The sequence below is a fragment of the Notamacropus eugenii genome, chromosome 5 (genome assembly GCF_028372415.1).
Source record: "Notamacropus eugenii isolate mMacEug1 chromosome 5, mMacEug1.pri_v2, whole genome shotgun sequence".
NCBI lineage: Eukaryota > Metazoa > Chordata > Mammalia > Diprotodontia > Macropodidae > Notamacropus > Notamacropus eugenii.
This window is the reverse complement of record NC_092876.1, coordinates 247435167-247659911: the sequence shown is the minus strand read 5'-3', so window position 1 is coordinate 247659911 and position 224745 is coordinate 247435167. Positions and strand designations below refer to the sequence as shown.

Here is a 224745-nt window from a genome sequence, read left to right as displayed (position 1 = left end):
CTCAACCCTGTTTGCCTCAGTTTCCTCATCTATAAAATGAGCTGGAGAAGGGAATGGCAAACCACTTAGTATCTTTGCCAAGAAACCTCCAAGATGAGTTATGAAGAGTTGGATGTGAGGACTAAACAACAATAATCTTTGATGTCTCACTAGACAGGTTTTAATGATTGGGGATAATATGATTGATTGGCTCAAACTATGTGGGTCAAAGCTAGTCCTTTTTGCTGAGCCTATGAAAGGTACTCTTCATCATCAACTAGGGCCCCTTTTTCCTTTTTAGATGACAGGCTAGAGTAATAGAATTAAGAGGGGACCTATATCCTGGGGGAAGAATTCCTCTGTATGTGCACAGGCTCCTCCTGTTCCCCCATTCCCCTCCTCCTGGGAGGTACTAAGGATTTGAGGGGAGGAAGAGAGATATAGACATATGTGTTTTCATTCACAGTCTGAAAGGAGAGGCCCTGGACCCCAAGTCCCAGAATCTAGCCAGAATTCTTGGGTAGCTCTAACCTTGGGATTGTCTCTGTAGCAACCCCCAAATGTGAGAATTTGGGAATCTTGCCTTCTATCAAGAGAAGGAGCAGTACCAGGGAGGGGTGAGCATCATACACACAGTCCCTAAAACCAAAACAGCATCAAGCACCTTAAGCTAGGCCACTGGGGGAGAAAAAACCTAGGCCTTGTCCTCTCACTGCTACCACAAGTTATTAGTATGGTACAATTTTAATGGGCAGAGGAAACTCAAGTTTACTTTCTTGTTGGGGGACCCAAGCTCTTATGGTAGTTGGCTGTTCAAGAGACATTTCTTCACTTTTCAACATTTGATAGGATGGCAGGACACTTTTAAACACTAACCCCAACTAATGGGAAAGTTAGTGGTAATTTTTGCAACATCTGGGTGTCTCTGTTCTTGTCTGTAAGATTAGTTTAAACTTGGAAGTTTTTATATAAAATTACAGCTTACAAAAAAAACCCAACTGTGTACAAAAATACAAAATTTACAAAAGGTATAGGGAAGCCTAAGCTATTTGAAGTTTGCTGTTAACCTCACCATTGGCTCTAGGGACATATCTGGGATTCTCCACAATTCTTATGTACTGTTAGTTGACAACTTTTATAGATGTTATTTCAAGCAGACTAAGCAGCTGCTCATATTTACATAATGTTTTACAGCTTATAAATGTTTTCTCAAAAAAATCCTCTAAAGTAAGGTAAAATACTATTATATCTATTGAGTCTGTCATCTGGAGGGAAGGGAACATCTTTAGAGAAGATAGTGTAGCCTAGCAGTTAAGGTAATAGACTTAGGCAGGAGAACTGAGAATCCTACTTCAGATGCTTATTAGTTATATGATGTTGAGTACCTACCTTGAGTAGGTAATGACTACTCAGGGCCCTTGTTGGACTGCATGAAAAAAGTTCTCTCCACCAAAGGTCAATTCACACAAACATGGAGTTTGTTCATGGAGCTAAGTTTGTCCACTATCCATTTGTTTTATATCCATTAAACTGAATTAATCATCATCCTATGCATGTAGTCCCCAAAGGTGTGGCTTAGAACAGTAGCATGTTCGTATGCTGATTTTTCTCTGTGTACCCCCTAACTCCCTTACATTCTTCCTAGGTATAGAAGGTCAGTTATTCAAAATTAAATGAGTTATACTTTCTTTCATTTGGACATGGGCAGAAAATCCAAGGGCAGCTGGTGGTGTTTGAAGATGTTTAAGCAGTGGTTTCAGTTATTAGCATAAGAGAGAAGATAAATAGCTGGTGTCTCCATAGAAAGTTAGGAAGTTTAACAAGAAATGTTCACATACTTTCCTTTGCTTTTCATTGGCATAGTATATGCTTAATAACTGTTTTTGAATCAAATTGATTTGCCTCAATTCTATGGGTCAATTCTAACTCCAGGTGGGGTGAAGTTTCCAGTATAGTATCTTCAGCTCCTGGCAAAATCCCTTTCCCTTTCAAGATTGCCTTCTTTGCTATGCTATAGATAAACATAGCTTTATTTGAAGAATATGGGTGCATTTGTAGACATTTGACATTTCATCCTGAGTTTTGTGGGTTAGAGCATGACCATCATTGAGGCAATCATATGACACTTCACAATTTGCAAAGTGCCTTATATGCATTATCTCATTTAAGCTTCACAGGAGTCCTGAGAGATAGGGACAACAGTTATCATCATCCCCTTTTGACAGATAAGGAAATTGAAGTAAGAAGAAGTTAAATGATTTGCTCAAGGTTACACAGTTTGTTAGCATAAAAGACATGAACTTTTGAGCTCAGGGCTTTCCAAATCTAAGTACAGCTCTATCCATTGAGCTCCAAGCAAGAGCCTATCATATAAAATATTTAGATTAATTTTATCATTATTATTTTTGGCATCTGTAGGCAAGGGAGGTTAAAAGAAAGAGTTCCAATTTAATTTTTGTGTTTGTTTGATTCTGTTAATTTGTGCTTTTTACTAATGTTTATATGATCATTGTTAAACTGATCAAAGACCTGAAGGAAAACTACCTATTGGCCTGTAGAGTTTCATCGATATGCTCTATTTCCCCTGATGCAGGTTAATTTGGAATAAACAGTGCTCTTATTTGGAATGGAATCAACCTGGTGGCTCCTTAAGGCATGAAACATTAGAGAAGGTAATTAGAGAACTTCTGGAAAAATAATTATGTGTAACAAACTGTTTAGTGAAGAGAGAAGTGTCCGTTTCTATTTTGCTCTTCCAATGCAAAACTTTTTAAAATGTGAAACATTTTTTAACATTTACAGGATAAATGACAAAAACTTGTATTTATAATTTGTAATATATTTATACCATATTAAATTTAGTAAGAACTTAGTAACTATCAACACAAATGGGAATGTGACACACTTTTTTACTTCTGATTAAATTACATATAGCACATTATATAAGCTATGTCCTAGGCTCAGACTCACATCAGCTAATCATAAAATCAATGGTCTTTCTTAAATCTCATTTTTCTAGTGTTTCCAAATTTATATTCCTACTCCATAGGATTAAAGTCACATAGGCAAGTATGTTGCCTTTGTTATCTATTGTTAATTTTTTTAGGTTATTAGAAATTAGTTAGGGAAAACATTCAAAGCCATCAAGGAGTTTTTCATTTCATTGGCCTTAATGAAAGTCCATTTTAAGGTCAGGATGCTGTGGGTATAAGTCCCCACTTTGATACATATTGTCTGAGTCACCCTGAGAAAATCACTTATTCTCACAGTTCCCCCCAGCAATGCTCTAATAATTTTCAGAGCAGTTACTTATCTTCATCTTGCCAGGAGGCCCCTATTTCAGGAAAATCATACATCTAGACCTTTCCCACCCTGACCCCCACACTCACACAAAAAAAAGCTGGTATACTGTTTTGGAGATCTTGTTATTGTTCAGTCATTTCAATCATGAATGACTCTTACCTGTGACCCCATTTTGTGTTTTCTTGGCAAAGATACTGGAGTAGTTTGCCATTTCCTTCTCCAGATCATTTTACAGACGAGGAAATTCAGACAAACAGGGTTAAGTGACTTGCTTAGATAGAGCTAGTAAGGATCATAGAGCTAATAAGTGTCTGAGGCCAAATTTGAACTCAGGAAGATGGGGCCTAACTCCAGGTCCCAGACTCTACCCACTGTGACACCTAGCTGACTTATGAAAACCTAACAATTGCTAAATAATTTGGGTGTAAAACTGATTAACTTTATTTTTCTTTATTAAAAAATTAGACAAAATGTTAGATGTATAATATTGTAGCACTGATCAATCTGATAGTAATCTTTTAAAACGTCATTTTTTAGGCAGACTTGAGGTAAGGTTCTGAAACAAGATAGAATAGGACAGAGATTATGATTTCCTAATATTGAGTGAAAATCTATGTTATGAAATTTGTCTAGAGCAACGTAGTGATGATCTCTGATTAAGGAGTGTATTGGTAATTTAAATGGGAAGATCTTTTTCCCATTTATTAATAGGCCCATGTGATCTGCTTGGATCACGCAATTCTAAGTCACCTGTGGTGGGAGAAGTTTGCTGAATGGGTAGAACAAGAAGGGTGGAGCAGAGCTGGGAGGAAATTGGTCAGAGCAGTTAGGGCAGAGGGAGAAAGATGATGCAGGCTAGCAGGCACATCTAGTCTTCTAAGTGTTTGTTGGAAAGCTCCAGGAGGCTTGGGAATGCCCATACCTGCTATAGTGATAATGTATATTGACTTCTTGGTTACTGTGAGGGCTTTGGCTTTCTGGTGTTGGGATTTGGCTTTATGGTGTCTGAATAAATGTTTTTCTTCTGCCTTCTATGTGACTAAGAACTATGCCAGCATATTCATAGTCATCACCAGTGCTGTGAATATTGCCTTGGCGATACAGGGAGAAAACTAGACCAAAAATCCAATCAAGAACACATCAAGAATGTGAGATATAGTGTTAGTTTTTTAATAAAATGTGTAGTTAACATTAGAGAAGGCAGTGTTATTGAATGAGACTTATAATGATGGTATGCAAAGAGAGCAAGCTGTGAAGTCACAGACCCTGGGTTCAAATTTCCCCTCTGTTAATAAACTTATGATTTTAGGAAAGTCATTTAATTTCTTTGGGCCTTTGCTTCTTCACCCACAAAAATGGTTAGACTAGAGGGTCTCTAAGATCTTTCTGAATTATAAATCCTATGACATTAAGTATATTCATGTGAAATGGTAAAAGTGAAAGTTTAACAAGGGATTTGCTTTATAAAGTGCCAAGGTCAACAAAGGAGTGAAAGAAATTTCAACTGTGTTTTTCAGATGTAGGATATGCTCCAAAATATTCTAGAGTAGTGTAGTGGTGGTGGTAGTAGTAGTAGTAGTAGTAGTAGTAGTAGTAGTAGTTGCAGTAGTAGCAGTAGAGGCAATTGTTATTATTGTTTTGGTATAAGCTAATGTGAAATTTCAACTATATATACTGACAATCCAATGTAATACTTCTATATGTCAATGCATCTATGATCTCGTTGATGGGGACACTCCCTCCAGCAATGTAGAGTGCAATCCATCCACAGCTTCTCATCCTGTTCAGTTTTTGTCCAAGACTTCTTATAAATCCCCCACAAGGAGTACATCTGACATCATGGGGACCTTCCTCTCCATCTCTTGTCATTCTGTGGTTACCATGAAATGGTAAACATTTGCCACTCAGTTTTGCCACCTGGCCAGTCGATCTCCTTTTCTGGTCATCATATCTTTCATAATATTTTGTGTACTGCTTCTGCTATATAATTCTCACTGGTAATAAACTACAGCCTGTTCATACCTACTATTCATCTCTCCATTGCCTTTTTCATGACTGGAATCTTGAATTCTTTGGAGACTGTTACTCCATGCTTGGCAGCTAGATACCATCACTAGAAGAATACTGTATTTAAAAGACAGGCCTTTGTTTCTGGGAGAAGTCTGGAGTCATTAGAAGCACTTCATGATTTTCCAGCTGCAAACCAGCTAGCTCTCCTCTGCCTATTCAATTCTGGACCCAGCTCATTGTATCTGCAGTGTCCATCTCAGATTTATTTATCTATCTGACTTATTGATAGACAGACAGCCTGATACACTACATGAGGAAATAGAAATGGAACTAAGGAACTAGAAAGCAACTAGATTAGATCAGTAATACACAGAAGAGGCCCATACTGAAAGAGGCATGATTCTTTAGGGCATTAAGTAAGTCTGAAGTTACAGGAAAGAAGGAAGGAAACCAACTGTGTGTGAAAAGAAAATCACATATGTTATTATTACCCCAAAAGAGGGCTGGGAAGAAAACATCAGCATAGACCCACATATTTCTTTTCCTAGCTCTACAACATTGTCATAAGAATCTACATATTCATCAAGAACATCTTTGCTAAAAGTATAAGAAGAAAACAGAAGCTTTACAAATGATAATCTACAGCAAACTACATTATTACAGTCACAATATGGATTGAAAGGTGAAGAAAATATAATTTACATTGGGCTTATTGTTTACTGATTATAAACCCTCTTACAGGGCTCTCCTCAAACAAGGTGTCTCCTAAGCATCTGTTTAATACAATATTCCTCAAAAGAATTGATACACGGTTTCTCCACTTCATGATAATTCTTCTATGCAAATGACTAATGTGAAAATGTATTTAATAGGAATGTATGTGTAGAGTTCATATCAGATTGCATGTTGTCTTGGAGAGGGAGGATGGATAAAGGGAGAAGAGAGAGGGAGTAAATTTAAAACTTGTGGAAGGGAATATTGAAAATGAAAAATAAATAAATTGAAAAAAAAGGAATTGATAACAGACATAACAGTGACAATGACCCTTTGTTTTTATACCAAGCAAAGAAAATAAAAAGGCTCACCAAAGTTTTTTCTTGCTGTCGTTGAGGCACTGCAGAATCCAGAAGGAAAAGGAATGATACTCTGTGGATGATGAAGTGCTCTAGATGTTTCTCTTTCAGGATGGTACAGTGATGATTGCATCAAGACCTGGGGTAAGGATTCCGAAATGAACCTAGGTCACATGATAACTAAAGCAACATAGCCAAGACCCCAAATTCTGGCAAATTCTAATAGGAATAAAGGATAAAGAACAGGAAAGGACATCTAGCATGACGCTAAAAATCATGCCAGTTTAAATCTGACTTGTAGAAGTCAGATCCTTCTAAGTTTATGCAGTAGTAGAGAACACATGTTCTTATCATCCTTGAACAAAAAAAAGTTTCATTCCTCTAAACCACTAAATCCCATGCTTCACCATTTGGCTTGGTACTTTGATCTTTGCTACTCAAGGTGTTATCTAAATATTATATAGTTCTTATACACTTACCAATCTGTGGTATAAAGGCAAAACATTTGGAGATAGAAAACTTGGGTTTGTAGGTCATTTACCAGCTGAGTAAATGGGCAAGTCACTTAATCTCTGTTCCTGATATGTAAAATGGGGCTAACAATACTTATCCTGGGTAGTAAATGCATAAACTTAAAAGGATATAGATTATGTAGACTAATTCTTCTTTCTCCAAGGAGTATGTAGTATCAGGAATTAGAAGTATCAGACACAGGAAGTCATTCTTTGGCTAGAATAAATATATCCTGGGTTCTCCCAGCTCTGGATAGGGGAGAGGAACAGGAAGAACTCTATATTCCTCCTTGTACAAAGAATATGCATTCTCAATTATTAAAGAAACAATAAAATATAGCATTAACTTAAAATAGAACGATTAAAAATAAGACCAAAGTCTTCTTTCCCTACATTAGTTCCCACAATGCAGCTAGTAAAACATATTTTCAGATTAAAAAAAAAATACATCTTACATACACAAAAACCAAGTTAACCAAAGAGCATTTGTAGATGAAATGATGAAAATAACAAATAGATGTGAAATAGAAAAGGAAAAAATAAATCTATGTTCACCTGAGGTATTACTAGTGTTTTGCACAGTCTAAACAGAAGAATTGCCTATTGATGTGAAGGGTCTTCAAATGTTTTTATTAGCAGATGGATGCTGTACTAAAAATCAGGTCTTGGGGCTCTACAAAGCTTCCTGACCCTGAGGGAAGAACTCAATTGGGGAAAAGGGAGTGTGTACCAAACTATAAATAAAAGCAAAGAATATTAGACACCACGGAATTAAGCCAAATATTAGCAATTCAAGTCCATTAGGGGAAGTTGGAAGTAGTCATTCAAAACTAGAAAATTAATTAGGAAAAATATATAAGAAACATATTTGTCCAAGACAGCATTCATTTATGGTGACATTGTGCTTACCAAGCCCCGCCCTTGCCCATATTGCTATATGAGCCCCTTTACGAGGATTTATAATCAGTAAACAATAAGTCCAATGAATCTTGTATTCTCTTCACCTTTCAATCCATATTGTGGCTGTAACAATGTAGTCTGCTGTAGATTATCATTTGTAAAGCTTCTGTTTTCTTCTTATACTTTTAGCAAAGATGTTCTTGATGAATATGTAGATTCTCATAACAAGTCGTAAAGCTAGGAAAAGAAATATGTGGGTCTATGCTGATGTTTTCTTCCCAGCCCTCTTTTGGGGTAATAATAACATATGTGATTTTCTTTTCACACACAGTTGGTATCCTTCCTTCTTTCCTGTAACTTCAGACTTACTTAATGCCCTAAAGAATCATACCTTTTTCAGTATGGGCCTCTTCTGTGTGTTACTGATCTAATCTAGTTGCTTTCTAGTTCCTTAGTTCCATTTCTCTTTCCTCATGTAGTGTATCAGACTGTCTGACTATCAATAAGTTAGATAGATAAATGAATCTAAGATGGACACCATAACTCCCTAATATATCTCTCTGGAATTTGTAGATGAGATTTGTTGGGCTAACATCAGTGAAAGCCTTCTACCAGTTTCATGGTGGGTATGTTGCCGACTGACTCAAATGACTTCTTTGTGGGCCTGAAACCCTGGCAGACTGCTACAAGTGGTCTCATTCCTAGGATCATCCTTAGACCTAGAAAGGACCTTTGAAACCATCAAGTTCAAACCTTTTACTTTACAGATGAAGAAACTGAGGCATAAATTTATTGATTTCTTAGTAATTACAACTTATTAATATCTTACTAAAGATATTAAGTGACTTGTGCAGTGTCACATAGCTAGTAAACATCTGAGACAGGATTTCAACTCAGGTCTTTGTGACTTCAAGTTCAGCTCTCCACTACTCCATACTTCCCCTCTGACTCTTGTGTCAACATAGGATCTCTTAGATCATGTATTCCTGTTGCCTGTCAACAATGAATAGTTCTATTAGTGCAGTGTGCAATTTAAAGTGAACCTCCCACAACAAGGAATAATGTAAGACAGAATGGATGCATAGTAAGAAGTGTTAGAGACAAACTTGACATGCCAAAAAGGTATCAAGAAAAATTTATCAAAAATGGAGTTCAGAGTGTGGAAGGCCTACGTTCCTTCCGCTGAAGGAACAGGTAGCTTCCAGCATGGCCATCAGAAGGACTACGACCAGGTCAGGATGAGGCAGGACCCTTATAGAATTCTGAACTTTGGATTTCCAGAGATACTGTCCCCTGGCCGTGTGACTCCATGTTCTCCTCTCTGATAGGCCCTTCCTCACACAGCTCCTTGGGCCTGACCTCTAACCTGTCCATGCTAGGTCACAACCCCCTATCACCCAGGAATGTGGACAACAGAACTTTACTTCCCACAGAAGGATAATCTTTCCTCATAGGACATGAGCCGCAGGACCTGAGGGATTAAGTGGGGAAGCAACTATCAACTCATCTCTCAGTTTCCAGGGAGTCATATTAGTATGAAGATTATAAAATAACAGCCAGAATTGATCCTCTATACCTGAAGGTTTCCCTTAGGGCTAGGGCCATTGGTATGTTACACTCTACCTTACCACCACCAGCACCACCACCAGCACCACTGCTACTGCTTCTGCTAGTATTATTGCTACTGTTGCTGGTTCTACTGCTACTACTTCTGCTGCTACTGCAGCTGCTGTTACTACTACTACTACTACAACTACTGCTGCTACTGCTGCTGCAGCTGCTGTTACTACTACTACTACTACAACTACTGCTACTACTGCTGCTGCAGCTGCTGCTACTACTACAACTACTGTTACTACTGCTGCTGCTGCTACTACTACACTCACAAAACTAGCTGTGCCTGCGGGTGTCCTCTCTCTCCTGAGCCCTAACTGCTTTCACCAACTTCCTCCCAGTTCTCCTACATCCTTCCTGTTCTATCCATTCAGCAAGCTCTTCCCTCCACATGTGACTTAGGCTTCCATGTGATTTAAGCAGGTCACATGGGCCTATTAATGATTGGGAAAGATCTTCCCATTTAAATTACCATCATTTTCAGATGAAACATCCTGTATGTGTTGTCTCTCCCTAACAGAATGTGAGCTCCTTGTGAGCTGAGACTATCTTACTTTTCTATTTGTATTCCTGGCACTTATATTGCCTATCTTAAATGCTTAATAAATTCATTTTTATCTACTCATTACTGGCTATCAATGGTAAGTACACCAAGTGACCAAGTACACCTTCTGACATGCCCAGGTATGAGGACTGACATAATAAAGGGAAACCTCAGTAATGGAAGTCATAGGTTAGAGAGTTTATTTTTTTTTGGTGGACTTCGGTGGACAAATGAACTGAATTGTCATAACATTATTCTATGGTGGAAAGTAGTCTTATATCACATAAGTACATATAACAATCTTATCACTCATGGTTATACACAAAATATGTGCTCTAGGTTTCCTTCCCATACTCCACCCTCATATACTCTTAAAAAAAAAAACAGGTCAGGAAATGTCTGATTTAAATAAGCGGTTAAGAGGAATTCTAACCAACATCTCTCACCACTGGTCTTTTTTGCCAGTAATTATGCCATGTGTTGAGGTGGATGGAGAGGATGAGACCCCAGAATTCTAGCTCTCTCTCTCTGTCTCTCTCTTTCCCTTTCACTCTCCCTCTCCCTCCATGACTCTTTCCCTTTCCATCTCCCTCCTCCTTCTGTCTCTGTCTGTCTCTCTGTCTCTCCTTCTGTTCCTTTTTCCAATCTCACACTGAATTCTCTCCACTCAGTCATTCTTTCCAAGCTTCACACCTACTCTTTCCCTGAATCATTCCTCCCACTCAACTCAAATGCTGAGACACTTAAACTCCTCTGGCTTTTTCCACCAAATTCTGATTCTCTGTCCACACATTTTCACTACACCTAGATAAAATCCTAATCTCTGAAATGGCCATAACCAGTACTGAGGGTACTTCCTCTTTCCTTTAAGTAAGTTCTGGAAATTGGAGGCAATTTTATCACCACACAGCTTCTGATGTCCAAAAGATACGAGCATCAGAATAACTAAAAATATTAGAAAAAAATTTTTTAAAGCAAATTCAGGTGAAGACAATGAAGGCAATGAGAGAAATTAACCTTCATAGGAATCAGCCTCTAGGATTAGACCAGGATCATGTAAGCCTAGGCATCCATCCCCAAATGCTCCAGGGTGGTGTAGTTCAATCCTAAGACCGATCCCCATGAGGATTAATGTGTCTCTTTGGCTCATTGCCTTCCCCTGAAGTTGCTTTTTAAAAAATCTCCTAACATACTTAGGTTATAACTTACGTCTAGGTTTCATGAAATATAGATAGAAGGAATCACTAGCTCTTATATAAATATTCAAAATACTAATTGTGTATTTCCTCCCACAGAAAATTCAGAGGACACAAAGGACTCTTAGGAACTCATGAAAAGAACCAGAAGACACATAAAGGACTCAGCCCATCAGTTTCTTCCTGAAGGGAAATTAACTTGTGGTTGAATTCTATCCAGCCCCTTTCTCACAAGATCCTGCAGGTTTTTGGAAAGCTCATAGTACTATCCTATAGCTTAGATTGACCTAGAAGGGAAATATGTTTTGAGAGCTACTGAATGATAATCCCCTCCCATCATGCCCATGTAACCTGAATAGTTTAGTGCTTTGCTCTCCAAATACGATGCTATGCAGGAACTGTATGGACTATCTTCTTTCTCCAAGGAGCAAAGAGAATCCTGAAATTCCCCTTTCTTTCTGAAAGCTCCAATCTCTAAATGCCTGAACTTAAAAATTCTTGATTTGAGGGTTATCAGGGAAATGCTGCCCTGAAAAATCTACCTTCTTTAGCTAGAAGCCCAGGTTCTATAATTATATCTCTTATGGAATTTAAAATTACTCTTTCTCTGCATAGCAGGATAAAATTCCAGAACATTTGCCATGAGCTACCCTTGTGGACTAAGTAAGTGTGCATTTTTACCTCTGCTTTGCGTGTCAGCAGGAAATCTATTAGTGCTGTAACTGCTACCATCTATTAAGCCAATAAAGTCCACTCCCCAAATGTCTCCTTTCAGGATCTGTGCAAACACATATTCACTTCTGCCATGCATTTCTACTACAAGTTGCTATCAACTGCTCCTCGGAGGAACAGCTACACTTGGGCACCAGTCCTATTCCTCCCTGTCACTCCAGGATACATATTACTTTGACATACACTGGTCTAGCTTTAAAAATTAAAGAGAGAACACATGAAAATAAGTTCTGGTCTTTCCACTCACTTTCATAGCCCGAAGATCAGTGGAATTTCTTTAACAACAATCCAGACACTTTATTCTGAATCAGCCAATGATTTTTAGAGGCATCTCAGATCACAGGCTCTGTCTTTGTCCACTAAGCAGGCATGTCCACATTCAGGGGGAGGTACCCTTCACATGCCTCCAAACAAATTTCACTACCCTGTAATATCATCAGGTTGATTGAGGAACTCATAAAACTGACAGTGAATTCCCCTCATCAACTCTGCTCTTAAACACAGTTTAAGGGTCCAGGTTTTATACTTTGCCCACTGGATTGGAACTGATATAGGTTGGCAGGAGTTTTAGGGAAAAGGGAACATCCTGGTGGGATCTAGGCAGGGTGTAGACTGGGCAAAAAAAAAAAAAAAAGGTTCCCTGAGGCCTAACATGCTGTTCTCTGATGCCTAATGGTATCTGGGCAGAGGACAACATTGGGTAGGTGAAGGCCTCTCTGAAGCCTGCTCTGCCTAGATCTGGGCTGTGTATCAGCTTTCAATGAACCATAGCCAATCACAGATTTAAACTTGAAAAGGATCTCTTAAGTCTCCCTAGCTCAAGCTCTCCATGTTACAGGAAATTAAGGTCATGAGAAGTTTCATGACTTAACCAAGGTCACACAAGTAATATACGACAGATCCAGAATTTCAGTCCAAATCCAACGCTCCCTTGTCTGCACCATGATGCCTCTTTATTTGTTTGCTGTAAGGCTGTTTAACTCCATTCCCTGCAGGACACCTTGGCCTACTGATAATCTACTCCCACTGTTGCTATAGCACCACATTGTCTAAGACTTCCCACTGGAAAACTTGTGAATGGCTCTGCTATCATCTTCTACAAGTAGAGGAAGGAATTTGGTTTGAAAACATCATTAGATCTCTGGTCCATAGGAATGGGGTATTTCGATGTAATTGTTGTTTCCTTTGTAACCCTATATTATTGTATGCTTAAAAACATTATTCTAAGAAAAGGTCCATTGGTTTCACCGGATGGCCAAACTGATCTTTGACACACAAAAAAGAGAAAGAAAATGTGAAACGGTAATCCTTTCTAAAGAAAAGCCACTAGTTTAAGAGAGAAAACCAGAGAGAGCTGGCCTCAAGCCTAAAGTCCACAAGAGAACCAAATCTGCAAGGTGAAACAAAGCCTTTCAGCAAGCTAGAAGAATCAGACTGAAATAAGTTAAAGTGAGAGCAAGAGACAGGGTAGGCTGAGGCAAGGTAATGACTAATTTTAAAGACACTCTCTTGAACAAGGCCCTTTTCTTTTCAAGTAGGTAGCTTGTGAGTCATACCTCCTCCTCCCCAGCGAGTGAGAAGCTGCTGAAAGGTCATTATTTTTAAGGATGACTGTGACTGGTACAGGAGGTGGGCTGGTCACACAGTATGAATTAAAGGTGGCAGGTATGCAGCCTGAGGAATATCTTGATGCTCTAAAGAGCTTGAAAGAAGAAAGGAAGGAATGCCTCCAGCCTGTTGGGTGAATTCTCTGTGCAAAATTGATGGAAAGATATAGAACAAGAACACAGGCCAAGAAAGCGTGGAGGAACAGTGGGGATAAGGGAGCATCCTCACCCCCCTCATGAAGGCCACCAGCGAGAAAACCACCAAAGGAAAGAAAGAAATACAAGCCAGACCTAGCTGTTTAGTCTTGTATATAAGATCCCAGAAAACTGCCAAAGTAATTCCAGAAACAACCTTTATGCAAGAAGTTTGATTTCCTTTGCTCTGCAATAGGATGAATTGGATTTCCCAAGGCAATACCTCATAGCAACAAAAAATGCCCACCTACGATTATTATAAAGCTTAAAAAGGGGAAAAAAATCAGAAACCATATCACAGACCTAACATGCCAGGATTTTCTTTTAATTTCCCACATCAAATAATGCAAATAGCTATCCAAGCCTCATTTGCTACTGAAAATAAATTTTAGTCAACAAAACATTTCACTCTGACCTTGAACAAGATTTGATTTTCTAAATTCATTTTTGCCTATACCTACTGGAGGACAGAAGCCAAAAGCATTTTACATAATCAGATTTTTAGTTCACCACGCAGTTGCCTGAGAGCAAAGCATACTGAACAAGCATCTGTGAGAAATATCAGCTGGGATTGGCCAAGTCGGGTAAGGCCTGTTAAGTTCATGAATATCAATCCTTCAAAGACAGTTAATTACTCGGATGGAAATAGTATAAATATTCAATCTGTGGTTCTTTTCTCCTCCACCCAATGCCTCAGCACAGTGAAGTCAGTGAGTCTTCTCCCAGAGGAAACCAAAGTCCAGGGAAACTACATTAATCACGTGTGAATGATGTTATCCGTGCTGTTCACTTAGGGGATAGAAACACAACTGTTTAGTAGATACACAGATATGTTTCTCGGACTTAACAAGTCTTGTTACTGTTTTTGATGATTATGGTAGATCCAATTTAAATGCTAGGTAATATTGATAATCTAACCTTTTTTTAAAGGTTGTCACAGTTTTAAAAAATGTGTTGACATCTTTAATTTTCATACCATCTTGTTTTCCAAATATTCTGTCTCCTTCACTATGCCATGAGCCAGGTTGCTCTATTTTTTATTATTGTAGATATAAAACACAAGTTATTGTGTTAAGAATATAATAAGTAGTCATGGAAACTTTAATCATTTGAAATAAGGTAACACAAATAATTGGCTTTTTCTATTACAGAGGTTCTTAATCTGGAATCTGTCAATTTGTTTCTTTATAATCTTTTTAAAAACTGTGTTATAATATGATCAATTTTATTTGTAATCATATACATTTTATATTATGTATCTGAAAGCATTTTTCTGAGCATAGGTCCATAGGTTTCACCAGAATGCCAAAGGGGTCCAGGACACTCTAAAAAAGGTTAAGAATTCATGCTCCAATAAACCATAAAACATTCCTGTTTATATCGCCCTAGATACTTCTTTATTCAAAGTAAGAATTTCTATTCACTCTCTATTCCTCCGTTCCTCTTTTCTTCTTCTTCTCTCCCCTCATTTCTTCTTTTTTCTCTTTCTCTATCCACAGATATGTAGATATAGGTATGTAGATATAGATGTGTGTGTACATATCTTCTAGTAAATAATTTCCAGTCCAGTATGACAGAGTAAATTACTTTCAATTATGTTGAATGATAATAATGATATGGATTGCTCCTGCCTGTTGTTCTTCAGCAGCAATGCAATGGCCACCATGTTTCAATGGTAAAGAAGCCAAAGGATGGAGTCCTTGGCTAATAGATGTCCATATTCATTGAGTATTCCCAAAGACATTTACAATGCTAGACAAAAAAGAACAATAATAACTAGCTGTATAGCATTTTATGCTTTACAATGTTCTTTACAAATGTTATTTTATCCTCACAACAACCTTATGAAATAAATGAGGCTAAGTGAGTTTAAGTGATTTGCCCAGGGTCACATATCTATTAAGTATATAAGACTGGATTTGAATTCATGACTGTCTGACTTTCAGATCCACTGTTCTGGAGTTTATGTCACCACTTAGCTGCCGCTGTAATGAGGATGATGATGATCCATGACATTTCTATAGATCATGGTTTACATACATAAACTCATTTGACCTTACAACAACCTTTAAAGGAAGTTGCTACGAGGTAGTATTATCCTTACACTCCAAAGCAAGGATCAAACTTAGCATTCAAACTGAGGTCATATCTCCAAACCACAAGTCCAGCACCTTTTGCACTATACCAGACTGCCTCTAAAATACCCCATCTGATTTCCTAAGGATCTGTATGTGAAACCTCTCCATTTTAGTGAGCACTTCAAATATCATACTTCCCTTCCTTGTGTCATTTTGCTTTATGTGAACAGCATGTACTAGCAGCAGATTTTCAAATATGCCGTTTTATGCATAACAGCTTTTGAAAGCTGAAAAAACTGGCTGGAGTTACTTTAGAAGCAGGTTTCTCTGAGTGAATTTATATTCTGGAATCATTCCGTGGTGACATGACTGTGGTTCCTGTGATGTGGGGGAGCTGCAGTATTACCACATGAGACCTTACATTATATTTAGGATTTAGTCAACTTTATATTATTTGTGGAAATATAAGAGAAGGGAAATATATATCAGATAGCTGAAACTTGCAGACAACCCAAAGTCCTCATTTTAACTACTAGTTTCATCTTTCTGTAAGAGTTATTGGTTTGCTTTTTAACTACAGCTAACTTGACCCTTTTAACCCACTTAACTACTGTCTCATTTTTTCCTTTCCCTTTACTTCTAAATTTATTGAAAATCTGTCACTGATTCCTCCAATTCTTCTCTACCTACTCTTCCCTCAACTCCTGGAATCAGGCTTCCACACCATATCCCACCCCAATCCTCATGTTAGTAGTGATACTTTTCTCCATAATGTGGCCAATGTTCTAAATGCCAAATCCAGTGACCTTTTTTCAATATCTCTCTGTGTTGGCCTCTCTACAGTTTTCACTACAGATTCAGTTTCCCTTCTATTCAATATTTTTTTCCCATCTGTACTTCAGAGGCATCTCCTAGTATCTCTCTAATTTCTTCTTTTATGTATTCTTTGAAGTTCTCTCATTCTTTTCTTCATTCCTTAATATGGGTGTTCCCTCTCTTTTTCTCTCTAGACTCTCCTTTGACATTCATTCCCATGGCTTGAACTTCCACTCTATGCAGATGATTTCCAAACCTGTATGACATCTCCAGTCATGAACTTTCTTCTGATATCCAGAATCTCACCTGGATGTCCCACAAACACTAATATGTTCAACTACATACATCCCAACCAAGGTCTTTATCTTTTCCCTTATACCTGCTTGTCCTACTAACATCATTATTTCTCTTTGACATTACTCTTCACCAATGTTAACAATCTTAGAGTTACCTTTGATTCTTCCCTCTTTCATCTCTCATATCCAACTAGTTACCAGGTTATATGTTTTCATTTATGCAACATTTCTCATGCCCATCCCTTACTTTCTATTCCTACTGCCAGGAGAAGCACAGTTTCTGAGAATTATCTCTAGAACCTTGAGAGTGGTAGCATCTGCCCTCTGGGGACCTAATTAGCCAATCTGAGCAGAAGTTGGAGAATGCTGTTATTTCTTCTTTTCCTCCTTCTCCTCCATTTCCATCTCCTTCTCTTCCTCTTCCTTTTTCTTCCCTTACCATATGTGGTCCCTCTCTTTACTTGAGGCACCATATCCTTACATGTGGGTGCTCTGTCCATAGGAATATAGTTTTTGGTTACTTATATTTTCTAAGATATTAGGGGGGTTGGAAGCTAGATTTTAAATATTTTTAGTATTATTATTAATTTTCATAAAACTGGGACAATTTGCTTTTTGTCCTGTGCAGTTTTCATTTATGTTTTTTTAAAATATAGTTCTGGAAAAACAGGCTTTGAAAAAGCCCATTGTGTTTCAAGTGGAGCTACTGGACTAGGTTTTAAAATTCAAATCACTCTGGCTCTCACTGAATGGCCAATAATAGCCCTCAACCCAAGTCTCTGTGGTTCATTGTTTAGGTCTGATGGCTTAGAATGAGTGTAAATAGCAATTATTTTCTGTTCTGGACAGAAATTTTGATGGTCTTCCCTTCCCAGATTGATATTTTTGTGACAGTAATTTAGGCCATCTTCTCTCACAGTTACCTAGCCCCTTTAATCTTTAATTGGGCATTGCTTCAGACAAACTGAGGCCTGGGAAAGACCTTAATTTAGAAAGGCCAAAGTCCCCACTGCATCCTGGGCCATCCCCAGTCATCTTGACTTTTATCTTGCCGCTGGACTTTGATGACTCTGGAGGAGAGAGTGAGGCTGAAGATTGTCAAAGCTCATCTTCACTTTAATCCAATTCACAAGTACTTCTAGACATCACCCTTGTGATGTCGCTGGCCCTCTTTGTGAAGGAAGGACAAACACTATTCTGAATACCACCATTCTAGTTCAGTCCCTCAGAATAACCAGCCTGGCCAGTTGCAATAATTTGCTCTCATCTCCATTCTCTCTCAGTTCCAATTTCTTTTTCATGCTGACAACAGAATAATCTTTCTTCAGTATAGAACTTCTGCTCAGAAGTCTTCAGCAGATCCCTGTTGATAACCAAATAAGGTTCAAACTCTCTTGCCTGGCATTTAAGGGCTTTGATAACCTGGTGGTAGCTACCTTTCCAGGCTTCTCTAATATCATTCTCTATACTCCAAACAAACTAGACAACTCTCTGCCCACCAGAACATACTCTACATCCTCAGGATGTTTAATTTAGACCGTTCCCCATAATTAGAATGTTCGCTGCTCTCCCCCCACTCCATCTTCTGTTGATATACTCAAATGCCTCTTCCTCCAAGAAGCCTTTTCTGATTTTCTTGATTATTAAAAACTACTACTTTCAAATACTATGAAGACTTTATTCTATGATTATCTATAATAATAATAATAGCAGCTTGTATTTATATAACATGGTAGATTTATAAAGTGCTTTATAAATATTACTTTATCCTCACAACAACCCTGGGGGAGGGGAGATGAAGGTTCTATTATTATTCACATTTTACAGGTGAGGGAACTGAGGCTGAGACAGGTGGACTGCCTTGCCCAAGATCATATAGATATTAAGTCTTTGAAGAAGGATTTGAACTCAGGTATTCCTAACTCTAGGTCCAGCTTTCTAACCATATATTGCTCTGAAATGCATTTATCATGCAACATGGCATACTATAGCTATCTGTGTTATTTATCCCCTGTCAAGACCATAAGATCCTTGAGAGCAGAACTGTGTCTCATCTCTGCCAAGGCCTAGCACAGTGCTCTTTGCACTAGAAGCTAAATATATGCTTGCGATTAATCACTTGAAACAACATACACTGACCTGAATTTAATCTCTTTCAGTTTCTCAGAATTGGTTGTATTGAGTAGCAAGAAATTTTGGGGGAAGAGGGTGACACACACACACACACACACACACACACACACACACACCACACACACACACACACGTACACATACACACAAAATGTGTATACGTATTTATTTATTTTCTCAGTGGTTGGATAGGGAGAGCAGTAGGAAGGATAGATTAATTAAAACAAAACAATAACAAGAAGAATAAAGAACCAGAAGAAAGAATATAAAGGAAACACCAGAGCAATCAAGTTATATTCAGCCCTAGTACTGAGCTGACCAGAGGGGGGAATTGTAACACATCACACTAGGAGGAAAACAGACACTCTTTGAAATCCTGTATGATGTTCTCAAAAAAAAGTGTTTTCTTTCATTTGATAAATGTAGAGATTACATGCTTCATTCTCTAGAAAAATAGGCATAGAAATCTTGTGATACATATATATGTATATATGTATATATGTAATTAGCAGGTTTTATAGTATCTGAATACTTTAGAATCCAGATATGATTTGATCAATCTAGACTGGAGAGGTTAGTAAAAAAAATAATTGAAGTTCAATTTGTATTTAGATTCAGAGCCCTTAAAAGGAATGAGGACAGGCTCTGCTCTCTTCATTCCTGTCTAATGATTCATCTCATGGGCCTTTAGAGCCCAAGAGATGTCTTGGAGTCAGGCTTTGTTGTTTCCACAAAGGCTGTTGGCACAAAAATATTCTTACCATCACTTTTAAGATTTTTCAGGTTATCGGAAGGATTTTCCCATTTCCCTATCAAAGTGAAACTTTGATTTCCAAATGAAATTCTCATGAGAGCATTAGAACTAGCAGAGTAATATCTCTGTAGCTCTGTGCTAAAATAAACATATGAACACGAATTGCTCTGTTGATTTGGATGCTTTACCATTTTTTATTAAGGGACTTTAAAAATAGATTTCCCTATTCACTTTAAGTCAAACTGTTTTATAATTAAGATCAGTAAAAAGGAAGTATGTATATATGTATATACAGATACAGGACATATAGTATGTGTATATATATATATATTATGTCTTAAATTGTTTCATATACTCCATTTTTTTATATTTAGAATTATTATGTAATTAAGTGGGCTGCAATCTGGTTAGAAATCAACATAACACATAATGAACACCAAAGTCTTATAAATCATTTTTTGCTTTGGACATTGGGTGTGTCCTAAGCACTGCTATTTATCTCTTGTGTATACTTTATTGGAAAGACCTGCGATTTCATCAGTATAAAGAACTCCTTCCGCAAATGCAGATGCAATAGGAATAGGATTTAATAGATTAAATCCCAGGGAGTTGCCTGAGGTTCTGAGAGGTGACATCATTTTCCCAGGGTCACAGTGCTAATTAGTATTTGCATCTTGCTCTTTCTGACTCCAAGTTCCCCACTTTGTCTACTACTACTAGCTTTTTCCAATATATTTATGGTAATTAATGGAACCTTCAAACACAATATAATTGTAGCCTTCTCCATTAATGTCAAGAAACTATTTTAGCATTTTGCCTTGGACAAAGGGCAATTATGATCATGACTTCATAGTTTTGGAGTTCGACCTTACCTTAAGAGGTCATCTAGTCCAATTTCTTCATTTTACAGGTGAGGAAACTTAGGTCCAGAGAGACTGAATGACTGCCTGATATCACAAAGCTGGCAGAGTCAAGATCGGAGCCTCAACCTTCTGACTACAAAGCCAGCACTCTTTCTACTGCCTCCTTCAATTACTTGGTCACCTATTTAAATAATTGATCCTGAATTGGTAAATGGTGAGACTGAATCACACACACACAGTAGAGATTAGAGTTGGAAGACACTTGGAGGTAATCAAGTCCAACTATATCATTTTACGGAAGATGAAACTGAGGTCCACGGAAACTCATATTCAGGAACTCATGTTCGGGAAAGAGGGAGGATTTGAACCCACGGCCTGTAACTTCAGTATCAGTGCTCCGTCTCCTGTGCAACACTACCCACCTCAGTTACTTGATTATCTTTTAGCTCTGCCCCCTTCCCCAGTATTCCCTTTAATAAAACACTCAAGGTCATGGATGACAGATAAAAAAAAGAAACAAAAGAAGAGTTAAATATTACCTTTTACAACCACAAAAATCCTTCCTGTACTTATACCCATGTACTTCCCTCAGTTAGCAGGGGAATGGGAGTGGATGGTGAATAGGAGCTGGGAGGGCAGGGCTTCACCTCCTGCAGATAAAAGTGCTCTCATAGAAATGCTGCAAAAATTTGCTTTCAGGTTGCTTGTAGAAGGAGCTGATGGACTGAGAAGTTGGGGTCATTGAAGAACGAAAATACCTGAACCTTTGAGGTCTGTTTCTCCACCTGCTTGATTGAATCCATGAATATGTTGTGGAAATCTTTTACTGTGAACTCAGTGAAGCCCTGAAACACTGTTTTCTCCTCACTATGCTGACTGAACCAGTTTTTGTTACTCAGTACCTTTTCAACTCCCTCAGTTGCCTCTCCCCTCTGACTGGAGGGCTAGAGTGCAGAGCAAAAAAGTCTTCCAAAGCCTCCCTTGGTAGAAGGCTCTGATCAGAACTTTCCTGGTAACTCTCTACTTTCCATCACCAGCTCTTCTTGGACTCCACCAAACATCATACCCCCATGGTCTCTCCCCATTTCAGCTTCCTTTTGTGAACTTTCCCTTTGGATTGTAAATGCCCTGAGGAGAGGGACTTTCTTTCTTACTTGTATGCTCAAACTCTGATGGGTTAGTCACTTTGTTCAAAAGCTAATTGTACCCTTGCTTCAAAGACAATTTTAAGGAGAACTCACACAAGGCAAGCACTCACATGGTGGTAAGGAGAAGCTATACAAGGACATTCTCAAGATCTCTCTGAAGAATCAGCTGTGAAACATGAGACTGGCACAGGACCACCCAGCTTGGCATGCCATCATCAAAGAAGGCGATGTATTCTATGAACAAAGCAGAACTGAAGGAGCTCAAGAGAAACACAAGGTGTTCAGATTTAGAGAATACACCGCACCTGGACTATTTGTGCCCAACCTGTGGTAGAACATTCCCAGTTCATATTGGTCTGATCAGTCACAGTCAGGCTATAATTTGATTCCAACATAGTGATATCAATTTGGTCCTTTTCAAGAATGAAGGACAGCAACCAGCCAACTGACACATGTTCAGTCATTTCAGACATGTCTGACCCTTTGTGACCCCATTTAGGGTTTTCTTGGCAAAGATACTAGAGTGGTTTTCTATTTCTTTCTCCAGCGCTTAATATATAGTAGGTACTTAATAAATGCTTATTGAAGTGAATTTGCTCTCTGCAGAGATGACTTTGAACTTCTGCAGCTATTTGCTATCCTCCAGAGGGGCCTGTAGGTGGAAGAACTCAGGACTCAGTAGAACCAGTTGCTGTCACACCTGATCTTGTGGAAGACTGAATATCTTTTGTGTAGGTCCTTGTTCCTTTGATGGTGTTGCCTTCTGAATACAGGTATACCTTGAAAATATTGCAGATTCGGTTCTAGACCACTGCAATAAAGCCATTATCACAATAAAGTCATACAAATTTTTTGTTTACCAGTGCATATAAAAGTTATGTTTATACTATGCTGCAGTCTATTAAGTGTTCAATAGTATTATGTCTAAGAAAACAATGTGCATACCTTAATTAAAATACTTTATTGCTTAAAAAATGCTAACCATCATCTGAGCATTCAGTTAGAAGTAATCTTTGCTGGTGGAGGGTCTTACCTCAATATTGGCAGCTGCTGGTTGCTGAAGGTTGGCATGGCTGTGGCAATTTCTGAAAATAAGACAACCATTAAGTTTACTGCATTGAGCGACTCTTCCTTTCATTTGAACACTCAGAAGCCATTGTAGGGTTATTCAATGACCTAATTTCAATATTATTATGTCTCAAGGAATAGGAACGCAGGAAGAGAGGGAGAGTGATGGGGAAGTACCTGGTCAGTGAAGCTGTCAGAGCATAACCGACATTTATTGAGTTCTCTGTCCTATAACAGTCACATCAAAGGTTACTGATCACAAATCACTATAACACACATAATAGTAATGAAAAATTTGAAACACTGGGGGAATTACCAAAAGGTGACGCAAGATACAATGTGAGCACATGCTTTTGGAAAAAATGGCTCCAATAGACTTGTTTAACTCAGGGTTGTCACAAGCCTTACATTTGAATACAAACAAAACCCCAAAATATCTGTGAAATGCAATAGAGCTAAGCACAATAAAACAAAATATGCCTGTAATCCTTGTAAAAGACAGAGAATTCTAGGCTCCTGGAGACCAGTGGATTTTAGACAGCAATCTCTTGATGGATTTAGTCCTGCTGGGCCATGATGACTTTCTCATAGGCCAAAGAGTTTATTACTTCAGAGTCACTTCCAAGTGACTCCAGCTTCTGCTGTTGAGTTTCCTTTGTTGGCCATCTTTAAACCTATTTAACATAAATTGTTGAGTTTGTCCTTCATTCTCCAAGAGGACCATGACATCAAGTTATCCTGATGGGAAAGAATTCTTAGGTTTCCAAAGTAGGTGATATTGACCCCTAGGGCTGCTGGAACAATTCTGGGGGACAGTAGTAGCCTTAGGTGCAATTGGGGGGGGGGGTATTGAATAAAAATAAGGGGCTGGTGGAAGCATAAGGAAAGAAGAGAAAATAAGAAAATTTTGAAAAACCACTAGTATATGTTTTATCTGTTGTGTCACAGAGTTAAAGTCATAGTGATTACATTATTTTCCAACAAAACACACAAAATGCAAGTTATAATGGATCAGTGGTCAAGTCCACTGAAAGGTCTTAACAAGACAGTGCTAGCAGGTCAGTGTGTTGCACATTGTCAGGAAGTCCAGCATGCATCAGCAGGAAAATGTGTTTGTAATGACTTGTTTATATTATGATACAGTTACATGATGAAATATTGCATCATCAAAATTTCAATGCAGGAAACTCCTCAAAAAATTTACAATAAATTATTACATTTAAGATGCATCTTTTTTAAAAAATATATATTTTTTGAAATTATGCAAATTTTAAAAAAACTGTAAAGGGTTAAAGAAAGTAGATTTCCAGGGTGGCACTGGTAATCTTTTTTTTCTTTGAAAAGGGGACAATAGGTCAAATAAGTTTGGGAACCTCTGGGGAAGATGAGGGAATTAAATCACAAAAAAAAAGATGTTTACCTGGCATTTCAGAAACAATAGAATTAAAAAATGGATTCACTTCCAGCTCAAATCTAGAAAGAATTGTGGAGCTAGAAGGAACCTTAAATATATAGTCCAAATCCCTTAGTTTATAAATAAATCCAGTAGCAGAATGGATAGCCCCTGGTTGCATCCAAATAGACCTGGCAGCTTCTTAGCAGCTCTGTTGAACAGGGTTATGAGGTTTCAGTTCCACAAGGAAATACCTTCCTTTTCTGAAAGGACTCAGTGACCTTTTCTCATTGCAATTTGACAGCTGGGAGAGAAGAGATACTTTTTGTTTTGGTAGATTTTTTTCTAATAAAATTACAAAGCAAGTCTGTTGGGTTTTTTTTAAATGAAGCACAAATAGGTTAATTAATTTGTATATGATCTGCCAACTGAACTGAACCAGCCTCTAACTTGTGCATGGCTGAAGCCAAACAGAGTAGGCCAGAGACAGGAGAGTCAGGAATCAAACATAAGTTTAATTTCAAAGGGAGGGAAAGGGCTTGCAAGCAAGAACACATATGCTAGAGTCCTGCCCCTAGTGGAGAGTGGTGGCGGACCCAAGGCGGTGTGGGGGAGATTTCAATACTTATATCAATGGTGAGATCATCCACAGCTTGTTTGCTGTGCCTTAGCTCTGAAAAACAGGATGTCTCCTAATATCTTGACAGATCCTATAGCCAGTTAATGGCAGAGATAGGACTAGAATGTCTATAAACTTCTAGTTCAATGTTCTTTCCTCTAAACAGTGCTATCTTTTGTCAAGAATACAGAAGATAAAAGAAAAATTCTCTTTGCATATAGGATCAATTAGTCAGTCAGTATCAGTCAGTCAACAAGCACTTATTTAGTGTCTGCTTTGTGCCAGACATTAAGGTGGGCGCTGGGGATACAAATAAAAAAGTGAGACAGTTTCTGCCTTCAAAGAACTAGAGGTATAGAACACATATAGGGAGGTGTGATCACGCAAGGGTGTTTTGGTCAGCAGTCAGAAGGACTGTGAGTGGAGCCATAGGTCAGTAGATTTTCATACCTCTTCCAGTAGCAATAGTAATAGTGATTCTCAAAACAAGAGAAAGGTGAGGAAAGGGGGTAGAAGGAGAACAAAAGCAGGGTAAGCTCAAGGCAGGATCTTTTGGTACTGACTAGGCCATCGGTGGAAAGGTAGATGGTACAGAGAGTACAGCCAATCACAGAAGTGTAGAAATGCAGCTCACTAGAGGCACAATGAAACACTCTCAAGTGCTGCCTGAACTAGATTAAAATGGAATTGAGAAATATTTAACAACATAAATTAAAACACAATGGAACAAAGACAATGTTAATATGCAGTTTTAAAAGTCAATATGGGACCCACAGAGATCCTTGTGCATATTTTAGGGGTCTTTCTATTTGAGTTTGAAATTACTGGTCTGAAAGAAGCAACCAGTTCAAACCATGTAGTTCTAATTTGGTTCAGGCCGTTGTTGCTAACCATACAGATTTATTTTTGATCCAGGTCAGATTTTCTACCGTATTACAAATAACAAAAAAACAGACTTCTGGCAATGTTCATGGAAAAATTGATATTTTAAGTGCCAATTTCACTGTTATCCCATGTAGACAAAACAATAACATGAAACTAGACTTTCCAAATATCTGCATATTTATCATTGTGTATTATAAGGGTTAGCATGTGCTAACTGATAACATGACTGCAGAAGATGGCATGCAAACCTATTTTTTATTAACATGAGGGCAAATTGCTGTTGCCACCATCATCCTCTCCCTTAATGCTTTCTCATATCAGTACCCAATATTGAACTCACCTTGTGAGAGTTGCCATGAGAGCTTCCCCCAAACTCAAAGCATAAAAAATAGGTGGATGCCTTGGTACTCCATATTTGAAGGGTTGCCATCCCCTTGAAGACAGAAAATGTTTTTGAATGGGGATATGGGGCATAGCCATAGAGAGAGTGAATCCATAATTATAACTTCTAGACAACAAAGAAGTTGTACAATACTGGATGTACATTCTTATATGGCTTACTTTTTTTTTTTTGCCTATTCATTAAAAATTGTATGAGAGTGTTCTTTACCCAGGAATGATGCATTAGGAAAAGTGCAGTAGAGAAGTTTGTTTATTCTTGAGTATAAAGACTGTAGACCTTGCAGAGCTGATCAGCTCCTAGTTGGGTCTTGTGGCAAATCTTAGAACCAAAGGGACCCAATGTGACTAGATTATAGGGTGATACATATCTCTTCTCTTCTCTGTCTCCCAATATACATACATACATACATATATATATATATACACATATATATACATAAACACACACACATACAGAACACATATATAAATTAAGCTACTGTTAGAGCTAAGATGGGCTAGATCAGCAGTTCTCATACTTTTTGGTCTTAGCACCCCTATATATTCTTTATATTTTTTTATTTTGGCTTGTCTTTATTTTGTAGCATGCTTGAAAAGCAGAGCTAAGATGGCAGAGTAACAGAAAAGGTTATAGCCTAGATCCTCCAAAACAACTCCTTCTCAAAGATCTAGAAAACACATCAGAACAAGTGCAGAACAGATCTAAGAAAAAAATCAGTGAGTCATTTTTCACTCGGTCAGTTCTAATTTTTAAGGAATTATTTTCTCCAGTTAGCTTTTGTATCTCCTTTTCCACTTGTCCAATTCTACTTTTTAAGAAGTTGTGAAAACAACTTCTGAATATTTCAGTGGATTTTTTTTTTCCAATTTGGTCAATTTTATTTTTTAAGGAGTTGTTTTCTTTAGCTAATTTTTGTGCTTCTTTTTCCATGCTGCTGACTCTTTTTTTTCATGATTCTTTGGCATAGCTCTCATTTCTTTTCATAATTTTTCTTCTACCTCTCTTATTTGGTTTTTAAAATCCTTTTTGAGTTCTTCCAAGAGAACTTTTGGGCTTCAGACCAATTCATATTCCTTTTGAGGCTTCTTTGCATGTAGACATGTTGACATTGTCCATTTCTGAGGTTGTGTTTTGATCTTCTCAGTCATTATAGTAGCTTTCTATGGTCAGGGCTTTTTGTTTGTTTGTTTGTTTTCTAGCCTATTTTGTGACTTTTAAAGTTGAGCTCTGCTCTCAGGGTCCAGGGGGCATTGTTCCAAGCGTCTTAAGCTGGGGACCAAGGGCCTAGTAACTGGCTTTCTATACCAGGGCCTCCAGCTTTGTCACTTTTGTTGTGGCCAGGATTCCAGGGTTGGCAGTTTGCCTACTGTGGTGGGGCTGGAGGTCTCACAGCCTGCTGTGCCACTGGCCTGCTGAGTCAGGATTGTGAGGCCTCAGTTGATCTGTGCTGTGGCTAAGAATCTCCCCTTAGACACCCCAGCTTCCATTTGAATTGCCTTAGGAAGATTCTGAAGACCTTCTAAGTTATCTTGGGCTGGAGAATTGTTTCACTCCATCTTTTTATAGGTTCTGGCACTCCAGAATTTGTTTAGAGGCTTGATTTAATGTTGTTTTGAGGGAAACTGGAAAGAGCTCCAACAACTTACTGACTTTTCTCCTCCATCTTGGATTTATATCCCCCACCTTTATATTTTAAAAAATTATTAAGGATCTCTACTACAACTCTGATTTATGTGAGTAAGCTATTGATATTTATTATGTTAGAAATTAAAACATTTTTGTATTATTATTTAAATAGTTTTGATCTAGTGGACCTCCCCTCTGAAAAGGTTTGGGGATACCCCAGGAGTCATCTAACTATACTCTGAGAACTACTGGCATAGTGGATGGAGTACTAGCCTGAGACTCAGGAAGGATCTCCTTTCAAACTCTGATATATACTAACTGTGTAAACCTAAGGAATCACTCAATCTCTCAGCATAACTCTCCAGGACTAGAGTTTGCAGAACAGCAGCTTATCTGTATTGGTAGAGGGAATTTCTCAACTGGGAATTCATTATCTATATCAATGAAAATGTGGTCCATTTTCTTTCCAGTTCTCCTCTCCACAACTATTTCCTGTAAGCATGAGTGATGTCTCTTTCCCTGCTGGTCCAGTATGCTTGTGGTTGATTCACATAGGGTAACTAACTGTCTTCAGTGGGGGAGGGATATGGAGGGGCTAGGTAGGGGAAAGAGTCAGTTGAGGAGATTCCATTACCAAAAATACTTCCAACTGCTCATCTTCCTGAATCCTTACCAGTTTATATTCTCTTGGTATGTTTAATAATCACCACAGGAAGTATCCTTGTATGCAGAGAGTGTTTTCTGTCACATACACTTGATTTTGTTTGTGGTAGAGGTTAAATGTCATGTCTCATTTATCAGCCATAAACTGCTGAAAAAGCTAGCCTATATTCTAATCTACTGTTTAGTTTATTAATGATTATGTTTCAATTCCATAAATATATGAATATATATTAATATATATGTTCATATATACATATATACTTTTATATATAAGCTATTAAAACTTATAATTACACTAAGACTTTTGGGACAACCTATATATATAAAGGAATTAAAATCAAAACCATTTTAAAGATCAAACCAATATTTGCATGCACCAGTAGTCATTTCAATAATACTACATAAGTAGAAAAATAAGCATAAAATTGAATTACCAAAAAACCAACCCCAAAAGCCTAAACCCCCAGCATATGCATTCCTAGTAGCATGTAGGGAGCTGAGAAAATTAAAACTAATCATAAAATTAAATTCTTCATTAAGTTAGAATTTTCCCACAGAGAAAACTGAGTTTATTTTAAGAACTTTAGAGGAAAAGACAAATTTGCCTCTAGATGGTACAGAGCAAAAACAAATAAAATGTAAACTGCGTAACCAAAACCCTAACAGCTCATAAAAAAGATTCTAGTTAGATGTGTTTGGGAATGTTCAATATCAAGATTGTAATCAATTTTTCTTTGCTTTCTTTTTGGACTTTCCAGATCAGTTCCACTTATGGCGTCTACCCCTTTGACTGAGAGGCATCCTGCATTACATTTAGGTTTATCTTAATTTCATCTACATCATATTGTAATCTCTCTACTTCAGCTACTATTGCGAAAAATGTTTATTTCCTTCTTTGTTGCTCTATTTCTTTTTCTAAAAATGTATTTTTTTTTAGATGTTGTTAGTGGATTAGATCTCCATGTTACTCTACTTTTTTTTTTTTTTGGTGTAAGAGAATAAAATTGAGTATTTCTGTGATTGCTACAATTCCTTTGTGTTTCTTTCACTCCATGATAATAATAGCTTATATTTTTATAATGTTTTACCGGATACATTACATACATTTTCTCACTTGATTCTTACAACACCATCAGGAAAGTGCTATCATTGTCTCTATTTTGAAGATAAGGAAACTGAGGCTTAAAGATGTTGATTTACCCAGCATCCTAGCGCTAGTAAGTGTTTGAGGCTGCATTTGAGCCCTGATTTCAAGTCAGGGTCATATTACTTCTTTAAGGATGAAGGGTATTGCTATTAAAAATTTCAAGTCACACTCAGTAGCTCTCAGAAATATGATGGAAAAACAAGTGTTTTACTTGCTTTAAGAAAAAAAGTAACAAATTATCTCCTTTTGCTAGGTGTCACAGTGGACTGGGGATAAGTAATAAGCATTTATATAGCATCTACCATGTGCAAGGCAACATGCTAAGTACTTTTCACATATGTTATCTCACATGATAATAGCCGGACCTGGAGTTTACAAAAGACTTGAGTTTAAATTCTGCCCTGGACCCTGGGCTATTTAAGTAAGGTTCTTAAGTTTCATACTTAAGGAATTAAGTTACTTTAACCTCTTTGTCTCTGTTTCCTTAACTGTAAAATAGGGACCACTCACAGGGTTGTTGTGATGATCAAATGAAATAATATTTGTAAATGGCATAGCAGGGCCTAGAACATAACAGGTGCTTTCAAAAGGCTCGCTCCTTCCTTCTGGGAGGAGAAAACCTATAACTGGAGATTTACATTTAGAATAGAAGAGTCTTAAATAGATTTCTTCTTTCTCTCTTAATCCTTACCTGCGATTAGAGGACAGTATAATAGAAAACACAAAGCTTCTGAAAGGTATTGACTTTCCTTTACTCCTTCACTTTAAAAAGTATTGACTTTTGATATGAAGAATCATGTACATTTGCTGGAAAGGGTTTCTGATCCTAAGCTAAGATGCTAAGTAAGATAGAGGGGATTAATTAATATTGGTATTAAAAAATCAGTATTGGAATAAATTACTAAACTAAGGATTAGTGAGAAATATATCAGAGACCTTTGAGTACAACCCCTTTCAATTTACAGATGCAGAAAATAGGGCCCCATGAGTTTACGTGACATGCCTAAGTTTACACCATGGTAAATGTCTGAAATGGGCTCTAAACCCACATCTTTCTGACTCCCAAGTCAGCATTCTATCCACTTTTCCATGCTTCCTTCCATTAAATTGAACCTAGTGGTTAAAATAGTGTTCTTTTTATAACTGTGTCCTGGAAAATTCACAATTGTAAGCTAAGTCTCAGATCAAGAACATACTTTGCAGTTTGGATAGTTTAGCACTTTAGTGACACTATCTCCCAATTATAGGAAAATATCTAAGGAAGAAAGGTCTCTGAAGTGCTGAAAATGCAACCACAAAGTTGTAAAGTGAGATCAAATATCATACATACATAGCCCACAGACATGAACAACCCCATACATTGTACTGATATAAAAATATAAACATATACTATTGCTGTAACTTCAAATTTGCCATTTTCCCCACTCCCATGCCATCATGAACAAGTGTCATTTTTGAAGACTGGCACTGGTTTTAGAGTTGGGAAATTCCATTGATTTGTGGATCTTAAACACTAGAATTTGACCTTAATGATCAAACAGGCACACCCCAGGACATAATAAATAGGAAGCTGTTGTCTTTCACTTCACACTTTGGGAAAGACTTCTGTAACCAGCTGCCTGGGCAATGACATAGAGTACTTTGGGATTAACATTAAAATAATCTGAAAATGTCAATTAAATGTTTTCAAGATTTTTACTACAAGTGATTTCATTATTATAATATGGGTATTCCTCACCAAAGTCTTAGTCTGATATCTCATTCTTGCATAGAGGTGACCTTGGATTTCCTCAAGCTGTCAGGGTAGCTCAAGCTTTGGTAGTTGCTATCAAACTGGAAAGTTTTTGAATATGGTAGTGAGATACATGTTTGTTGTTAAGGATAAATCTAGCTAAGTTTGGGGAAATTCATCACAAGGTTGGCCACAGGTTTTTCTGGTCACAGCAGTTCTCAAAGATCATCTACTAAGTTAAAAGTTATTGAAGGGTTATGATAGAGTCTCCACACATGAAATTGCAGATCCTTAAAGTATTAACCTAAATGTCTAGCTTCATTCAACAAATGTATTTATGAATAATCTGCATATAAATAAATATCCTTGATTAGCTGATTATTTAAGGGAATTTTAAGATTAAATCTTTTTCAAAAGACAGTAATTATGCAGAACAGAAACTCCTTTTTTGGTCTTTCTTTGTATCCCTAGCACTTTGCAAAGTACCTGGCACATAGTTGGTGCTTAATAAATGCTTGCTGACTTGACTCCCCCCAATTTGTTTTAAAAGCTGGATTTTCATATACTATTTCCTTAAAAATGGGAAGCTCTTATAAGTATAGTGGACATAAAAGGCATGGTACTGAGACCCTCCTCCTCCACTTCTCCAGCTCTCTCCAGATTCTCTCTTCCTGGGATGGGAATACTTCTTTACTCACCCCAAGCAGTAAAGTCATTTGGTTCCTTGAGGGAAGGTTATGCAGCTACAACTCACTTTCCCTGCTGATATTTGGGGAATATATTTTATACCTACAACATAGTTCCTGAGCTTCCCATCAATGTACTTCTCATTTACATAAATAAGTTACAACACTATTAACTCTGAAACATGAATTATATTTACTAAATGAAAAGGCAAAGGCAAGAATAATCAAAACATAATAGTCTGCCCATAAACCTGGGTCACACTGTCACATCAATGCACACAGTGTTTGTGGGGGGAGAGTATACACAAACTTGTAGAAATCTGGCAGTGAGACACGGACAGGGAAACTTTTATGTTGAACAAATTCATTGTGCAGTTTCCTTATGAAACAGTCAACACCTACTGATCAAGACCATTCCATTCTCCTGCTAGATAAAGTAACTTTTCTGCTACTCTCAGGTCATTGAAGCAGTACTGAGCTCTTTTGCCTAAGAACAACCCTACACCTATGGCTTGCAGAGCTTTCCAGACCTTCTTTCTTGGTTAAGCACTGAAGCTGATTGACATTCTTTTAATGAAAATCAGTTTCCTTTAAACATAAGGTCTGCAAAATAAAGGACAAAGTAGGCAAAGCTTTGGAGGCATATTCTCTCTCAAGATGTAGGTGATGCTAGAAAACAAGGTAGCCTTCCCCCACTCCCAAACCAGGTCTTTACCCACAGCAGAGAATTCCTTCTTTATACTTAATCAGCTCTTTCAAACAGCAGAACTTTCCAATCAAATCAGTTGTCAATTTCAACACTAGTCCCTATCTGTCAGTTTCTCAGCTCCTGCCAACTCCATCAATTTCTATATTCTTTTTTTGAGGTCACAACTGCTGTAAGCAACTTCTCTTGTCAGCTTCTCTCTTTTCAAGATGACTTCTCAGCTTATGATCTTCTGATCTGGCTTCAAATGTCTCAAATCAGAGCCGCCTTGTATGTAATGACATCTCTAATGTAGATGAAGAAAACCCAAATCTATATTCCTGTCAAATATAGTAGTTATCATGCAATAGTTGCACATTCCCCAAATAGTTCTTTAATGAAGAATTGGTTATTTAAACATTCAACCATCATTTACTGTGTTCACTATGAGTTAGGCAATATGATAAGCATTAAGGATTCAGATATAGGTAGACATGCAGTCCTTTAACTCAGAAGGCTCATATTCTAAAGAAGAAGATGAAATATAAATAGCTATGTACAAAAAAGATACAAATAAAATAGACTGTAATCTGAAAGGAGAAGGTGTTAGTAGTAGGAAGTACTGGAAAAGGTCTCTGGCAGAAGATCGGATTTGAACTGATTTTTGAAGGAAGATAAGAAAACTAAGAGGTGGAAGTGAGGAAAATTAGCATTTCTTGTTTGGGGGATAGATAGTGAAAAGTCTCAGAGACAGAAGATGGAGTGTTGTAGTCAAAAAGAAGTAAGTATGCCGGTATGGCTGGATTGTAGGGTTTATGGATAATAGTAAAAGGTAAGTAAACTGGAAATTTAGGAAAATAACAGATTAGAAAGAGTTTTAAAAGTCCAATAATACACTCCAAAGTCCTAAAAATAGAGATACTCAAATCAGTGGCTGGGAAGTAATGCCTTCCAGTCATCTCTATAATGAGTCATTTGCATTTGAGGGGCACGCTTTCATTCCCTGTCCTCAGTATTTTTATCTGAAGTGCTTGCTGCTTTCTTCTCAGGTCCTAAGAACTCCTCAAGCTGCTCTTCTCTGTGTTTCTTGCATTGGTGTCCTTTTTATAACCCTTTCAGGAGATAAAATATTCACACAGGAAATGGGCAGTACTTTACATAAAAATTGTTCTAATTGGCGTGGTCTGGTGTAGTGGATAGCAAGCTGGTCTACAAATCTGGAAGATCTGGCTTCAAGTGCCATCTCTGACATACATGCCTTTAGAAAATTACTTAAACTCTTTGTTCCCTAGGCCTTGGGAAGAGCAATGCCTCCTTTTTTTTTCCAGCCCAGTCCACACATTCATTTTTTAGCAGTAACTCTTAAGAAGATGTGACTTGGCTACTGCTTCTGCAGAAGCTGTAGCCCTTGCTTGCTCAGAAGTCTTAGCTACTGAAGACCCAGAAAACAAAATTCTCAATAATAAAGTCTTTGGCTCTGTCAAAAGTTCAACATAAGAAATGGATAGGGTTTTATAAGTGGAAATGACATTAAAGAAGAGGCATTACCGTCTGTTATGCAATGCTGCTGTAGTCCAAAGACCAGATTTGCAGCTGAAGTCTCCTTTAAAGGTTCTCTCTGGAACATGAACTCCTTGAGAACAAGAACTGTTTTAATTTTTTATTTTATCCCTAGCACTTAGCACAGTGTTCATTCATTCATTCATTCATTCATTGTTAGAGGTAGTTTCCTTATTGGTTAGTTCCTGATGCCAGTGAAATCACAGGTCCTGACAAAAAAAAATTAAATAAAATCACATTCCAAACATATGATATCCAAGTCAGATAACTCTTGCCAAGACTGTTGTAAATATGGAGCTATCATCTGCTTCCCACATTTTCTCTAAAGACATATAATAATTTTAATTATCTCTATATATTCCTGGGACACATTAGCAGAACTCTTTTAACTGAAGTGAGATATTTTAAAATCTTTAACACCACAGGAGCTGTCAGGAATATTCATGGTATAGCAAGGGAAACTAGGGATTCCTGTGATGCTCTTGAAAAGAAAATTAGTTTCCTAAGTATTTCCTAAGGGCCTAAGGGTCCTTTTGTGTTTTTTCCCCAGAAAACTATTATATACAAATATCCAGCTGCAGCAAAATCATCACAACATAAGCAGCTTTTCATAAAAACTTTATGTCAGCTTGCACAGTATGATATCAAATAATATTGAACCAAGGGAAATATAAAAGGACACATAATTGCTAAAATTGTTTTATAATCAAGGTGCATGATAATATTATTATTAATGACCAACAGAGGACTTTGCATTACACATGTAGGTGAGCCTCAAAGTCTTGTATTTTAATGATATTACTTTCTGAGGAAAAAATGTAAACCAATACAAAAACTACAAATATTTCATCTTGATCTAATAGCTTTCATTCTAGTAGATGGTTCCTTTATACATCTAAAAATAGGTTGTAATAAAAATCCAGTAATAAGACTATTCTCTCTGGATTCTGAAGACTTGAGTTTAAATTTCACCTCTGGGACTATTTGTGTGACCTTAGGCAAGTCACTTAACTGTAATGCCAATGCGATATCCACAGCACCAATGTGATATTCACAGAGCCAATAGTGGCCATGAATATCCCAGCGCAATTCCGAATCATGAAATATGACAGACTCTCCACATGGAAGACTGAACCAAAACATTTATTCAGGCACCAGAAAGCCAAATCCATCATAGTAACAAAATCTATACACAATAACAACGTAGAGAACAACACCATCCCTAAGCTTTCCCCTTGCTAGGCATCCCACAAACCAGCTCCATTAAACAAATCACAAGCAGGCTCCCTTAAACAAAATCACGAACAAGTTCTTTCACTCACAATAGCCAGCAGCCTGCTTGCCTTCATCTTTCCTAGCTCTGACTAGACTCTGACCAATTTCCTCTCAGTTCTTCACTAGCTCCTCTTCTTCTCAGTCCACCTTTCCTGTTCCACCCATTCAGCAAACTCCTCCTACTACAGGCTCCATGTGACTCAGACTCATGTGACTCAGGCTTCCATGTGATCCAGGCAAGTCACATGAGCCTATTAATGAATAGGAAAGATCTTCCCATTTAAATTACCACTACATTAACTTCCCTGTGTCTCAGTTTCTTTTTCTGTAAAATGAGGTTAGATTAATTCATAGGCTATCAAAATGGGTGATACCACCCCCTGGAGGATGTTGAAACCATTGTGGGTGGGTGGGTGGTAATAGCTTCAGGTTCAATTACGGGACATTGAACAAAAATAAGGAGGTGGTGGAAGCATAAGATGAAAAGATAAGAACATTTTGAAAAACTATTTATGCATATTTCATCTGTTGTATGACAGAGTTAAAGCCATAGTGATTGCATTATTTTCCAAATAAACACACAAAATGCTAGTTATAACTGAGCAGTGATCAAGTCAGCCCAACACGTCTTAACAAGAAAGTTGGTAGGTGAGCATGTCACATATTGTTGGGACGTCCAGCATGAATGGCAGGAATATGTGCATGTAATGATTTGTTCACAATATGATGCTATACAGTTATGTGACACATTGTGTCATCAAAATTTCAATGTAGGAAAAGACCCACAAATTTACAATAAATTATTAAATTTAAGAATTGTCATTTAAAAAATTATATAATTTATAATTATATATAAAAATTATATATTAAAGAAAGTAGCTTTCCAGGAGGGTGCTGAATAATTTTTTTAAGTGGCATGGTAGGTCAAATAAGTTTGGGAACCTATGGATTAGATGGTTTTTGACGCTGAGCTATCAGTTCTACCACCCATGATCCTGTGATACCTGTTTTGGGCCCTCTGAACACAAACAAGTAGATACAAAGGCACAAATCTATCAAGGAAGAAGTCAATGCTCTACCAATGTTTCTTTAATGAAGACAAATGGTTGCATTCAAATTTTCACACCTTGTCTTTTTCTTTTTTTGTCGTTTCCTGTGTGTGGTAGGTCCCCTTAAAAAATTAGAAAGTACTCAGTAGTGCTGGCCCTAAGCAAAGCCGTGAAGTATGGGAAATTCATTTTTGGCCTCTTCCCAATGTTCCCTTCTGTAACTTCTTGTTCCTTCTTGTTCTTTCTCCCTGGACCCTCCAGATGCTGCTCAGAATCTCTCCCTCCGATGCCCTTATCATCTCCACCATCTCTGGGAGGTAGCCTACACTCCAAACCTTTCCCTCTTTACTCCTTCTTATCAAAATTGTATTTTGTTCCATTCCCTTTTGGCTGTCAGGTTAGAAAACAATATTATAAACTAATCCCCCCAATGTGTTGATTACTGATATTATGATTATTATATTATGATTGATAACTGTTCAATATGTTACCTCATCAGGAGTGTATCCATTTGTCAAGATACTATTAGGAGACACTCTAATAGTTTTCCAGAGCTAAGCTGTGTCCTGAGCTTGGCATAACAACAATCCTTTGTGCTCACCTTCTGGAACTGATGGTCCCTGAGCTGTGGCAAGCACCAACGAGCCCAGATATGAACTGACTTTTTGTCACTACACAACCTTGCCTTACTGTTGCTGGTATGCCTCACTACTGTTTCTACATTATACTGTTTGACTCTTTATCTAGCCACAAGTATATAAATCTAGATTTAACCACACTGAAGCAGGCCTCTCCATTAGGGGCAGGGCCCTGGCACAGGTGTCTAATCTGCCTTCCTGCTTGCAAGCTGTTTCCCTCACTTTGAAATTGAACTTCTTTTTGATTCCCAACTCTCCTGTCTCTAACCTGCTCTGTTTGGTTCTAACCAGAAACCAGTTTGGTTCAGCTGACACATTTTAATAAGACTTGGAGAAGTGAGGCTGATGACCTTGCATAGCCCTCCCTCAAAACAAAGTCAAGTGCAAGTCATGTCATCATTTCTCTGATAGCACAGTCTTCTTCTGCAGCGAAGAACAAACACAACCCTGGAGATGCAATGCCTTAACCAAAAAGAATGTCTGTAATGACAGAGTTGTAGGGGTAGTGACAGAAAGATTGGGGTTACATTTGGGGACAGGGCAATCTCTCCCATGCTTTTCAAATAATACCAGACAGGTCATCTCTTACATTCTCTTCCTATGGGTAAAATCATTCCTGTCAAGGAATGGGCAGAAAAGTGAACTTTCTCCTCAATTCAATTCAGTAAACATTTATTCAACACCTACCATGTGCAAAGCACTGGAGATACAAAGATAAAAAACTAAAAACAATTTTTGTCCTTAAGGAGCTTTAAGTTTACTGGGGCAATAAAAACAGAAGCTAAGATAGCAAGCTGAGAAGTTTGTCCGTTGTCCTAGAGGGAAAGAAAGGTAGCAGAAGGCAATAGAAAGCATATAGGATTTGGACGTAGGCTCTGGGCTTCAACCCTGGCTTTGTCGATTACCTATGTTATATTATATTATGTTATGTTATATCATATTATACTATATTCTATTCTATTCTATTATGGTGGGCAAATCACTTAACCTCTCCAGGCCTCGATTTCTTCATCTTTACAATTAATTACATGATTACATAACCTCTAGGTTTCTTCCAGTTCTAAAGACATGATACAACAGGGAAAAGCTGAAGTAGGTGAGTTAGAACTGTGATAGTCAAAACTGTTTTAGGTATGCAGCTATCCTTTCCACATTTTGACTTTCTCCATCAAGGTTTCGATATATTGAGGGTTGATAAAAGAAATTAAATGGGAATTTTTTGAGAGTTTTGCAGAAACTGCAGAAATCACCTGAAGGCCAGCAGACAGCACAGAAAAAGTTTAGGAACTCAGAAATGCATAAAGTATATATATAGTATTATATAATATCAACCTATTTTACTTTTTTTAGTAGTTCAATAATTTATTAATCTAAAAAAGTATATAAAAGTATATAGCTCTCATCTACAAGGTACATATATAAATGACATTTAAAATGGAGGCCTTTCATTATTGTTCCTTTTTATCAAAGTCTTTCTAGTGTATTGTACCAGTGATATACTGTAGTTTTTTTTAAAATGAACTTAACATTTTTGTATTTTTTCAAATTGTCTGCTATATATAAAAGAAGCTCACTGAAGGGAAAAAAAGGACAAAAATTCCCAGAAATGCACAGCTTTTACATTTAAAAAAGCTTCTCAAATAGACATACATGCATGTGGGACGATCCTTTCCCCACTCCTCGCCCCTCAGCTCAAACCATCCTAAGAGTTCTGATTTCTGCATGATCTCCAAAATTAGAAATAAAAAAAATAACTTCTTCACTCCGTAGCAAATCTGGGGCTCATACATTTCAGATTAATTCAGTAAAAAACTCACAAGTAAAATAATGCATATTTAAGGGAAATATACAGACTTTCACACAGCAGTACATAATAAGATTTTTAAAAATCTACTGGCATTCATTTATTTTGTACAAAAACGTATAAATATACCACTTTTTCTTACCAACTTTTCTTACCCTAAAAACTTAAAAACAACACCAGATGAAAACTCATATTTTATCTTTTAATACTATACTATTTCAGCCTTCTTCTCTGGTATGAAGGGAGGGTCAAAAAATTTTACACAGATTTTCCAGATCTTGGGGGCACCACTGTGCCCCTAACCCCTTCTATGTGGAATTAATGTATTACATATAATATATATAATATAATAATGTGTAATGTTAATATATAATACGTAATAATACATGTAACTGTATTAAGTTGGCAGCTGTGTGGAAGATGAATGGGAGAAGGGAGTGACTACAAACAGGGAGACCAATTAGAAGGCAACTGCAATAGTGGGGAAATGGAAGAGGATTTTTATAAGAGCCTTACCTAGAATGGTGGCCTGTGTGAACGAAGAGAGGTGACAGAAGGAATGGATCTGAGATCTATAGAGGTAAAATCAAGAAGACTTGGCGACCAAGTAAATATTCAAGGTGAGAGAGAGGAGTCCAGGAAGACTCAGACTGTAAATGTGCCTCACAGGAAAGCTGTCTTTGCTCTCAAAAGAAACAGGAAAATTTGAAGAAGGGATGCTATTGAGGACAAAGATGCGTTGTTTTATTCACATTGAGTTTGAAATACTGATGTCTTATTTTTCTCTCCACATTGCATCCAGAGTGAACTGTTTTGGGAAAATTTAGAAAACAATATAATGTGGAAAAGTCAAATGGTGATTCAAAAGGGGAACAGGTGGATATGCTTGCCTTAGGAAAGAAAAGAAAGAAAAACTACTTCAATAGAATTCTTTTTCTTCCACATCCAATAAAACCCTATACATATTCTTCTTGGCTTGGAGTTTTCTTTGGATTTCAGGCCATTCCCGTAAAGCCCAAGCGCCTACCAAACTTTAAGGGCATGTTTGCTATCTGAAGGTCAGCTGTGTGGATTAACTCATCCCTCAGTAAGATCTGGGTACCAGGTGATAACATTTTCTAGCCACGGCAATTCTTTCTAAAAAATCATGACTGTTGAAGGAATGAAGGATCTGTCTTCCCAGGAATTCCGATCAATCTAGAAATCTTTTTAAAGATCTTTACTGTATTTGTTAAGTGCAAAAGGCCTGGACAGGATATTGTCAGGAAGACAAACTTAACTAGAACTAAAACAGCAGAAGGACTACAAGTCCAGAAATATTAAGGCAGTAAGCAGGGCTCCGGGAGGCTGGACTGCCAGCCCCTCCCTCCTTTCTCTGCTCACTGCCCAGTCTTGGAGCAGGAGTTTAAGTTTCTTGACCTGGGGGAGCAACGAGCAGAAGAGCTGAGCTGAAACTGACCTAGCGGGGAAATTAGCGAGCCTTCTCAGACACCCCCAACCCAGCTCGCTGCTAAAAAAGGGGGCTCGAGATGGGGATGGGATCAGGGGACCAAGGGAACGTCAGCATCCTCACTCTCTCCTGCTTGGGTTCTAGATTCAAGGTCTCGACCCCATCTCTCAAGCAGATCTGGGGGTTGGCGCGGGGGGCGGTGGGGGCAGGCGCTCTTTAGACTGGGGAGGCGGGGGGGTGGGAAAGAGTTCAGTGAGAAGAAGATGCCAGCCTCTAGAGGAGGGACACCATCTGCCGCGAGCTGCAGTTAGAGGAGTGGGAGTGAAGGTGGGGGCGTGAGAGGGGTGGAGGGAAGGTGCCGGGAACGACCAACCCACTCCCTGGGAAGAGACACTGGAGGACAACGCCCCGCCTCCGAGCTTCTGCCCCGGGTGATTCACAGCGGGTGGCACGGGGAGCCGAGTTTTCTCTGCCACTCTGGGGGAGCGCGAAAGGGGGCGGGAGACGAGGGAACGAGAAATGAATTTGACCCTAGCACTGCCATAACCCCCTGGAGTCCCGCTCTTCTCCAAGGGTCCTGGAGTCGCCCTGCTAGGCAATACTGGGCAGGAATGGGGCCAAGCCTCCAAGGGAGGGCTCGAGACTCTCCCGCCCTCCGCCCCTATAGAATTGAGGAGGGTGGGAGCCGTGTTGCTGCTCTTGCAGTTCTTCCTCCAGCCGCCGAGGGGCGCTGGGGAGATGGATCAGGTGACCCGTGCGCGCCTGGGGGTGGGGGGGTGGCGAGAAGCTGCCTCGTTTTGGGCCGGCCGGGAGACGCGGGGCCGCCGCTGCTGCCGCTGCCACTGCCGCCGCCACACCTAGTGGAGGAGCCGGGGAAGACGGCTTGGAGCTGGGGGGGTGGGGTGAAAGGAGAGCCGGGGGTGGGGACGGAAGGACGGGCGGACAGGAAGGTAGGCGGGCAGGCAGCGGGAGCCGGTGAACAGCAGCCGGGGCAAGGGACCCTGAGGCGGTGGGAGCAGCGGCGAGAGCAGCAGCAGCTCCCACAGCAGCAGTAGCGGCCGCGGCGGCGGCGGCTCCCGAGCTCACCGGCCGGCGGGGCTGGGGCGGGCGGGCCATGGGAGCGCTCTGCTGAGGCGGAGGCCGAGGGCGGGCGGGGAAGGGAGGAAGCCGAGAGCGAGCGAACGGGAGGACACGGAGCGAGGGAGGGAGCGCGGAGGCCGCGGGCCGCTGTCTGGGGAGCGGGGTCGGCGGCGGCACCACCATGTCGCGCTCGGTGCTGCAGCCCAGTCAGCAGAAGCTGGCGGAGAAGCTCACCATCCTCAACGACCGCGGCATCGGCATGCTCACCCGCCTCTACAACATCAAGAAGGTACGGACCGCCGAGGCCCCGGGGCTGCTGCGGGCGGCGGCGGCGGAGGCCGGCTCAGAGCGTCGGGGGCAGCCACGGCCGCCGCCTCTGCTCGGGGAGGGCTGGGCCGGGCCGGGCCGGGCTGAGGCCCAGGAAGACTGGGAGGTGGAGGGTGGGGGCGGTACGAGGGAGGGAGGCCTGAAGGACGCTTCTAAGGGGAGAAAACCCATTCCGCTCCCCCCGCCCCAGCCTGGAGTCGGGGTTGGGCCCCGGCGCGGCCTAACTGCGGAGTCCGGGACGCTCACCTCCGCCGCGTTCCCGGCCCCGGCCCTTGAAGCCTGGCCGAGGAAGCCACCAGAAGCCATTTCCCCGCTCGCCCTGGGGAGCCGGGATCGGGCTGCGGGAAGGGGCGTCCCCTCCCCCCCCCCAAGCTGCTACTCTTTCCCAGCGCAGCGGTGGGGGCGGGGTGACCGGGACTGGGGAATGAGCTCGACAGGAAAGGGCTGGAGGGTGGGGATGCTGGGGAAGATAGGGAAACTTGCTTGTCCTGGAACTGCGGCGGCAACCTGAGCAATGGAAGGGGTGGGGGACAGAAAGACCCATGGGGAGCCCACTAAGACTCTCCAGTGTTCAGTCGTTCCTGGCATTTGAGGAGGGGGTGGGAGTGAAGAAGGATGGAAAAGGAAATGGCTCACCGGATGACCCTCACCCATCCTCGCTCTGCCAGTTTCTCCTAAGAAATAGCCTTTTGAGAGGGTGTTAACATCTTACAGAGATTGCATTTTTTTAAAGGTAGGGAGGAGGGAGAAGTGAGGGTGGAACTAATTTTCTCCTAATACTTAGGAGTTGTGACTCACTAGAACAGGAATAACAGCCTTAACCTTGCTTTTCCTGCCACCTTCCTTCCCCTCCAACTTACATTTGGAGAACCCTAGGTTTATGTGTACGTGTTTTAAAGGCCACTGTTAAAAGTTCACTGTGTCTCTGAAACTAAGTCTGCAACTATATTACCCATTATTACTACTAAATATTTTTTGATGTTTTGAATAGCTGTTTGCTACCCATTGCTTTGATGTCTTCAGAAAGTCCTTGAATGGCAAATTGGCCTGTAGTTTATTAAAAACAGTTTTAAAGCTTCAGGTAGCTTTTTGTTTTAATCCACAATATTATGCTTATACATTCCAGGGGAAACAAACCAAAATAATTCCATCTTTTTGGAAACTTAAGTCAAGTTTGCCAGTTTAGATTGCTTGAAGATTAATCTGTGTAGGGATCAGCTATTTCAGTTTCTAATATTTTAATTATATGTATAGTAGTTTTCCAGACTTTTATTAGTTTGCCTCGAGATTATTTGTTAATTTTAAATACTAAGTAAGGTTCATTTTTTCAAGAATTAGTAACGTTAAGATGAACATTTTAACCTGTTTAAATTTTAATTTAAAAAGATGTTTTTCTACAATTCGTTCCATAATGGGGTTGTTTAAAACAGTGTTTTAGTGAGAATTGCTTATTTTGGAACATCCACAAGTATTCTTCAACATGTGTATAAGAGTTGGTTGCCTTGTAAAATTTGATGGGTCAAAGGTTCTTAACTAGGGTTAGAGTTATAGGTGCATCAGTAGATTTCAGGAGGTGTGTGAATTTGAGAAAAAAATTACATCTTTCTGTTGAATTAGTTTACCTTATAATCTTGTCTTAAAACATTCTTGGAAGAGGGCCACAGACTTCTCTACACATAGCTAAAAAGATGCATGTTACAAAAAAAGTTTAACTCCTGTGAATATGAGTAACCAGCAATAAAATCTTTCTTCATGACTTTTGTTAACATTTCTCATAAGCATTTCCTTAACAAAATAGAACTTGAATTAAAAATGCCTTCTTAGAAGTAAATTTATGTAGGTTAGGGATGATGTAATGTTAATGTCCATGGTATTCACTCTCTTGAATTGAATTTTCTGTGAAATCTTACAGGTGTTCATAAGAAATTTGGGTATTAGTTTTAGAAGTCAGAAGAAATAGCAAGTCAAACATTACTAGAAGGTACTAGACATGTGGTATTGTGGTTAAAGGAAATGGTCTTGATGGTTTCTAAAAGAGGAAGTAAGAGTAGCATTAAAAGTGATTTGACTAATAGAATTTCTTGGTGTTCTATAAACATTTCTACATTATAAACTCAGACTTTGTAATGTTTTCTTTGACAAACTAAGTGTTAGTAAACTAAATTATGATGTTTTAAGTGCCTATATTACATTGCAGGTTTTATAACTCATCACTTAGCTAAGAAGTACTATTATATTTACTGTTGAATAATTATCCTTGAAATGATAAAATTCAGAATATATAAGATCTATGTATTTTGATTTATTACATTAGGAAATAGTTACAGTTTTATTTTTGTTTTTATTTTATTGTTTTCTGTACAAAATTGTTGCTTTGGATTGTGCAGTGATTGCATTTTAGTTTGCTGTTATTAATATTGTTATGTAATAGATGCTAGCATATGTGGAATTTTAGTCGTTTAGTCCATACAGTTGTTTATAATTCTATGCCAGCAAGTGGCTGAAATGTTCAAAATACATTTCAAAATATGAAGAAAGTCATTTGCTCACCAATTACTTGACTTTTTTAGTCTTACGGTTTATACTCATCAAATAAGATTTGTAATGTAAATTGCAAACAAATTGCTACATTACAACTTGAAGTCTGTTCTGGAATATCATTTCAGCAAGATTAGTATCTGTAGTAAGATAGACTTTCTTTACAAATTGTCCCAGACACTAAGACTATGCTTCTCTGTATGCAACAGTAATAATGTATGAAGTTTGATTTCTAAAGAAAATTTCATCATTTTGAAATGTGAGAAAACTTCCACTGAAGTCTTAATGTGCTTCATCTTGGGGTGGAAATGTGAGCCCTGGCGCTTGGAAAACTATTCCACTAGCACATAAAGTCTGGCAGGTCCTATTTAACTAAGCTAGAAAGACCTATCACATAGAGACCTATCATTGTGGTGACTGTATAGCTGGTTTACTGATAGTAACTGAACTAAAGTTGAAGAAGTCCATCACCAGAGAGATGGCAGCTGGGTGTTGAATTTGTTTTTAGCCACTGTAGCTCATTAAGGCAAATCAGAGTTTGCAATTTGCTTTGGTGGAAGGAATGAAACTACACTGATGAAATCATGTGTTATTTAAATGTTTTTTAAGTGTAAGGAAACCAGAAGGAAGCACACACAAAAGAGACTAGCATTTATAAAATGGGAAAAATATATAATTTAACATTTTAAGTCATTCTTTCATGTATTAAAAGGAAATACAATTATCTGTAAAGTCTTTTCTAGCTCTCATATTCTATTATTCTCATCTCATTTCATTCTTAAGGTTGAATCTCAGTTTGATGTAACTGGCATGTTTTCTTCTCACCAACCACGTTTCCTCTTCTATGAAATGACAAAAATAACCTGTCCTGTTCTTTGCATAGAGTTGCTGTGAGAATGAAATGAGATAGCTAAGTGAAAGAGTAAGACTAGAAAGTGGATTGTCATTTTATTAGTGCAGGAAACTCCCAGGTGAGGAAACTTTTATGTAGCCCAGCCCCTTTCTACAAATTAGTCTTAGAAAGTTTCCTAGAGCACGGAGAAGTTAAGTAAACTTAGTTGCCCAGGATCACTCATGGGTTGATGTATGTGTCAGAGGAGGATCTTGAACCCAAGTTTTACCAGCCAGCTTTATGTCCACTATATGTTACTGTCTCTACTATATGTGAAATCTCTTTAAATATTATGGAACACTTCATAAATATAAGGCAATCATTTTATTGTTTAGGAGTTTCATCAAGCTGTGAGTGTCTAGAAAGTGTTGAAATTATTTCTGTTTCTTCCAGAGCTTTGTCTCTTAAGAAAGAAATTCAGTAAACTCTTCAAACTAGCTAAAAGACTTTTACCTTTTATTTCCAGTTTCATAGCTTTATTTTCTTTCCTGTTTTACTATACCATTGTTATTGTGATCATTACAATACTCCCAGTGTCAGAGGCTAAAAATAAGTGTGTGTATGTATATATTATGATGTATTTTCCCTTAAGAGTTCATTTGTTGCCTTAGCTGTATTGAGGAGTAGTGGAAAAAGGACTAAAATCTAAGTATTTAGTGTTCTTGAAGTCTCTTTAACTAGGTTTATTTAATTATGGACCAGTCTTTATCATTTGTTATTTTTCTCTCCAATCTTATCTTTAATCTATACTGTGCTTTCATAGAGGAAAAAAATTGAGAAACAGCAGCAAAATAAAATAGAATTCTTCATTCCTTATTTAGTATAGAAAAAAGAAGATAGATTTGTGAAGGAATATTATAAAGGTGTAGAAAGCAGAACTTACTCTTCCCTTGTTACTTTTTTCTTTTTTGGGGGGGAGGCAGAGGAGAGGGTTGAGAGAAATGAATGGAGATGTTTGTAGAAGATATATAGTTTTGTATCTCTCAGCAAGACTTTTGTTAAGACTGCACTGGTTCTGCCATATATGTGCCTGTCTTCACTACGGGGGAAAATGCTGTGCACATGTAGAATGTTTACATGAGAATTTTTGAAGATAGATTTAATTACCTTAGATATAAATTTGAAACCTAAGATTTATTTCCTTCAAAATAATCATCTTGTTAAACAAATTGATAACTAGTTTTTTTTTTAAATCATGTTCTTTTAAAAAATGTCTTTTTTTCTATTTAGACTGGCTGATTTAGGCTAAGAGGAAAAGTAGATATGTAGAGGAGTGAATAATTCTCTTTTTGATAGATATAGCTTTTGATTTGTGAAATATTTCCTAATTACATGTAATTTTTTTTAACATTCATTTTTAAAAATTTTAAGTTCCAAATTCTCTCCTGCCCCTCCTCCTTTGGGAAGACAAGCAATATATCAATTATACATGTGAAGTCATCCAAAATATTTCTATATTAGCCATGTTAAAATATACACAAACAAGAAAAATAAAGTTAAAAAAGTAAGACTCAGTCTGCACTCTAGAGTTTAGTTCATCACTTTTCTCTCTGGAGATGGATAGCATTTTCTTTAAAGGGTACTTTGGATTTCTGTCTTGATCAGAGTAGTTAAGTTTTTCATAGTTGACCCTCCTTACAATATTTCTATTCACAACTGAGTGTCAGTAACTGCTTTGACTTGCCCTGATCAGTTTCCATTTATTTCTACCTTATCCCTTGCATCCGTTACCTCTCTAGTTATATAGCTTCTGTCCTAATTCAGGGTTCTCATCACTTCTCCCCATACTTTTGCAACATCCTAAAAGATCCACTTGCCTCAAGTCTTCCCCATCCCAATCCAGTAGACTCAGATGGCAAAGTGATTTTTCTAAGGGGCAGGTCTGATCATGATGTCCTTTTCATACTAAAAAATTCTTATGGCTCCCTGTAACCTTTAGGATCAAATTTAAACTCTGTGGCATTTAACAATGCTTTTCCTAACCTGTCACCTGTCAAGTTTTATTGTATATTATTCACTCTCATGCACACTACAATGCAGCTAAACTGGCTTTCTATTCTTCATACATGATTCGTAATCTTCTATTTCTATGCCGTTATTTAGGACTCTCCATTCCCTCCCCAAGAGTGTCCTGCCTCATCACTTGTGCCGATAATCCCTAGTTTTCTTTAAGACCCAGCTGCCAGCGAATTCCATTTCCTCCCTGTTATCTTGTATCTCTTTTGTATGTGTATCTATTATCTAATAGGGCAAAGGCTGTTACTCTATTGTCTTTGTATATACCCCAATGCCTAGTTGTCTGATACAAACAAGGCACTTAATACTTAGTAATTCATTGAATTTTGCTGATTACAACTCAGCTATTTCTTATTCTTTGTAATGCTTTTCCATATCCCCTTATAAATGATCCCAATGCACCTGATGTGCTGAGTGCCTTTTTCAAGATTTCATGACATTTAGTGGTTACTACTGGACCACACAATTTAGCCATTATTATTTGCTCTTATTATATGATACCCAATGTGATACCCACAGTAGCCGCTATGGATATGCAGGGTAAATTCGCAAAAATATAAACTCTCTTCCTCAAAGATGAAACCAAGACATATTTATTCAAACACCAGAAAGCCAAATCCATCATAGTAACAAAGAAATCTATTACACATTATCAATGCAGAGAGCACTGGGAGATCCCTAAGCCTTCTCTTCCTCAGGCCTCCCCACAGACAAGCTCCCTTAGGCAAAATCACTCCCTCTGTCACTCAAGCTAGCTGTTTCGCCTCACATTCAGCAAGCTCCTCCCATCACCGGATCCACATGACTCAGGTTGTGGGCTGGGCCAAAGCTCAGAGCAGGTTACATTAAGAGGCAGGAAAGATCTTCAAATTTCCTTACCATTACATATGATTGGTTACCTCTTTTTCTGTTCATTTCTCTGATAACATCCTTATATAACTGCTCCTGTACCATTTATTCTTCATTGGGATACATTGTATTTTCCCTCACAGCTTCCATTGCTCTCTGGGTGACTCAGTACCTTTCAAGATTGGCCTTCGAGAATTTACAGCTAGCTACACAGCTTTGCAAGACTAATAGTGATATCTAAAGGATGGACCTTTGTTTCAGAGAGATGCTTGGGGCTATTAAAAACACCACAAAATATCCCAAAGATAATAGAGCTATTTGCCTCCTTTTCATTTTATTATTCGTTCTTAGGATTTAACCAAGATATGTTTATGGACCAATTCTGTGAGTTGTCCATCCAGCTGCATATAATAGTCTGAACCACTGTCCTTACAGAGTCATCCAGGGTTTCATTGTTTATGTCATACTTGATTCATCTGTCAGTTAAGTCTTGTAATTTCTTTGTAACATCTCTTAAATACAATCTAGCCATACTGGCCTACTTGCTGTTGCTTGCATGTGACACTCCATCTCTTAACTCTGCCTTTGCACTGACTCTTTCCCATGTCTGACATGCTCTCTTTCCCGAACTTCTAATCTCAGAATCCCTGGCTTAGCTCAAGTGCTAATGCCTTTCATGCCCTTTACCTTCCATGTCCTATTAGCATCATCCCCTCTAAAGTTACTTTCCATCTTCAAGTATCTGGACTCTTTCTTGAGCCAATATGCTTTTTGCTACCTTTCTTGATGTCTATCTTTGCATTAAAAACTGCTGTGTATTAAAGTAAAATTTCTGTATTTCTTCATCTTCTACATGAGATGATTTCACATAAACTGCATTATTATCATAGCAATCGTTTTGTAAATGCTTATCACGAGCATTGCAATTTCAGATGATCACAAATCTCATGAAGTCATGTTTCTTGTTGCCTTTGAAAAAATGATAAAAGCCATTTTTGCCAACTCTTCTGTTTTGCCAAAGAAATCACATTTATTTTTAGCTTCCATTTGCTGTTTAGTTTTATTTATAACAACTGGATCAAAATTAGTATGATTTAATTCCCCTAGAAGTATCATCAGTATATGAGGAATTGTTTAGAAACGTTAATTTTATCTAGCATAATATAATACTTGGTCTAGAATTTGCATGATTAGTAGAGCCTTCCCTTAGTCCCCTCTTCTGCCCAGTCTGGCACTGTCAGTGCAGAAATGAAAGAGGAGCTTCAGGGCCATTTTTTATTTTTCTTTGTTTCATGAGTCTCCATGACCAGAGGATTCATTACTAAGTGGTCAGCCTACTGGTGATCAGCCCCACAGTGCTTAGCTGGACTGGTCCTCAGAAAGTAAACTGAATCTGATAGTTGCCAGGACTACTGTTCTTGAAACCTTTCCAGCATGGGGTAGAATCTGCCAAAACTTGTTCTCTATTGCTGTAGTTTTAAAAAACCTATGGCCACTTCTTGGTCACAATGAGCATATATAATTTCGTTTAAAATTATGGTTAGGTTGGTATTCTGATTGAGTTAATTATGAACTAATGATTAGCACAGAGGCAGTTAATGAGGAAATGTGGTTTTATTTGAGAAGTTAATATGCTTAAATTGGCTTTTTTTGTGAACCTTTTAAAAATCAAATAATAGGAAGCCACTTTCTATACTTTAGGTTGTCCCAAAAAAATTCTCACAAGGATGTAAAAAAAATGAGTTTATAATGTTGAAGGTGCTTGGACCGACTGACAGATAATTTATTTTGTACAGTATTTGCATTATTTGGATCTAATTAAAATGTGTTGTTCCCCTTCTCTCCCACCCCTTTCTTTTGCTAGCAACTTTGATAAGCAATCACAGTAAATACAATTCCAGCCAATTTTTCTTTTTAGTTCTTTATTAGAAATAAGGAATGCCTCCTGGGGAGCAGGGATATGGTGGAAAATGGAGGTAATTTCAAAACAAAAGATACAAACTTAAAATATTTTTAAAATAAACACCTCCCCCTTACCTTATTTATCTGCTTAACAGAACCAGCGCCAAATTAAAAATTAACCAGAAATTCCTATATATTAATGGCAGTGGTTATTTTTAGGGACAAGTGAAAATCCTTTTCTACAATGGCCATTATTTGTGCTAGTAGGGCTAAGGATGGCTAAACATTCTGAACTCAGTATTATTGATGTGTAACATATATATGTCAATATGCCTACCTTTTTCTTTTAAAATACTTGAGATTTTTGCTTTTTCTTTATTTCCCCTTTGTTTTAGAGACTAGGTGTCCCTATCTCACCAGGACTGGAAGCACGGCAGCCACTAGAGCCCAATCTACTATTCATGGGTAGGGAGTGAGAGCTTTTATTTGCTCTATTTCTGACCTGTGATGGATTGTGCCTTCTTAAGTAGTTTGGTGGCCAGCTACACTACTCTGCAGGGCTCACCATATTGGTGCCAGTTACACATAGTAGACACCCAATTAACTTAGTCCACTACAGGTCAGAATTTCCAAATTCAAGTGATCTATTAGCCTCAGTCTCCCCAGTAACAGAGATTAAAGGAGAGTGTATCAGTAAGCACCCCAGCATACACAGAGGGGCCTACTATCACAGGTTCTTAAATCTGCATTTATAAAAGGAAAGGCAACTTTTGAAGGATCAACAATCACTTTAATTACATTCAGCATATAGAAAAACATAAGCACAGAGATAAAGACCAACAGATAGGGCTCTTCCTGCCTGAATCAAAGCAATATTGGCATACAATTTACATGCATCCCTGGATAGAGAGAGTCTGAGCAGTCAGTGGTCTGAACATACAGCCACTCAGAGTCTTTACCAGGTAATCACAAGATCCTTCTCATAAGCAAAATTGCAAACTAAAATCGCAAAACTAAAGTATACATAACTTAGACTTGGCTCCTGGGCTCAGAGTCAGCAGCCATGAAACGCATATGATTCAGCACAGCTTTGGACCATCAGGGCTCAAAGGGTATTGAACCCTCAGGTGCTTACAATCTAGCCTGGAAAACAACTGCAAACAAATAAATCCCACCCCACTTTCTGCCACAGAGGGTTAACCACCAGTTCTGAGGAGAGAGAAAGAGAGAGAGGGGGGGAGAGAGAAAGAGAGAGAGAGGGGGAGACAGAGAGAAGGAAGAGAAAAGAGAGGGGGAGAGAAAAAAAGTATAAAAACACTTTTCTCTCTAAGAGTAAATCTGGGTTATATTTGAACTTTGTTTTCAAAATTGGTTTCCAGTGCCCTGCTGTTTAAAGGACCATAGGTTTCAGAATGGAAGGAACTATAGACTACTTCAAATCCAAGCAGAAGCTGAGGCATAGAGAGATTAAATCAATTGCTAAAGTCACTGACTCTGAGAGTCAAGTCTGTCAAGTCTAGGTCCCTCAAAGAAACGTTGTAATGATTTTCAGCCCATATAATTAAGACCAACGAGTGAAATTTCTGTTTTACAGAATTCTCTCTGCTATCAGGAAGAAAAGTGAATTAGAGCTTTTTAGATGTGTAAATCCAAAGAAGTATCCATTTTTTTTTTGTGGGAATAGTTTTTTCCATTTGCTACTGATTTTTTTCTTAGTAATTTGTGAAGTGTCTTGGATAGAGAGCCTATTTATCATATTTCAATGGACAAGAGCAAGTATTAATAGTAGAACCTTCTGTTTAGTCATGAGGATTTCATAAAATGAGAACTAGCAAGAGGATTTAAAAATATGTATAAATTTATTCAGTTCTTGAAAATTTATTCATTTTAAACTAATAAATGTTTCCTTTTTTTACTTTTAGTGTAATTTTTCTGAGTATAGTTGTGCTTTAAAAACCTGCAAAATTTTTAAAGATTGTGTCTATAAATAGCACCAAGCAGTACCAAAGAAAATGAGCATAATGTCTTTACTGGCAAAAACAAAAAAAGGAAACTTTAGAGAAGAAATGGATATAAAGCAAAATTGTTATTTTGAACCTGTAGAAAATACAGATTCTGTTTAAGGAAAACAGAAAATACAGGTTTTCTAATAACTATTACTAATTTTCCTAATTCTAGAATTTATTTCAATATATATGAGGGTCTGTGATTCTGAGGATTTGTATGCTCACTCTATAGATGAAAACCATAGCTGTGATATATTTAATGAAAAATTTTGAAAATTGTTGACCAAAACATTCAGTCATTTGATCCCTAATTCCAAACATAATCAACTAGTCCTTCAGCTAAGATCCAAACTTAAAGCTTATCCAGTTGAATGCAGCATTTACCTGAGTTTGGGCTGCAGTGTAATAAACTTAAGGAACCCAAAGTCATCTTAGCATCATAATGAGTCACCAGGATAGAATTTAAGTGTAGGGACTTCAGTTACTAAGTTATGTATAAAATTGCCACCTACCTGGAATATATTTTGTCCTTAATTTTGAAATGTACTATTTCATATTTTTGTATTTTAAGTCAAATTATGAAAATATTTAGTAGAAATATACTGTAAGATTGTATATCAAAGATGATACCAAGTTTTATTAAGTAACCATGCCAATAATATATAGGAATTTTTGGTTTATTTTTAACTTACTCTGATTTATGATAAAGATTTGTTAGGCAGATAAATAATGTAAGGGGAGGTATTTATTTTAAAAATATTTTAAGTTGGTATCTTTTGTTTTGAAATTACCTCCATTTCCCACCATATCCCTGCTCCCCATGAAGGCATTCCTTATTTCTAATGAAGAATTAAGAGGAGGAAAAAAACCCAAATAATCAAAATATCAAAAAAGCCTGTTCTGCAAAGAGTTTTTTCATATCTTTTTTTGAGACTCACCTTAATTGTTATAATTTCACAGCTTTCAATTTAAGTGATTTTTGTTCTTTCCATTTATATTGAAAGTAACCTTTGTGTATATTGTTTTCCAGGTCCTGCTTCATATGGCTTTAGTTCATATTGAATAATATTTCATTACAATGATGTGCCACAATTTGTTTAGTCATCCCCAGTCAATAGACATTTACTTTATTTCTAGTTCTTTGCCAGCATAAAAAAGTACGAAAGTACAAAATAAATATTCTGGTGTAAATGAGGCCTTTATTTTTGTCATCAGCCACCTTGGGGTAGATGTCTAGTAGCAGAATTTCTGGGTCAAAGTGTGTCCATATTTCCATGACTCCTTCAAAGAACAATATTTAAAATTTCGAAAATAGTAAACTGTTTTAAAGTACCTGGAATTGATATGCTAATTTTTTACTAATATACTCATTTGCTATGCCCTAGTAGTGCTGAACTTGGAATTAGGAAGACCTGGGTTCGCATTCTACATTTGGCATATAATAGCTATGTTAGGAGGGTCAAGTCACTTGAACTTCAATTTCCTCATCCATGAAATGGAGTTAATAACTTGGAATACCTACTTCACAGGAATAATATTTATAAAACTCTTTTTAAGCTTTTAAGCAGTATATAATATCACTGTTTCAGCTTGATTTCCTCATCTGCTAAAAGATGATAATAATAGCACCTACCTCCTAGGGTAGCTGTGAGAATCAAATAAATTAACCTATATTAAGTGCTTTTCAAAGTGAAGATATCACGGTGAGGGTCAAGAAGACTCAAGTTCACATTTGGCATCCAAGCTTAACTGTATGACTCTGGACAATTCACTTAAACTGTACGTCAATTTCCTCATCTATAAAATGGGAATAATGATTGCTTCCCAGGGTTGTTGTAAGGGTAAAGTGAGATAATATTTGTAAATCTCTTTGTAAACTGTAAACTGCTATAAAATTCTTAATAAGTAGGTTGAGGTATGCCTGTCCTCAGCAACATTTTATAGGTTTTTAAAAAAATTATTCTGCATAAAATTGCAAGAAAGGTATCTTTAAAAAAAAACTAGTTCAGATAAACTTTCCTTTTTTGTGTTAGTGAGTTGGTTTGTGGATATTTTAAAAAAGTTACTGTGCATGTGATTGCAAGAAAGTTACATTTATTTTAAAAAATTGTGTAATTCAGATGGACTTTCTTTTTTATTGTAGCTTAATTAGTAAGTTGGATTTCTTTTTAGGGAGTGTGTATTGCCTGTGATTTTCTTGGTGTAGGAAACTTCCATTTGGAAACTTTATTTATCAAAGCCTTTTGTCAATTACTCTGCAAATTAATGTGAAAGAATTTTTTGCCTGTGGGAATGGAGAGGATAAATGACTTATTTAGAGTCACATTCCCAGTACTGGTCACATAATAGACTGGGACTTGGGTTTTTCTGGGCTGACTTCCTCTCTCCACTGTTCCATACTGCCTCTCTTACATCATAATATATTTAAAACAGTTATCACCAAGAGTTAGAATTACATCAGATAGCCTTTGTAATGAGGTTTTACAGAATAAAAATGTGAATATTTCAAATTTCACAATTTACTCTAAATGTTACAATCTGTCTACATATATTAGCAACTTCTTGTGGTACTTCCAATTTCAAACAATTCAGTAGTACAAAGTAAAGATTAAACTGCAGTGACGGAGGATTGATCTCGTAACAACTCTTTTCGATGCACAATTTTGTCATTTTGGTTACTTTTGGCCTCCATTTACTTTACATTGTCCTTTGGATCAAATATAAATTTGTGTATATATTCAGCAGAATAGCGTACTTAATTGCTAAAAATGGGACTCTGTAAGAGTCCCTAATAATGTTTTTATAGAATGCACATATATTAGTAAGTATCCAATAAAAATCTTTTGGACAAACGAATGACTCTCCTAAAATTTTGCCCTTAGCAAAGTCTCTTCTTTCCTCTAACATTTTAACCCAGGTATGTTTTATGGCCAAACTGGCCTTATTTTTACCTGTGTGGTTGGAGGTCACTCCTTCAAATTTCAATTAGCTCATTCCCATAAAAAGTATCTAAATATTGTAGAAAGAGAATATTGTATTTGGAAGACACCTGGGTTTGAATCTCATTTATTACATTTATTAGATGGATGATCATGGGTAAGATACAACTTCTCTGAGCCTCAATTTCTTCATCTATTAAATGGAGCTAATATAACTCTACTACCTACGTCTCCCATGATTATTGTGAGGGTCAAATGAGACAGTCATTGCTTTGTAAACCTTAAAAAGCTGTTAGTAACTGTTAGTTATTACTTATATCACAGTCTTTGTTAAATTGGGCTAATGACATAATAATTTTTTATACCAAACCTTGACCATAATTATAATCCCATAAATCTGTAATCCCATAGAGGAGAAGTACTCTTTCCCTTTAAATCGAATTTTTCTTTTGATTATTTGTTGGTTCCTTTTAATCTTCCTGTACTTCAAACCTCAGAGTAACGTTTAAATCTGTACTCTGTTATAATAACTCTGTTATAATGCTATGTATCCTAGGAGTGATGCTAAATACTTTTTATCTCTTTCTGAAAAGAATGTCACAAGACTTAACAAGATTTTATTTTTTGGCAGAAGTGGGTAGTAAATACAGAATGTCCCAAAAGTCTTAGTACTGTTTTAAACTTTAATAACTTCAGAAGCATAAGTGCTAACTTAAAAAAATCATTTGAAAGGTTATTTAAAAATTTAAAATATTTTCTTATTTTTTTCTTATTAAAATTGTGCATCCTCCTGATCAAAAATGTATGTTCCTTTTTAGTGTGATAGGGCTTTTAAAAAATAACTTACAAGGAAAAGAAAATGGCTTGAAATGAAAGTATACTTAATCCATGCATTGACAGTGAATAAATAAACATTGGACTGGTACTTGAAACCTGACTTCTGAAGGCTCGACTTTGCTGCTGTGTGACCTTGGGTGGATCATATAATTTTTCTGATTCTCAATCATTTTATTCTCTGTAAAATGAAAGGGTCTGATAAAATGATAGAAGGCCCTATCTGTCTATAAAATGATAGAAGGACCTTCCAGCTCTAACATTCTATTCTATGAAGTATTAGGCCTCAAGAGATTGATCCCAGAAAGGTACACACAGCATAGCATAATGAATAGTATTGTATTTAGAGTATAGAAGACCTGAGACAAATCCCATCTTGGACTCTTCTGGGATGACTCTGGGCAAGTTACTTGGATACTCAGTTTACTTATCTTTAAAATTAAGTGGTCACATTTGTAAATCACTTTGCAAAATCTTTAAGTGGCTATATAAGTGCAAATTATTATTTATTTAAGTCTTGGGCCTAGCAGGGGAGGGGATCTGATAAATGTCGTAGATATAAGCAGCTAAACTCATTTTTGCACTTCTTCAAGGATTGCAAAGAGATATACATTTCTCTGTGCTAGTGATAGTGGAAGTATTATCCCTATTTTACAAATGAGAAACTGGTTCTCAGATTACTTCTCTGGGGTCAGATGGAACCACTCTAATTCTGTCCTTGCAAAGTTAGATCTGGGAAAAACCCTCAAGATTAAATCTCCTCATTTTTTGGAGGAAATGGAAGTTCATTTAATAAGAAGTGAAATGATTTGCTCATGGTCACAGGGCTAATTAGTAGAAGAGTCAAGGACTCTAGGACTTTAGAACTCTTTCTAATTTAGTGCTCTTTTTTTGTGTACCTCAGTGAAACTGAAGCAGGTACAGTTTATTGGTACAGTGAAGATGAACTTGTTTCTTTTGAATATTTTTCAGATTCATAGGGAAAAAAATCCTCAATGTTTCCAGGCTCTTACTAGTTAGAAGCCCTTATTGGCTTAGACAAAACAGCAACAAACAAACGTTTAGGCATTTTGTTTCCAAATAAACATTATTTAACTGAACAGCATAATTCTATAGGGACAATAATGATAGTTTCTATTTAAACTTCTTGATTATCATTTCATACGTGTAAGCAACCTGCCTTGCGAGTCAGTACTTCATGTTTGTAGAGGACAAGAAAAAACTAAAAATTTAGGTTGAGAAGTCACTATCTGGGAGAGACTAGGAAGCCAGTAGGGCGTAATGGATTCAAATGACATATTAAACTCAAGGTCAGCAAAGTAAAAGGACAAATGGATCAACAAGAGCAGTTTTAATGAACAGGGCTTGATTGCTGATCAGAAATGACTGTCTTTTTGGCCTAATTTTAGGCTCTGTATTAAAATATTATTCATAGCATCTCTGAAGGCATTTAAAGTTTGTTTGCCTAGGAAAGTGGTATAACCATTGACCAAGGAAAATTTCGTGGAAGATGGATTGTATAGGAGTGCTTAGAACATAGTACATAATACTTGAGGATAGTGTACTTAACTTTTTGAGTAAGTTAAAGTTATCATTTTCAGAAGCACTGCTTTTGGTTATATATCAGTATACACCGATATTTGTATCATGCATGGATAGTCATCTTGAGAGGCTTTCTAAGTATTTCTCTTTAAGATGGTTGACTAAATAGAAATAGACTTTTCTGTTTCCATATACCTACTCCAAGAGAAACCTGAAATTCACACCAGACCAAATAATGATCGAGAAATTCAATAAGAAACTATAGCAAGTGACTTCTACCCCAGACTTAAAAAGCAAACCAGAAGCCTGTGGACAATGTTTGGAAAGGAGACTGCCAGCATCAGTAAAGGCAAACAATGTGCAACTTGGAGGAAAAGACACTGTTCCCCCACCCTTTGAGACTAGAGTGGTTGGAGACCCACAGCAGGGATCTTGCTCAAAAGTGGTAATGTCCAGTGTTACACAGTAATGCAAAGAACAGGGTAGTTCAGGCACAGGAGTTCTTTGAACCCTGACATTCTGTCCTGAGAGGCATTTGAGGACCAACCCTGAAGATCCATTACTGAATCTCAAAGATTGGGGAGAGAGGTAAAGAGGCTGGTCAAATCCCAGGAGATGGAGGTCAGTGCAGGAACTTGGGATAAGTAAGGCCAAGCAGGTCTGTTCCATCATCTTACTTAAAAGCCCATCAAGGAGCCTAGTCCTGGAACAAAGCTCCAATTCTGGAACTAAAGCCAGAGAGAAGAGTACCTCAAAAGACATTGACTATTATAAAAAATTGCTGAAGAGATGTCCCAGGATCCAGGCTAGCAAGAGAAAGTAACCCTATAACACCTGCAAGCAGTAACTGAAAGGGAGAGAAAAGGAAAGGGAAATAGAGGAAATAAAGCAAGAGTCAGAAAATGAAATAGAAGTTCTTTAGGAAAGAATTGTAAGGAGAATAGAGAATGTGGAAAACTCGACCCCAGTAGTGGACCCCAGTAGTAGACCAAATGGAAATCATTTATTCCATGAGAGAACAAGAAATATTAGAACAAAATCAAAAGATGAAAACAGAATTTTGTAATCATTGGACTCCTTGAAACCATAATTTAAAAACAAAAAAAGTCTGCACACAGATATTTGAAGAAATCATAAATGAAATGAAGATTGACATGATCTCATACAACGGCAGGGCAAAGTAAAGATGGAAAGAAACCCCCAGAAGTTAAAGGAATGTAGTAGCTAAAATATAAATCTTCAACTTCAAATAAAAACATCCAGAAAAAAGGTGTTTATGTATCAAGGAACCAAAGACAGACCTACTAATTTACAAGCACTATGCTAAGTGCTTTATAGATATTATCTCATTTGATCCTCACAACAGTATTCTGAGGTGGGTTGCTATTGTCATCCTCATTTTTACAGTTGTAGAAATTGAGGCTGTCAGAGATTGTGACTTACTCAGGGTCACACAGCTTGGAAGTGAGATCCAAACTCAAATCTTCCTAGCTGCCTTAGATGAAAAGAGAGTTACAGACTTATAATCAAGAATATTTGATCCTGCAAAGCTGAGAATAATCCTATAGGGATAAAAATGGAACTTTAATGGACTAGAGAATTTCAAGCGTTCTGATGAGAAGGACTACAGTTGAGTAGGAACCTTAAATTCAAACACAAAAATCCAGAGAAACCTAGAAAAATAAATTTATTTTAGCAATTGGAACTATGTGGTTGTAACATAGAATGTTAACATTCTAATGGAGAAAAGTGGCATGAAATGGAAATTTATGGTTTTGTATATAATTTTCATTTGTATATGGAAATACTCTAGTTGTTTAAATTCAGAATAAAAACAATTTTAAAGAGGTTTTGTAATCTATTATGTTTAGCTATACCAGGCTTATAAAGTGTTAAGAAAATGAAACTCCACTGACTTTAAGCAAGTTCTTATGTTGATGTTAAAATATCGTCTTGTCTAGTCTGTTCAGTGTGAGGCAAGTTCATCACTGTCTATCTTTATACAACTGCTTAAGACAGGGCTCAGTGAACAGAGTGCCAGACCTGGAATTCGGGCGACTCATCTTTCTGAGTTCAGACTTGGCCTTAGTAGACACTTAATAGCAGTGTGACCCTGGGCAAGTCACTTAACTGTATTTGCCTCAGTTTCCTCATCTGTAAAATGAGCTTTAAAAGGAAATGGCCAACCACTCTGCCAAGAAAACACCAAATAGGGTTATGAAGAGTTGGATTCGAACAAGGCAGAACAACAAAATGACAACAAAATATAGTTGCTTATACTCTTTTCTGTTAAGCTCTTATGTGTTATTATGGGGAGTGGTGATTTCTGGCTTATCAAATATTTTCATTTTCCTACTCAAAGAAGCTTCAGTGGCTCCTTGTTGAATCTATGATAAAATACAAACTCCTGGTGTTTAAAATCCTTCACAAATTCTCTCCAGCCTGTCATTCCAGGTTAATTACACATTACGCCCTCTTCTTCAGTGTAAACACTAGCTAAACTGGGCTACTTGTACTCAGCAAGTCCCTTCTCTTTACATTTGCACTTGCTAACATACCCAGCCCCCCATGCCTAGAATATTCTCCTTGCTCAGCTTTTCCTCTCAGAGCCCATAGGAAAGAGGCCTTTACGGCTCATATTAGTGGGTACATGTATTTTGTCATTAAAACGTTTGCTAAATGGTTATTACTAAGTGCTGGGGATGCAAATAAAGGCAAAAATAGGCTCTGCCCCTTTAAGGACCTCACATTCTAATGAGGGAGACAACATGTAAATAACTAGATATATACACAGGGTAAATGGAAAATAATTTCAAGAGGAAAGACACCAGCAGCTAAGATTGGATGAGGTGGGGAATATACTGACTAAAAGAGGCTTCCAGCAAAATTTGAACTGAGTTTTGAAGGTAGCCAGAGAGCAATCCAAGCAAGGGGGCAGCATTGTAAAGGCAAGGAGAGTTGATGTTAATTGTATCAGTGAATAGCAAATAGGTAATTGTAGTTAGATTGTTGTGTTTGTCCTTCATTCTAGAAGAGGACCATGACATCAAGATGATGACCTGACTTGCAGCTGACTTTGATTTGAGTGAGGGAGGGCTGTACAAGGTCACCAGCCTCACTTTCTTCTTCTGAGCCATCAGAATCCAGATTGTAGGGCATGTGGAAGGAAGGAAAATGTAAGTGAACTGGAAAGGTAGAAAGTGTGGTCAGGTGCTTAGAATGCCAGACAGAAGGCTTTATATTTGATTTTGAAAGTAACAAGAAGACATTAGAGTTAATTAGGGAGGAGGCATGGACAGACCTTTGCTTGCAGAAAATCACTTTGGCATTTTGAATGGATGATTGGAGTGGAAGAGTCCAAGAGACCAGTTAGAAGACTGCTGAAATAGTCCAGACAAGAGGGCCTGGTATGTGGTGGCTTTATGAATGAAGATTGTATACAGATGTTGGGAAGGTAGAAATAAAACCTGGCAACATATTGGACATGTGAGATGAGTGAGGAGTTGAGTTGATGTTAAGGTTGGGTGACTGGGTGCACAATAAATAGGGAGTTTGGAAGAGGTTGAGAGGTTGGGAGTGTGGAAATAGACTTGGGAAAGATTAAATATTACCACGTATTTGAGATGGCCATATAGGATATCATTATTCACCCGTTTACTTGTTACTTCATCCCAATAGAATATAAATTCCATTTATGTCTTTTTATTTTTAGTGCTTGGCACTAAGTAGTTTCTTAAAAAATATTGTCTTCTGATTCCAAATGGAGCAGTCTCTGCACTGTACCATTGTACCATGGCATGAGTCACTCATTAAAAAAAATATTATAGTACATTTAATGTTACTACATTAAATATACTTTTTAGCTTTTGGAAAGGCTTTTCAAAATCTTTATCTCAAAGTTGTCATTATGAACATCAGTTATCATTGGTGTTCAGATTGTTCATATATGGAGCCATATGACAGTAGAAAGAGTGCTGCACTTCACAATCTTAGGTTCAGATAGCTCCTCAGTTGCCTACTAGCTTACTAAATTACTAAGTCTCTTAGAGCCTTGGTTTCTATGTCTATAAAATAAGGATGCTGATACTTGTCTTAACTATTTCAGTTATTATGGAAAAAAGTACACTGTGAACCTTAAAACATACAAATGAGAATTATTGAACCATAGCAGTTGAGAAGTAAGCTTCTTAAGGAGAAGAGACTTATGTTGTTTTGTCCTTATATCCTTTGTGTGTAGCAGTACCTAGACATTTGGGTACGTAGTGGGCATTCAGTAAATATTTGTTGAATTGAATTTATAGTGATTTTTCCATGATGGCATTCTAAACATTCTTAGATTACTATATATTTACATATTTTTTTTGAGAGTAAGTAGGTATCTGTGGCAGCAGGTGTATGATCTAGATAAAATATTTTAAGTTTTTAAAGACATACCAGAATATCTTAAATGAAAATAACTATGTTTTTTAATAATTAAGATAAAATAACGGGAAACTTCGTAATCTCATGTTAGCATTGCTAGAAATGTCCAAGTTAGAGATTTCTTGGAACTTTGTTTCATATGACTATACTAGTTAATCACAGTAATTTTGACTTGCATCCCAGAGAAAATAAAAATGTTTACATTTAATTTTATGCTTTTGGAATTGGTTTTGAAAGGAAAATTAGGTGATGCTTGAATAGAATCTCTTCAGTTTGATGGGAGTTTAAGAAATACCATAACTTTTGTTTTTTTGTTTTTTTTTTGTTTTTGGCTACCGTTCTTTTTAAGGTATGTAAAATTTCACTGACAGTTTCCTATTTTCATAGTTGCATGTAGTATGTTAATTTCCCCTTTACAAAAACTATCATTTTATTGGTTTACAGAGGCTTTATAATAAACTGGTATACTTTCTGAGAAAATTCCCAGTGTTTATTTACATGAAATATATAGCACTAGTAATATATATGTATCCTAAAATGTTGGTAATTGTACCATACTATAACCTTACAGTTGTTTTTACTATCCATGATCTGCACTGCATTAGTTCTCTACTGAAACGTAACGCATGTCGTAGTTTGACAATCTTTGTTTATATGTAATTTTCTCTCTTTTTATTACAATGCTTCCCCAGCAAGGACAAGTTTGGAAGGTTTGCAAAGCTTTTCACCTTCCCTCTGCCCGCTTGCCCGCTTTCAGATCAGTTTCATGTTTCATGACTTCTATCTCTGTAATCCACAACACAGCCATAGAAATCAGTGAAGAGAAGAAAAGTTAAATAGTACATTTCCTCACATGCAGTACAGAGAAAAAACCTTGCGAAGACTACACCTACTTTTATATGCAATAGGAATACAGTGTGAGAGACATTGAATATAAGTACAATTTGTCATAAATTATCTTTTCAGGAAGATAATTTTCAACATCCAGTTACCAAACATTTAATTATATTTTAGAGAAATTTAAACTGTGAAGCATTATGCAAGATTCTCTTTCTCGTTTGTGTTCACGTTGTTTAAAAACACAGTTCTAACACACATTTAGGAGTTTTGGCCACAGAATGCTGTAGTGCTTATGTGGTCAAATAAAATTCTGAATGTTTCTGTTTTGTTGGTGCTTATCTGAGATTAGACAGAATAATTTTGCTAGAAAGTATCTATAACTTATTTATGTGTTCAGGAGAGCAGTCAACTTCAGCATTACAAAGATGATTCTAAGAGTTCCCAACTTCCAAAACTAGTTATATGTAGAATTGATTAATGAAGGAGAAATATTTTGAAAAGAGAGAAATTTAAACATTGATTGCTTTTATTTTTTTAATCACAATAGGGTACATTAATATACCTAGTACTCTACAGATGACATTTAATTTTCTAACAGTTTATTAGCTTCATTTGAATACAATCCTACCTCAAATAGAAGTAAAATACCTTTTTCTTTTTTTAGGACTGAGCTTTTCCCCTCACTGCTGTTCTGCGCTAACTGCTTTGAAACTTCCCATGCATTTTTTTCAGTAGAAGAACATCTCTGTACTGTCTCCCATTGCATATTTCAGCTGTGACAATCCTTGCACTTTGCCTATTCATTTTATCACCTGCTCACTAAAATATATATATCTTTCTAGTTTTTGTTTGCAGATTTACTACAATTACTTATTTTTTAGATAGCAGATATATTTCACATTTTATCTTATCACTGTTTTTTTTGTAGGCATGTGGAGACCCAAAAGCAAAACCATCATATTTAATTGACAAAAACCTGGAATCTGCTGTGAAATTCATAGTCAGAAAATTTCCTGCTGTAGAGACTCGCAACAACAATGTAAGTATACTAATCCTGCTTTCATAATATGTTCTCTCTTCTCAAGAAAAAAAATCTCATCATTTGTTTCTATTTTTGTTTTTTAATCTTTATCAAGTTTCTTATTTATTTTTCATATTAATCCTATACCTCTGTAGGTTTTTAGAAACAGTTTCTGTGAGGCAGAAAAATATGACATGCTGCCTTTTTATGACAGAAAATGAGGCAAATTTGTTGTACTTAATTATTTTTTCTTACAAAGTTAGAGCAGGGAATAAAAATGTATTAGTCCTGTTCCAATCTTTGGAATACCTTGGAAATTTTTCATTTTAGCTAAAACCTATTATGCTCTGTTTTTGAACTCATGCATAATTAGTAACTTATTTTTGCTAGGAATTTTGTATTTATTTGGAAGAAATATTTGTTCCTCTAGTAATTTTAGAATCTATAAAGTTTAAATTTTGAAAACAAGTAATATATTAGAAAAAAAATGTTGAGTTGGAAATTATCTTTGTTATCCCTTTTTGGATAAGACTATTTTCTCTTATGTGTGTTCTTATCCAGAATAGCATCTGATAGTTACTTTTGTGTATACGAGTGTGCATGTTTTCCATAAACTAGACTTAGTTGAATGGGCATCAGTGTGGTATAATGAATTAAAAAAAAACTTGGTCTCTGCATCTGGAAGACTTTATTACACATCTTGTTTCTTGATGTACTTGTTTGAGTGACCCCAGGCAAATTACTTAATTTCTTGTTGTTTAGGCAACTCTGTCAAAGTATCAGCTGCAGAGCAGTTGTCTGCATTGATAGGAATTGTCAGCCTGGAACTGAGTTTCCTCTACCGATAAGATTTTATATCTGGAACAAAAAAAAAATAGTGAGAAATTTTAAAATCATTTAAAATAATCATTACATGGTTACATTTGGAAAAAAATGAGAAAGTAATATGGAATTAGTGAAAAGTAAATTGTAGGATATTTTTGTGAAAATAATTTTATTACTTTCAACAATTTTCCTTCCACATTTTCAGCATTAAGCATTATTGCCTTTATAATCTTTTCATTTTACTTTTGACTCTTTAGTCTTTTTATTTCCTCATATTTAAGTTCTTTTATATTTATACATCTATTCTTGAGTGTTGTTCCTCAGTAAGTTCAATTTTATTTTAATTTCTCTTTAGAGGTAGCATCTCTGTGGGGTAATAGTGCAAGTACAATTATCCCTTTTGCAGATGAGGAAATTGAGACCTTGACAAGTTGTGTGTTTCCTAAGGTCGCATAGCTATGATGTGTCAGTACTGATTCATTGAACCCATCTCCTCTGTCTCTAATTTGATCTTTTATGATAGTTCTCATTTAATATATATCATATCGCCTCTTATTTACTCAATCTGATTTGTTCATAGAATGATTATATTTCTATTTTAACTCACTTCATGATAACTTCACATTCTGCGATAAAGCTTCACAAATTCAGTGGGTGAGGTAGGAGGAAGACTGTCAGAAGCAGTGAAAAGTATGAATTATATAATGCTTTTTGAAAATAACTTTATTTTCATGTATATGTAATAACTCTAGGATCACATTGTGCTCCCAAAAGTAGAAATCCTATTTTAATAGATAAAATATTATCTATAATTAACTAAAAGTATCAGTCTTAAGCTCTGTTGACCTCTGGTTATAAATAGGTGCTTTAAAAGTGCTTATTTATACTCTTAATTTGCTTACTGACCGCTTTGTCACAGAAAGTAGTATTTAGTGTATTTTCTTGTTCAGATGGTGACAAACTCCAGCTATATCCCTACCAATGCCCAGTTTTATAAACAGTCTTGGTACATAACGTTAGTGTGGTTGAAGCATCAACATTATCTTTAATTTTTTTTTCCCACCTCTAGTTGACATAGCCATTGTTAATTGTGTTGATTGCTTTAAAATTTATATCTTGAAATGTTTAGACAGTTTTACCTTTAAGATATTTTAAAAACAATCAGCAAGCACTTATTGAGCACTTTTATACTTCCACACAAGTTTGGTGAAACAACAGGGTCCTTATTCTTTGTGTGGAAACTATTACAAAAGGTTAGTTTTTTTTTTTTCTTTTTTAAGAGAGGAGAGCTAGATTAGTTTGGGATAGGAATGGAATTTCTGCAGCTTTTATTTGCAAATTCCTGTAAAATATCATTTAAATCCCAAAGTCAAGTGAAATATCCATTATAGTACAGTACTTTGAGCTGGTCTTTAGTATTTTAAGTTGGATATTGACTGCTTTGTAACTATGTCCTGAGGAATGAAAGGAGAGAGAGAGAGAGAGAGAGAGAGTATGTGTGTGTGTGTGTGTGTATGTGTATGTATGTGTATGTATATGCATGCATGCCACCCATGTCTGTTTATACTAAACTTAAGGCAATATTAATGATATTGAAAAAATCTGCTTATGTTTGAAGTTTAAGATTCTGTTAACATCACTAGTGGTCTAATACCAAATAAATTCAAGGAATAGGAGGAATAACCTATGGATTTTATTTGCTAATGAAGATTGGTCCAGAAGAACCTGTTGGGTACACATTTGAATCATCCCTGTTAATTACCATAGTTTATTTGTTTCCAAGTACTTGTTCGTTTCCAACCATATGCCATACGCCGTTCTTGTTTGGCCAAATACCAGCTAGGTTTATATGTTGTGTTTGTCCTATTTCTGACCTATTCTGAGTCTCATCACCATTTTCTTCTTATAGCTGGTGAAAGCTTTGGAAGAAAGGAAGCAGTTTTTGGTGAAAATTCAGAAAATTGTTGCTTGTGATCTCTGAAATAGAAACTTAAAATGAGTTCAGTCTTATTTCCCATTATTGGAACAATCTTTATTCTTCTTGAGATTATGTGTTTCTTAAGGTTATATAGCTAGTTAGTCAAGTCACATAGCTAGTGAGGGCTTTGAATCCACATCTTCTATCTCTAACTTCATCTCTTTGAACAAATTCCTATTTAATATATGTCCTGTCACCTCTTATTTACTCACATCCTACTTGTTCACTGAAGGATTATATTCTGCCTGTAGTGACTATAGGAATTTCATGAAATGACTTTGAAAAAGTTGCTGTTTCTTTAAGAACATAAGGGAAATGGCACTCGAGTAAAAATATTCTTAATTGTTTAATTTTATTAAAGAATGTGACCAGCATCATCCCACAAAAAACTTAAGCAACTCTGTTTGTACCAAAGGTAACATTACTAATTCAGTATCATTAGGATGACCTTCTTGTGCTGGTTTTTTAATAATAGTGATGGGCTGTGCTCAGCTCTTTACAGTTGTTTTGGGCTTGGCCATTCACATTTAGTGCTTGGTCAGTTCTTCTATATGTGTGACCAAGGTTATATTTTGTCGAAATGCTTGATTGATAGTTGCAGTTTGAACAAAGGACAAGGAACTGGCCTGTCTAATGAGATTCAAGCTGTACTAATTTTTAAAAAATAATTTAGAAATTCCTTTCTTACTTCAGATTAGCAAGATTGTTATCACTTCAGATTTCATTCCTTAGATCTGCAGTATATGCAAAGTTAGGACTAATGAAAGTTGCCTAAAATATCGAGCAGTTAAATGAATTTAGGGTCACATAGCTAATATATTATATTATCCAGGTCTCTTATTTGATTAATATATGGAAAGGACACTGGTTATTGAGTCAAAGACCTATGTTTAAATCCTGGCCCCTCTGCTTTTATGCAAAGTTAAAAGTTATGTGTATAGTTTGTTTTTTTTCAAGACAAAAAAAGGTACATTTTTCTGTATAAATCAAGTTCTACTTAGAATAGTACTAGAAAAAGAATGTTCCTTGTATATTCTTTTGGTTATAGGATCATACATCTAGAGCTGGAATCTAGAACTTAAGAGACCATCTAGTTAACCCCCATCATTTTACTGTTGAGGAAACTGGAGCCCAAAGAAGTTAAGTTAACCAATGTGAGAGGCAAGTTTTACGTTTAAAGTTAGATCATTTGACTCCTGAGACAGTGTTCTTTTCATTCTACAACTCTTTCTTTTTATGTCTAAGTCTTCTTGATTCTAAATCCTGCTCTATGCCCTGCAGTGTCATTTTGCCTTTGTAAGATGTCCACATAGATAAATTAAATATGACATTGAAACATCACTGTGTTGGAATGCATCAAAATTGAATGGAAAGATAATATTTTCCCCTCAAAATGGGGTAACTAACATAGGCACTGCAAAAAGTCCTTTAGCACATCAGAATTGCCTGTTATAATATTAGAATGTTGTAATAGAATTCACCAATACTGGCTCAGATTATCATATTCAGGATTAAAAGGTTAGAGAAGTAGATTCTAGGTAGATTATAATACCTGCAGGCCTATTAAATCAAATTATTTGACATACAGCAGAACTCTAAAATAATGTCTTAATGGATTGATTCTGGAAGAGGAATTGCTAGTAGAAAAATGTGTCCACCTAGTAAGAGGAGAGTTTTAGTTTGCTATAATAGGTATGGAAGAGTGACTGAAAGACCTGTCTGTAATCCTATAGTTGCCTTCCTTTATTTGTAATTTTTGTTCCCTGATTATTGCCTTGTAATATAGTGTATATTCCTTTTTAAAAATAACCTGAGAAGATTGATAGATTGTATTAGGAGGCTGAGGAAGATGGAGAGGCCTGGGAGTCTTTCCTTTAGTGGTACTGAGGGTATAGGAATAATTTTTTTTTAAGCGGGGAGGTTGAATGAAGTCAGATGGAAAAGGGCATCAAGAAGCCACCTCTTGAGCTTGCTGGTAAAAAAGTTATATGAGTTGATGGCACATGGTGTCACTTATTTCTTATTTAATTTTATTATGTGTCAAGATACAGTATTACAGCAATAACTTTTAAAATGCTCTTTCCTTATAAATAGTATCTACTCTACACTTTTGTAAGCAATATATTCAGAAGTCTTTTGTCAAGTTTGTACCTGGAGTGAATTGAAATGAGCTGGATTTTTTAAGCCAAATAGCTCTTCCTTTATTCCCCTAAGTACATCCAGTAAAGTAAGGTAGGCATCTTACTAGAGCAAAGGCTTTCTGCTCTTTCAGCTGCTGATCATAAAGAGTGCATTTTTAACAAAGTGTGTTCTGTAATTAAATATCTCTTTGATGGTGTGCCTCAATGAGAGTACAGACAGGTTTAGCTATACAGGTAGCTCGCTAGATTGAAATTATATAATATTAAAACCAAGTGTCATTAAATAGGGGAAAGATTATAACATAATCTGAATAACAAGATAACAAAATACTAGAATCATTCCAGGATTCTTACTGAGTTGAACAAATTTCACATATATGCATATGTAGCTTAAATGAAAGTGAAGGGAAGGAATCAGACTATTGAAGGATATTAAAAAACAAATGAAATTAAGATCAGATTAGGAGAGGAACAGATGGAGAAAATATCCTAGATAAGAGGGTATATGGGGTCAGTCCATCTTTTTTAAGAACTCTAAATGAGAGAGAATTGCATCTTAGCTGATCCCTTCAGTATTCCCATTCATTAGTATGTTACTCATACATACATTCCCATACATCAGTACATTATATCATTGAATGAGTCCAGTGAGTTCATGGAAAGTTTATTCCCTGTGATGAACATATTCAGAAATCTTTGGCTTCCTGGAATTCTTGATAAAAATTCCTTCTCCCTCAACAATAAATTTTAAATAACACTGTTTTGGCTAACACTTGCAGGTGGTGGGGAATGAGGGAAGATGGTTAGGCTTTGAGAACTAGCTCAGGAAACTTAACTAGCTCCTAGAACCTAACTAGCTCCTGAAACTACATTGTTTTTGGTTTTTTTTTAAAAAAGGCATTTTTAAAAAAAGACTTTAAATGAACTTTTAAAACAAAGCCTTTTAGTAAATTGAAGACTTCCTGAATATAGTTAAGAGGGTAAGTGATGTTTCTGGAAGAAAGTATTATTCAAGGCATTGTTATCTATGGAAAATGAAGGGGATGAGTAAGACACCAGTGCTAAAGATTTGCGGGCTTTATTAAATACACAGTGCTGTGATGGAGTAGATAACATTATTGAAATCTTTTATTACAAGTTAAAATTTCATGAAGTTATATACATGTAAATTGTATTTTAAATCACATTGTATTTTAATGGATATGATGGATACAGGACTTGGAGCCAGGAGCACCCAAGTTCAAATCCTGCCTCAGAAACTTCCTAGCTGTTTGATCCTGGGAAAAGCTGTTAACCTCTCGGCCTCATTTTCCCCATCTGTAAAATGGGAATAATAATGAAATCTACTTCATGGGATTAGTGGGAGGATTAAATGAAATAATATATGAAAAGTATATTGCAAACATTAAAGTGCTATGTACATGCTAGTTATTGTACCAATGATCATCTCGCTTCACTGATGCTGCTAGAAAAAGTTGATTGAAACTTGAAGAAAAGAAAAGAGAAAGAGCCATGAGTTTTCTGTCACTTTTTCTCTGACTTATGTAGAGAGCGTTAGGGATAGCTTTTTGTAACCAGGATGTCTATTTTGCAACCAGGACCCTTTCCAGGTCATTTCAAGGAAATTTTGAGGTTTCTTTTTTTTTAGTTGTTTTTTTTTTGTTTTGTTCCTTCACTTTCTATTTCTGTGCTAGTTTACTTAATAAACTCCTTCTCATGGGGATTTTTTCTTGCTTGATAGGGTACTTTTTGAAATGGTCATGAAAAGTTTTTTGTAACAAGGAGATGGTGGGGTGGGTGATAATGGGGAAGATATTAGGAGGAGCCATTTAGGTGATTTGGTATTTAAAGGAATTTGGTTAGAGAAATTATAAAACAACAGCCAGCAAGTATTTGTGAAGTACCTTTTGTGCACCAGGCACTTTGCTAACTGTTGGGGTAAAAGTAAGAATGAAACAATCCTTACTCAGTGAGCTTACATTTTTTAAGTAAGTGCAAACTCCAGATTAACATTTAAAGAATGAGCATTGATTGATGCTTGAAATAGGATGGCTATGTGAATAGAGAGACCATGGGCAATAGGAAAGATATTTTAATGTTAGAATCAAAAAGTTGGCTATTGATCGGATATGTGGAGCTACTGGGAGTGAGGATTTTAAGATTACTGAGGTTGTGAATCTGGCAACTGGAAAGATCTTTGTCATAGGAAGAAAAATATATACAATATTTTTATTCAGGGGAAGGAAAGAATTAAATGGACAAAATAATTAAGGCCTCAGTTTGGTTTATGTACAGCTTGATATATATTTATGTATTATTATTTTAAACTATTAAAGCTTTAGGCTGCACTAAAGCTTTTGGGACACCATATACACACACATTATATATACATAATACTTATATGCATGTATGCATACATACATATGTAAATAAGTTTCAGATGACAGTAGAAGATTAAAATTATTTTAAAAGTTTTTTTTTTTAATAATAGGAATTCTTCTGTAGAAGTTCTGCTACACAGCTTCGTAGCATAAACATGACCTAGGTTCAGGAAAGACTTAATTAGGTCTACTGCTCATAAAAGAATATATTAGCTGCCCAAGAACCAGCCTATTATGGCAATGCATATCACAAATAGGTTAGCTACTTAGCAATGGATTATTTATGCAAAAGGGCCCTCTGTCTTATGTGGTTCCTTTTCCTTTATATGACAGTTTGCAGAGTGGCAAAAGTTGGGGTAGAGGATGTTAATGTTTTTAGATCTGTAGACATTAACTATGGACTATAAATAACATCCTTATTCAGTGACCAATTTATATACTACTGTGTAACACTAGTATATGTGTGGGGCATATTAATTTCAAAATTTTTGCTATGAATAAATGGATAGTGATTCAGATTTTTCTTGGAAATACAAGAAAAGGAGTTGATTTTCATTGTGAATCAAGAGGCAACAAAAAACATCTCTTGGGACACTTGGTTTTCTGATTCAGTAGACATTTATTAAATACTTTCTCTGTCTCTCCTGTGTATCATATGTTGTCAGTAGAAGACAAAAACAGGCACTGACCTCAAGGAGTTTATTCTATTGGGAAGGAGGTAGGAGAACCTTTTTAGGGAAAATGCTTGGTAGTCCTGAGAACCATGTAGCTGTCATATGTACAGAAATCTAGATGTAGAAAAAAGCCAGCTGCACAAGGTAAGGTGGAAATGCTTCAGTGCTGTTTGCTACTCTCCGCTGTCCACCTTCTTGATTTTTTTTTTTAACCTGATTTCCAGGTCATCATAGGAGCTAATGAAAACTGTTAGAACCTCAACTCACTTAAAGTTAACTCTAGTCTTAGGAAAGAACGAAAGGTCTGGGAACAAAGTCAGGAATACTTTAAAGAAAACTTGACATCCTGACCTAACTAGGGTTTTCATCTGAAGGGAAGCTTGTTAATCCTCATGTGGTTGTTTTTTTAAAGTTAAACAGTTTAGAAAAGAAACACTAATTTATTGACTAGTTTTTTTTGCATCCCCTCTCTTCCTAAAAAAAAAAAAAATCCTAGTTATCAACAATTTGAATTACCTAATTATTTGTTTTGGCACGTTCCTAAAATGTGATTTTTTTTTAAAGTAAAAAATATCTGAAGAAACACTAAAAATTGCAAAATTTTAGGGTATAGCTTATAGTACTCATTGTAATCATAAGCAAAAAAGATCACCATAAAGATAATAATAGCCTGTGCACCAGCTGGTGGAAAGGTTGAAAAGTTATGGAAATTCTATTAAGAACTGGAGTAGATCCTCTGAATGTCAGTGTGCCTTAATTATGGCCAGGTGTAGTGGTACAAACCTGTAATATCTGCTGCTAGATAGGCTGAGGTTGGCAGGTCTGAGTTGCAGTTGGGCTAAAGCTGATCACAGGTTGGAGCTTCAGTTCTGAATCTGTGAGATTGGGTGAGATTGAGGCTAATGAATGACCACTGTATTTTCAGACTGGGCGCGTAAGGACATCTAGTCTTTAAATAAATTTATGCACAAATATGCACCTTAATTTTTCAAGACAAAATTGGTTATAGAAGAGTGAAAAATAGGTGAAAAAACATGGTTCAAGATTAAAAACTAAGGAAGGTAGTAAAAGATCAAGTAGTACCACTTCACAAAATAGCAAAGGCTGGTGGTTGGAAACTTTGGCATAAGACTAATATTAACTCAGATCATCTCCACAGTAGTTAAAGATAAAACGGAAAGGCAACTAACATATAAAAAAAATAGAAGAGAAATGTTGTGTAGCCAACTATTTTCAGCATTGATGACAGAGCCCCCACAACATGAATGCAAGAAGCCCTGATTTTCATGATTAAGTAGAACAGAAATGTTGGTTGAGGTCACTGATGACAGTAAAGGCACTGAGGAATTCATTTTTATGATGTCTGAAGGGGGAGTGATATCTAGTAAATGAAAAAAATCATTTAGGGGATTATTACTGATGAAAAGTGATCAAAGAATCAACCTTAACTACCTGCCTATATGCTTAATTTTCCCATCTTTATCACATTTCTGAGAGAATGAAATACACATGTATGGAGTAAGGTTTGTTCCTTTCTTAAAAATTTTTTTAAAAATTTAATTAATTTATTTGTTTTCAGTTTTCAACAGTCACTTCCATAAGTTTAAAATTTTCTCCCCCCTCTTCCCACGACGGCATACAATCTAATATGGGTTCTACACAAGCATTCTTATTAAACACATTTTCACATTAGTCATGTTGCATGGAAGAATTGAAATGAATGGGAGAAACTATGAGAAAAACCAAACCAAAACATAACACAAGAGAAAACAGTCTGCTTCATGCATTCTGATTCCATAGTTCTTTCCCTGGATGTGGATGGCATTTTGTCTCAAGAGTCCTTTGGGAATGTTTTAGGTTCTTGCATTGCTGTGAAGGGCTAAGTCTATCACAAACAGTCCTCATACACTGTGACTGTTACTGTGTATAATGTTCTCTTGGTTCTGCTCATTTCACTTAGCTTCAGTTCATATAAGCCTTTCCAGGTTTTTCTGAAGTTTGTTCATCATTTCTTAAAGCACAATAGTATTTCCATACATTCATATACCACAACTTGTTCAGCCATTCCTCAATTGATCAGCATTCCCTCGACTTCCAGTTCTTGACCACCACAAAAAAAGCTACTATAAATATTTTTGTATGTATGGGACCTTTTCCCATTTTAATGATCTCTTTGGAATACAGCCCTAGAAGTGATACTGCTGGGTCAAAGGGTATGCACATTTTTGTAGCCCTTTGGGCATAGTCGCAGGTTGCTCTCCAGAGTGGTTGGATCAGCTCTCAGCTCCACCAACAATGAATTAGTGTTCCAACGCTCCTACATCTTCTCCAACATTTATTATCTTCCTGTTTTGTCATGTTAGCCAGTCTTATAGGTGTGATGTGGTAGTAAGGTTTGCTCTTTAGGAAAATAGGAGGAAAAAATAGGCAGATTCTTACCAACAGTTTTCTGTAGTCAATGCACTTAGGATGGATAGTGTGCCAAAAATTTAACAGAAGAAGTAAAGGTTAGAATGTTTTTTGGCAAATAATATGGTTCTTTTAATGGTTCCAAACATCTCCCTGATAAAAAGGCCCATCTTTGAGCATCGTTATTCTTTTGCTGGTGATCTATGACTGCAAGTCATTGAAACACCACAGTTTCTGAAGAACTAATACTGACATCACTCTAAGAGCTGTGGAAGTAGCATATGACTAGCATGAGTAGGGTGCAGCATGAAACAAGTGGCATATAGGTTGTCAAAGAAATGTACAAGTGGAAAATGGGTTAGGCCCATAGCAAGAGGGAGAGATGGAACCCCTGGACAGTCCTTGTGCTCCATTGTTATCCATGAAATGCTAATAGATCTAAGGAAGTTCCTGGCATGTTTGATGAAGGACATGGACAGGAATTACGTAGGATCTATTGGTATAGATAAGTTGTTTCCATTGTTGGTAGAAACACCTGTAACAGTTATACAATGGATGTGTTAGTTTTCCAGTGATCCTGTGTGACTATCAATTGTGAAATGTCACAGTTTCTAAAGAATTAAAATTGACATTACCCAAAGGATTGTGGAGAGATCACAATGAGTTTGAATATGCTGTAGCATATTAACAATACTTTTGTATCATAAATGGTGTTAAAAATAATAAAAAATGTAATACTTGAGAAGTGGTGGTTTCCTGCTCCTTAAAGGCCTTGAAGGAAAACCATGTCAGGGATTTTATAGTGGAGATTCTTTTTTTGTATGGGATAGACTACATCACCACTGAGATCCCTTCCTAGCTCTCAAAATCTGTGTTCTTGTCAGAGATGGAAAAATGTTGATCAGTCATGAACTGAGAGTGCCATATTAACAGATAGCCTACATGCTCCATTGTTCCCCAAGGATAAAGATCTTTGTAGTCAAACTGAAATATCACCATAGTTTGACAGAGTAGTTTTATAATAGCCAATCTTGTGATAATAACGAATAAATCAAAGGAAAAACATCAGGTGCTTACTATGTGCAAAGAGCACTGGGCCAAGAACTGGGAATACAAAGAGAAAAGCAAGATACTCTTTGCTCTTAAGGTGCTCATATTCTAATTGGGAGAGACCAATACTAAAGTTCCTTCAGTTGCATGTCAGATAGGAATGTCCTTAGGGTACAGTGGTGAAGTAGATAGTAGAACATCTTCTTTAGTGCCTTTTCCATTGATAAAATCATTTCTCTTTCTCATGTTGAAGTGTTTGATCATTCCACCTACTTCATTGTCTAAAACTTTATTTTCTAGGTCTTTATTAGTTATGTCTGCAACATTTAACTGGCAGTGACATTTAACAGTTGTTTGTTGTATGTCTGGAGATTGGGGGGCAATGGCTGAGTCCTGTTTCTCAAGGTTTGTTCCCCTTGATGGTGATTGTGAAGACTGGGCTGGAAAAACTACTTATTATTTAGGTGGCAGTACAATTCCCAGAGCTCTTGGACCCTGGGTTCAGTCGGGTCTGCACTGTCAGATAGGTAGAAAAACCAGGAGAGAGCATTGTCATAAAGATCTAAGAGTAGCCAGGAGATGGGGATAATCAACAATATCAAAGGTTGCAAAGGTGTCAAAAAGTATAAAGACTGAGGAAAAGGTGTTAGATTTGGCAGTTGAGATCATTCCTGACTTGGGAGAGAGGAGTTTCGATTGAGTTTCAGAAGCTAGGTTCAGAGGGTTTAGAATTGAGGAAATGGAGGTTCTTTGTGTAGATCACCTTTTATAAGAGATTAGAAGAGGAGGAAAAATAAAGGATGATAGTATAGTAGGCTCTAAAGAAAGTCTTTTTAAGGATGGGAGTTTCTAGAGATAGTAGAGAAGGAACTAATAGGCAGAGACTGAAGATTATAGAGTATGTGTGGGGCATTCTGCTTGAGTAGATGAAGTGGCATGGGTGTCAAGGATACTTCTACAGGGATGGTGTGTTTATTGTTTTCTTGACTTCACTCTGTGTCAGTTCGTATAAATAATTTCATGCTTCTACACATTTATCACAATTGTCATTTCTTACAGTATAGCAATATTCCATTATGTTCATGTGCCTGTTTGGTTAGCCATTCTCCATATGACGGGCATCTTTTTTGTTTTCACTTGTTTGCTCTCATCCAAAGTGTTGCTCTAAATTATAGGTTCCCAAAGTGGGCAATACCACTTCCTTGGGGGCGCTGGAACATGCAGGGAGGTGGTAGTAGCCCCTGGTGTCTCAAATACGAAAACCAAAACCAAAAAATAAACCCAAGAAACTGAAACGTTAAAGGTTTAAAGAGAATAGAGTTCCAAGGGAATGCTGAGTAATTATTTTAAAGGAGGTGGTAGGCCCAATAAGTTTGGGAGCCAGTGGTCTAAATAGAGAGAGAGAGAGAGAGAGAGAGAGAGAGAGAGAGAGAGAGAGAGTGTGTGTGTGTGTGTGTGTGTGTGTGTGTGTGTGTGTGTGTGTGTGTGTAGACTTTCTTTTTATTCATGATAGAGGTTAATATATTTCAAATAAAATGTGCTTTACTTATGCAATTTGCCTATACAAATGAATATGAATTGCAGTTAAATGAATGAGTTTTTAATTCATTTACAAACAAAAAGACAGTTCTTGCCCCCCAGTAGCTTAGAGTTTAATGGAGGAAGAAAATATTTAAAGGGAGCCAAAGTGGGGAAGTACTTACACGGCAGGGTGGGCTTAAAGTCTGTAGAAAGAAGGATGGCTGGTCTGAGTCATTGCTCAAAATGTAAGTTTCTGGAGCACCTCACCCATGAGAGAAAAGTGGCTTCAGAGCTGGGAAGAGAACAAGGCCAAAGCATGAAGCATAGCCTTCTGATAGTGAATTTTTTTTTTCTCCTCTTAAGATGTTTTGATAATTTTTAGTATATCCCATTTTAAGAGCCTAGGTATAGCTTGCATTGTTTACAGAAGTAGAGATGAAGATATCTTGGTCTTTCCTTCCTGTGGTTGAACTTTTTCAAAAGTTTTTATTGGATTTGCTTCTTTTCATTGTCTTTTAGAAGCTAAAGTAGATTTTAAAATCTCAAATCAGTTTCATTCTTTTAAATAATCATGGTCTTCTCTGTCCCAAAATTTAAACTCTATTAATAATCTTTGGATCAGCTAACCTTGTTAAGAGCTTCAGGTGTGGTCTACTTAATCTCTCTGCATTTGATACTATTGGTGGCCCCTTAACTTTTTTTTTTTAAAAGTAGGTTTTGATTGACATATTTTGCTTTTATATTGTTTAGATTTTTCCTCTGCATTTCTCCCGCCTCCTCCTCAAGACCTATCCCTTATAAAATTTTTATTTTTTTTTTTAAAGAAGGGGGCTAACCCCAGCAAAACATCCAGGAATATGACTTCTGCAAAGCTGGGGGGGAGGAGAGGAATGTTTCTTCAGGACAATGATATTCTATTATATTTGTGTACCATACTTTGCTTAGCTATTTTTTTTCTTTTCACACTTTTAAAAATGCATTTATTATCATTGTGTCTGGTCAGTTCAGATATGAGAAGATCAGCGCATAGAAGGTGTACAGCCCCAAATCTTTGGACCCCATTCTATGGAGAGAGGCCAGTGACTATCTTTTTGGAGAAAGGAGTCAGCTTTCATGGTTGTATAGAAGTTGTATGTAATTTTTTAGTTCCGTACACTTGAATTGATGGACATTAGCTTTGTTTCCTGTACTTTGCAAAAAGTCTTCCTATAAATATATGGTATGTATGGAGCCTTTATTTTGCGTAAGCTTATCGGTAGTCAAAGAATGTGGAAATTTTAGTCACTTTCTTTCAGATTGCTTTCCAGAATGGTTGTGTATCAATTCATAGCTCTACCAACAATGTATTTGTATTCTCAACTTCACATGATCCCTCCCAACACTAACTGTTTTCATCTTTTGTCGTCTTTGCCAATTAGCTGAATATGAGGTGAAACTTTAAAATTGTTTTGACGTTCGCTTCTTTTCTTATTTGTTACTTCTAGCATTCTTCCACATGGTTGGTAATAGTTTGCATTTCTTGCATTTCTTTTGAGAACTGTTTGTTCATGTACTTTAACTTTTGGGAAATTGTGCTTCTCTTTTCTCCTTTGTTATCTTCCTTTCCTGTCTTTCTTCTCATCTTGTCCGTGTGTGTGTATGTATCTTATCACCTTTATATTGTTAATTTTCATACCTGTATCTTTTGCTCAACAGTATGCCAATCCATTATTTCCTACCACCTAATGGATATTTCTATGTGGATTTTCCTGTTTGACCTTCCAAACTTAATGTAGTCAGAACTGAGTTAATTCTTATCTCAAAAGTAGTACCGCTATCCTAGGCATCTAGGCTTTTGGAACCTTGGCATCATCCAGTCATTTTCCAATGCTGTCATTTCTAACTGCAGCATCTTTTGTACCTGAAACTTCACTTCTACTTTTACACAATTTACTTTCTCATCCCCACAATTTGATTTTTATGTATCCTTATCTGTCTGAATATCACCATTTGAATAAACTCTTCTTTTACCTTCTGCTGATTTGGACACCAGGCAAATCAAGCCAATCCCACTACCTTTACCACCATCTCCCCTCAGACTGCAATTGAGATCACCCAGGACCCTGAATCCAAAAGCATTGGGAATGACAGTGTCCCAAAGCTACTGGAACTATTTGAGCCCACAGTCTGCAGTCTTCATTCTAGGTCGTTGTGAAGAAGAGGTCCATCTTCTTTATTCCCACCAGGAACAATTGTTAGTGTATTTCTGCCAATAGTCAGTTCAGTACAAAAGCCCTGGAAGTAACAGCGTTCCCTAGACCAGGGCTTCTTAAACTTTTTCCACTCATGACCTCTTTTTATAAAGGCATGCACAGTACAGAATGAGCATGCTTTGTGTTCAGAACCAAGGCTGCAAAGCTGCCCAATTCAGCATGGGCAAGCACTGCCAGAAACACCTCAAATTCATCACACATTTGACTTTTAATTAATTTTTGGTAGTTGAACATTCAGAAACCTTTTCCTGTAGCCACATTTTTCTCAACCCTGTATGGGGTTGCAACCCACAGTTTAAAAAGTGCTGCCTAGAGCACCAGTTCTCTTTCCTGTCTAGACCTTACATTTATCATTCAAAGAATCAACTCCCATGGAGAAACGGCTAGTGTTTTCACCAATGCCAATCTAGCTGAGGCAGCAAGGCACTTTGAAAGTAAGTTAAAACACTGCTACTGTATTTTTCCTCAGACCCTGATAGAGATAGGCCAGGATCCTGGGCCCACAAGTCTTTGGAAAAGCAATGCTTCTAGCCTAAGTGCCCACAACCATCATTCTGGGAAGCACCCCCTGTAGAGATACAGCCTTGTAATTGCTCTTTCAACTGCTACAGCCACATCTATTGAAGATTTAGAAAAGAAAGTTACTGTCACCAAAATCCTTGGCATCGTCAAATTAGTCATCATTTGAAACTGATATAGTTTTTTAAGGGGTAATATTAAGGAGGAGACATTACCATCTTCTTTGTTTCTATACCCCAAGGATTATGAGATCTTTCTATATGACTTGCTGCTAAAATATCCCCTATGTGCTTCACCCCCAATGAAATTTTCCTTGGGAACTGAGAGTATCTCTTCTATTTGTATCTCCAGTACTTTGTGTATTGGAAGGGCTTAAATGCTTTCCCCCAAACCTCCCATTCATTCATTCACTTTTCATTTCTTTCATTCATTCATTGAATCAGCTACTTAACTGACATTTTTCATTTTCATTTTTTTGTTTCTTCCATTTCAGTGCCTGGAGAAGCTTATTTAACTTCATAACCTGATTCTTCCCCATCACTTTGTTCCTGTTGAAATCCTTCCCTTTCCAGGTTTGATTTCTTTCCCATTCAATCCCAGCCAACACCTTCCTTCCCCCTAGTTTGAAGTGATCTCTTCCTCAAAGTACTTCCTTAAAAGTACTTTAAAAAAAACCTCAAACTTTTTTCCTCTTGTCACATTTTGTCTCCTGGTTATTTGTGTGACTATCTTTTGTAAAGTTTTCAGCTTTTAGAAGTTATGGATCATATTTTATTTGTCTCATGTCTATAGCACCTAGTACAGTACCTCAAACATAGTAAGACTATTAATAAATGCAGACAGAATTTTTTTGGGTATGTTTCTTGGAGGAATAAATTGTGAATCTCTTACGTTCTTATATTTCCTGAATTCTCTGTTGAAGTAGTCTAACAAATGCTTGCAAAAGCTCGTGCTTTTTTCTTTTAGTTTGTGATATTAGGCCTGGGATTAATAGATAAAAAAAAAAGGTGCTTTGTTACTGATTTGTCAGGGTAATTAAGGTTTTGAACTAATTTCCTTTGAAGGACAATGACTGTATTTTATGTATTTTTGTATTATCAAGGCCTGAGACTGTGTCCAGTTACTTAGCACTTGCTTAGTAATTGTTGATTATGATAACTGATTATGACTTATTGTTAATTTTTTTAAAATTAAAAACTTTAAGCAGATGATATAATATAATGTGAAGAAAGCTGGACTCTTTGGAATTGGAAGACCTGAGTTCTGTCTCTGGCTCTGACATTAACTTACTGTGTCCCCTATCATTTTGTACCTCCGCTACCTTATTTATAAAGTTTGGAGTTAAACTAGGTAATTTTTTAGGTCCTTTTAGTTAAAAAAATTCTTTGTATCAATTTTTTTTTCCATATAACCTTCCATGCTGTGACTGTTCTATTGTGTCGTTCACATAAATAGATTGGGCAGCATTCTTATATTTAAATTTGAGGATTTGAGAGTGCAAAGATATAATAGCCTATCCTGAGGGAATAGATCCATCAGAACATAGTACCTAACCCCTGCTGTCAGTGTTATGTTCATTGTATTATAAATCAGCACTTAAGGCAAAAATTCTAACAAAAGCTTTTCTATTCTCTCCCTTCCCCCCCAAAAAAGCTAAATCAAGATTCATATTGAACATGTGTTGTTGAATTTGACCTGGTGATTTTTGGGGTGGAATAGAGTTAGGGAGATGGGAGGGTAGCCAAATCTGGTCCTTATCATATGAAGTATTCTTGAATGTTGAGCTAAGTGTTCAAGATTAAGGGAATATTTGTAAATGGGACTTTCGTTTTGAAAACCATTAAAATGTGCAGAGTGGAATCAAGTTGATTTAGCAATCCAGTAAGCATTTATTAATTTCTTCGAGGCAGCTAGGTAGTATGGTAGATAGAGCATTAGGCCTGAAGTCAAGAAGACCTGAAAGTAAATGCAACCGCAGACTTACTAGTCTTGTGACCCTGAACAAGTCACTTGACCTCTGTCTGCTTTAGCTTCCTCATCTGTAAAATGAGGATAATAATAATATCTGCCTCTCAAGATTATTAAAGTAAGATGACATTAAATTTCTAAATCATTTTGTAAAAGTGCTATATAAATTTCCTCCTCTTCCTCTTCTCTTTCTTTTCTTCCTCTTCTTCCTCTTCCATCTTTCTTCTTCCTTTCCCCCATCTCTCTTTCCCAGGCACTGTACTACTTGCTGAAGGACTCAAAAGCAGAATTAAAAGTTTCTTCTCTTAAGAAGCTTCATTCAACTTGAATTATCTACTTCATTGTGTGAAGTTATAGCTTCATACTTGAGCTAACTAAAATACTTCCTTCAAGATAATTTAATAGAATCAGGTTCCATTTTAATATCTGTCAACTGACTTTGACAATTTATTTGATCACTTGCAGTTTCTTCCTTTTTAGTTTTAAAATACTGTTATTCATTTTTTTGTTATCTGTGGAATTAATAGGGATTCCATATTCATTACTTTTTTTTAATTTAAAAAGTTTTATGGATGTGTGTTTTCACATAGCAAACATTTACAGATTACTCCCTCTCTATAAGAAGTCTTTTATAAAAAGGTAAAACAAGCAAAACTAATGTAGTGACCTCATTTGAAAGTACATGTGACATCACAGATATCTCTTGCATCACCTCTTTATTTTTATTTTTTTAACCAGTAGAAATAAATTTCTCAGCCTATTAAAATAAAGAGAAAAGAAAAAAGATTCCTTGTTATAAACATGCATAGTTAAGTAAAACAAATTACCTGACTCTTTGTCTACAAAAAATAAATATCTCATTCTGTACCCTAAATCTATCACCTCTTGTTAGTAGGCTTATAGAATGTTTCATTGTTGGTTCTTGGGAGTGATGAATGATCATTGTATTGATTGTAGTGATTTTGATTACAAAGCTTTCAAAAGCTGTTTGTCTTTACAATGCTGTTGTCTTTGTACATATTGTTCTTCTGGCTCTGCTCATTTCATTCTTCATCAGTTTATAAAAGTCCTCAAAATTGTTCCTTTTTTTTTTTTTATAATATTGATATTATATAATATCAATATATATATAATATATAATATAATATTGATATAATATTGAAGTAAGTTGTGCTTACTTCATTCTATATCAGTTCATATAAGTCTTCTATGTCTCTTTGAAATCATCTATTTTCTCATTTCTTATGAGGCAATGGCATTCGATTATATTTGTACACTACAACTTAACAATTTTCTCTGAAAAAATTTTCATTTCTAAGATAGGAATTGATTCAGATTAATAAGAAAATGAGCCATTCCCCAATTGATAAATAATCTTAGAATATTAGTGGGAAAAAAGCCAGGGTATGTGAAAAAAAATAGCTATATGAAAAAAAATGAATGTGGACCAAGGCATTAGAAATGCTCCAAATTACTAACTGAAGAAATGCAAATTAAAGCAATTCTCAGGTTCTACCTCATTCCCATCAGATTGACAGAGATAAGAAAAAAATAAAATGATAATGTTGGAAAGCTTGTGGGAAAACAGGTACATTGATGTACTGTTGTTAAACTTGTGAATGAGCACAAACCATTCTGGAAAGCAATTTGGAATTATACTTAGAAACTTACACAACAGTGTATACCATTTACCATTGTTAGACCTGTACCTAGGAGAAAGCAGAGATATAGGAAAAGGTCATATATACACAAAACTATTTATGGCAGCTGTTTTTGTGGTGACAGAAAACTAGAAACTAAAGAGATGCCTATCAGTTGAGGAATGGTTGAATAAGCAAAAGAATATACTTTTGGTGTGATATGTAATACTATTGTGCTATAAATTTCTTTTTTATAAAAATTTTTGATGCCTTGTTTTTATGTCAAAGTCATTGCCAGTTGTACTTGTACTCCCACCTTTACCTAGAGCGTTCTATTATAACAAATAAAAAGTTTAGCAGAACCCATAGACATAGCGACCACGTCTGTTAGCTTTTCCAAAATTTTGCATTCATAGCAAGCGACACACATCTTTAGCTATGTTTTGGGGCCAAAATTAGTCATCACTACAGTATATGTCTTCAATTTATAATTCCTTTCCTTTGCATCATTTATAGTCAGTGTTTCTTTCTAGTTTGAATTTACTTTTATTATTATTCATAAAAATTTTCCTGTGTTTCTGTCTTCCTCATATTTGTCATTTCTTAATCTTTTGTTACTTTCATTTAATGACATAATTTATTTATGGATTGCCTAATTCATGGAAACTTATTTTGTTTTCAGGTTTTTGCTACCACCAAAAAATGCTTCCATGAGTATTTTGTTAGAAAGATTCCATATGTCTTTGACCCCATTGGTAGTGTATGCACAGCAGTGCGTCACAGGGTACATCATTTTCTATATAACCAATATACGTTGTACATTTTATCTGTCTCTTTTTTTGGTAAATATTATTTTATTTTTTTAAATTACACATAAAGATAGTTTTCAGCATTGATTTTTTTACAAGATTTCCTCTTCTAAATTTTTCTCCCTTTGTCTCTCTCCTTTCCCTCCCCAAGATGGCATGCAATCTGATATAGGTTGTATACGTATAATCATGTTAAACGTATTTCCACATTAGTCATTGTGAAAGTAGAGACAGAACAAAAGGAAAAAAACCACAACAAAAGTGAAAATAGTATGCTTTGAACTGCATTTGGACTCCATAGTTTTTTCTCTGGATATAGATAGCATTTTCCATCATAAGTCTTTTGGGCTTGTTTTGGATCATCGCATTGTGGAGAAGAGCTCAGTCTGTCATAGTTGATTGTTGCGCAGTGTTGCTGTTACTGTATACAATGTTCTGGTTCTGCTTGTTTCACTTAGCATCAATTCATGTAAGTTCAAGTTTTTCTGAAATTTGCCTGTTATCATTTCTTATATCTTATAGTATTCCGTTACATCATGTACTACAACTTGTTCAGCCATTCCCCAATTGATGGGCATCCCCTCAGTTTCCAGTTCTTTACCACCACAAAAAAGAGCTGCTGTATAAATATTTTTGTATATATTTGTAATATTTTGTATATGTATATTTTTCCTTTTTTTATGATCTCTTTGGGATACAAACTTAGTAGTGGTATTGCTGGGTCAAAGGATATGCACAATTTGATTTCCCTTTGGTCATAGTTCCAACATATTTTATCTTTTAAAGATTATCTTGATATAAATTTTTGATGTCAAGGTTATCATGAATATTATTGTATGACAGTGTATAAATTCTTTTAGGTATTTTATGTAGGGCTGCTTACCTTTCACTTAATGTTACTCTTTGTTGAAGAGTTTAAAAAATTTGCTTTTTATAGATTATCATCTTTCTCACTGTCATCGTGTAGTGCAAGGGAACAGAATTTACTATTGGAGGATCTGGGTTCAAATGTTGGGGCGTCATTTATCTTCCTGCTCCTCAGTTTCTTTCTGGCCTTCAACTGGGACATGAGTGTTTTAGACTAGGTGATCTTTAAGATACTAAATCCTAGGAGCCCATAAAGTTTCAGAAGACACAAATGAGAAGTTTATAAATTGTGTTCAGGGGTTGGGAACCTGTGGCTTTGAGGCCACATATGGCCATCTAGATCCTTGGGTGCAGCCTTTTGACTGAGTTCAAATTTTACAGAACAAATCTTTTTATTAAGGGGATTTGTTCTGTGAAATTTGGATTCTGTCAGAGGGCTGTACTTGAGGATCTAGAAGACCACATGTGGCCTCAAGGCCACAGGTTCCTCAGTCCTTTTAGTCCAAACTCTAACATCCCATTTTCAAAGTTACTGATTGCGTAATCTGCTGTGGGGTGAAACATCATATATCTAAGCCTTTATTAGAATTATAAATTAAATGTAAGTGGGCCCTGAGAAATGACTTCAAAAGATGTTTGAGTTTTGACTTTTTTTTGGCAATATTGAGTGCTGTGAAGCCTATTTTTATGTTTTGAAGCTCATGGAGGTCACTGTAAATTTTATCTCTAAGTGGGTTCTTAATGTACTTTGAGAAATATTTCTTTGTAAGAGTTTATATTAAAATCAACTAAGTGGGATAAAATTATTTGGATATTAAGCCGTTTATTAAAAGTTAATGTCATTATTTTTGTTGTATTCACATATACCTCTTCCATATGTTCACCACTGTCTTAACACCAATGTTTGCTTCTTTCTCATTTCTTTCTTTTTTTTCTTTTGTTTAATGTATTATTGTGTTTGTGGAACTGGTCAAAGAACCGTTACTGTATTTTATGTTTGTATCTACATTTTATTTTGCATGCGTAACGTGGCTTTGCCTGGATGTTCTTTTTGGTAAGTTCAAATTTACAAAGCATATTGTTTTTTGTAGTGTTAACTTGTTAACTTCTTCACCTTTTCTTCCTACTCAGATAATACCATTTTCATCATATTGATTTGTGCTCAGATATTTTTAGTTTTTTTTTTTTTGACTTGCTCATTTTACAATCCTGTTTTCCTAACTTTCTTCAGTTCTGTCTAGCTCTGCTAATAGTTCAGTTCAGGTACTAATCTCCATTTTGTTTTATAGCCTTACACTATCAGTTGCAGATCGCTTTTAGCAGTTATTATCTTGAGTATTTTGGTTTGTTTAAAAAGCCTGAATTATCTGAGACTACAGTTTCAAAAGCTTCTGCTTGCACATAGCAATTATGTTGATTTCACCTGTATAGCCCAAAGAAGATTTCTGCTATTAATTTTTAAAACATCTCCAAACTATATAAATAATAATATGTAAACTTGTGATTATTTTACAGCAACAGCTTGCTCAGCTGCAGAAAGAAAAATCCGAGATTTTAAAGAATTTGGCATTATATTACTTCACATTTGTAGATGTTATGGAATTTAAGGTATGGAATTTACTATGAAGCCAAGTTGCTTGAAATTAGCATTTAAATCTAAAATTGTACATAATGCTTTATCCATCCTATATAATGAAATTTTAAATATGAACTGTTTCTGTAAGTCTCTCTAAATAGAAAAATTGATATGTTTGTATAATAAGATTCTAAGGTCCTGAAATTAAAGTTATTTTTAAATATCAGTGAGTAACACGAATGATTTATTTTCAGGATCATGTTTGTGAATTGCTGAATACAATTGATGTTTGCCAAGTCTTCTTTGATATTGTAAGTATCTTAATTTTTTAATAAGGTCTTATCAGCTCCAATAGTCTTTTAATTTTAAAGATCCTTATAGTTAAGCTGTAAATTGAAGTAGTTAAGAGGAAGGTAAGGATTTAATGGTTTTGGGTATTTTTCTGGTTGTTAACATCTTATCGTTATAACGTACTTGGCATAGAGTGGTTTTATTTTTCTTTAAAATTATACACCCTGGGAATTAAATGCTCTGTTTGACTAGAGAATGGATGTTTCCCTAAACTATAATGCATCTCTACCTTACACTTATAGTAATGAATTGACTGTTTAATTTTATGTTCCCAGTTCTAAATGTTCCTTCTAAATAATCATCATTTAATTGAGAAGTTATTATAATACAGATTGCAGGTTGAGGTTGACAAATTAGTGTACTGGAGAAAGTCAAAAGTATAATTTTCTGGTACATCAAAATGTTGTAAATTACCATCCTCCCCATCCCACCCCACATTTGAGATTTGATGGTAATATTTCTTTTTCTTTTATAATTGTCCTTCTCAAGTCTTCCATCTTGAAAGTTCCTAAATGATTGACATACTTTATACCACTAGTTTTTTGCAAAATTTAGTCATGTTTTCAATAAAAGTTATTAATTAGCACTGCCAAGTGGAAATTTTTTTTGCTTAAAAAATTAGTTGAAATAAGTGTTTCAATTTTATTTGATTTGCATGTATGAGGTTTTGTGGTTGCAAAAAAAAAGTATCATAATTTTTTTCCAGACTGTAAACTTTGATTTAACAAAGAACTACCTTGATTTGATCATAACTTATACAACATTAATGATACTACTGTCACGAATTGAAGAAAGAAAAGCAATCATTGGATTGTACAATTATGCTCATGAAATGACCCATGGAGCAAGGTATAACTTAATTCAAAAAAATTTCAAAATTCTGGTTAATTGACTTCAAACTCAGTGAAAAATTGGTTTTTGGATTTTGTTTTTAAGTGATCGGGAATATCCACGACTTGGCCAGATGATTGTAGATTATGAAAATCCTTTAAAGAAAATGATGGAAGAATTTGTACCCCATAGCAAGGTATATGTATTGGTTTTTGTAGATAGTTTTAATGTACATGTTGGTAGATTTCTAGACTGTTTTTATTATGTATGCCCTAGTATCAAAACATCATGTTGTGAGATCATTAGTGATGCTCACACCATGTCAAATAGTAATCCTTGGATCACTCCTACCATTTCCCTTCTCCATACCTATTTATGTGCTACTGAAAGGAGCTGAAGGAAGTCAGACAATCATGCTGACTGCATCCACTGTTGTTTGATTTATATCTAGTCTCAGCTGGATTCCCATTGCAGCAGAGAAATCCATTTTTCTCCCTGTTCTCTTGCCTGAAGTGTCTTCCCTCCTCACCTTCTCTTAGAGTCCCTGGTTTTCTTCAGTACTCATCGCCAGTGCTGTTTTCTTCATGAATCCTTTCCTAATCATCCCCCCAGCTACTAGTGATTTCTCCCTCAAAAAAATTACTTCATATTTTGTGTATGCTCACATGTGTACATATTGTTTTTTCAAATAGAATAATAAGCTTCTTGAGAGCATGGACTGTTTCATTTCTGCCTTTAAATCTCTAGGGTATATCCCATGTTTAATAAATGCTTGTTGATGAATTCGTTACTTGATGAGATATCCTAAAGATGATGTCAGCCAGTATAATAGTTACATTTATGTTTTGGAGACAATGTGTGTGTATTTGTCAGTTTAGATATCATCTAAGTGAGAGCCAAATAACTTCTTATTGCCTAAATTGCCATTTGGGGAAATAGTTTAAAGTATATCTTAGGGTTTGAGTATAAATCTTTAAGATCTTTTCAGTTTTGAAATTCTGTAATACATAGTTCTGTTACCTTTTATAACATGCTAAAAATTGGGTCCATTGTATAGGTTTTGCTAAGTATTGCTCAAAGAGTTATGGAATCTGAGTTGGTGGTGACCTTAATGAACATTTAACCCACCCTCCTTATTTTATAGGTAAGGATTTGACGTATTATTCCTTAGCTTTTTTAGTGTTGAAAATCAATATTCACTAACATCATTTTCCCAATTAATTTTGTTTTTTGCAAATAATTTTTCTTTTTCCAATTACATGTAAAGATAATTTTTGACATTCACTTTTTACTAGATTTTGCGTTCTAAATTCTTTCCCCTCCAACCCCTGTGAAAGATATAGGTTATACATGTGTAGTTGATGAGGTTTAGGACTACTAGGACCCAGACAATACCAAGACAGAGTTGCCTGGAATGAATTCACCTACTCGTGCCTTCTCTTAGTCAAGTGGCAAAAAGTTTGTTGTAATGCTTTAGCAAAAGTGCGTAAGGGTCCTTATGGAACTTGCATGACAGTGAGGATGGTGCGGGAGCTTATATGGAAAAGGAGCATAGGAAAAGAATGCCAGGGATGCTAATTAGGTAATCTAGGAGTCCAGGTATCTTAGGGAGCTACGGATGGGAAAGTGTAGGAAGCACATCAGACATTGAGGGAGTTGTTAGAGGATTGGACCTTGGGGATCTGGCAGGGGGGAGAGTCCTTGGGTCAGCCAGGGACCAAAATCCTAGGGCCAGGCACTCTATTCTGATAAGAGAAGATGTTTTTCAACAAGAGAACATTTTCTCACAGAATAGGGACCTACTGAGAGATTGGGAAGCTTCCAGAGATATGATCCCTAGGGCTTTTGGGAGTCCTGGTCTAGCCACAGTATCACAGTCATGTTAAACATATTTTCACTTTAGTTATATTATGAAAGAAGAGAAAAGAACAAAAAGGAAAAACCACGAAAAAAAGTTTGAGTAGTGTGCTTCGATCTGCATTCAGACTCTGTAGTTCTTTACCTGGATGTGGATAGCATTTTCTATCATAAGTCTTTTGGAATTGTTTTGGAGCATTGTATTGCTAAGAGCTAAGTCTGTCATAGTTGATCATAGCATAGTATTGCTGTTATTGTGTACAATATTCTGCTGGTTCTACTTGCTTCACTCAGTATTAGTTCATGTAGGTCTTTCCAGGTTTTTCTGAAATTTGCCTGCTGTCATCATTTCTTATATCACAATAGTATTCCATTATACTTAGATACCACAATTTGTTCAGCCATTCCTCATTTGACGGGCATTCCCTCAATTTCCAGTTCTTTGCCTCTACAAAAAGAGCTGCTATACATTTAGTACAAAACTTTTTCTTTTTTTATGATCTCTTTGGGATATGGACCTAGTAGTGATATTGCTGGGTCAAAGAATAATGCAGTTTTGCCCTTTGGACATAGTTCCAAAATGACTAGCATTACTTTGAATCCACTTTGTTTTCTTGACACTACTAATTGATGTAGATAATTCTAGGTTATTCTCCATCCTTAGTTTTTTCCCTAATATCTGAGTTGAAAGAGACTACTCAGTCCATTAAGTCTAACTCATAACTGAACCAGAATCTCTTATGCAATATTTCTCCCAAGTCCAGCTTAGGTGAGTCAGTGAGTTCTCAGTTCATCCACATTGCTTCTTCATTGGGATTGTTTATCTTTTGTCTTTAGAACCTAATTTTTGAGAACTTCCTCTCCTCCTTGAGCTCTACTACCTCTGTAGAATTTAAGTCTCTGAATAAAGTATTATTATACCTATCTTTTCTTTGAACGTTTGGGAATCTTTCCTTGTATCTGGGGGTAGCAGTCATAGTATTCTTGACCTTCCTCTTCTCTGTCATAAATCCTAAGAGGGAATGATTATTTCCTGCAGATAGTTTCATTGTTTCTATTTCAGCAACCATTTCTTCCTTTTTGGTCCAAAATATTAGGAAATTATCATTAAAGGAAACTAAGAAAATTCTCGTGTGTGTGTGTGTCTGTCTGTTCCTTATAACCACCCTGCCATTGTAGCCCTTTGCCAGCCTTGAACATTTATTCCTCCATTGTCAGTTTCTTCCTTTTGTCCACATGGTTCTATGGTATACCCATATTCCAGTGACAGTATGGTACTGTGTTTCTCTCTGTTGATTTTTACCCAGATGGTCTTCACCATGTGTCCCTCCTCCGGTTACTACATTTTTTATACGGATATACTTTTCCAGTATGCACAGTTAACTCTCTGGCCTCCCTCCTCATCCATCTATATTGTTCCAGAGAAAAATATTTTTACCAGTGTACTCCTGGCCAAAGTCTGGCACTATAGTATTTGAGGATATCTATTTTATCTTGCTTTCTTTCCACATACTATGTATGTCTGTATATAAGCATCTGAAACTATCCATGGGTTTGATTTCGGTGAATTATAGTACCTTTAATGTTTTTCTTCTGCATGCTTTGTAGCTTCATATCTTGGACATCAAACTTGGTAGATATACTTAAGTCATTTATCTGGTTTCTTAGTGTGAAGGCTTTTGATTAGATTTTGTAGTATTCTCTGACATAACTGTATTTTTCTTTTGAAGGTAAAAATTGTTTGGAAATAACAAATTATACTTTACTTTTTTTTAATAGTCCCTTTCAGATGCTCTAATTTTATTTCAGATGGCATATAGTCTTCATTTGGACAATTAAGTGGTGCAATGGATAGAATGCTGGGTTTAGAGTCAGGGAGATTCATCTTCCTGAGTTTAATGTGACCTCAGACACATAACTGGCTCTGTGACTCTGGATAAGTCACTTAACCCCATTTGCCTCAGTTCCTCATCTGTAAAATGAACTAGAGAAGGAAATGGCAAACCACTCCACAGTTGTTACCCAGATGTAGTTATGAAAAGCTGGACATGACTGAAATGACTGAACAACAACAGTTTTCATTGAAAGTATCTTAGCCAAGAATCTATCACTTATACATTTTAAATATGGTCCTTCTAGAAATGGAATCCTGTTTTCAGACACCATTGTCTTAACAAGTTATTCATTTCCCATATTTCCTTTTCTAAAACCTTTACTTGTAGTAAGCCTCAGTGATGAAAAGGCTATCTGTGCTCATTGGATCTTAAGTTTCTTAGATTCCTTCCCACTATATCAGTTGTCTTGTGAATTACCATATATAGATTGTAGTCATTAGGTTTGACAGTTTTGAGAGTGTCTCTGCCTGGTCCTGGGCCTTGGAAAGATGGCATACCTCTGTTGTTAATGACATACCAATAATTATCGCCTTAGTTCCCTTAAGCACCAAAGAGTACCAAACACTATTACAGATCTCTTTCCCTATCCCTATCAAAAGCCTGTATGAATGTTTAAATGTAATATATTATTAGAAATTTAATACAATACAGATGAAAAATACACTCATCACGTTTAAATTAATGTCAAATTCCTAAAATACAACATTTTTTCATTAACTCCCTATAAAAGTTTCCATCTGGAGTCTATGTTCATTCTTTCATTTTTCCTTATGTGAGTATAGGTTAATGTATGCTCCATTCTGATTGTGCTTTCTTTCATTTCATAAATGTCTTTCCAGGTTTGTTCGGGGGTTGGTTTTTTTTTTTGTATTTTTTGTGGCTGTATATTCCAATACATTAAAACTCTACAGTTGATTCAAACATGTCTGTATTGTTGGATATGTCAGTGGTTTCCAGTACTTCGCAGTGAATTAATGCTCCTGTGGAATTTTTTGAACACATAGCTTTCTTGGTTTGTTTTTAGTAACATGTTGGGGGGTATTTTCCAAATTATTAAATCTTCGAATCAGAAGGCATGACAGTTTTTACATTTCTATATATGCTCCCAGATTACTCTTACAGAGATTGTACGTTTGTAATTTCATGAACAGTGAATGGGTGCAACTGCTACAACTTTGCCAACACTGAATTTCATTTCCAAAGTGTTAAGTGAAAAAATTCTCTTGGTGGGTTGGTTGATCTCATTGGTCTTGAAAAAAATGGTGCAACATTTTGCATATAGAAGTATCACGATTGTACAGAATTGTACTTAATCTCACCTCTTGGCTGACTGTTCGAGCTTGTTTGGCACAACTATTTAGTTACTGTGTCTCATCTGTATGATGGCTATAAGTGCATGGCCATAAGTACTGAGGACATCTCACACCTAGAGTGCTTATGAACACAGTAAAGTTTTTATTTGCATTTGAAAAGAAATTACAGATTTTTTTTGGCGTATAATATCTAGTTATTTTAGGGTACTATCTGATTTTCCTTTTAAAAATTCACATAATTTTAAAAACATGAATGTAATTTTTAAGTTTCACTTTTGGTGGAAGGAAAGGATGATTATGAAAGCTAGCTAAACAAGCAGTAGGTTTTTACCAAAAATTTGAGAAATCACAGTGTTTGATTACTTCAGACAGACACAGTTCATTTTATTGTAGATATTCAAATGATTAAGAAAATAATCTATTATTGATGTTTCCTAAAAACCATTTACCAGGAAACTACGTCATTGTATTGCTTTACATTTAAAACAATACAATAGAAAACTTGGACAATGAAAACTATGAAGCTCTTTTTTAATGGGATAGGACATAGAAAGTATTAAATTGGAGATAAAGACCCTGATACCTGGAGTATCAGGAAGTGGAGTGGAAGATCCCAACACACAATTTATTTATAGTTCCATACTTTTTTCAACTGTTCTAGAAAGGAAGTGATCTTTCAGGACTTTTCCCTGAGAAGATAAGTCTAGAGAGACAGGTGTATTAGATTTTGAAAGGACAAAATTGCATGAGTGTGTATATCTGGAGGGTAAATAGGTATCATTTTTGTAAAACTTAGGGAACTTTAGTTCAAGGGAATATGCTAGTTTTATGATAAAATGTCAAAAATAAACCTATTTTTAGTTTCAAGTTAAAAATAATTTTGAAATATCTAACTGTACATTTACTTTTTTTAATATAGTCTCTTTCAGATGCTCTAATTTCCCTTCAGATGGTATATCCTCGAAGGAATCTCTCAGCTGACCAATGGAGAAATGCACAGTTACTCAGCCTTATTAGTGCACCCAGTACAATGCTTAATCCTGCACAGTCTGACACAGTATGATTCTCTTTCTTTCCTTAAATAATACCAGTAGAATAATTGGTCTTATTAAATCATTAGATAATTCGTGCAGTTATAAATTTTAATGTGTAGAAAGTTGATATGTTCTTTAAATTTATTTCTATTCTAAGTACCATTTGAGTATCATTAAAATTTAAGTCATCAAATGCTATTGCTACAATTCTTATTTCTAGGATTCTTTCCAGAATTAGTACACTTTTATTTAGTAAACTTCATAAATACCAATTAGAATAAAATGGGAAATTTCCATTGCTCATTTTAAGATGATTTTTCTATATCTGGAGATGCTACAAACTCCAAAATTGCTTTGTGAATTATCTTGAAAATGACTGCTTTTTTTTTTTTTTTAACTTGCGTAGAATGTACGTGGGGTTAGAATTTTAGAAGTGAATGGGTAAATTTGGCCTATGAGGATGTTATGTATATGTCTTAGTGGCCCTTTTTACTGGGAAGTTTTAGATATGGATACTTAAGTTGTGGAACAAAATCTCTCTTTTTGGGTAGTGTTAGATCAAAATAAGTAGATTTAGAGTAAAGTAAACCAATGGCAAGAGTGCAGAGAGGAATAAAATTTTATTTGATTTGACTTCTTTTTGCCATAAATTGAATGTTTCCTATTTTAAAGATGCCATGTGAATACCTCTCTTTGGATGCCATGGAAAAATGGATAATCTGTAAGTAATCTTTAAAATATTTTTATTATCTTGAGAATTTTTAGTTTACTTTATAATGTACAAGATTTTAATCTAAAATATACTCACTTGAAAGTTTTGTTTTCTCGAAGTTTAACCAACTTCTTAGGAAGGATTAAAGCACTTCATTGTGCTCTTTTGAGTAAAAATTTACTTTTCCATTCTAATGTACATATCATGTGAAATATCTATGAAGAGGCATGCTGGTACAGCAGATAGAGAGCCAGTGACCTCAGAACTAAAAACACTAGAATTCAAGTCCTGTCTCAGACATATTGGCTGTGTCATTCCGGGCAAATAATTTAACCTTTCAGTCAGTCATATAGCCTTTATTAAGTGTTTACTCTATGCTATGCCCTGTTCTAAGCACTGGGGATGCAAAGAAAGGCAAAAAATAGTCCTTGCTCCAAGTCAAGGGACTTACAGCTGAATAGAGGAGACATTTTGCAGACAATTATATACAAGATAAATTGAGGGAAGACAATAGATTAAGGGAGTCCTGAGACAGGCTACTTGTACAAGGTGAGACTTTGGCTGAGACTTGAAAAAAACCAGGGAAGTAGGAGGTGAAGATGAGGAGAGGGAATTCTAGGCATGAGAGACCGTCAATAAAAATGTCTAGATTTGGGAAATGGAATCTTATACGTAAGGAAACTGCAAGGAATACAGTGTTAACTGGGTCATAACTTATGTGGAGGAAAGTATAAGACTGGAAAGGTAGGAGGGAGCCAGGTTATGGAAGGCTTTAAAAGCCAAGTAGACATTTATATTTGATTCAGAGGGTGATAGGGAGCAATTAAAGTTGATTGAGTGAGGTGTTGGGGTGGAGGGACCATGGTCAAACTTGTGTTGTAGGACAATCATTTTGACATCCCAGTAGAGAATGGATTGAAGTGGAAAGGGGTTTGAAGCAGAGAGACTAACCAACAATCTATAGCAATACCTTAGGTGTGAAGTGATGAGATCCTGTACCAAGGTGGTTAGAGGAGAGAAGGAGCTATTTACCAGAGATGTTCCTAAAGTAAAAACAACAGTACTTACCGATTCATTGGATATGGTCAGAGAGAAAAAGAGAGAGAGAGAGAGAGAGAGAGAGAGAGAGAGAGAGAGAGAGAGAGAGAGTGTGTGTGTCCTGCATGAGTAGGAGAGTGGTGCCCTTGATAAATTTAGGAAGAGGGGAATGTCTGGAAGGAACGATAATGTGTTCCGTTTTGAACTTGTGTTTAAGATATCTATTAAAATCCAGTTTGGGATGTCTAATAGTTTGAGATACAAGATTGGAAGTCAAGGCAGAAGTTAGGACTGGATCATTAGATCTGAGTTGTTTATATAGAGATAATTGAAACCTGGGATCTAATGAGATCACCAAGTGAAATAGCATAGAGTGAAAAGAGAAGACAGCTCTGGGCAGAGTCCTGTGGGATACCTGCGGTTAGCGCATGTGATCTGGATGAAGATACATCAAAGGACCCTGAGAAAGAGCAGATTGATAGGTAGAAGGAGAACAGGGGAAAGCAGTGTCATAAAAACCCAGAGAGAAGAGAGAATCAAGGGTGATTGACACTGTTAAATGTTACAGGCCAAGGATGAGGATTGAAAATGAGTCATTATATCTAGTAATTGAGAGGTCATTAGTAGCTTTGGAAAGAGTAGATTTGGTTGAATGATGAGGTTGGAAGCCAGCGCCTTATAACTGGTTGTGAGATAATGTATTTAAGTACAAAATGTCACATCGTCTCTGTCCCACCTGTATAGATCTGACTTTCTATCCAGAACTGAATTGCTTTCTCCCTTATGTGCTTACATTGGGGAAATGGGCTCTGACTTTTTAATGTTATAAAGCAAATAGAAATAATTTTGATATTATCCCAATCTGACAGTATTACTATTACAGAGTAATACAACATATAATTTAAAGCTATGGAGTTTATGAATTACTGTTTGTCTATTTTTTCTGAGACCTATATTATAAATAAAGGATCTCATTGGCCCAGATTTTTATACTTGTATTTGCTTTCTTTTTATTTAAAGTTGGCTTTATTTTGTGTCATGGAATCCTGAATACTGATACTACAGCACTGAATCTTTGGAAGCTAGCTCTTCAAAGTAGTTCTTGCCTCTCTCTCTTTCGGGATGAAGTTTTTCACATTCATAAGGCTGCTGAAGACTTGTTTGTGAACATAAGAGGGTATCGTCTGATTTTTCTCATCTCTTTCATAAGGACTTTGTTATTTTAATGTTTAAATTATATATATTCTAACATAGATAATATAGGAAAACTCACTATATGTAGCATAAACAGAAAGTATAGGTTGACATAAAGCCGGTCTCTGTCCTACTTTGTTATATTTACTCTTCTACTTATTGTGTTATCTGTAGTCTTAAAATCTTTATAAGTACTTTCAGGATTAAAGTAGGCAATTTGAAAAAAAAATAGTAAAGAGGTCACTGAATAGAATATGTTCTATATTAGATATTACTCCAACCTATGATTGTATAATCTAAATGTCAGCTGTTTTGAAATCTTGAAGCCAAGTAGAGATATGTATATATGGAGTTGAAGGGAAATTAAATTTTTATCCAAGACTGTCCTCATTGGGAATATGTATATATATGTATGTGTGTGTGTGTGTGTGTGTGTGTGTGTGTGTATGTATATATATACATATATATATATATATATTTAAAAAGACTTCCTTAGTTTTGTAATTAGCTTTTTATACAAAATCACTAAAAATCAATTATAAATAAGTATTTTATTCTTTTATGTATTGACAGAATCAGATATAAAGTTAATGATATTCTGATGAAACCTGTAGACTCCATTTGAGAATGTTTTTAAAATACATAAAATAAAATACAAAAAGGGATAACGAAATTTGGTTATCAAAATATTTAAAAAAAAATAAGTTTGCAGATCCCAGGTTAAGAACCTTTGTTCTAAATTGCCATCATCAGTGCCTATGGTACCTGCATAGGCAGTCACATTTACCATTTTGGTGAAAGCCTGAAATCACAGTTTGTCAGTACAGAAGACTAATGGCTAATAATGATTAATGCCCTAAGCCTTTACGATAAAGAATACTTTAATAACATAACATCAACAGTCTTTCACCTCATTTTTGAATAGGAATATTAAGCTTTTCTTTTTATTTAAGAATCTGTATTAAAGTTGTGCCCTTTATTTAAAAAATTTATAATTGAATTACTTCAAAATATCAATTAATTTGTAAGGTGATTGTTGAACAAATATTTTTCTCTTGGTGACTTAGATAAATTACAAGTTTTAGAGTATGCTATTTAGAAAGTGGACTTATTTTTGCAAGTCTTTTTGACCAGTTTGGCAAGAGGTTGGCTATTTTTACTTGTGTATAGTGTATAGTTTCTGTAAATCCTAAACTTTTCTAACTTCTACCTCTGAAGTGTCTATACATTCTGTTAGCCTGTTTTTGTTGAATTTTATATCAGCTGTGTTTTTAGAAATTAGTTAATCTATTAATGCTAATGCCATTAACTTAATTTAATAGCATATGTAATGTAATCAGTGAAGGTTAATCTTATAAGGATGATTTCTAAAGCATTTTGTCCCATTCATTTTAAATTTTGAACTCTGGTTTCTTTAAAGGATCATATTTATAATAATCTGCTCTCTATTAATATTGAATTTCATCAGCGTGTTCAGATTATGAGTCTGATTCTTGCATTAAATCAAAGGGGATAATTGCAATATTTGCTACAGTGGGCAAGAAAAATAAGTTTTTCAAGATAGAGATTCATCGTAGAATTCATTTTTTAGTTGAAATTTATGGTAAAATTTAATTATATGAAAATTTAATAGTCGGCAGCATGAGGTAGTATATTTTTAGATCGAAAAAACTGAGTTATAGTCCTATGATTTGACAACTATAAGAACATAGTGTTTCTACAGTGAAGTTGATAATAAGATTTGGCTGTTACTGAAATGATGGCATGTGTGATATTAGAATAATAGGCATCTATATATGTTAAAAATGGATAAGTGATTTAGCTTCAGATATGCAAAAATAATTCCTAAGTTTCAGAGTATATATAAACCACTAGTTTTTAAGATACAAGTGATAGCTTGATTTGGTTACTAATGGACAGGTAATATACCAAGATATAACATACTTTATATATATATCAATAAGTTAAGTGCTTACCATGTACTAGGTATCGTTGTAAGTGCTAAGGAAATAAATAGGAAGCAAAACCAGTTCCTGTAGTAGACCTTACAATCTAGTGGGCAAGACAACATAGAAATTGGGGTGTTCAAGATAAACTCCAGCATACATGGAAAGTAACCATCTAAATTTAGCTATTTAGATTACAGCTAAACCTGATTTCACATTATAGAGCTTGAACTAGTCCCATTATTTGACTGTTGGGTGTTACCGTGTGCATGAATCCCTTTAATAATCAACAAATATTTTAGTAACAGAACTGTTTAACTCATTCTTTAGTTAAATATTTTAAAATTTGTACTATTCAGTGTTTTGTTAAAACTTGATTTTAGGAACTAATGTGAAAGGGATTAGAAAGGTCTCACAATTGAATTCATGACTAATAATGAAGTAGTAATTAAATGATGAAGTAGTAATTAAGTGATGTTGACTGGGAGTAGAGATATAAACCAATTAGTATACTTTTGATTTTGCCATCAGCTAATTATGGTGAAAAACATTTCCACCGGACCTTTAGATTGAATGTTTCTTCGCATTGGTTTTTATCAAGTTCAAGTTGTCATTGATGTAATTGCTAATACTAACATTTCTGATACCTTTTTAAACTGTAGCTACAACAAACGTATTAATGACATAAGAGAGTGCAAAGAAGCAGCTGTGTCACATGCGTAAGTATTTTTATAACTCACTTTTGTTATTAAGGATTATTCAGTATCTGCTTGAAATAAAAGTGCTTTTTGTTGAAATAAACATTGTATGTACTGTAAATTTGCACAATATATAATGCTAGTTGGAGGGAGGAAGGAAAATTATTCTTGACTGATAATGTTGACAACTAAGTATTTTAAAGTATTTTGAATTTAAAGTAAACAGAACTTAGAAATTGTGAAATTTTAATATAAAGTTAATACTTCAGGCTCAGCAGTCTCTGGCATCTTCCATAAAGACTGATTTTTTTAATAGCACTTCAGCAGTTACCAATAGATCCTGTTTTAAGTTGCAGCTCACTTCTGTGTCCGTTGTTTAAGAATTGATACATACACACATCTCTTTTCCTCTTCTCTACCCAACCTAAAACATAGAACACATTCTTCCATCTTATTGCTGGGAAATATGCATAATATTGCAAATTAGTTTCTACAGAATGAAGATTTTACAGTTGAAATTTTAGTCCATAGATGTGATCAGTCTTCCTCATTTCATTTCCCTGAACTCTAGTTTTCTCTTTCTCATGAGGGCAAATTTAAAGTGCTGTTATAAATGAGAGTTAGTGTACTTAACAGCACTTTTTGACAGTTTTTCTGGTTTCCCATGAACTAAATCATTTTACTTGGTTTTAGTTCTCTCATGCATTTTCTCTTATTTGACTGCTTCCAGTGCAGTTGGAGTGAGTTAAGTTTCTTTATAAATCTTGTTAAATAATTGAATATCTTTGTAAGACAAGTTATACAACAGTTTAATGATGCAGGAAGATTTTGGAGTTTTTCCTTTGCATTTTGAATTCCTTTCTTTATTTTTAAGAGGGTGTAATAGAATATAGCAGATTCTGTGCTTGGAGTATAGCTGTCAACGTTTCTAAAATGCAAACAGTATACTTTTTTATTCTTGACTTAAACAGGATCAACTATTTTTGAAAAAAACAAACAAAAAAGCGTACAATGTGCTGGTAAATTCCCTGAATGTAGCCTTCACTGTTAATCTTTTGGAAAATTGGAGGGAGGATTAACAATGACAAATTTTTTCAGTTCATTCTGAAAGGTACCACTGATTACAGTTTACATCATTTCTTGTAGCAGTCCTGTGCCAGCCAGCTTTGCAGGGAAAATATATAAGAACCAGTATTGCACACTTGCCCTGTAATGTGAAACATTATAGAAAGCATATAATGTCAGATTTGTAGAAGTCTGTTTTTCATGAGGATTTTTATGAGGGAATGTCTATACTGATATATATGTATATGTTTATACTTGGTCTAAGAAACAGCAATAATTAAATTTATTACTATATTATTCATGAATCACAAAATGAAAGCTATTGAAATAGCTGTTTTAATTAGCAAAAGTACTTAAACTTTTTAGAATAGTTTATAAATGTTTCCTTTTCCTATTTTATGTCAACATCAGTATCCCATTTTTGTTTTCATAATTATTTATGTGAGGAAACATATAACTTTTCCCAAGTTTTGTATTTTGCCACCAGGACTTATAATTTCTTGCTGTTCAAAGTTTATATATGAAGACATAGTACATATATAGTACTTCAAAAATTTGAAACATAGTTTCATAAAAATCTATAATTTGACTCTCAAAAGAACCTTGTGAGTTACTATAGGTATACTCATTTTACAGATGATTAAAACTAAAGCTCTGAAGGAGCAGTGAGTTGACTGCTATCATTTAACTGGAAAATCTCAGAGGCAGAATTTGAACGTTGGTCTTCGTTACTCTTAAGTCCATTATTCTTTCCCCTAAACTCTGCTGCCTCCACATATTTTTAAATATTTAATAATGACTTAAATCAACAAGTATTAATTGAGCCCAGAACTTTCCTGTGTAGTAGAGGATAAGGGATACCAATGAATGTAAGATGTGATGGGGAGATAAAAATTACATCTAAAATTAATAAAGAATATGTGCTGAATATGTGCAGCGTTGTACAATAGAGTGCTAGGCCTGGAATCAAGAAGACATGAATTCAAATCCAGCGTCAGACACTTACTAACTGTTTGACCCTGAGTGAGTCACTTAATCTCTCTGCCTTTATTTCCCCATTTTTTAAAATGGGGTATATAATTTCACCCACTCCCCAGGGTTGTTGTGAAGATCAAAAGAAATAGTAGTTGTAAAGCTCTTAACACAGTGCCTGGCGCATAGTAAACACTATATAAATAAATGTTAGCTATTATTGTCACATTGATGATACATAACTGTCTGGAAAATAAATTGCTGGGGGCTAGAGTAGTGGGAAAAAACTTCGTGAAGGAGACTAGGAGTTGAAATAGGGTTTGAGAGAGGAATAAAATTAAGAGATGAAAATGAGGGAAGGCTAGGTAGGGGAAAAGAATGAGCAGAGCTAGAAATGGATGTAGATCTTAGAAATGAATTGACTAAAAAATAAGTCAGGCAGTATTATTTAGAAGGCTGTGTGTGGTTATGAACCCCTAGCTAACAGTTTTGGAAGAATTTTTCTTGACTTTGACTTAACAGAATCAAAACCAGAATGTTTTAAGGGATTTTACTTCATAACTCAGTGAACAGAGCGCTGGCTGGGTCTGGAGTCAGGAAGATCTAAGTTCAAATCAAACACTAGCTGTGTGACCTTGGACAAGCCCCTTAACTTCTGTTTGCCTTATACACTGGAAATGAAAATGGCAAACCACTCCAGTATCTTTGCCAAGAAAACCCCATGGACAAGCATTGGCATTATATGGTCCACAAGGTCATACATGACTAAACAGCAACAACTTCAGAAGCTACCTGGTTCAGTCAGCTCTTATCAAAAAAGGAAATAAGCATGGCCTGTTGAAGCAATGCTATATTTTGTGATTACTATGTTTTTTTCCTAGATGGCCATTAATGTTACTTTTAATAATGTGTTGTAGAATTGTCCCATTTGTCAGTTAATCAAAATCTCTGGCCTATTTTTTTGAGGACTCCATTCTTTCCCCCTTTAAAAAAAAATATCGGAACATTGGCTCTTCAGTCTTATGATTCCTCTAGTATTCTTCACAGTCTTTCACAGATAACTGAAACTGGCTCATGCCATTTTAACTGCCCTAGGCTTTAAATCTTTTGGTCCAGTTGACTTGAATTTATTAGGGATATCTGGGTGTTGTCTTATGTCTTTACTTATCATAGAGGGTCAGCTAGGTGGTGCAGTGGATAGAGCACCGGTGCAGGAGTCAGGAGGACCTGAATTCAAATCTCACCTTAGATCCTTGACACTCACTAGCTGTGTGACCTTGGGCAAGTCACTTCACCCCAATTGCCTCATTCTGGGTCATCTCCAGTGATCCTGATGAATATCTGGTCACCGGATTCAGATGGCTCTGGAGGAGAACTGAGGTTGGTGACCTGCACAGCCCTCCCTCACTCAAAACAAAGTCAAGTGCAAGTCATATCATCATTTCTGTGATGGCATGGTCTTCGGCAATGAAGGACAAACGCATACTTTTATCATAGGTATCAGCTCCTTGTTAGCCTTGTTAATACCCTTTTTATTCAAAAGATCATTCTTATTGGTTGAGAAAAAAGAAAACAAGAAGAAGTTAAGAAACCTGTCCACATATTATTGTCCTTTCCACTCTGAACGTCAGTCCTGTTCCTTCTGTGCGCATCCTTTTTTCCTGAACATAGCTTTAAAAGACGCTTTTTATTGTCCTAAGCTTTCCTTGCAAGCTACAGTTCATTGTGGGCTGTAGTATTCTTGATGTAGGATTTTTGAAAGACTGTGCCATACTTTTGAATTCGTTCTTTTATCTACCTGTGATTTTGTCATTTTTAACATGTCTTTTTACAAAATCTGAGATAACTGGTTAGTTCCATTTGTGTACACATTGGTTACTTTATTCAGCATTCTTTCCTCATCAAAATTGTTTTTCTGCGTGTCATCAAAAATACATTTTGGAGAGTTTTCCATTTTTTCTAGACTGAGTTCCACAGAACTTTAGTTCGTGGATTTTTAATATCTTTTCCCTAAGTCCTTTGAAATCTGTACTTACAAATTTTTTTTCTCTTCCGTCCACATTCTTAACTGTAGTGGCGATGGCCCTTCCATGTTCCCATCTTTTTCACCCCAGCAGCCTCTTTCTTCCTCCTTCTTGGTAAGACTGAGATTTAGAATAAATTTTCCTGCGAGTTTTGAAGGATAAAGGGATAAAACTATCATTATGACAAGTTTAGAAATATAAGTACTATGCTTTTAGGAGAGTAATTCCAATATATGTCTAGTTAATTCAAGTCTGTCTGACTCTACCAGTCCTGTGATCAGTTTCTTGAACTATTCATTCAGTTTTTTCTAGGTACTCTATAGTGTACCACAATGATAATATTGTTTCTGTTTTAGCATTCATTTATTGTCACCCATATTATTTTGATGAAAAACCAAACCAAAAAACTTAAAGATGCAGTAAACAACTAATACTCAACTTGTGAGATAATTTATTTCAATTAATGAGTAAATTTCCATTTTTTTCTTTTAATATAGTGGTTCGATGCACAGAGAAAGACGCAAGTTTTTAAGATCTGCACTGAAAGAATTAGCTACTGTCTTGTCTGATCAGCCTGGCTTGCTAGGGCCTAAGGTAATGAATTTTACATTTATTTTCACTAAAAAGTCACATTTTGAAAAATTCCATATTGAATATTGTAAACTCATTTTAAACATTTACTTTGGAATCAGATTACTTTTAATTAGGTTGAGTAAGAATACTTGGAAGGGACTTGAGAAGTCACCTAGATCAACCTGGACCTTAACAGGAATTTCCTTTTCAACATACCTAAGAATTGGTTGGTTTGTAATCCTCTGCATTGAGATTTCTAGTAAAAGAGAACCCATAGGCAACCTATTTGATTTTTGGACACCTCTATTAAGGAGTTTTTTCTTACATTAGTTCCAAATTTATTTCTCAGAAATTTCTTCTAATTCTCCTACTCTCATTCTTCCTATTAACCATTTCACTTAGTTTGACTCATTCTTTTAAATAACCCCTAGACAGCGGGGAAACATTTTTTTTTCCCCTTGAAGCTTCCCTTATCCTTTAATAGGACTTGTTATTTTGTGCTTTCTCTTGACCTATCTCCCTCAGGTTATCAGGAGCCCCTGGTTTATTGTGGATAAGAAGATTCTGAGGGGTAAGGGAGGGGGACTTGACAGTAAATGGAAAGTATAGTTGGATAAATATTCTTTAAAACTTTGTGTTAAAGCATAAGCCCTTTAACCTTTTGTTTTTCAGGCACTTTTTGTATTTATGGCATTATCTTTTGCTCGTGATGAAATCATTTGGCTACTGCGTCATGCAGACAACATGCCAAAGAAGAGTGCAGATGACTTTATAGATAAGTATGTTAGCAAATTTTTTTTTAACATTTTTAACGGGCTTTCAGTGGGTATTATTGTAGTAAAATTATTTAAAAAGGCTACCACCATTTATTAGTAAAACATTTAAGCACCTGCTGTGAGCCAGGCACTGTGCATTAGTGGGAGTTAAACTACTGGGTTAACAGGGGAAGACAATAGATAAAAGGATGCTTGAAAAGCTGGAGTGGGAGGAAATGAGGAATGCATTCAAGGAATGTGTGATCATGGGAAATGACCTGAGAGCCCTCTTTAAATGAACTTTGTGAAGAGTTCTTGCTCTGCCCTCTAGTTCTGCAATTAGAGGGGCAGAAGGTATTCATGATACTAAGGAGGTATTAGACTAGCCAAAGATGATGCAGTCTTCTGAGATAGTCCTCCTGCTTATGAAGTTCCCTGGGGGGCCTTTGGAGTCCATTCTAAGGAGTACAAACTGGTGGGAAATAATTATTGGCACAATGACCTTGTCTTTTGTCACACATTGTCCAAATTTGAAAACATTTTATAAGTAAGCAAAATTTAAAGATGTCATACTTAATGTAGTTGACATGAAAAAGCTAGGATAAGAAATATTTTAATTCAGCTTTCAGCATTTTGCAGGGTCTAACTATGGAAGGTTAGACCTTTGTGCAGTTATATTTCTAGTCCTTTGGTTGCGATGTAATTGATGAAGTAGATAGAGTGCTGGACTTAGGGTCAGGAAGACTTGAGTTAGAATTATGCCTCAGACACTAACTGTGTGACACTAAACAAGTCACTTAACCTTTCTGTGCCTTAGTTTTCCTCGTCTGTAAAATGAAAAAGATAAATCCAAGGTTTCTTTTAGTTCTAAATCTTAAGATCCTGTAAATTACGTGCATCTCTTTAGAGCTTCAAATGCAGCCCTTGAAAGAAAAGAGAAGGGGGGAATATAAACTGAGGGCATAGAAGGATGTGAGGTTTTGAGGTCTCCGTGAGGACAGGGAAAAATATTCAAGGTAGTAAAGTGGAAGGAAAGTTTTGCAACTTGTAGCCTTTCTGAGTTACTTGGCAGAGTTCAGTGTAAGTACTTTGTCCAGGATTATACAATGTATCTCAGACTACTTGTACACACATTTTGCTTACTGAGACTAGCTCACCATTACAGTACATAGACTTTTTATTTTATTCTGTAGTATGTTCAAATAATGAACAGTAGTTGAGAATTACTTACATTTTCTCACTTTATGGATATTAGTGTGATGACTATAGAATTCTGTTGCCTTGTTTTTTTTAACTAAAGTTAAAGGAAAAGCATTCTGAGTCACCTGAATCACGTTTTTCCAGCTTGTTTTATAAAATACACTGTAGATAATACGTACTTTTCAATTCAGACACGTGATTTCTTCAAGATCTCACCTTTGCACAGATTGCAACCAAACAGATGGTCTCGGAAAGTTAATGTTTCTAAAAATTCATTATCCTCCAGACTTGGACACTTTCAAAACTTACCAAGGTTAGATACAGTTCTTAAGCCACAAAGTGTTACCTGGGCCTACATCTGAAGTCTTTTCAGCAATATAGGAAATGCTAAAGCTTGCCCTGGCATAATTTGGATTTAACAGTAAAAAAACTCAGATTATCATTATCATAATGCATTTTTGGTGACTATTTCTCATATAACTTATTTGTTTTTAGCGAAAAAGAAATATAACCAGTCAAAACATTTCTGTTTAGGGATATTTTCTCAAGAATTTTTCATTTTTTTCAAGTAACTGCAAAGTAACTGCATCATCAAACAGTATTTACAAATTAATTTCACTCTGTATAAAAATACTCCAAAAGTGTCTAAAAATCAAAATAGTCTGTGGCTGACAAATTTAGTTCTTCACTTTTTAAAGGTGCTTACTGTTGTGTGTATAAAGCACTGTGTTGGGAATACTAAGATAAAAAATGAGGGGTGCTGATCAGGGATGGCTTCATCAAGGACATGGCAACTTGACTGAGCCTTGAAGGAAGAGCAGTAGTTTTTCAGACAGAAAAGACTTAAGGGAATGTCTGCTAGAAGTGGGAGGCAATATACATAAATACATGGAGGTAGGGAGGGGGATAGCATGTTGACAGAGAGAGGAACACAAATAGTTCTTTTTGACTTGAAAAATGTTAAAAAGAATATTGTGAGCTATAGAGACATTAGATTTTTGAGCCAAGGGTATGACTGGAGGTTTTTGAGGAAGGGTATGATAGTTATAGTATTTGTATTAGGAAGATTATTTTGGTTAGGGGTATGTGTGTGAATGATGGATTGTAGAGGGGACTTTTGAATCTGGTTAGAGGTGATGAGGGTCAGAATTAGAGTGGTGGGAGATGAGTGAAAGCAGATAAGATGAATTCAAGAAATATTATGTATTAGTAGTATTTAGTTGCTGTCAGATGATATTTGTGAGGCAGAGGGAAGAGTCAAAAATGACTCAACTCAAAAGATGCTATTGCTATCAAGAGAAACAGAAGTTGAGAGGAGGGGCAGGTTTGGGATGAATATCGATGAGTTATTTTGTACATAATGAATTTGAGGTACTTTCAGAAAATCCAGGTGAAAAATAACAGACATAATACTAAAGTTCAAAGTTTATCAGAGCTGTAGTTATAAACTTGGGTCACTTACCTACACCTTTTGAGGAGGCAAAATTAAGTAATGGCAGCAGAGACATAGTTTGGAAGTAAAGTAAGTTTGTCCCAGTTTTGTGTTTAGGAGTATATGTAAATGAAAATATAAGCACCCAATAATTGAAGGTTGTATAGGAAGTCATTTAGGGGAAATTTCAGTTACTACTAAGAATTGAAGATGAAAAGGGAGAGACAGGATAGAAGACAGAGGAGGGTAACAATTAAGGAGGCCTGGTACTAGATTGAATAGTGATAATGACAGTGACAGTAGAAGGTCATTGTTTGTGATTTTGAAACATAGGAATTAGAGGATCTAGATATTTCTAATTGCTAATAATAGAGCAGGAAAAATACCAAAAAGGAAGTTGCTTGTAGACTTAATTATCTCTGAGGATTTAATTAGAATATTGATGTGATGGTGCCCAATAAGATCAAGTTTTTGCAGCTCCCCTAAATGAAGAAAGCCAAAGATATGTATAGACCATGTAGAATGATTGTTTTTTTAAAGCATTTTTTAAAAACCTCATTTATCATTGTAAACAATTAACACATAAGTCTAAATGTTACTACTGAAGCATACTGTATCACTTAAAATGTTTGCTATTTTAAAAGCTTGAAGTAGTGAGCAATAGAAGAATTAAGAATCAACAAAATACTAATATATTATTTCATAATACTAGGTCTCTTATGGTTTTTGAAAGAAGACTTATGAGTTTTAAAATTATGTTGTACTTTGCAATGTAATTAAGGTATATTTAAATCATTACAAAATATAAGGAAAGAGGCATCATGGAGAGATACAGTAGATAAAGCACCAGCTGTGGACTGAGGAGGATCGTATGTATATCTGGAAAAAAATAGCAAGAAACAAGCGAAAAAGGGATATTTTGGTTGTTTTTCAGGAGCAATTAATATTTTAACTTTTTTTCATTTTTTTAAAGGCACATTGCTGAACTGATATTCTACATGGAAGAGCTCAGGGCACATGTGAGGAAATATGGACCAGTAATGCAGAGATACTATGTGCAGTATCTCTCTGGCTTTGATGCTGTGGTTTTAAATGAACTTGTTCAGGTGAAAAAAAATTCAGCTTTCTCACTTTTTGTCATTCTGTCACTTGTTCCTGCTATAACTAATTTCTAATAATTATTACTAATAATAACTACCCCCATTTATATAGTGCTTTTTGATTTGTAAAGAACTTCAAAAAGCCCTCTGAGGGAGGTATTTTTAAATATTATCCTCATTTTATAGTTGAGGAACCTGAGACTCTTAAAAGATTAAGTGACTTGCCTTTGATCCATTGTATAATAGGTAAGATTTGAAATCTAGTCTTTTAACTTCCAAGTTATCAAATTTACTTCAATTAAGACCTAATATGAAACTGGAGGATAAATCTGGAAAGACCACCAACTGGACTTGGGATCAGACACTCCGAAGACCTGGTCTCTAGTGTGAGCTCTGACATTTGGTAGTTTGTAATCTTAGGACAAGTCATGTCACTGCTTTGGGATTTAGATTCCTGATTTACAAAATGGGGTTGGACTATTAGAATCTTTCAACTGTAGTGTTATCTGATTCTGTGAATCTTTTACCGTTTTTTAATTTTAACATGTATTAAAAAGAAGGCCTGATTTGTAATTGTAAGGGGGTGTATTTTTAAACTTTTTTTCTTCCCTTTGATTTTTCATTTTTGTTGGTATTATTGCAATTGTAGGTGATTTCAGTTACGTTTTTGTGTTTTTCCCTCTTCAAGAGATGCCAACTACACCAATTATCCTATTTTATTAGTATATAAGTTCTTAACATTTCTATCCCATTGAGTTGTCTGACAAAGGGAAACCACTTCACTTTTATTTTTTGTAGGCTTTATGAAATAACTGTCTCTCAAAAATATTTTAAAGTAGCAGAATATGGGAAGAGTGATAAAAGTTTGGGATTATAGTAAGAACCCCATAAATTACACACTGAATGTTATGGTGAAGTACCTTTATTTTACCGGTCCATAGAAGTTTTAAATCTGTTCTGCCGTTTGATTGACAAGTAATAATAAGTTTCTAATATTGAGTTGTTACAAATCTAACTTGTCTTTAGGATATAAGTGACTGCAACAAAAGACTTGTTTTAAAGTCTTTTTCTCTCATTGTATGGTAGAGATGATTCAAATTTCTGGGTACTTTCCTCACATATCCACCAGATGGAGCTCAGATGTTTCCATTTTCTAGTTTTCATTAAAATTGAATGGATAACTATTAACTTTATACTTTAGGACAGAGATAGCTTGTGGTTTTTATCAAAATAGCTACAATTATTGATTTCTGTATTGGCTGTATACAACATTCTCTATTGTATATTGTAAGTAGCCATCAGATTTGTATTGTGGGCCCGTATATCAGTTCATTTTGATCATCTCATTAATTGTTAATAAGTATCATAATCAAATTTTGCGGCATTTAACGTTGATCTTTAAAGTGACTATTGGTTTTTGTTATGGTTTCTGTTCTTTCAGAAATACATGAGTTTTTATAGTGAAAAAACAGTTGGTCATTTGTTAAAGCACTAAGCTGAAAATACATTGTTTAGCTTCAGAGCTAATATTTTATACTTGATTATGATTGATTTTAGTATCTTGGGGGAAAAGTTTTGGATTCTTTGTTAAAGCCAATTTAAATTACCCTTCATGTGCCAATTGCCAGCCATATTTTTCATGTGGTTATTTGTTTAAAAATTTAAATCATGCACTGGCTTTTTCTGATTTCATTTCAGAATCTTTCAGTGTGCCCTGAAGATGAATCAATCATCATGTCCTCCTTTGTTAATACTATGACTTCCCTAAGTGTAAAACAAGGTAATAAATCTAATAAGGATGAAATAAAACCAACTTCATTAAGAGCTTTTAATTGTTTTCAAGTCTGATTTCCTTAAGATCACTTAATATTTACAAGATTTAAAAAAAAATCTTTTAGATGTTTGGTCTACTGTGCTTTGTTTCCCTCCTTTTTTCCCCCATGAGAAATATAAATAAAATGGGTATTATGTGATTATGTTTAAGAAAATCCTGTTTTGCTAATTCAACAAGAATTGATTATTCTTATCCTTTTTTTAAAGCAGGAAAAGTGAAGGACAATTTAGTAGACATATTGTAATAAATTGGATATATAAATTTTAATCTACCTGCCTTATGGAGGCAGTGTGGTATAATGGACTCTGTGTCAGGTTAGGAGATGGGGAGAGCTGTGTTAAGATCTCTAAAACTTATTGTGACTGTGTTTTAGACAAATCCTTAGGATTTTACTCGTAAGTGTTAAGGGCTGTTAAGAGGTCCCCTGAACTTGTCTTTTTAGTTGCCATATTTTCCAGAAATACTAAAAATACTTGGGGCATACAGGAAGCCCTTAATGTATGGTGGACAACTCCCTAACCCCCAGCTAACATAATTTTTTGTGTTACCCCTCAAGCTGGGTTCCCTCTGTGTTTTTGGGAGGTAAGATAGGGACTAGCCAGTTTTTTAGAGTCTGGGAAAGTGCTTGTGTGTCTGGGTCCTTTGCAGATAAATGGATCTTCTATCTTCATAGTCTGGCTGTTCCCAAGGGAAAAAAATGCAGCTTTTGCCATTGCCTTGTTTCTGTCCTTTGGGAAGGGTTTTGTCCTTTTCCACCTTTACTATACTTTTCCCCTCCCATGCCGTGCCTCTGGAGATGGAAATCTGTGTTTCTTCTTCCTCCTTTTGTTGTACTGTCATAAATATGCAACCTTTTGTAAGGACTGTGAAGTCTTTGGATTCCACATTCATTTCTCTTGTAATAAACCTGCTTTTCACATAACTCTCATGACATTGTGATTGCCTGTTTGACGTAAGTCATAGAAAAATTAGAGGAATTCCCGGCTGGGAATCGCTCGTGCCAATGAATTTGATTCTTCCAGTATTCAGGTGTATTTGCATTATATCAAATTAGTTATTTGGCTTTCAAAAAGTTTTGAAAAGGGATGATACAAGTCTTAAACATTAAGACATTGTAGGTTCAACTAATTTCATGATTAGGAAATTTAATGAAGTTTTAATCATGTAAAACATCGTATAATAAATAGACTTCCCTTGTGTGTGTTTATTTTAAAAGAGCACAAGAAAGACTATGTGACTCCTTCCTTTAAAAAGACCAGTCTTTATAAAAATTTACTATTAGTGTTGTAGAATTTTACAAACGTTTCTGATATTGACATGAAAAATAGTTTATTTTAGAAGAGCAGCACGGTGTAGTGAATAGTCAAGAATAAAAAAATGGAGACCATGGACAAGTCACTTAACCCTCTTGATGCCCCAGACAACTCTCTAAGAAAATCGATTACAGAGCAGTTACAAATTTGCATTGATAAAGGAAATTACTTTACTAGGAATCTTCTAATTCCTCAGTGGGGAGACCAGTGAAAACACAGGTTTTATCCCCCCAAAATTAGAAATGAAACTTTTTTTGCGTATGTGTCTTGAAAATGCTAATTTACTTTGTACTTTTTTCCATCTTAATACAGTTGAAGATGGGGAAGTATTTGATTTTCGAGGGATGAGATTAGACTGGTTTAGATTGCAGGTAAGTATGATTTAAATTTTGATTGTCGGTTCATTTTTGCTTGGTGATTAGCCTAGATTATATTTATTATATGAGGGAAAATGTTAAGAGAAGTTCATGTAAGCTGTTAAGAACAATTGCAGTGTAATTAGTAAATATTCCTAAGAGGGCACTGAATGACTCTTCTGTATTTAACATACTATACTTCTTGTGCAAAAAATAGAGAAATGTGGATTAGATGATAGTGCAGTTAAGTCGTGTTGGAGCTGTGCAAGTAACGAGGCTCACAGGAGTTATTAATGGTTTCATTTCAAAGTGGAGTAGAATAATGGTGGCAGTTCCAAAGAGGCAAACTTTGACTTGATGTAAGAAAAACATTCCTAACAATGAGAACTATCCAAAAATGAAATGGATTAGTTGGTTCTTCTTTATTGAAGATCTTCAAGTTGTAAAATTATACACTGTAAATTCTTGCTCATATGCAAGTTTGTCTAGATGACCACTGAGGGTCTCTTTTGGTGCTGGTATTCCTTGATTCTACAAGTCAGTACTCTACAGGAATATGTAAAATAAACATTTTAGTTAGTCTTAAAAACTTAAATTAGCCAATCAACTGATTGTATCAAAAATGTATTTTCAACTATACATAAGTGGTTGCTTGGATTAAAAATAATAAGGCATGTAGTTAAATGCTTATCTTTCTTTTTAAAGATCTTTTGAACTTGCACCCTAAGGGTCTCAAATACATTTTTTTACTGTTGTCTGAAACAACTTATATTTTAAACTTTCTTCTAAATAGTCTGATAAAAGTTGTTATTAGAGGAATCTCTGGCCTGGTATTAACTCCTCAAAAATCAGAATACGTTTTTCACAGAGGTTATAGTATTTGGAGTGCATATAAGATATATCTTGATAAAACACTTCTTAGGCCTTAGAAAAGATAGACCAGTTGACAGATGATTTATTTGAAGTATGTTGGCTTAACGAATTTAATACTAGGCAGTCTTTAAGATAATGAAATATTCGTTGAGAGTGTGATAGGAAATCGGGAATTAAAGGCTCCCTTTCTGTAGTGAGAACTCGGGTTAAGTTGAATAACCTGAATTTTTATAATATGAAGTTATTACTTTATTGCTTTTCACATTTTGGGAAGCAGTACTGCTTGCACTCTTCATTCATCCTTTGTGTGTTCTACATATGAGCTTATGCTTCAAACATGTTTGTTTCCAAGTTTCTTCACTTGACAAAGAGATTAAGTGTTTATTAGCTAAGGTGGTTTAATCTTCATTGTGATAACTGCATTGTATCTGTTAAACATCTAAGAAATGGTGGCAATTTTTCTTAGCTAGCAGCTCTTAAAATAGTTTTGATTGGAATTGTTGACTTTTTTTTCAACTCTCTTCTGCAGCCTATGGATAGAAGCAGAAGAGGTAGGTAGTTGAGATAATCTAAGGCTAAGATTTATAGCAAGAGATGAGTGGTGATAGACTCAAAAGTGAGAAGTAGTTGAGAGCTGATGATCATGTAGGTTTAAAATGATTAACTATAGATTTGAGACTGAAAAGGGAAGAAAATTCAGTCATAGCATGGCCTGAGAAAGTTTTAAGAGGTGGAAAGATTGGAGATCTCGGTGAGAGCGAAGAATAGGTTTAGGAGTAGTGAGATAATAGGGGAAGATGACATGATAGGAGATTAAGGTCAGATTGAAGAATATCAATTTCCTGTTAAGGAAGTGGAACCTTGATTGGTAATAATGAGACCGAATGTATGACCCTCCCTGTGTGTGGCTGAGGTAAAGCAGAGTAGGAAATGAATGGAATTTAAGGAAGCTGTGAAATTGGGAAGCTTTCGGGTTTAAGAAAGCATCACTGAATATTCAAGTGCTAATAGAAGCCAAGAATAGAAGAGGAAAAGTGTGTCAGTTGTTGAACTCTTTGAGAAAGGGAAAATGACCGGGGGCCAGGCTTATAGCAGCCATCATGATTTGAATTGATTTATGCACATATATGACAACATTTGTTCATCCAGATCATGATGTGGGCTATTGCCTGACCTGTTACTGTGACTTTTTTTTTTTTTATTGAATGTTTTAGAAGAACACTAAAAGAAAGTAAAACATAGAATCAAATAGTGGGGACTAGTTCAATCTCTGACATGTGGACTCAAGTTTAGCTGTGAGCTAAATAGCTAAGTTAGGTGGTTACTTTCCATCTTTTGTGTTTATTTTGTATAATTTTTATATGTTGTCTCCCCCATTATATTTTAAAATCTTTAAGTACAGGGACTTTTTTCTTTGTATCTTCCAGTGCCTGGCACATAGCAAGCACCTAATAAATGATATATTGATTTTTCTTTTTGGGTGAGTTGACTGCCAAGTATTAGGTCGTTGAACTAATAAGCAAATACTAGACAGCATCTGTGTTTGTAAGTTTGTGCAATTATTTTCCTTAGAGAGGTTCCATGATGTGATGATGGAAAGAATGCTGGGTTTGAAATGTTCAGAATCCTGGGTTTGAATTCTTTCTTTGATATTCATTACCTATGTAACATCTGAACTTCAGGGTCTTCATCTTGAGAATGGGGTTAATAAAACCTAAGTACCTAATTCACAGGGTTGTTGTGAGCCTCATGGCATAATATACATAAAATGCTTAGTCACCTTGAAAATGATACGTTAATTTAAGCTATTAGTATTAGTTCTAAGTTTTCATGTGTGTCAACAAACATCTTGACACATCCTAAGAATTGTTGTGTGTAATACACTGCCTCAATATTATGTTGTCTAGTCATGAAGCTTTGATGTTATTGAATCTCTTCTATGATAAGATCTACATGAAATTCAGGTTATTTAAGGCGACCACAATAAATGCATTTTTATAGGATTTTATTCTGTAGAGAGTAATGCTCTGGTATATTTATTTTAGAAATTATATCTTTAAGAACATTGAATTTCTGGGTAAACCGAGTAGTCTGGGTAATGTTATTGTTAGGATATATTTTTGAATTTTTTTCTAATGATGGTGATGTTCTATGTGCTCAGTGAGTGTTTGAAAATAAGTTGTATTGATACAATTACGATTATTAAAATAATTGACCAAATAAAACTTTGTTCTTTTTTCAGGCGTACACAAGTGTCTCTAAGGCCTCTCTAGGCCTTGCTGATCACAGGGAACTTGGAAAAATGATGAATACCATCATTTTCCATACAAAAATGGTAGATTCTTTGGTGGAAATGTTGGTGGAAACCTCAGATCTCTCCATATTTTGGTACGTTTAAAATTATTTTTTCTATTTTTAAAATATGGAGCATCTTGAATATAATTTTCTCACTTGATTTTACATTAGCCTTTTTTATACATTAAATTAATAATAATAAAACTGGTGATTTGACCATGTCTCATTACTAAAGGGAATGAGAAAAGGTTGATGGTGTTGAATGCCTGTGCTGTTACTTAAATTTTTTCTTTTAAACAACATATAGCCTCACAAGATCTACCTCAGGATGGCAGTGCTCTCAGGTATGGATAGTGACCGGCTGCTAAGAAGTGTATGAGGACAAGAAGTATTTAAGGACCTTCTAAGTGTGTCTGTCAGCTTTAACTCAACCAGTAATGGGGACAAATCCACTTGAGAGTATAGGTTCTGATAATCTGGAGAAAAAGCATGCTTAAAGAAACTTAGTGTTAACCATGCCATTATATACATGGGATAGCTAAAGGAAATGATTCAGGTTTGAATTGGTTAGTAGAACATGCTTTAGGGAATATGCCAATTCATTTTGGTTTTTTAATAGTAGTAAGTATTTCTTATACAAGGCAATGTGCCTGGTATAGGACTACAGAAACAAAAATGAAAATTTTTGCTCTCAAGAAGCATTGTGCACGTACTCTCTCTTTCTCTCTTTGAATCAGTAAATGAACATTAAGTGCCTGCTACATAGCAGACACTATGCTGATCGCTGGGGATACAAATATATACGTAGCAGGCTATATACGGAATAAATAGGAAATGATTAACAGAGGGAAAGGTACTAGAATTGAGAGAGATTGGAAAGGCTTCTTGTAAAAGGTGAGATTTTAGTTGAGACTTCTTGTCCTCACATAACTTCCCTTAAGCCACAGAAGTCAGTAAAAGGAGGGCAGAGTGTTCTCGGATTGGGGGACAGCCAGAGAAAATTCCCAGAGCTGAGAAATGCATGTCTTGTTCATGGGAAAGTCAGAATACTGGAATGTCACTGGAGTCTAGCCAGTGTCAGTAGATCAAAGAGTTTGTATTGAGAAGTAAGGTGGAGGAGGAGGATACGTTATGAGAAGTTTTGAAAGGCTTTATATGCCAGCAGATTTTGTATTTGATCCTGGAGGTGACAGGTTACCACTAGAGTTTAAGTAGGGAGGGTATGAAATGACATGATTGGACCTGTCCTTTAGGAAAATCACTTTGATGTCTGAATGGAGTATGGATTTGAGTGGAGGGAGACTTGATGCAAGTAGACCCATCATTAGGCTATTGCAATAATCGAGGTGAGAGATGGTGACAGTGTCAGAAGAGAGAAACATAATCAAGATGTGTTACAAAGGTAAAATTGACCAATTTTGGTACCAGCTTGGATAAGGGGGCTGCCAGATATTGTGCTAAGTGATAAGGGTACAGGGACTAAAATGGAACAGTCCCTGTACTTTGAAACAGCATATAAATATGTATAGAAAAGTTAAATGAGTACAGGGTAATTTAGGGAGGAAGGGAATTCACCATGAACTTCCTCTTCTACCTTTCTCTCTTCCTGAAAACCTCTTGATGTCATCTCTCATTTTCTCATCCTTTATTCCAGTCTCTAATGAAGAGGTTAGCCCTTCATTCTAGGACCAAGCTTACTTTATGTATCCTGATCCCATCTCCCCCATCTTCTCAAGCATGTTGTTACCACAATATTCCCCTCTCTCTGTTCTTGTCTTCCCCAGTCTGCTGGATCCTTCTACTACTACTTGTGTCTCCCCCAACTCTCAGTAGATCATACTATTCCCTCTGCCTTATATTGTTCCTTCCTTTCACAGCCATAAACCGTTTCTTTTGTCTTTGTTTTTTGAGGGGGGAGATACTTGGGAAGGAGGTAGGGTACTATTATATGTGTTGCCCCTGCTTTCTCTCCTCTCACTCTTCAAGGCCTTGAAGACAGTCTGATTTCTAAGCTCATCACTATTCTCTCAAGAGTTAACATCCCTTAATTGATGAATCTGGTGACCTTTTCTCAATCCTTCTTGATCTCTACAGCATTTAATACTGTTTACTATTTATGTCAGATGTCTTCTCCTACTATCTTTTCTGCCACTGGTCTCAGCTGATTAGATGACTCTTACCCTTGCCAAGGCCAACTCCTGTACATGAACCATTGTTTTATCGCCTTCCTGTCTTTTCTAGCAGATTGCCTGTATTATCATTCCCAGTGAATCAACAATTATTTATTAAGGACTTGTGCTGAGCACTGTGGATGCAAAGAATGAAACAATCCTTAGAAGGAGCTTACAATTCCACTCGTTAATCATCAGTTTTTCCTTACCAGTGGTTACTTCTCTGCTGCCTTCTTTTGTGCCTATGTCTACCATCTCATTTTCTAAAAACATTCACATGATCATCCCAGCAGCAATCTTACTCTTGTCTCTTGAATGGCTGAAATCCTTGAAAAAGCCATCTATACTAGGTGCCACCATTTTCTTTCTTCTCTTTGCTTTATAAATCTTCTGCAGTCTCATTCATTTTCTCAATCCTCATCCTTCTTGACCTCTAGTGTTTGTAAATGTTGATCACTCTTTAATCTTAAGATACTTTCCTCCTCTCTTGGTTTTTATGACACTGATTTCTCTGAGTTCTCTTATTTAACTATTCCTTTGCAGTCTCTTTTGCTTTTTTTTTTTCATGTCTTGCCAACTAATAGTAGGTATTCCCCCATAGCTATGTCCTGGGCCTTTTTCTCCCTTTATCTGTACTACTATCTTATTTGATAGTCTTATCAGCTTTCATGGATTCAGTTATCTATGCAGTTAATTTCTACATCTGTATATCCAGCCCTGGTCTAGATTCTCTCAGTCTTACATCACCTACTGCCTTTTGGATATCTGGATGCCCTGTAGGCAAACAACATTTGGGGTTTCCTTGGCAAAGACTATGGAGTAGTTTACCATTTCCTTCTCCACCTCATTTTGCAGATGTGGAAACTGAGGCAAATAGGATTAAGTGACATGTCCAAGGTCACACAGCTAGTAAGTGCCTGAGGGCCAGATATAAACTCAGATCTTCCTGACTCCAGGCCCAGAACTCTATCCACTGTGCTATCTAGCTGCCCAGGTATCTCAAATTAAACGTGTTAAAACTCATTCTAAAAATAGAAAAAAAAGACCTACCCTACTTTTTGATATTCTCTATTTGTGTTAAGAGTACCACCATCCTTTCAGTCACTTAGGTTTGTTATTTTTAAAATTTATTTATTTTAAACTTAAATACACAAGAAAAGAAAAAGGAAGATATTAAATACTAAAGCTTAAGTACGAAATAAAAAACATTACCATATGTATAACTGAATGTAAGAGAGGATTCAAAATACACAGCAATAAATTTCCATTTCAAGAAAATCTATGTAATAAATATTACTTTGTCCATCAGTTCTTTGCTTCCTTTTAAGTTTTTTGTTCTCTGCTATGCACTTTTAAAAAATTTTTCCCCTCTCTTTCACCACCCTCTCCTCCAAGAAGGCTACAGTTAAGCATGGATATATTTTTAAATACATCCAACACATACCTACATATACATACAAACTATATACACACATGCATACTTATGCATATATAGATGTATATACTTAGATATCTATAATCATGCTCATATATAGACATTTACATTCATAGGCATCTAGGTAAGACCATACTATATTTGTTTGTCCTCTGTTTCTCTGAGGTGGGATAGCATCTTCCTTCATAGGTCCAAGTCTTTCCATATTTTTCTAGGTGTACCAATTCTTTATTTACTATATCACAACAATATTCCAAATTTATATAGTCTAAAACAATAGTGATTAATATAACTGACATATAGTGTAGTTTCCCTGTTTCTCTTTTGAGTAAATCTATTTTGGCTTTAACTTTGAGTTCATGATTACTGCCTCTGCTTTTTTTCTAATAAATTCTACTTCTGATCCTTATTATGTTTGTGTGTATCTCCTATTTCCTGTTCCTCCTGCTTTGCTTTACTTCTATCTGCTACTTTGCCCTCCCCCCTAATAAAGATATTTCCCTCTTCCTCTCCCCCGCAAACTGAAATCCCTCTCTTATCCTCTCCTCCTCCCCACCCCTCCATCCTCTTAGCCATTTATTTCTTTCTGAATTTAACCATCTGTATATATATAGGAATATTCCCTCCTTAACCCATTCCTGATGAGAGTAGAGTTCCAGAGCTACCAGCCCTCCTCTCCCCTCTAATTCCTCTGTCATTTCTTCCTCTCACACTCACTTGCATAAAATAATTACTGTTTTTAACTTTTCCTAGAGACTTTAATTTTTAGTATCACACAATATTTAGCTTTACCCTAATTTTTTTTCTAATTACCCGACAACAATCTTAGATGTAAAATTTATGTTTTATCTTATAAAAAATAAATTGTTCTTACTGACTCCCTTGTAATTAGTCTTTGATGTTTACCTTATATTTCTCTTGGATCTTATATATCAAATTTTCTAGTCATATCAGGTCTTTTTGCAATAAAATCCTTAAAATTTCGCAGTTCACTAAATGTCCATTTCTTTTGTTCTTTGTTGGGGATGATGTTTTTGACTGCAACCTCAGTTCTTTTGCTCTTCAGTATATAGTGTTCCAAGACCTGTGGTGTTTTAGTGTAGGTGTTGTGTGATTCTAATTGTAGCTCTGCCATATTTGAATTGTTTTTTCTTGTTGCTCATATTATTTTCTACTTGAGCTGGGGTTTGGAATGTAGCTATGATATTAGTGTAGGTTTTCCTCATAGGATCTCTTTCACATGGTGATGAGTGGATTTTTTTCTAGTTCCCACTCTTGTACTAACACTTCAGGGCAATTTTCTTTAATCATTTCTTGTATGATTGTAGGTTTGTTATTCTTTACTCCTCTCTCACCATCACCTCATATCTAAATCAGTTGCCAAATCTAGTAACTTCTTCCTCTTTAGTATCATTTGCATGTATACTTTTTTCTCTGTTCACATAATCACCACTTTAGTTCAGGGCCCTCATCACCTGTTGCCAGAACAATTGCAGTAGCCTCCTTTTTGGCACAGTGGATAGAGTACTGTGCCTTGAGGCAGGAAGCTCATCTTCATGAGCTCAAACCTGGTCTCAGACACTTAATGGTCTTGTGACCCTGGGCAAGTCATTTATCCCTGTTTGCCTCAGTTTCCTTATTTGTAATAGAAGCTGGAGAAGGAAATGGCAAACCACTCCAGTACATTTGCCAGGAAAACCCTAAATGGGGTCACAAAGAATCAAATATGACTGAAAAATGGCAGGGATCCTTTGCTCTGAATAGTGGATGTTCCCCACTTTTAGCATAACATCCCTACTCTGCCATTTGGTTTGTCCCTATCTCCCAAATTCACAAGGGATACCAGCTGAGAAATCAATGCTTTTTACAAAACTGATAACTTGTAGTTTCTTTAGGAAGCTAAAACCTTCAGTGAAGGTGATTATAACCCAGGGATTTTTCCTATCAAGATTGGAGAGTTTAGCAGAGTTTAGTATGCTGCCTCCAGGGTGACTTGCCCATGGTTATTACAACTAAGGGTCTAAATCCTGTGACTCTTAAGTTCAGGACTCTTTCCATTTTGCCATGCTTTTATCTTGTTCTATAAACAGCCTGTCACAAAGATAATCACAATATGAAAATACACCAACATATGCAAAGAATGAAGTAGAGAAATTGCACAGCCTGCCAAGATCTTATAAGTGGTTTATTATCCATTCTTGAAGTACTCTGTAAATGCTTGCCATTAATGTGACTTAAACATGGATTTGTAAAACTCAAAATTGTTTTTGGTGCTTTAAGAAGTTGAAAACTTGATGAATAGAGCTAAACAACTGACAGTAGAATATGTTGTAGATTGTAGAAATGCATTAGCTACTATAAGTGTATTGTAATAAAAGGCAGGTTAATGTATGAAAATTTCACCTTTGAGTTTGATGATTTCCTGATAAAGTCCTGAGGACTTAATTGTGAAATTTTGTTTAATTATGAAGACCTCTAAGTCCTGAGTTGTTATTTGCTTAATGAGATATTCATAAAATCAAAATTTATATATAATAGTACACATTTCATAGGGTAGTCAGTGGAATAGTAGGATTTGAAATACATACACAGAAATACATGGAGTATTTTGCTATATAGCTTCCTTGTAGCTCTTTTAATCTGTTTGAGGGATATCTGTATTTATATTCCTCTTTGTAATAGTGTATATAAAGTATCATGTGATTTTTTATGTAAACTGTTAATACATTAACTTTTGTATGTTACAATTTTATATAAGTAATATTTTTATGAATTTGAGGTTTACCCTCAGTTTCTCTTTTAAAAATAAACGTGTGGCATGTCCAGAATAAAATGTTACAAAATAATAACTTTCATAATTCATACCAGTTTAAAATAAAATGTGCTGTTGTAAACTTTGTTTACTACAATAGTCTGAAATACTGATCCAAACTTTTAATTTTTTCCTAATATAGTTTTTATAGTCGTGCATTTGAGAAGATGTTTCAGCAGTGTTTGGAACTTCCCTCTCAGTCAAGATACTCAATTGCATTCCCACTGCTTTGTACTCATTTTATGAGTTGCACGCATGAGCTATGTCCAGAAGAGGTAATTTCTTATTTTTTAAAATGGCATAGATGACTATGACTAATATTTATAGATACTATTATAACTGTGGGTAAAATGAGTATGAGTGACGTGTTGGCTTTGTATTGAGGAAGACAAAACTTCAAGTTCTGCCTCATACATATCAACCAAAAGTTCATGGGTTAATCTCTCAGTGCCCAGCAATTCTCTTAGTTGTTCGCTTACCGTTGAGTTGCTAACATATGTCGGTGTACACCTTGTTCACACTGGAAATTATGAGATAAAATTACAGGTCCAGACTTTCCCCTACCAGGTGTATCTTATTTTACAATTATAATATACTACTTTCACCCCCCACCCCCATCCCCACCTCCCCACCTCAACTTCCCAAAGTTGTTACTGACTTATTTTGGGGAACTTTTTGAAATGGGGTCATTTAGAACAGTAGAATGTCAGTTGGAAAGGACATTAGAGATCATTCTAGCCACTTATTTTATAGGTGGAAAAATACTGAAGCTGGGACAGGATAAATGATTTGCCAAAGGTCTCACAATTTGTGGCCATCCGGAATAAAACCCAAGTCTATTAACTTCAAGGCCAATATTCTTTTTATTATACCGTGGTGAATACGTTTGTATTTATTAAATTTTAAAAATTAAATATCTTAATCATTTACTAGCACATATATTTCAAAATACTTATGAATTGTTCAGTTAGCTGGAAAGCATTTCTTATTATTTATTCCTGATTTTTTTTTTTTTAGTGAGTGTACCTCTCAGTATGAGAAATAGCTATAGAATCTAATGGGGCAATGGAAATAGTTCTAGATTTGAATTGAGAGATTTTGAATTCCAATTCTGTTATGTGACTTGTATGACCTTGGGCATGTTACAGTCTTTCTGGGTCTCAGTTTTCTTATGTATGAAATGAGAGGTACCTCTTGAGATCCCTTTAGTTCTAAATCTATGATCCTGTGAATATATGGAGATGGTATTTACCACCTGGTGTCATTCAGCACATTCTCAAGACATTGAATTAGACATTTTTAGGGATATAAAGGTGAATAAACTATAGTCCCTGCACTTGAGTAGCTTGTAGTTTAGGGGATGAATAAACAACAGATAAGCATCATCTACCTACCTTATAAATTGGAGTCATAAAATGTACGGGCTAGAAAGTACTTTAGGAATCATATCATTAAATCCTCATCACTGATGGAAGAGTATTGACTCATAACTTAGGATTTGAAGCCAGGTGTCTGAACTTTGGCCAGTGTTCTTCTGGGTTTGTCATGGTGCTGCAGAATATAAATTTTATGGTGAGAAAAGCCAGGACAATTCAGTAGGAGTTGAAAACACTATGAAAATGTATAGAATACAAAACTGTTCCCCATTAGATCATTCGTAAAGACAGAGCCTTAGTGAGTATTTAAGTGAGTTGGCCTCAAAGTGAACAGAAAGATCTGAGTTCAAATTTTGCCTGTGAAGCATATGTCTGTGCCATATGAAACTTGTCGTATGTGAAACATACGACAAGTTACTTAACATCCCAGTGCTACAGAGAACTCTCTAAGAATGTAGTATCCTCATCAGAAAGGTCCTCATACCAGTGAAACCACAGATCTAGTCCCTATACCCAAGATCATTTATATGTATTAAAACTGTAGATACAACTTTCCAAATTCTTTGTGAAATAGAATTCAGTGATTAATTACTAGAGTTAGTGACAGTGCGAGCAACGAAACTTTAATTGTCTTGTTCTTTGAAAATCTCTACAATTTAATGTCTTGTAAAGTAGTTTATTTTTCAGATAACAAGGTTAATTAATCTGTCCCTCTCACTGACTCCTTTTATAAAGCAAATTTTAAAAAATAAATGAAAACCTGAAACAGATCTCTCAGTACATAACTAGTTATTGGGCCAAGCAAAATCCCAAAGTAACCATGACTAAATATATGTTTCTAATTTTAAGCTAATCATCTCTCTATGATGAGGTGAGTGATGTGTTTCATGTTGATTCTTGTGATTCATGGTTTATCATTGGGATGATCAACATTTTAAAGATTTTGAAAATGGTTTTTTCCTCTGTAACAATTATCATTGTGTAGATTGTTCTCCTGGTTCTGCTTACTTAGGTCTATATCAGTTCATAAAATTCTTCCCAGTTTCCTCTGAAATTGTTTATTTAACCATTTCTTATAGTACAATAACATTCTATTACCTTCATATATGTATGTATGTATTGCAGTTTGTTCAGCCACAATTTATTTGTAGATTAAGCAAATCATTAATAAGCTATCGTTTGTTTTTTTTTAAGTAAGCCAGTAACCTATTGGTAGTAATATGATAAAGTGGAACCCCTGGAGTGAATGAGGAGCCCCTCTCTTCCATCCTTGGGTCCTTTCTTGGCCCAGAAGTATCCCTAGTAATTTTGGGAAATCTCTCTCCTCCTTCCCCCCATTTACCCTAAATATCACTTTTGTTTTTAATGTTTTTCCCATCAAGGTCATTATAGGATTTTCTTTCCTCTGTTTCCTTTATTTTTTTCTCCCTTTGTCCTAATAATACACACTTGTTTTTGTTTTGTTTTGAGGGTGGCATTCATTGAGGGTCTTGGAGCAAGGATTATAATCAGTGATAGATCAGAAAGATTATGGAATATACACTGGCTTCTACAAAGGGTATTCTAAATAGTGGGTTTTAATCTCTTCATGATCATTCAGCAAGTTTTTATTAAATACCTGTTATATGCCAGGTACTGTGCTAAGTCCTTTACAGTTATTATCTCATTTAATCTACACAACAACCAAGAGGTAGGTGTGATTGTTTTACAGTGTTACAACCGAGGAAACTAAGGCAGGCAGATAGACTAAATGACTTGCCCAGGTCACACAGTTAGTAAGTGTATGAGGCTGAATTTTAATTCAGGTCTTCTTGATGCTAAGCCCAGGGCTATCTACTGTACCACTTAGCCTCCGGGGATACAAAGTCATAATCAGCCCTTGCTCTTTCAGGAACTTACATTCTATAGAGGGAAACGTGTGCACTTAAATATATAGAAAATAAATGAGAAGTTTCAGTAACAGGAGGTGGAGCAGTAATATCTTGGAGGTAGAAATAAGGAAAAACTAAGTACAAAATGATACTTGAGCTTTGAATGTAATAGAAATTCTAAGAGGAAAACACAGTGTATTTGAGGCACAGAGGACAGCTTTGCATAGGTAGCAAAGGCACAGAGATGGCAGCTGTGTCTTGTATACATATATACAGAAAAGAAAGGCCAACTTCACTAAACTAAAGAGCACTTAAAGGGGAATTACTTATAACAGGGTTGAAAAGGTAGGGTAGAGGCAAGTTTTGAAGGATGTTAAATGCTAAATAGAGGCATATACAATTCTAGAAGCGGTAGTGAGCTTCTGGATTTAGTAACTGAGTTGGAGAGTGATATATTCAGATATCTTTTAGGAGAGTAACATTAATAGCTATATAGAGTATGAATTGTAGAGAATTAAAGTAGGAAGACAAATTAGAGGCTACTGAAACAGTTAAAATAATGAGGGCCTAAACTGGAGTGGTAGCATGAATGGTAAGAAATTCCCTGCACTTACTTTTTTGAGTTGCCACATTTCTCAGTATCACTGGACCCAGAGTACGCAGGAACCTGTGACATATTTTGTTGTTTGTACACTAAGCTGGATTCCCTTTGTATCCTTGGATGTCAAGACAGATAGATGCCAGTCAATCTGCACTAGATTGGGAAACTTCTTGCTTGTGCAGTTGGGACCCTGGTAGATAAGCAGACCTTCATGGTCTAACAGTTCCCAAGGGGAAAGAATGTTGCTTTTGTTGTCTTAATTATTCATGATTTCTCCTCCCCTGTTGCTCCCATTTAGGTGGAGATTTCTGTTTCTCTTCTTTTTGCCATGATTTCATAAATACGCAAACTTCTGTTTGGATTGTGAACTCTTTGCCCTGGTTTAGGGTTCCACATGCATGTTCATTTTTCTTGTAATAAACCTAGTTTTCATAAGTTTCATAAGTAAGTAAGTAATTCATAAGTAAGTTTCATAAAGTTAGGATTACCTGTTGACAGGAGAGGGAATGGAATGGGTATGAGAGGAGATATTGAGGTATATGAACTTTATAACTGTCAGATATGTGTGATGAAGGAGAATAAGCAGTTGAGCATGATGAGATGAGGCTGCAAATGCTGTTGTCTAGAAAGGTGATGGTACTCTCAACAGAAATGGGGAAATTGGGCAGAAGTGTGGGTTTGAGGAGGACAGGTAATGAGTTCTGTTTTTCTTTACATCAAATTTGAATATACCATTAGACATTCAGATAGGAATGTTCAATAGGCAGTTAATGATGTGGTAGACTTTTGGATAGAGATGATATTTAAATCCATAAGATCTGATGGAGTCACAAAAAGATAGTGTAGAGAAAGGAGGGGATAGAATCTAGGATAGAGATTTAGGGTATAATCACATTTCACCCTCATTAAGGGGATGGATTATACATGAAGATTCAGCAAAAGTGATTAAGAAGGATTGATTAGGCAGGTAGTAGCAGGGGAACTAGGAGGGAGCAGTGTCACAAAAACTCAAAAGAGAGGTAAGTTAGGAAAAGAGGAATATGAACACATATTGAAGTAATGAAAATGGAAAATAGTCTTTCCTAGAAAAATTAACTGCCTGTTCACATAACCACAATTGCTTTGACTTTTAAATCTATTTTTAAAATTTTGTGTTTATTTAAATAGATTGATTGCTTAATTTGTATGTATTACGGTTAAGATATAGAATCACAGAGTTGAAGAGGATCTCGGTCTCCCTAGTCCAATTTATCAAGGATCAAGGAATCTTTTGAAAAGATTATGAACTAAGTATATGCTAAATGAAAATATTTGTATTCTTTTACATTATAGAAGATCTTCTTGACCCTTTTAACCTCTTTTCAAAGAGTAGTACTTTATAAAATCAAATCAATGAAATTAGATATTTATTATGTACCTTTAAGTGCTAGGTAGGTATTGAGAGGCATATAAGAAATATAAGATAACATGTCTATCCTTTACAATCCAGTGGAATTTTAACTTAATTACCTTTCTTTAGTCAAGAATTATATCATTCAATCTGATTCTTAAAGGAAATGTATATTTTAAAGCATTTATATATTTTGTTTTGACAGAGACATCATATTGGAGATCGGAGTCTTTCATTATGTAACATGTTCTTGGATGAAATGGCTAAACAAGCTAGAAATCTCATAACAGATATTTGCACAGAACAGTGTACTCTTAGTGACCAGGTAAGAATTTAATATTTCCTTTCAGTGCAAATAGAAATTTTGTTTATGAACATAGAAAAATGTGACTAGTGGTCATATTTTGACTTTTGATTCTGAGTTCATTTCAACTTTTCAAAGTGGTATGGTTTTATGGATATTGGAAAATGGAAACTGGATTGAGGAATGGACATTAACAATTATAACAATTTCCTACAGAAATTTAAATAATATAAATTAATTTTTATAACAAAGAATACCCAAAAAACTTAAGAAATATGCCATATAGCAAAACACTCAACTCACCAGGTGGAGATAAATGGCAGCCACGGGCCACACCAATTTAGAATATATAAATTCATTTACAAAATCTTACAAAAGAAAAAAAGATATTGGAAGATTATGAGCAGTATCAATTCACAAAACAGTGAAGAGGGGGAAAAACAGTTTAAAGAAACGTTTTCCAGAGTTTGCAGAATTAAACAAGTCATCTTAATGAAATTATGGATGAAGCTGGAAAGAGAAGAATAAATGATGGAAAAGACCTGTAGTGGTTTTTATAACAGACTCTTTTCACCATCAAGTATAGAGGAGAGACCACAGTAGAACATCAAAGTCCTTGATGTACTTGTAGAAAAAATGAAAATGTTGCTGAAAAAAAACCCACAAAGATGAGGAAAAGCAACTAGGCTAAAACAAGTATATATGGAGGAGGTCCAAGGTCATCTGAAGTGACAGAATTTTCTGAAGGATGTGAAGATACCAAAGGCATGGGAGAAAAATTTCAGACCTTAATATTACCAAGAAAAGGCAACCAAGAGAAAAATGAATACTTGCTATATGTATACTTTTCCATCTGTTTAAAATTTTTATGAGGTTAATCTGCACATACATGGAGTATATCCTTGATGAAGATATTAGAAGGGGATGGCTAGACCTTTCACATCAAGAAGATTATAGATCTATTTCATTATGTCAACCAAAACATAGCATAAAATCATAAAAACTGAAATGTACAGAAAGAAGAAAGGTATCACAGAAAGATGATAAAATATCAGAAAGAATGGGGAAAATGTTATGAGAATCTTTGCTGGGAGAAGAGTGATTTTTTCAGGCAAAGAAGCAGTGAGGTGCATCATGACATAGATGATATGTTGAACAAAAGCGATGTCACTGAAGGAAGCAAGACAATGACTGCTGACGTTTGTATAGCACTTTAAAGTTTTCTTTACCTCATTTGATTCATATAACTTTGTGAGGTAGGTGGTAATAATAGCTAATACTTATATAGTGCTTACCGTGTACCAGGCACTGTGCTAATTGCTTTGCAGTTATTATCTGGTCTTTACAACAAACTGTATTGCTAAGGCAATATTCACAACACTAATGGCGGCTGTGAATATGCCATCGTTGTTCTGAATTGCAAAAAATAACAGACTCGCCATATAGAAGGCAGAAGAAAAACATTTATTCAGACACCCGAAAGCCAAATCCCAACACCAGAAAAGCAGATCCATCATAGTAACAAAGAATTTAATGCATATTATCACTGCAGGGGACACCTCCATTCTCAAGCCTTCCCCACCCCCACCCTGACTCCCCACCTGGGGCCTTCTCATGAGCAAACACTCATAATCCTAGCTGTCTGCCTGACTGGGTTCTCTCTCCCTGAATTCTAACTGCTCTTACTCACTTCCAGTTCTCCATTTTACCATTCAACAAGCTCTTCCCACCATTTGTGACTTAACCTTTCCTTGTGATTTAAGCAGGTCACATATACCTATTAATGGGTAGGAAAGATCTTCAGATTAAGCAAAAACACGTTAACAACACACAATCCTGTGAGGTGTTTCAGGAATGATTATCATCTTTATTAGAAGAGTAAACTAAGGCTTAGAGGTTCATTAATTTACTTTGTTATACAACTGAAGCTATCAGAAGCAGAATTTGAACCCAGGTGTCTTCATCAGGTTCTGTATCTGATACAGATATCTTTTTATTAAAAACATTTCATTGCTATCAGGTAGGTTCACTTCTCCAGGTGGTTAAAAAGCATTCAGCAAGAAATTTCCATAGCGTCTCAGGAGCCTAAAAATTGCTTTTATACTTATCTTGCTCTAATGGCTACAACTAGGTCCCATATTAACTTCCTTATTCAAAACAATCCTAACTGGTAGTATATGGTAGAAAACACTAGGTGTTTTCTATCTCTGAAGTCTCAACACGTTTTCCATTATATCATTCTTGTTTCTGACATTTAGAAGAAGTAACTGTAATGTAGAGGCAAACAACCCTATATACCCCACTGAGATCATAGATTTACAGGAAAAGACTGAAGAGATTATGTAATCCAAGCCTCCTCTTGTAGATGAGAAAGTTAAAATGAAGAAAGACATAAGTAGATTTGAAACCATTTCTTCTGATTTCAAATCTAGGGGAGAGTTCTTTATGGATCTTGGCATATGGTTGAGCCATTTTTAAACCAGTTATGGAATCCTTTTATGATCTAGCCTGGGATGCCATTCCCTGAAAAAGTAAACTAAATCCTGGTAATTTCAGTAAATCTTTACTGTATTCCGTATTTAAGCATCTATTCCACAATGTGCATGTCATCATGGTTACAATACGTAAATTACAACATAAAATATACAAAATACAAAAACACAACAGTCCGTGACCTTAAAGAGCTTGTAATATATTGAGAGGATAGCCCATATACATCTGTGACTCATCTTGTCCATTTAATACAATTGATTTGGCCCAGGGTTATAATATGTTGAAATTTCCTGTTTCCTGACCCTGGTACTCATGCTTGTTAACTGATTGAATTGAAGATAGAAGAAGAGCCATATCTAGACAACAGATTCTGTGAAAAATATGTGACTTTTGGTGGACTGCTAATTCAATAGGAGTTAATAGTATGAAAGGAGAGTCAGGAAAGCTAGTGTAATCTTTGGCCATATTAAAAAAGGATAATACTGATGGTTTTGCCCTGGTTGAACCATGTCTGGAGTATTGGTATTTGATTTGGGTACCATCTTCTAGGAAGAGCATTAATAAGATGGATGAATTAATGATTAATAAGGTGATCTTTGAGAAGAGCAATTAATATGGTCAGGGGTCTGTATTATGAGGTTTTGTTAAAGGAATTGGTGACGTTTATCATGAATAAGGGAATACTTGGAAAGAGGTGATAGCTCTCCAAGTCTTAAAAGACTGTTTTGTGGGAGAAAGATTAGATTTGTCCTGGCCCTAGATAGCATTAGGATGGGAAGTAGAAGGGAAAGAGTGATTTCTTTATTTTTTTTTAGCCCAACATGTAGAACGAAAAAATCAGGAATGAAAGCCAGAGGGGAATAAGCCAGTAAATTTAAAATTAAAAGTGGTAGCCTATTTTAAGAGAAAATTCCATATTAGTCAGAAATAGGCCACTCCTTAGTATAGACATTATTCCTTAAAATTAGACAGTATTAAAAGAAGTGGTTTTTCATGTTTTCTTGTAATGTGCTTTTAATTATAATTATGCTCTTAATTTCGTTTATTGAAAAGAGATTTTTCTATCTTTATTTTTTAAAATACAGTTGCTGCCAAAACATTGTGCCAAAACCATCAGTCAGGCAGTCAACAAAAAATCAAAAAAACAGACTGGAAAGAAAGGGGAACCTGAAAGGGAAAAACCAGGAGTTGAGAGCATGAGGAAAAACAGACTGGTGGTAACCAAGTAAGTCATATGCTTTAATTCCATAGTGTCTGTCCCTTTTTTCTGTTAATTTTATCTTATTTTTAATTTATGGAATAAAACAAACATTTCCATAGCATAGTTTAATAAAAAAGATGATTGCACGTGAAACTGTAAATCTATTATGTACAACTTGCTATTCTTTTAAAGTACATAATAAAGTGATGTAAATTTCTTTTTGTCCCCTCCTCCTCAAGGTGACCACCATTAGACACAAATATGTATGTGTACATATGTATACATACACATACACATAAAATCATTCTATACATCTGTTTATCAGTTTTTTCTCTGCATGCAGATAGTGTCTTCCTTTGTATCTCCTTTGTAGATAATTTGGGTGTTTATAGTAGTCAAAATAGCTTATTTGCTCAAAGTTCTTAAAACAATATTGCTGTTACTGTATACAATGTTCTCTTGATTTTGCTCACATACTGGGAAATTGTCACCATTTTGGAATTTAGTGTTTCTATTTATTCTCTTCCTTTTTGTATTAGGGTTGATTTATGATTGCATTATGCAGGTTGAGGGGAGAACCAGTCTTTTTAAATTGTAATTATTATCATTTTTTGCTGTGAATCTGGCTAGTTGTAGTTACTGCTTTTTCTAATTCCAAAGTTTAGTCCTAACATGTTGCCCTGAATTTAGAATAAAACATGAAATAATACATGGTACCATATGTACATATTAATCAGTGACTTAGAAGAATTAAGAGTCCCTTGGATGTATAATTTCCTATCAGCTTTTTTTTTTTAAATCAATACTCTGAGTCATTTGTAGCTTCAGTATGTTTTATCATATAAAAATATAACTCATTTTCTTTTAACTTTGTTTTTAGGCCCATTAAATACCAATGGTTTTGGTTTTGGGTAGAAATAGTGAAAGCTTTTTTATAATATTTAAAAAATTTGTTGTTCAGTCATTCATTTATGCCCTACTCTTTGTGACCCTCTGGACCCTGCCAATACTGTCCATGGGGTTTTCTTGACAAAGATACAGTAGTGGTTTGCCATTTCCTTCTCCATTGGATTAAGGCAGACAGAGGTTAAGTGACTTGCTCAGGGTTACAGATTTGAACTTAGCTCTTCCTGACTCCAGGCCCAGTGTTCTATCTACTGAGCCACCTATCTGTCTTCATTTTTCTTTTCTTTTTCTTTGAAAATTTTAAAAAATTAAATAAAACTTCTTTTTTTAATTAAGCATTTACTTTTCCCCTCCACCTGTAGTCATGGTTCAGAGGGAAAAAAACACCTTTCCATAATCATCCAAAATAAAATCCCATATTAGCAATGTCCAAAAATATATGTCTCATTCTGCATTTTATATGATTTAAAAGTAAAGCTCAATCAAGCTATGGAACATTTATAGATATTCTTTAAAAACTTTTAGTTGACCTTTTATCTACTAAAAATGTGATGAAAGTATAACTGCAACTGGGGATAGTCATAATTTACTTATAAATTGAATGAACTTAAAAGTTTTTTCCTTACTGATAATTACATTCAATAGTGTTGTCTGTATATAGAGACCAAAGGAATACTCTTGAATTTAGAAGTAACTTTTGTAATACATGTGATCTCTCAGAAAACTTTAATGTGGTCTACTTTATATCAAGGGAAATTATGTAGAAGCATTTCTCAGTCTTTACCTTCTCATAGAATAATACTACCTTAAATCTGGTGATGTTAAAAGTGCATTTGTTTCTTCACACATTATTTAATGCTTTACTTAACTGTTTTTCTCTGTCTCTATTTTAGCCTCGATAAATTGCACACTGCACTTTCTGAACTTTGTTTCTCTATAAATTATGTACCAAACATGGCTGTTTGGGAACATACCTTTACTCCAAGGGAATATTTGACTTCTCATCTGGAAATTCGCTTTACCAAGTAAGACAAGATATGAACTATATTTTCCTCTAGTTAGAACTGTTATCATATTAAATCTTAGCATCTCTGTAATGTTTCCTTTTAGAACTTGGGAGCCCAGATAATAGAATTTTTCTTTTTACACAACTTATTAACTAGAGTGCCATCACACATATCCTCCCACATACTCTGCAGTCCAGGGGCACTGGCCTTGCTGTTCTTTGAACAGTATCTCCCATCCTTTGACTCTAAGCATTTTCACTAGTTGTTCCCATGCATAAAGTGCTCTCCCTCCTGGTTTTCTAGGCAGTTTTTCAAGTCTCAGCTAAAATCTCACCTTCTACAGGAAGCTTTCTTAAACCCCTTCAGTCCTAATCTTGTTCCTCTTTTGATTATTTCCGGTTTATCCTGTACATAGCTTGTTTGTATATAGTTGTTTGCATGTTATCTTCTCCATTAGACTATTAACTCCTCGAGGACATGAACTGTCTTTTATCTTTCTTTGTATCCCTAACACCTTTGCATAATCGCTGGTGCATAATAGGTACTTGATAAATATTTATTGACTGACTAAATCTGTAAACTATCAGCCAGTTAATTTGACATTGACTTCCAGGAAAATGATTTAACGTTAATGAAGAGATAGTGACTATCTATAAAAGGATGTAGCATTTAGAAAGAATTAGTATGGTTTTCTCAAGAATGGCTTCTTCACCCCTTAAAATACCTTGCTTCCTTCAAACTTAACTCAGGTGCCACCTCCTGTGTGAAACCTAACCTACTCATCTACCCTGAAAATCACTTTGTATTTACTTTCTGTATGTATTTATGTGTTGTTCATGGTATTTTTTCTAAAACAGTGTAAGCTCCTTGAGTGCAAGAACTGTTTAAATTTTTTGTCTTAGTGCATAGCATATAGTCAGTACTTAAGTGTTTGTAGATTGATTACAGTGATAAACCCAACAAATAATATAAATCTAGTTTAAGCAGATTTTAGGAAAACATTTCTTAAAATTATCTTGTATTCTTGTGGAAAATGTAGCTGTAGGCTAGATTATATGTTTTAGACATGCACATAGAGATTTTATGTGTAATATGTATACATATGGATTTGAAAATGGTTAAATAGCTGGTTTCAAAGAATAGTGATTAATTTTTCATTTTTTTCAAATTCTAAGTTCTCAAAACATTCCATTATCATTTCTATAGGGCTGCTTCCCAGATCTACTTCATTTTATTCCCTTTCCTGCACTCCTGTCCCACTTTATCATCTCAAGCTGGATATCCCACAAACATCTCAAATTCAGTATGTTCAAAATAAGTCATTATCTTTCCACCAAAACACCTCCCCTCTTCGGAACCTATTATTGTCAGTAACATCACCACCTTCCTAGTTAACTGAGGTTTGCAACTTTGACATCATCCTCATCTCCTCATCTCATTTCTACAGTCAGTTGCCAAATCTTGCATGCTCTCTCTCTCTCTCTTGCTCTCTCTCTCTTTCTCTCTCTTTCTCTCTCTTTCTCTTTTTTTTTTTTTTACTACCACCACATCTCTCACCTGACTCCTATCTATTTCCAGAGCCATCACCATCAAATCTTCTCATTTATATCTTCATAAAATCCCTCTTGTGCATCCTCTTTTCACTAATCACCTAGCTGTCACCTTTGTTCAGAAATTCATCCCTTCTCACCTCAGCTGTTTCTGTAGCTTTTTAGTTGACCTCCTTGCGCCAAACCTCTACTAATCTGCCAAAAACAAGGGTCTGATTATGTTGGCTGTCTTTCCCTCAGCCTCCTGCCCTCCCCTTGATAAATCTCATTACCTTTCTGTTACCTGTAGAATTAAACATAAAGTCTTTTGTTTGATATTTAGAATCCTTTACACCTGACTCCTTTCTACTTTTTTTAGTCTTAATATATTTTATTCACCTCCACCACACCATACAATTCAGCTCTACTTGCCTACTTGCTGTTTTTTACACATGAAATTTCATCTCCCATTTATTTGCCTTCACCCTGGCTTTCCCTCTGACCTTTCTCCCTACCTTTACCTCTTGTTGATAACTGACCACCTTAAAGAACTAAATTCAAATATCAACTTCTATGTAAATATATTTTTATCAGTGAGTTGGATAGTGAAATCACAATAAAGCCATTAAATGGAAAGAATAATCTGAAGCTTTTATGCATAGTTATATGCTTGCAAAACTGAGTACACAGTGCCTGGCACATAGTAGGTGCTTAATAAATATTTATTGAATGAACACAAAATAGCAGAACATTTAAATTGTCAGAAGACCAGATAGAGATACTACCTCAATCTTAGAAAAAGAATTAAGACTAGGTGTAAAGGAGCTACCACAGAAAAAAATTCCTAGTCCAAATGAATTCACAGGAGAATTCTATCAAACTTTTAAAGAATAGTTACTACCAATACTACACAAATTATTCTCTAAAATTGAAAAATAAAATGCATTGTCGGGAATCTTTTATGAGACAAATAATTGTCCTAACACCTAAAGCAGGCAAGGAGAAAGCACAAAAGTAAAACTATAGGCGAAGGGAATAAGCATTTTTATAGTGTAGGCACTGTCTTTATAATAGCCTTACAGCGTAGGTACAGTTATTATCTCCATTTTGTAGTTGAGGAAACTGAGATACAACAGAGATTGTGACTTGCTTAGGATCATACAACGACTCAGGTCGTTCTGTCTCTAGACCCAGAACTATCCTTTGTGCCACCTAACTGCTTCAATTAATTAATATTAATTGAACAGCAATTCAGAAATTCCAAAAAGAAATCCCATCAAATAAACTAGCAATTTATCTAAGAAATTATTCATTATGACCAGGTGGATTTATAGTAGAAATGCAAGGATGGCTCAATATTAGAAAAAGTATCAATATAATATAATTTACTTCTTCTAAGAAGAATGGACTGGTCTCATGACACAGGAGACTCCTCCTGCCAAGCAAAGATAAATATAAACATTTGTTGATTGTGTCATAGAGACTCTTGTTTAGGAATGGATTGGACTAAAATAGCCACTTGGGATCCCTTGCAACTCTGAAATTTTATTAAATAACCCTTCCCTGGACCCCCTTAATCAAAGTCCTTTCTAGAGTTAGAACCTGATTCTTTGTATTCCTCAAGACCAACTCAGAAAGTTCTAACTTTCCACAATGTCACCCTTACCTCATTCTGACACACTGGAGTAAGCCTTTCATGAAGGATCCCTTTAAGTTCATAGGATCCTTATAAGTTCATTATGTTACCAGTTATCATAAATTATGAATATGAAGAAATAAAATCCTGGAACCTATTCTGCTTAAGGTACCTAAACTCATTGAGAAGAGATTCAATTTTAGTGGGATATTATCTTTTACGTTCATTCATGCCAGATAAATAAACTTTTAATTACTTTGTTCAAAAGTTATTTTTCCTTATGATCTTAATAATTCTGAAAACTTTCAGCATTACATTAAAAGGACAACAAAAGTATAAATTCTAAAATAAGAGTGGAGCAAGAAAAATATTAAAAATATCCTTAAATTTTGTTAAATATAACACCAGTTTGTTTATTTTTTGCCATTAGGTAATTTGCTCTAAATTCAAAGTATTTTTCATTTTAAGCAAGGTAGAAATTAAAGTCAATTATAATGTCAGATCATCAGGTTTCTGTGTGTGTGTCATTGAGACATTGAAGAAGCAGAGATCATAGGATAATAGATCTGGAATTAGAAGAGACCTTAGAAAATATAAATCCAATCCCTTCATTTTACAGGTAAGGGAACGGAGGCCCAGAAGGGGATTAGGTCATGCAGGTAGCTAATCATCAGAGGTGGAATTTCAGCCCAGGTGCTTTTACTCTTTGCCAACTCTCATGTTGCTGTTCTACAAACACAGTTTTCCACAACTTTCAGTTCTTACGTTTGCTTTATGAGACAAGGATATGAAATCATTGTCTTTAAGGTCAATATTTACTTTTTGGGGGGAGAAAACTGAAAGATACCCAAACTAAAATTAGCATTTGTTTCTCAGTACAAAGATGAGAAATATTTCAAATTCCCCTTCATAACTACTCACCAAAATAATCAGAAATAAGAAAACCAGGAGTAAGTAGATCTTATAAAATTGTTAATGGTAATATTTTCATATATATCATATATTTCATATCTGATAGTATTTCATATAACTCGCTTTAAAATATTTCACATATGAATGAATGTATCTTTTTTTCAAAAGCACTTAATTTTTGGTAATGTATTCTCAGAATAAATTATCAGACTCAAAAATAGTCATGAAAAGAAAAATTCTGCATGATTCAACAGAAAACAATCTTTAGAAGAGCATTTCAGTTTTACCCGTGTCATTAGCAGTTAATTGTTTAAAGATTCTGCTCTGAATGGTAGAGCCCCATGGCAGCTTTACTGAGGGACAAATTATCCTTTGAGCGGTGGGCCCCAAGGACCAGATGAAAGTTTAACTAAAGGTTGAATATGACCTTTGCAAGAACTACGAAACCTTGCCACAGAATTTTACAGTAGTGGACAACTGAAAAATACATATGTAAAAATTATCTTGATGTGATTGTTACAAAGGTTTATTTGTTGGTGTACTTAAAACTTTAAAAATGGAACTGAATTGAGGTTCCAGAATATCCTATCTCCCTACATTCCAAGATTTTGTAGCGTGTAAGTTATTGTCTTCCTTTTAAATAATTTTATGTCGTTAAACTATATATCTTACATGCAATCAGTCTTATATTTCATTTACTTTTTTCCTTTGAAGGTCAATTGTGGGGATGACAATGTATAATCAAGCTACACAAGAAATTGCAAAACCTTCAGAGCTCTTAACAAGCGTAAGGGCATACATGACAGTACTCCAGTCAATAGAAAATTATGTGCAAATTGACATTACAAGGGTATTTAACAATGTTCTTCTTCAGCAAACACAACATTTAGACAGTCATGGAGAGCCAACCATTACAAGCCTCTACACAAATTGGTAAGACCTTAAATTGAGTGTATGCTTGTGTATAATAATAGTCTCTTTTTTGTGAGTGTATGCTTGTGTATAATAGTTTTCCCTTTTTTGAAGAAAATTAGACTAGGTAATCTATAAAAGTCCCCCCTGAAGTTGAAACCTCTTTTATAAAAATTTATCCTGTAGTAAGTTTTGAATTACTGCTTTGATTTTTCTCTTCCCATAATGATCATATGTTTCTTTTTAGGTATTTAGAGACCTTGCTGAGACAAGTCAGCAATGGCCATATAGCTTATTTTCCTGCAATGAAAGCATTTGTGAATTTGCCCACAGAAAATGAGCTGACTTTCAATGCAGAAGAATATTCAGATATATCAGGTGAACTTGTTTGAAAATTTCTTGTTTTTGTAGTCTTAATTCTTTAGGTTTCATTGTAGAAAATTAATACTTAACTGGAGTCATTTTCTTTTAAGTAAAATCTTGGCTTTGTAGAATTTCTTCTGTGTTTTCTATGGGTTACCTTTGGGTATTTCTTAGAAATAAGTCTTTTCTCTGATCTGTGCAGTTATGATTTCCTTTAAGTGAATGAATTAAATTATTTTCCTTTCTTAGAAATGAGGTCCCTATCAGAATTGCTAGGTCCATATGGTATGAAGTTCCTCAGTGAAAGCCTTATGTGGCATATTTCATCCCAAGTTGCTGAACTTAAGGTAATAGTTTTCACTATTTTATCTATATTTTAATTCTTTGAAATTAGTTTTGAAATGTCATTGTGATGTGATTAAGTAAAACGTTTTGTCTAGAATTTTAGTTATTTCATCACTTTTAATAACAGTCACAGAATTTTAGAATGGGAAGGGACCTTTTTCTAAACCACTAAGAATCAACTCTAGAACACTTCCAACAAATGGTGATCCAGAGATAACATGAGTAAAGTGATTTGCAAACTTTAAAGCTTTTTAAATGTGAACTTTAATGATGATGATCATTAATCAGCAAGCATTTAGTTACTCAGCACTAGCTAGACGATGGGGGTCATCTCCAGTCATCCTGATCTGTATCTTGCCACTGGATCCAGATGGCTCCAGAGGAGAAAGTGAGGCTGGTGACTTCACACAGACACCTCCCTCATTTAAATCAAATTTTACTTGCAAGTCATGGCATCACCTTCCTGATGTTATGGTCCTCTTCGAGATCAAAGGACAAAAAGCGTCAACATCAAGACAGTGCATATAGAGAGACATAAAAAAAAATCCCTAACCTCAAGGAGCTTACGTTCTTTAGGGGAACGCAACTTGTATATATAAGTTTGTACAAAATAATTACAAATTAATTTAGGGGGACTAACATGAGCAGCCAAGATCAGGAAGGGCCTCATATAGAAAGATGATTTTGAGCTGAGCTTTGTAATTAGTGGATCCAGTAAAACATGTTCAATCTGTTGTTAAGTTCTGTAAATATTACCTTTGTAACATCTCTCATATACTCCCCCTTTCTCTCCTATGACACTGTCATTATCCTAATTGCAGGCCCATATCATTTCTCACCTAACTATTGCAATAACCTGTTTGTTGGTCTTAACATGCACAACAAAGAAATAGTCCTTAAGTGGGGAAGTAACCTTGTCATTCCTTTATTCAAATTCCAATAACTCCCAGTTACCTCTTAGGTAAAATATAAACCCCTGTTTAGTTTTTAAAACCTTATCTATTCCTCACATTGAATACTCCATCTCTTTTGTTCTAGAAGTCCCATTTACTTAGAATGTCTTTCCTATTCATCTCCACCTCACAAGATCCTACTCAGACCAAGTACCATCTTCTACTTCAAATGCTAGTGCTCTTCTTCATAAAGTACCTAGTATTTAATTTTTATTTATTACATATTTATTCACATTATACTTACATATGGATACATTATCTTCCCCAGTAGGATGTAAGCTCTTTGAGAGAAAGAATTATTTCATGCTTTTTATTTATATAATGTACGGTACATAGCAGGCATTTAATAAGTGCTTGTCAGTTAATTAATATGGCAAGGTCCTCATCAGACACTGAAGTAAAGGACAGAGAATGAGTGATTTCAAAAGCTTCTGAGATGTAAATTGGGGAAGAAAAAGGAGTTTGTCAGTTAAATTATGAGGTAAGATTTTCTCCTGGTAAAGTAGGATCAAAATACAAAAGAGAGTTTGGAAGAAAAGATTGGAACATTTTGTGTTCCCCACAGATGGTGAGGAGTGGGGAAAAATAAAAGGATTGCTTTACTTTGGTGAGGGACTAGTTCAGATTGTGTAGCATACATTTATAATAACTCAGTTGGCATGGTTATGTCACTTCTTTCAGCACCGTTTAACAAGAAAGGACAAAGATGCAAGGCATTCAAGACTAAAGGACACTAATGTGAACTGGTTTAGTGTCAAGATTTAGAAGAAAGAGATTAATACAAATTAATACAAAAAGTACAAGTATTGGAATGAGTGGTTAATGCAGGCTCAAGGGCCTGGGGGGTCAAAATGAAGATAAAGAATAGGTTGAGGTGGAATTTAGAGTGTAGGGATAGGCAGTGGTAGAATATTTTGTTCAGTGAAAGGAAAAGTACTATACCAAGTCAGTTGATGATCTGAGTTTTATAACAAATTTAGGAAATATTAATTCCCAGGAGTAAAGATATTTTGATGAATACATACAATACTATGTATTTTGTTTTTTCATGACACTCATTATACCATTATTTCCATTTCTTTCTTGATTCAACCACTGTACCATATATCTGTATGTAGGCAGTGAGGCAACACGGTGGATGGAGTGCTGAGCCTGGAATCAGAAAGATTCATCTTCCTGAGTTCAAATCTGGCTTTAAACACTTACTATTTTGTGACCCTGGGAAAGTCACTTAACGCTGTTTGCCTCAGTTGCCTCACGTATAAAATGAGCTGGAATTGGAAATGGCAAGCTACTCTAGTGTCTTTGCCAAGAAAACCCCAAGTGGGGTCACAGAGGGTCACAGAGTCACATATGACTGAAACAGCTGAACAACAAAAATATCCGTATATAGATTATATGTAGTTAATTAGGGTATATGCACCTATATGTATGTTTGTATACATACATGTTTATGTCTGCATCTTATATTTTATAGCCATGAAAAGTGCTTTTCTGTTTTTGTTCATTATGATTTATCAGTCTTATTTATTCTCCTTCCCCCTTACAAAATCCTATACTTTTACTCAGGAATAGGTAACACATTATTTATCTTTACCTTATTAACTCCTATTCTACCAAAAGGAAGTTGATGATTGTGGAAGAAATGTAATTTTGATTTTTGTTGATCTTATCTTTCAATTTAAAGATTATAAGAAATAAATACTTCTACGATAGTATCATCAGGATTTGACTTGTTGACCTGTTGTACTTAGTAGAAATGATGTGAATTAGCCTTCCTATGTATTATGTTTTAATAGATTTCTCCCTGCTCCTTCCAGTTGATTAATATCCTGATAATTGTATCACTCAGTTTTAATTATATGAAAATAGTAATATTCCTGAAAAAATGTATGTCTTCCCAGAAAATGTCAAGTTAGGTCAATTTTACAGTTGCAGTGCACATAACATGAAGGTTTTATGTAATGTCATTGAGTCATTTATTTATTTTGGGAAGTTGCAGCTTTGTCTCTGGATGAAGTAAAATTCTTGTTTTGAAGGATTTTTTAAAAGCAGTTTATGATTTTTGGATCTGAGTCATTAACCTCAAGCAAAACAAAAAATCCCAGAACTTTTTCCCCATACTTGAGATTCTTTGTCTCAGAGATCTCTGCGTGTGTTTTAAGATTCTCAAGTAAAGGAAAAGCAGTTTAAAAATAACATGTTTTCATACAGGTTTTTAAAAAGTTCTTAAACATGAATTACCCCATTATTGACAGTCTTTCTTAGTTGTGACAGTCATCCTTAAAATCCCTGGGATTTTTTATTTACCTTTATATTAACCAGTATATTTTGTTGATTAGTGTTATTTCTTGATCAAGTATGATAATTCTATTTATAAAGAATAAAACAAGGTGGTTTTTAAAAAATCTCTATCTCTTAACTTCATAACCTTGCTTACACTGTATTGTTTGAAAGTAATATAATTAGGGAAACCTTTGGCAGAGAAACTTTTTTAGTACTAAAAGAATTCTGTGAGTTTTGACAGCACTTTGAAACCTATGTATGAGACTAAAGCAAAAATAAGGGTTTATTCAGAAATAATCAAGAAGTGTTTAAAGTGCCTATCAATTATTGTGCTATCGACAAGATCATTCAGAATCTGATAGTATTGACACAACAACAGAGTACTACAGTTTTATTTTTTGAGTGATTTATTTTAGCATCACAAAGATTGTTTTATTAAATGACTTATTTTAGCACCATTGTGATAGCTACCTTGCTCTTTCTGGAAGAGGTCTGTTTGAGAATTACATATTGTCACACACTTGATTCTTCTTAAAGTCTTTGTATTTCTACTTTATGGTATTGCTTGTTGAGTCTTACCTTAATGATTCTGTCATGTTAATAGTTCGAAAAGTAGTCTTCTAAGGTTTTTGGATGACATATTTGTTACAGATTAGTGTGGTTCATACTAATCTATGGTATTGAAATATTTTTCTGAAATTCTATTATTGGTGGTTTTTAAAAATTTTCCCCAAAATTTATTAATTTTTTTTCAGTTTTCAACAATCACTTTTATAAGTTCCAAATTTTCTCCCCCTTCCTCCCCAAAATGGCCTAAGTTTTATAGGGGTTCTACACATACATTCCTCTTAAACACATTTTCACTTTAGTTATGTTGCATAGAAGAATTAAAACGAATGTTAGAAACCATGAGAAAAACAAAACATAACAAAGGAGAAAATAGTTTGCTTCATTCTGCGTTCCAACTCCACAGTTCTTTCTGTGGAGGTGGATGGCATTTTGTATCATGAGTCCTTTGGAAATGTTTTAGGTCCTTGTATTGCTGTGAAGGGCTAAGTCTATCAAAAATAGTCCTGTGGCTGTTAATGTGTATAAAGTTCTCTTGGCTCTGCTCACTTTACGAAGCATCAGTTCATAGAAGTCTTTCCAGGTTTTTCTGAAGTCTGCGTGTTCGTCATTTCTTACGACATAATAGTATTCCATTACCTTCATATACCACAACTTGTTCAACGATTTCCCGATTGATGGGCAACCCTTCGATTTCCAGTTTTTGCCCACCACAAAAAGAGCTGCTATAAATATTTTTTGTACATGTCTTTTCCCTATTTTTTATGGTCTCTTTGGGATATAGCCCTAGAAATGGTATTGCTGCATCAAACGGTATACACATTTTTGTAGCCCTTTGGGGATAGTTCCAAATTGCTCTCCAGAGTGGTTGGATCAGCTCACAACTCCACCAACAATGAATTAGTGTTCCAACTCTCCCACATCTTCTCCAACATTTATCATTTTCCTGTTTTGTCATGTTAGCCAGTCTGATAGGTGTGATATGGTACCTCAGGGTTGTTTTGATTTGCATCTCTCTAATCAATAGTCATTTAGAGCATTTTTTCATATGACTATATGTAGCTTATAATTTCTTCCTCTGAAAACTGTTCATATCCTTTGGCCATTTATCAATTGGGGAATGACTTGTATTTTTTGTAAATTTTACTCAGTTACCTATTTTAGAAATGAGTCCCTTATCACAGACACTAGTTGTAAAAATTTTCCTGCTTCAGTTTTCTGCTTCCCTTCTGATCTAGGTTGCATTGGCTTTGTTTGTACAAAAACTTTTTAATTTAATATAATCAAAGTTACCCATTTTGCATTTCATAATGTTCTCTAACTCTTGTTTGGTCATAAATTCCTCCATTCTCCATAAATCTGTATCATTGGTAATTTTGAGGATAATTATGAAACCTCTAACTTTCTAAGCTCTATATATTTTTAATATTACCTCTCCATTAATTTCCTGTAATAATAAAGGCTCATTTATATAGTATTTTGCTGTTTATAAACTTTCCCTCAGAGTAAACCTGTGAGGTAAGTAAGAAATATCCTATAGATCTTTACTTCAGTCCTGGATTGTTGTTAATTGAACAGATGGTAAAGCCTCTATCAGAGACCGTCAGAATCACAATTCCAGTTTTTACTTGACATCCAGTGTTCTTTCCAGTATACCATGCTGTTAAGAAGGATAAAGTTAAACTTTTTTGTCCCAAAGTTCTCTTAATATTTTATTATTTTCAACTAAATGTGTCTATAGGTATTGTTTTTCCTTTCCATTTTCAAGGTGATTTCAGTTCTTTTCCAGGCAGAGGACTTTTTTGTTTCAGAGTTTACTTGTGTTTGGATAAAAAAAAGCAGCGCTTTTTTTTCCTGTATGTGGTGGCTCTGAATAAATTGTATTTCAGATTCAGTCAATACTTTATGCATACATGCTGCTGGCAGCAAAGTGTGTGTTTATTACTTTCTTGGGGAAAAACAACCAGTCGTCTTTCCCTGCTCAGATTCCTGGGATGTTGCATTTGGAGCCATGCCCATTGAACCAATTGCTTTCCCTATCCTCCCCTGCCAAAAGAATTCTTTTCAAAATTTCCAGATCAATTTTTCCTTCTAGTTCCTCATAGGGACCCAGAAAACATATACACAAATTAAATAAATCAGGATCTTTTCTGTAAATTATGCCAATTAACACAACAGTAAAGAAAGAGAATACTTGTTTTTCCTTGTACTCGGTTGATTTGTTTTCAGTATTTAGTCTGCAATCTAATTGTTGGTAAATAAATACCACTCCCTGTTTGAATTTCAGTCATCTGTGTTGGGATTTTATGCTTGGTATTACTGGGGTGGATGGGATACAAAAGGAATCTCATTAAAAGCTACTCTATGAAGGAAAGATAGACCATATTCTTAAAATTATAACTCATTTTTAGCCAATAAATCACAAGTACAAGTATGGCACTAAAGATTTGAACCTGAAGTAATCTTCAGAGTAATTCAACATCTTTACTTTACATGGGAGAAGCTTGAGCCCCTGATTACCTAAGGTGACATAGTCATAATAACTAGCAGAGTTGGGACTGTGACTCAGGACCTCAGATTCCAAATCCAGTGTTCTTTCCAGTCTCACAATTAGTACAAATTATACAGTGTCTACCACTGTCAGGCACATCAGTGAGGAGTCATGTTTAAGAAATCAAGTAATGTTGGTAGCAGATAAATTTAAGTGTCAAACATAACACAAACACTAGGTTGACAGGTGAAGAGACTTTCTGGTTAGACTGGCAAATGTAAAAGGCATGCAGGTGGGAACTAGCAAAAAATAGAACAGCTTTTTAAAGTTGGAAGAGACCTTAGTATAGTCATAGTCTAAACCCTTCTTGAAGCATGAATTCCTTCTACATCATCCCGACAAAATTGTTGGTTTTTCAGCCTTCACTTGAATACCTCCAGTCCCAGGAAACTCAACACTGGAGTTATCCTCTTGCTTCATTTTTGGATAACTCTTAAATATTTTAGCCTCAAGATTGTATCATTATTTCAGTGTCGTCTTTTTTTTCAGGCTAAATATCCCTAGTTCTTTAACCATTCCTTGAAAAACGGTATTAAATCATCTTACCATATTAGTTGGATGAACACTAACTTGTCAATGCCCTTCTTAAAATACAACATCAGAATTGAATGTAGTATGTTATATATGGTCTGACTCAAGGACCTAATATATTGCAACTATCACCTCCCTCGTTTGATAGATAGAATTTTTCTTTATGTAGCCCAAGTTCAGACTTGACTTTTTAGTTGTCACCTCATGTAGTTAACTCAGTGAGTCATTAGTTTAGATGCTTATTTAAATGTGTGAGTAGTAGAATGAAAAGAAATTAAGTTGAAATAGGGTTATACAGGATCTCTTTAGGTAGAAGCCCTTGAATCCAAATTCTGAATTTAATTGTGGTGTACTCGATAAGTACTACTAGTTTTTGAATGGGGAAACATACCATGCAAATACTGTGTAAAGATTAATTTTAATAGAGTAGAGATAGATTGGTAGGTTATTCTAAGAATGAGTGATTAGGGCCTTGAACTCATCTAATGGTAGAAATTTCAGAGTAGGAATTTACAGAAGTTAGTAGTAAATTTGTAAGCACAAGTAATTGGTAATGATAGAACAAAAAAAACAAACCTTATTATTTTAGAACTAAAGGAGAGAGGAAGAATTTTATTGTTATTCAGTTCATCTCCCTGCCAGGATGGTATCACTTCTATTTGGATGAATTTTTAACTAAATGAAATGTACAGTGTTTCCATTAGAAAATTCCATTATTTTTAATGCATTTTTATAATACTAATTCCTCCAATTTGTGTATTCCTTTCTTTTTTGATAGCACTTCAAATATTTGTATTTAGTTCTAAGACTTCGTTAGCTTTAGCCTTCATAATTTGTTCATGAGTCAGTCCATTATTTCATCACTTTTTAAAAATGCTTTTCAGCCTCCTACTTCACCTCCTGCCTTTCTGTCTTGGTGCATTAAAGAGAAAACTAAGACTTAACCTCCAAATGATTCTATGGTACCTTTAGAGAAAAAGATAGTTTGGAGCATCTGGATTTCATGAATTGTATTCCTTCTTGCTAGATTGTAATTTCTTAAGTATGCTCTTATCTTATTAACATACCAAGGTGCATGTCTGACCTAAGGTCTTTCTTTTTTTTTAGAAACTTGTGGTGGAAAATGTTGATGTCCTAACACAAATGAGGACCAGCTTTGACAAACCAGACCAGATGGCAGCTCTCTTTAAAAGATTATCTTGTGGGTAACTCATAATTTTTTTAATAAACAAGAATCTTTGGTTGTACCTTGATGTTTGCTTTTGTCTTGAACTTAAGAACATAATGAAAAGTTAAAAAAAATACTGTTCATCTAGAGTTAGAAAATACTCATGCAGCCAGAAGTTAAGTACTCCGGCCTTGTCTTAAAAGTAATTTTACTTTCACTCTAAATCAGCATATTGGTATGCCATTTTCTTTGGCAAAGATAAATCCTTATTATTCTTAGCAAATTCTGTGAATTATCTCTTAACTTTTCCTTTTCATACAGTAAAACTTCGTTAATTTAGACTTCACTAATTCAGTTTTTTATTAATTCTTAAATATAAGGATGGTTTTTCTGAAAGATAAAGGCTTGCTAAATAAATAATGTGAACAAGAATAGAACAGACCTGTTCAGCTTAGTTTAGAGAGAAAACTTGTAAAAGACTTTTAGACAGTAATTGTGTGTAAAGGGATGCTTCTAATTACGAATGAGTTTTATCCATTAAAGCAGGCCCAGCAGGACATCAGCTTATAAACACTTTATTTGCTAGTTAGTTCAGTTTATGTATTTGAAATAATAAAACATATTTCTTAAAGCCAGTACTACAGTTTCATTTTAAAAATCTTCATTATTGGTCCAAGTTAGTGTGGTTTTACTGTATAGGATTCGGACTTATGTTTTACCATACTTAAAATTGTCTTTTTAAGATAGGAATTAAGGTATATTCATACATTTTTAATGTTTACACTTCAACCTTCTCATTTCCTTAGAAAGTGTTTCAGTGGATGTTTAGTTATAGCCATAATATATTTGTATCTTTAAGTGAAAAAGGATGCCCACAACAGGAAAAGGCTTTAAAGAAAGAAATTTTGCCAAATTAGTCTATCTTGTTCTCAAAAAAAAAAAAAAAAATGGAATGCTTACGATTTAGAAACACAGCTGCATTTTTCAAATTACATTGATGGCAGTTGAATTCCCACTATTTGTTGAAAATAAATACATGAAAAATATTTTCAGTTACTCTGTTTTTCACAGGCCACCTGAAATCCTTTGGCAAGCTGCCTCCCTGGTCACAACTTGTGCAAGCCTGCTCTATGGCTTTTCCACATTGGTTTCTTCTTTTTTGCTTTGTTCCCTCTTTTTTCCATTTTTCCTCTTTTTTCTTTTCCCCCTTTTTCTATCATTTTCTTAACAGTGTTTTGCATTATGTTCCATTTTGTTAGAATCCGTCATACCATTTCAGTATTGAGTACCATATCTTCTTTCACTACTAATCTTAATGTTTCATTAAATGGAAACAATTGAATTTACTGAAATTTTAAACAGAATTTGTCAATTTTCAGAGAGAAAATTTTGGTAGGCTTTTGCTCACATTCATATTATTTGAACTTAAATGTACATAATGTGTAGTTAGCATTCAATTTTTACTCTTAGAATTTTCAAAAACAAAACCCATGAGAAGTCTCCAGCCTGCATAGTTTAAAATTTGATTCCTAGAATATTAGGGTTGGAAATATTATCTAACCAAGAAATCATTGTAGTCCAATTTCTCTTTTTTATAGATGAGGAAATTCCATCCCAGAAAGGTAAAATGAGTTGCTTGAGAATGCACAGTTAGGTGCTGAGCCAGAACTTGAATCCAAGTCCTTATGCCACCAAGTGCATCGTTCCTTTTCCTGTACCATGTTGCCTCTTTTTCAAATGGTTATGAAACAGTTTTCAGTTTAGAGGTTTAGGTTTATTGTTGGGCTTGGAAAGCAAATAACTGAAGAAGTAGATTCTTTTAAAAAAAATTTCTTCTGTCTCAAATATTGTGCTCTGTTCTTCCAAATGGGTGTTCCCTTTTGCTCAAATTCAGGTTTTTTATGCTTTTGTAACCCCTTTATCTTAAAGATTTCTAGGAATCACACAATATGAATGATTGAATGAAAAAATGAAAAAAAGTTTTTAAACACTTATGTACTAAGAATTGAGGATAGAACACAAAAGTAAGGCAGTTCCTACCTTTAAGGAGTTTATATTTTAATGGGGGAAGCAGCCCATAAAGGTTAGCATAGTTCAGGAGAACCATTTTGATTAGGAAAGCCGCAGGAATGGTGAAGAGAACCATAGCGGTGTACGTTGACAATCTTTATCAAGTAGATGTGCTGTATTAATTGTTTATGATTTCAAAACGAGAGGAGGGGGAAGAGTAGCAGCTCAGAAACCAAAGAGGTAGCAAAGAAGCTACTTGGACTTGATAGAGTAGATTATGTGTAGCACTCATTAGTCAGTGTACAATGTGGGCCCAACATGAGTGTTACAGAGTTAAATCTCTTAGGACAGGATCTCTAGTCACTCAGGCAAAACATTTATTACGACCTTACTATTTGACAGGTACTTTGTTAAACATCGGGGATACAAGGAAAGGCAGATAACACAGACCCTGCCCTCAAGGAGCCCACATACTAACAGGGGAGACAGTTTGCGAGCAGTTATTTAAATATAATATGTATGTGTGTATATGTACATATTATATGAACATGTGCATACATATATACATTGCATATGTGCATTATATTTATGCATGTTTATGTGTACAACACGGCGTATATGTGTGAATATGTATAGACATGCATATATTTGTGTACACATGTATATACACATACATGCACACAGATATTAATATCAAAGAAAAGATGCTAGCAGTGGGGAAAGCCAGGAAGGCCTCTTAAAGAAAGTAGGATTCATGCTAAAACTTGAAAGAATACAAAGCCAGGAGACAGGAGATAAGGATGTAGAGTATTCTAGTCATGTGGGGCAGTCAGTGAAAATATATTTAGCAAGGAATAGCATAACAAGATGAGTGTTACTAGATTGTAGAGTGCATAGTAGGGAGTCGAGTAAGAAGTATAGAAAGAAGTGGAAGATGAGTTTGAATGAGGAGAGACTTGAGGCAGGGATGCCAATTAGCAGGCTGTTATAACGGTCGAGTTATGTGGTGATGAGGGCCTGTACCCGGTGGTGTCTTTGTAAGTGGATATAAGAGGTTGTGAAAGTAGAAATGATAAAGCTTCCAGTAGGTCAGATATGTGGAATGAATGCGAGTGAGATGTCAAAAGATGAAACCAAGGTTGCAGGCCCTTGTGACTAGGATGATGGTGGCATTCTCAATAGTAACAGGGTCATTGGAAAAAGGAGAAGAGGGGGGAGTGGAAGATAATGTGTATTCTCTTTTGGATATGTTGAGTTTAAGATATCTATTAGACATCCATTTGTCATGGCCGTGATGCAGGAATACTGATAGAAAAATCATTCAATCACATTAGCACATTAGGATGTTAGATTTTAACCAAAAAAATTTAACTCATTTCAAATTAATAACTTGACTTTGAACTATCTTATGCCTATCCTTTTGAATATTTCAGTTTATTTTAATAGCACTTATAATTTACTTTTTAAAAATTTCTGATGATTACATTTGAAGAAATGTGTCTAATTTATCTTTCTTCTTCATCCTTTAAAAATTTGTAGCTGTTGACAGTGTTTTGAAGAGGATGACTATAATTGGTGTAATCCTGTCATTCCGATCATTGGCCCAAGAAGCACTTAGAGATGTAAGAATCCGTTGTAAACATACTCCCATATACTTCTTTTTTCCAGAAATTGTATTTATATATCTCACACAGGTCCAGAGCCATATATAGGATCAAGTCAGTTCTAGAATTCAGGCTCCTTAAAATTTTGTATAGTGTTGTTGGAACTGATTCCAACTTCAGATTTAAAATCCAGGTTTAAAACTGGGTGGTTGCACTGGGTGTCAGTTTCCATGTTTTTCAGTTTTAATAATGCTTAAAACATTTTTCCGTTTTGGCAGTTATTTCAGTATTCAATGCATTCCACTTCCAGATATCTAAATGCTATAGAAAACTTGATAATGCACAAAATAAAAATAACTTTCATGAAAAAATAGAATAAATCCAGTTTTGCACTTTTGCTTTTTAGAGATTTATGTTTTGAAATAATCTAGGTTGAATATGTATTTGTTGTCCTTCCTAGGTCTTATCCTACCACATTCCTTTCCTTGTAAGTTCAATTGAAGATTTTAAGGACCACATTCCAAGGGAAACTGATATGAAGGTAATATTTTCACTTGCAAGTTTCATTTTTATAGTTCATAAAAATTAAATATTTTTAATTAATTGTGTAGAATATGTGAAAAATCCCAAACCAAGTTGTTCTTGCTGTTGTAGAAATCTCATGTCATATGTTTGTCCTTGAAATTAACTTTAGACAATTTCCCTAAGTGATGAAAAAGATAATTCTAAACTTGTCTCCAAGATGCACAGGTATTCTGGTTATCTGTGCTCTTTGGTCATTTTATGTAGTATAAAGTTGACTAAAGATAATTTTCCTTTACTTTGAGCTTAAAACCATTTTAAACTTTTGTAAATATACAAATAGACTTCCATGCCTATTTTAAACTCTGTTCAAATATAATACATTCTTGATTCGGTTTGAGGGCTTGGCAATGGGCCTTTGGAACTGAATAAATATAGGTATGGCTCTCCTGAAAGGTGAACCTTGTAGCTTAATTAAAACAATGTGCGTACAGTAAGGTAATTTTACTAAGTATGCAGCTGAACAGATTATAGTGGATCATTAAGAGTATCTTATTATCCACTAAGGACACTGGAAGGTTATGAGTTATGTGAACAGATCAGGAAGACTTAAAATTTGGTAGCTTAGATTGTTTTGAAGAGTATAAAGGTGAAAATGGTTGTGGAGAAACCCTTAGGCATTGGCAGCTTGCAAACCAAATAACATTGCTTCTAAAAATGAATTGAATTATAGACCATTTTTGGTAGATAGAGCAATTCAGAAGGATCTGGGTATGTATTATGTAATGGCCATGAAAATAAATCATAAAAAGATAGATTTCAGACTACCTATGTATACTTGTAAATCAGGCCTTATAAATCATTATATCACTATTGGCCCACATTGTATGACCTGACAAACACAACTTAAGGATGTTCTACTATGTTTAAGTTTTTTGAAAGTTCTTCAAATACAAATTGACTTTTTTGTACATCGTACACAATTTTTTTGTCTTGATATACTGATCATAGTTAACTCTTCTGTGTTCCCCAAATCCAGTTAATATCTGAATCTTGATGGTTCTGTTGTTACAGTCCTTACTAAATTCGTGAATCAATCAAGATTCAGAAATCTTTCTATCTTTCTTCTCTCCAGTCTTTCCTTCACACATTTGCCAGAATTCCCATCCTAATGCACAAGTCTGATCAGAACACCCTCCATGATGAAGTACAATTACTTTCGCTTAGTATTAAAGACTTTTTGTAATTTGGCTCCAATCTACTTTCCAGCCTTATTTCACTCTATTTCCCTTCACAGACCCCATTGTTGTATTAATGACCTCCATCAGTGACATTCAGCAGTGCTAAATTAGGGATATGGCTATCCCTGTGTGGAGCTGGTTTAAGAGTAGAGGAATAAATCATTGGAAGAAACTAAGGTTAGGGCATTTGATATAAATTATTAAATTTATTGTCTTTCCTCAGTCTTCGTTCTGATTTGCTTCTCCATGGTTTTTGTCACTGTTGACCACCACTTCCAGGTGAATACCTCTTAACTTTTTATGACAGTTTTCTTTGAGTTTGAGTCACCTGTGATGAGTAATCAGCTTTTATTATTGGATCGATATTCATCTCCTTCCTGCTTAATAGAGTCTCCCAGGACTCTGTCCTGACCCTTTAGTTTTTTTTTTTCCAAGTTGCTCTGTTCTTCTGGGCTCAATTATCATTTCATTTTAAGATCATGGAATCTTGGCCCAAAAGCTGAAAGGGATCTCAGAACCCATCTAGTTCAGCTCTCTCAGTTTACAAATGATGAAAGTGAAATTTGCTGGGATTTAATTTTTCTTACTTTGTGCTCATTATTTTCTTAGGTTGCAATGAATGTTTATGAGTTGTCCTCAGCTGCAGGATTGCCCTGTGAGATTGATCCAGCCTTGGTGGTAGCGCTCTCCTCACAGAAATCAGGTAACAAATGAGATATGGCAAACTAAAAGTGTATTTGTAAATACATACTTTGTACTTTTTTGTAAATTCATTTTAAAGTAAATTATAAACAAATTATAATTCCTATAAAAGTTGAGTTGAAACTGCAAACTACGCACAGTATCAACTTCATGAATGAAAATATCCTGAATGTAAAATTCATTATTAGAATGATCATTTTTACCTTTGCTTTTAGAAACTGTTATTTTGACAGTTTCTTTCTTCAGAAACATTATCTTTGACTGAAGAGCTTTTTGTATATATGAGGAACAGTAAAAAGTTAAGTTTTATTAGATTGTAGTGTTTGTGGAAGGAGGTAAAGGTAGGTTGGGACCAAGGTGTGAAGAGCTTATGTGCTTAGTAGAAGAGTTTATATTTCATTCGTGGAGGTAATAGAGAAACTGCTGGAGTTGGTTGAATCAGGGTGAAGGGGAAACGGTGATATGATCAGACTTGTACTTTAGAAAAAACACTTTGGCAACTGTGTGGGAGATTAATTTGAGTGGAAAGAGACTTGAGGCAGAACCCTGATTATCTTTATTCCTGTTGGAGCACTGTTTTATTATAATAAATTTGTTTACAGCTACCATAATCTTTTCAATTATCTATGATACTGGGACCAGAATAGTTTGAACTTAGGAGTTACTCACAAATTTTAGTCAGATTTCACCTTTTCCCTCCTCTACATCTATTTCCAGAATTTTTCCTTACTTATTTTTTGATGGAGATTCTAATGTGTATATCAGCTTTGGTGTTGCATCCCATCTTGTGTGACTTCTGTCAAATTGGATTTAGTTTTTCTGTTTTCACAGATCCTATTGAAGAGGTGTGGTTTTAAAATTTTACAGTTTGGATTCTGGTTTACTTAAATGACTACCTGTTAGGCCAACCTTGTTAAAAAACCCTTTACTGTGCTTTTACTCTCAATTGTTTTTCTCCAGAAAACATTAGTCCAGAAGAAGAATATAAAATTGCCTGCCTTCTTATGGTTTTTGTGGCAGTTTCTTTACCAACACTGGCCAGTAATGTTATGTCTCAGTACAGCCCTGCTATTGAAGGTAATAGAGCTTTGTATTTCCTAATAGGAATCTTTGCTTATTGCAGAGAAATGACATTTAGTGTTAGATGGTTTCCTTTTAAGCAATTCGTACTGTATTTCTTATATGTCCACAGACCACATTATAACTACTGTGTAAAATTTCTATAAAAGTTTTTTGAAATTTCTTACTTCACCTTATAACTTCTTATAGATCTGGTTTTCCTAGTACACAGCTATATTTATAGTTGAGAAGCATGATATAGTGCATAGCTGTCAAATTCAGAACTGCAAAACTCCCTCAGGTGCACAACCAGATTAAAATGTAATTGAGAAATATTTAGTAAAGTAAATAAAAATACAGTGCAACATAGATAATATTAGTTTGTGGTTTTCTAAGTCAATATCCTGCTTTCAGGGATTTGTTTCTATTTAAATTTGATAACACGGATATAGTAGATAGAGCACTAGGTTTGGAATCAATAGATCTGGTTTTGAATCCAGCCCTCAGCCACATTAGTTCTATGACCATTGGCATTATATTAGTTGCCTCATTTGTAAAATAGGGATACTAATCCTTCTCAGGGTTATTGTAAGGATTACACTTTTCAAAATCTTAAAGTACTTTACAGTTGTGAGCTATTGTTATTATAAGGCTCACCATTTTACTTTTAAACACAAGCTTAGGGTATAGGTACATGTATACTAGTTTTGGCTGTATTGCTCATGGTAATGATAAGTAAACAAGATGGTCAGTGACTTCAGTACTCCCTTGATCATTCCATGATTTTCAGGGAACTGTATGGTTCCTTACATTTTTTTGAGACCATAGAAGATTAATCTTGAAGCAACAGTGTACTAAATATTTCTTCCCTTTATTAAGTATATAGGATCCATAATAATCTGTCAGCATTTTGGTTTAGGACACTGCAACAACATACATTGCCTGGCAAAAGCCATCAACCAGATTGCTGCAGCATTGTTTACTATTCACAAAGGAAGCATTGAAGATCGCCTTAAAGAATTTCTGGCCGTATGTATTATTTAGCTTCAAAAATTCATGACTTACACATTTATTTTATTTTAAGGCAAGGATTCGTAATCTTTTTTATGTCATTAAGCCTTTGACAGTCTGGTGAAACCTATGGAACTCTTAGAATTAATGGTTTCAAATGCATAAAATAAGGTACATAGGATTACAAAGGAAACTAATTGTGCTAAAATTATTATCAAAACATTTTTTTAAAAAACATAGATCCTTGATTCCAGGTTTAAAAAAAAACCAAAAACCTGCTTTAGAGGAAAATATGAATGCTAGGTCACATGAATAGATCATTTACTTTTCTATAATCTGAAAATTTGTTTTCCCTTTTTTCAAAAGTCCATCCTTTTTCCTTTGGAGTCCACATTATATATTGACGTCCTCTCTGTTCACCCCTCTTCCTCTCAGTATGTGATGCTACCCTTTGACCTGTCCTGGAGATTCTCTTATTGCTTACACTCTAGATGCCCAGGTTGTAAAAAAGGAAGGGATAGGATAACTGAATTTAGGCAAAGAGAATATGCTGATCTTGAGGCAGGCAGTTTTTCTCATGCATATTCCTATTTCCTATTGGGTTGAAGAGGAAATTAATGGTGGAAAAGTTTAGCAACAAAAGTAACGCGCATTGCCAAAAGAAAAATTTTTTTTTTAATCTAATTCAGACCTAAAAAGAATGGCTAGACTAGTCTAAAATGGTTGTTTTTCCTTCCTATTAATAATACCTCTTACCAGTGTTAAGTCATCTCCTAACATTATGATCTTAAATATAGTGACCCACAGAAAAATACACATATGAATATTTTATCATTTTAGGTTACAAAGGTATGCTTGTTCAGTACATTGCATATTTAATGAAAAATAACTTCCATTTTAGAGTCCTTGTTTCTGTGTTTATGGAGTACCTAAGATAGACATAAGTAAATGCTAATGTTATTCTTGAGTACATATAGGCTACTCTGAAATTTTCTTCTTAGTTGTATATTCCACATAAAAATTTTGAAGATGAAGTAAAAGATAATTTGTTCATTTGCGGATCTTACCACGTGCATAATTTTAAAAAGATTGAATCTCTAAAGTGTCTTCTACATTTTTGGAGCTAAAAACAAGAGTGACGATATTCTATAAAATTCTTAAGTGTGAAAAGACATTGGTTATGTACATTTTATGTAAATATATGAATTAATATTTGGATATATCCTCCTAAGAGCATCTTATTTGAAAAATTAACAATTTCTTACAGTCAGATTGATAAATTATACTGATGAAGCTAGATTATAAAATTCAAAGAAACTTGGGAAGACTTAAAAACGTTTATGAACTTTTTAGAACCAAGTAAGTAGAACAAAGAAAACAATATACAAAGAAACTGAAATAAATAATGTAAATAGTAGGAATCACAACAAAGAAAAACGTGAATCCTTTGTAATCATAATGATCAAACTTTGCCCCAGAAAGGAAAATGTCTCTGCCCTTCAGAGGGGGAGAACTATGCATAATGGACCACTGCATATACTCTCATATTCAGTTTTCTGTGTTGGTAGTTATCTGAACATTTTTTCTTCCTCCTTCCCTTCTTCAGTATTCGTTGTTTTAAATGATGGTCTAGTAAGGCGGGTAGAAGGGATATTTTTGGCAGTGAGGATAACAGTGGAATGACAAAAGGTACTAATAAAAGTTTTTAAAAGAAAATAGACACAGTGATAAAATTAAAATGTCTTTTCAGCTTGCATCATCTAGTCTATTGAAAATTGGTCAAGAGACGGATAAAACTACAACGAGGAACAGGGAATCTGTTTATTTATTGCTAGACATGGTAAGTCTGCATTTTGATTATTTTTAACAATTCAATAAGTTCTTGTTAGCAGTGGTTTTCAAGAACACTAATATTTTAGTACTTTTGTAATTACACAAAACTTAGAACTCAAAGCTTCTTTTGATCTTTTTCATTCCACCCTTTTTTGTACTGTCATTTTAGAAATTATCCTAACAATAATTAAGTCTTTATGTTTCAACATCAAAACAGTTATATCAGGTTAAAGCAAATTTCAAGACCAAATAGAGAGCTCTATTGGGCATTCTTTGTTATATGTATATATTATGTTACATGAACTATTGGGAATTTTTTATGGTTTACTACTTCCTTTGGCAGCAAAGTTCAGATTTTTCTGCCTGACTTTTGTGTTATGTGGTTTGTTTGGTTTTTTTACATTGGCCTTGAAGCCTTACTTTCCCACTATTCTAAAACTTGCTTTCTATACTTTTAGCATTTCTTTTGTCTGGAGAACATGTTACATATGTTCACATGCACATTGCCATCTCATGATGTTCTTGTCCTCTGGAATTTCTTGCCTTTTCCTCTTTGCTTATCCAGATCTTTCTTGAACTTCAAATCCTTCCTCCGTCAGGAATCTCCCCCTCATTACTTGAGCCTTCGTTGATCTCTAAAACTGTGCAGTGCTTGGAGTCTGGACTTGATCATTCAGTCTTTTAGTTATTTACTGCAGTTCCATGTGTTAGTCTTTTTTCTCCAACTAGATTCTTCTATTCAGTAAATATTTATGTGTTTAGGGTACAGGATTTGCTCTACACCTTTTTTTTTTTTTTTTAACCTAGCACAATGACTAACACAGTGTTGTGCATAGTTCATGTACTTAATAAATACTTGTTGATGAAAGACTGTAGTAACCTGGTTTAGTTTTGTACTTGAACATGTTGGGTACCTAGCATTTGCTATTATGGTTTTCTGTACAAGTAAAATAATAAGCGCATTTTGTGACATTGGACCATAGCAAGGCATACTCATAAATAAAAGCAAATGCTGTATAATTTTATGAGGAATTTTAATTCTGATGCATTTCTGGTGTTTTTCAGATTGTACAAGAATCACCATTCCTGACAATGGATCTTTTGGAATCTTGTTTTCCTTATGTCTTGCTGAGAAATGCCTACCATGCTGTCTACAAACAAAGTGTTACATCCTCTGCATAAATATCTACTTATCAAAAATAAGCACGCATTTTTGTTGCTTCAGTTTTACTTGTAAACTATGGAGCTATTTTATTTTATGGCCTGACAGTTTTGTGGATTATGGACTTCTTTTCTTATATACAGTTGTATTTCTGATCAGTGGTTTCTTAATATTGTTGTACTACAATATAAAGTTGGTTGATTTAGGTTGCACATTCACTGAAATTATTCCTTTTTCACTTTAGAACATAATTTCTGTTTGACACTACATCAACTACACGTTTTTGATATTTGATAATGCAAAACCATACTTGCTTGTTTATTTCTTAAAAAAATGTATTTAGTGATTATTTTAGATAGTGTTCTAGCTTTCATCTGTGTGTAAATTATTTCGTATAGGGAGAATTCTGATCTATACCTATTGTTCTTATTGAAAACCAGAATTGGATGTGCATTTCTGTGAAGTAATGACATTTCTACTTTTTTCTTTATTTTGAAACATTTGCCAAACTAAATAATATGACACTACTATATAACATTTAAAATGTTATGGAACTGCTGATAATTAGAAGCAGACCAAGCCCCCATATTCTTAAACAGCAGCAAATGTTGTTGTTTGTATAAAGCATAGTGACATTTTTTAGACTAACATCCATGATGCCCTGTTGGCATTAGCACTACCATTGTATCCTGCTGTATAATAAACATTCTTATGCATTTATCAAATGTTGATAAAATGTTATCCCTTAACCACTTTTATATGTTTTAAATTTTTGAAATTCAAGTGTATCTTCCATAACATAAATAAACACTAGACTGTATCACATTTTGAATGATCTGTTACTTACTTTGTAAATTTTTGAAAATTCATTCATTCGTTTAGATGTTTTAATACTGGTAATATTGTTCAGAGAGTCCAAATGGAGAGGCATCTGACACATTCTGTTTTTTTGTGTAATTCTGATTACATCTCTTAACCTCTCATTGCCCTAGACAACTCTGTAAGACTATTAATTTTCAGAGCAAGTGCCGGCCTATTGTGGAAGAGGAAGTTCTTCACCAGGAATTCTGGGTACTGGTGAAATCACAGATCCAGTCCAAAACAACTGCTAAATTTTAAAAATTACTCAATTTCAGGACTAATCAGAGAATCAGTTTTTATTTATTAAAGATTCCTTTACAATTTGATTATACAAGTTATTTTTAAGTGCCTTTCACAGGTAGCCTATACTGCTGCTTTTAGAAATATAGCACTGAAATGGAAACTTAGGTGTCTATCAATCTGAATTGTACCTGTAACCAGATACACTTATTTTAGAGGATAGATAATATATCAACATGGAACCAATGAGAATGTTGTTTAAAATTCCTATGTCATTAACTTATTTGAAAGAAATATAAAAACTCTATTAAAGTTGGTGTTAAAGTGGCAGGAAGGGTAGATTGTGCTCACTTAGCTTGAAAGCAACCAGATGTTTTCCTCTTTGATCAGTATAATGAAAACTTCTTTTCAATAGCCTTGTATCTAGATACTGTATAAAGTCTCTGTTTTCAGATGCTGCTTATGGACACACTGCTATGCTAAGATATAAAAAAATCTACTGCATTCTCATCAGTTATAATAGTTCTCTGCTGTCATGATCTTCGAAAACAAAGGACCAACACAGACAGACAGTTCTCTTGGTTAAGTGCAGTAGTTGGAACACAAGAATATTACGTTACATTTGTTTATTTCATGATCTCTCTATTTATTGAGAGCAGAAAAGTTCACATGTTATTTTAAAATGTATTTTGTAGTACTACAAGGTAAAAAAAAAGTTACCAAATTTATTCATGGTTAGCCTAAATTGTATTTGACCCAAAACAGCTTCATTTAAGTAAGTTTTTGCACCTAATATGAGTTGTCCCATTTGTCATCACAAAGATCCAGTATGTCTGTGGTATCTATTTTCAAAGTTAAAAAGCCTTAATATTTTCAGTTTTTGTGAGTCCATTAAGATATTAGCCAGTCAAATGATGAAAGCTGCTATCTCCTTTGTTGTCCTATTATTTCTTTTTGTCAGGTTAATATTTATGTAATTAAATGGGGGCAGCTGTAAGTGGTTCAGTGAATAGGCACTGGGCTTTTAGAGTCCAGATCCCTCCTCAGATATAGATACTGTCAAGTTACTTGATTTCTCTAAGCCTCAGTTTCTTCATCTATAAAATAGGACAGTAATAGCATCTATCAGGGTTGTGATGAGGATCAAATGACAAAATATATAAAAGTCTGCAAATCTAACATGCTTTATAAATGTTTGCTAGCTTTTAATTCTATGCTAGTTTGATAAGGGAGTGGTGGTTTTCCAGTGTCATAGGTTTAATGTCCCAATCTGTCAGCATTTGATGACAGAAGACAGGCTTCTACTATTTATATAACAATATTAATCACATGAACAATTTGAATTAATTACCAACATTTTTCCTAAAGCACTCTCACATAAATTACTTTTGAAAAGGAACATTGTTTGAATTTGAAACTTCTTAAAGTAGAAATTGAGTTTAATAAACCTTGTATTGGACTTATCAAAATGACTACGTATGTAGATATGTAATGTTTTTCAGTTGATAAATTTGACTATATATTATTGTTTAGTCTGTACAAGAACATAAAGCCAGGTGGTTAGGTGCTTAATTTGTACATAATAAGTCTAATAGGAAATTAAAAGAAATTAAGATATTTCTAGAAAAGATATTTGTCTTACCATCCTATGACAGAACATTTGTTAAATAATATGCACATTTTGATACTAGTTATTCTTGCCTGGTCTCTCTCCTGCCATTACATGCTCATTTTTTTTCGTACGGGGTATCCTCCCATTCCATTCTCTGCAATCAAAAAGGTCATAAACTATGATGAATCACATCTACCAGTATTTTCAATATCCTAAGATTTAGATCATCCACACCTAATGCTTTGTACTCATTGAAAATAGATCTCTAAACTCTCTCCCTATCTTCAGTTTTTTTCTTTCTTAGATATTTTTGTTGTATCTTTGCCAGGTCAGTGATCATTCTCCAAAAGTAGACAACATAAAAATGATGTAATCCAGCCTCCTCACCGTTCTATGACAGCCTCTAGTTTTTGTTCTTCAAATTGCTCTTTGTGGGCTCTAACATTCCTGATTACCATTCTTATAGGACTATGCTAACCTTTTTTTTCATTTTAAGTCATGTACATTCCCCTGTCTTACATGTATATTTTTTTTAAGTTAAGTTCCATATAGAGTTATATTTGTGTCTTTCGGAAGCCTTCCCTCTTTCTTCTTCAAACATTTGTTTGTGTCCTCAGAATTTTATTCTTGAGAGCTTTCCATCCTTCTTGGGCTGTTATCATCTGATGAATTACTGGATCATGGATCTAGAAGCTAGAAGGGACTATGAATACTGTGAGGAGTTCATGGGTAAAGTATCATGAAAGAACACAAGTGCTCATGGATCATAAGTTAGGCAGCTGATTACTCACACATTCAAGCATGATTACTCACAGACATTCAAGCATGTCGCTTCCCAGGCTTGTAGTCACATGGGAAACGTAGGTGGTAGTGCAAAGCATACTATGGTTTGTATACTGCAATCAAAAGCACAGAGTTCTAGTTTTACCCTTGTTACAGCTTACTGTTGCCAGATTCACAGGAACTAAGTGGGGGGTTGGGGGTGAGTTGGACCTTAGAAACAGTCGATTTAAAAGTATCATGAAGTGTGATTTCCATTATGTAGATCACAAGGACATTGTGATCAAGGAAGTTTTCTAACTGCAAACTTCGGTTAGATGAAATTTGCTAAACTGATTATGATCAGGAGAGCCTTGCATTCCTTGAAAATGAACTTAACTAAACCACTGGGTACATAGGATCTTCCCAGTATATCTGTGGAACAGTCAGTAATCAAACATGGAATTACTTAATGTCAACTAGGGCCTAACAATAAGCCAATAATCCTTATTTATAGATAAAGAAAACTAGGGTTTATGGAGATTGTGACTTTCCAAGGTCACAGTAGTGAAAAAGTATCAGATTCAGAATTTGAATTCAGGTCCTCTGTCTCTAGAGCCATGACCTATTTTATGATACCTTTTAAAACCGTCCTAAAATCTAAGGTATATGTTATACTGTGCCCATCTTCTTCTCTATCATGAACTATGTGACTTCATGTTTATTACTTTTTGCTGAACTTCCCATCAAACTATGTCTTCCTCCTTAATGAGAGAATAAGGTCCAGAATAGCAGTTTCCCTTGTTACTTCTGCTTTTTGAAAGATGGAACTGTCAGTAGTATCCGTAGTAGCATACTTCAGATTTATTAGCTGCTCTTTTTGGGGAGAGTGGGGGGGGAGTAGTGAGGTAGTCAGAGAAACTCAGCTTTGCTAATCCTACAGATATAATTTTGAAAGCATGGAGAGATCTTATCCAAAAGAGTGTCTCCCGGTCATGTGTTTAAATAATATGAGATTTCATTAATTGATGCAACCACAAAGGGAACTTTGTTCGACAGTATACAATATGAAGCAAACCATCAAACAGTTCTACACTTCAACAAACACTTAACAAACACCCTTTATGTTGTGCTAAATGTGAAACTGTTCTTGTCCTTAAGGAACTTATATTGTAGGGAGTGGGAGGAGGAAATAAAGCATACAAAGATAAGGAAAGATAGATTAAAATACTCAAATGTATCTGTAATTATTTCGCTAACAATGTAGATCACTGCCCATATCTACAACTCTTGTCCATTTTCTCCCACAAGTTTACTACAACGAGGTCCATACAATGATCTTGGAGTCTTCCTTGCTTTCTTGTGACATCTCAAGGACACTGTGATCATACAGGATATCCACTGATTATCCCTTGCCCTCATCATATGACCAGCCCATTTTTCTTTTTTCAATCAGATGTTTTGTTAATGATGTCCTTTACTCTGGTTTTTTGTATCTTAGTTGTAAGTAACAACAGTCTGCCTAACTAGACCGTTTGTCTCCACTACCCTCTGAAAGATAATCCTTTTTAATTCTTTAGAATCTAGTATTACAGTCATGAAATAATGGTGAGATAGTGGTATTATTAAGGTATGTATCTTTGTTGCAAAAATGTGGGGGTCATTAAAGGAGATGCAATTTCTGGCCCACTCTTTAATTTTATGCCCAAACCATTGTCCATTTATGGTAATTGTCTGAGATGTATTGCACTGAAGTGAATAAGATGTCATAGTCTAGACAATAGGCATTCTTCATCCACTTGTTTTTTCTAGTGTGGATGGTTAGACTAAACTAAGCAAACTTGAGTGTGTGTGTGTGTGTGGGTGTGTGTGTAAGTAAGTGTGTAATCTTCCAAAAGACTATAGTGTTCCAGTGCTCAACACAGGTGACATCATGCTGGTAATAAACGAGCATCTGGTGGATCCTACCATCCATAGGCCATCCTTCTACTCTTTGCCAGATTTCCTTTATGACAGTGGCAAACACCTTTGGCAAGCATACATCTATTTTTTTTTAATGCCTTCACCTGATACTAATGATCAGAGATTTATCGATGTTATCTGTGGTAGTATATGAGTTTTTTTTTTTCCAAGAACTCTTGGACAATAAAAACAAAATACACAAAAAAGAAATAGAAAGTAATTTTAATGTAAGACTCTTAACTGCAGGATCAGGAAAGGACTCATGAGAAGTGGTAACTGAACTGAATCTTTGAATGAAGCTAAGGATCCATGTGTCAGAGGTGAACCAGAAGAATTACTGCTGGCCCCTGATGCCAGCCTCCTGGTGTGTTCGGCAGGAGCACTACGGGGGCTGCTGTTGCTGAGGCCTGATTGGGGAAATGTTACCAGAAGCAACAAACCCAGAGGCTCCTCTAGCCAGTACATGGACTCTGTTCACCATGAGCAAGCAAGCAGTAGCTATTTCTGCTGCACTTGAAGAAATATTTTGAGGTGGGGAGTTAGTTCCATCATTCAGGCGTCCCACAATGGAAACTCCAAAGAGAATTATAATTTGTAGTATGTATAAGACTGGAAACTTTAGACTGATGTAGCACTCTGCCTGTCTTCAACTGAGTGCAATTGGCACGTTTGTCCATATTCCCAATTCCAAGAAATATCTGCACTCCTGAGGAAAATTTAGCATTATTCTTTTTAGATGCTGTCTTGGTTTACATTCTGTCTTTTGGGGGATTCTTTATGCTACCCCTCAGTGACTTTCTATGTCCATATACAAGTATAAGAATGAAGGCTATTCAACTGCAGTCATTTCTTTTTTTAAATTATTTTTAATTTAGGAAATAACACAAGCATTTCCATAGTAAAATAAAAAAGATGGTTGTATATGAAACTGCAAATTATGTACAACTTATTCCTTTTAGGTATATAATAAAGTTAAGTGACTTTGTTTCTCTCCTTCCACTAGAGAGATGGCTACCATTAGACAAAAATATGTATATAGGTAAAAGCATTCTATACATACTACATTTTCATAAAGCCACTTCATACTTGCTAACCATAGTGGTCCCTTGGGTTCTATCCAGGACCCTCTTCTCCCTCTATTTTATTTCACTTGGTGATCTTGTTAGCTTCCAAGGTTTTAATTATCATTTCTACGTAGATGGTTGTTCAGATCTATTGGTCTAGACCTAACCTTCCTCGTATCTCCAGCTGCCTATTAGGCATCTTGAATTAGATATACACAAAAACATAAAATTCAAAACTGAAAAACTGAACTCCTTATCTTTTTTCTCATGACTACTTCCTCTTCCTAATTTCCACATTGTTAGGGGCCTCTTCCCAGGCACTAGGACTCCTAACTTAGGTGTCATCATTGACTTTTCTGTCTCACCCTGCCCCCCATATCCAATCTGTTGCTAAGTCCTGTCAGTGCTAACTTACATTTCTAACATGTGCCCCCTTCTCTCCTGTATTGCCACTATTCAGGGATCAGTCATGACCTCATAGCTAGATAGCACAATAATTTACTTCTTGGTCTCCTTGTCTTAAATTTCTCCCCATTCAAATCCATCCTCCACTCAACTGTCAAATTGATCTTCCTACAGTGCATACCAGACTATGTCTCCTCCCTATTCAGTAAACTCTAGTATCTCCCTATTACGGCTCAGATCATATATAAAATCCTGTTTGTTTAACCTTTAAAGCCCTTCATAACCTGGCCCCCTCCTATCCTTGTAGTCTTCTTATATTTTACTCCTCCCCATGTATGCTAGAGTGACTTTGGTCTCCTTGCTATTCCTTTCATGTGACATCCATCTCCCAACTCTTGGCATTCAGTATCACTGACTGTCATGCCTGGAACTCAACTTTCTCATCTCCACCACCTAGCTTCCCTGGCCTCCTTCCTTAGTTAATATGCCATCTTCTACAAGTCCTCCTTAATCCTCTCTTAGTGTCTTCCTTCTGAGACTGCACCCAATTTATCCTGTGAGTGTATATGCATACACACACACAAATGCACGTTGCATAATTGTTTGCATGTTATCTCTCCCATTACCCCACGAGTCCCTTGAGAGAAGGAACTTTTTTCCTTGAATTTCTACAATTAACATTGTAGAAATAACAGTATACAATTCTGCATTAACATTTATATAACACTTTAGATTTACAAAATGTTTTACAAATGTCCTTTTTATCTTCATAACAAACTTGTAGGTGATGTTGTTATTCTCATTTAGCAGATGAGGGAACTGAGGCAAACAGATTAAGTTAGCATCTAAGACTAAATTTCAACTTGGGATTTCCTGATTCCTATCTACTGTGCCACTGTAACAGCAAACTCAGGATGATCTGCTAGCACAGGTTCTTAGATCTCCTTTCCTAGGAAAGATAGCTGTTTAAGGGATCAACAGTCTTTTTTTAATTACATTCGCTAGTTCAGGGGAAAAATCAGCACCCTGAATGTCAGAGAAAATATAAGAAGAAAAATAAAGACCAGCAGACAGGACTCTACTACCTGAATCAAAGCAATATTGCTATACACTTTACATATATCCCTGGATCAAGAGAGTCTTTACATCTGAGCAGCTGGAGGGCTCTGAACATAGGGCCACTCAGTCTCAACCAGGGAATCACAAGGTCCTTCTCATAAACGAGCCCCCAAAGCAAAATACCAACTCAGAATATACATACACACTTCTCAGAGCCAGAAGACAGTCACAACACCGGTGACTCAGTGCCTAATTAGAAATTAGCAAAAGGTGTGAAAACCTTGCTACAAGCAAGCCTCCCCTAAACCAGCTTTCGTCAGTGGGCTCCATGTGAGACCTATTAGTGGGCAGGAAGATTTTAAATCCCATTAACATTATAGCTACCTAGCTGCCTATCCTCAATGTTAGACACATAGTAAATGCTGGCATGTAGTAAGTGCTTAATAAATGCTTGTTGGCTTACTTTTCTTTTAAAAGGTTAAAACTACTAGTTTAAATAACTTTGTCCAAAAAAAGGAAATGTGTTTACTCTGATGTGATCTTTTTTTACTGAAGCCATGCTACCTCTTTTTAATCATTGTATTCTCTTCTAGATGTTCAGGAGGCCAGCCAAGATGGAAAAAGGGGAAGTAATATAGTAAAGTCCCACAAGATGTATGTGGGAGCTAGTTCAAACTGGCTTAAAATAGCCAATTATTAAATTTTCATTGTGAGCATTTCTACCTTAGAAATCAGCAAATGCTAGAAATTGGGGTTTGCTTTATTGTTTGTGCTTAAGGAAGTGATGGAGAAGAAGTTAGATTAAACTTAAAGTGTATCGTGCATATTTTTTTTCAGAAAGCAAATTGTTAAACTTTTTCCAACCCACTCCTGAGCTCAGCTATTATCCCACAGCAACTTCATGAAAATCTAGAAAAAACACCAGATTGCGTTCTGAAAGTGAAATAAATGTAGAGGAAATTACCTCATATAATTAAGACGTGCAAATAGGAAATTGTACAAATGAGCATTGAAAGGCATAGCAGAGGTAACATTTGAACCACACTTTCATCTGTGGGAAAGGAGAAAAGAAAACACATCTGTAGATGGACGTAGAAATTCATTCCATTCCACAGTGAAACAATGGAAAATAAGTATAGAGGGGAAGGGTGGATTAAGGGAAGGATTAGAACTAAACAACAAAGAAAACAAGGATAAGAACCTGTGATTGAGCAAAGGAAACAGAAGAGGGGTAGAGAAACAAAAGCAAATTGCATCAAATCTAGTATACTGGTGCCAGGCATACTGTGCTCACCACCCTCTTCTTTGTAAAGAAAGAGTTGAAAAATAGGAGGAAAAATTTAAGTGAATTGAATGGAGAGGAATACCAAGTAAAATGTCATAACCATGGATGTGAATGGGATGAATTCACTCATAACACAGAAGAGGATTGCAGGATGGATTAGAAAGCAAAATTCACTTGAAAGAAACTTGAAATCTAAAGATTCACAGAGAATTAAAGGTCTGGAGCAAATTCATTTATGCTTCCGCTGATGTTTAAAAAAAAGGCAGGGGTAGCAATCTTGATCTCAGAAAAGGCAACAATAAAAATAGATTTGATTAAGAAAGCAAACAGGAAAATTATATTTTTCTGAAGAGTATTATAGAAAATTAATATCAGTAGCAAACTATTCACTGAATGGCATATTATCTAAATAAAGTAAAAGTTAAATGAGTTATAGAGAGAAAAGGATAGTAAAATTAGGAGAGCACTTCAATGTACCTCTCTGAGTCCTAGATAAATATAACTAAAAATAAACAAGAAGTTAAGAGACCTGAATAGAATTTTAGAAAAGTTAGATGTGACAGATCTCTGGCTATTATTTAACAGTAATAGAAAGGAGTATAAATATTCTCAATTATGTATTAAACCTTTGTTTACTGCAATGAAATCAGAATTATATTCAATAAAGGACCACTAAAGAAATAATCAAAAATTAATTCCAGCAATTTGCAGTATTTTCCCCTTGTCCTGGAAGTTCTGAAGTTTGTTTATAATATTCTTGGGAGTTTTCGTTTTGAAATCTCTTTCAAGAGGTGGTCGGTGGATTCTTTTTATTGCTATTTTGCTCTATGGCCCTAGAATATCAAGACAGTTTTTTTGGATAATTTCTTGAAATATGAAATAGGTTCTGTTTTTGATTATGACTTTCAGGCAGGCCAGTAATTTTAAAATTATCTCTCTTGATCTGTTTTCCAGATCAGTTGTTTTGCCAATGGAATATTTCACTTTTTCTTCTAATTTTTCATTTTTTAAATTTGGTTTTATTGTTTTTTACTGTCTCATGGAATCATTAGCTTCCACTTCTTTGAGTCTAATTTTTAAGAAATTATTTTCTTCAGTGAATTTTTGTATCTCTTTTTCCATTTGGCCAACTCTGTTTTTCAAAGAATTCTTCTCTTAAATGGATTTTTGTAGCTTTTTTTTTTTTTTTAACCATTTGGTCTGTCTTTTCTCAGTTTTTCCTCTGCCTCTCTTATTTTATTTTTAAGATCCTATTTGAGATCTTCCAAGAATTCTCTTTGGGCCTGAGACCAATCCTTATTTCTTTTTGAGGCTTTGAATGTAGCAGTTTTTACTTTGTTGTTTTCTTCTGGGTTTGTGTTTTGGTCTTATCTGTTGCCATAATAACTTTCTATGGTCAGGTTTTTGTTTTTGTTTTTTTTTGTGGTTTCCTCATTTTCCCAGCCTATTTCTTGACTTTTAACCTTTTGTTAAAGTAGGGCTCTACTGGAGTGGAAGGGGCATTTTCCCAAGCTTCAGGTCTTTCTTGTTGCTACTCTCAGAGTTAGTTCTGAGGCCTGTAAATTTTTAGTCCTTTAAAGGTGTGATAATCTAAGGAGAAGTGTAGTCCCTGCTCTCCTGGCCCGTGCTCTCCCCTGTGAGTGACTACAAGCACCCTTTTCCACCCTGGAACTGTGACCACAGTATCTACTCTCCTGGGGTCACAAACTCTGGTCTGTTAGTGCTCCTCCTGACCTTGAGATTGCAACCCAGAAGTACAACTTCGATCCTTATCTAGGCAATGCAACAATCCTGTATCCAGTGCCGGCAAAGGGACCCCTGTAGTCTCTTTCTAAAGAGTTGTCTGACCCCTTATCATCTATGGACTTAGAGCTCCAGAACCCACTCCTACTACCCATGATTCAGTTGTCCCCAAGGTCTGCTCCTGGATTGCTGGGGCTCAGCCTGTGCTGGAGCAGTTTGCACTGAACTGTGTTTTATACAGACCTTTCCTGCTAATTCTAAATTATCTTTGGCTGGAAAATTGTTTCACCCTGCCCTTTTGTGGGATCTGCTGCTCCAGAATTAATTTCGAGGTATTATTTATAGTTGTTTGAAGGAGAATTTGGGAGAGCTCAGACAAGTCCTTGCATTTTCTCTGCCATCTTGGTTCTCCTCCCTCTCCCCCCCCTGCCCCAAAATAATTTCTTTATCAAGGAAAACATAAGGAAAATAGGATGTGAAAAACTGCATTGTCTCTGATGTCTATTACCATAATATATCCAGTTTAGTAAAGGTGCTATCCATTCTTTGAGCCCCCTTTTCCTGTAATATGGCATTATAATAAAAACAAACTCTGATTCTAAACTTAATACTTCCAACACAATGACTGCACCATGTAGAACTTACTTTGTCAAGGGTCCCAGATTGAATGTTGATTTGGTTTATTGTTTCCTGTCCAGGAGGAAAGGACTAATTTGGGAGATATTAGGGCTAATGGAAGGCAGCTGGTTCAGGTATTTGGATGGTATAAGTCTGGTGTCTGCAACCTAACTGCATATGAACAGTTTTATTTGTTTACCTTTACCAGCAAATCCCAACTCAGATGTTAATGTGATTTTCACCCTTAAGTGGAAGTTTAGGTGTTGTTCTGATCCTGAGCAATGTGGAGCCTTGGTGTGAGAAGCTAGTAAGTTTATCAAAAGTAGTAGAATAGTTAAGATCACAGATTAAGAGCTGGGAGGGAATTTAGACATCATCCGTTCCAGTCCCTCATTTTACAGATGAAACTAAGGCCAAGAAGGTTAAATGACTTGTCCAAGGTAACTTAAGCAGTAATTTTCAGGGGCAGGATTCAAACCTAGGTCTTTTGAATTCAAATCCAGTCCTCTTTTTGCTAACCTCCACTTAAGGCCAAGGTTTCACATGAGTCATTGCTAACATTAGATAATTTTAGAGAGCTAAGTGATTCTGATTTGTGGAAGAACGAAGAGTAGGATGGTTACATGATCTTGGAGGATTTCCAGTACAGTGTCCAAATGGTACACAAATTCTATATAGATGAAGAGGTCTTCCAGATTTGAAGATCACATTGTGGTAAATGAATAAAGCAGCAGTGTGCTATATAGCCTCCTTAATGACATCCACAGCCAGTTAAAGGAGTTTGAGCTAATAAGCTATACAAGAAAAAAACAAAGCACATTTGTTTTCCAGAGTATGACATGCAGTTAGATGGGTAGCTCTTAGGGAGACAGAACATCAAAACATCTATTAAAGACAGGTACTGCAGATGAATAGTGGACTGTGCCCAGAACTAAATAGAAGGAAACAGTGAGTTAGATTGTATTTGGGAAATTATACAGTTCTTTCAACAATCCTAGGTTTTTCCCTAATATAAAACCTATCTTTTTAACACTACTGTTCTCCCAGTGATGTTATATTGCTATGAATTATATGAACATTATAAGAATTATATGAACATTATAATCTTTGAATAATCATAATCTGAAGTGATAGTGGAGGTATGGTGGGCACATGTCAACTTAAGTAAATTAGAAATCATGGCTTATTCACCAAAAGAGGAGTAAAGGACATCCAGGAAATGCATGATTAGAAAAGGAGGTGAGCCAGTCATTCAGAGAGTGAAGAATAATAGACAAACAGTCCAGTTCTTACAGTGGTACCACTAGACATAAAAGCCTCTCGGCAAAGGGTTTCTGGGAATTAGGTCATATTCTCAAGTGAAGGAGTTGATCGAAATGATCATGTCTGGTAAAAAGCATTAAATTTGAAAACATTTCCCATTCTAAGTTCAGTGGTATGAATCAAAAGCAGAATACCTCTATCAGAATACTAATGATATTTGTATAATTGAATGATAATTGTGCAATTTGTGTAACTGAATGGGTATTTAAATGCTATAGGATGTCTCAGAATCCATTAGGTTTAACTAAGAATAGCACTGGCTGTGAATGGCGAGAATGGTGAGCACAGATGTCTAATTTAGCTGTTCTTGGCAACTCACTTTCCAGTCTTCAAAGAAGAAAAATATAACATCAAGACAACAACTCATTTTTGAAGGGTCTTGAAAATTAATTTAAATCAACACAGAAAGGTACCTAGTTTGTATTTTTTTAAAAATGCTATCACTAATGAAGATAACAGGATTATAGATTTAGGGCTAAAAGGAATCTGAGAAGTAAATGAGGCTTGCTCCTTCATTTTACCATCAACTTGTTAGTCTCTCTTATCCTCAGTTTTCAGAAGCTGAGTGGGCAGATGAACAATAGTGGTTCAAGGATATTCTGGCCAGAACCAGCAGAAATGTAGCCAATCCTAATATCTGTAGCCAACAGTGTTGGGGGGAGGGGTGGTGATAAGTTAGTGAGGCTAAGTGGGGCAAGAATGGCATGTTGGCATGGTGGTGGCCATATCCTGGCTCTAGTTTGTGGCCTGGGTGTCACATTCTTGGCCCCAGCCAAACTCAATATAGGACCACATGAGCAGTCTGAGCTAAGATCCAGCTGTTAAGCCCCTCAAGGGAGTGGAAATGGAGAGGAGAATTTGACCCTGTTTCTTTGGAATGTTTTTAAGGGTTGGATAAAAAAGCTGCAAGTGGCTGGCCTCAGCTGAAGTTATTTTGAAAAGATCAACAAAAATGTATTACACCCTGTTATGTGTAAGGCGCTTCATTAGACATTGGGAAGACAAAGATGAAAAATTACATAGTGCCCTCACAGAGCTTTAAATCTAAGGTCAAGAGCTGAGATGTATACATAAATAAGCATTATAGGAGGTAGAATATGATTCAGGAAAAGTATGTGTTTCCAGATAAAATACTATGACAAATTTGAGGAAGGAGTAATCACTTCTGGTTGGGTGTGGAAGCAGGCAAGGGATGGGGACTCAATACCTGAGCTGGACCTTGAAGGAAGAGAATTTCAACCAGCAGATATGTGAAAGGGGTATATTCCAGGTATAGGATATGGCTTGTGAAAATCCACAGTCACAAAAAGGAAGGAAGAGATCCAGGAGAGGATTCTGGGAAGATGATGGAGTAGGTCAGAAAATTTCAAGCTCTCAAGATTTTCCCCCACAAAAGAGTTAAAATAGAACCTTAGGGCAAACAAAATATGGGTGGAGATAAATAAGAATAGGAGTACCACAAGGTCTTTGGGACAATTTGAGAAGATCAAAAGAAAAATCCCTTGATGAGGTTTGGTCCTTCTGAAGAGTAAGCACCTCTAGGTTAGGTTCCATTTTAATAACAAGCGGCAAACCCTGAGGTTAATTGATTTGAGATGCTGCTTCGGCCCCAGCCACGAGAACTTCTACCCCTGGATAATGAGGGCAGGTGGGCATTTGAGCCCTGGAAAATTGAGGGAAACTGCTGATAAGGAACACCAGACCCAGTTGTTCTGCGAAAAGCAGCTAGGTGACAAGGAGCCAGAACATGTCCCATGAGTGCAGAAGCAGTGGGGCAGAAAGCTGGGGGTGGCTATGGGACGTTTGGAGGTTTGGCTTTGATTCCAGGCTAGAGGGAAGAACTGAAGATCTGGGGCAAGAGGCACCATTTCCCATCCTCCAGGGCTAGAGGTGATTCCAAAAAATAAGCTATTACCACAAAAAATGCACAGGCAAAGGAGAGAATCCAGCTATAGAAAGCCATTATGGGAATAGAGAAGATCAGGGTTCATCTTTAGAGAAGGATATTGAAGCAAAGAAACCCCCTTCTACACCAAAGAGTAATGTCAAATGGTCACTTGCCCATAAAGAATTCATAGAACATCTTTAAAAGGACTTTAAAAATCAAATGACAGAGATGAAAGAAAAACTAAAAAAAAAAAATAATCCAAGAAAAACAAGAAGGTTATGAAAGGAAAGTCAACCAATTAGAAAAGGTGATCCAGAATCTTAAGGAAGAAAATGACACCTTTAAAAATTAGAATTGAGCAAAGTGAGGCCAGTGAAATTATAAGAGATCAAGAAATAATTAACCAAAATATGAATAATGAAAAAACAGAAGAGAAAGTGAAACACAAAAACAACAGATTTGGAGAATAGATCAAGAAGAGAAAATATAAAAATAATCAGACTAACTGAAAGTTATCAAAAAAAGAATCTTGGGAGGGGGGGAGCCAAGATGGTGGAGTAGAAGGACAGACATGCTGTAGCTCTTCTCCCATAGCCCTTAAAACACCTGTAAAAAATTGACTGTAAACAAATTCTGGGGCAGCAGAAGCCACAAAATAACAGAGTTAAACAGATTTCGTGTCCAAGATAACCTGGAAAGCTGACAGAAAGGTCTATCGCACCAGGCTTGGAGCAGAGCACAGCCCTGTGTGGACCAGGCAGCACAGATTGGACTGCAGCAGGCTTCAGAGTGCTGAGTCATGGTCAACTGCTACAGTTTCCAGATTTCTCAACCCACAATCGCCAAAGACAGCTTCAAAGGTCAGTAAGAAAGCTCTTTCATCTGGGTAAGAGCAGAGTGTCATCTGACCCCAGCCCTAGCCCCAGAGTGACTGCAACCACTGTGGGAGCATGTTCCACTTTTGGAACACTCTGTCTAAAGACCTGGGGGAATCAAGAGGCTGATCTGGGTCTCAGTCCTGTGTGGTGGTCCTAAGGTGAGGAGGAGTGGTGGTATGATGGAGCTGGTGGTAGCTGAGGGGAGGGAATCCAACTTGCAGTTCCAGGGCAGAAAAGAGTGCTTTTGGTTACTCACAGACCAGAGCACAGGCCAGGAGAGAAATAAACTCCTCTCCCTTGAATGTACCACCTTGGAGGAACTGAGAACTTACAGATCTCTAGAGATATTTCAGAGAACAGCTGCATAAAACCTCTGAAGCCTAGGGTAGTATACCTTCCACTTGACAACGGACTCAAAAGTCAAGTTACTGGTTGGTGAAATGCGCATAAAGGGGGAAAAAATTAAAACTATAGAAAGTTGCTTTCTTGGTGAAAAGGTATTTTCTTCCATCCTTTTGGATGAGGAAAAGCAAAGCATACCATTAGAGAAAGACAAAAAGGTCAAGATTTCTGCATCCAAATCTTCCAAAAAAAGTATGCAGTGGTCTCAGGCCATGGAAGAGCTCAAAAACGATTTTGAAAATCAAGTAAGAGATGTGGAGGAAAAATTGGGAAGAGAAATGAGAGTGATGCAAGAAAATCATGAAAAATGATTTCCACAGCTTGTTAAAGGAGACCCCCCAAAATGCTGAAGAAATAACACCTTTAAAAATGGACTAATCCAAATGGCAGAAGAGGTCCAAAAAGTCAATGAGGAGAAGAATGCTTTAAAAAGCAGAATGGACCAAATGGAAAAGGAGGTTCAAAAGCTCACTGAAGAAAACAGTTTTTTAAAAATTAGAATGGAGCAGATGGAAACTAATGACTTTATGAGAAATCAAGAAATTATAAAACAAAGCCAAAAGAATGAAAAAATAGAAGACAGTGTAAAATATCTTATTGGGAAAACAACTGGAATATAGATCCAGGAGAGATAATTTAAAAATTATTGGTCTATCTGAAAACCATGATATAAAAAAGAACCTAGACATCATCTTCCAAGAAATTATCAAGGAAAACTGCCCTGATATTCTAGAACCAGAGGGTAAAATAGAAATGAAAAGAATCCACTGATCACCTCCTGAAAGAGATCCCAAAATGAATACTCCTAGTAATATTATAGCCAAATTCCATAGTTCCTAGGTCAAGGAAAAAATATTATAAGCAGTCAGAAAGAAACAATTCAAGCATTGTGGAAATACAGGGTAACACAGGATTTAGCAGCTTCTATACTAAGGGATTAAAGGGCTTGGAATATGATATTCCAGAGTCAAAGGATTAAAACCAAGAATCACCTACCCAGCAAAACTGAGTATAATACTTCAGGGAAAAAATGGAATTTCAATGAAATAGAGGACTTCCAAGCATCCTTGTTGAAAAGACCAGAGCTGAATAGAAAATTTGACTTTCAAATACAAGAATCAAGAGGTACATGAAAAGGTAAACAGGAAAGAGAAGCCTTAAGGAACTCGTTGAAGTTGAATTGTTTACATTCCTACATGGAAAGATGTTATTTGTAAATCATGAGATCTTTTTCAGTATTAGGGTAGTTAGAGGATATATATGTAGGTGTGTTTGGGTATGTAGGTATAGGTATATGTGTTTATATATATATATATATATATATATATATATATATATATATATATATATATATATATATATATATATATATATATGTACACACATATACATACATACATAGAGGACACAGGATGAGCTGAATATGAAGGGAGAATACCTAAAAAATAAAATTTACTCTTGAGTGGAACATACTAAGAGTAAGAGAAAGGGAGAGGTAGAGTGCAGCAAATCATCTCACATAAAAGAGACAAGAAAGAGCTTTTACGATGGAAGGGAAGAGAGGGAGATGAAAGAAAATATTTGAGCCTTGCTCTCATGGGATTTGGCTTAAAGAGGAAATAACACATACTCAATTGGATACGGAAATCTACTTTATCCTGCAGGAAGGCAGGTAAGAAGGGGATAGAAAGGACAGCAAATTGGGGAAAGAGATGATCAGAAGCAAACATTATTGTGGAAGGACAGGTCAAGGGAGAGAATGGAGCAAATGGAGGGCAGGATAGGACAGAGGGAAATGTGGTTAGTCTTTCACAACATAATTATTATGGAAGTGTTTTGCATGGCTACACATGTATGACCTATATTGAATAGCTTGTTTTCTCAATGGGGGTGGGTAGGGAGGGAGGAAGGGAGAGAATATGGAACTTAAAGCCTTCATAATGAATATTAAAAATTGTGTTAGCATGCAACTGAAAAATAAGATATACAGCAAGGGAGTATAGAAATCTATTTTGACCTACAGGAAAATAGAGGGGAGGAGGATGTAAGAAGGGGGGATAATAGAAAGGAGGGCAAACTGAAGGAAGGAGTGGATGGGGTACATGTTGTCCTGGGGTGAGGAGTGGGGAGAGATGGGGAGAAAATTTTGAATTCAAATTCTTGTAGAAGTGAGTATTGAGAACTGAAAAATAAATAAATTATATATTTAAAAAAAGAATCTTGATACAATAATATAGGAAATAATTAAATAAAATTGTCCTGAAGCATTAGAATAAGAGGCGAAGGAAATAGAAAAAAATCCATCAATTACCATTTAAAAGACATCCTATGAGGAAAACTCAGGAATATCAGTCAAATTCCAAAACCCCCCAGTCAAGGATAAAATGTTAAAAAGCATCAGTATTAAAACAATTTAAATAGGATGGTGCCACAATTAGAATCACACAAGACCTAGCAGGAGAGACTTAAAGGTCTGTAGATCTTGGAACACAATATATCAAAGAGCAAAAGAATTGGGGCTCTGGTCAAAAATATCATACTCTGCAAAGTCAAGTATTATCCTGAATGAAAAAAAAAATGAACATTTGATAAACTCTCAAACTTTCAAGACTTAGTTGAAAAAAATTCTAAACTTAATAGAAGATTCAATATATAGGAAACTAAAGAAATATAAGGTATGTATCAAAGACTGATTATAAGGGATTAATAAAGACAGACTGTTTACCATATATATGTATATACATATATATATAATGTAAAATGTATGTCTAAGATTCTTATAATTAATTGGGTAGCTCATAAGAAAGATTGGGGCAAACCTGAATATGATATGAAATTAAAAAGTAAAACCATTTAGGAACACCTAAAAAGAATAATTGTTTTTACAAGTGAGGTGCAAGAAGAATAATTGGTACAGAGGAATTAGATGAGGGAGGAGGGCTGGTTTTTCTGGTAACCTACTTTTAACAGGAGTGTGTTTAAGAGAGAACAATACACACATATTTAGAAGAATATAAAAGTTTTCTAAATTCAGAAGAAAAATGGTAGGGGCAAAGGGAGCGGGGAGAGGACTGGGGAGAGATCTTTAGAAGGGAGAATGAGGGAATAGGCAAAAGCAGGGTATAGAAGGGTCTTTAGATTTATGGGAATGGGAGGCTAGGGGAAGGATCCTTGGAGGCCGGTAGGCAAGTAGCAGGAAGACAAGGGCATGGGTAGAAGTAAAGTAGAAGAGGCAGGAGGGATATGAAGTGAGATATGCACAAATATAAAAACAGATCAGGAGTAGAATATATTTGGGAAAATATATGTCTATATATGTGTATGTGTATGTGTATATCTGGCTATTGAGAAACATCTAAATTTCATCGTAGCCTTCTGAGGGGGTAGGGGAAAGGACATAAAGAACGAAGTAAAAAAGTGCATGGCAGAGAACAAAAGAAAACTCACAAGGAAGCAAAGAAAAGATGGCCAATTCTCAACACAACACGTATTATTTATCATACAAGCTTTCTTTAAATGAAAATTTATTGTTACATATTTTGAATCCTCTTATGTTCTGCTATGCACATGACATACTATTTTTTTCTTACTTTGTATTTAAGTTCCAATATTTAAGTTTATGATATGTTTTTGTTTATTTTGTATTTGTGTTCTGACATTTAAGTCTAAAATAAAATTTTAAAAGGAAAAAAACAGATCCCAAAAAAGCATAAGCCAATTTGTCCAGAATACAAAATGTGCAAAGAGATAGTATAAGGGTAGAAAGATAAGTTGGAGCCAGTAGGGAATCATTAAAGATTTCTGAGCAGAGTCTTCAAGCAGAGTCTGGATAATGAGGTTATAGTGAGGATTCCTTTGCTCCACATATGCATTGGAATAAATAGATGCCTGCTGAGATCTCTTCACTAAAATTGTGATTCAGCAAGCAACATGGTCAAAACTGTGAACTAGGGAAAGTATTTTGACAACTCTGCAAAAGATGGATTAGCCCAGGGAAAAATTAGAGGCAGGATGACAAGGACCTAAAATAGTCAGAAAATAAGCATTTATTAAGTATCTACTATGTGCTAGTCACTGTGGTAGGTGCCAGGGGAAAAAAAAAAAGCAAAAGACAGTCCCAGTCCTGCAGAAGCCCATAATCTAACTGGGAAGACGATTCAAACAACTATATACAAACCAGCTATGTATGTGGGATAAATAGGAGGTAATCAACAGAGGGAAGAAACAAGAATTAAGGATTAAGATTGGATAAGGCCTTCTGTAGAAGGTGGGATTTTTAAGTGGGATGTGAAGGAAACCAAGGAAGACAGGAGGCAGAGATGAGAAGGAAGAGCATTCCAAACATGGGGAAATAGTCAGTGAAAATGCTCGGAGTTGCGAGATGGAATATCTTGTTTGAGGAAGAGCAAAGAGGGCAGTGTCACTGGATCAGCGAGTATGTAGGGTAATGTAATGTGGGAAATGTAAGATATGTGAAGACTGGGAAGGATAGCGTGTGGGGGAGTAGCTTTGAAGGACTTTGGACAAGTATATTATATTTGAGCCTGGTGGTCACAGGGAATGAAATTATGGAGAGAGAAAGTATTTAGGACTAGAAGCATGAAGGCAGGAGTGTTTATCTTAGTGAGTAGTAGGGATATTCCTTCTGACGGTGGGAAAGGTAAAAGAAGGAATGATGCTGCTGAAAAGCGCTTAAAAAGTGCAGAAGAGAAGTTTGATCTGTTTGAGAGGAAGGGCCTCAAACTTCTTACAGAAATAAGAAGCTAGTTTGTCAGCTGGGTTTATGTACTGTGGGGTGTAGGGTGTGTTCAGGGAGGACCAGTACCTTTGGTGTGATGACTGCCTAGCCCTTTTTGGGGCTTTTTCCACTTTTGGTGTCCACCTGTTCCACCCAACTCTCACCTGTGGCTCCAAGAAGCTGCAGCATGCGCAGTGGCCACACCCAGTAAACCTCTTTGGCAGATGGACCAAACTAGGTTGAGGATAACCAAGGGTTCTCAAACTCATTCTTGAATTAGGGGGTTTGCTACCCCAGGCATGTGAAAACTTCCCCTGGTGGAATGGGTGGATGAGAACAATTTGTTCCCATGGCCATGAAAGCAGATGAAGCAGGCGATGTGGAGCACTTAGAGCTTAGTTAGACGCTGAAGACACCAAGGTCATCCACTGCATCCTAAATCATCGCCAGTCATCTTGACTCTGTCCTGCCATTGGACTATGATGACTGGAGGAGAAAGTAAGGTTGACAACTTCTGCCTCACTTAAATCCAATTTATGCACAAATCAAAAAACATCACCCATATGATTTTACTATTTTTACTATTATGTACTGTGAACTTATAGTGGGTAGAATCTAATGGATTTCATTACTTTCTCTCCAGCAATCTTCAATAGTTCTGAAGCAGGTGCAGTAAAATCAAATTAGGAATTGCTCAAGGATGAGAATTTAGAGGTCATGAATGGCAAGCCAATGAGACAAGCTTAGAATATAGTAAATGAGACGTTAGAATATACTAAGACATAAAAGTGGCAAATTATGGGGTAAAACATGAGTGAAGCTAGAATACAGGGGACAGACTGAGATTCTAGAAGAATGGGTCAAAGGACCAAAGGTGACAACAAAGGCAAAAATAGACAGAAAATATAGTATAGTATACTCATAAAGTAAAATATACTATACTTCTAAAAGTATAGAAGGTTGTGTTCAGAAAGCGGAATTTCAAAGTTTGAGATCTTGGAGACTATACAGTTTTCAGACATATTAAAATCTAAGGTATGGTCACGTTACATGTGTAGATGACATAAAATAGAAATAACGAACAGAGTTGAGACGTTTGAGAGGATATGAGAGGTCAGGTTGTTAGAGGGTTGGTCAACATGAAAATTGGAGTCTCTGGGATTAAATAACAGGGAATTGGGTGGAGTATGAGCCAGATATTAAACTCATTGAAAAAGTTGGAAAAGGTTGATAAGACCATCTGGAGTTTGATAGTTATCAATAACGAGGTAGGGAGAAGGTAACATAAGCAAGAGGTATGGAGCTCTAAATAATAATGGTAATTGAGTGGTAGTGGTAGAAGATTGTATCAGTGGAAAGCAAGGATTATGTCTACCTTTCCTCTGGCTCTTGCCTTCAGGGAAGTAGGGAAAGGAATGGCCAACAGCTGAAGGCTTGTATTTTAAGCTTCTAGGCTCCAGGAACATGAACTAGATATCAAATCTCCCAAGTCCTAATCTAGCACCTCTTCCATCACGTTATTGTTACTGTTCAGTCATTTCGATCATGTGAAATGACCCTACTGTGACCCTTTGTGAAATGACTGTGACCCCATTTTGTTTTTTTTTGGTAAAGATACTGGAACAGTTTGCCATTTCCTTTTCCAGCTCATTTTACAGATGAGGAAACAGGATTAAGTGACTCGCCCAGGGTCACACCGCTAGTGTCTGAGGTCAAGACAGGAAGATGAATCTTTCTGATTTTAGGTGTGGCATTCTATCCACTGTGCCACCTACCTGCACCAATGGTATTAGAAAGGTCATGGTCTTGTGAGTAGGGAGTGGGTTGGTGAAAACTATATACTCTTGAGGAAAAAATGTTAACACCATACTCTGCATTTTAGGCATAAGCCTGCCAAAATAATTTTTATCAATTTATCATTATTCTAAATTGAAACATTATTCTGTTTGAGAAATATCTAAGCTAATAGAGTTCCCTTATGCCCTCAGATAGCTCTGTCTCATGATATTTTGAAGTTCCATTTATGGGATTTTTGAACATAAGAAAATGTTACAATATGAAAAAAATACACTTACAGGACCAGGATTCACATTTAGCTTCATCAAATACAAAACAATCACTTAATGTTTTGGGTATACACCTGGAAAATCATTTTCCTAAAAATACACTTAATCCCTATGATCAATACCTTAATCTCATCAGGGAAAAGGAGAGGACATGTTTTAACTGGATATGAGGCATTTTCTTTCTAAATCTGATTATCACCCTTAGTCTCTTTTCTTCTTGATCTTTTACACACTTTTCTAAGGGAAAGAGGTTAGGCCTAAGAGAAAAAGAGAAAAAGTTGTTAGTGAAGGGCATTATTTCATAAGAAATTTGATAAATTTTTGCTTCCTTCAGGTAATTCTGTAAAGTACTTTATTCTAGAGAAATATTTATTTCTCAATATTTTCAGCTGAACTAAAAAGGTTTCTTTAATATGCTTCTATAACCCATATGATAACTGTATTTCTCTTATTCCCCTAGGGTGAGGTAATCAAGACTGCTGAGATTAGGGAGGACTAGCACCTCTGGTGTGAGGGCTCATCAAGGCCTTTCAAAGGCTGCTCATCCATCTTTGGCACATCATACTCAATTCTCCCCTGTGGCTCCAAGAAGCTGTAGTATGCCCAGTGGTCACACTTCAGTAAACCATTTCAGCAAATGGTCTAAACCAGGTTGAGAGTACCAATGGACCTCAAAGTTCTTGGTTGGGGGGATATCTACCTCAAATACATGAAGACTTTCCCTGGTGGAATGAGTAGATGAGAACAGCCATGAAGGCTTCGGAAGCCAAGTGCTGTGGAGTGCTTAAAGCTTGGTCAGATATTGAAAACATTGAGGTTATCCATTGCATCTCATCCATTGACAGTTGTCTTGACTATTGTCTTGCCACTGGACTTGGATGATTCTGGAAGAGAGAGTGAGACTGATGACTGTGCAACTCTACCTCACTTAAATTCATGTGCAAGTCAAGATATCACCCGTGAGGTCAATGATCCTCAGAAAATGAAGGACCCGCAGCAACAACTGCTGAGACAGAGCTAGGCCAGGGAATCATGGATCATAGACTGATAGGTTCAGAGCTGGGAGGGGTTTTAGAGAGGTCGTCTAATCTAACACCTGTACTTTATAGAGGAAGAAACTAAAAGTCAGAGAGGTTAAGCCATTTATCCGTAATGACAGAGTAGAGATTCAGACTCAGGTTCTTTGAGTTCAAACCTAGTGCTCATTCCACTTTACTACATTGCCTCAAATCATAAGGTGAAGCAGGCTGGGACATAACCATTCACATGTATAAAGCAGAGAGCAATGCTTATTAAGACTTTTCCTTATATTACTAATTTGTTTAGACTTTTTGGGAAGAGGACAGAGAGGGAGGGGAGACACCAAACTTTAAAATTTGGTAAATGAATGAATTAAATGACAGAGCATGCATAAAGTCTTTTGTAAATCTTAAATGCTAGCTATTATTATTATTATAAGATGTAGGAACAGGAACAGTATACAGAAAAATCTTTTTTGTTGTATGAAAAGCATATCTTTATTCAGAAAAACAAAATATTTTAAAAATTATTTTAAAGTGATAAGGGGAGTAAAAGAGTTAAAATCATTTTATTAAAGTGACAAACAGTGGCAAAAGAATTAGAAGGTCATTCCCAAGATGCTGCGTAGAAATAGGAGTGAGTGACCCATTGATTCTGATGTCCCACTGTCAACTATGAGCAAAATCTTCACTAAGCAGTTTGAAGTCCTGAGCCACGTAACTCACTGTAATCCTATCTCTGACCAGGCACTGCTGCCATGTTCCAGTTGGTCTGATGATCTTCTCATATCAAAAAAACATGAGGATTTATAGGCCTTGACTATTAGTCCTCATCCATGGCACCAATCTGCTCTTAAGACTTCACAAGGTCATCCCTTTTGGCAGCTGATCACACAGTTAAGGAATAGTCAGGCTTATGAGATTTGCAAGACACAGCAAAATCCTGGAAAAGGCTCCTGTGGTAGGAGGTCACCACCGACAGCCTCAGACAATTTGAAGAAGGCAGCTGAACAACTTTATAATGGGTTACATACACTATTCCTGTTCTGGGAATGGGGCAAGCACACCCGAATCTAAATCAAAGGATACTTGAGCATCTGCTCTGAAAGGAAGGTCACACTCCTCTATAAAACAGGAATAGCTTTCAGCTGCTCACTGGCAAATATTGAAAATCAACTTGTTCCTCTGGAAATTATTGTTCTAAAAAAGGGCACCATTTGAATGGACTTTTTTGTTTCTTTCTGGAAAAGTAGCCACCCTACAAGGAGAACTGAGACGGAATAACTGAAAAATTGCTATGCTTTATGTGTGAAAATGAATTAATTTAAACGTAAACAGTTACTAAGGGCAGCTAGGTGGTGCAGTAGATAGAGCACTGGGCTTGAAATCGGGGAGACTCATCTTTGTGAGTTCCAATCTGGCCTCAAACAACTTGTTAGATGTATGACTCTGGGCAAGTCTCCTAACTCTGTTTGCCTCAGCTCTCCATCTGTAAAATGAGCTGGAGCAGGAAGTGGCCAACTTTGCCAAGAAACCCTAAAAGGGGTCACAAAGAATCTCACAAAACTGAAACGACCCAATAACAAAAGTTACTAAGTAAGTTTTGCTAGTTGTATTGATGTTCATTGCTGAGCTTTCCATAAAACATTTTTAAAAGAGGAAAATAAAACAAAGTATGAAGCTATGGAATCGTTTGGGGGCGTTTTTTTGGTCTTTTTCTAGTCATCACTCATTGTACAGGACTTCCATTTTTTATTATAACATTAAGCATGGGATTTGTGAATGTTGTTTGTGCCTAGAATTCAATTAAAGTCTAACAATGGCAAAACCAAAAAGAAAAGCCAAAAAGCACTTAATCTGAAGTCTAGTCTAGGAGTTTTATTTTGTTTCATTAGATTAACCTTGTTTATAATTACTCAGAGAGGAAGCTTCAAAGAAATTGCTTTGTGCCTGTTGATAGAAGACAGTGGCAGGAGGAGGGGAAGGAGGAAGAAAGGAAGGAGAGTGAGCTTATTTAGCTCTGACTCACAACCTGCTTTGAAGATGAGAAGGGCATAGCTCTTAAGGCTAAAAGTATTATACAGCTTTATCACTGAAAGAAGAAAAAATCTGATTCTTTTTTGCAAGTTTGGGACCAAGACAAGAAAAGTTAGTAAATGCCATTTAGTAGAGGGCATCTGGTAGCTCTTTTTCTGAACCTAGTAAAAACCTAAGATCACAATTCACTTTGTCGGTCTACTTAAGGGAAATAGGAATAGAATGAATAACTAATTTGGGGTAAGAGATGATTAGGACCTGTGATTTTATCTTTTGATAACTCCACAAATGCATGTCAGACAGTCACATGTAATTTATAGTCTTAGAGAGTTGCCTGAAGTGTTAAGAGATTAAATGAATTTACCCATAGTCACACGCTCAGCCAGTGTTGTATTATGGGTGGAAGTTCTTCCTAGCCAGGATGATAAAAGACAGCAGCTTTCTGGCTTCTAGAATCTGATGATCTGAATTCAAATTCTGACTTCATTTATTACTCCCTGTGGCCATGGGCAAGTCATTTAATGTCCCTGGGCCTCAGTTTCCTAATCTATAAAACGAAGGGGCTGGATTAGATGGGTTTTAAGGTCTCTTCTAGCTCTAAATCTAGGATTCTAACTATCTTCCCAGGTCCATTCTATCCACTCCATCCTCACATGGATCATTTAAATACAGATGACTAAATACTAGTCAAGTATGAAGAGTGCGGACGAAAGGGACATAAGGGACAAGAATTTTCCCAGACACAATGCATACAACTAATTTGTTTTTCAGGTTTAAATAGATTTAAATTACTTTTTACGGACTGATTTGCTAAACTCATGTATTTATTCATCCTAAATGTGCATTTACACTGGGGCAAACAAAGGGTAGCCATATCTTCTTTTTTGTCACTTTAATCCTCCCTAACTTCAGACAAGGTATATAACCTTTTCTGGAAGGTATAAATAATCTTTTCCTCAGCTCCTTTTACCCAGCTCTACCTCTTATTTCTTGTTTTTTCCCCCTTTGCCTTTCTTCTTTCAGGTCAAAATGACATATTTATTTAAGTAAAAGATTTTATACCCTGGCATGATAAGCACTAGTGGGGGCAGGGCCCATTGTGATTGTGCCTCATTGCTGGATCTTGACCCAGGAAGCCCAAGAGAAATTCTATAATGTACAGGAAACATTTCTTAACTCGACCAACATTTGTTAAATACAAGGTACCATGCAATGGGGATGCAAACATTAAAAAAAATTAAAAAGTGTCCCCTGGGACGTTCTATCCTACAATAACATACAGTCATCATTAATTACAATTCTATTGTGAAGAATAAACAGTTACAATTGCCATCATGTACACTTATTGTTAAGATTAGGTCTGGATGTTTGGAAATGTAAAACTTACCTTGTCCTATACAATCTTGATTGATTCACTTATGAAATTCATGCTTGGATCAGTAGTTAAAACAAATAATTAGGCCAATAATAGATGTGTAAATATGATTCCTAATTAATTGATGCACTCCTTATGTTTCCTTGCTGTAGATTATCTGAATTATCCTACATGGACTCATTTATAACTAAACTCCACACACACACACACACACACACACACACACACACACACACACACACACACACACACAATTTGGAAGGCCTAAAAAGAGTTCATTCTGATGAGATTTTGCCTATCTAACCAAGTTAAAATAGCTTTCTGAGTAGGCAGCTACATCCTTACTTAGCTGATAATGACTAGCTCTCAGGCATTCACAACAACATCTGTTTTATTCTTGAATCATCTTATGCTTTGGGCGACATTCAAGATCATAGCACTCCTAGATTCACTTGCATTTCAAGAGACAAAAAGATTTGCAAAGCAAGTACCGAACAGGTCAGCTGAAAACTGACAAGTCTCTAAGTTAGTAACTCAGACGTTAGTGTCAGTGGCTCACATGCCTCTATTTCCATTTCAACTTCCTGTTTACTTCGTTTTTCAGAATTCTGTGGGCACTGTGTGTTTTTAGGGAACTCTTGACTTCTTCCAAATATCACAAATACCCAAAGATTTAAAAAACTTAAGAGCTGGTAGAGATCTTATAGGTCACTTGGAACATAGCATAGTAAGTATGGGAATCAGGAAGACCTGAGTTCAAATCCTGTCTCAGACTCTTACAAGCTGTGTGCATCTAGGAAATTCACTTAACCTTGTGCCTCAGCTTTCTCATCTGTAAAATGAGGGGATTTGGCTTGTTGACACCTAAAAGCTCTTCAACGCTGAATCTATAATTTGGTCTAATCTGGGGCAGCCAGTTGGCACAGTGGGCGTAGAGTTCAAATCTGGCCTCAGACACTTCCTAGCTGTGTGACTCTGAATAAATCACGTAATTGTGCTTCCCTCAGTTTCCCTCTTCTGTATAAGCTGGAGAAGAAAATGGCAAACCACTCTAGCATCTTTGCCAAAAAAATCCCAAATGGGGTTAAGAAGAGTCAGAGCTGATTGAAATAACTAAAATAACTTTTTACAAAGTGTTGCTTAAAGTCAAGAGATTCAAAGAGAGCTTGTCCAAGGTTACACAGTGTAACAGCCAAAACATCACTAAATCTCACTTCTCTTGACCCAATCCAGAGTTCTTCCTGTTTTCTCTCATGATAACATTTTGAACATAAGCAGATCCTTTCTTCCAAGAGTTTATTTTCATTCTTTCTTCTATCACTACTGGAAAGATTTCAGTGAATTCCTAAATAATGACTATAAGGCATTTTGTCTTAAAGTAACTCCCAAAGAGTGACTAAAAGTATGATGTAGTGGGGAGCTTACTAGACTGCTAGTCTGGAGACTGACTTTAGAAGTGGTAGCTCTCTTAATAACCTGGGTTGAGTCTTGACCTTCTGTGCCCTATTTTCTTTATCTGTAAGTAGTGTTCATAGGATCATAGATACATAGGAAGAAAAAACCCCAGAGGTCATATAGTCCAGACCCTTCATTTTACAGATGAGGAAACTGAGGCCCAGAGAGGTAAAGGTCTTGCCCCCAATCACACAAGTAATTAATAACATGGGTTAGCTAGCAGCACAGTGCATAGAGAGCTGGGCCTGAAGTCAGGAAGACTCATCTTCCTAAATTCAAATCTGACCTCAGACACATACCAGCTGTGTGACCCTGGGCAAGTCACTTAACCCCTCTTTGCCTCAGTTCCTCATCTGTAAAATGATCTAGAGAAGGAAATAGCAAACTGCTTCATTGTCTTTGCCAAGAAAACCCCAAATGGGGTCATGAAGAGTCAGACACAACTGAAGTTACTAAACTATGAAAGTTAACAGCACAACTTATTAGGGTCAAATGATAGCATGTGTATGAAAGTGATTTAAAACACTGTGAGGCAGAGCAAAAAAGGCCACTGTACTTGGAACTTGAACTTATAGGTCTGAGTCCTGATACTTTCTAGCTGTACAGTGGTGGGTAACTCAGCTAACCTCTCTGAACCTTGATTTCCTCCTCCATAAAATGAGAATAATAAAATTTGCTGTGTCTACCTTAGAGGATTATTGGAGAGCATTTTATACTTTCCAGTATACAGTATTTTTGTACTGTAAAGCACTATAGGCATAGTAGATAGAGAGTTGGATTTAGAGTCAAGAATACATAAATTTGAATTCTGCTTCAGAGATTCACTAGCTGTGTAATCTTGACAAAGTGACTTAACCACTCAGTGCTTCACTTCCTTTTCTATACAATGATGGGATCGGATGTAGCCTCAGAGGTCTCTTCCAATTCTAAATCTCTGATCCTACTATTTTAGTATTGTATTTCAATTATTGGGGCAACTTTTTGATCCAGTGTCAAAACTAAAATGAGAAGTAAAATTTCTTGTCTCTTGTACTGAAATCACTAGAACCTATGTGATCTTAGACAAGTCATTTAACCTCTCTAGGGCCTCAGTTTTCTTAGCCATAAAATGGTGGGGTTGAAGTAGGTGGCCTCTAAAGGCCCTTCCAAGTTAAAATTTCTATTGCTACGAATTTAGGTGACATCCCTTACTTCAGATTTGTATATTATTTGAAAATAGTCTATGGTCTTTAATTCCATTTTGTAAATAAGTGAAATGTTTATCTACCTACACACATTCTTCTCTGCATCTATCAGGTTCTGACAACTCTGGCAAATCAGACTGGAGTTTTAAAGGGTGATCAGTTGTTATAATTTTCTTCTCCTCTTTGGAAAAGTACACAGAACATAAGACTCTTTTGGGGATAGCCTAACCTGCAGTTACCCCTTACCAACCAGAACTCCTTATGCATTTAGTTTTCTTTTCTGTCTATAGTCCTTTCATTAGATTATTATCATTTACCAGGCAAACTCATTTTTCTGTAGTTTAAAATAAACATTATTGTGCTACATTTTTCTAGACATTGTTCATTCTTGAAAAATTTCTTGATTACATTGCTTTCATAAAGCCTTCCTTAAATAGCAATCATAAGAGCTTGTCTTCTTGCCAGTCATTCCTTCAACAAATGTTTAAACACTTGCTAAATGACTTCCTTTCTCAGAATTCCCAACTCCCCTTTTCTAGGATCTCAAAGAAGTGTTTAAGCAAATCATGTACTAACATAACCAGAATCCAATTGGAGAGACTTGGCTGAAATCTGGCCCTGGGGCCCACATGTTCTGAATCCAGGCCATCTCTTAAGTTGTTACTCATTGAGCCTTCTGCCTCTTTGTTATAGAATGAAAGGTCAGGACTTTGTTGCAACTGGGGAGAGGAACTATCTGGTTATTCCATTACTGGATAGCAAGGACTTTGAGTGGGCAAGTGTGGCACTTAACAGTTGGATATTTTTCTAGAGTAGCTATCCTGGCATGGCTAAGCAAGTCATGGATAAGAGTACATAGGCAGGACGAGGTAGAGAGGTATGTAAGCCAAAACTACATCTAAAGTGATGCTATTTAAAAAAACAGCATATAACTTGCCCTACAAAACCTACTTCCATGGATTCTTCTCACTGGTGGAGTTTGACTATTCAGTGCTCCATGTGTGCATAGAGGTGAGGCTGGCTAGAGCTTTCTTCTGGCTTCCACTTTTGATAAGAAAGGTGTGGCTCCAGACTCTTTTCATGACTTTGAAGGGAAAGACCTTGGGAAGAAACTGACATGCAGAGGAACCATCTCAGTCCTGTTGGTTTCTTCCTAGGGTCTTTCTCTCACTTTAGGAAGATGGAGATAGTCTGAAGCCACATCTTCCTTCTGGAAGCTGGAAGCCAGAAGATCAGGATATCTCTTCTCTCCCAATCCTTGGCCAGTTTCCCCCTCCCCAACTCTCATTCAGGCATGGAGCATTGAACATGAAAGTGTGCTTTGAGGTGCAGGTTACATTGTGTGAATGTTAAGAGAAATTGAGAAAGGCCTTTGGAACACTGCTAAAGTTTATGACCTTCTGTGTTAAATTACGGGGAAGACAAGCAAGCCTAAGAGTCGTCCAGGACCGGCAGGCATGAATGGGTCCGCCAATATTTGCAGGGAACTCCTGAATTGATGAGATAATAGATTCATTTGAATATTTGAGTCGTTACTTGTGAAATTCACTGATTTCATCCAGTCGGTCAATAAACATTTATTAAGCACTTGGTATGTGCCAGACACTGTGCTGATGTTATCTCCTCCTCCTCCCTCCCACCCCCATCAAAATCTAAGTTTCTCAGGTCAGAGTCTGTCTTTCATTTCCACTTCTATTTGTATCCCTACTCTTAGCCTGGCACATAGTAAGTGCTTAATAAGTGGTTTTTGACTTGTTGACCTGTTTTTTTCTCTTTGACATAGAATTTTCTGTCTGGAACAGAAGCAAGAACGAGATTGTAGAAAATGTGAATAGTACATTCACCTCCTAAAAGGGAGACAAATACATTTGTAATTTGAAATTGAGCATGCTTAGAAAAAAGCCTCTCATAGTTACTACTTTCTGTTTGTTTTGAGAACCAGGCCAATAGCCATGAAAGGACACAAAAGACAGACTCAGACTCTTCGTACTCTAATTTAAATGCCAGCCATTCAAGATCAGAAGTAAAAGTGAACAGGGTGGGTTTCCGTGTCACATGACTCCCAAGATGGCAGACTAGGGCATTTTCCCTGATCCTCCTGACCTTGGGAACCTCTCCAAAGTAGGACTTTGCACAAAAGGTGAAGTAATCACAACTTGTTCCACAGTGAAGGGCACCAAGAATTCCAATGAGGTAACAATCTGATCAGCTGCAGAGACGGCTCATGCCTTACCCCTGGCATACACAGTTAGCACTCCGTCCCCCTCTGCCCACTTCGATAGCAATACACAAGCAAACCCAGGAGCTTGTGACAGAAATCAGCCCTCTGCTCTTCCGCCACCCCAGTGCTGCGGAAAACCAAACGGCAAAAGTCTGTCCTGGCTACATTAGCAGAGTAGAAAAGATCCTGTACTGCAACAGAGTTCAGTAAGAGAGCTGAGGTTAAAAAGGAACTGTAGCAGGACATGTGGTTGTACTATGTGATACTCCACTAAGGGGGCAGCTAGGTGGTGCAGTGGATAGAGTACCAGGGCAGGAGTCAGGAGGACCTGAATTCAAATCTCACCTCAGACACTTGACACTCACTAGCTGTGTGATCTTGGGCAAGTCGCTTATCCCCAACTGCCTCATCCTGGGTCATCTCCAGTCATCCTGATCCATCACTGGATTCAGATGGCTCTGGAGGAGAAGTGAGGCTGGTGACCTGCACAGCTCTCCGTCACTCAAAACAAAGTCAAGTGCAAGTCACGTCATTATTTCTGTGATGACATGGTCTTCTTCGGCAATGAAGGATGAACACACACACTCTATTAAGACTGAGGGAAAGCATCCAGTGTCCAGGCAGGGCTAGTTCTTCCCCCACTCCATTTTAAAGCACTTGTGGCAGAGCCTTAGGCTTATAAAACAGAATTGCCCAGTGTGGAAGGAGGCTGAGATGGCTTTAAGGGAATAATTAAAATAACTAGATAAAAGGAAGAAAGGAAAAGGAATGAGTAAGTTGAATAAAACTTCTAAAACTAGAGAAAGGAGTAACAAAGGTAGGGGGAGGAGTTTCAGGGTGAGAGGGAAAGAGCTGAGTTGCCTTAAAGTAGATTAATTTAACCGACAAAGTACTGTGTTTGCAGAGGAAAAAGGGGGACAGGAAGGAAATAGAGAAATAAGGGGGAGAAAATATAAACCTAATTCTCATAACTGTAAATATGAATTTAAATATGAACAAGTCAATAAAATGAAAAAGAGTGAAAGATGGATAAGAAAACAAAACTCTACCATCTGTTGCTTACAAGAAATATTTTAAAAACAAAGACACAGAATAACAATAAGGGGCTGGAACAAAATTTGCTATGCATCCGGTGAATATGAAAAAGCAGAAGTTGTAATCATGCTATCAGACAAAGCACAACAAAGCTTAATAGCGTATAAACGACAAACCAGAAATCCAGGTTATGCTGAAAGGAACCTTAGACAACAAACCAATATCAATATTAACTTTATGTGCTCCAAATATCTTAGGAGCTAAATTTATAAAAAGAAAAATTAACTAAATAACAAAAACACTTAGAAAGTAATACAACAGGTCAGAAGATTTCAGTGTCTCTTCCATAGTTTTGGATAATTCAAGCAGGAAGATAATCAAAAGGGAAAATACAGAATAAAATTGCTGGAGAAATTAGAATTAAAGACATGGCATCTTCTAAGTGGGATTACAAAAGAGTATCTGTATTTCTCCACAGCACCTGAAGCTTTTTACAAAAATTGACCATGTTTTAGGACACAGAAATATTGCCAACAAATGTAAAAACGCAGAAATAATAGACATGTTTTATTGACCATAACAGAACGAAAAGTGTGATCAGTTCAGTTAGCACAAACAAAAGACACAAACCCAAATGGAGACTTAATGTTGAAATCCGAAATAATGAGTGGGCCAAATAATATATCATAGAAACAATTGATAATTATGTGAAAGATGATGACAACATACAAATATTTCTGGAACACAACCAAAGCAGTCCTCAGAGAGGAAAAAAAAGCATATCTCAACAAAGATATATTAACAAAACAGAAAAAGAAAGGGCTGACGAAATGAATATGCCTTTTAAAAAATTAGAAAGCCAATATATAGACAAAGCTAAAATAAGTAAAAAAGGGGAGAATGCTAAAAATTAGAGACAAATTGGAAGCAGAAAAGATTGTAGAAATGATAAAATTAAAAACTAGTGCTTTGAAAACACTAGTAAAATTAATAAACCTTTAGCCAATCTAATTAGAAGAGGGCAACAAAATAGCAAACAAGCTGAAATCACAAAAAAATCAGAAGAAATAAAAAGAATTATCAAAACCTATCATGCAGTTATTTGCTAACAAAACTGAGAACACAAAAGAAACACTTCATAAAGATAAAATATGCAAACCAACTGAAGACCAAATAAAAATCTTACATCATCCAATCTCAGAAAAGAAAGTAAAAATAGTTACAAAGGAATCACCAAAAGAAACAAATTCCTCATCCTGATGGATTCACAAGAGAATTCTATCTTTTAATTAAAGAGCAATTAGTACCAATACTGCACAAATCATTTTCAAAAGTTGAGTAAGACTCTACTACATTCCTTTTTGTTAGATAAATGTAGTCCTAATAACTAACTAGGTAAAGATAAAAACAGAAAGAAAACTATAGGTGAATAAACTTTATGAATATTGATTAAAAATTTAAAAATAAAATCCTATCAAATAGACTGTTGTGATTGATTTCAAAAGCAAACAAACAAACCATTTATTACGACCAAACTGGATTTACATTAGGGATTCAAGGATGGTTAAATACTACAAAAATAGTCAACATAATTGAATTAAAAATAAAAACATCCAAAATTACATGATTATTTCAATAGAAGCTGAAAAAAGTCTTTGATGCAGTTGGTTGCTTGTTGTCATTTGTTCTGGAAGAGGACTAAAGTGACATCACTATGTTAAAGTCAAACTACAGTGCCCAATTGGGGCTGATCAAACCAATAAAAACTTGGAATCCTCTACCACAGGGCACAAATAGTCCATATGAACATTTGGAATGAAGATATCTCTAAATTTGCACATTCTGTGTTTCTTTTGAGATACTACAATTCTGCTTTGCTCAGGGAGCACAGCATCTTCTCATATGAGGGCATGCCATGCGGAGTGGTCCTTAGCCCAAGTCACATAATCTATTCCAAAGTTCTTCAGAGAGACTTTGAAGTGTACTTGTATCACTTCTGACAGCTATGTGAGCACCATTTTTGCATGAGTTCTCCATAAAATAGTCTTTTAGACAAACCTACCTTTGGTATTTAAACAATGTGGCCAGTCCATCAGAGTTGCACTCTCTGCAGTAGAGTTTGAGTGCTTGGCACTTTAACTCGATAAAGGCCCTCAGTGTCTGGTACCTTATCCTGCCAGGTACTCTTTAAAAGCTTCCCAAGACAGTTCAAATGGAAGTGACTCAGTTTCCTGGCATGGCTCTGATATACTGTTCAGGTGTCCCAGGCATACAACGAGATCAGCACATCTCTGTAGATCTTCAGTTTGGTAGTCAGTCTAATACCTCTTATCTCCCACACTTTCTTTCGTAACCTCTCAAACACTGAGCTATTTTGGACAATATCTGCATCAACCTCATTATCAATGTGTACATCTTTGGAAAATAGACTGCCAAGGTAAGTGAACTTATCCACAGTATTCAAACTTCTCAGTTTGCTGTAACCAATGGTTCCACGTCTGAATGGTGTGGTGCTGACTGTTGGAACACCTGCGTTTTCTTGGTATTAGTTGTTAGGCCAAAATTAGCCCAGACAGCAGAGAATTGACTTGTACTTTGCTGCATCTCAGCTTCAGAGGCTGAATTGAATGTACAATCATCTGCAAACAAAAAATCATGCACCAACTCTCCTTCCACTTTAGTCTTGGCTCGTCGTCTTTTCAACTTAAATAATTTACTGAGAGTGTGGTAGCTGACTTTGATGGCATGTTCATTCTTATCGAAGACATCTGATATTACTCAAAACACCATGCTAAAAATCATGGGAGCAAGCACACAGTCGTATTTCACTTCACTGATGACTAGAAAAGTTCAAGAGCTTTCAAGCTTACAAGCTTTGACACAGTACAGTGTTTATTTATACTAAAACCTCTTTGTAAAGTATAGGCATATCTATCTATATCTATATCTATCTAAAAGTAAAAGCAAGTATCATATACAATTGGGATACAGTATAGCCTTTGCAAATAAAATAGGAGTAAAACAAGTATGCCCACCTTTCCTATTATTATTTGGTAAAGTTCTGGAAATGCTAGCAATAACAACAAAACAAGAGAAGCAAATTAAAAGTGTAAAGACAGGTAAAGAAGAGATCAAATTATCCCTACCTATTGATAGTCTGATGTCTTAGAAAATCAGCAAACATGCTAATTCAGACAATTATTAATTTCAGCAAATTGCAAGCTACAAAACAAATGCACAAAAATCAACAAGATTTCTATATAATAATGATAATCTGTAAGTTAAATACAAGATGTAATAATAGAAAGGAAATCCCATCCCAAATAACTATAAAATGCATAGAAAATCTGGAAATGAGACCCTTTAGTCACACAAAAGACATGTAGATTCAATTGCAAAATACTCCTTAAAGAAATAAAGAACAACTTATAAAACTGAAGGAATATTCAATGTTCATGGCTGGGCTGTGCCACTATAATAAAAATTATAATTCTTCCCAAATTAATTTATAGTTTTAATGCTATACCAATTAAATTATTAAGATTTACTTTATAGAATTTCATAAAATATAATTCATTTGGAAAAGTGAAAAAAAATCTAGAATATCTCTCCTTATACTTTACTCTTTGTCACATACTCTTTAATTCAGTGACACTCTACCTCTTAGCTGAGGTCATTCTCTCAGACTGTCCCCTATCCCTGCAACGCTTTCCCTTCTCTGCTCCTTTAAGTCCCACCTAAAATTATACCTTCTGCAGGAATCTTTTCCTAACTCCTCTTAATTCTAGTACCTCTCTGCTGTTCATTGCTTTATTTTTTCTCTATACAGATCGCTTTGTATGTATTTGTTTGTATGCTGTCTCCCCCATTAGAGTGTAAATTCCTTGAGGGGCAGGGACTGTCTTTTGCCTCTCTTTGTATCTGCAGCACTTAGTACAGTGCCTAGCACATAGCAGGCACTTAATGATTATACATACATACATACACACACACATATACACACATATGCACACACATGTATGCATATATACACACAACTCATCATATGTATATGCACAAATGTACATATAAACACATGTGTATATATATATATATATACACACATACATACGTGTGTGTATTTACCCAATTGATAAGTGGTCAAAGGAGATGAACAAACGATTCTCAAAAGAATTACACGCTATTAAAAACCATATGAAAGAATGCTCCAAGTCACAATAATGAGGGAAATACAAATCAAAATAACCCTTAAGATTTACCTTACATTTTATAAATTGGCAAAGATAACAGAAGATGAGACTAGTTAATATTGGAGGGACTTCTTAGAAAACAGGCACACTAATACATTGTTAGTAGAGATGTGCAACAGTCTAACCATTCTGGAAATCAATATGGAATTATGCAAATAAAATATCCATAACCTTCAACTCAAAGATCCCATTATTAGGCTTATACACCAAGGAGGTCAATAATAAAAAAAATCATATATATGTATAATTATTAAATATGTACTAAAATATTTATAGCAGCACTTTTTGTGATAGCAAAGAATTGGAAGTAAAGTAGATGTCCTTTGACTGGGGAACGGCTAAACAAATTGTGGCATATGCACGTAGTGGAATATTCCTGTGCTGTAAGAAATGATGCATGTGATAAATAGAGAGCAGCATGGAAAGATTGACATGATCTGATGCAGAGTGAGAAAGGAGGGCCAAGAAAACAAAATACATAATGACAATGTAAATGGAGGGAACTACTCCCAAAAGGAAATGCTGCAAAATTATAAAGAACAAACATGGTTTTAAAGAAAAAATATTTGAAGACGCCCCCTTTGCACCCCTTTGCAGAGGTGAGAGGTCTATAAGTAGAGTGTATTGCATATATTTTCAAACTTTTTCAATGTATCGATCAGTTATGCTGTTTTTTCTCTTATTTTTTTTTTATTTCAAGAAATATTATTTGTTATAAAGGTCAGATTTCTGGGAGGATGAGAAAGAGAGATAATGAGGGAAGTTATGGTGATATAAAAATAATTTTTTAAATAAATAGGATGGTTTATTTTCTCTTCTAAAGAGAAACCTAAAAAGAAATGAAAAGACTAAGTGATTGAATATCACCTTTAATAACAATTTAAGACACTCAAACAACTGTAGGCTACAAGACAGTTAAAAGCAAACAGGCTAATGAGAAAAACACGAAAAATTTTCAAGCCTGAATGGTTTTGTAAAAACCGTTTCCTATTCACTCCTAAGTTGGCCAGATTCAAGCATGAAGTTAAGAGTCTCCTGTATTTTCTCTACCTGTGGGAGTTATAACAAGACCTGAGCTAGAACAGGAAATGTATCATAAATCCCTTTTTTATGACTCTGTAAATCAGTGGTTTTATGGGTTTAGTAATAGTCATGTAGAAGCATTTTAACTTTTAGGAGGAAACATAAGAAAATTAAATTGCAAGTAATACAAACATCAATAAAAAAGGGGCCCTGCTGAATAACAACATGTTTTGAGAATTATTTATAGCACCATGGCCGCTGCTTAATAATAGCTAGAGTATGCTCCGTAGGTAACATGTAACCTAACAAATATTATGGAAATGAATGGGGTGCAGTCATTTCATACAGAAGAGTCAAAAGGTTGTGTTTACTGATATTTCTATAGGTAAAACGGAACTTGACACTTTGGTTCTTAGGAGTTTTGTTTTACACTTTGAAGAGAAGAAGCTGGAGAGGAGATTTGAAAAACTGGAAGAGGAAATAGAAAAATAGCTAAAAAAAACTTTAGTTATTACACAAATAGCTTTTTCCTCCCAATTTGTCACACTTTCTCTTCATTAATACTGGGCTTTTATTTAGTTTAGTTTAGTTCTATTAATTATTCTCTTTTAGCTAGCCAGAGGAATATTTCTGTGTTCTCCTAGCTCTGTCTCTCTGTCCCTGTTCCATTCTCTCTGTATTTCTTCTGTCGGTCTCTTTTTTCTCTGTCTTTCTTCTAACTAGTCTCCTAGGTGCAATTGCCCTGCCCTGACACAGCTTTCTCCACCTCTCACCCCTGCCCACCCCCATCTTATTTGTGCCTCAGTTTCCCCAGGAACCCTCCCAATGAACCTTCTAACCTTCCCCTAACTCTCTGCCCCAGCCCACCCCCCTCCATTGCCCCAAACTTCATTGGCCTCAGCTTCTCTGGCACAGTTTCCTGCCTAAGGGCCAATTAAAAAACCCAAGGCAGGTGGACGTGGGGCCTCTCAGACTTGTTGGGTGCCTGAGACCATGTGAGTCAATGTACCCTGATGACTACCTAGTGACTGATGAACAGACACATTTCCAGGAGACCAGGGGGCCACTTCCAGAGAAACTAAGTACCACTGTATCTTTGTTGCATATCCTTTCTCTGCAAGGGCAAAGTAAACCTCCTCTCATGTTCAAATGCTCAGTGACTCATGGCTACCACAGGTGCTGGCTTGAAAGCAGAGCATACAATAGACTTCCCCAGGGGCACACATTCAAAATGTATTAGAAGCAAAATCCGATTCCAGGTCTTCCTGAACCAAAGCCACTTCTGTATTCATGATGCCAACAGCCATTTTTTTTTTATTATCTCTTATAGAATCCAAACTTGAAAAAAGCAAAACAAATCAAATCCTAGTCTGCGAAACAAATGCAAATAAGCATTAAGTAAGGAATAGGGGGAAATAATGTAATGATATTAACTTGATGATAATGTAACATGGAAAAAATCTCAAGTGTGTGAAACAGACTTTTTGTAGGTCCTGAGGGTGGTGGGATATGTGTGTGTATTTTAATGTATATGTAACAATCATATATATGGGTTTACATATATGCTGATATATGTAATGTATATTTAACAGGTGCATATATATGAATATGTATATGTGTGTGTTAGTTCTCTATTATATATCAAGTTGAATTGCATTTCTGAAAAGGAAACACTTCATATTTATTTCCTTAAAGCTTTCTATTTTCAAATGTGCTCCCAAAGAGAATGGCTATTATATCAGGAAAATTGATCTCCAAGGTGATATTCCCTAGTGAAATTTAACACATTTCATTCTTGGTTATTAAACTGAGGAAATCATCCCAGATGGAAAAGCAAGGTGGTAATGGAGGCCAAACAATTTTCTTAGTTCTCTGAGGAAGCTAACATAACAGTTATTATAGGTCTATATATTTTGAATAGATTTTACATAGCAAAAAATGTATAATGTTATAACATAGTGAGATAAAGAATTGTTTCCTTCTGAAGTTTTACCCAAATTCTATTATTTCTAAAGTTTTAAGGTTGCCCTTTTTAAAAACATCACAGTCATTTCCCAATATAATGAATGAATGTATTTAGAAGCACTATGATGCCTAACACTGGGACCACAGATATTAAAGTGAGGCAAATCCTGCCCACAAAGAAAGAACTTACAATTCTAACAGAGACAGCACATATAGAGGAGGATTGTTCAGAGAATGATGTATTTGGTAGCTGACAGACATACTCTTTCTCATATCAATGTTAGTGTTAATTTGAATAATTCTATTTCAGAATTCAAAAATGTGGGAAAAGAGTTTATAACCCCCATCCCTGTCATTGAATCCTCCCTGGGAATGAACTTGAAGGAATAAGCAATACCAATTGATACAGTGTTCCCATCCTCCTCTGGGGCCCTTTTATTCTGATTAGCAGAATGTACATCTCAGGTAAAACCTCCTGTGTTTTGTATACTAGAGAAAGCATGGGTGTGGGAAGAGATACAATGCAACCCAGGATCATAGATCTAGAAGGAACTTCAGAGGCCATCTAAGGCAATCCCCTCATTGATAAAATGATAAAATTGAGGAATGGAGAAATGAAGTGATTTGTTGAAGGTCATGAAGGTAAGAAGTGATCAACGTATGATTTGACCATAGCCAGTGCTGCACAGCACTGCAACGCGTCCTGAAGGAATAATTGTTGTACAACTCTTCATGAACCTATTTGGGGTTTTCTTGGCAAAGATGCTGGAGCAGTTTTGCCATTTCCTTTTTCAGTTCATTTTACAGATGAAGAAACTGAGGCAAATGGTAACGTGACATGCCCAAGGTCACACAGCTAGTAAATGTCTGAGGCTGGATTTGAAGTCAGGTCTTTGACTTCGGGCCCAGTGCTCCATTCACTGTTCTACCTACCTGCCCTTGAAATAATAATAGCAGATAACATTATATAGCAATTTAAGCTTTGTAAAAAGATCATTTTATCCTCCAATCCTGGGCACTATTGTTATCTTTATTTCATAGGTAAAGAAACTAAGGCAGAGAGAAGAACCTGTGACTTGCCCAGATAGGGGCAGAATTTGGACTCAGGTTCTGAGCAAATGATGAGTGAATAAAGTGTGTTAATACTAAGTGCTGACCTTGTGCAAAACACTATGCAAATAAAAAACTGGGCAGTTCCTTCTCTCATGGAGTTCATATTCAGAGGGGCGGAGGTTGGAACATCAAATCACAATGTAACGGCCCTCAGTTTCTCAGGGGTGTATTGTTAATGGAGTTTAATATATTTTTGCACAATGGATAGATCTTTCTCATCCATGACCTGCTTAAGTTACATGAAAGCCTAAGTCCCATGAGTTTGAGTCATATGCTGAACAGGTAGAACAGGAAGGGGTGGAGTAGGAAGAGGCAGGGCTGGAGCAGAGCTGAGAGGAAGGTTGTCAGACAAGTCAGAGCTGGGAATGACAGAGGAAGCAGGTAGCTAGGGCAGCAACTAGAGTGAGTGAGTGAGAGAGCTTACTTGTGATTTGTTTAAGGGAGCTGGTTTGTGGGAAGCCTAACAAAGGGAAGGCTTGGGGATGGTGGTGCCCTCTGCATTGTTATGGTGTACAGATTTCTTTGTTACTATGATGGATTTTTTTTGTTGCTATGATGGATTTGGCTTTCTAGTGTTGGGTTTGGCTTGTTGGTGTCTGAATAAATGTTTTTCTTCTGCCTCCAATATGGAGAGTCTATTATACTTTGCGATTCAGAACTATGCTGGCCTGTCCATAGTCTCCGTGGGTGCTATGAATATTGCCTTGACAATACAAGGGAGCAGTGGCAAAGCAGATGGTAACATATCTTCTTTAGTGTCCTTTCCACTGATACTGCTTCTGAGGCTGAAGCACGTGACAATGCCAAGAACTCTGGTGATGAGAAATTTCTTTTTCTGATTTTCAGTAGCTGTGGCTGCCAAAGGGTAGAGGGTGGTGGTGGTGGGAGGTGTGCAGTATTGCCAGGTTTCGTTCCCCAAGTGTAACTTCCCTGAATGATAGCTTTGAGACCTGGATTGGAAGGGGAAGATTGGAGAGAGCTGTTCTTCCTGGGGCTTCCTGACTAAGTCCAGTCCACTCTATCCACTATGTCACCTTAGCTGGTCCTCTGACCTGGAAGCCAGTGTTTTTTCTACTCAATGACATTTCTTCTTTTTCCAAACAATTTAAAAGCTAAGGTATAAGCAAATGTTACACAATAATTTTATCCTACTTATATTTAGACATAGTATGTGGCTTAGGGTCCTATAATTTGTTTAAAAATTGTTAAAAAATCTAGCAAGAGATCTTAACATTTTTGTGTCATGGGCACATGCTTTTCTAAAGAAGTCTGTGCACCCATTGTCAAATAACGTTTTTAAATGCATTAAATAAAATACATAGGATTACAGAGGAAAACAATCTTGTTGAAATACGATTATCAAAATATTAAAAAAAAACTTCACACATCCTATGTTAAGAGCCTGAGCTCTAGAGGAGTAAGTATAACAGAGAACTAGCTGTTCTTTCAGGGTAGTCTATGAATGCTCATGTTTAGATATGATGTTTAAAATTTAGTTTGAGATAGCAAAGATACTTGGTTAGTTTTGCCTATATAGTATAATTGAGGTCTATGTGGTATCACCTTTGGTGAGCTTTCACATTGAATGTGCATTAATACAGTAATGTTACTGCACATCAAGAACTTTTTAGATGGTCACTTTTTTTTCTCTCTAAAGAACCATCGATTTAATACCAATGTCTCCCATGTGAGGCAGCGAAATGAAAAATATTTTTGTGCCTGACTTAGCATAGCGCCATTCAGTACTTGGCTAACTTAGGAATCTAAGAGTAGTCCAAGAGAGGACCACAAATAGATTCCTGGTTGGCTGACTTGCCAGTCATGCTTCCTTCTCTAAGCATGCTGCCAAAATTTCATTTAACCATCATTTCATCAAGTTATTATTTCAGTTAAGACTGGCAGGGTTTATTTTGCCACACTATGCAGAAATCTCTGAGGTTTGGAGTTTTAAACCAAACTCAAGCCTGTTAGGGCTACTACAAGGCAACTTCTTGTTACTGGAAGAAAAAAAAATAGTCGTTTTAAGAGACCTATAAAAAAAGAACTCAACTTTAAGATGTCAGAAGAACTCTGTAAAAAGGAGAAAAAAAAGAATTGAGCAAAATATAAATCAATCTGAAACACGAATTTTAAAAAGCCCATGAGCCTAAAAATTAAAAGGAAAAGTGCTTACAGCAAAATACACCTCAATTTTGTTAAACAAGACATTTAAAACATAGTTTGAGGCTGTTTGACAAACCAACCACATGCTTGAATTAACACGTGCCTAATTTTTATTACTATTTCAAAACACATAACACCTGGTATTTACATAATATCTTATCCATCCAAAAGGATCCCAGAGCAATTTATCACCTCTCTCTAAAAAGCAGTTATCTCAGCTGGAAGGTAGCAGCTATTGTAACTACAGTTTACTTCTGCTCAAAGGACAGGAGGCATTACTGTAGAGCAGAAAGAAACATGCTGGATTCCTACGATCTGTGAGACGCATATTGCACAGCAACTGAGGGAAAATTCCTTTTCAAAGCCAGAGGAAATATGGTCAGGGTAGGAAGTCTTCTGGGACATTAGTTTCCCTGACTGGCACCTTGGAAAAATAGAAATGACCCTGTTTGATGACCTAGATAATAAACATCAGACAAAGCACAAAATGTTCCCCCGAAAGGATTCATCTCTGTGATGGAAGAGAGAGAGCACCGAGTGCAGGTCAAGGAAGGATTTTCTGTCAATGACAAGGTCCTCCATATACTTTGACTTTGGGGTGACATTGTACTGATTGAATCAAGGCTGAAAACACTTTAGAGCCTCATGAAAGAAATTTGTAATCACTCAAAGGAATTTGGTCTGTCCATCCTCATAGGAAAAACCAAGGGTATGAAGAATTATTGTCTAGATTTTGATATGCATCTGAATGTATGCCCTATAAGATTTGTTTATTAGTATGGTTATTTTGGACAGATATCACAGATGAACAATGAGCTGGGTCCAACGCTGAAAAAAAGAGAAGTGTAGGCTGGATTGCCTTTTGAAAACTCTTCTACCAAGTCCAAACTTCCCGTGAAAGCAAAAGTCCATCTTTTCAATACAGACATTTTACCAATTTGTTATATGGTAGCAAGACCTGAAAGGCTACTGCCTCCAGAGATCTAAAGGTTAATATCACCTAGAAGACAATGGATGGGCACAGGATAAATGTGCACAGGTTGCTATATGAGGAGCTCCAAAGAACAAGAGAAAAGGATGTCATTACAAGGTAGAGACAACCATTGATACTCTTGTGACAACTATAAGAAGGTCAGGAAAACCTTTAACACATTGGGTAAATGTCCTTCGGTGAACTTTGGGGAGGCCATGGATGAGAGTTGCATAAAATGGGCAGGTGTGAATCGGTTGTGATCTGTCTCCTTGGAAGGAACTACACAATCACTGAGAACACAGATGCATTTGAGTAAACTTGTATTTGTATTAGTGTGTACACACACATACAAATTACATACCCACATATTCTCCTCAATCATATACATACATATTTAAACACACTATATATCACGTATGAAATGTATTAATATCCATGCTTTATTAATTATGTTATTTATTTATATTAATATATAAATAAGAAAAATGAACATGGCAAAATAAAAACAAAGAGATTGTGAGTGGCTATACATGTGACTAAATTTCTGGCATTTACTTATTATTAAATCTAACCAAAAGATGCTCAAATCGTGACTCTGCCATTTGTTACCTGTGTAATATTGAGCAAATCACTTCACCTGTCTAAAGATTTAGACTTTGATGATCTCTAAGGTTTTTTTCAGTTCTAAATATATAATCTTATGTGTATACTGCCTTTATCACCTACACTATCCTTATTTTTGTAATTCTTAAAATCTTTTTTTAGGGCACAGTAGATAGAGGGCAGGACATCAGAGTCAGGACCACTCTGGTTCATTTCTTGTCTGAAATACACAGGTTGTGTTACTCTGGGCAAATCATGTAACCTCGCGGTAACACAGGCAACTTTTTCAGACTAGATAGATAGACAGATAGATAGATAGATAGATAGATAGATAGATAGATATAGATAGATAAATAAATCTGTCTTTATATATAGTGAAGTCATAGGTTTGGATAAGAAAAACACCTTGGTGTTATTGTTCTCTTTAGCTCCACTGCATACATTGTTTTTCTTCTTTCTTTCCTTCTTTCTTTCTTTCTTTCTTTCTTTCTTTCTTTCTTTCTTTCTTTCTTTCTTTCTTTCTTTCTTTCTTTCTTTCTTTCTTCCTTCCTTCCTTCCTTCCTTCCTTCCTTCCTTCCTTCTTTCCTTCTTTCCTTCCTTTATTTTTGTTTTGCATTCTTCATTACTTTATATATCTTCCCACACTGCTTTGGAGCTTTCCTGTTTGCTATTTCTCATGTTGTAGTAACATTTCCTTATTCTCATATGCTACAGTTTATTCATGTATGGGTAACAGTTGTTTTCCTTTGTGTCTGATTCTTTGTGACCCCATCTGAAGTTTTCTTGGCAAAGATATTGGAGTGGTTTGTCATTTCCTTCTCCAACTCATTTTACATATGAGGAAACTGAGACAAACAAAGTTAATGACTTGCTCAGGGTCACATAACTACTAAGTGTATGAGACCAGATTTGAACTCAGGAAGATGAGTCTTTCTGGCTACATGCCTAGAACTCTATCCACCCACCACGTTGCTGCCCGCCTCTGTCTATGTAGGCCACTAAATCACCTACTTCTTTATAACACTCTAAATTCCCTGCTTTTAAGGAGGCTTTTTACATTGAGAATATTTGAATACTGAAGAGAAGTCTCCTGAATTTGAACAATGAAGATAAAGAGAAGAAATTCCTTCAAAGTGCAGGGTGTAGAGAGGGAGAGATCCAGGGAAGAATTCACTTTACAGGGAACACTAGAAAATAATGCTCTAAGAAAGGTGGTACAATATACACTAGAAGCCTTTAAAGTGTATATTCTATCCACTGGCATAACTTTGGGTGTTATTTTCCTAGATATTTTACTACTACATTGAGGAGGGTGTTCTTACATGCTGTTGTTGAGGCTCTCCCATATAACCCTCTCCCTCCTCTTTCTGATGTCTCCTCTCCTTTTTACCCCCTCCCCCTTCCTCGGGGGCTCTGCTTGTAAGTAGCTTCTGCAGCAGGCTTGATAAAAACAAAGAAAGAAGTGTGAAAGTAGTTAAATACGCTTAAAAAAATAACAAATGGGTTTTAATTAAACAGTTCACACCTTCTAGCTGTCCTTACTAAGCTTATCAGTGTTTAGAATTATTGCTGCTGAAAATTGCCAGAAATTATGTAGAGTTAAAAAAAAGATCTTGATTTCCTTTCAACAGAATGAACTTAAGGAAATACACTATATTTTCATAATCTAGACTGATTCATATTCTGGCCTGCTTAAAGGCAGGATCATAGATCAAGCAGTGATTTGAGCTGGAAGAAACCTCTAAGGTCACCTAACCTAACTTCTTCATTTTGCGGATGAAGAAAATGATGCCCAGAGAGGTTATTAAATGACCTCTCCAGGAGCATATATGTAGGCACTGCAGAGCCAGGTATTTAAACCCAAATCCTCTGACTCCAAATTTAGTATTCCTTCAAGGATACTCACCAGAAAATAAAACAAAACTTAAGAGGACAAGCAGAACTTCTGAAAAAGAAAGATTCATTCAGTTTGATGTCGAAATTAAATTATTTACTATACTCCATATCATGAAAACTTGTTCCTGTGACTCAATCTTAAAGGATCATTTTTCATTGTTCTAGATAACAATCATTCATCCAAAACAAGTATTTGTGGAACACAACTCTACAAAGCACAATGCTGGTGGCTTTGGGGGATATTGCCCTTCTTTCAAGAACCAGCAATCTAGTCAATTTTATAGCATTGTTAGGCAAAATAACGATGCATAAGCAAGTTCAAAACAAAATAGTAATGCAAGAACCACCATAGGGCAATATATGGATAGATTCCAAAGAACTGGAACATGCAATAAGCACTATGCATTCAAAAGAGGAAAGATCAAAGATATTAATTAACTTACTCCTAAAATCATATATTTAACATTTAAAATTCGACTTTACAAGGAAAATTCAGGCTATTCGATCATGAGAACACTCTGCTTTCTTCTATGATAATCTTCACTACACCTACCCTATGTTTACTCCACCCTTTGCTTCAGCATCAAAGGTTGGTGTAGCCTTCGTCATTGCAAAAATTAACTTTACTTGTGCCTTGATCCCATCCTTTCTATTTTTCCCTTTTAACTAACTGGCTAGTCCATTATTATCCTCAACTTCTATCATCTATCTCTCTGTTTTATTGGCTTTTTGCCTGATGCCTGCAACTTTGGAAGCCTCTCCTACTCTTAAAAACTTTCATTTGACAGTTTTCTCTAGTCTTTCACCCTTTAATACAACTGTTAGTGATAAGCAGTCTTTAATCACTATATATAATTATTATAATTAGTGTCTTTATTTCTTGTCACTCAAATTTACTTAAATTTATATTTCTCTAATATTAGTGATTTAGAGCTATTTTTGATAGGGTTGAATTTTCTTCCTTTGAAAAATGACTGTTCATGTTCTTTTATCATTTATCTGTTGTGGAATGGCTTGTAGTTTTACCCATTTGAATCAGTTTCATATATATATACATATGTAAATATATATATGAAATGATATTTTTGTCATAGAAACTTGTTGCAGAAAATTTTCCCCTAGTTATGTTTCTTTTCTAATATTTTAAATATATTAGGTTTGTTTTGCAAAAATTCTTTGATTTTATATAATCAGAACTGGCCATTTTATCTTCTGTGATACTGGCTATCACATGTTTATTAATGAACTCTTCTATCCGCAGATCAGAAAGATAATTTCATCATTACTCCTCTTGATTTTTGATATAACTTTAAAAATATCTAAGTTATTTATCCATTAGGACCTTGTCTTGGTATATAGGAAGTGAAGTATGGGTCTAAACCCAATTTCTACTAGACTATACTCCAGTTTTCCTAACAGTTTTTGTTTTGTATTTTCCTAATAATTTAGGCTTATCACACATTATGCTAGTGTGTTTGTTTGCTTCTGTACGTTGTTTGCCTAATCTTCCCCACTAATTGAGCTCTCCCCTTTTAACCAATACCAGATCTTTTTAATGATTACAGCTTTGTATAGTTTGAAATCTGGTACCAGATTCCCTTATTTCCCACTTTTTTTTCCACTGTTACGTTTGACATTCTTGACTTTGTTCCTCCATATGAATTTCATTATTATTTTCCATCTCTATACAATATTCTTTTGGGAGTTTGGTATAATACCAAATAAATAAACTTAGGTAGTGTTGCTATTTTTATCGTATCATTTCCATTTGAATTATCTTAGGAAGATTCTGAAGATCACTTGGCAGGATAAGGTACCAGACACTGAGGTCCTTACCCGAACTAAACTGCCAAGCACTCAAACTATGCTTCAGAGAACACAACTCTGAAGGGCTGGCAACGTTGTTTGAAAGCAAAATGTATGCTTGCCAAAAGTCTATTTGACGGAGAACTCACAAGAGGCAGGTGATCACGTGATGGTCAGAAGTGATACAAGGACACTCTCAAGGACTCTCTCAGGAACTTTGGATTTGATTGTGGAACAATCATTAATTCTAAACCCAAAATAATTCTAAACATAATTCTAAACCCAACCAAGCCTCCTCCTTGTTTTTCTCTCATCTACTTTCATAGCTTCAGTGATCACATCTATGCTGATGAATCCACCATCCCTGCTATATGTGTATATAAGTGTGAATATAAATTTTAAAAATTAAGCACACACAAATGTAATTTCATAAACTAAAGCTAGTATTTATTTGATAAATTATTAGCAATATTTATATTTTAGGACAAAAATATTTTTTGATTATGGATAAGTGGTTAAATTTAGACAGAAAAGGTAAAAATACTGATGACAATAAGACAGAGTCTTCACTACCAGGTTGTAGTGCACCTAAATTTACAAGAAAAAAGAAAATATTTCAAATAATTTTTGCAATATGGATTTACTGCTAATAATGATGATAGCATGGAAAAACTTCTTTGCTTAATTTGTAATGAAATTTAGGCTGTGGAGAGCATGAAACCAGTCAAACTAAAAATGACATTTTAATACCAAGCATGGAGAATACTGCAATAAGCCAAAGGAATAAACTTGTAAATAGACTTTTAAAATCTTCAAATAAAGAAAAACAATGTTTTGAGAAATTTGTTACTGTCTTTGAAAAGTATTTACTTTCATCTTATGGAACTTCTTATTTAATTGCAAAAACTAAAAAGCCCTGTGCGATAGGAGAAGTTATCATGTTACCTGTTGCTATTAAAATGTCAGAAATAGTTCATGGGAAAAAGTACAGAGATGAAATTCGTAAAATTACTTTATTGAATGATACTGTTTCCAAAAGAATTTCTGAAATTAGTAATGACCAATTCCAGTAGCTTATTACCAGGCTTAAGGGCAGCCCATCGTTTGCAATTCAGTTAGATAAAACAACTAATATTTCTAACATGGCACAGTAACTGCTTTATGTAAAGTATGTTTATGAAGGAAGTATACATGAGGAATTATTGTTTTGTTGCCTTTTGGAAGGGCACACAAGATATATATCTTAAAAGGGATGAAATTTTCACAAATGGAAGTTTACAGTGGAAAAATTATGTTGGAGTCTGTACAGGTGGTGCTGGAGCAATGATGGGTGTGAATGTTGAATTTGTAGCAAAAGTTAAGCTGGTGGTAATGAATATATCACTTTTACTCACTGCGTGATCCATCAGGAGACATTCATAGCCCAAAAAAATATCAAACAATACTATCAAAATTATTAACTTCATTAAAAGCTGTGCCCTTAACAGTCATTTTTTTTCAAACCTTTGGAGAAACAAGGACTCCAATTACAAAAGCTTATTACTACATGTAGAGGTAAGGTGTCTCTCAAGAGGGCAAAGTTTAAACAGATTATTGAAACTGAAAGATGAAGTTATATTTTTGACTAAAAAGAAACGTGATTTTGTTAATTTTATCATAATTATGGCTTTCAAAACAGTCATTTGTCAGATATCTTTGAAAAACTCAATGATTTAAACATATTACTTCAAAGAAAAAATTGTGACACATTGTAACATGTAACTTCAAATTGAAAGCTTTACTAAGAAAGTTAAAATATGGAAGAATAGGGTGGAAAATGGTTCTTTAGAAATGCTTAAAGCTGGAGGGAATGGGGAGGGAGAAAGGGAGAGAATTTGGAACTCAAAGTTTTAAAAACAAATGATAAATTGTATTTACATGTACTGGGCAAAAATAAATACAAAAAAGTATAGATGCTTACAGCTACAGATGATTTTATGATTGAAAATAACATTCCAAAAGATTTAATTGTAAGAGTTACAAATGATCATCTGAAGTGCCTAGGGACACAGTTTCAGAAAAACTTCCCTTCAAATTTTGATTCTAAAAAGTTAAGTTGGGTTCATAAACCATATTTAATTGAAATAAAAAGTCAGTCATCTGTCATTAAAAGTTCAGGAAAAATTTGCTGAGGTATCAAGTGACACAGGTTTAAAACTTGAGCTTCCTAAAAAAAAAGTCATTAAATGAATTTTGGCTTGGAGTTAGGACAGAATTTCCAACAGTTTCTGAAATGGCCCTAAACATACTTCTTCCACTTTGTACTACATATCTATATGAAGCAGTGTTCTCAGTATTGATGATTATAAAATCAAAGTATCAATCAACTCTGAAAAATGTTGAAGATGCTCCATGTCCTGCAGTATCAAATATTTCTGTCAAGATTTAATTCTTTATGTAAAAATGAACAAGCACATCCATCTCATTAGTATGCAAATTTACTTTCATCTTTAATAAATGGTAAAATTATATGTATACCAAAGAATTGTTTTAAAGTAAATTTCTTTATGATTTGTTATCAGTAAATGTTTGATTTGTATACCTATTTTATATATCTATATACCTGGGGTTGTATAAAAATTTCTTGGGCAAAAAGGGATCATGAGGAGAAAAAGGTTAAAAACCCTGGATTCTATATAAACTATTATGTTGTCAGTAAATAGTGATAGTTTTGTCATAGCTGTCTCTAATGCTGTGGAGACTTCCTTTGGTTTTTAACATAATTCATGGATACTAGGACAATATTCAGTCTTTCTATTATCCCTGGATTTCAGTACATGATGAACTATTTTCTTTTCTGGTCAAGCATTTTCTCTTTTTTATTTTTTGTTTCTTTATACCAACTTATTTGTTTTTAGTTTTTAACATTCACTCCCACAAGATTTTGAGTTTCAAATTTTCTCCGCCTTCTCTCCTCCTCCTCCCCAAGATGGCATGCAATCTGATATAGCTGGCCATTTTCTTTGGGAGTTATTTTTTTGATACAAGTCTATCTTGGCACTACAGCTTACTTATATCTATAATGAATCTTTACATTGCTGTTTGAGATAGATGAAATTTTGATACTTCTGAAAGTAGTCTTCCATGAGACGCTGGAAAATACTGGTATTAAAAAGATACTTTAGCACCAGGGATAAGGATGAAATCATTGAAAGTGGTGAACAACTTGGGAGAAGCAACACGATGCAACCTTTCTCTTTCCTGTTCAATTGTGAGCCCAGCTCATTGTCTATTTACAGTGCTTCCCTAAGATATCTATCTCTATACCAATTAACTAAATCTTTCATCAGTTCTTGATCATCATGAAAAGGGTTGCTGAGAATATTTTAATGTACAATTAAAATTCTGTTCTATTCTTAATGTCAAAGAAGATACCTAACAGTGGGATCACATTTTAGAAAATTCTAAATTATTTTACAGAATGACTTTCCAATTCATAGTTCCACCAAAAATATACTAGTATGTCTGTTTTCCCATAATGACACATAGTGTGGCTTGACAGGATATCCACTTTCATCATCTTTATGAATTTGTGGAGTATGAGATGAAATTTCAGAGTTGTTTTGATTTGCATTCTTGTGTTGGTGATTTGGAGCTATTGATATTTTATATTTAAAAATAATAGTTATCAAGTCTTCTTTTGATAAGTTTGTTCAAATATTTTGACCATTCATCTATTTTGCATTGGCGCTTGGTTATGTATTTGTGCTATTTCCCTATGTAGCTTACATATTAGATCCTTATCATAGGTATTGATACAATTTTTTCCTTAAAATTAAAAATTTCTTTTCTTAGCCTAGTTGTGCTGGTTTTTGTCCATTCAAAGGTTTTTCAGCTTTTGAAATAAAAATGCCTATTTTACCTTTTTGGATTTCTTCTGTCTTTGATTAAGAACTTCCCCCTTCCCCACTCCTCCTCCAAACTCAGCAGCACTCATAAAATTGCCCTGCACTTGTCCTCTTCTGATTTGTTTTCATGACCTTTAATGTTCAAATCACATAGCCAGTATGAGTTTACTATAGTACATAGTGCAAGATGTTTAATTTCTTTATCTTGTTTTATTGTTATTGCTAATGTCGTTAGAACCCTGACAATAGAAAAGAGCATTCTTGTTTTACTCCTGTGTTTAATGGGAAAGTTTCCAAATTTTTCCCCTTGCAATTTATGCTAGCTTTTGGTTTTAGGTATATACTTTTTATCATATTAAAAACTGGCCTTTCTTTTCATATGCTTTATAAAGTCTATAAGTCTTCAAGGACTAGCTACCTGTACACCAACACTTTGTTCTCTGAAAGAGAAAGCATCGCATTGTAAGCTCCTCAAGGACAGATTCAGGTCTTCTAATTCCAAGTCCAGAATTCTTTCCCCTCCATCATGTTGTCTCATGTTATTCTAATGAAACAAAGTAAACATAAACCATATTTTCCCAGCCTGCAGTGCTACTATACAGCTCTTAGGAGGAAGAAAGAAAAAAGGCATTAAAACAAAACTCAATCAATCATAATGATGGCTGTTATCTACATAGTGCTTTGTGGTAGCAATGTTCTTTCTCACAAATTATCATGTGGGGTCTTTACAACAATAGTAAGAGCTAACTTTTATATAGTGCCTTACTGTGTACCAGGCATGGTGTTAAATTATCATCTTATTTGATCCTCACAATAACCATGGGAGGTAGGTGCCTAGTTTACAGATGGGGAAACTAAGGCAAATAGAGGTTAAGTGACTTGCCCAGGATCACACAGCTAATAAATGTCTGAGGCTGGATTTGAACTCAGGTCTTCCTGACTGCACGCCCAATACTCTATACATAAATGAGCTTCAGAAACTAAATAGTAGTTCTTTCCCCATCTTCTGTGGCTCAAGTATGGGGAAAAAAGAGAAAAAGGCCATTTCCACATTAATCCTCCAGGAACATCAAATATAAATATAGATCCTCTCAGTAAAAAAACAAATGTATTTTCTTGTTGCAAAATGTCACTGTTTCTCAGCAATTTGAGGATTTTGCAAAATCTCCCAGTGTAGGTTCAATAATTCTCCCTTTAACTATGGAACTAATGAATGCTAGTGCACATTTGTCTATATTTGTTTCATGAAAAATTAGGAAAGAGTTCAATAATTACTATAAAGTGTGGGATATTACTGAAGTAAATTAAGATATATTTTTGAGATGTATCATAATAACAATTACTATTATTATTATTATGTGGTTCAATTTGCTGTCTTGACACAAAATGATGGCTTATACAGATTTTAAAAATATAATATATTCTACAATTTTTAATGAATTTCAATGTACTTTGGTAAGAAAAAGAGGCAGACAGGTGGTTGCAAAGTCAGTGCTAGAGTATATAGAATAGTGAGTTTAAGTCTATGTATATTTTATGGAAATTCTGGTTCCTTGCTTGGGGTTTTTTCATTAATTTACTGTAAGTAAAAAATATTCTGTAATAGCGCACACACAACTTGATGAAATTAATAAATTAGACATCCAAAGCTTTTGACATTTGAAGTGGTACATTTTATAAAGTATTTAATTTTGCTCAAGTTTTAAGGGAAACTCAGATTTTTATTTCAGTTTACGACTGAAATTCCAGTGGCAGGAGTTTTTGTGGACTGTCTTTTCTCAGCTCTTTTTTAAACCAAATTATGACTTACTATAGCCATAGAACATATTACTCAATATTATAGATGGTCTTGGCTTTTTTTATGGGATATAGTTATGAAACACTGCATTTTACTTATGCGATACAGTGTTTTATTAATGTGTTTTTGAATATTGTTAAATTGGTGTCATACAGTAAGACAGAAGGAGAAAAAATTCAATGCTGAGAAAGTAATAAATCAAATGGAAAAAGTCCTATGTAGCATTTCAAGTATTACAAGATTATTTCTAACTGTTCTGTTCTATTAAATGTCTCAAGGATCCTTTTGTTCCTTCTCTTTCACTATTCTCAGGATCACTAGTGCCAAGAAAATCATTTGGTAATACTTTCTTGCTTGGTATATAATGCCAGATAGCCTAAGTACCTTTAGGAGAAGCTAGATGGCATAGTAGAGAGGACCTGGAGTCAGGAAGACCTAAGTTCAAATCCAGCTTCAGAAACTTACTAGTTGTGTGACCCTGGGCAAGTCACTTAACCTTGCTTATTTCAATTTCCTTATCTGTAAAATGAGCTGAGAAGGAAATGGTAAACCACTTTAGCATATTTGCAGAGAAAACCCAAGTGGGTTCCCAAAGGACCCACTAAACACAAGAACAATAACATCACTTATTCTGGTCCTTATCTGTTCTTACCTATTTTGTTAATAATAGCTTCGTAACTGTTCCTTTCCTTTCTAATCTATTCACTCTCCAACTCATGCTCCATGCTAATAGCCAAGTAAGCCTTTGAATACTTTGCTCTGATCATGCCACTCAAATCCCATCAGTAAATATGTGCTCTGATACATCTGATTTTGGTATTCAATACAGTGAAGCTCTAATCTACCTTTCCATCCTAATCGCACACTATTCTGTAAAAAAACAAAGCAAAACAAAACTGAAGAGGGTTTAAAGTTGAAAGGAAGATCTATGAAGGAAAGGTAAAAAGAATTAGTATTATTCACCAGAAGAAGAGAAAAGTAACTGGTCATGTCTTACCTCTGTTCTAACGTATAGGAATGATTTCCCCATACTGATGAGGACAGACAACTCTTTGACAACACAAGTGAGGAAAGAGTATGAGAAAAATGCTTCAGCTGAAATAGGAGGGCTTTCAGCTAGATACAGAGAAAAACTTCCAGGTGATACAGCGAAGGCTGCCAGACTTCTGAAGGCATTGTCAAGAGTTTCATTCATCTGTCAAGAATATTTTAGGGAAAACCTACGCCATTCAAAGGAGATTAACAAAAGTACCTCAGAAGGCCAATTCCAGCTGTAAATTTCTAGAAACGTTCCTAAAATCCTAGAGTTTCCAAGAATGACTAGAAATATCTTTGGGTTAGGGTGGGGTGGTGGTAGAAGATGATAAGCATTTCATGTTTTTGTCAGAGCATATTGGCTACTTTTGAAAAAATTGTTTACATTCTCCTGACTTGCACTTTCAGGGAGGTATATATTTATTGAGTTGGTTTTCATGCCAATAAAACCTAAATGAGTATTTTTGAAATGCTTATTTGGGTTGCAGGTGACATATTTAATGTTTCATGTCTTCAAATTACAGACCCATATTTCAATTTTATTTTGGTTTCTCCTCCCACATTATTCATGGACAGGCCTTTGCAGAAAATTATATTTCCTTTGCTAGGGCAAAAAAAAAAAAAGTGCTTTGAAGACCATAATTACTAGGCATGTGGAGGCCTTAGGCAAGTCTCAGTGCCACCTCAACAATGTAGTGGTTGCTGCCTACTGGTAAAAATATCATATATGGTGAGAGATTAGGTGGGGAGTTTGCTGGGCCATACATCTGCCATACATTTTGCTTGAGAGGCTGTCTTCCCCAAAAGAATGTGGTCAAGTCAGCAACAGCCCGAAGTTTTTCTGAAATATTTGAGAGGAGCCAAATTGAGAACCATACAGTTCTTAAGCTACTTTAACAGGTACGCACATGCCAAACTTGCTGAGACAGTTGGAGCAAGACTTTCCTTAGAAAAAGGATCAACTAGATAGAAAAAATGGAATCTCTTTCAATGTGTAAGATTGACCCATTGTACATGTGAAACTATTGCAGTTACTCACATAATTAAGGAAACCATATGCTTCCAGATTCTGTTTATGAAGTATTTTGCGGTTTTATTTAAATCCATTTTTATTTGAAATTATATTTCTCAAGTGACCATATTTTTGTACCTTAAACATTTGATCAGTGTGATAGTTTATATTTAATTTTCTCCTCTTCTTTAATTTGATGTTTAATCTCTTCTTTTGGCTACACAGCAATAGAAACAACATTTAATTCAAGAACCTCAGGGCACATTAGTCATTTGCCTTGGTTTCCACTGTGCTTTGACCATGGTAGCCATTCATTATTTATCTGAGGAACAGATGAGCACAAAAGGAAATAAGAACTCAAAAATCTGTATGGTGTGTGAGGTTTATAAAGCTCTTTTCTAATAACAGTTCTACAAGGTTGGTGATGAAAATACTATTCTTATTTTATAGGCCAAGCTATTGAGACTCTAAGAATTGGAATAATTCACCCACAATTACACAGTTGTTGTTAGAAAAAGGGAATTTTTTTTCTTATTTAAATCTAATTAATTTTTAAAAAATATATAATTTATTTATTTTCAGTTCTTAATATTCACTTCCACAAAAATTTAAACTCAAAATTTTCTCCTCATCTCTCCTCATCTCCCACCCCAGGGAAGCATATACCCCATTCACTCCTTCCTCCCTTCTATTACTCACCCTTCTTCCATCCCCCTTCCCCTCTATTTTCCTGCAGGGCAGAATAGATTTCTATACTCTATTGCCTATATAGTTTAATTTCCAGTTGCATGTTTAAACAATTTTTAACATTCATTCTTAAAGTTTTGAGTTCCATATTCTCTCCCTCCCTCCTCACCCACCCTCATTGAGAAAACAAGCAATTCAATATAGGTCATACATGTGTTACAATGCAAAGTACTTCCATAATATTTATGCTGTAAAAGACTAACCACATTTCTCTCTGTCCTATCCTGCCCTTCATTTATTCCATTCACTCTCTTGACATGTCCTCCCACAATGCTGTTTGCTTCTGGTTATCCCTTTTCCTGATCTTCTGTCCCTTCTATTATCTTCCCTCTCCTATCCCCTTCCCCCCTGCCTTCCTGCAGGGTAAAATAGATTTCCATATCCAATTGAGTGTGTTATTCCATCCTTAAGTAAGTCAAATCCCGTGAGAGTAAGGTTCAGTTATTTCCTTTCATCTCCCCCCCTCTTTCCCTCCATTGTAAAAGCTCTTTCTTCCCTCTTTTATGTGAGATGATTTGCTACATTCTACCTCTCCCTTTCTCTTACTCCTAGTACATTCCATTCAACAGTGAATTTTATTTTTTTTAGGGATTCTCCCTTCATATTCAGCTCACCCTGTGCCCTCTGTCTATGTATGTATGTATATGTATACACAAATATATGTCTATATATATACACATATATCCATGTACGTATACATACCTACACACATAATATACACATACATACATACCCATGCCCACCTACATATATATATATATATATATATATATATATATATATATATATATATATATATGTATGTATGTATTCCCTCTAACTACCCTAAAACTGAAAAAGGTCTCATTAGTTACAAATAACATCTTTCCATGTAGAAATGTAAACAGTTCAATTTTAATGAGTTCCTTAAGGCTTCTCTTTCCTGTTTACCTTTTCATGTTTCTCTTGATTCTTGTATTTGAAAGTCAAATTGTCTATTCAGCTCTGGTCTTTTCAACAAGAATGCTTGGAAGTCCTCTGTATTATTGAAATTCCATTTTTTCCCCCTAAAGTATTATACTCAGTTTTGCTGGGTAGGTGATTCTTGGTTTTAATCCTATCTCCTTTGATCTCTGGAATATCATATTCTAAGCCCTTTGATCCCTTAGGGTGGAAGCTGCTAAATCCTGTGTTATCCTGATTGTATTTCCACAATACTCGAATTGTTTCTTTCTGGCTGCTTGTAATATTTTCTCCTTGACCTGGGAACTCTGAAATTTGGCTATAATATTCCTAGAAGTTTTCCTTTTGGGATCTCTTTCAGGAGGTTACCAGTGGATTCTTTCCATTTCTATTTTACCCTCTGGTTCTAGAATATCAGGGCAGTTTTCCTTGATAATTTCTTGGAAGAAATTTTTTTGATCATGGTTTTCAGATAGACCAATAATTTTAAAATTTTCTCTCCTGGATCTATTTTCCTGGTCAGTTGTTTTTTCAATGAGATATTTCACATTTTCTTCTATTTTTTCATTCTTTGGGTTTTGTTTTGTAATTTCTTGGTTTCTCATAAAGTCATCAACTTCCATCTGCTCCCTTTTGATTTTTAAGGAACTATTTTCTTCAGTGAGCTTTTGAATCTCCTTTTCCATTTGGCCAATTCAGCTTTTTTAAAGCATTCTTCTCCTCATTGGCTTTTTGGACCTCTTTTGCCATTTGGGTTAGTCTATTTTTAAAGGTGTTATTTTCTTCAGCATATTTTTTGGTCTCCTTTAGCATGCTATTGACTCACTTTTCATGATTTTCTTTGCTCTGATTTCTTTTCCCAATTTTTCTTCTACTTCTCTTACTTGATTTTCAAAATCCTTTTTGCGATCTTCCATAGTCAAAGGCCATTGCATATTCACTTTTGAGGTTTTGGATATAGTAGCTTTGACTTTTACATCTTCTTCTGATGGTATGCTTTGTACTTCCTCATCTGCAAGGATGGAAGAAAATATCTGTTCACCAAGAAAGTAGCCTTCTAGAGTCTTATTTTTTCCCCCTTTTTGGGCATTTTCTCAGTCAGTTACTTGACTTTTGAGTCCTTTGTCAAGTGGAGGGTATCTAAGGTGGCACAATCAAGGGAGAGGAATTTATTCCTCTCCTGGCCTGTGGTCTGGTCTGTGAGTAGGATTCCCTCTCCAGCGCCTCCACCAGCTCCACCTTTCCAGTGCTTCTCCTGACCCTAGGACCACCACTCAGGACTGAGACCCAGATCTGCCACTCCACAGTCTTTAGGCTGATGGCTCCAAAAATGGATGCTGCTGTGGCAGTGGCTACTGCTGCCCTGGGGCTAGGGCTAGGGTCAGTCTGGGCCTTTCACCCAGGTGAAAGAGCTTTCTTACTGACCTTTGAAGCTGTCTTTAGTGTTAGTGGGTTGAGAAATCTGGGAACCTCAGCTGCTACCCATGATTTCATGCCCTGAAGCCTGCTCCAGTCCTGTTCCTGCCACGCTCTGAACCTGGTGTGATAGACTTTTCCTGTCAGCTTTCTAGGCTGTCTTGGGCTGGAAATCTCTTTCACTCTAACACTTTGTGGCTTCTGTTGCTCTAGAATTTGTTTAGAGTCATTTTTTACAAGTATTTTATAGGATATGAGGGTAGAGCTAGAGCAGGTCCCTTCTGTCTACTCTGCTAGCTTGGCTCCACCTTTTGAAAAGGAGTGTTTTGAATGAATGAAAAAAGGCATTTATTAGGTGCTTACTATATGCCAAGCACCAAGTGAAGTATTAGGGATACACATACAAGCAAGCAAAATAGTTCTTGTCTTTAAAGAGCTCACATTCTAATAAGGAAACAGTGTACACTGTGGTGGCCAAGGAGAAATTAGTGATCAGAGTCAGAGGGCAATTAACTGATACATTCTTCATAGAACAGTAATATTAATTTGATTGCTATTTTCAGAGCTAGATTTGGAAAGGGAGTGGGAACTACTAGTGTGAGAGTGTCATGGAAATACCTGGGAAGAGGCACGATGGGGACTAGATTTAGGCAAGATAAGGTAAATGCTCCCAAATCAGAAGTCCAGAATCACAGAGTTAGACTGGAGTGAAGGAAGCAAGAATGTGGGTAGAATGGATGGCTGGGTAGGGTGTGGTGAGTCTTCTTAAATTCCATCACTCATTTTACTAAGCTTCATTGCCTGTCCCCCATCCTCTCCTACTTTTCTGTGATGTCTTGAAATTTAACAAGACTATTATTACAGTGATGTCCTTTAAGGAATGCCATAGAGTTAAGAGAAAGCCCTTGATGGGTCAATATACTGGACAAGGGATGACTAGATTCTGAAAAGACACTGGAAGCATCCGTTTCCTCTGTTCCTTGCCATACTAACAAAAAAATTCCTTAGAATGCTCACCAGAATGACACTACCTGCAATTTTCTGTTCTCCAGGCTGTCTGCCAATTTAGAACAGAATCCAATTTTAAGACCACCAATAAAATAGGATCCAGCCACAAAACCATAACTAGAAACTTTCATTTTGAGTTTAACTAGCATAACACACAAAAAAATGTCACTTAACATGGGAGGAGAAGCTGGGTCAGGTGCTAAATCTTATGAAATACCATAGTTTCCACTCAGCCCAAACAATGTAATGTGCATCTCTGCTTGCGGATCATTGAGCCAGTCTGAAAAGTATTTATATTACTTAAACTTCCAGAGGATGAGTAACTAACTCCCTAATCCCAGCTCCCATAGCTACCAAGTTCAAAGTAGTCTCCTACTCTTGATATGTATACAATGTTAACGTGAAATCTACTTTTATATTTATGAAACTTTTATTTTATTTTATATGTCCTCTACTTTTGATCCCACATTGGTGTTATATATTGTAAGTGCTTAAAAGACTGGATTTGTGTTAACCTATCCCCAAGGCTATACTAGTTCTCCATAAAATAATCTTTTTGGCAAGCATAAATTTTGCATTCAAACAACATGGCCAGCCCACTGGAGTTGAACTCTCTGAAACATAGTTTGAATGCTTGGCAGGTTAGTTCAAATAAGGACATTAGTGTCTGGTACCTTTTCCTGCCAGGTGATTTTCAGAATCTTCCTAAGATAGTTCAAATGGAAGTGATTCAGTTTCCTGGCATGACTGGTAGACTGTCCATGTTTCACAGGCATACAACAATGAGGTCAGTATAGAGTACCTGTAGACCTTCAGTTTGGTAGTCAGTCTAATATCTCTTCTCTCCCAAACTTTTCTTCAGAGCCTCCCAAACACTGAGCTAGCTCTGGCAATGCATGTGTCAATCTCTTTGTCAATGTGTACATCCCTGGAAAGTACACTACCAAGGTAAGTGAAATTATCCATAGCATTCAAAACTTCTCCATTTGTTGTAACCAATGGTTCTATGTATGGATGGTGTGGTGGTGGCTGATGGAGCACCTGTGTTTTCTTGGTGTTGATTATTAGATCAAAATTAGCACAGGCAGCAGAGAATTAATCCATACTTTGTTGCATTTCAGCTTCAGAGGCTGAATTGAGTGCACAATCATCTGCAAACAGAAAATCATGCACCAATACTCCCTCCACTTTGGTCTTGGCTTGTAGCCTTTTCAAATTGAAGAACTTACCATCAGTACAGTAGTTGACCTTGATGTCTTGTCCTCATTGAAAGCATTTGACAACATGGCTGAAAACATCATGTTAAAAAGCATGAGAGCAAGCACACAGTCCTGTTTCACTCCACTGGTGACTGGGAAGGCACGAAAACATTGTCCACTATCCAGAACCTGGGTAAATATGTCATCATGAAATTGATGTACAATGCTGATGACCTTCTCTGGGTAACCAAATTTTGACACAATTTTCCATAATTCCTCACAATTAACAGTCTCAAGGCCTTGGTCAGATCTACAAACGTTGTGTATAGACCTCTGTTTTACTCCTGGCATTTCTCCTGGAGTTGTCAGGCAGCAAACACCATATTGACTATTCCTTGGCCCTTTCTGAAGCCACACTGACTCTCAGGTAGATGACCATCTTCCAGGTGAAGGTTCAGCCTATTAAGGAGGATTCTAGCAATCTTGCCAGCAATGACTAAGAGAGAGATCCCTTTGTGATTGTCACAGGACAATCTATTCCCTTTACCTTTATAGAGATGGACAATGGAGGCATCCTTGAACTCCTGAGGAACAACCTCCTCTTCCATATAACCTGGAATATTTCAATCAGCTTTTGTATGAGCAATGGTCCCCCTACCTTGTAAATCTCATCTGGAATTGAATCAGTACCAGGTGTTTTGCCACATGAAAGGAGACTAATGGCATTCAAAACTTATTCTTCAGTTGGAAGTTTAGCTAAGCAGGGACTGACTTCAGCCTGAGGCAAACAGTCAATGGCCTCAGCATCGATTGATGGTGGGCTGTTGAGAATACTATGGAAGTGTTCAGCCCATCTCTCCATGATCATGTCCTTATCACTAATCAATGTGGGTCCATCAGCATTGAGTAGTTGTGATGCACCATAGGTTTTTGGTCTATAAATAACTTTCAGGTAATCGTAAAAGTGCTTTGGATTGGATCCACATAAAACTGAATTTCATCTGCTTTCTTACTGAGCCAGGAATCCTGCATCTCTCTAAGCTTTGCTTGTACTTTACTTCCGGTGGACTTAAATACTGCTTTCTTAGAGGTGGATGAACTACCCTGCTGGCAAATCCTGTGGAGTTCTTGTTTTTCATTTAGCAGCTTTTGAATTTCCCCATCATTTTCATCAAACCAGTCTTGGTGTTTCCAAGTGTTCTGACTCAGATGAGCAAATGCAGTGCTGTACATCAAATCTCTGAAAGCTGCCCACTCCATTTCTGTTCCACTGTTGCCAACTTTGTGTTGGCTCAACTTTCCACACAATGGCAATGCACGTGTCAATCTCATTGTCAATGTGTACATCCCTGGAAATGCTCAGAGAAGAGCTCTGATTTGTTGACATTAATTTTTCTGGTAGTCATTTTGCCTTGGGGGCAGCACTTTTGATGAATGCAAATATTTAGCATGGAAAGGATAAGTCTATGATCAGTCCAGCACTCTGCACCACACATTGCCTTTGTCACTCTCACATCTTGTCTGCCTCTTCTCCTTACAATCACATAGTCTATTAGATGCCAATGTTTGCTGTGAGGGTGGATCCATGAAGTTTTATTGCATTTAGGTAAATGGAAGACAGTGTTGGTGATGAGAAGGTCATGAGATGCACAAGTCTTCAGCAGTAACTGACCATTGTTGTTGCTGTTTCCAACTCCATGTCTCCCTAGGACTCCCTGCCAAGTCTGGTAGTCTGAGCCTACTCTAGCATTAAAGTCACCCAGAATGATAAGCTTATCCTCTTTTGGCACATTGATGATAAGATTCTCTAGGTCTTCATAAAATTTTCCTTTGACCTTATCAGGGTTTGTCATAGTGGGATCATAGGCGCTGATGATGGTGGCATGGAGTTTTCCTGCAAGTGGCATCACATTGTCATGGGCCTGTCATTCACTCCTTTTGTCAGGCATACAAGCTTGCTGACTAGATTAGTTTTGGCTGCAAAACCTATGCCAGTTTCTTGGTACTCCCCTTCACTGAGGCCACTCCAGAAAAATGTGTATCCAGCTCCAGCTTCAGTAAGCTGGCCTTCATTTGCATCCTTGTTTCACTCGGGGCTGCTATTTGCATGCAATAACTATTGAGCTCTCTTGCAACAAGAGCAGTTTGTCTTTTAGGTCTACTGGATTTTGTGTTGTCTATAAGTGTGCACATGTTCCATGTGCCAATGGTAAGTGGAATAATCTTTGCAGATGTTTTTGTACCTTTTGTACATTTTTTTTGTGTGTGTTTTGACTGTATAGTGGGATTCCTTGCCCGCTGTGGTAATCAGTCCAGGGTTGTGTAAGAAGACAATTTTTAGGGCACCTTTTCTAGCCCCCTTCCTCACACCAGGAGGTGAGCAGTGTAATCTTTAAAAGGCTGCTCAGATACCCAGGGGCCTACCAAGAACCACTGCTCCTTACAGTGAGAAATGACTCTATTGCCTGGGCAGGGTTGTGACTACAGCTCCCAGTGTATCTGCACCTGCTGCTTCATCACTTACCTGTTGCCACAGGGCAATACATAAAAGGGAACTGAAAAGTGTAGAGAGGGAGTACAAGGTACTCTTTGGAGGAGAGGAGAGTTCTAGAAAAGTTTGTAGAGGGGAATAAAGCCTGGCTAGCTTGAGCCTATCCTCAAGATAGAGGTTCTGGAAGAAATTCAGCAATGAGGGAAAGGGGATAGGCTTGGAGGAGGAATGTATAGAGTGAGAAGGCTACAAGGGTAGATAGATCTTTCAGGATGAGAAGGCCCCAAGAGTTGAGAGAAATTCCAGAGAGAGAAAAGGTAGTTGAGTCTTGGCAGCAAAATCTAGATGGAGGAATAGGGAATGTTGCAGACTCAAGGCCACATGTGACCCTCTAGGTCCTCAAGTGTGGCCCTTTGACTGAATCCAAACTTCACAGAACAAATTCTTTTAACAAAAGGATTTGTTCTATAAAACTTGGACTCAATCAAAAGACTGCACACAAGGGACTAGAAGGTGGCATGTGGCCTCAAGGCAGCAGGTCCCCCACTCCTCGTAGAGATTCAGATGCACAGACTGGAGTATGTAAATGTGAGTTAGCTATTAATACTACATTCTGTATAATTAAAGGTCAAACTTGACAGTGTGAATAAAGTTCTTAGGCCTTAAGTCAAACAGTGAAGTGGAGATATTTTCATACCACCCTGACCTCTTTCTTATTCTCCAACTCTCACCCCTCCAATTGTATATCTTGTCAGATTGGGCATTAACAATACTGAGAAACACGTTTAATGAGGAAATGATCATTTTCAACACAGTCTCTGGTCATGAGAAGCATGGAAGCTGAGTAAACAATAGTTAATGAGGCTGGTTCTTTGGTTAACAGTATATGTATAGCGCCTTTAGATTTATCACAGAGGCCACCATTTGACATTATAAGGTTACTGTGATAGATGAATTCAAACAAATGTTTATCTCTGTGGATCAAACAGTTTTCTATCCATTTCTAATCCATGCATCCTACAACACATCTTGTTTTTATTGAGGGTATCTTGGTAGCAAGGTGTATGATCCTGACCTTATGACATTTTTATCTGGCTTTAATATCCTTAGATAAATGACTCATGGGGAGAGACTCTCCCAAATTCATATTCCTTATAATCAAAGTTCTGGTAGAACTATTTTTTTATATCACATATATAAGAAGTGTCAGAGCTGGGACCAGAATTCAGATTTTCTGCCTCCTATACCAGGGAACTTTATAGTTCCTGCTGTTTCCCTAAAACCTTCAAAGTTTCCATTTTTAAATCTCAGGAGTAACTTCAAATTTAAGATAAATCATGTATATATTCACTTTCCAATTCCTTATCCTATGTATCTTGCTTTATCTGATCTTTGGATATTAAAACTGATTGCCAGATAGGGACTGTGTGGTATAATGGTTGGAGTGTTGCACTTGGCATAAGGAAAGGCTCAGTTGAAATCCTGTCTCAGACACAATTTACATAACTATGTGACCCTGAACAAGTCCCTTAACCTATCTCATCCTCACTTTTCTCATCTGTAAAAAAGAGATAATAGTGGCACCGTCATCACAGCATTGCTGTGAGGATCAGACGAGATAATATAAAGGGACAAGGAAACAAAGCTCTTTCTAGATGTTAGCTTTTTTTATTATTGTTTAATAATTCTAAATTATTATTAGTGGTGCATGCCTGTACTCTCTGCTAGGGGGAAGGTCAACTTTGGTGAATTTCTTGAACTCAAGAATTCTGTGCTTCAGTGGGCTAGGCTAATCAAATGTTGGAACGAAGTTCAAGGAAGCTATAGGCCACCAGATTTCCTACAAAGGGGAGAACCAGTCCAGGTTGGAAATGGAGCAGATCATCTCCAATCCTGATCAAAGAGGAATCAGGGTCCCTGAGTAGCCCCTGTACTTCTAGCCTGGGAGAGATGAGGAGACCATGGTCATTTATCATTAATATATATGTATGTACATATATATTAGCATATATCATTAGCACATAATCACTAATTAATACATTTAATTTAGAATATGGTACTAGGAATTTTGACTAGTCCAAAAAAAGTTTAGGGTTTCTTGCTGATACCCCAGAGTAGCATGTCATGCTGATGCCGGATTGCTCTGAGGTCCCAGAGGATAGACTTCTTGGAAAATTCGAGTTTTATGAAGGACTAGCAGGTTTCAGAGTATTGTATCCTATGATGAGTCAGAAGCAGAGAACTTTTGGAGAGAGAAGAATTTTCTACTCCAGGATCCCTTGTGCTTTACTATTTATACCTAAGAAGGGAGAATACAGTTTGGCTATCGTTTAGCTGTGACTAGTATGCACAATTTACGGCCTGTTATCCCCTAGCTCCTTTCTACTAAATAGAAGTCTCTGTGGAATATGAGGAAATAATCTTATAAATTATCATAAACCTAAGGATTTATCATTTCACCCAGGCAAGCAGAAAATGGGTAGCTCAGTTGGTCAATTTTTGTATTTTGTAGCAGATATTTCATAAAGGTATCAGATTTTAAAAAAACTAATATTTCTATATGAATCTTTGCTGTTCATTGAAATAAAAAGTAGTCATCACTGTGCTGCACATGAACTTAAAATGATGCTGGCATTAACTGATCTAGTATTTACTTCACACGTAGCTAAGGGACTCACTGTGTGGAACCATTGCTTCAATTGTGTGCTAGAGGGCACTGTTCAGCTGGAGATTATGTCTTCACCTCTGGGGTCTGAGATCCAGACCACAAAAGTTATTCCAGATGTCTTCTCACTCCTAAACAGAGGTCTA

The 224745-nt window shown here is 35.9% G+C and overlaps 1 protein-coding gene across 2 annotated transcripts; it reads left to right on the top strand.

Moving 5' to 3' along the window:
• Nucleotides 1–40934: 40934 nt before the first annotated feature.
• Nucleotides 40935–158203, top strand: NCKAP1 (NCK associated protein 1). Of its 2 annotated transcripts, none has more exons than XM_072612581.1 (31): nt 40935–41182; nt 63551–63661; nt 86193–86285; nt 86508–86564; nt 87311–87453; nt 87541–87631; nt 93420–93557; nt 94207–94255; nt 96305–96461; nt 99087–99143; nt 103681–103777; nt 104429–104535; nt 108117–108249; nt 109942–110023; nt 111703–111761; nt 114862–115007; nt 121475–121607; nt 126776–126895; nt 130453–130592; nt 132368–132499; nt 137273–137491; nt 137718–137848; nt 138083–138180; nt 146174–146267; nt 149784–149866; nt 150309–150389; nt 152221–152314; nt 153274–153390; nt 154292–154401; nt 156134–156223; nt 157282–158203. In XM_072612581.1, the coding sequence occupies exons 1-31, from the start codon at nt 41174–41176 to the stop codon at nt 157396–157398; spliced, it is 3288 nt and encodes a 1095-aa protein (XP_072468682.1). In that variant the 5' UTR covers nt 40935–41173; the 3' UTR covers nt 157399–158203. The 2 variants fall into 2 exon arrangements, with proteins under 2 accessions (XP_072468682.1, XP_072468681.1); XM_072612580.1 differs by lacking the exon at nt 40935–41182 and adding an exon at nt 41244–41804.
• Nucleotides 158204–224745: the final 66542 nt, after the last annotated feature.

Excerpts from the sequence above, each read along its gene's own strand:
- NCKAP1 (XM_072612580.1), top strand. The coding sequence starts at position 41,697 with ATGTCGCGCTCGGTGCTGCAGCCCAGTCAGCAGAAGCTGGCGGAGAAG. Across the intron at positions 93,558-94,206 it reads ATCCTGCACAGTCTGACACA|ATGCCATGTGAATACCTCTC; the intron begins GTATGATTCTCT and ends CCTATTTTAAAG. Across the intron at positions 137,492-137,717 it reads ACAAGCCTCTACACAAATTG|GTATTTAGAGACCTTGCTGA; the intron begins GTAAGACCTTAA and ends GTTTCTTTTTAG.